Source organism: Serinus canaria, chromosome 1 (assembly GCF_022539315.1).
Source record: "Serinus canaria isolate serCan28SL12 chromosome 1, serCan2020, whole genome shotgun sequence".
NCBI lineage: Eukaryota > Metazoa > Chordata > Aves > Passeriformes > Fringillidae > Serinus > Serinus canaria.
The window spans coordinates 15840034-16072795 of record NC_066313.1 but is presented as its reverse complement, the minus strand read 5'-3'; the positions used below and the strand labels follow the sequence as shown (position 1 = coordinate 16072795).

General features: G+C 39.1%; 3 protein-coding genes across 7 annotated transcripts; 2 read left to right on the top strand and 1 right to left on the bottom strand.

Moving 5' to 3' along the window:
• The first annotated feature begins 762 nt into the window (after positions 1 to 762).
• Positions 763 to 221275, top strand: CMSS1 (cms1 ribosomal small subunit homolog). 4 transcript variants are annotated; one of them, XM_009095435.4, is made up of 10 exons: positions 763 to 856; positions 200699 to 200799; positions 205424 to 205495; positions 209102 to 209231; positions 211908 to 211967; positions 212661 to 212763; positions 214174 to 214234; positions 215079 to 215166; positions 216778 to 216866; positions 221040 to 221275. In XM_009095435.4, exons 1-10 carry the CDS (start codon positions 796 to 798, stop codon positions 221121 to 221123), a joined length of 849 nt encoding a protein of 282 aa, XP_009093683.1. In that variant the 5' UTR covers positions 763 to 795; the 3' UTR covers positions 221124 to 221275. The 4 variants fall into 4 exon arrangements, with proteins under 4 accessions (XP_009093683.1, XP_050828914.1, XP_030090239.2 ...); XM_050972957.1 differs by lacking the exon at positions 763 to 856 and adding an exon at positions 32689 to 32797; XM_030234379.2 differs by lacking the exon at positions 763 to 856 and adding an exon at positions 169614 to 169694.
• On the bottom strand, positions 19071 to 148356 carry FILIP1L (filamin A interacting protein 1 like). Of its 2 annotated transcripts, XM_030234381.2 has the most exons (6): positions 148214 to 148356; positions 103270 to 103359; positions 80441 to 80727; positions 78157 to 78330; positions 70901 to 71079; positions 19071 to 22165 (listed from the first exon to the last, which is right to left on the bottom strand). In XM_030234381.2, exons 3-6 carry the CDS (start codon positions 80708 to 80710, stop codon positions 19408 to 19410), a joined length of 3381 nt encoding a protein of 1126 aa, XP_030090241.2. In that variant the 5' UTR covers positions 80711 to 80727; positions 103270 to 103359; positions 148214 to 148356; the 3' UTR covers positions 19071 to 19407. The 2 variants fall into 2 exon arrangements, with proteins under 2 accessions (XP_030090241.2, XP_018775693.1); XM_018920148.3 differs by lacking the exons at positions 70901 to 71079; positions 78157 to 78330; positions 80441 to 80727; positions 103270 to 103359; positions 148214 to 148356 and adding an exon at positions 38343 to 38492.
• Positions 221276 to 221410: 135 nt separating the features above from the next.
• Positions 221411 to 232106, top strand: LOC103820700 (cell cycle control protein 50C-like). The gene is made up of 7 exons (XM_009095433.4): positions 221411 to 222628; positions 223437 to 223547; positions 224687 to 224788; positions 226152 to 226242; positions 228621 to 228758; positions 229802 to 230011; positions 230778 to 232106. The coding sequence occupies exons 1-7, from the start codon at positions 222416 to 222418 to the stop codon at positions 230966 to 230968; spliced, it is 1056 nt and encodes a 351-aa protein (XP_009093681.1). The 5' UTR covers positions 221411 to 222415; the 3' UTR covers positions 230969 to 232106.
• The last annotated feature ends 656 nt before the right edge of the window (positions 232107 to 232762 follow it).

Below are 232762 nucleotides of genomic sequence, written 5' to 3'. Positions count from 1 at the left end.
GTGTTTAATGTGTCTCAGTTTGGATGTAGTCGGCGAGTACGGAAATTCGCAAGTTTCACGCAGTTTCCAGTAACTGAAAATCGTTTGGTGACGTCCATTAGCAAGCCTGGGCAGAACAACACTAATGCTCTCTGTTACGCACGTCCCTTACCCACCTGCATCCCCAAAGGGGGAAAAAATCGTATACTTCAAAATCATTGAAGTGGGTTATACACGGAGTAACAGTGCCGCCTTACGAGAGATTCCAGTCCTTACACTGGTCTGTTTCACTTCCACGGCTCGGCTCGGGATGGGCTCCAGCAGGTGACGCCCAGGCCGAGAGCGGGACGGCTCCTGCGGGAAGAGGTGCGGGATGGGCGCGCTCGCCCTGCAGGCTCCGCTGCCAAAGGGCCGGGAACACCCATTCCAAGGCAACGCGCACCCCCTGCAGGCACCTATCAGTTCCTCAGAAAAGATTACGTGAATTACCTCGACCAAGAAAGTAGGTATTTGACAGTGTGAAACCGGGTTGAGGCAATTAAGCGAATGTTGTGAAGAACGGGGTAATAGTTTAAATTCCTTTCCTCTTTCTCTCGCTTCTGTATTTTCCACTAAAAAAAAAAAGAAAAGAAAAAAAAAAATCCCCAGCATGATTTAAAAGCCTTCTCTTTCAGAAGACCACTGTGTAAGATGCAAGGTCAGCAGCGGCACCAGCCGTGCCCAGGGCAGCGCCGGCCCCCGCCAGCGCGGGGCACGCCCGCCCGCCCGGCCCCGCGCGCAGTGCGCAGGCGCGGTGGCGGCGGCGGCGGCGGCGGCATGGGCGACACGCTGGAGGAGCCGTGGTGGGACACTGAGCCCGGAGCGGGCGGCACGCCAGGTACTGCTCTCCCGGAGCTCCCTCCTCGCGCTGCGATTGAAACATCTTGCCTAACAGCCAGCCCCCCACCCTACTTTCCCGCCCTGCTTCCTTTTCGTTGGATTTTGGGTGTTTTTTCCACTTCCCCTCTCCGCCTTTCCTTTCTCTGCTTTTAATTTACTTCTCCAGGTTTTTCCACTCTCACTCGCTTTTTTCCCTGTGCGTGCTTTTCCCTGCTTGCTACCGAGGGCGGATTTGCTTGTAAGCAGAGTCTCTGCAGCGAGGTGATGTCCAGTCTCTGATCTGAGCCCTGGGGTAGACGATGGAGCGGCAAATGAAAATACCAGTACCTAGGTAACAGGAACCCACTTGACAAAAATACATTTACGCAAAGTTTGAAAAGCGGGGCGAGGGGAATGGGAAAACCTCTTGGTTTGAATTCAGAGCTCAGCTCTCCCTTGCATTCATTTACCTTCCAAACTGTATTTTCTTCCAAAGAGTTTATTTGATGAAAGGCTTTTGCGTAATGGGTGATCCTCGTGGGTCCCTTCCACTTCAGACTATCCTGTGATTGTGTTTGCCATTACCGGCATGAACTTACTTTGCAGTTTTGTAAGGCCTAGGAAACAGCAAATCCTCACTAGAGCCTTTGGAGGGAAAAGTATCTGTGGTACTTGAAAAGCATCCCCCGTGTGCTCACTGGGGTGTGTCGCATCACCCTTGCCATGTGTTACTGTAAAAGGGCAGGAGTTAAAGCTCTCTCCAGCCACTGCTCCTTGGCGTGTGGTGCTGTGACTGATTTGTCTTTGCTTCCCTGATGGTTATGATACCTGGCTCATGCACATGTATTTTTTCAATGTGTCTTGAAACCACAAGCTGTAAAACATTTTCTCTGTAATGCTTACATTTAGTGTGAAAATTTAGGTAGATCTAGAAAACTAGAATATCTTTAGACTTTATAGTGCCTTATTTTATTGATTTTTTTTAAATTTCCTTTTTAATACAATATTGGCAAGAGTTGGGCATTACTGGGACTCTGCAAAGACTCCAGTTTTTTGAGTGTCTTGATAATTGGTGCTTATTTTCTGTGAAAAGGTACTTGGAGAATAGTTAGAGAGGAAGCACTATACATAGTGTATGTATGTAATAAAGAGGGCTCACAAGACCTAATTAGGTTTCTGAGCATTTGATTTTTATTTTTAGTCTCATGTGGGTTCCTTAAGCAGTGCCAGTTCCCATGGTAAATGCTCTTCATTAGGAATTTTTCTTAAGAGCTTCCCTGCACATTCTGCCACCACAGCTTTCATTTGGGGTGCGTGGTTAGTTTACTTACAATGTTGTCAGCTTTCCTCTAGAAACTGGATACGAGCAGGACTTTGATGATAAACTTTTGACATGAGGGATGAACCCTCTGACTTTGAGGTGAGACTGTGAATGACAACTTTTCCAGTTCTAAAAAACTTGGGATTTTTGCAATAGCATTTTTGAGTTAGTGAAAGAATTCAGGTGGAAAATAACCTCTGGAAGTGTCTAACCCAATCCTGTATACTTTACTCCAAAGACATTCTCTGAATGTGTTGAGTAATGATTACAGGTCAGTGTTGTGCAAACCAGATACTCTGCTGTTTGCAGCCCACCTTTGTAAGCTTGTTGGCAGGCTCTTTTTATGGAGTCTGTTGTTGGATCAAGTTGACACAAGCTAACAGTAAACATAAAACATCTGTTACTTTTATTTTGTGTACCTATTTTTCACGTAAAACAGGTAAAAGCAAGGATTAATTTGTACAGCATCTCATCAGTACTGTAAAATGTTTGGCAGTACTGTAAAATCAGTTGGCATAAAAGAGAAAATCACGGTTCACAATGTATGATGTAGGCAACAATACAAGAAAATATTTGCACACTAGTGAGCACCTTTGAAAGACTTGGTCAATTTAATTTTTGTGAAAAATGAAGTTGTGTTAAAAAAATACTATCCAACCTCATTTGCTGACCTATTTAAAAATAACATCTCTGCCATAACTGCAGGTGCAAAGCAGAATTCAAATGTACTTTTGAAATAATGATCTTTTGCCAGATCCTTTAAAATTAACCTTAGAATAAGCTCTGACCTACAGAATATTCATCAGAATTCAGCTCTCAAAAGTGTTTTAGATTTTAGCCACTTGTAATTAGAAAAGGTTGCTTTTAAAATGAGTGTGAACATCATTCATACGCTCCACCTAAAGAGTATGAAAACAGAAAATAGATATAAATATATCTCCTTGTGTGTGTAATTCTAAATTTGCCTTTGGCCATATCATTGGAAGTCATTATTTTAGAGTCCATATTAAAAATTAAAGGTAATTACTCTCACCTTAAGATGTGAATGTTTACCCTGTAGCAAATGATTTATAGGTGTAAAAAAAGCCCACAAAACCCGAGGCAAAATATGCTGAAGGAATTACCCATCTTTGTATCTTGTCACATGACAAAAACTAAAGAATCTTGCCTAATAACATCTTCAGCAAACCTCTGAGATGAGATTTGTGGAGGGAGCTGTTAGGGATTATTCTCCACTTAGCAGCGTAGTTTAGTGGTACGTATTTCCCATGTTATGCAACTGCAGGACTTCCTTACCTTCCTTTTTTCCAGTTTGTGTTACAACTTTGTCCAGACTTTCATGTGGTTTTTACATTGCATTCATAATTACAAGGGAAAGGATAAGGAATTTGGAGGAGTTTATTTCGTATTGGTGAAGGGCCCCAACTTTCTCCTCTTCCCTCCGTGAACAGAAAAGAGCAATTCTCACAGCACTGTAAATATGCAGATCTTGCCTGTAGCCAGCATGCCTCATCTCCCAGTCAGTTTGAGGGAGAGGGATAGACTTCTATTTTTCAGAAATTCTTGCAGTTGCTCCTTTTTAGTTACCCCTCCTTGTCTTTCATTCTCCATGCTTTCTGTATTGCCCTTAATCCCATAGAAGTGTAGTATCCCCATTTGTCAGTTTTAGATCCTTAAGCAGGATCTACCTATGAGGGGCGTGGCCCTCATAGGTAAAAATTAATTGTGTCATTGCAAGGCAGGAGCAAAACTCTTGTATGTTAGCAGCAAAAATAGGTGAGAAGTACAATATGGGACCACAGAGGATGATTTGGCAGTGCTTGTGGGGTCCTGTGTGGGCTCTAAAGCAAAGCATGCTGTTGCAGGAATTGCAGGAATTCTTTTGCCAGGGGTTCTCTTTTCTTTCTTTGTAGTGAAGGGTGCCAGTTAACATCAATTTGTAATGTGTGATTTGCAGCTATTGAGAAGCAGACTCTTCATTGTAGTGCATGCAGTGGGAGCACTGTTGCTTGATCAGAGCTGAGGTCTGTTGCTGGACTCTGTATGAAGAGGTTTGTATCTTTTTTTTTTGGCTCATCAATTACTTGTTCCTTGTAATAGAACTTGGTCAGTACATGAAGATCTTTCTGATAAGCATGCCAAGTTGACAGCTGCTTTTTGAAATCTGTGTTTCTTCACATCAAAGTGCATTCACTCTGCAGGTTGCAGTGGTGTACTTCTGTGAGCTGTGTTGGGATCTGAGCACAAATGATATGGACTCTCAGAACTTGATAGCTCCAGATTTAGTGAATGACATGGGAAGCCTTTCCTTTTGACTGTGGCAAAGTCATTCTTTCATGTCTGCATATTAACACACGTGTGTCTTTCAGCTGCATCTGTAGGATGCAGCTGAAATAATTTTTCAGTAGACTGATCTTTTAAAACTTTTTAAAAAGTATTTCTAGAGAATTTCTTGTGAAGCTGTTGAGGAAGGCATAGGTTTCTTGTGGGTTTGCAAAAACAGTCACACAACAGTGCTGTGTGTTGTACTGTTTTAGTGGTTAAGTTAAACTTTTAGCTGTGAAATGAAAGGGAAAAATTGGGTAACTGAATGCATCAGAATCTCTCCTTGCTTCAGCAAAAGGATTGCAGTTCTGGCTATAGCCCTGTGATCACCACCAGCTTTTGGTTTTTTTTAGGAATTAGGATTTGGCAGTTCTTAAAGAAACACCTATGTGTACGGAGTTTTCCCAGGTATTATCGGTTGAGCCATTTAGACTGTTGGAATGCACTCTGTTAGGGGAAGAAGAATGAGTGAGACATTAATACCAGAGAAATAAATTAATTTTTATATTTTAAAGCAGTAACTAGTGTTAGTTGGTGTTACAGGATTCTAGTGGGGGGTTCCTTGCTGTAGTAGTAGTATTTTGTTAGTCTTTCTTATCGTTCTACAGAACAGTGAGAAGTTTTCTTGCAGAGCAACAATTGCTATTTTTCAGAAAGTTGGAAACAACAAGCATGGAGTCTTTTCTAATGTTCTGGTTTGTGGTTTTTGTTTGAAGTTTTTTTTATATATGTGTGTGTATTGGCTGAAGGGAAACCTTGAATTTTAAGTCTTTTAAAGAAGTTATGCTTTAAGAAAACCAAAACGGCAAATTCTCTCATGAACGAGCTAGAATTTCTTGTGCAAAGACTTCAGTTAAACAAAACCCTTCACTAGGAGCAATGAATCTGGTTACATATTTTAAGTGAATGTGAGGAGTTGTAAGGGCAAAATTGTAGAGGACTGCAAGAATAAAGTTGCACTTCTATGTAAGCCACAACTTACTGTTAATCTTGATACTAATTTTGATCAGTTCTAAAATACTGTTTAAGTGAACTGAAATCTAAGTACTGTAGTCCAAATGGTAAAAGTTCATATAGATGATGCAAATAATATCCATCTTGATTCTCCCATCTGTTTTCCTGATCTAACATCTGCATGAATTGAGTGGAGATAATCACACTAGTGAGGAGGGAGCTACTTCACATCATACTTTTAAAGTGATGCTTGGCACAGCAAGGAGCTCTGCATTTCTCTAAATTCAATGCATTATACAAGAGCAGATTTTTCCATGCCTTTCTTCATTCCACCCTTAATGTTGAACTTAGAATATCCATACTGAGACACTTCTTGGCTAGACCAACTTTGAAAACATGACACCTCCTGCAACCCCTCATCATGTGATTTGACCATGTTTTTATAAATCTGCTGAGATAACCTTACTGTTGTTATTTGTAGAACATGTCAGAACTGAATTTATAGTAGAAACTTATTTGTGTCTTGTGCTCCTGTACTGTGAGTGGCAAAACCTGGAAATGCACCATAAAAATGGAGCAGAGCATGGTCCCTGCAGACATGCAGTTAACTTTGGCTCCTAAGAATTTGGCTGTCTTGATGTCCTGTGATTGGTGACTGTTGATGTGCTGACCATGTGGATGGTTTCTGATTTTTTCTCCTGTTGAAACAGCTGCTGCTGAGATTCAGATGGCTTAAATCCATTTTAATGTCATAAATCAGAGAAAAGTATTTACCTTCTCCCTCCACTTTGAAGGCAGGCTTTAGACACTGTCCTTATAATGTGTATCTTTCCAGAAGGACTGTCTTGCAGTGGTTTGTGGAGATGTCCGGCAGGAGTTTTGACAGGTGCTTTGGTTGTGCTTGCAGGCTTTGGTTTGGGGATCCGAGTTGGAATTGAACGCCGGAAGGTATTAGTGATCTGGAAATAAACCAAGAAAATAAATCATGCATTAGGGAGGAGAAACAAGAGGTGTTTTTAGCTTTGTAGTGCTTTTTCCAGTTTGTAAACCTGAATGTACTGCTTCCAGAACTGTTTGTTTAAACTTCCTTTATCTTGCTTGTAATGAGACAGAAGCTTTGTATTTAACTTACCTACTTGATTGGGGAATATCAAAGAATCTCAATGGATTGAAACTCAGAGTATAAATAAGATAAATAAGAGGGGTTTCCTGTCTGTCAGCTGACTATTAGCCCTAGGTGCTAAGTGTGTGATGCAGTGCAAAGTATTGAGCTGTTTGCATTCTCTGGGTGAATAATCAGAGAACTTCCTCATGCAGAAGCAAATCTTGATTCAGTCCTGAGTAGAGGGCAATACCCAGGTTACTTTTTACGGTGAGAGATCATTCTTTGACAGAGACCAGTGTACACAAAATTAAGGTATTTGTGAGACAGCTGCCCCTCCAGAATGATCGTAGTGATATTTAACTGCAAAAAATGTAAATATGCCCAAAAAAAGTTATGTGCATGGAAAAGGGGTGAAGAACTATAAGGTAAGAAGTCTGTTTGAAAAGTACCATTATGTGAAACCAGGATTATTAAACATACTGTACTCATGAGAAAACCTATTTGCATCACAAGCATTTTTATATAACTTTTTCAGTCAAGCTAAGGGTAAAAGAACTTCACTTAATGTTTTTTGTTGTTGTTGTTGGTTTTTTTTAAAAAGACAACAAAATGGAAATTGTGTTCAAATTAGGACAATAGCAAATTGGAATTATGGTGACTTAACTATGAGTAACAATGAGCTAGATCAAAACCCTAGTGGCTGTAATGATCTGTCTGGACAGGTTTAAAAAAATAAAAATAATCACAAATGAAAAGCTTGCCATTTACCTGTAGATAATTATGTATGACAGGGGTTTTCAATAGAATAAAGCTGAACCAACATCAGATCATTGCATGTGTTCAGTGTTGAGGAATTTGTGGAAGTTTGTACATCACAGATGTGCTTAATGGATCATGAGTAAGGAAAAAAATCAGCCTGGGCTTAATTGAAGTTTGATAACAAAGAGATAAAATAGTAACAATCTCTCAGAGCAGTGTGGTGCGTTTGTAGGAGTTGTGAAGGAGATGATTTTTAAAATTGCAGAATCCTTGTTAGTGATGTGTAAGCCACCACTGAAATTGTTGGTGATGCTTGAGGGGTGCAATGCTGCTGTAGAGTAAAGCTCACAGAAAATTCAAAAATGTAACTGCTGAACTGATCAAAGTGTTGAAATGTCAGTTAAGTAATAAGTTTGCCTACATGGTTACTGATTTTGTGAAGACATCCACATTTCTTGTCAGGGATAACATTCAGGTCTGTTAGTAAGATATTGTTATATAGGTACATGCTATTGGATTGTTTAATGATGAGACCCATGTGGGAGGGAAAGACTTAGGTAAGTTCTAAAAAAAATCCTTGATAGTGGTCTCTAACAAAAGAATCTTGTGAAAACAGTTTTTGTGTGCAAACTGTCGAAAACCAAGGAAAATTCTTAAGGTTAATAAGAGGCAATTGGATAGGTAGCAGAGTAGTGACCTAGTTTTTAATAGTAGAGTGGAGATAGCATCTGAATCTCACAGACCCCTCTGATACTGCACAGGAAGACAGTACTGAAATGATAATATTTGCATATGGTATATCAGGGAGAATATTAGAAGCAAGAGCTGACAGTAACTCATGTTGGTGAGTAAAAAATGTGTGTCAGTTCAGTGTTAGCAATTGAAAAATAATATATGTAGGGAAAACTAGTTCATGTACAGTAGTGACATTTATTATCAGTCAGAACACAGATCTTGGAATCCCTGTAAATTGTCCTCATTGATCAGAAACTGACAGTTGTCAAAAGTGTAAGAGACAAGTTAGGAATCAGTAGGAAAAGAATAGAAGAAAACAAATCCCATAATTTTTTTAGTGTGTGAATCCAAACCATCCTACATTGTGAATGTTTTGCTGGGTTTTGTCCAAACAGCTCAAGAAAGGGTATGCCAAAATGCAAAAAAGGTGGTAAAGACTATAAATTATGAAATGTCTTCCGAGTGAAGATTAATAACACATGCTGAACCTCTTCAAGATTGGAAAATAGATGGTGGTGAGAAAAATAAACAGCAGAAATGTAGCATTATGGTGAATAGGGCAATTTTCTAGCATGCTTGAGGGGGCATCCACTGGGAGTGAATTAAAGTTATGTGAAAAGTGTTTTCCCTTGTCAATGAGCTATGAAATTCATTGGGACAGACAATTTTTGAAGTGATATAAATTGGTTTGGAGAGAATTTCAGGACTGATTCAGGGCATCGATCAAGGACTGCTAATTACAAAGATGTGTGGAGATTGTAGCTGTAACTTGCAGGCTGCCAAAGGCTGGATTTTCTACTCTGTGTGCTTGGTACTTAACGTTCACAGGCATTTAACACTGGTCACTGCCAAAGAGGAGATATGTAGTCTGAGTGTCTAAAACCTCTTCCATGCCTTTATTTTTAAAATCAGCATGTTTCACTTTGTAGCAACTTTTTAATGCATTGAGAAAGGAAAGAGTTTGACTTTGAAAGTGAGGAAGGAAAAAGGAGATGCATTTTTCTTTCCCTGTGTTCCTTCAAGATTTTACCGCTAGGTGGCAGCGAAGATTTCCTTTTGAATTGCATCCCAGTATTTCACTATAACTTAGCTGAAACTCTTCGTTAAATGCTGAATAAACAAAATCAGCATGCATTTTCATAGTAGGCTGGAATTTTAGCATTCATATTGTTAGTAGGAAAGGAAGCGAAAAAAAAGGAATTCACTCTTTGCCCCCAAACCAAAAAGCATTTTGCTTCAATTACTAAAGGTGATGTGTTAAGAAAGGAACTGATGTTAGAGGGGTAATTGCATTACTGCTATGTGGCTTTCCATGAGTACTGGATTGGAAGAGTTTGCCTCTGACCATGTGGTATGGCCTGGTAGATGAGGCATGGTATTGAGAATAAAATATTTGTATGGGCTATTACTTGCAGTGCTACTGCCTGATGTAATTACAGCAATGATAGAAAACCTGTCTGTTTCCCAGCTATAAAAAGAATTACATTAGCCCTCATTTGCTAAGTATATTGAGGTGAATAGATAAAAATATTTATGTAAAGTCTTGCATATTAAAGTGAGATTGTATCTCTAAGAATTGTGTTTGGTTGTTTGGTTTGGGGTCTTTTTGAGAAGTGTTCCAGTTCAGAGATCCTTAGGTTACAAAGTGGTTGGAGTATTGTCTGGACTTGATTGATCAGCTATGTTAGTACTTCAGGAAGGTATTCATAGGCCCAGATTTTTACAGGTTTTGTGCATCTGACTCTGGTATTCAGGCTGTAAGCTTTTATTGAATCAATGAAAAGTTAGGTGTTGAAATATCCCTGTGCTCTGGCCTGTAGTTTGCACCAGTGTCTAGCTTATTAAAACCACTATTAACAATATGGTGTTCTGAGCCATCAGATTTAATTTCAAACACTTTTTTTCTTTGTGATTCAGAACTATGTATTTTGCAGTTCTAAATGACAGTATTGAATATATCTACATTATTATAATTTAATGCCTAGAGCTGCATTATAACAGATGGACTTATCAAGGTTTGATTTGCTTACAGAGTTTGTACTGCTCTCTTTTGCTTGTGTCATGTTTGATTGTAGCCACAATAACTGACTTGCTCTAACTCCTGGCATAGGCTCAAACTTGAGGACAAAACTTGTATTATGGGGCTTTTATTTTCCTATGCAAATAAACAACTGAACTTGGACTTCAGTGATTGTTAAACTTGTCTTCATCAGAAGTTAGATTGGTACAAACTGCCCATCCAGTTCTCTTCCTCCTCATACTTCACTTAAAAATTGGTTTATTTTTCATAATTCGTTATATAAATTCTAGAGAGGAAGGAATGAATAATTTAAATTTAAGGAAAACACTTATTTATACTTAGCTTTTTGAATTCAATTACATGTATACCTAGATCAAGGACTAAATTTTATTTATTTTCTAAAACTTGTACTTGATAAATTATGAATCTCAGATAAGAGTTGTAAACAGAATATTTTGGGTCAGTTGACTAGATCAGTGCTTAAGCTGCTGTAAGATGTGCATAAGGAGGTACTGTGTGGGAATTGTCTGGAAAGCAATATATAAAATTCTGCATATATAAACCATATATAATATTCTGCATTGGTTTAGTTGTATGTGTACTGAAAATCCTTGTGAAATATTCCTTGGTCCTTCCTTGCTTCTTAGTGTAGAGGCATGTTAGCAGATACATTGGCCATAGCAGGCTTCTATCTCCAGATGTCTGGTTTGGTTTTTAGACAGACCTGAATGACTGAAAAACCCTTATATATAGATTTTGGTGGGCCTTTTCAATTTGATTTTTAACTATGTATGGGAAATCTGTGTGCACACCATGAATTATTTCAGTTCTCTTCAAATGTATGCATCCTTTCTACCAGCTCATTCTCTCATTCAAGATGAATGTTTTTAGTCTTCCTCATCCTTTTTGAACTCTCATTTGTATTCTGAATTTGCTGGCTTTGCGTTCATCATTGCTGTTTAGCTATGTCTCTTGAGTTCCCATCTGTAGGCCACTTTTTATATATGCTATATTTGTAAGTCAGAGAAGAGAAAAAAAGATATGTTTGTCCTTCAAAAAACAAGCTGAACTGCCTCTCATGGTCTGGAGATCCCTTGTGAGTTCCTATTAATGCTCTTGAAACACCCCCAGAAACAAAATGTTGCTCAGGAGTGACCTGTCTCAGTAGCTATGCAGTTTTCCTTTTCTTAATGTGTCTAAACAAAAATCAGCAAATAATTACTGCAGCAACAATGACAACCCCAAAAGCATTAAACTGACCACTTTTAAATTAGATTATGTGGTATGTCTATCTGTAAGTATAATAGCACCATATTGGTTCAAGGCAAGCAATGATCTAAGGATCAAGAAGGCTGCATTTTAATTTCATTTTAAAATTAACTCCTGCAGCAGACATCAGTTGTCTGTAATAGTAATTGGCAGAAGAAAATGTGCTAGAGCAAGGACTCTACATGGAGACTACATTTGTTGTCTCAGCAAATGACAGTGGGTACTTCAGGGATGGGGACAAACACTAGCACAGGTGACAATTGAGAAATTTTTACATTAATGTGAAAGTGGCCCTTCTAATTTCAAGAAGACAATGGAGAAAGCATGCTCTGAAATATCAGGATGTATATTCCATACCCACCTTTTTTTCTGCTACGTTGGGAACAGAGGTAGCTTATTTATATGGGCGAGCCTTTAACACAATGCAATGCTTGCTTTAGGGAGTGGGCTAAGGCAAGTGTGTGTGGGAGTATCAAGGGGAGAAAATATTTATGTTTCTGTGCTGTTGAAGTAATTTTGGTCCTAATCCTTTCCTTTTCCTTCTGAAAGTATGAAGTGCTTTGCTTCCTGTTTGAACTTTATTCATTTAAATGGGGGGACTGTGTAGTATTTATGCTGTAAGTTTTCGTTTTCTTTTTTTTTTTTTTAACGTCATTGTAGCACTTGATCTAGGAGAAATGACTTTAGATAAATTTCTTTCTCACTGCTTAAATTTTTCGTTTAAGAAATTTGACTGTCATTTGCAGCTTTAGTGAAAGTGTCCAGGGGATGGTGCTGAAGATCCTTTACTCAGTAGTCCATGTCTGTATGTGCACAAGTGTGCCTCTTGCCAGACCTAAGTTTGTTCCTGGATGGTTGAATGCAGTCAGAAAGAAAGCCAGGTCTGCAAGTGAGAACGAGTTAAGATTAAGTGATAAACTTGAATATTCCCTTTGGTCTCCAAGCCAGACAGCTTTGGCTGAAATTTCTGGTTAGGCATCCTCAACTGCACAGAGCATTTAGATACTTCCTTTTCTTTACTTTCGTATCACTAGATCCAGGCATTTGTTTTCTAGGAATACAAAGTGAGAAGTCTCAGTTGCTCTGAATTCCCTTTTGTACAGCACACCTGTGTGTGACTACACTGAGATGTGTGAGCCGGGGCAGTGTAATCCTCACTCTCACTATCTCACTTAGGGTAAGACCTGTGCCAGGCTGGTGTCTGGCTTGGCTCACTGCATTGTCACACCACCATAAACAGCTCAGCAGAGGGAAAATGACTCCTCAGTAATCTAGAGTCATAGTACTTGAGCTATTAAGTGGAAGAGCAATTGGGTTTGTTTAATTTGGAGAAAACAAAACTGAGAAGCGGCATGATAATTGTCTTCTAATATGTGTTGCAGAGAAAATAATTTTCAAAGTCCAGTGGGGGGACAGGAAAGAAAATACTGGAGTACAATTTCAGCAACATAAATTTAGTTTAGAAATTAGCAAGATTCTTAGTGACAAGGGTATTTCAGCCCTGTTCCAGATTCCTGGGTAACTGTAAAGCTGGCATTGCAGAACTTTTTTGGAACTATATGTACTAGGTTTTCATTTGGAAGGTTTTAAGTCAAGTTATAATGAGGAAATAGGCTCAAAAATGTCCTGGCATCCTTTTTAAGCTCTATTTTATGAATCTTTTACTCTTCTGCTGATATTTGCTTTATTAAAGCCCTCTTGATTTCAATAATATAGCATATTTGACAGAAAAATCAGTATTAATATTAGAAATTATTTCCATTCATGTGGCACAATTTACACTAATGCACTTGAATGTGTTGCTGTGATCTAATTTCCTGAATGCAGAGTTAAATCTGCTTTCTGGTGGTGGGGAAAAGAAGAATGGGTGGAGACAGTTTTTTTACAGTTTCTAAAATTCTGTTATGTGCCTTGCTTTTCTTGGGACATGTCTTCACTGGCAAGTGTGATGATATTATTTTAAACTTTGGATACCCTAAAGACTCATTTCTAGTAGATAATTGACAAGATGCAGGGATGGGTCAGGTTATGTTGTGGGTTAACTCCAGTAGGACAAGGTTACCTGGAGCTGGGTGATGGGCATCATCATGCAGCTGGAATAAACAACTGTTAGTTGTTAATCTTCCCTTTGCCTCCTGAAAGTCCAAGGGGTCTCAGGCACCTTGATAGGGCACTTGGGGGGTCCCTAGGAGCAGAAGTGTGGCCTTTTTAGCACACTAAACACGCTGCAATTGCAGTTGTGTCCCACACAGGGGTGTCCTGGCACGTATGTGTTCCTGCAGGCACTTAGGTGTCACTGCTGCTGCAGGGAATACAGCCTGGGTGAGACCAGCAGTCCCCTTGGTTTAAAGCTGCTCTGCTATTTGTTGAGAAAGATTCTTGGCAGTGGAAGATCATTCAGACTGGGGGCACATAGGGATATTTGTGTTTGGGTATTTTTAAGGCAGATTTAAAAGGTGTTTGAAACTGCGCTTATACACATCCATGCCTTTTAACGTGAAAATGCCTTCATTATTAATGTTGTCTGTCATCTATATGTCAAAAAATTTGGGTATGTTTTCTCCATGTTAGCAAATTTTTATGGTGAAAAGGTGAGAGGTTCTGCACGGAGAAGGAAAAAGGTTAAATTGCTTTTACCATCATGCCTTTTTTCTGTCTGTGAGTCAGCTGATTTCTCTTTGAAGGCCACGTGAAAAAGTGTGTTAATCAGAGTCCTATTTTCAGTATACATATATATTTTCCTAATATATATAAAAAGCTAATTAAAACAAAAGACTCTACCTTTTGTCCAGCTAAGATTGGTGTTTTTTCAGGATAAAACATGACCTATAGTGGCTTGAGTATGAGACAATCAAGGATAATAAAATGTAGGTACTAATCACATTTGAAGCTGCCTTGCTCAGATTTTGCACAAGTCAATTTATTTCTCTCCCAAGAGAGGTACAGAATTATTTTAATGGGACTGTTTGTTGTATATTTGAAGTGCTTTGTGATGTATTTGTGTGCTAGATTGTATCTCTGCAGACAATGGTGATGGGTCCAGGACTTTAGCAGCGATTGCACTACAAAATGCTTCTTTTTCCTTCCTGCTTGTCCATTCAATTATGCTGATGTAGCTCTTTTTTAAAGCTGTGCTGTGAAATGGATCCTGTTTTGTTGAGGTTGTTTGGGGTTTGTTCTGATATGTTTAATGAGAATTTGTGGCATATGGCTTTTTGTTTGTGGTTTTGCTTTTGTGTTTTTAAATCCAGGTTAGTTTCTTGACCTGGTTCACAGTGCTGCCTTCTGGAAGTGGTGACAGCACAACTGAAAGGGCAGCATTTTGTAATTTGGATTGTGGTAGGGGTGAAAAAGGGGAGGGAGATTCATTGGCCCATCCCTGTTTGAAGACCCTGTGATGTCAGACCACTGCATGGGAAATGAAGAGACATTGATTAAAAGAGGTCTTTTCACTTGTACGCAAAAAACGTTTCTCAAGAATACTTTGCTTTGTGGTCAGAAAAGAATCATATTCAGTTGGCAGCTCTGCTATTTGAGGCTTTCTGAGTGCCCACAGTATGGTGGGTCATTAGATAATGTGCTAGCTACAGCACATAGGGAATTCAGCTTCATCTTGGGGCCACTGGCTGCAGATCTGTGAAAACACTTCATGCTGCCTAAATTTTTATGGTTTATCTCTTTTTTTGAGCAATTTCCCACTCTAAGTACTTGGTGTTAATTTTAAAAGATTTTTATACACCCACTTGTGCTGTATTTGAACCATAAGATCTTTTTCTCTTCTGTTTCTTGGTAACATAATGTTTTGGTAGTCTTTCCTTAAGCCTGGAGATTAGACAGTTGTCAGTTTTTGTTTTGCCTGTCTCAATATCTGTTTCCTAGGGACAAAGTCATCCTGCAGATGGTTACTCCATTTCCATCATCTAACCCTGCAGCATCCATTGAATCTTATTCAGAAAATAGAGCTGTACAATTCTGTTTCTGATTATTTTTTCCCTAGTGCAGGGAGCATGCCTTCTTAATCCTTGCATGAAATGCTTACATAAAGATCTTTTTCTTATTACAGCCTTACAGTCTGTCCCCAGACACTGTATTGGCTACAGTGCTTTGGATCAGGAAGATTAGCAGTCTGCTCCTGTAATTTTTGTCAATTCTTTTTCTTAATTAGTGGCTTGAAGGAGGTCTTTAAATAACTTGAAATACTACCTCCTAGTTGATGGATGGGTGCTTTGGTCTCAGATTACCATTATTACTTGGTATTCTCTTCTTTTTGTTTTTCCTCCTTTTCCCTCCCTCCCCTCATCCATCCTCCCTGAAAGGACAAAAATTGCAAGTATTTCTTCTGAGAAATTTAATCACATATAAAGAATGGCATAAAAATGCTGGGCACCAATGTGTTGGTGCTGCCTTCTCTTGTGTCCATTTGATCATTCACTGAAATAAAGCCAAAATGGTGAAGGAGAGTGGGCTAATAACTGCTGTCATTTTAAAATCAGTTAATTCTCCCTTTTGCTGGGAACTAAACATAAAGGAGAAAGGGTAGATTTTTAGACCTTAGAGATGCTTGCCAGAGTTTTGGAAAAGAGAAGAATTGATATTATGATCTGCTGAAAACTGTTTTTATGCTCTCTTTCACAGCTTAATCCCTCTGATAGATGCTTCTTATTATGTGACCTTATTTCCCCATAGCACTTAAATGAACATTACATACCTGTCAGACTTTAGGCTTTTGAGCAACTGCTGAAAGCAAAAGTGTCTCAGTCTCCAAATTAACAGCAATACTTACCACTTACAGAGTAGCTGAAATCCTAGAAAAGCTGCCTTACTTGTCAAACTTTAATATGATTATGCTTGATGTTTTTGTTCAGAGTGCTTGAATCAATGTGCAGATAACTTAGTCACATTTCTCCTTGCTCTGCTGTTTACTTATTGTCTGCCATGGAAGCAGGTGGCTATTCCCACCCAGCAAAATGGAAATACTCTGAAATATGGTGTGGTGATCTGAACAACTCAAGGTTAATTTGTAAATCAATAATTTGATTCCTTAAGCTATGCTTTCTGTTTGCTATTTTATGATAAAATTGCAGCTAACTTCTTTCTGTTTAAACAATTACGTTTCAGCTCTCAGCAAATATATCCAGGTGCTTATTTTCTCTGCATTGAAATTGATCATGGCAATTCAAACCAAACAAACCTGTTTTATTGTGCAAACCTTATTTTCAGGCAAAAATAATTATTTGATTTTTTTAATCTGTTGGAATGACTGACAAAAATTTTGCTGTAAAGTTAGTCAAATCTACACAGAGCTTGTTTCATCAATAGGGGACTGTAAGCATCTCTTAATCAAGGTGAATTTTCAGGAAATGTAGCAATTTCATTTCCAGGCAGTGCTGATGTTTCTTACTTAGGAGTTTATGGTCATGAGTGGCTGCTTCCTTTGTCTTTTGTTAATTAGACAGTTACTGATAAAGCATTATGAGTGTAAGACAGGGACAGAAGTACTGTCCTGTTAAATGATTATACTTATAAATGGTGTGAACTTTCATCTAGGTTTTGTATTCAAATCTTAGCTTTAAAGACTGAACTTCCTTGTTCATAAGAGCTTGGTAACTGTCCAAAGGACTATATGTGCTTATTGCTATGCCCTTATTTGTACTTTTCTTTTATAAGATGTTCTAATAGATGGCCAGGTGGTTAATGATCAACATACTTCTGTGTATTTTTGAAGGTAGGTCTGAATTTTTTTTTTCCTACATGTTTTTTAGGTCTAACTGAAGAAAATTTTAGTGTCTCTGGAGGACAAGCATTAGTCCTTTACTTTCTGGAGAATTTGGTGTCTGTTAGTATGCTGACAAGTGACTACTTCAGACACAGTTATTCAGTACCATGCTGCTAATGTGTTCCTGCAGAGATCTTAGGTATAGATCAGCAGGATAAGCAGTATCCTAAAGAACAGAAGTGCAGAGAATGTATTTTGAAGGTACTGAGTTTTGGGCTCTTAACTGAGCCCTGCAGATAAGAATGTGCGGCCTGAATTTATTAAGGTAACTTGTTTGTATAATTAACATGCTCTAAAAATTTCATGATTTTGCTTTGCCTGAGTTCTGGCTGCTGTCTTCATCAGCAACTTTTGCTGAAGTAGGTGTGAGTCAAAGTTTGCTGTGCAGAATAAGACTGTGTATTCCTTCTGACCCAGGTCTTGGTCAGAGCTCACTTGTGCAGCCATGGAAATAGAGGGAGACAAAACAAGGAAGAAGGACCTTTTATGAAGCCTAGTAACTTCAGATTATATAAGCTGGAGTTGTGCAGTTCCACGCAAAATTTCTTTTTTTTGAAATTGCCATTGTTCAACTCTAATACATGTGTTATTATCCATTTCTATCGCATATCTTAAATAATTTAATTTTTTTTTCTTCCCACTGTTTACTGAAAAAAGCGTACATGAGCAGTGGACTTTGCTTTTCAATAGAAACTGTTCTAAAAGTAGTTATTATCTACAGTTATAAACATTTAATTTCCTGTCAATCAAAAGGACTAGAAATGATAGAAGTCCCTTTGTTATGTAAGATCATGGGCCAAGGTTCTTTGCTGAATCCGTTGCTATGTTATACTGCAAAATTTTTTTTTCCTCTGGGAATTATAGGCAGAATAAAGATAAGGGTTTAGTGAGTAGGGACATTCTGCTTACTTGCAAACTTCTTTGTTGATTGCAGGAGGTTGCCGTTTTTAATTTTTAAAAAATAAGACATACTACTACCACCCCCCTGAAAGCATCAAAATTATGGGCATTTAGAATAGAACTTTTTTAGACTAAAAGAATAGAATAGAAAATAGAATAGAACTTTTTATAGTAAGAACAATTGTTACAGTTTAGATTTGGAGTGTACAGCTTTTGTGAAAAAGAGGAGTTTGAAAGTGCATTCCAGATCTTCTGGACTGATTTACATTGTATGTGAAGCTGTTCCAGCACTAGCAATATTTCATGGGAAATTAAAATTGACTGTTTGGCGCATTACATTTCTGTGCTTTTCCTAGGTACAAATACTGTAATTGTCACTGAAATACCTTAACCTGACCTGCTTCTGCCATACAGAATTGACCTGCTTTGTCAATTCTGTATGGCACTTCTATTTATCCCAGACCCAGAGGGCTGCATCTTTGGAGACTTGATCTAGTATTGCTTTTTAACGCTTCTGCCAAACTTTCTCTGTGAAGTAAAAAACATGAAGGCATGCCATAGTTTGCTAATCCTGTTTCTTCTTCAGAGTACTTGTGTGATGTCTACTGTTAGTCAGATTTGTGGCTAGGAGTTTAGATGAACTCTGAATATTTTATGTAAATCTAATCTCCTGAATTATTGCTTAGAAATGTTATTGTTTCTTGTTTTACAGCATACCTAAATGATTGCAGTTTTTCTATTGTATTGGAAAAAAACCCTTGTTTGGGAAGAATATACTTTGTGATACGAGCTTCTGAACTTGGTTCACTTACAGACAAAGTTTGCATGAGAGTTTAAAAAGACTTTTAGCCAAACATTGTTATACAATACATAATATTTTGTGTGTGATGCAGTGATAATTACCTGAAATGAGAGGGCTAGAAGGAATTGGGAAATAGCAGGGAAGATAATGAAACAACTCTCATCTGAAGTTAGCAGGCAGTATTATGGCTTAATTCAAATTCTACCATACATGCAGAAAAAAATACAAACCACACATAACAAACAAAACATATTCAGCAAGCAATGATGAAAATAATCAATTATTTACTGGTTTTTTGTAATGTTAAAATATTTTACCAAGGCAATTTGCAGTCAAAAGTAATGTGAGTTATTTTGAAAATGGCAATACATAAAGATGCATTTATACAAGTGCAAGACTAAATATTTTACATATCTGTATTTCAATGAGAAGATATACAGTAAGTGCACACTTGATAACACTAAGCAGGCAAAACTTAACGTTAGTTCCATATGCTGTTGTATAGTTCATGCACAGATCTTTCCCAAAGAGGCTGTTCCAAATAATTCTTGCTGGGATGAAAAACAGGATGGGTTGCTGGTAAGGGTGTCAGCATGGATGGGGGTCAGTTATAGACATTACTTACTGTAATTTGTGATTGCCGTGGAAGAGGAGTGGCTGTTGGTGTGATAGTAATACTGCTGGTGATTTTACTGGTGGGCTTAGTGGGTAGGCCATTAGCTAGTGCTGGAGTTCTGTTGTCTTGCACTGCATTGCAAGGGCTGATGGGCTTGGAAGCGGTGAGAGCTTGGACATAAGGACTTCCTAAATGAATGTGGATCTTGTTATCCTCAGTAGTTATTACACTTGATCCTGTACTGTTAGATCTCTGAAACTGCCATGATGACTGCCTGTCTGGGGATACTCTAAAAACAGCCTGCTTGGCTCCCATTTCCAAAGGCTCTGAGGAGAGTGTTTGTTCCTGAGAACTTGAGCCGGGTAAAGCCAAAGGGGACATTGTTCTTTCAGGAGTTAAAGAACCACACGATTCAGGAGTTTGAGATCTTGCAAAAGTAGTAGTCATAGTAATAGGAGAAATTACATGCTCTGGGGTCATGTAACCTTCTCCTGCTTTTGATTTTACAGGTGTTAAGGAGGCGTTTTGAATAATGGTTATTCTTTGCTTTGGAGTGCCACAGTTGGGTATAACTGCTGTGCTTGTGTAGGAGTGAGGGCTTTCAGTGGTAGGACTGGTTATTTCAAGGGTTGCTGTGTTCTGTCTATGGTCTGGAGTTACTTTTATGTGAAGGGGCTGGCCAGGTGTATGGCTTAGCACTAGATCTCCAGTCTGTGCACAGTTTCCATTTTGCTTTGTGTGTATCTTTCCATTTTGAGGATGGCTCTCTTTGGACCTCATCCAAGGGATCCATAATTTTTTGTTTGCGGCATTTGCGGTGGGTGAGTTGCTTTTGGAAGACGCTGTTTGTTCCTCCTCATTATCACTGTCTTCATAGAGCTGCCCATTTATGACCATTCGCTCTAAAGGCATGAGGGTTTTGTAATCGGGTGGTTCATTGTCTGCTGGATCTGTTTGGATTTCTTTAGAAAAAACTTGCACATCTGGAATTTTCTTTCCATTGAGACCGGGCCTGATGTTCTTGCTGAAGGATCTGTACCTCTCCAGTTCTTTTGTGAGGCTCTCCATTTCTCTTGCTAACTCCCTGTTTTTGTTTTCTTGCTGGAGGAGTTTCTTCTGTAAGACTGTGTGATCACCTCGCAGGTGACAGATTAGGTCTTCTGTTGCCACATATTCATGAACTTTCTCTTTCAGTGCATCTACTTCTCTGGAAAGGTGGCTCGATTTAGCTTCCTCTTCTTTGAGTTTCTTAAAAAGTTGCTCCTGATTGGACTCTGCCTTTTCTGTTAATTTATACCTCGCCAATTCCATTTTCACAGCCTCCAACTCCTCTGAGAGGAGCTTGGCTCTGTCCTGTTCACTGATATATTTTCGTTCTAGAGACTCAAATTCATCTTCAGTTTTCATAAGATCATCTTCTACTGACTTCATTTCATTGAGCTTCTGCTTAAGACTCTCAACTTCCTGAGAAAGCTCTTTGATTATGTTGTTTTCCTGCTGCAAGGAGGTGCTAGATTTAGTACTCTCCTTACATTTACTTTTAAGAAACTCTTTTTCAATGTCTTCCAGAGACTGAAGTCTTTTACTTAGAATATTCACTTTGGAAACAAGATCACTTCCTTTCTCCTCTTCTGCTTTGAGTTTGTTTTTCAGTTCATCTCTTTCTTTTGTAACACTGGACATTTTTTCCTCTGCATCAGATTTTGATTTAAGTGCCTTTTTACTTTCCTCCATCAGCTTTTCTGTAACTGACATCACTTTATTTTGTTCCACCTGAAGCTGAGAAGTTGCAGCTTGCAGCTTTTCTTCTGTTTGCTTTATTTTTTCACCCATAGTTTTTCGTTCATCCACAAGCATCACTGTTAAACTCTTCAGCTTTGTTAAATCTTCTTTAAGTGTAAACTCTGTTTTTTCTAACTTGCTTTCAATTGCTTCAAGCTCGCCAACTCTAGCTTTTAAACCATCAAGCTCATGGGACAACTGCTTTGTTAAAATTTTTTCTCTTTCTAGGTTGCATTTCAGGGAGTAACATTCCTGTTTACTCTTGTTGAAAGCATCTTCTAGTTTCTCCAGCTCCATAATTCTTTTATTAAGTTTATCCACTTCCCCTTTAAGGTTCTTGCTCTGTGATACTTCTTGCTCTAACTTTCTTTTAAGTTCTCTGCACTGATCTTCCATTTTTGTGAGCTCTTCATCTTTTCCTTCCATCTCCAGCAGTCGTTTCCGTAGTTCTTCTACTTCAGTCATAAGTGCAGTGTTGCCAGACTCTCCCTTATTTATCTTATCCCTTAGGTCTTGCAGTTCTTCTTCTGCTTTTCGTAAAGATTTGTTGGTCTCTTCCAGCTCATCAATTTGCCGGCTGAGAGTCGTTAATTTTAGCCGGAGCTGGCGATTCTGACTGTCCTCATTGGTTAGTTTGGCCATCATTGCTTCTTGGTCTTGGGAAATCTTACTGCTCTGGGTGTGAATTTCAGCCTCCAGCTTGCTGGATCTCTGTTTCTCTTCTTGAATTTTTACTTCAGCAAAAGTCAGCTTTTCATGTGCTTGTTCTGTAGAAGTGGTTAATTCTTGAATTTTTTTACTTTGTTGATTCAACTGCTCAGTGAGTCTTTGCTGTTCATCCACCACCATTAAAGCAAAGGATTTCAGTTTAGTCAATTCTTCTTTCAATTTAGATATTTTCTTGTTGTTTTCCTTTTCTTTTTTTGCTTGATATACTGTCTCTTGTTCAAGAAGCTTTTTCAATCTGTGGGAGGAAATAATATTGTATTTTGTAGCCATTTTAGTGGGCATTTAAAAACACACTTGAAATACTACGACATTTCTGCCAGATGTCCATGAATATCCACTTTTAACTACAAGCAGATCTCTCTTTGCAGCATTATTTGGAAGTGCCCACTGGCCTTACTTCCTACTCAGAAGTTCTTTGGTAATGAACGCTTCAGCAGCATCATTTAGACTTAGCAACTTCTTATTGTGCATCTTTAATTACATTTGCAAATTTTGACAGGGATCAGTGCAACAAAACTATTCTGTTATTCTGCACTGGAACTGCACTTCTATCAGCTATTTGCTGAGGCTAGTATGTGCGTGCAAGCTTTGTCTGGTTTTTTGTTTGTGTTTGTGTTGTGTGTACCTTTTTTTTTAAAGAAATGTGATTATTATAATGCTTGAGAAATTAGGTCAGTGCAGCCCTCAAAGGCAAATATAATTTACAGCATCATAAACCTCCTAGCTCTCTTACTTATAAACCATCCTGATATTTTACAGTCAAACCTTAAGAACGTTTGAGTATGTGAAGGAAATGTGGCCACAAAGGGCAGTTAGACTGCCTAATGTGAATTCCTAAGCAGCACACCAGAGCAAAATTAGGTAAGTCTGTCCTTAATGAAAGTGCAGGCCTTGTGACTTGGTGTCAAATACACACACACAAATACAGTCAGCAGATAAACAGTATTCAGTAGTGCCTTTAGAACTTCACAAAGCTCAAATGTCTGAATTTGCAGGTATGCCTCAGTGCATCCCTGCTTTTACATGATTCTTGGAGGTTTTCATGATGATTTTCCAAAATTAGTTTTAAAAGTTTATGTTAATACTCAGTCTTTATTGGGATGCAACACAGTTAATTAGCAAGAGACTTGGGATAAGTTTGTGTGTTTTTGCAAGAGCCTAAGAAACCTCCAAACACCTCAACTTCTTAGGTTCTTTTGTGGACTTTTCTATATCAAGGAGATGCTTGTGGAGTTTGTCTAAAGTGTGATGAGGTTTGGCCAGCACATATGCCTGCTTTCAATTACATTTTTCCTGCAGTCAAGATAAATATATTCTGGTAATAAATAAAATCTGAAAAGCCTAGGTTGAAGTAATAAAGATTTAGAATTTGTATGATGTTTATAAGAATGGTACAGACTCAGTTGTGTAGATCATGTGAAGGAAATGATTAGGTTATCAAAACTGTACTTGTACAAAATGGCTGTTTATGCACCCATTAAACCTTATTTCTTTCCCCCTCTGAAATATGATGACAGCTGTCTAGAAGTTGCTGCTGAAACATAGGATTCCTGTTCCACATTTGTCTGGGGTCACTGTTGTGATGTTCATGTCCAAGTGATGAGTCTTTACAGCATCCCACTGACAAGTTCCTGTTGCATCCCCCCTTTTAGTTCAGGAAGAGCTTAGATAAGGGCCACCTTTGCACAGCTTTTAATTAGATGTTGACTGACTGAAGGCATCTATTCCTGGGCTATAGGCTGCCCCAGCAGCATCCCCTTTGGAAGCACTGTAATTTTCCTGCCCAGAGAGGAAGTCCTTGCCATTGTATTACAGTCCACCAGACTTGTCTGATTTAATGGTGATGTTGTATAGAAATCCATGACAATAAAATTTCTTATAACATCTTCACAGTCCCTACTGTTTCTATTTTAGTGCCTCAGTTGCACTATGTTGAATGTAATAAAATGCTTTGTATGAAAAATGAACAGAATGGGAAGTAGCCGTAAACATCAAAGACTTGAAGCAGTCACAAATTCTGTACAACAGTCAATTAACATAATGGGGGAACAGAATATGAAAATGTATAAATGGAGAGGGAGAGGTTTGTGAAATGAGTTTGAAGGAATGCTACTGGTTGACAGAACAAAAAAATGGGGGGAGGACTGTGCCATCTCAAAGGCAGCTTTTTACTGCGTTCATGGTGTATAAACTTCAGTCACCTTTTTAGTGCTACTTTCAGATCTAATTCTTTTTAGTGTAAAAATCTTTTTTCCCTCCCCACCCTTGTCTCTGAATGCTTTAGTAGTGAAGTTCAATTGATGATTTACCGTTGCCATAGCTATAAAACCATAACAGAAGCACAACTAACAATTTCATTTGGAATGAACTCAGGTTTTGTGTGTGCATGAAGTTAAGACATACTAATATGGTTACTTGGACTTAGTAGCATTTGATTTATTTTAGCTTGCTTCACTGTAATTTATTTTTTTAAGGCAGATTTAGCTGTGGTCATTAATATCTTAGGTAATCAGTGTTTTACCCAACACTTCCATATTAACTAGTTGATACCTCTCTGGCCAAATGAAAGTCTTAATGATCCAGGAAGTCATGCCTCTTACATTGCTTTAGAAAGAAGCTCTTAGGCCAAATAGTAACAAACAATTGTAATTTTCATAGAGATGCTAAATTGTTTATGATTCAAGTAGATGATTGTGCATAAATAATGAATAAAATAAGTTGACAGTCAAGTCAAGTCTGATGAAGTCTGTGTTGCATGGGCTATTTGAACAAAAATCCCTTCATTACTGGTACCTGGATTGTTGTGTAAGGATTTTCAAGAGTCTGTTCTTTGGTCATGCCAAAAGACTTTGGGGATTTAAAAATTGCTGCTTCATTCAAAAGACAAAATGCAGTTTTAACATTCAAACAGACTCACAAGTAAATATTTTTAATAACTGAGATCTATTTCATTTTTTAAAAATACTTCGATAAAATCACTTGATTGAAGTTAAGAGCATAGCTCAGCAACTAGGAGTTAAAGGATTTAAACGTGTTTCAAGAAAGAAAAAAGGAATATAATAAGCATGGTATATTTTTTGATACTGTGTCATTCACTTGCTTTTGATAACTGTATGGTTAATCATATATTCCTACATAGAAAATACCCTCAACACTGCTGAATAGATAGTGATTTCTTGGATAAAGATTGATATTGTAAGAAGTAAACTGGGAGTCTCTTAATATTTGCAAAGAATTTTCCTTTGCTGCTGGGTTCCTGTTTCATGGTTCAGAAGGTCACAGTAACTGTGTCTGCACATATGCACTTAGGAGTGGAAGAGGACCCTAAAATGTCTGGGGGTTTTGGTGTTGTTTGTTTGTGTTCTTAAATCAAGGGCTCTTTTTTTTTTTGGAACCTGAGTTCTGTGGGTCAGTGCTTGGTTATGTATATTGTCTGAATTAGGAAGTCATGTGCTTGAAGAAGTGCTTTAACTGATAATAGCACTTAGTGACTTTGGTGATGGGGTAAAAATACTTTGTGTCAACTTCATCCAAAATACTTCCTTCCTGAAGAACAGTATCCCAAGTATCTGAGAGCACAATTTTACTGAAAATATGCAAAGGTCAGAAAAGTTGGCTCAAATAAATAACAATTTTTTAAAAGAATAGACACTCCCTTATCCAATGAAATATTTTTATCATTTTCTTTGCCAGCTAAATTTCATGATCATGTAATTTTGTATCAGGCAAAGGTAGGTATCTCATTTAGACAAAGCTTTTACACAGCTCTAAGCAGTTGACTTCACAGGACTTCAACAACACTTTGTGAATTGAGGCCAGCAAAAAGAGACATTGAAAATTGTTTTTATGAAAATGACTGATAGGTAGTTAAAGAGAGTCAGGGCAGTGTCTTGTTACTTCAGAGCTTCTGTTATAAATTATTGCTTTATTGTGGCTTAATATTGTACTTACTTGCAATACCAGTTAACTGCTCCTTTATTTCTTGGAAGAAATCATATTTCTCAGCTCTCCTCTGTTCATTGTAGTAGTTTCCCTCAGTATGCAGGCTACAACTTCTTGGTGCTAACACTGTACATTTAATTGTGGTGTCTTGTTTTTCTTCCTTTCTTCCAAGTGCATATAACTTCAACTACACTACATTCTATTTGGCCACATAATGACTGTATTCTCTACAAAATGTAGAGACTTCCATAACAGTTCACTGTCCTGGTGTTATGTCATAACATTTTGTCTTTAAGAGGGACTTTCCATTTTCCTGGGGTGACCTGTATTACATGGAGCTTGTTTAATTTATGTTTTTATGGAATTCTAAGGGGGTGGCTTTTCCTTTGAGTTTCACAGAAACCAAAGAATGTACGGGAGGCTGAGATTGCAACACTTTGGTTTTTTAATTTTTTTTTTTTTAGTTCTGGAATGAGTTGTTATTCTTTGAATAATAAGAATAATTTTTTTTTTTGTTTGTTTGTTTAAGCAATATTGTAGTGGTAACTTTAGAAAAGGCTGTCTTCTAAGGATGCAAGTGAAATAGATACTGGTTTGTAAACCTCAGCTTTTGTCTTTCCTCTCCAGTGTTGTGGAGTTTTTAAGGTACATATTGTCAATATCAGACCATTCTTCAGAAATGATAGTGATTTTTAATTTCTGTGATTATTTTTTTTAAAACCATAAAGATACATATTCTTTACCCTTCCACAGATGAAAGACGTGGTTTATGAGAGGTTCTACAGGTTATTACACGGGAGACTTACTTCTAAAGTTTTTGGACATATGCTTGAATTTCCGCTGGTACAAAACAAGTAAAAGCTTTAAGCTGAAAGCTTTTAAATGTGGATGAAGTCATGCCTCTTCCTTTGAGGCACTCTTCCCAGTTAGCAATAAGACATGGTCTGGCCTTTAATAAGAGAAGAAACATGCTTCATCATTTCTGGTAAATCTTACAAGTTGTTGTAATTTTTTGACACCAGTGCAGTTACATATTTATTTTTGTAAGAAAGCCAGTCTGTGCCTTCCACAGTTCATTGAAACAAATTTTGTGTTTGTTAATGTATATCTGGTCTTGGGGTGGCTATGCATTTTTTAAATTTTTTCTTTTCCTTTGCCTACAGTTCTATTTATTGATGTGCAGTTTTTATGAAGACATGTTACAGCTTTTTTTATGGTTCTCTATTATCTTTATTAATGCTTCTTTTTCCCCTGCCATAAAGAAAGTCAAAAGCCTTTGAAATTACAGCAGCAACAACATACCATAGCTGTTGTGTAATCTGCTGGCTTCATCTGAATCAGTCAGCATTTCCCAGCAGAATGTGAATACTTACTTTAAGATTTATTTTCCATTACTTTAATTTACATCTGTAAATTTCAAAGTATTCGTTTATGCTAGGATACAAACCTCCACAAAGAGTGTCTCAGCTGCAAGAGACTGTGTAAGGCAAATTTCCCAATAAGGAAATTTATTTTATAAAATGACAACTTTTAATGAGAGGAGTGTGAGTTCTTATTACTCCACAGACTATCACAAAGTAATTATCATTTTATCTGATGCTTAAAATGCTGACTTGCTTTACAAGTCCTAATAAAAGTCGTAGAAGATGAATGGTATTGCCAGTTCTGGGTTAACGGGCAAAATTTTGCATGGATAACCAGATGTATTTAACTGTGATGCTGAGTAAACATATGTAGATAATTCTTTCAAAAATCAATTATTCTGGAACACTGATGTTTGTGACCATGATTTCAAAACTATTAAGCTGCTGTCTTACTGGTGATATAGGGATATTTGCACTCATAAATGTTACAAAATCTGGGGTAAATTTGGTGACAGTAAATGGTGTGAGAAATTTTTTACAAATTTATATTGGTTAATTTAAGATTTAAGACTGGATTAACTTCCAGTTCAAGTAATTTTACTTCAGCACTAAAATTCAGATTTGTTTTATTATGAAATCTCAATTTAAGAAAAAAAAATCCATCCTGAATGACATTCCTTCCTTATCTAGATGTTCTTGGAAGTCACCTATCAAAATATCACTGTTGTGTAAGAAAGCATTAATGCTTTCTGTGATAGTAAGGATTTGAACATAATGAATATTATGAATTCTGATGTTCATTTTTAATCTTCAAATGGCAGCCATCTACAGTGTTAGAGATTATGATAGGGAGGTGGGAGTGGGATTTTTAGGGGGGAGTGAAGAAGAGCTGTCCTATTAAATTGTTGGCAGGTTTTTGGTTTGGTTTGTTTTCTGACTTGACTGCTCATCCTGAAAACATTTTAAATGAACGCTAAACTAAGAGACCACAATATTAATGAGCTTTTCTTGAAGTTAGCCTTAAAAACTCTGGGTCCTAGCATTCAGCTTATTAGAAAACATGGCACAATTAATTGTGAGCAGGACTCTGATGTGTCACTATTCTTGAGATGCACTCTGCTTTCTTTTTTCTAGATTTAACAGCTATTTCAGGTCTTCTTTGAAGTCAATATCTATTACTGTTGGCATTTCAATGCCATATGATTCTGCACACAGCATGACTTAATTTTCTTCTGTTCTGAATCTAAATACCTCAATAAGGTAACCAGCTCACAGGAACAGCACTTAGGTTTTGTTAGTTAGTAATTCAGGATTTTTTTAAAATATATTATGATAGTGCGTATTCACTGCCTTTTCCTTCCTCCTCCATCTTTCTCAATGTCTCCCACCATACTGCCTGTAAAGTCAGAAATAAAGCCAGTAATTTCAGATGCAACATCAGAATTTGGAACTCTTCAAATTTACGTCAGCCAGCAAATTATAGTTTTGCAGATGGAAAGCTTTCTGAAGGAAATGGAAAGATGAACCACAAGAGATGTGGTATAGGGGTCAAAGCAACAAGACTGAGGCAGAACTTTTCAGTTACTAATCCAGGTCCTGCTTCTGTCTTGTCTTCATCTTTAACAAGTGAAATTTTGTGCCTGATCATCAGATTTATTCAAATGGAAAAACAGTGTTAACTTACTGTAACAGATTTTGAGAATTATTACTAATCCAAATAGGTTTTAAGTGCAGTAACTGCTCAAAATAAACCATGACAACTACTGGGTTTTTTGTAATTTTTGATTTTTAAACAACACTGTCATTGAAATGATTGCATTTGATGTTACATGCTAACAAGTTAAATTGATGGGGAAAATTGTGTGTCTTAATGAACCTGAGTTTTGTTTCAAGTGTATACTTGAAGCATTATTGCTGGTAGAATGTTATTGCTGGACCACAGTTACTGAACTGTTTTTAAAAACACCAGTGTGATAAAACACTCAATACTGCAGAGATAAACAGGTCAGGGCTTAATCCACCCCTTACCCTGTGGGCAGGTGAATGAGTTTGCATTTTCTATTCAGAGTGTCAGTACCAGGAATCAATAACATTGCAGTCTCCTGCTAGGATTTACCAAGTGAAAAACTGTTACAGGAGTTAGCTCCTGAAAACTGTCCTTTGGAACTCTGCCTGTCTTCACCCCCACTCCCCATGGAAAGATTAGGCACAAACAAGAGAGTGAAGCTTGCCCAAGTTGTGGATACTTCTGGTGAGACTGCTACTAGACTGATGATCCCAGCCATGTGTGTTTGGTTTGTGTAAGGCAAATACTACTTTGATATCACTGCTATGCTGTCTTTACTGTTGCTGGAAGAGTAATATTTGGAGGTGTGAGTTTTTGTCTTGGCTATTTACTCTGCAGCCTTCAGTTGACTGAGGAGCTTACAGAAGTTCTGTTTCTCTGAATGAATCAGTTGCTTCAGCTCCCTGTAAGTTTGTAACCCCTAAGTCATATTTTTACACTTCAATTAAATGATACTGTTTTTTATTAAGAGAAGGGTTGGAGTTTTCTTTAAATAGATAAATTCTGTGATTTTTTTTTTTTTTTAATTCTGTATGTCACTTCATAATGCCTAGGTTCAAGGTGGACCTCTTTTATGGAATGTTTTTAAGGGGGGCACAGGTGGGAAAATGGGTGCTGTTCTGCAACTGAGGCAGTGCTGGTGCTGTCATGTCCAGAACTGGGCATAATTGTGCAAGGATCTAATTTATGCAAACTTTTTTTAACTTCAATTAGTTAATATTTTTGGTATGACAGAAAATGGCACTCAGCCACATCATGTCACTCAGAGGAGACTGGTTAGTCATAAATGTCATTTTCCCATAACATTTACAGGAACTGGATGTTCTCTAAAACAATTTAAACTCACATTTTATTTAAAAATAAATGCCTGGGGCTGCATTTTTATCCATGGGCAGAGTAGGCACTGTGCCTATCTCTTATGCTAACCATGCCCTTATATTATCAGTCATCAGCAGTGGTAAAATTTAGAACTTTCCATACTGCCATGCTCACTTATTCTTTTGAACTGAAGACATCCTACTCATGCTGCCAGCCCTGGATAAGATGCTCAGTGGCCACTTGCTTCTAGACAGTGGAACTTGTCTGAAAACTTCATTACACACTCTTCATGTTCAGCGTGCAAGAATTTATGTGCTGAAATTGTGATTTAAATGACATAGATTAAACATGGTGAGTTAAATAAAGATACTTTAGTCCTGAATGGCACTGTTAGGGAAGACTGAGAGTTTGCCAGTAATTGGAGGAATAAGGCTGGTTGTAAATAATTAGACAAACATTCCTCAGAAATTATATGGGGGTGTCACTGCTTTGCAGGATTCAGATTCCATTACTTCTTGAGGGTTTTGTTCTGTTCTTACCCTAAATCTTTATTATATACATACATCCTCAGACAAAAGTAAGCCCTTTTTCTGGGGTGGTTATTTCCTGAAGAAGCTCTGTGTATATGTTTAATAAACTCAGAGTGTTTGAAACTGGGCTTGGGTGGCACACCATTTCTTCTTTTTTGTCAGAAAACTTAAATCTTGATTGTTACTGCAAATTTAGCTTGAGGTATTTAAATTTTCCTTCATTCTAAGTTGCATGAAGCAGTGCAGTTGAGACTTTTATCAGATTTTCTGATACAGTTGCAACTTTTTCTGGTAGCCAAGACTGTGAGTAATAATGTTAACAGCAACAGTGTCAATATCAAACAGAAGTTCATTTTGACGCTAAATATGCCTCTTTTCCCATAGACCTGCTAATGTGAGGGTGTCCATTTTCTCTAAGATGGGCTTGGCCAGCACTTCATTTTGGAGGCACAGGTGAGAGAGATGGTAGCAATGCATTGTGGCAGGGTTAACTAGCTGAACTTCAAAGCTACAAGTGAATAAGAATCCTGCTAGTTTCTTGCTTTTCACTCTATGACCTTTGGAAATTGCATTGGAACTTTTCCTTATGCATTACAAATTGCTTCTGCATACAGTTCTAGGTACTGAGCCTCTATAGCTCTGGTGACTCAGTGGCCTGGCATATAATTCATTTTCTTGCTATCTGTTGTAAACCTGTAAGTGTTTATAATTGTATTTTTTTTTCTCCCAGTAGGCCACATAGACCTGGGAGCACTTGGTGAGTTATTTAAAGGTGCAACATCAATGCATGTTTTGTCTAAAACGTGTTAATCCTGAGCCAAGGTGATTTGGTTCAGCATATAAGTTTACATGGCTTCTCCAAACTGATCCTCTTCAAAGAGGACTAACACATTGTTTTAGGTTACAGGACAGGAAGATACACTGGAGACCTAAAGATGATAGTATGAGAACTTTTTTAATAGTTATAATTCTAACCAGGGTTTACTTCACAGACTTAATTCACAGTTCAATAGCAAATGATAGTTTAAGTAGCTTCTTCACCTGTGATGAACTGTTTAACTGAACAACATCCTGTACTCTCAGGTCTCTTGATTATGATGTGTTGAAGTAAGATTTTTATGCAGCCTTGATTGTTCACTGTGTTAAAGATCAAATACTCTGCTTAAGAGTAAAAGAAATTGGATCCTTTAGTCGTATGTCCACTCAGAGTGCCAACAGCAGTGTTTAGGGTGATTGTGGTGTTTTGGGTTTTTTAGCTACTCACATGTGTGTGCAGCAGCTGGAGTAACTTCCTTGCTTTTGTAAAATCAATGTTTCTCTATTTTCTAGGGAAAAAAAAATCCCTAAATTGTTGGGATGAAAAAAAGTGGATTTAACTAGTTCTAGCATTTCTGTGATCAATGATTTCTTAAACTCTTTTAAAATTGGTCTGAGGAGTCTTCCTAAAGCCAAGAGAGATACTTACTTTTTCCATCCTTAGTTGTTTTCCAGTGTTCTTTGCCTTTCAAAAACTGTCATAGGAAAAGGCTTTTTTAGGAAAGAGCAGGGTCACGTGCATGTATGCTTCCCTTGTGCCTTCTTATGAAGACTTTGAGTTCCTTGTTCTTTAAGGAACTGTAAATTCAGTTGAACATTCTGTGCCTGGTTAGTGTAGCCCAAACTGATTTATAACTCAGTATCGTTATGTGACATTTGGCTACATGCCCTACTTGATCTCTTTGCTTGCCTCTTGGCTGATGGTCTGTGGTATTCAGGTTATAGTTTTTTGTTTCAGATGTCACTGAAGGAGCTGTAGCATGCTTTCATTACAGTATGTTTCTGATGTAATACATTTTAGCTTTTATCATTAATTTATAATGTGGGTTCAATGGGTTCAAATGCTGAAAATAAAGGAGTTCTCTCTAGCAGAACTTGTAAATTGTTTAATTAACTGCTTTAACCTAGATATATGAGAGGGTCATTTACAAGTTATAAAATATTACCGGTGTCAATTTCTAACTGCTCTCACCCAGTTAATCCTGACAGAAATAAGGAAATGTTGCTGTTTACAGAGATGACAGTAATCCTGTATAGCTCTAGGTGGCTGGTGGGACCAAAGCAGGGGCAAGAAGATCCTTTCCAAAGTGGCTGCTCCTTTGTATACCAAGGTACATTTTCCTCCCTCCTCTTTTGTATGAGTTAGCAACATATGTAAGCTTGACTATTCCTGTCAGCTGTTGTCTGCTGCTTTGCCAAAAGGGAAGCAATGTGTGAATCTCCCAGCAGAAGCCTAATAAGCATTCTCCACCGGTTGGTGTCATCCCTGCACCACCCTTGGAAGCAGCTATTTGTCATCTGGAATTGGCCTGTCCTGATGCTGTACTTGCTGACTTCACTGTAGAGGCTTTCATCCCCCTGCTCTGCTTACTCGTATGCATGCAAATGAATGTGCTCATTTCCATATCAGATCTGTCTTTAGAAACACAGATTTTTAGGTTCTAGGGCTGCCAAGGTTCCTGGTGGCCTTTTCATTGAAGACAATTCAGTGTTTAGTTTCAGAATTTAGTTTTTGACTGCCAATTAAAAAAACTTTTTACATGAAAGAGTATATAGTAGTACTTTGTAAGTTAAGAAGAATGTTTCAGATTTAAGCATTAACACTTGACCATTGCATTTTTTTCCCACACCGTCCTACATCCAGGTTACTGTTCAATACTGGGTTTCAGATATTTAGATTAGGGACTGGCTGCCCCCAGTGTGGCATTGTTACACCCTCAGCTTCAAGTGACCGATATAAATCACTTTCCTTCTTTTTGGTATGATATGTTTTTGGTAACAGAATGGCTTTTCTGAGGTGCAGAATGTGCTTGACCCGGGGCGGCATTTTGAAGTTAAAAACAAAAACAACTGTGGCATTTATTAGGCTTCTGCTGAGAAAACTCTTTGTGGCTAAGTAGAATAGAATCACGTTTGGGAATGTGATGAGTGATGTTAGTTTCAGGTAGGCCAAACTTACATGTGATAAAATTTTTACATTTATTTTGTTCATAATTAGACTTACTGACTGAAAGCTGTATAAATTGTACCAAAAAAAAAAAGATTAAATCCATTGAAAGCTAACAGAATTCAGTCAGCTTAAACTTAACTCTTAAATAGTTTTGCCCATGTACTAAAATTCAATGTGTAATTAAAATGTAAGTTTTCTGAGTGCATTACTTTCTCTTTTTTAAGCAGCCAGTTTTATGTGGTTTTTTTATGGCAGTAGTTTCATGCTGCTTCATTTCAGTTTTTAAAATTTTTCTCCATTCCCTCACTCTGTCATTGCGATAGTTGCTATGCAAACACTAGATAAGCTTTGTGTCTCTCATAAAAAAAGACAAAGTTTTAAATCAGCTATCTGCAATGAATTTGAAAGAAAATGCTTTGAATATTAGGTTTAAGGCAGATTTTAAGAACTCTATCTGTCATTTAAGTGCAACTGTTGTGTTGCTTTCTAGGCCTTTGGAAATCTATAAAGGATAATGAAGTCTGATGTATTGTTTCACATCCCTGACATGTATGCAAGATGAGTGTTTTGCTTGTCAAGAGTGGATTTTTTCCCATCCACGTTTTCAGTTACGTTCACTAGAGCTTTGTGCCCTACCTGATGTATGTCTGTAAAGCTTTGGAAAGTTTGGGCATGAGCAATGGTGGTTGCAGGCTCTGGTTTCTCAGCTTCTTTGAGCATGCAGCATGAAGCAGAATGGCTCAAGTTCTGCTGCTTTGCCTCAGCAGCCACTCTCTGGTGGTCACCTGCCCAGCCTGAGGCTGAAGTCAGGCAGCTGTGTTACATCATCATCGTGTGCATGATGAGCTGCAGCAGCAGGCATGACTTCTGCAACAGGCAAAAAGTCCATGCAATTATCAGCTTGAATGACCAAGGTTATGGTTTTGAGTTGTGTAGAAATGTGGTGTAGCGAGGTTGGGTTGGACTTTCACCCCCAGTATTTCCCTATTGCTGTTAAAGGATGGTTCTATGATGATGTTGCTGGGTGTTCAGCCAGAATTCATGGTTTGCATGAACATTCACCTCTTCACAGTCACATCAGCTCTGGTGAGGTACTGCTTTGGGAGGTGGTTTTTGTACTGTTTTTAACTGGTGGGTACAGACTGACTCAGAAAATCTTCAAATACATTCTGCTAGAAATTGTGAACACTCTGAATGAGCTGTAACTGCCTGAGAGTGCACCACTGGTGCATGGGAGTGAGCACAGCTACTGATCTTCAGGAACATCATGGTGCACTGGACATGCAGGCAAAGTGATTTTTGTCTTGCTGACAGAAAACACAGCAAACCTCAAAATCAGCATAATGTACTGAGAGGTGTTAAGAGTCAAAGTGTCCATTACTTCACTTAAATCATAAGACTAGGCACTATATTTAGAATTTTTAAGCAGTGATTTTTACCTTCTTGGAGCTGAGTAATACATTTTAGTGAATGGTTGAACTAACCAAGCTTTCAACTACATCAAGAAGCTCAACCTACACCCTAAGGGTGCCGTGGCAGAATCTATTCAGTATGAAAAAAAACCCTAAGCAATTAAAAATTACTACTAAGACACAGTTTGTAAGTTCAAGTCAAGTTGCTGACAAGATAAAGTGTTGAGGGAAACTATTAATGAGACAGCACTACAGTTATAACAGTTATATACAATGCTTTCTAAAGATATGTCTTCCTACATTGTAAAGTCCTTAGGATTCTCTGACTTAGATATTTTAATTGCTTTTTTAATGAACTTTATTCAGGTAGTACCACACCCAGGATTTGAGAACAGCTGCTCATAGGAAAGGTCCAGAGGAGCTGTAGTGGCTCATGTAGTTGCCCATGCCATGTTTACATGTGGTAAAGAATTTCTCCTGAACAAAAGTAGCAGTTTTTTAAGATCTGCCACAGGGGAGAAACTTACCAGGAGTAAAACCAGGATTTTTTTTTTTTTTTTTAATGCCATGACAAGCGCGAAATTGGTAATTCATCATAGTATTAGGTAAATAGTATGAAAATTCTGTTGCTCAGCACAAATCAAGAAATAATTAGATTTTACTACTACTTATGGGGAATAGAAACTATCCCTCGTCTTCTGGATCAAATCTCTAAAAATTCTGCTGTCAGCAGATGTTTGTCAGTGGAGGAAAGGGAAGTGACGGGAAAGGAACAAAGGGTCAGTGCAGTTTGATAGGAAGTTGACTTTCATTTCTGGAGGATATATTTGTTCTTATAATGTTGTCATATTGGATGTTGTGAAAATTGCTATAAAAAATTTAGATGAAGAAATACAATTGTTTAGGACTGAGTTACATGATGATTCTTTTATTTCACTGCGTCCTTTTACTTTTAATAGAAACTAGTATTTTAATCACTTAAAATTAGGAATACCAATCAATTAATACCCAAAACATGTTAGAAAATCTGATCTAATAAAGGAGTGTAATGGGGGGGGGAGAAACAGCAGTGAGACAGTTTAATCATTATACCTCCATCTAATTATTTTGGAGTTTTACCAGTATAAATAAGAGCAAAATTGGTTCTGTAAGTATTAAGAGAAGAATGTTTTCTTTTTAATCTGAGGAAGAGAGACTATGAGAAGTAGAGTTCTGGCTTTTGATAGATGTTATTATTTGTTTTAGGCTAGCAGTATTCAGGGTACAGATGGTACTTTAGATACTGCTAGAGCAGTAATCAGTGATAGAAATCACACTTCTTTGTTGGATTTGGATTTAAATTCTCTTATCTATGGGGAGACTTTTTTCTTTTTTCTACTTAGTGCGTCTGTCAAATTTATTGCAAGCGTAGCATTCCTGTTAATATTTTTTCTTTGCCATATTGTAGTCTTTTCTTCAGCTCATCCTTTCTACTCAGATACTCTTTTTGAAGACCGTCACTTAACTTTGGTTCCTGACACATCTGTTCACAAGATAGCTAAGTTTTCTACTTTATAACTTGACACTGGATATTTAGAAAACTAAGTAATCACTTTTAAACTGCAAGGACTCTGTACATATGACAGAATAGTGAGCTGAAAACTTTTTAAGGGGCTCAGGATACTGATATGGGGTATTGTTTTTGTACTGTGAAATTACGTTTGTTCTGGTTGCTAGGATTCTTTTCATTCTATATATACACTATACAGTGCCCTCTTCCCTGATTCTCTCAACAGAGGTATAAACTTTGCTTTTTACAAAAAAGAATATATTGGAAACATGGATGTGACTTTTGTCTAATTGCCAGGTTAATATTACATAAATACCTGAATTATATTTGAAATAAAATGTCTCTTTATATTTACATTTTTAGAAGCATGTTGAAAATAACTGCTTCATATTTTCTCCATGTTTAAAGCCAAAAAAAAAAGTTATGAAAAATTTCACACAAGGTATTTTGGCTCATCCTCTGAATCCGTGTATGCATGATACTACAACAATGCATCTGTTAGTACCAGTTTTGATTTTTCCTAAATATGTAATTGAACAAGGATTCTGCAGGATTTAAAACATCAAATAAATGGAAAAAGAACCCTTACTTCTCTCCTAAAACTTGATTTATTTTTCAACTAAGGAAAAGGAGAACATACCACAAAAATATGTTTAACCTATAAGAAGAGTTCAAAATTCAAGGTCTTAAGGTCTAACTTTTCTAACATTTTAATTTGCACATAGGACTCAGAAGAGCAGTGCTCAGTAGTTCTAATTTGCAAGTAGGACAGTACAATTGATTTAATTGCAGTTGTTCCTATGAACAGAGATTTGACAGGGTTTGGCCCTTAATTAACGGAGAGGACAGTCAGGTGTGAATTATAAACACACTGAAGTCTAATCTTCCAAGGTGCTTTGTGCCTCGTCAGAGCTGTTTATGATTCCTTGTTTTCTGGAGTTAATAGCTGCAATACTGTTGAACATCTTGCAGAATAAGCCTTGAAGAGAGCAGTGTGCTTTCTGATCCTCACACTCATGTGTTTGACCAGAATTAAACTTTTTTTTTCATAAAAATCTGACAGTTTTGCCCTCTTGTGATTTGACACTTGCACGCAAGACACAGAAGAGGGAAGCAGTGTGTATGAGTTGAAAAGTTTGTTAGTAATAAAACTAGTTGCAATTCTTTCTTTTACACATACATTACTTTGCAATAAGACTGTGCTATGAGGAAATTTATATATCTCTCTGAAAACTACAGTAGAAGTTGTTCAAAAGTATAGTAAATGCTTAGAGACGTGTGTGTACATGTCTGCTAATATATAGCATATGCATGTAAATGCAGCAGAAAGAGAGGCAGTAGCTCTACCTAATATATTACAATACTGTTGGACTCCTTCCACTGCTTTAAATGCAGTCATGATTTTATCCGACCATTTGGAAAGTGTGTGTAATTCATAACTCTCTCCTCCTTTAATGTTACATTAATTCCTCATCTGTTGCCTCTGCAGGAATTGTTTTAAAGATAGTTTTTAACGCTTGAAATAGTCACCCTATATATGATTCACCAGACATCTTCTAGATCTCTTGGTGCTGTTCTGGGGTATTTCATTGTTTCTCACTTCCTCACCCATCTTTTTTTCTTTTTTTCTTTTTTTTATTTTTTTTTTTTTTAGTGACTTTCTTAAAAAAAAGGTATCTCAGCAGGAAAAAGCCAGAAGCGCCAGTGCTTGCCAGAAGAAGCTTGCTTCCCACCCTCTGCCTTACCTTGCGCTGGCGGGCTAGAGTAATCCCGGGTGAGCCGGTGCTGCGGGGCGCGGGCGCTGCGCGGTGGCATCGGGGCTGCTGCGAGCATTCCAGCGCTATTCCAGCGCTCCCGCGGAACAATGAGGGATGGGCGCGCGGGCGGCCCGAGCCTATGCACCATTACGTCAGCGCCTTGCCATATAAGGCGCGGTGCAGCCCCGCCGCGCTGCCCGGTGCGCTCCGGTGCGGCCGCTGCCCGGGCAGAGCTGCCGCCGCTGGGCAGCTGGGCTCGGCCACTCTGGGCAGCTCGGCCACCGCTGGGCAGCCGGGCTCGGCCACTCTGGGCAACTCTGCCGCCTGCGGGCAGCTGGGCTCGCCCACCTCTGGGCAATTCGGCCCTGCCACCTCTGGGCCACTGTGCTCGGCCACCTGTGGGCAGCTCGGCTCATCCGCCTGTGGGCAATTCGGCCATCTGTGGGCAACTCAGCCCGGCTCGGCCACCTCGGGGCAGCTGGGCTCGGCCCTTGGCAGCTCAGCAGTGGGTGCTGGCTCCGGCCAGCCCCGCGCTGTGTGAAACTTTGCGTTTGTCCTCCAGCTCAGGGCCAAGAAGAATGTGCGGAAGGTTTGGGTTAGGGCAGTTCCTCTCTAGCACTGATAATAAAGTCGTTTTAAGTTGTTACTGATTAGGTACAATGTTTTCCACTTAGTCCCGCAGCCTAGAGCTCGAGATCGGAAAATCTAAATTCCAAGTCATCTTGTTTAATTAGTTGTTCTAAGGGAGCTTTTTCTGTTGGTTCGGTTTTTTTCTTTTAATTTTATTATGACGAAAAATGCAACTTTAGCTGAACTCCTCTGAGGGGGATATGAACTTTGAGCCTTCCTTTTTTTTTCCTTCTGTAAAGAGTCGGGGTCCTTGGAGGATAGTATTTTATTTCCTGGTGATGTAACTACAAAACAATTCTCTTAAGTGATGATGGGAAGGCCAGATGAAATCTGATTTTTTTTTTCCTCCAATGTTTTCTCTACAAACCCCTTTCCTTATTCATATGTTTGTGTTTCAGCTAACACAATTAAGCAGTCCAACCAACTATTTTTAGAAAGAAGGTCTTGAAGAAATGAATTGTTTGTTTTAATATTTAGGAAAGAGGCAGAAAGCCAAAAAATAGGATTAGACTGAAGAACTTAAAATGTATCTCTTGTGTTCCCCATCCTTTAGTGTACACCCCGAATCAACACTGATGACAGAAAGAAATACTGGAAATAGGTATGAAGTTTGTTACTGAAAATCCACTAAGGGATAACAGGAGTCAGTGAAACAAACTCCTCCTTTTTTGTTAGTGGGTAAATTAGACCATTGAAAGGCTTTCTACACTATTGAAGTAGTAGGTGCATCCACAATTAATTTATTTGGAGCATTTGAATTTTAGTCTTCATCTCTGTAGCTTAAGCTGTAGCCTTGCCTGCCTTTAGTGTGTTTTGTCATAGTGAACATAATGCTAACAATAAGGCAAGTTACTTATTTGGGGGTGTTGTCTGTAGATATGAAGACAAATGGTGATTAAGATGTTTGCATTTCATTAACAAGACAGATATTTTCTAGCTATCTTGCATATATTTACCCCGAGTGTAGCCTGAAAAAGATACTTATTCTTTAGTTGACAAATTCCAGGCAACCCCTTACATGGTTACTGAGTAAAGACTTCCTCAGAACTCTGCTGCTTATTTGCATGGGTGATCGTGCTGTGTCCCCTTTGTAAGTTTCTGAGAAAGTTCAGATTTGGGTACCTTGTCAGAAGACTTTCAAACTATTTAATACTAACCCTTCCCAAATGGTTTTGGAGATAGAAAACATATTTGAATACACCAATGGACAGACCAGGATAATATTTCATTTGCAGTTCTAGGGAAAGTTAATAATCAAATCCAAACAGAAGCAAAATAACCTGTCCTTTAGCTGATATTGGCCTATTCAGCTCCTTGGCTAATGTTTTTGGAGGCTAACCGTTTGTCTAGTTTTTATCAAAAGCATTATGCCAATATGGATCATTTGAAATACAAGCTCATCTAGGTGACCTTGGTATGGGAAATATCTTCAGCTACAAACTCAGCCTTTCTGCTGGGACTCTGTTTAAAATGGCAGGACAACTGAAGGTGCAAGGTGCTAAGAGCAGGCTGTGGAGGTACTGTTGTATCCACTTCTGATTTGCAGGGAAGTTATTCAGTGCAAAGTAGGTAGGAGTTAAATGTGAATGCATCCTTTTTTGCATGTATCTATGTAAACATAAATATATAAATCCTTGGAGGTGAAAACTATTGTTTCTGTCCTGGGTTTGTTTTTTTTCTTCCCTTCCCCTTGCAATTGCTTTGTTTTTTGCAACTTTCCCTTCACCTGCACACACCCTGTTTCTGTAGTCTATATGAAAATTGCCTGCATTTTTGTTCCACCACATGAAACAGCTGGTTTAGGCCATAAGCAGCTTTGAAGAAGAGGACTTCTCAAAAGCTGGTAATCAAAAATTCATCCTCACAATCTAGTTCTATTTTGGAGTTCCAAGGAGCACATTTCAGATAGTGCTGGTGATAAGTTTATTGGTAGTATGGGAACAGGGAATAGAGAATGCAAGTCCTTCTGTTTATAAGTCTGTGTTTACATCTGGGGATGGCCAAAATACCAACTCCTCATTTCTTAGTTAATTCCTCTCTGCAATACAAAAGTGCTCATCTGTGACCTTCTGCAAACCAGCTTTATCAAAGAGCATCAGCTGAGTGTATAATGACCTGACTTCCTTCTTTTATATTGTTGTGACTTAAGGGACATTGTACAGTGCTACCCAAGCCCTGTTAAGGGCTTGGATAATTTATTAAAAATTCCAAGTTCTGGACTACAATAATATGAAAAGTTCATTTTTATCTGAGCCAATGAATTGGGTTGCAAAGGAGCCTTCCTTTAGTGCATTTTTACAGTTTCTTTCAGTATCTGTAGGTGGAATCCTGGCATTGGTGCACTGAAGAGGAAAAGAAAAAAAGCCTTTGGGCAGGCAGCTATGCCTGTCTCATTCTCTCTTGCTTCTTGAAAATTAATTCTGTTTCCTTAGTTGCTACACATAGTTTTGCATAGAATTCGTGCATTTGCAAGTATTGTGACAACAGAAGTTGATTTATAGATTGTTGATTTGTAGAAATTGGAGACCAAAAGAAAATCTAATTAAATTATTGGTGCATCTCCTGTCAATGCAGGGCTCCTCTCTGCAGCTGCTTGCAGTGACTTTTTTCTAGTTGCTGCTTATCATTTTGTATTGTTCTTTGTGCCCACAAAATCTTTCAGGATTTTACTTTAGAAAAATAGAAGCTGGGAAGATGGAAGATAATATGGGGCAAGGAGAAGATAGGACAAATAAGCTAGAAGACTTTGAGGCAGTTGTTTAGACTTTATCTTAAACTATCTGAATTCCTCCCATTACTTCCATCGTTAAACTTCTCTTTTTCTTCCCATGGTGTTTCATAGCAGCAGTTCCAGTGTCCTTAAACCCATAACCTATCTATTGCAGCATTTGACCCCTTCCTTTGGCCATTTTGTATCTAAGATAAATAAAGGAAATTAGAACTTGGGCCTCAGTTCAAGAAAGCACTTAAAACATAGCCCTGTGTATTTTTGTTGAAAAAGGAAAGGACTTCAGCAGAAGTCTGATTTTAATGATATATTGAAATGTTTGGCTGAATCAGGCTCTTGGTCACATTTACTTCATGTAGATATTGTTGAAGCTTGGGGCTTCTGAAATTCTCCCTGGGGTCTAAATCTTTGGGTTACTTTCACATTCCAAAAATAAACATCTACTGAGGTACAAATACTGTCAAAGCTTTTATTAGTATTTTACATTACTTAGAACTGTTTGCTTTTTTGGAGGTGGTCTGCTTAAGTTTTGCATGTGATGCCTGGAGAACTGAAACATATGCAGAATTGACAAGTTGGAATTTTATTGCCTTGCATGAATGGGAGCTTATATTTAATGTTTTAATAACTCATGTGACTTCAAGGATTTTTCTCCACTGTGTGCTCAGCCTTGTCTCTGAAATCTGTGGGAGTTTGGATATTACTCAGTGGAAGAAGATTCACTCTAATTATTTCTTAGATTATTAGCATCCTTCAAAACTTTTTCAATTTATCTTTATTATTTCTCCTAGCATTATGTTTGATGATCTTTTAGATTTCATCTGTAAAGTGTTTTAGAGTTTCATATCCTAATGTGTAGACTAATTTCTGAATATTGCTAAGAGAAATATGGAGGTTATAATGGCTTATTTACAGTCTGAAATGTACTGACAATGGATAAATGCATGTGGAAGGCAAGGAGCAGAAGCAGGGGAAAGTTCTAAAGGTAACATTCTTCAGATTCATTTTACTGTGGACCATGGGTGGAAAGAGATTACTCTGGTTTTAATTTTTTTTGGCAGCAGGGAAAAATATCTTCTCAAACTCTCCTATTGTTTACAGATTCCATTTCTCTCCCCCCCCCTTTTTTTTTTTTTTTTTTTTTGCAGATACAAATAAAATTCCTAGCCAAATATTAAGGATAATTAGATCCCTTTATGTTGGGTGTTGTATAGGAAAGTTGATGACTGCACCTCTCAACTATTAATGGCTTCTAAGGAGAACTTGCAAGTGCTTCATATCTGCTTGTGTGATGGTTTCATTTTGTATATGGGACCAAGGTAATTTTTTATGAAAAAGACAATCTTTTGCATGGCAGAGTTTATTATAAACAAGGATGGGTAGAATTTAATTTGTATGCCTTCCCTTACTCTATATAAACACATATGGCCAAGTAATCTTTCCTCTGTGATAAAATGAGATAATGTCCTTTAGTTCATGAAAGGTCTGCACAAGAGTGTATTTTAAGAAGAAGTTTGGGATTGGAGGCTTGTTTTGTTTGTGATGGGTTCTGCAGTGAGATTTTTTTATCAGCCCACCCCCACCCACAAGTATGCTTGTCTAGTTGGGCTATTTCTGGAGGCACGACAGCCATTTCAGTATTAATGCAATAGCAAAAGTGAGTTGTAATCCTGTGAAGACTTAGGACCTTGGAAGGTGCTCAGTTTCATGTCTGTAAACATGCTTGAAAGTAGAACATATTTTAAATGCCTGTCTTTACTCATTAGACTGCAGAAAAAAATGACACTGTACTACTTTTTTTTATCCATTTCCTTTGAATCCAGTCAAAGCAAGATTCTTTTTGTAGAACTTCAGGGAAGTGGTATGTTTGAAACATTTTGAGCTTCAGGTTTGACTCCACATGAATCCCTGTCTCCTTTTTTAATGTATTAATGTAAACTGTGAGTTCAGTCATTTTATTCAAAGTGATCAACTCCTTTTCAGAGCAGTATAATTCTTGTTTGGATAAAAAACTGTGCAGGTTTGCTGACTCAGCTTTTCACACTGCCATGAATTGAACATGGTGCCAGTGGAGGATGTTTCTTTCAAAGCTTTGATGCTATGAAGTGAAAAAGTAGATCAAGTTACTGCAGGCTCTTTCAACTCCTCCATATCATGCACCATGACTTCCCTTATGCTTTTCCCTGCACATCTCTTGTTCCTGCACATGTTGCTGGGTGAGGCGTTCCAACAATGGCTTGGTGAGCAAAGCCTCACCAGAGGAGGTAGATAGGTAGAAGGGATTTGGCATTCAGTGCATTTCTTGGGGGTTGCAGGTTTACAGGAGCCTCCTGAGGCCATTGGCTACTTTGGGAGCACAAGCCTGTCAGGCACATAGGTGAATGTGGGCTTGAATGCGGCATCGGAACTGGAAGAAGGCTCATCGCTGCCACTGATTTTATGCAAAGTGGAGTACAAAGCTGTTATGCTTTATTTTCTTTTTTGGTGGTTTGTGGAGGGATAGAATGTAAGATAGTGCAGAAGGTAGTCTCACCCCTGAGGAGCTGCAGCTGTACTAATCACCAAAGATTAGGAACAGGCCTGCCCTTAATAGGCCACTGCTGTGTCCAGTAAGAAGATGAGCACTACGGAAGAGTGGGTTAGCTGGTTGAGGTGAGAGTTGGAGTTTGTTGGCTGTGCTGTGAAGGAGTTAGTGCTGTGAGGAGCTGCACATGAGAAATCACTGAGAAGGAATGGGAGCTTTGCAATAAGATGACAACAGTGGTTAAGTAGAGAGAATCCAGAATTAAAATGTATCGTGAAGCCTACCTGTCATTGTAATAATTCTGTTGAACAGGCTTCTCTTGCCTCCTACTGATTACACAGTGAAAACAGAGCTCTTAAAGAGCTTTTTTGAAAGGGAATAAGGCTGTAGAAGAATTAGTATGGATGCTAAAGAAGGTAAAATTTGCAAGGAGAGAAAGTATTTTTTTATTGGGCTGCCTGCATTGGCAGAGTAAAACACAAACATGCTCATGGGCCTGGAGGCCATTCTTTGGGTCTTAAGATGCTGCATCTATGTTACAAATCTGTGTAATAACAGACATGTTTTCTGCCTTGATAAACCCCCCCTTAGGATTCCTGGTAAGAAATACGTTCAGAAATACATTCTTACTCTCTGTAATTTCAGTAGCTATAAGTTAGTTCCTGTTTAAAGTACAGTGCTTCAAGATATTGGTGATTTTGGTACCTATTCAAGGAATACGTGTTGAAATAACACAGAGGCAAATGCATCCTATAGAGGCTGTTTTAGATTGTGGATTCCTAGGGATGTAATGTAGCTCATAAAACTTTGATCCCTTTGGGATTCAGAATTGCTGAGCTGTCTGATGGATTCATAGTTTAGAAATGTGACTTAGTTGTGTGGTTCAGTTCTCTGGTCTGGAAAAGTATTTACAGAATTTCTTGACCTCCTAGGGTATAGTTGCATGTAGCTCTTTGTGTTAGTCTTGCCCACAGCAGGTACTGTTCAAGGAGTCTCTTGGGCTTGGGGAAATGTATTTAGCAGACTCAGACACTCCACAGCTCCAGAGTCTGCAACAAAAATTTTACAAAACCCTGGAGTGAGGAAGGATAACAAATACAAAAGGGTATTAATTTGGCTTTTTTACAGCAGCTGGCATGAGACGTATCAGCCTTAAGAGCCATTACTTTCAACTTGGCAATATTGAAGTTGTGTCATTATCTGGGAACACTTTTATTGATCTCATGTCTCCAGGTGTTATGTCAACAGGGTGGACTATTACTAAGAAAGTCTTCTAGGAGATGAACTAAATGCTTGAGTAGCCTACAGTTTGCTTCATGATTGAAAACTGAATTTTGCTTCATGATTGAAAACTGAATTAAAGCACAAAACAAGTGGTTTAAGGAAATTCTCTTTCAGCACCTGAAGGAAAGGCAAAATTTTCTTTTAGTCCCTAAAATCTTATGCTCTTTAAACAGTCTTCCTTGCAACCTTTCCACTGCTTTATAGTCTACTCTATTTTGTGGAGTTTTTTTAGTTGTTGAGTACTTTATTTTTAACCTGTTTTGTTCAGATACCTATTTTTAGTTGTAAGGAAGAAGCTTCTTTACCTTTTAACATTGTTTCCCCTGCATAATTTGGTTGAAAGAATTTTGACAGAGCACAATTTCTGTCTTCTATGTGCTCTGGCCAGTGAACTCAGGAGCTTTTTATATGAAGATTAATATTAATTAGATGAAAAATACTTACAGTCCATACAAATTGCACTTACAAAGAGTGTAGTCAGGATGAACTGCATAGAATTGATTAAAGAGAGCAATATACTGGGTTGTTGTAGTGATAAATTTTTGTAAGTGAAATCTCTGGTGGCATATTCTGCTGTGAAATCACATAGTACATTTGATAATTGCTAAAATTTATCTTATAAGCAGACTGTACTAATACTCAAGAAAAAATTAAGCTAATTTCTTAAATGGATTCAAAAGGTGACTCTACAGAATAAAGGTTTAAACACAATTTGTAGACCTTTGGGTTATTTACCCTCTGCCCCCTCTCCAGTAAATACAGAACTATATAATAGGTAAATATTTGTGCATAACTCTAGCCAGTAGCAAGGACAGAGGAGAAAAGTGGTTCTGGTTATTTTAATGCAGTACTTATGCAGCCTTTTTGTGTTTAGTTTTTAAAATTATACAGAAATGTCTCGATTCCATTTATAATAGACAGAGGCCTAGAACTAGAAAACTGCAAAAGAGTAAGTATATTTTTGAATTCCTAATGTATATTGTACTGGTTTACTGATCCAGTTGTGCATGACCTCTTAGTTTGATTCAAGTTTGGAGCACATGAAGTTTGTTAGTTCTTTTCTCTTTTACTCTGTTTTTCTGATTTTACTTGTTTTTATTTCAAATCTCCATAGTAGATGGGCAGAGGCTGTTCTCAAACAAATCAGTCCTTGATATTGCTGCTGAGTAACAGCATACATGAATCCAGCACTACCAAAACAGGATGAGTTATTTTGCTAGAAGCCCAAAATGTGTCCAGAGTGACATAAGGTTATACAGAGCTTGACAAGAATAAACACTTTGAGAGCTATAAAATTGCTTTGACCTTGGGGCTTGGGAACCTAAGTGGAGCCTTAACTTTTAGCTATCTGTGTGCATGTAAATCAAAGCAAGTCATGCCCAGCAATGTTGCTAAGTATATTTTTCTCAGCAGTCAGTGTGACAGATGGTTGCAGTTCTTGGAGCAGTTGTGGTAGGCATAGGTATCCCTGGAGCAGAAACACTCATAGCTTGGGTGCTTGTGGAAACCCTGATCATGGCTTTGCTCGTGGAAAGTAGGGTTTGAGTTGGAGGGAATTCTGAAGCATCTCCAGAGCTGTTGGGAATCACTCTGAAAAGTTTATAAACTTTTACACAAAGGAGTTCTGGGTGTGTCTGAACTTCAGTGAACGATGGTTCCAATGGATTTTGATTTCTTTCAGCTAGTTAATATTTAGAATGAATGATTGAGAGCTGTTTGTGATACCTTAGCTTTAAATGATGTCCTGGTCTATGTTCCACATGTATTGATACAGAATTTGGATAATTTAGTCAAACTCATTACTATTGCTATGATATTGGGCTTTCTTGGAAGCTTTTTCTCTCTTTTAGGGACTTACCAAAAGCAGCAAAGCTGCCCTTTTTTGATAATGGATTCCTACAGACTTCAGGGAATAGCATTAACATAGGTAATACCAAAAGAAATGGGGAATCGCGTTTGTGAATCTTTTTGCAAGTACAATAATTTGTTTCTTTTCATAACTGCAGTATAACAGAGAGACCAAATCACTTTGTGAAGTTGTTTGGTTGGGATTTTTTTTTTCTTAAACTATTGCACCAGCTATTAACAAGGTTTTTTTCTCTTCTTGTACTATTCTGTTCCTCTCTCTGGTTTTTATGTGTGTCTAGGAGCCAAAACCAATAAAAGAGGCTAACATTGGTTAGGTGAGTTCCAGTTTGTCTTTGTCATGTTGGAAGAAGAAAATCCATTAGTAGAATATTGAAAGGTGGAGGGAGGGCCATGTGAAGATGCCAATGTCCAATAGAGTGACGGGGAAGGAATGATTAGAGGTATTTTTAGCATTTCCAATGGAATGCAGGGAGGCTCATCGATTGCACTTTTGTTCCCAGAGGGAGGTCAGTGGGAAAGGAAAGAGGTCCAGGATCAGGAAGAATCACAAATGCTTTTCACTTTGACATTAATCTCAGTTTAGAAAGGAGAATGCCTGGATATTGCTTTTCTGCATGGAATTATCTTAGAAATCTTGTGTTTCAAAGATGGCCAACTTGTTACTGTCAGTTGCATGGCATTGAGGACAGAGAAAATGGTCATATCTTTCATAATTAAGAAAAATGTTCACTTTGTTTTCTGGTAGAGTTTTGGGTTTGATTTTTTTCTTTTAATGTCTTCATTCTTCTGACCCTGACATTGTTCTGTCTCTCTCATAGTAATTTCTTAAGTGACAGCAATTTTATAATAGAACCTTATTGTTTTGTTGTGTCATTTTTCTGGTGAATATTTGAATATTTTACTTTCACTAAACTTTTCTTCTCTTTTAAAAACCACTTCTTCATTGACCTGAACTATGAAAGCTGCTATATCTAAAACCCCATCAGGTGACAGTCCTTTTAAAGCGTATGTTTGTGTGCATGGTTTTATGACATTTATAGGCTATTACTGTTTCCACTTTGATGAACAATGAATGTACCAGGAATGTGTTCATGTGCAATATTTGAATGCAAATCCTGAGTTAAACACTTTCACAGCTCTGAAGCTATGGGTGTATTGGTACAAGCTGGAATTCCACATGTTATTTCTCTCTTAGGAATTGCACAGCTCTCTTAGGTATTCTTTTGGCTGCTGCCTTTTGGGCATATGCATTTTATAAAGTTGCTTAAAGAAAACATTTTTTCCTTCTTTTTCATAGATGCAGTTTGGGAGAGAATTTTATTCCGTTTTTTTAGAACCTGTAAATTCAAATGAAGTTGGGTTGTTTTGTGTGTTTTTTTGTATGACTAGTTGGGAAGAGAAGTGTGATTCTCTTCTCTTGGAGTGAGAAAGTTTGTAAGTGCTACAGAGCAAGCAAACCTTAAAGGGGGACACAACTATCAAGCAGCTGAGTGGTTCAGACTGAAAAGTGCTTGGGCATCTGAATTCTGTGGTTCACAGTGAGCATGCTCAGAGGTTTTGTTACTTGCAAAGAAATATTACATCATCTTATTTGCAAATAGGCTATAGCTGTCTTTACATCCAACAGAATTCTCAAGTGGGATATCAAATACATGCATTACATAATCAGAACAAAGCCTTTATTGGTTGATTGTACCCTTAGGGTGGGATGCTGAATGGTAGTTGCATATGGAAGACATAATCTTGCAGACTTAACCATTTCCTAACTATGCTATCAGCAGCTATGAAGTGAAATAATAGCCTGGCGATAAGATTCACTTGGGAAGGGTGTAGCTAAAGAAAAAAAGATTTTAAATTGATTTAATGAGTTCATCATCTTTCTGTAAATGCACTTAAATGTATTGAAACAAACAGAAAGAACTAGAAGAGTTTTATGGATATATTTATTGACTGATTTGCAGAACTTTCATGTGGTATAATTCCTGTTGTTAATGAATTCAAAGGAGGTAGACCAATTTCCACCCAGTCTGTGGTTTTAATTTATTGGAAAATGATCCACTTAAAAATACCAGAAATATTTTTTTTTGTAATGGAATATTAAATTTGTCTTTCTAAGCTAATTTAAATACTTTTTAGAGTTATTCACTTGTTAAGGACCATATGTGCAAAATATGTCTGGTGATTTTAATTGGTCCAGTTCAGAACTGGTCTGGTTTTTAATAAGATCTTTTTTTGTGAAAGGCATAATATAGAGCTTATAATTCTCAAGCTACATGAAAGTGATACCAAAGTTTGGTCTTTTATTGATTGTCATGGTATTTTTTGTGATCTCTGTCTAGTTTTTAATGAACCTGGATTTTATAAACCAAATTAAATAAACAGGTAAGTCCTTACTCTGAGGGAAATGAGACCACATTAAAAAAACAAAAGCAAAAACCAAACAAAACCCCTATGTTAAAAAATCTGAGCTTTATGTTATGATGATCTATATGTGATTTCCTGTGTTGTCTTAATGCAGTTTTTATATGTGGCTTCAGGGTTAAATTTTACTGAACTTTCTAATTAAAGCTGCTAGTCAGCCTTTGGGTATGTGTACCTTTTAGGCTGGAAGGTGTTCTTCAGGGAAAATGCTGACTGAACCCAAGGCCATGGGTTTTGTTCCTGTCTTCCCTCTTGTGCTGCTCCCAGACTAAATTAGGCTCCAGTATGAGTAAATAATGAAGTTTTACTTTGATTCTATTTAGTTTAGTAACACTTTTTATTCCATGAAACTTCTCTTGAAGCTGGCCAGCATGTCTACTTTTGTGCTGTTTGTCATCGAGTGACTCCCGTTGAAAATGCTTGGTTATTTTAAACCTGTTTAAAAAATTTATTTCTTGATGGACTAATTACTTCTGTTTAATGGTACCAAGGTACCATTAAACTCACTCACTTCTCTTTTAGTAGATACATCCATTTTTTCCCCCCTCCATTAATCTTTTATTCTTTTTTTCTGCCCACCTTTCTAAAGAATTTTGTGTGTGATTTTAGCTTTTCATGGTCTTCTCTTGATAACAAAAACAAGGGCATGTGTGGTGTTATAGATGTTATTTGAGGTGCACTACTCTGGAATTGTCAATTGTGCAACCACGCTGACCCTGGGGAGCAGGAGTTGCAGGGAGAGAGTGCAAACCACTGGTAAACTGAGCAGTGAGTTCACATGAAAAGACTGTTGGATCACCAGTGTTGATGCTTGGGTAAGTGATTCACAAAGGAAGCTTCCATGTGGAAACTGAAAGGAGAAAAACTTTCTTTAAGGTGGACTTAAAAAAAAAAGGTAAAAACTTGCTTCTCCAGTACATGGCTGCAGCTATATATTTTGCAGCATGAGTCATAGATGGCTTTATAGTTCTATGTCCCTTTGCATAGGAAGAATAAACTTTGGAGAAGAGGAAGTTAAGAGAAAACAAGTGTGAACAACTGCTAATGGTGCTCTCTCTGGCTCCATTCAGTCTGCCATTCCATCATACTTGAAGTAGGTAATTCAGAGATTCCTTTCTTGGCATATAAGTGGCAACATATGTTTGAAACAGTGAGTGGAAAATGTAGGAAAAAAATGACAGGCATATGGCAATAGGAAGGCAAGGAAAAATTTGTTGCCCTAACATTAGCCACATAATTGGTACACTTAACTTCTGAGGGACTGATTTATTTAAAGACAAAAATTTATGCTCCATTTATTCAGGTTTTCTGTACGCGGTCTTCATCTTACAGTGCCTTCATAATTTCTCTGCTCTCTGAGGGAGTGGAAGGTGATATGAGAGGTTCACAGCCTCAGCCGGGGAATAGGGGGGAAACCTGGGTGCAAATAGACAAACCAACCTTCATTCATGTTCTCATTTTAAAGAGGAAGAATTGAAAACCTCCTTTATTTTAATACTCAGTTTTGTGCCTTTTTTTTTATTTTTATCATAAGAGTTAGCTAGAATGTTTATGGTTTAATGCAACATAAGATGTGCTGCTTAATGAATGGAATAGCTGTCCTGGACACAGGCATCATCCAAAATAGTGTTTCTAGTGTGCAGTACATGCTGAGGTAACCTGCTGACTTTACTCTGAGAAGGGTTTCTTCCCATGCATACGTCTGTGCGCAATTGTAAGCAAAATGCAGAATCTCAAACTGTACATGATCGGGAGATAATCTGGGTAGTTCTTTCTGTTTCCTCAGTTAATTTTGTGTCCTGAGTTGAGTAATTCATTTCAAGGGAGAGTATTGTTGGGAAGGTCAGGGTCAAACCTAGTTTTGTGGAGCTTCTGATGACGTGTAAAATGTGTGTCTAGCAATGCTTTTTGGCCTGAAGCTGGAAACTCAAGAATCCAAATAATATATTCTCAGAAATGCTTAGGAGGAAATCAGTCTGTTTTCTTTCTATTGAAAAATGATTTATCAAAACCCTGGGAGAATGTCTCCCACCACATTGGCCTTCAGAAATGTGGCCTGTTTTCTGAAGAATGGTGAGTCCTTTGGAGAACTGTAACTTGGCAACTGATTGGTCTTGTTATGGCCCTTACTCCATGGGGATCTTAGTCCTTGCATGGAAAAGGAAAATTGACTAGATGACATTTTAATTTTGTTCATTCTCCTTTCTAACCTCTTCTGGCTCTGGGATTTTATGGTCTAATGGTTTAATTTTGAGATGCTAAGTCTGATGTGAGATTATAAATACTGGTACGTTGATTGCATTATGCTAGCAATTGTAGCCTATTCTGGAGAGTGAAGGGCAGATGCCTTACCAATCTTATTTAAATTCAGAAAGTATGCTTCTAAACTTCTAATAATAGATAAAAAGCCAGCTCTAGCTTAAAAAAAAACAACAAAAACACAACAAAACAATGAAAACAGCCTCTATATTTAGTATTGTATTAACAAGTAACACTCTGAAAACTTGAGAAACCTGAGCTAATATCTCTTATGAGAGTAAATGACATAACAAATACTGTCAGCAAAATTAATTAAAACAAATGTTTTGGAAGGAAACCTATTTATGTTATTCTGGTTGTCAGCCATGTTAGCAAAAAGTCAGGAAAATGCATCTGAAATTCACAGAAATCTTTGAGTTAAAAAGGAAGAAAATAATTTCCAACTATGTAGAGAGAGGAACCTGTGCAACAGAAATTACTAATGTACTGCTTGTTCGGCAAGAAAGAGACATTTTTAAAGAAGTTTTAGGAAAATTATTAAGTATTTTCTACTTGATAGTTTCTGTATGTCTTATTTTACTTACATGCAAATGCATTCAATTGCCCTGTAATTTGTTGGGGTTATTTTTTTTTTTTTGATTGTTGGCTTATAAGTTTAGTAAATTGACTTTGGTCACTTTACTAAAGTGACTAATCACTTCCATGCAAGCAGAATCCTGCACATGTGTGGACCACAGTGATGCAGGTCAGAAGGGACAAGGACATGTATCCTTTCTGAGGTCCTGCCTCCTAATCATGCATCAGTTTGAAGAGTGCCTTTAAAAAGGTTTATCCTTCTGCTGCTCTGGTCATGTTTTGGTTTCTGAGCAACTAATGGTTAAGGGGAGAACATTTTGTATTATAAACACTTCAGCTGATTTGAGTTTTTCCTTGGATTGGCCATCACACCAGCAAAAATGCTGTGAGGACTGGTCATGCTTGAGAAAGAGCTTTTTGCTTCAGTGCATTGGCTAAAACATACACACTGTGATCCACTGTCAGGTATCAGAAGGGAATCAGTGCAGGGACTTATGTTGTTGTACTCCACCACGTAACTCTAGTCTCAAGTTGTGACATCTTTATGGTGTGGGAAACTCCAAATGGTTTGTACAGCTTTTTAAAGCAGCAGAGTTGTTGCCTATGTGTGTGCCATGAGTGGCAGCTGTCCAGTAGAAGGGCAGATTTCAAATGGACACGTGTAGACTGCTTGCTGGGTATGGAACACATATGCACACATAGTTATTTCTTGTGAAATGCTGCTAGCAGTGAATACATCCTTTTCCCCCTCTCTTTTTCTTGAGTTGAACAGAAGTTCCACTGGTCCATTTTACTTCAGTCACCATATAGCAAATGCTGGAGGAGAGACAGACACTGCTGTCATCCCTCCCTGACTGAAGGTTGAAATCTATGCTTTTATGCAACCTGTCTTTAGATAAGATCCACCAATATCTTGTCTTTTCCTAATAAAGTGATAAATCCTTCTTTAGGATCCTGTTCTTACCAGGAGTATTGGCAATTAGTTGCCGTGTAAAAAGTCACTCTTGTTATTACTGAACTATCAGTAATACTACTGAAACTATCAGTATACTTCTTAAAGTATAGCTTTGGATATTTGAAAAAAGCTTTGTGCAGATGTGTAGCTCTGACTTCTGAGTGTCTGACCTGTGCTGGTGCACAGCAGTGGATATGAACTGTTTTGAGTATAGTTGCAAATTTAGTTGGATTTGGATATCATGGTGGGGGTCAGTCTGCTTTTTTTAATGCTGGGAAGATGAGATGTTCTCTTAGCTGCAACTTCTAATAGGAGTAGATTTGAACTTCTTCAAAATTCTTTTAATCCTTTTATCCAGTGTCACTGAAGTTGTTTTTTTCAGTCTCAAATATAAGCTATGTTGGTTTACTGTACTGGGATGAGTTTCTTCTATGGGTCTTGGGGATCAGTATTCTTGTTTACTTCCCCATCCAGTACTGATGCAGTTGTAGATTGTTCTCTGTGATGAAAATTTGCCTAGAGATGATTAGGAATTGCCTATTCTGGAGAGCTCTCTGAATAAACTAAAGAGACAACAAATCTAATGCTTTGGGGTTTATTGCAAATTATAATTTGAAGTTTGTAAATATTCTAAGAGGAGGATGCAACATGAGTAGAGTAGAGATCCCTGTGTAAATATTTAGGCTTTAAAGTCTAGAATGTCCTTTGTTGTTTTATACCATTTCCTTTTAAGCAGAATGTTTGTATGTTTCTAAAAGATGTAAACTCCTAGGATGTTAGCTTATTAATGTGGAGAAATTAAAGTGTGCAAAAATACCTTACCTGTGTACTAATGCTATAAATATTTCAACAATGTAAATAGATGACCGTAATTGAAACCTAAATGCACTAGAGATTGTGGTCACCAGGACAGGAATTTTACATATTTGATTGATTCCTCTCTGCCTGGGAATAGGCATTACAGACCTCTTTCTCTTTGCTTCCTTCCAATTGATTTATGTGTATTTAGGGCACCAGCAACAGCCATTGCTCTTTCATAGTGACTTGGAAGCAGAGAATAAAAAGATTTGTAAAGCATGTTAGTATACTTGCTCTAGCATAATATCAGGACTCTTAGCATAGGATGCTAACAGTAGTGTAAGAGGCAAACTGTAGGGTCAGCATGGACAGAATAATTTGTTCTGTAATAATGTCTCATTTTGACTTCTAATCAGAAATACATTTGATTTCAAAATAATATTTTTCCCTTCTTTTTCATGCATGCTGCTGAATCCTCAGAAACAAAAGTCAACCATTTCATTGCCTTTATTTTGCATCTAAAGGCTGAGTAGAATTTCCTAAACTTTTGGGTTTAGAAATTTCTGGTTGAAGTGTCATAATCTCTTTATCAATAAAAGAATCAAGCTTTTTGATGTACTTTTAGTTTTGGAGTTACCCTGTTTTTATGTTAATAGAGGCTTTCTTTTTCCATAATGCAAGGTAAAATAGAGAACGGTTCCTGAACACCCTTCACTCTCCATTCATAATGCTTTGTGTGTGATGCATTTGATTTTGTCTTCTCTTAACATATGAAACAGGAAATTGTGCAGAAAGAGTAGATGAGTGAATATATAAATGGGTATGGAAATTTCACTGGCTATGGATGTCTCACTTGAAAGGTGGAAAGCAATAAAGAACATCAGATGTGCAAGTCTGTAAAATAAAATGTATCCTAATATACATATCTGCAAAAATATGAGTGTGTATATATATGTGTGTGTGTGTGTATATATATATAGAGATATATATATGGGCTTAGGTTCATCTACTGCGTTAATGTCAAATTCCCAGAAATGTGGTGACAAGAGAGGACCGTTTTAGCTCATGTCAGGACAATGTGCTTTAGTTATTTCTCCATCCCTGAAGGGCTTATTAAACACTAAACAAAATGTCTCAGAATATAACTGATCGAGTGTTTTAAATTATGCCCTTTTGTTTGGCTCTTGGCCAGCTGCTCATTGCACTGGGCTGTGGCAAACAAAACCTGTAATTTACACTGACAGTATCATGCAATTCACTCTGCAAGCTTCTCAACTCAGAACTTTTATAAAGTAAACATTCAAACAAACCTCAGGTTCTCAATGTAAACATATTTTGTAACTCTAAGCTTAGCCAAACAGTTAAGAATCAAATAGGGGTTGTATTTTTTCCGTTCCCATGAAAATGTCATTATATATTTTTCCTTCCTTTGCTGATAAATAGGGATATCTCTACATGAGTAATGAGAAAAGGCAGCAGTAATCAAAGAACTTTTTTTCTTTCTCACATTTCTTCTTTTTTTAACCATGTGACATTGGCACCAATTTCCTAACTTTTATTTTTTACTGCCGAGCATATCCTAGTGAGGACTGACACAAAGTCCACCATACATGGCATATCTGCTTATGACATTCCACTTGGTCCAAACTCAAAATGCAAAATGCAATTTAGTAGACTTCTATGAAATGTATAATTCTCAGGTATTTCTGTGATTTTGCTGTTTGCCTTTTTTTTCCCCCAATTTGATTAATTCATTTTCTTTCAAGAGGGTGTTTCTTTAAAATTGAAAGATAAAGTCTAAATGTGTAGGCAGAAGTAGAATGGTAAGAAATCTGAATGGGCAGATACTGTAGATGTGAAACAGGCTGGATCAGAGCCATTGGTTAATACCTGCACACAAGGGAGGCATACAAGAAACTGTGCTGCAAGTTACTGTGGTGTAAATAAAGAGCCCAGTCCAGATTTATCCCTCAAATTGCTTCATCAAAGAGAGGTTATGGAAAGGAGTAGTGACCCAGCTAGGTTATCTACAAGTCATCACTTTGGAGTGGGATTTTAGTGTGTATGAAGATGCCTGTCTTTAGTCACTTGAGTGAAGCTGTATTTCCATGGACAACACTGGGATCTTGGCACCAGCCCTAAAGTGGAGGCATCTGAACAAAGTCCCCCACTTTAGATCTATAGGCTGAATCCTGCCAAACATGGAACAGAGTTCATTTTTTGTTTCTGAACATGATTTATAGCTACACTCAGGAGCAGAGGGGGGTACATGGGCAGTAGGAGGATGGAGCTTGCTCCACGTTAGGCTTACTAGGAGGTGCTGTGATATAGCTGTCATAAGATCATCTCCTGTAAGAATGGAGAAACAGTAACAATCTAAATAGAAAGAGAAGGTTGGGATTTTTTTTGAGCTACAACCAAAACTACATGTTTTGCCACAATGATGGCAAAAATATGTACTCTTTATAGAGCTAATGGCAAGAACAGAAAAGGAAATTGAATTGAATGATTTTAATACTAAGAACTGAAGTATCTGAGAACAGATGGATCAAATAGAAGAAACATATATAAAAAAAAAAAAGGAACCAATGCCCAAAACTTGCATATAAATGTCTGCTTAGTATATGCCTTATGAAGTATTTACAAATTGCTTTACTATTCTTGTTTGTGCTCTTGTTTTATGTGTTTGTTCTGAATGCAATGACAGTGAGTAAGGTTTGGCACCTGTTAAGACTTACAGCATCATCATTCCGTTTTATGCAGGTAAGTGAGGAGTTTGTGTGGAATAAGGAAGGATTTCTTGAGTGTTATACAGCAAATCATCAGCTTTTTCTTTTCTAACAGCTGAACAAACAAAATAACATGAGAAGTTTCTTAAATAGTTAAGGTGGATGTTTGGATGCTACAAGGAAGTGGAATGGTGTTCAAATGGTTCAGGATGGATTTTTTTTCTGCATTCCTGGTCTTGGATCCCAACACAAGATGACACTAAGTATTCCTCTGTCCTAATTCTTGAGGATATTTCAGTGTCTTAAATATTCATCATATATGTTTTGTCTAATTGCTCTTTTATTTGCGTGCATTCATTTGAAGAGGACTTGTGTCTCTCCAGCATTTTTGGAGATAAATGTAATTGAAGATATTTTTACTATTTTTCTTTTAAAAACAAACAGCCTCTCCCTTTCTTCTTGGAGGTAGGATAGCTCTGCTTTATTTGGAATAATTTTTAAATGCCTAACTGTTCCCTTGAGCTCAGCATCTTTATTCCTCTCCCCATTATTTTTATGAACTGCTGCATGCCTTACTTCGTTGGGAAGTCTGGCTGTGGGGCTCTAGGAGGATGAAGGCTGCATGCCTGAACTCTTTTCAAACTATGACACCACGTGCTAGTACTTATTTCTTACAAGTTTGACTAAATATTTCTTTATAGATATTTTCAAGAGACTTGTGCGTGGGTTCCCATGATCTCATTCTTTGATTTTTAGAAAGAAAAGAAGGAAAAAGTGAAGGTTGTGATATTCTTCAGCTATCCAAATATTCAGCTTTTGCCAGTGGCAAATCAAACTTGTGATATTGCTTCTTCATTTGGGTGCAATAAGGATAGGTAGCTTTTTGTAAAAACAGCAGTATTTGTTGTAGAAAAAAGCTGGCTCTTTGTATAGTGAAACTAAATTAGTTATGGAAGTTTGTTTCATGACTGGATTTGTTTTCTTGTCCAATGATTTGCAAGCTACCGGCTTTTCCGCACTGTTGGGAGGACCACAAAGGTTTTCTGCAACATACTCTTATCAAGGTCAAACTGCACTCTTGCTTAATATCAGTAGACTTTTAGTAATTCAGAAGATTCTTTCTTGCATTTTAGTTGAAGTTAGCTTATGGATTAAAAAATGGGATAACGATGGATAGGTGCACAGGCTAAGAAACTCAACTAAAATTGGCCTTTGTAAATATCTGTTTCAAACAATTGCATGTAAGTAGTCAAACCCTCAAGGGCTTTTTATGCACATTAAAGAGAAACATATCCATACTGAGAGAGAGGTAAATGAACTGCTCTAAGCCCAGTTAGTCTTGATTCAGTTCAGATACCAGGATTAACAGGGCAGAACAGCAAAGCATTACTTGAGGACAGGTGGGGAAGGAGAGCAGACTTGCCACATCATTCTGCTTTTCCCTCAAATGGCTGGAGATTTTTGTGTTCATCAGATGCATGCCAGTTCTCTTTAGTGTTTTTTCATGTTAAAAACTAGTGCTGCCCATTTCCCTGTCAGCTTTAAGAACCCATCAGCTTATATTTCATCAGTTTTTCATGCAAGTTCTTTTAGTATACTTAAATGCCATTTAGTCCTGGTAAAGTGCTAGTGAACTTGTTGCTTTGTGTTGTACAAATTTGATTTAAAGCTTTTTCTAGTACCAGTTTGATTCAGATGGCTTCATGGACTCTTTCTTCATAGGCAGTCTAATGTGGAAACCTCCTTAACTTCCAAAACATTGAAATCCAATATTGTTAGTCAGTCAATATAAATATTAGAGATTGTGACAAATGAACCAAATTAATTGTAAACTTCATTGTTCAGAGGAGAAAGATCTCCAGATTGTGATTTCAGCCCTCATCATTATTTTGGATGGATGATTAGTAGTCTAGCATTTATATGACTATCTGTTTATATATGTACTTAATCACAGAAGGTCTGATATGCTTTTACACAGTTACATACATTTCTCTTGTTCAGCTCCACTTTTCTGCTTTCCTTTTTTTTTGTTGTAGATACAGCTCCTACATCAGTATAATCTGTTCTCTGATTTTGATTTAAATACTTACCAATAGTATAATCACATTTCTCTTGATGTTCTTCTCACATAATGTAGAAGTATAAAATCACATTCTATCTATGGCCACATTTACAACTGGACAGACTAATTTGGATTCTTGAAATTGCATAGGAGTCCTTGCACCCTTGTTCTTTGACTGTTTGGTTTGTAGGGGTTTTTTTTTGCTTGTTTGTTTTTTTAATTCTGCTTGTTTGAAATGCTCTTTGGTTAGACAGAGCTTTGCTATTTCCTGTCAAACTTCATTAGCTACTTAAATGCTTTATTTCCAAGAATACAGTGTTTTAATGATTGCATCTGTAACTGGTGTGTCATCCTGAACTGTGCTTACTTGCATCTGCCAACTTTCTGTTAAGTTTAAATAGTCCTCATCTTAATTTTAAGCTTAAATACCAGCAGCCTGTTTTGGGGGGATTTTTTAGGTAAAGTTCTGCATCCTATTTCAAAAGTCTTCCACATCTATTAAAACTGAATTATTTCTCCTTGCATCATTTTCTCAGCTACTTTATGAAATATGACTGTAATGCCAGAACCTGTGCTTTGGTACTAGAGCTGTTTCAAAGATGTAGCCATGGAGACAGTCTTGCTGTCAGGTGGCTAAAAAGCTAATTTTTTTCTACTAGCACTTTGAAAATTCTTTTGTTGTTATTTTTATCATGAATAGCTCCTTCTTTGTTTTCTCCAAGAAGTTCTTTGGGTATCTGCTGTGTATCATAAAACCACCTGTCTTTGCATTTAGTAATCAGAATACCCAAGGGCAAGATTGTGTTTACTGTTCTGAGGCTCAGATGTTTGCATATGTGACCATTAAACAACAGACTTTCATGAAATGCTGGCAATGAAATCTGGTGTTAAATGGAATAGGCTGAATTTTAAGATTTGGTTGCAGACAAGAAATTTAGACCAAACTAATCTTAAAATTTGATAATCTTTATAAGCTTATGTGGAAAACAGGCAGATTCATGTAAAATAATGTTTTATGTTGTGCAACTAGTAAAAGCCCTCTTTGGAATGCCTTATTTTCTTTCTTTTTATTGGAATGCCTGCTTTTCTTACTTGGCATATGAAATTAATACAGAGCTAAAGAAGATGGGAATTCACAGAAAACAAGATCTTGAATCTGTAAGATATATTCCTTCGATAAAATTATGAGTTACACACCATGCTGTTGGATATCTGCTATTGCAAGAAATGATGCATTCCAAAGTGGTATTTCAAACCTCCTTACCCTCTAGTAAACTCAGGGTTTAGGAAGCTAAATCAGCTCAGCATTTGTGCCCTTCTGTAGGTTCAGTTCTGTATATTTCAATCATCCTTTATTTCTAGGCCAAATGCTACACTCAGGGAGACCTAAAGCACATACAGATGATCACAGCAGTTTTCATTGTCTTTTCAGGAGAATTGAACTGTGTAAACTCAGACTTGACTAACTGCTGCTTCATTCAGAGCTAGTGTTGGCTGCTACATTGTGTTCAGAGACCATGAGAAAACTGGATTTTGAACCAAAGGCAATCTATATTGGGTTGATATTTCAATAACAGGTGGGGATGAATAGCAATTAATAACATGGATTTATGGGTGTGGTGCTGTATTACAGTGGTGAAGCATTGATAAGCTTTGATGAGCATGTTTACAAGGTCCTTTGAATTTTAATAGAGTGGTTTTCATTAACTTTATTTATAACCTATAGTTTTTATTGGCTATACTTAAATCTAGCCTATAAGGATTTTGGAGGTTTAGAGCAAACTTAGAGATATAAAATGTTAAGTAACTTTATCCAGTGAGTGTGTTTATCCAAATATGTCGTCAAACTTCTCAATTTCCTTTTTAGAAAGCCAGTTAGGGACAGACTGACTCATTCTCCTGTCTGACAGAACACAAAGACATCCAGAGTTTAGCTGGCAAGACTGTTTAAAGGGAGAATTTTAGGATTTCAGGGAGTGGGTCTTGCTTCTCAGTTCCTTAGTTGGATGCAAAATAAAATTTTGAAATGAGAAACATGTGAAATCTTGTCTAAACATTTAACAAATCATGTCCCAATTTCCTGATGACTTAAACACAAATTGTAGGATCTGAACATTCCTAAAAGTCTTTTTAATAGTAGCAAATTTATACATCAGAATAAGGTTTACAGTGCTCAGAATTTCCTGTTAACGCTGACATTTTTAGCAGACAAATCCGAGTGAAGGGAGAGGAAGGTGCATGGTCTCCATTTCTGCTATGTTTTATTTCCTTTTCCACAGGGTTAGTTAGCATCATGTGTAAGGAAGTGCAGGTGAGATGGTAAACATTACAGTTCAGTGAGATGGAAGGGTAGTTCAAGAAAAACAGGGTTTAGTACCTGTTAGTACCTGATAATGTTTGTGGGGCATGTGTCTTTCCCCAGTGACTTGAAGATGCTGTGAATCAAAGTGCTGAGGCTAAGGAATTTCCCTGTAGCATAAAAGCCAATGACCTTGACTGCTTCTAAAAGTGAAGAACTCTATTTTAAGTTGCAAGTTTTTAATCAACTCATGTAATTTCAAGCAAAATGTGTGACTTGGAAGGTATTGGCAAGGAATTAAATAAGGCAAAGAGCAGCTTTAGTGATGTGCTTTTGCAGTGCCTTAAGTTGGATGCTTTTTCTGCTGAAGATGCCAGTGGATCTTGGTCAGAGAATGAGAGCAGACCTGTGCAAGGTATATCTCATCAAGCTCATGAACACATTTGAAAACAACCATGTTTCTGGATTCAGTGAGTTACCCTTCTTCAACACAAAGGCAGAGTCTGGGAGAAGGTAACTGTTGCTAGGCCAAATCTATCAGACATAAATCAGTTAACTGAGTAATTTCAGTGTTGTCTCTTTTGGACTTTTAATCTCCTATTTTGGGGAGGGGAGAGGAATAAAAGTTTTCTATGGCAGAATACTTCCCACAACATTTCTCAGTAGTCATCACAACTGTTGAGTTTGAGGTTTTTATCTGCTTGTTGCTGTTGTTGATGATCAAGTTATGGTTCAAGAGTCTAGTGCTGGAACCTTTCCTTGTCAGAATGTCTGTACAAGCTTCAGCTTTTACTAGCCATGTTTCCTATCATAAACTTTTCTGTGGAAGCATGAAGGGACTGGTTAATTCTCTGCCTGCTCAGTCTTTGGAGTTCCTTCAAGTTGTACCTCACAAGGGCCATTGTGTCAGATTTTATCCCAAGGGGTGTGCAGCTGAGACCTACCACAGAAGGAGAGTAGGCAGTTCTCCATTTGGAATCATCCTGAAGCAGCAGACCTTACTGCAGCCTACTTCAATTCTCCTCCTACAGTTTTATTTACTATGGATTTCTTTGTTACCAAAATGGGTACCTTAGGGTTCTTTTTCAGTCTTAGCCAAGTATCTGGGCTTTCAGTAGAGGAAATACTGTATTGAGCTGTTAAAGAGAATGAATTATTGAATTAATAGAAAAGTATAATTTTGTTTATGACAATGCAACTTTTATAGAACATTTCTAGGGAGATGAGGACTTTTCTGTATTTTGGACATATGAAATGAGAAGTAAAATTGTTGACACTGCTTTTGGAGAACAACTCTCTGTTGCAAGGGAGAGACAGCATGGTCCGGTAGGTTTTCTTGTATCTACTCCCATTTGCTACTCTGAGCCATCCACCTGACCTGTGCCTCACCATTATATATACTGAAACACAGACAAATCTGAAGCACAAATTTTAAAGACTGGAGTTCAAGATGTCCTTCCCAAACTTTTAGATGATTTCTGTGGCTTTTTTCCAATCTTCTTAGTAGAAAGATACAAATATTGAACATAGTTTTTCAGTGTGTTACACTCTTGATCTTCAGACTCTAAATGGGTTGTGTTACCTTGTCCCAATGTGTGGTGTTTTTCAGAAAGGCTCTAAAATGTGCATTTCAGGCTCAAGAAGTAAAATAATGTATATACATGAAAATCGAAATATCCATGGGAGAAGATTTTGGTATTTATTTTTAGCAATTTTTTCAAGTAATCTCTGTTCTTAACAGATTTAGTGCTTCTGATATTTTTTTTTATTCTCTGTTTAGAATGACTGTCTCAGCACAGAGACTGAGGCTTAGACATTTTTCTTAAATTGCTGCAGTCTCCCATGCATGGTTCTCCTATATGTGTGTATATAATACTCAGAGGTTTTTTAGCTCGGCATAAATGCATTGAAGCTCACAGCATGCCATGGGAAACTTGGTTGAGTTTAGATCACAAGTCTTGGTAACTGATGTGTGACCTGCATTCTGAGTTCTCATGGCCATTTTCTCCTGCCTGTTTTTAAGATATGAAACTAATTATAGCACATGTAAGTCACTTAATTTTTTATGCCACGAGAAAGATCTTAACTTCATTGAGATTTCTCCTCCTCCACATTCAAACAGGAGTTCATCTTTTCCCATAGCAATGGCTTTTTTTGGAAAATTATGAGATTGTCAAGTTTTCTATCTTGGAGAAGGATTTAGGGATTTTTCTGTCTGTCTGATGTTGTGTGTTTGCTTTTCAAAGTTACAGTTACAAAATCCTGTGCCAGTTTCTCCCTCTCTCACAGCCCCACCCTGCAATGAATCAGAAGTGCACCCTGTCTTTTTTTGGTCACAGGTCTTGGTACAGTCATCTGCCTCTATTGTTGCTTATGATTAGACTTGTTGTGCTGTGCCACACATGGAGTGGTGCCCTCAGTCTTATTTGGAAATGTAAATTGGTGACTGGAGCGAGTGCCCCATTACTGAGGGCAGTGCCTCCCCATGAGCGTATTTGGCCTGTGCTTCATCGCCCATGCTGGTCACTGCTTAGGTGTTGATTTACAAGAGCCATAAATATGCTGAGACTTGCCAGCTTAGAAAGGTCATCCCTCCCTCTGAGTTCTGACATGAGGGTTAAAAGTGCTGACCAGGGCCACCACCATGGTGGTAAAGGGTGGCTTTCTACAGTTGTCCCTTTCAGAATTTATATCGTTTTGCAAGGAGGGAAATGAGAATCTCTTTCCCCACATGAGAGGAAAGAGGGTAGCAGTGTAGGAGAATGTCCTTTGGCTAAGGTTATTTATTGTGCCTCCCCCATCCTCCCAAAGTGTGCAATGATAGTATTGGTTGCTAATAGTGATAGTGTGCCTGAAACAGTGAACAGACATGTTGCATGCCCAGAATTTATATCTAAATATGAGTTTATTTGTCTGTGTTATTCCACTAGTGTCATTGGAGTTGCATGAGAAATGTTTGTCGTCTAGATTTCACATCTCCTTGTTAATGACAGTAGGTGGAATAATTTTGGATTGCACCACCCATCTAGAGAGAATTTCTCAGTTACATTAACACTGAGCCCTCTTTCTATTTGTATTTATTCTTGGAATTTCTGTTGAAAAAACATAATGTGACCTTGTTTGACAGTTTTGGGATCTTAACCCTAAATTCTATTTATTTGCTCTATGATAAAGTATTTTTATCTTTCATCATGCACAAAGGCTGTTGTAAGCATCTTCAAATCCTTGAATTGTGACAAAGATTCGATTTCACAACATCTGTTGAAAGTTATGTAGTGCAACAGTACATAGTTTTCCACATACGAGCATGAGGTAATTAATCTGTGTACATCACTTCCTCGAGTCTCTCTTCGTGCCTCAGTGGTGTTATTAGTGGGACTGTCCCATTGGAGTGTAATGTAGAATAAGAATGCTAATGTTGTGCTTGCGGTGGGTCTTTCTTATTCACCTACAGAACACAAGATACCCATGAAAAAGGTCAAATGTACACAGATCTGGCATCCATTTCACAACTTGCAAGACATAGTCTCCAGCATATGTAATACATATAAGTCATTGCCAGAAAGCTAAAAGGAAATGATTGCATTTGAGTACAATGCAATCTACAACAATAGTTCAGTGTGCGTGAAATTAAAAACCGCTGGTAACACGTGTAGAATAAATAAGTTGACAGTGTTTATTTTAACTGCAGCTCTCTGCAGAGATAAAGTCCTGCTTCTTATAATATTTAATTGGCTTCATTAGGAAAAATAGCAAACATTAATTATACTCATTCTTCCAGAATATTGAATTTTCCAGAGCTGGACATGGAAAATATCGCTAATCCAATGTGTAAATGTGTTTGAATTAAAGTATAGCAATGTTATGTTGGCAACTAATGCACTTCACCTTTTAGTTGAAATGGTTCCTTCTGTCCTTGATACCCTGTCCTGAATTTCAAGCACTGTTTACGTGATCTACTGTGGGTAGCAATTACTTTCATCTGACATTTTAAAATAAACCCAAAACACTTTGCCTAGAGCTCTCAGTTTCATGAAATTACCTTTCTTACCAACTCAAACCCTGAGCAGTCTTGTAATCTCATTTAATTTTGGTGCAGTTCTAGTGTGTTGTTTAGTCCATGTAATAACTTTGCATTAGAGCATAAGAAGGTACACTAGAGAACTGTAGCCTTAATTCAGTATTGAGTGTGCATCCAAGGAAGATACAGAGAAGGCTGAAGGCTAATGTGGAAATGATCAAAAAGTATTTTTTAAGTGAGGGCCTAGAAAATATTTAATCATTTGGAAGTACAGAAAAGTATGTTTGGCTTATTGGGGTGCATGTGTTTGGCTTGTTTCTTTGTTTTTAAATATTTATTTTTCTTGGAAGTGCTATGAACAAGAATTTGTGAGACTTTAATGTAGGAAGACACAGGTAAAAATGTGCCCATGTATAGCAGGCCGAGTGACAAGCAGTTACCCCAGTTTTAAGAATGGAGGTATTAGAAAATTGTAAGGATGAAGCCAAGGGCTGAGGGATAAAAGACTGATTCCCTTCTGTTCTCAGGAAGTTGGGAATGATGGCAGGTTGCTTATATGGTGAGATTTGTTGTTTTGGTGGTGGCTGGAGTACACTTGAATCATCATCATAGAGATGATGCCTGACTTTGAGTTTCTGTGAGGAGAATCTCAGAGAGTGAATGGATGAAGAAAGGACATTAAAAATAAGACCTATGGAGTGCTATAGACATTAAAAATAAGACCTATGAACAGAGCAGAGGTAGACAATGTTAAGTTTCCAACTCAGAGTACCCTGTGGAACACTCAAAGAAATGAGTGTCACAGAAACTGTGCTGGTAGGATGGCAAGGAAGTGCTGAATGCTCATTTGTGCCCAAGGCAGTCACATTATCAGAGAAAGTGAAGATGGATTAAGTTCAGACCTTTGCGAGAAGAAGAGATAATATTAAACTTTTATTGAGAGCAGTTTTTGTTGAACATGGAAGCCAGACCAGAATGATGCCTACAATGAAAATGAGGGACCAAGTCTTTTGGTGAAGATGCCTGAGTTTGCTTGAGGAGCCCAGGATCTTCAGTAGTCAGCTGGACAAGGATCTGAGCATCCTGCTTTAACTGTGAAGTTAGCCCTGCACTCAGCAGTTTGGGCTGGAGACCTCTAGAGACTGCTTGCAACCTGTATCACTCAACAGGTTGTTCTGTTAACTGACTGACACTGGGGGTGGCAGCAGTTGGTACTAAAAGCAGTGTTTTGTTGTGTTTTGTTAGATGAGAGAGACTAGAGATGTGAGACTTCTGCAGATTAGGTTTCATGGAAAAAGACCCTCATATTAGTAGATGATCCTTAACCTTAAGATCTTATTAATACCTTCTATACCAAACTTCACGGTTTTGTGCTAATATTTGAATTCTGAGAGCAAAATTTATCATAACTACCTTTAAAGATGTATTTATATTGCTTATTAGCAAACTCCTTTTTTTTCCTGTCCTCTTGAATAACACTGACCTCTTAACAGGCGTATCTTTGTAATAAAGCTTTACCCTTTGTATAGTTGAGAGTCTGTATAGAATACAGAAGGTTTGAAGATGGAACACACCTATACATTGGGATGTTTCTTCCTTTCGTCCAATTTAACTCTCAGGTACCTGTGATTGATTTATTTTCCTCATACCTCCATTTTCTTTCAGTAAATGGAAAATGGGGCATAGCTGTGCTTAGATAATATTTAAAGCTCCTTGATATATGCAGTGGAAAAGGACTGTGTAAGTGCTAAACATTCTACCATTTAGCTCTTTCGTTTCTTTTTTTTTGTGTGGGGTGGAGAGTACTATGTATATGCATAAATACTTGTAAACATATGGCGTGTATTTTCAAACTGGGAACATGCATATCTGGAAGACCTTCCAGTTTCATATTTTACCCTTGTAAAATGTTTTCTAAAACAGCAGGTTTTGTTATTTAACTGTGTTGCAAAAAATATGGAATGTGGGTAAGTGATTTTGGACAAATGCACACATCCTCAGGGAAGATACCGTGTACTCTGAATTAGAATCTGAAGTAAGTATTCTTCGTAGTCCTTAATCCTGCTCTCCATCTTCCAACCCCATGAAATGCAAGAGCTTCTAAACAAGGCCAGTAGCTTTTATGGTATGATTCTTGAGGTGCACCTAGTTGTCTGTGTATCCAGCTTCTGGATTTATTATTTCTTACATTTCTCTGAACTTTGGTGCTGCTGTTTCTTTAAGTTTCAACAATACAATCAGTTTTTCCCTTCTGGACTCTAGATGACTTGGTCTGCTACACTACCACGTGCAGGTTGTTTGTCTTGGTGTTCCTGTCTGGTCTGCAGGCACACACAGACAATCATTCATGTTGAAGTGCAGGAAAGACCTGTCCAATTGTCCATTGGCCTCTTCTTCTCCCCAGAACTTTTCCTCATATGCTAGGAGTTTGTCAGGCTTGTGGCTCATTTGTGGCTCCATGCTTTAAAAGTGTGACTGAAGATGAATCACTACGATGACAGTAGCATGGCTTTATTCTTTGTTTGCTGGTAAATGTCTGTTTTAAGGAATGAGACTGGTCACTTTGAAGATCAGTCTTTGCCTCTGAACTACAGCAAGACTATGGAGGATCAGTTTTTCGCTGGCATTAAGAAAAATACTTAAATTGCCTAAGGGGTTAACATTGAATTCTGATCTGGTTCTCATATCTGGAAAGTTTTCATTCATCCTTTCATGAGCTTAACCTCCCAAATCTGACAATGTACAGTTGCTGAGGACAGTCTTGTTGCCTTACTGTAAAGTCAAATTCTTGAATCATTAAGGTGAAGAGCTTTTACTGGGTCACGAAGGTTCTTACATTTTGCACAGTCCAAATGTTAACTCTTTCAATGAGAGATGCCATCAGTGAAGGGCATAAGGCAGTACAAAGGCTGTAGAGATGAAGGGTTGTCTAGTTTATGTAAAACATGATCATCTGATAAATTCATCACTAAAATTTTCATGTAAAAATTCTTCAGTTCTGTTTTTCTGAGCACACAGGCAAGAGAAAGAAAACACTTCCTTTCTGCCTTATTTGAAGATGTATCTAGAACAGTTTGTAAGACTTGGATCTAACTAATGTTTTCTTTAATCTTGCCATAAGAACTTGTTTTCAGAATCTCAGCGTCGCTGTGTCATAGCATCTAAGTTTTTTCCCTTTTGATCACAGTCACAAGTACCTTCTTTGGCTTGTATACATTATATATCCTCCAAGGATATCTTTAGCATATGCTGTAGTTTTGCTCTTTGATAAAAGCAAGGCACATCTTTGGATAATTGAAAGTCAGGGATTTTGCTTTGAACCTGAAATACTGTTTGGAATGCTGTATATCTATCCTATAGAAGAGGATATTGCTTCTGGCTAAAAAAGAATAGTACATTGGTGAATACTTCCTGCCTTTTTTTTTTTTTTTTTGACTTGTTTTGGCGGTAAGCAAAACTTCATGTCATTGCGTTATGTGTAAAACTTTAGTTTCTAGAGTTCTGTTTGTTCTTAATCCAAATGCAAAGTTTGCATTTGAGAAAATGCAAACTGGAGTAAGAATTTTCAATTGGAAGGAAAGGTCACTTTGCCATGTCAGGCAGGCTCATGTAGGACAAACTGTGTCTTAACCTGGTGAGTGGTTTTTTGGCTGTGAGTTTTTTTGTTGGGTTTTTCTTTTTTTTTTTTTTTTTCTGTTATGGCAGGCGACTGTGTGGAGATCTTGATGGTGACATTACTTGGCAAACAATTTGGAATCAGCTCAGTAAGTGACATCACACCCCCTTAAGGTTTTCCACATAAAATACATCCTCAAAAAAAAAAAAAAAAAAAAGACTTAATCTGAAAGCTATTATTATATCCTCTAAGGGCTCTTTAAGCACCTCAGCATTCCCTCTCTTCCCACCATTTTCCAGGCAGCTTGACTAAAAGTAGCAGACAATAGTGGTAAATGCTTTACAGCCTTCTTGGGAGTGGGAACAGAGGTGGGGCAGAGGGGAAGGGCTAGCAGGATATAGAGAGGGGCAGGGAAAAGAGTTTTAATCCAATGTCTGTCCTGTTAAAAAAATAAATTAATTACTCCAGTGTTTAGTCTTTCCGGGTATGCAGCCTTTCACAGTGTGAGCACATTACCTGATGTAACATTTTGCCACTCTTAGCAAGTGGAGTTGTCTGGCTCTGCCTCCAAGAGATGAATATGTCATGTTTTGAGGAGAAGACAGCAGAGATGAAAACTTCCCTTGATCTCAGGGTTTGGTTCCTGATTGATGATGATTCCCAAGAACAGTTCCTAGTATGTGCTTTTCTCTGTGTGTCTGTGCTTGCCTGCATCTGTATGCATTTTTCTGAGGAGCAAAGCATTTTCTACCCCAGCCTCTGAGCTGTGAGCCATAAATCCGGCCGTGTGCTCGGTGTGTGCTGCCTTTGATCGACGTGCAGGAGAGAGGTGCAGCACACGGGGTGAGCACTGCCAGAATACGTAGGACATGATGTTACACAGGCCAAGCAGAGGAAGAATTATCTGTGCATAATGTCAGTTTAGAACAGGCTTGACGTTCTCACACCCAAACATTTCCATCTGTTCCTAAATGAAAGGAAACTGAGACAATATTCTCCTATCTTCTGGGCTAGCTATACATGGAATAGGAAATGTTCTTTGATTTTTTTTTTTTCCTTAGGATGTGTACAGTTTTATTGCAGATTCAAAGAAGGCACAGTATAAAGTGGCTTCTTTTAAGGACAGTAAATGAAATTAAATTCTTAATTCTTCTGAGAAATTGATATTGAAACTGTAACACTGTGCTTAAACCAGCTGTGCCACTTTTAGGTTACTCTTAAAAAATAAAGCTGTTTTTATGGGTTTTATGCCAACCCTGATATGAGACCTTTGTCATTCTTACTTTCAAAGCTTTCTGGACATTATCCTTTGCCTTTGCTTTCTCGCTATGTATTTCTATGTTTTTCCAAATATCTACTTTTCCTCATGTCTTTTTCTGCCATGAAAGGCTGCATGTCTGATGTCAAGTTCTGTTCCTTACACACTGCAGAGTGTACCAAGCTTCTAAAACACACTGAAAGGTTCACCTGATTCCTGTTGGTTATAACGTCATACATCTGCTTGTCTCCCTGTATTCTTTGCAGTGTAACATCCTTGACATCCTGCAACAGTGCTGAAGAATCCACCAACTGTTTGACCTACCTTGCTGGCTGATGGATATGTAGACAGAATTGTTTGCTAGAAGGCATTAGTTATGTTTTCCCAGCTGAACTCTCAAAATACAGTTCCACAAATATGTTTGATTTTTAGTGGATGCAAAATAAAGCAGAGAGATCCTTAGATGTAATGTTAAATTGTGCATATTTCTTAGTACTATGGTAAGAGATAACCTTACCTTTCACATTCTTGTTCCAGCAAGTTTGTAAACTCATCACTTTTTTCCATGTATTTGCTGTGCTTCCTCTTCTCTTCCTCTAGTTCATGCAGTGTTTGTCTGTGTGCTTTTTCCACCATTAGAAGTTGTTCCAGCATTCTTCTGTGAACTTCTTTCTGTTTCTCTACAACTTTATCAAGCTGCAAAAAGAAGGGAAAGACTCCTGAAGTATTTTGAAACTTTTGCTTTCTTGGGCTTTCATTACTACAAGAATTTTGAGAGCAGCTTAAAAATATAATAATAATAAGCTTAGTAGCAAGGTCATCAGGTATAAGTTTAATTCTGTCAGTCTAATCCCAAAAAATTAGAAAAAATAAGGTACTGTTTTTCAAGACCCTCAGTCACCTTCCTTTCCTCCTCCTGCCATGAGTGATCCTCAACTTTTTTTAACTAATTAACAGTTAGCGTTCTCAAGGTTGTGCTTTTCTCATTGATCACTGTGGTAGAGAACCAGATCTCTTGGCAGAAGAAGCATCATCCAATGCTTCACACAGTGGATGACTGACTTTTGGTTGAGTAGAAATAGCTGGCTAGGAAATATGAGCATTAAATTGCTTTTGTAAGGTAGAAGTAGATCAAAAAGCAGTTTTCTGGTTTCACAGTAAATGCATGGTTGTGCCAGGAGTGCAGAACAATCCTGTCTCTTGTGCTTACTCTGAGCATAGCTCTGGGTTTCTGGAATAAGTAAGTGCTGAATTTTTTAATTAGAAGTATTTCTTTTTAATGGTGGCATTTCCTGTTATGTTCCTCGGATTGCACGTGTTGTTGAGGTCTTTTTCTTTCAGATGGCACCTTTATAGCACAGTTTGAGCTTAAAATTCCCCTCCCTTCCTCAAGGATTTCTACTTAACACCTGATCAGAGAATCATTCAGGTTGGAAAAGGCCTCCAAGATAATTCATTCTAATTTTTGACTGAACACCATCATGCCAACTAAGCCATAGCGCTAAGTGCCATGCCCAGTCATTTCTTGAACACTTTCAGGAATGGTGACTCCACCACCTCCCTCGGGAGCCCATTCCAATGCCTGACCACCCTTGTAGTAAAAAATTTTCAATTTTTCTAAATATTACTATATAGTGATATTTTAATATAAATAATATATTTTAGCTTTTGGCAATAATTTTTAATTTTTTCTAAACCACAGAGGTATTGGCATTACTGTTCACTAGACTTATGCTGTTAAAATAACTCCACAAACTTAGGGAAAGCCGTGATTCTGAAGATTCTGGTACAATTTTGAGTTCAGTATGTGACTGAGTTGTGCAAGTGTGTGCATGAAACCATGAGTGGTTTTCCTCCTTGGGCATTGCTTATCTAGCTGAAGTTTCAAGGAGGATCACTGGAGGCCATCAAAAGATCTGGGAAGAGTCTGTATTTGTGACCAACTTTGTTCCCTTCTTGTTCCCCTTCAGAGACTGCTTCCCTCATCAGGTCAACATAGGAATCCTTGTGTCCTTTTTGGAAAAGAGAAATTTTGAGCTCACAGCCCAGTGCCTCCTTCTAACCACAGTCTATTCTAGTAGGTCAGTCTGATTGTAGTGTTTCACTCTATTAATAGGAAAGAATTCACAAATGGGCAGTGTGGGAAGCAAAGCTGGTTCTGGTTCTCTGATGTCTCCCCCACAAGGAATTCTATGTGCCACAAGAAACAGTGGGGTTTCAGATTCTTAGGGCCACTGCTTGGTTTGGATAATTTAATTCCAGGGAGTTTGATTAATTATCTTTTCGTCATGTTTATTCACATTTTGGCCAATAGAAATGATGACAGAGAGAGCTGGAATGCCTAAATATGACTTTCCTGAATGAGTGAGGATATCATCAATTTCTGCTTAGGTTTCCAAGTTTACTCCTGCTTATCTCAGCTTCTTTAAAATCTCTATATATTCTCTTACGTTCCTCCTAAATGATTGCTAACCTTTTGTTGACACTGCTGTGAATGAAGAAAAAAGAGCTATTGACAAGGCTTTGAAGGTGGTTTGAGTCCAACAAACATTCCAACAAAAACCTTTTTTTTAACCATTCTTTTTTGCACTTATGGCATTAGAGAGTCTTTTCTGTTGTGACATAACTGTGTTTCATGCATGATCAAGAAATGTAAAGAAACCTGTGATTGTTTGCTTTGCTGCTATTTTGTGGTGTTCTTACATAAGGTTTTTGTACCTTGTTCACTGGTCATTTGTATGCTTTACCCTAACAAGGTGACTGCTTTCTGGAATCATGATCCTGAAGCAGGACCTCCCCTGGAAAAACATTTCTTACCTAAACTTTTGCATAATCTCTCTTAGTAAGCAAGAGTCGCCTTATACAGGAATCTTTTGGCTGTGCTTTCTATGTCTTTTAAAGCAGTTGAAAACTGGTTTGCCTTAAAAGGTCAGGTTGAGGAAAACTGTCCATTTTAATTTCTTCACACTCTCCCTTATTTTACCAGAAGTGGAAATTTTAAAAATCGAAACACTTTGTTTAGCTTCGAACTTACCAGAAAGATGTTTTATCAACCTTCCCACCACCCAAGATTTCAGAAAGGTTTTTGGAACAGGTATTACAGATGCATGAAGTGCCATCACCTAAGTTTCTAATCCTTGTTTTTTTAAATATGAGGCTGTCAGGTGAATATACAATGATGTCAGAAAGCAATCTGGCCCCTGATTTTTGACAAAGTTCTGATGCAGTGCTGCTTGCAACAATGGCTCTGTTTTGCTTAAATTGATATGAACTGGTCATCAGCTTTGCAGGAGTGCCTGCTGGTCTCAGCCCTCAGTGTAAGGTCAGGCAGGCTCCATGGGTGGGGTTGAGAAAATAAAGGCATTTATGTGGATTGGACCACCACTTTTAAAAAGTGTATGTAAAAATCTGAGACGATGTAAATTGCTGTCATAAGAAAGCAATTGACATCGTCAGTTGACTGACATTTCTGGCTACAATCTGATCATAAATGAAACGATCCTTGTTCTGAACATGTTAATGTTTGATTGAGATGAGAGTTAGTCATCAGCCAAGCAACATAACCAAGTATAAAATAGTCCTGCTTCTTGCGCTGTTTGGTAAAGGATGTGGGACCTACCAGGAGGGTTTTATATGTTCTGTGTATTTTGTTTGTTTTAGAGTACTTGTTGAATAGCTACAAGAGGTTAATTCAAGCAGTAATCTAAGCAGCACGTATGCAAAAATGAAATTTGTTAATTCCATGGTGCTGTTTCGCAGCTCTCTGTACTTTACACTTCACAGTAGCACATTTGTCACTTTTGAGATTACAACAGTTTGGATTACAAGCTGGTGTTCGGCATGGGTGAGGTGTATATTCAAGGCAGGGAGTTGGAACAAAGAATTTTAAATGAGAAAAAGAAGAGTAGTGTATTGGAGAGACCTCCTCACATCAAAGAGTAGGAGAAAAGTATAAGCTGCTGTATTAAAGCAGTTTGCATGTATGTTGCAGTTTTCTCCTTGCACGTTGCATTTTCTTCTGTTGCTGGGAGTAGAAGATGCATTTCTGTTTCTGTTAAGCATGCCGTCAAATCATTTCTACTGTGAGCATTTGGCTGTTGTGGTTGGGAACAAGGTGGAGGTTGTGAGCTCGTGAGGGGGAAGGGAAGAAGTGCTAGGACTGTCTCCTGGTACAGATGGCTCATAAAAGAGAGAATTGGAGAGACAGCAATCCTGTATCACAGTTGATGCACACGCTTGAGATCTGCGTGTGAGATACGTAACAGGAATGGGCATTTGGCCTTGTGACACTTGTGTGTCCCTGTGCAGCACACCTTTCCCTTTCTGTCTGACCACGCAGAGCACAGCCTGGGACTGGGTTGCTGCACTTCCGTGTGGTTTGTTGAGAAAACGATGTGGCCCTCTGCAAGATAAGGGCACCTCCCTTGGGAGCAAATTTGACTCTTGCATTTTCCCTGTGAGATCTTGTGGCTGACTCCCCGTCTCCAGCAGAGAAGAGAGAGAAGTCATGTGAACCCCTGCTGGTGTGGAATCCTCACACAGAAGGGTCTCCAACAGCCCTGGGTTCCTCAGATTGCTCTGGCCAAATGCTAGATCTGCCCATGCAGAAACAGCCATTTACATGCGTGCACATAAGTTTACTCAGCCTACACAGTTCTTAGCTAAAAACCACAAAGGATTAATAAGCAGCAGTATAAATGTCTTCTGTTGAAAATTAAAGTGATAAAATCTTAATTAAGTGATTTGTTGTTTTGTTCTTGCTAACCATATGGGCTTTTTGCTAGAATTAATACTTGAACACGCTGTACAATACAATGGAAAATCAGAGGCATAGCCTTACGTAACTGTGAATAGTTGAGCAAGCTAAAAATTCACATGAATTTAATAGTTTAACTACAGCTTGCCACTAACTCTTGACTGAAGTAAAAGTAGGATGGTGTAGCTTATACCCATGACATCAGAACCGAACTGTTCATCTTTCTCTTTTTAGATTGTTTTGTGTTTGGTGGTGTGCCAGAAGAAAATCCAGGGTAGTTACATTTTTTTTATCCAAAGTTCAGTGTAATATTATTCTGGTTAATAATATCCTCACAGTCATTGTTTATAAATGTATGATCCTGAGTTTAGGATTACCAGAGATTTTGGGAGTACTTCTTCCCTTGCCTTTTTCAACCCTAGCTGAGCCAAATTTCCATGCAGATACATTGGTGGTACTCTCCTGAATGCCGCCTTGTCAACACTGCTGTTTGAGTCTCTTCCTCTGACTGACTTATTGGTGCCCTACAGCTGTGGAGGGCAAGTTTCCTTGGAAAGTTTTACCACCACTTACCAGATATTGTGAGGACACAGTTGAACAGACTGTTAAAATACTGATGAGGGTGCATCTATCCCCAAGGTGATCAGCAATGGGAGTTCAAAAATTGATTCAATTTTTAATTATACTTGATGGATGCAAAATACAGGCTTTCCTCTCATTTCACTTTTTTTAGAGGAGCTTTCAAAGTGGTAGGAGGTTCATTCTATTTCGAACAGTGAGGCACATTTTTTTTTTAATCTTTGGCTATATTATTGGCAAAGTTAGAAACCAGAATCTGTGTTCTGATGCCATGAAGAGAAGAGATAAAGACACCACAAATTTGGCAGTGTCTTCATCTTTATTTCTCTTTTCCTACATCGCCATCTCTGATTTTTTTGATTCCTTTAAAAAACATTGTTTATTTTTGAATCAGGGAAAATTCTTATATTGTTATTCTGCGTTTACTAGAATGTTGAATACTCTTCATTGTCTATACAAGAGAAGTGGAAATTGATCTGAAGACAGATTTTTTTTCACAAAAATGGACTACTTCTAAATTTATAAACCACGCAGAAATTGAAAACCTTTTCAGGCCTTTGAATCAGAAACAAAACCAAAATAAGGGTCTAATTTCTTTTATGGCCCTCAAATATGAGTGCTAACAGTAATCTTATCTGAAATTTTTTAGATTGCAGAAAGAAATAGCTGTAGAGCAAGTTTGATTGAAAAAAACCTGTTTTCAAAAAAAAAAAAAATTACTATCTCTTCATGGCCAAAGTAGAAATGGTTTTGGTCTGTCACATTTCTCATAGGTTTTGCAGAGGAAGATGTATTAATGCTGCTTTCTACACTTCTTCAGCTATGACTCTTGTTCCCAATAAGTAAAGTTCTCCAGATACCAAATTTCCCCACTACATTATTAATCAAATTTGTCAAGAAACTTTATGTTTAGAATAGATAAGAGAATTGTGAGAGAATGTCAGAGGACTGGAAGTCTTACAGTTGCTTTGTGAAATTAATTGTAATTTCTCTTGTGTTTTGGGAAGATGCTCTGTGTTCAGAGCTACCAAGCAAAACTCTCAAGGGTGAGATGCACATGCAGATACAGAATTTAAATGGTCTGTTCCTGGACTTTGTGGCTGGTTCCACCTCTCCTTTGGTCTTTATATGTGTTTGAAAAATAAAAAAAAAATAAATAAAAACAAACAAACCTTTCAGAAAAACAACGAAATGGATCTCTGACATAATTCAGGGGGATTTTGAAACTGAAATTGTGGAATCTCTACCTATTACAGCATTCTTTGGTTTACAAAGAGCAAGAAGTGTCAATGGTCTTTCCACCCTTTCAGTTGCTCACAGTGTTTACCTTTGCCTTTTGAAATTGCCAAATCCAGTGGTGCTAGAAATTATTTCTCTGCCATTAAATGTAAGAAGGAAAGATTGTATAAACTTACGTCAAGTAACAGACTGAGCTTATGTTTTCAAACTGTTATGGACTTCTCAAATCATTTCCACTTGTGCTCAAAGTTTCTGTGACATAATACCACAATGTTCTAAAAGAAATTAAGCTTCAGAGGTGAACTTTATCTGTTTCGGATTATAACCAGAGATTTTAACCTTTGAGCTTCTGAAATGAGAGTTGACCTTTTGCCTGCCATAATTTTGTCTGAAATTATCTCTGTGTCCTTAGGTACATTTCTGTTGAAAAAACTTGGAAAACATTTGATAGAAGACTTTCATTCATAATTTCTGCTTTTATTTTGTGATAGTTATCTATACTGAGCAGTATGTTTAAAAATGTTTATCTGAATTGGAGACAACTACCTGGGATAAAAAACCACAATCTGATGTGAAGGTGTTTTAATATCTAGTGATTTGCATTGCAGGGCAGAAGTGAATCAGATAACATTGTTCAGAAAGTATGGCAGCTGCTGCTGCAGTTATGTAATTAAACTAAAGGTTACTTAAGTATAACGTGATAATATTAGGTTTCTGCCTGGATGAAGTTTCTAATGCCAGCTCATTATAGTAACTCTTCAGACCAAGCAGGTATCCCCATGACTGCTCCTGAATTAATGGGAGCAGGGATATGCAGAGGTGCACAGCTGTGTCATTGCTACTGGATGGGCCTCTGCAGCAACTGGTAACATGGGCCTCCATGACACAAGTGGGGACTGGTGAGGCTTCTGCTTGTATGGACTGGGAATGTGGATAACAAAAGGGGAAAAGAAAAGAAAAATAAGATGATTTGAATTAGACAGAATCAGATATGCTGATGTGTAAAGCCCCCAGTCTGCAGTATAAGTGAGGATCACTAGATTCAGGTCCCAGCTGGACCCTGGACCTTGTTCTGCACTCACTCACACTCATGTTCCATTCCAGATTTAGAGCTCATTTGCCTCCTTCCCCAGCAGTGGGTGAGATTTTCTGTTGAATTTGGTGGGAACTATGGTTAAATATCAATTACTCATTCTTACCTCTCCCATAGGCTTTTCATAGACATCTTCTTGCCATTGCTCAGCCTTTGTTTGAATAGCGTCTCGCTGGAGTGCCTCTAACACCTTCTTGGGAGTAACAAAGCCATATTGTGCTTCAAGCAAAGCTAAGTCAATTTTTTCAGCCTTAAGTACTCCTATAACTTCATCTTGAGCCTGCAGAAACACAAATTAAGGCTTTATCTTGTTAAGCTGTATTTATGTATTTACAGATTAACTCTCTCCTTTTGATTTTAAGATAACTGAAAAACTTCTAAAATAACACTGTGTGTGTAAAGTAATGTGAAGACACTTGAAAAGCATGAGGGAAGTATTGGTCTTTGTATTTTATTAGTTCAACATAAACTCCAAGATCTTCAGACCCTTCATCAAAGCTTAAGTACTTCTTTAATGATTAGGTTGCTTTGCTGTTTCTGGACTAATGTGTAGTATTCACAAGAAAAAGTTTTAGGGCAAAGTACATCTTGTGGTATTAGAAATTGACTTGTTAGTGCAGGATAGTGGGATGTGTCTGGAAACATGAAAGTGTTGGGTGTAGGTGACTTCTGTAGTTTAAACCCACTACAGATGTGTCCCTCTTGGGTTTTTTCCCCCCCCACTCTGCATCCTCTGGTGGTGAAGGTTGCCCTCCTGCCTCTTTTGTAGTGATACAAACTACATGAACTGTCTCAAACAGCTGTCTCTGCAGTCATTTCAGTTAAAAACAAGTATGTGCTAATCCTAGAAGGATAGAATAGGAAGGAAGGGAATCAGAGAGAAGGATATCCAGGGGAGGGTAAGACTTCTAGTCTGACTCCTTTTGGCTGGAAGACTTCTGTATCCCCATTTATGACTGTTAAAATATAAAATAGTCTATTTCTAATCCTTAGCAGAAAAAAATAGAAGAGTGGTCTTTGTACACCTTGAATATTCTGGAACTTGGAAAGGAATGACGTCCAAATTAGAAACTTTGTTATGACTGGATTGACAGCTGATCTTCAATGATTTGACTTGTTAGTACAGGAGAAGTAAGGGATAACAGATGACTTCCTATCTTTTTCATTCATAGTGCTGCTTCCTTTTAAATTTCAGATGTGATTTAAAATGCTCATGTAAGGGACATTGTTTTCCTGTTTCTCATTTCCCTATTCCAGCTTTAAGCCTTAATAATTGAAGAGTGTATATATTTATATATTTTTATATTTATATGATGCACATGTAATGAAGAGTGTATGTATAATATAAATAAATATATAAAAATGTGTGACATCTGAACTTTAACCTAAAGTAAGAAAGGCCAAGTGGGCAGGAGAGAAATATTTTGCAAACATGGACATTGTTCTGTTTGGATAATGAAACAATCTGTAGAAGTTTGCCTTGAATCTACCCTCAAATATTGGTGCAGCTATTAAATATTCATATCACATGGTTGTTCTGTTCAGCGTGTCTGTATTATTATATAAACATACCACACACTTTAAGAATAGAACTTCCCAGATGCTGTCTAGGTAATAAACTCTGACACCATGTGCTACACCCATTTAGGCCACTTTATCCAGGTGGCTTTTTTCTGTGCCTGTAAGTAGTTTTAAAATTACTGCTTCTGTGTAATAAGCCTGCCACAGAAATATTTTCCCTTCTCACTAGAAATCTGGTTTCCACTTCCTGAAATGATGTTTGACCAGGTTAAGCATCATTTACCACTTGACAGATGGTTCCTTTTCTAGGTAGAAAAATGCTCGCTCTTAAAATCCAGTAACCTGTGGGCTAAGTGGCATGTAACACTTTTGCTTTGTATTATGGGAAATAAAATGGCTATTTTGATTATTCTAGCCATATGTGTTACAATACTGTTAAATGAGTTACTTCATGTGAAGTGGCACATACTGGTTCATAGAGAGTAAAGCTCATGGCTTCATAGGAGTGGGAGGATAAGACATAATTAAGTAAAATATCTTGAAGGTCTGTAATATGTTCTCCATATCAACCGTACAATGACAAATACTTTGTATTCAAGATACTTAGAATGGGGCAGCTCAACTAGCAAGTTTTATGAGTTGTCTGCTTTGTGAGTTGTGGTACAAAGATCATGTTTCCTGTGTGATAGCTCTAATAGCTATAATTTTGGGGGTTTTTTATATACTGCAGTTCATATTTGTCCTGTATCAAGCTGTGTAAGGTGTTTTCTTAACAGAAAAGGAGTATATATGTTTGTGGTGGAGGAGATAATGGGGATGGAGGGTGGAGTGTATTTTAATTTGGAGCATAAAGCAGGACAATACATTACCTGTAATTCACCCTCGAGGACACTGAGAAGAAATAGCAAGTCATCACGAGAGAGATCCTCTCTTTTCTTGACAGAACTTTTTTGTGTTTTCTGTGCCTTTGGACTTCTCAGGATGGTGCTGGCTCGGGCTACATCGTCCTTCTCTTTCTGCTGTGTTTGTGCATTTCCTTTCCCCCTGTAACCAGCCTCTTCTTTGTGGTGGTCTTTCGCCCTCGGCTGGCTCACCTTTGGTCTGGTTGGGCTTTCGGTGCTGTTAGTTCTGGAATGCATGGTTTATATCTCTGAAGCTGAAGGAAATTGGGGAGAAAAGTAATTGTTTTAGCTAACAGAGACTGTAAAACTATTACTATAATTGATGGTGGGTGTTATTCCCTCCAGAATGGTAATTCTCCTTCCACACAAGACTGTTTGTCATTTGACAAAAGCTGACAACCTTATGCACACCAACAGGACTGGGCTGTGATCCTTACTGAATGTCTGTAGTGAAGTGAGTGTGTACTGGTCTTATGCCTTTGTAACAATTCCCTCCTTGATGCTTTAAAAGCATCATCTTTAGCAGCAGTGCTGGGTGCAACTCTGCAGACCACGTTTTCTATTTTGTGACAAAGCCTACCTCACCTTTCAGATAGACACTCATTATGATGAGGCAGATTTAGGTTCAGAAGCTTTTCACTAGGAAGATCTTTCTGTTCCACTTTAATAGTGGTCTGTTTTCTTTTGTTTACCCAAGAGTGAGCACAAAAGCAGTCCTCCACTACTACAAGCTACAGAGGGTCCATTATCCATGTTTGGCAAAATGCAGGGACTAACAAAGACATCCAGACTGCAAGAAGTGAACAGCACTGTAAATGCTCCCTCCCCAGCACCATCACCACCAAAACCAAACTACCTTGCAGATTTTGGCTTGTCCACTCTTAAAACAACGCAGTATAAAACCTTACTACTTCTTTAGTGCTCGAGTCCAGCACTCTAGAGGTATTAGCACCTGGTGAAAGGGAGACTTTTCCTAACTAGGCCCCTTTGAAGTGCCACTGTTAGGGAAACATACTCTAATGCCTTTGCAGATAAATGACTAACACTGTGTAAATATTGATTAACCTCAGGAACTTGTGTTTTGGTTATCGCCACTCAGATTAAGGAGTGAATGGATTATAGTCCACCTCTACTGGAAAACTATGGTCATGGATACCATCTAGCAAACAATAACCTGATGGTGTGATTCAAAGGTGAAATTCAACATGTTCCAAACACAAATAAGGTACAAATTATTACACTGCCAAGCTAATTTCTGAAAAGTCCAGAAAATCATTATGGTCTATGATAGGCACTAGATGATTTCTTGGCTGCTTTTTTGCCTCAATTCTGTGACTGATAAAATTCTTTTAGAGCCACCTCCCCTACTCCCACCAGATTCTGACTCTAAATCTTAAACTCTGTGACTGCACTCGTTAACTGTTGTAACTTTCCACTGAATGCTAAGAATGATTCCTTTTGTTTTTCTGCAAGAACAGAGGAGGTGGTAGTAGCTTTTGGTTTATAATGGATGACGTCTGAGAGTGGGGTGAATTGATCAGAAACATTACCAAAAAAGAAAGTGACATTTTCTATAATGTTTAAGTCTCTTCTAGTCTGATTTGAAGCACTCATTAATAAGAAAAATGTGTTCCTCCAGGTCTCGGAAAACTAAGGGGTGTCAGATTTGCATGGCAGCGTGCACTGGAAGCTTTTTTGTTAAACATCAACAATGTCAGGTTAGGATGGGAGCTTCCTATAGTGCATGTAGGAAACCAAGAGTTGTTCATAGCAGGCTGGCAGCAATGTTAGCTGGTGATGAGTAGTTTTAGTTGGTGTTCATCCTGTTTTTTCAGTCAAATGCAGATTCCTTTTATTCACTGTGGTGAATATTATATTCCTTTTATTCACTGTGGTGTATTTATTAGGATACTCACCTTTTGCCTTGCCTCTTGCTTACAGATTGTTATTACTTGGGAGGAAGGCTGTTGGTTTTCTTTGAGTGTGAGATGCTGGGTGCCTACTTGGCTTTTGTGTGCAGTTAAAGGTTTATGCTTTTAAGTTCAAATGTAGGAGTAGTGAGCTAAATCAGGCAACCTGAATGTGCTCTGAGCTTGTCTGTGGGCTTTGACACCACAAGCACAGGACACTATGAAGTGCATAAATAGTCCAAGAAAACTCCCTTCATGCATGCAAGTTGCAGCAGTGGTATAAACTGGACATCAAGCTAGTATCAAATTTGTTGACAACAAATGTCAATGTGACATTTCTTGTGGAAGGAAAGGGAAACCAGCGTATGAGGAAGAGCCTCATACCTTCTCAGGCTTTGGAACTGGGTGCACCTTGAAATCCTGAACTTGGAAAAACAGTCCAAGAAGACCTCCTCCCCTGCATTTACTCTTGCACTGTATGTGTGTTGTTGGCTTCAAGGCCACATGCCACCCAGTATCCACAGCTGTAGAGAGTTAACTGTGACTCCCTTTTAGGTTTGTCATGCCTACTTCTTAATCAGGTACCTCAGTCCTTATTGCACTTGGTCCTTGGGAAGGCCAGCTGACTTGCCAGACAGGCTGTGCTCCTATGGAGAATGGCATCTTTTCAGTCTCCCAGGATGGAGTTTTTTCCTTTTCTTGTTGAAAGCACTTACGTACCCTTTACTTGTGTTCTGTTCTGACATTCCTGAATGCCAGCGCCTATTATCAAATCTACTAATGCAAATATTTATCCAGTTAAGCAATTAATGTGAATTATTAGAGGTTGAAGTGAAATACTGAAGGTATACTTCAAGCACTTTTTAAATGGTACTTGAATGTAGCTGACGAGAGGCACAAGCACTCTGGTATTAGTAGCCTTCTTTAACATATTCTTCCTCAATTCATTTATTTAAACTTTCTTAACTACCTGTACACTGATAGGCACAATTATTTACAGCATTGTCTGTCTACAGAAGGCTGTTAGTGCTAATGTGGTTGTCAGAGGACATAGGTATGAGTAACAGAAGGGCAATTTAAAACTTCAAATGCGCAGTGTAACTGCTGGTGTAACAAGCAAAGTGGGACCTCAGAAGTGGACGAAACCAAACATCTCATTCACCTACCCTGAAACTCCTTGCCACTTTCAAATTTTCAGACTCCTTAGATGTGCCACCACCTAAGGTACTCACCCTCAAAATATGCCTGATGTTTTGGACAGAACATCAGCCACTCATGTCCTTGCACCATGGCACAAAACATAAAAATCACCCATTCTATTCCAGAGTGTGCTGGTTTTCTGCAATGCGATTAGACCCTGGAATGACTGTAATGAGACATTTAAGACAGAAGTAGCATAATTCGAAATTTTTCACCAGCATGTTTTGGTGCATTGGGTTATTTTGTTTTGAGCAACTCTTTCCATATTCTTGAAGGGTTAATGAAGAGCAGCATTTTATTTCATTGGGTTTTTTCCCACGAGGTAAAATGTAAATAGACCCATAAAATTTATGAGTATCATTAATGTTGTTTGTGGCACTCAAAACAGTGAGCCTGGGTTCTCAAGATTAGGTTAATGAGTGTAAAATTTGCCTTTTTGCACATCTGTCTCAAGCAACACTTACATTCTATAATGATGGCATCTGTGTACATGAAAGCTGTCTTGCAAGAAAGAGGTAAGAAAAAACTGTTTCTTCTTGTCATTCACAGAGGCTCTGTGATTTCTCCTGGAGAGTTGACTCTTGTGTCTTGTGGCAAACCTTTGTATAGAAGTTAATTTAAGCCCTTTTTAACTGTACCACCAGGAGGGATGACAACATTAGACACTGTAGAAAACAGTAAACAACAGTTGCTAAAAATAAATTGATTGTGTGTGCCTTGCATTTGTGATCTTTCATCTGTTTTGGCTCAATTGCTAAACAGTTGAGCTCAATTTTAGCTATGTAAACAGAAGAAGCAAGGATACTTGCCAGCAGTCTCATATGATGCATTATGTACCATGGCTTGCATCAAAATTAAAAGAAGATTGAAAGAGAGCATCCAGATCAAGTCGTCACATCTCCTGAAATCACAGACCACTGTGATTGGTACTTAACAGAGATTAGTTTTCTGTAATTGTGCTAATGGAATAGGACAAGACCAGTGTTCTGCACTGTTGTGCTTTCCTTCATGTTATGAGGTGCCTGTTTTACAGAAGATTTTGCTCTGGTATCTTGCTTGAAGTGACAATGTGATGGTTCTCAAGCTCATCAGATGTGTGCGGCTTGATAAGCTGGGTCCAGATTCTAAGATGAATGACATTGGGTTACACTGAAACATTCTGGTAAATCAAATAATTGCAAGTTAGAGATTCAGAAAAGTTTGCCTCTATTGTTAGTTGTTCATATTCAGTTTGTTCTTTTTACAGTTTATTTTCTGTTCTGTGTTTTAAAGATCTTGTTAATCTCTGAACTCAACACTGTCCTTCTGCATATAAAGGAGATATTTTCTTTTCTTGGTCATGAACAAACCATCTGAAATGTCAAAATATACTTTCCTTAAGAGCCAGGTGAATAAAGGACCAAATGTTTCTATGATGTTAACTTGGTCCCCACCCTCTCAATCATATTCTGAAGTAGAGATTAAACTGCAAATGTCTCTTTGGCAGCAGTGAATTAGCAGGTGGTTCCAAAATCCCTGCAACTTTTGTGGGAAGGACTGAAATACCCTTCAGAGATGGCTTCATCTTAGAGTTTTAAGAGATATTTTGGCATTTATTTTCACCTTTGGTGGTTTCCTTTTTAGTCAGTGATTGTTTTATGAGCTAGCAAAATCCCTCACAGGACTACATATTCCATTAATCCCAGGGTGAGGACCCTGAATTGTTAAGAACTTGCTGCTTCTTGCAAAAATCCATGACTAACCAAGGAATTACGTCGCTCTGGTTTTATCATCCCTTAAAGGGCCGTGCTTTTGATTTGCTGAAACAGATAGGACTCCTACCAACAAACTGACTTTTAAAAGGAGTTGAGATCTGATTGCTTGGCAAACCAGTGTAATGGGAGAGAGCAAGCACATGCCTTTTGGAAAGAGGTCTGCAATCCTCTACCCATCACTATAACTGTGGACTGGGGCAAGAAGAAGAGGGGTCCCACAAAGGTTTGTGGTGTTCATCTTTTGCAGTCCTGGTGGGACCTTTAGGCCAGCAAATGCACCTACTGAACTGGGGTAGAACGTGAAAAAGTTTTTTTTGATAATTATAATCCCAGGATATGGCCATCTCACAGCATCACTGAGCCTCTCCTGGAACTAGTCCCTTCTGACAGAATGTGCTTAGGACATTTATTCTTCCCCTAAGTGAAATATAGCCTTCCTTTTGGGTGGACTGCATTAGTGTTTTCCTGAAAACCATTTGAAATGGCTTCTATCCAGAGAGATGTTCAGTTCAGAGGAGTGGTCTCTGCCATCACCAGCTATCTCATTTGAGCTGTGCTCTCATTCTCAGTAGACCTTCTGCTGTTTTGGTGCATAGGATGGTCATTTAGTGAAAAGAGACTCCTTTAACAGGTTCTTCACTCAGGGAATCTGGGATAAATAAGTTTCATCCTGGCAGGGAGATGGCAAGATGAAGCCATTTTTCTGAGAAGACTGATGCAAGAGCGCTTACCTGTGTATCCTGATGCACCTGTTGGCATGCAGAGTTGCAGGAAGTCAAGCAGCAGAAAGAAAATAAATTAGCAGCTTGTTTCCCCCCTCACAGGGTCTTGTCAAATTTTGGTCTTTGAACCCCTTGGGGATCCTGCAAGTGCAGCAGTAACTCAAATGGAAATAAAGTCTGGATTCAGCCAAGGATATGAACACTTCCAGACAGGAAAAGTGCATGTGTGAGAACTGGATATCATTTTTGTGCTGGTTGTGGTTTATGTTCATCTGACACAAGCCTAATTACTCATCCCTTGGCTGCAGGGAGCCTCTTCTGAGACAGGAAGATGCCTTTTGAACAGTGTTAGAGTCATCATGGTATTCTGCTCACAGTAAAGGTACTGTGAGATTTCCACCATCTGCTGCCTCCTCCTCCTCCTCCTCCTTCCATTCCTGTAGTGCTTTGCAGAATATGTTGTGAGTGTGGTAGCTAAGATCTTCCCAGGTCCATTTTGCATATGTGCAGGCTTACAGTCATCTTTAGAAGGCGTGGGAGGTTTTGACCAGGTTCTCTTGAAGGATATATCTCTATCACTTGCCTGTCATTTCATTATTGGTGTGAGAATTTGTGATCTGGTCTTCATTCTTGTAATATCTCAAACTACAGATACAGATAAACACACACACACATTCCCCTCCCACTGGATTTTGTGCCAGGAGAAAAGTAGAGAAAAGAACCTGTGCCATGTGACTAGTTCTTGGGTTTGTGGCCTTGAGCTCAAGCCCATTCTGTAGAAAAACTGATCTCAGCCCATCTCCTGCTAAGTCTTAGGTGGTATTTGCCCACATATTTCACAGTTTAAAGCACACAATTCAGTGCACAGCATGGAAGCTTTAACAAATGGGAAATTTTCACATTAGGAATATATGGTTAAGAATGTATACTCCTGTTCACAGATGTCAAATTCTGTTTTAAATAGGATTCTTCAGATGGTTGGGTAATAGACCTCTTTGTGGTGATCCATGAGAAAATAAAGAGTTTGAGCTCCTTGATGCATCACACAACATTTCTTTGGCAAACCTGGGTATCTCTTTTGAAATTTGAAATGAAGGTTTGGATTCCACAAAGCTTCCAGCTCAGAAATCAGCACTTTAAACCACTGACTGATTTTTTTTTCCTTGTCTCTAGTAATAATTTGAAACAACCTCTGCTAAACCCTTCTTTTCTCTCCTCCACAGGAATTCAGCTCTACTAGTTTGTGGTCCAGCATTTTGCCAAGTTGATGGTAGTCTTGGAAGATGACAGTATATTTATCACATTACAAGTGTACAGTTCCTGTAGCAAGTAGTTGAGACACAGTGGACATGCTTGAGGTGATTTGTCTTCTCTGTGAAGTGCTACCCCTGCCATGAGGCCACAGTGTGAAGCCAAGGGTTTCATTGCAGTGAGAGGACTCTGAAGTTGCAGGTGCATAAGCCAAATATTTTTGGTTCCTCCTCAGCCTTCTGAACCCATATTTTCACGGGTTCAGAAAGTTGAGGAGGAATCAAAAGTGAAATACATAGAATGTCTTTAACGTCGTACTGCTGGGAATAGAGGGTTGAGGGGAATTTTACACAATTAGCTGAATTGCCTCGGAGATTAATAGAGTTTGGGTGTTTGTTCTGGGTTCAGGTTTGTTTTATCTTTGTTTTTAAAGTAAAATGTTTCATACCTATTTTGTAATTAGACACTAATAGTGGATAATTTACAAGGATTAGTGCAAGAGATTTTTGGTGAAGAAATGTCGCTACAACATCAGGTGTTAGAAAAGGTAAACTCTGCAATGCCATTCAATCTGCTTCTCTTGTTAAACAAATGTGAATCTTGCACTATCTGTATGACAGGTTTTTATTATTAAACAGAACTAAAATTCAGCTGCTCCAATTTCCATTATATAAATTTACTTTCCAAGTACAGAATTTTCTCTTTGTATGAGCATAGGAAGTAGTTAACATTATTTAATACAATGTTTGTAGTTTAGTGTTTATTAATATTTAATTTACTATTGAATTTAGTATTTATTACTATTATAAACATGGTTTAATATTTATTATTCAGCTGCTGTAATTTTGACTCCAATGTATAATTGCTCTGTAATTACATCATTTCCTGAAGCAAAACCGTGATATAGTGCTATATGAAACACAAATGTTCCTTTCTTAAAAACAGTGTGTCTAAAGTTGTCCTTTTCCCTGAATATCTGGAAGCTACCTGGACTATAGACATTTATGTAGCTGGATAATTCAGTGTTTCAGTTGATAATTTCAGTTTTTCCTCACTGTGGCTATCTCTGAACTCTCTGCAGGCATCAGCTTCCCTGAAATTTATAGAGATGTCAGTACTTTTCCCCTCTCTCTGCCCTGTTTGGGACTGGCCTTGATTCAGGCTGGGACCCCTGGTTAGACATTGGACAAAATGTGCAATCCCCTTGCTGCAGAGAAACAAGCTCAGGCTGTCCTCAGGAAGAACACACTGGGAACTTTGGTTGGCCCTTCCCAGATTTATCTGTCATGGAGACCTTAGAGAAACTGAAGGGTAGGATATTCAGACTTGTGAAACAAATAGGTTTTTGGAGGTGTGACATGTTACTGTAAATCCCACAGGCAATAGCTCAAATGAGGTATTTTAGGATGAGAGAAGGGGTCTCCATCTGTTTGGTTTCAGTCTTGCATATTGTTATTTTATACAAGGTAAAAACCCAAACCAGAATTTTCTCAGTTTTGGGTTTCAGGATAGGCCAGAATTTTCTGTGTGGAAAGTTGCACACCTTCTGTCTACTGAATGGTGAAGGCTTTTTGTTTTCTTTTGAGGTGGTTTGTTTTGAGGGTGTTTTTTGCAAAATTATTGAGGGTTTTTCCTGGCTTTTATGTTTTAGAGGTTATCAATCTGATCTCATCCATACATTCATATCTCATTTCTCACTCTTTCACACAAGATCCGTTTGCCTCCCAGGTCAAAATCTGTGCATTATACATTTACCTATATATTATAATACCTAATACAAAAGCTCCTGGCTTTTGCTTTCCCTCTGTCTACTGAAACTTAGTAAATGAATTCAGAGGTTCATGGTGTGAACACATGTGAAGGTACTGTCTCAGCAATGGCATTAGTTTTGTGTAAGTACATGTTTTGGCTGAATTTAAAAACCAGGGAAAGTTTCTTACTGCACAAGTCTCTCCTAAATGTTCCATGTGTTTGCTTAAGTGCAGATGGGCCCTTTCTTCCCTGGGTTCAACATGATTTTGGTAAATGGGAACCTACAAAAGCAACAATTTTTGTCTTCCTGACAATATAGGTTAGATAATTGCCCTTACTTCTTTTGCTGCCCTCAGCAGACTGGATGCAGCCAAAATACCATCATTGTGTGGTAAGTCTGTAAACATTTCGAGGTGAGTTTTGTGATAGCAGGTTTAAAAAAAACCTAAAAATCCCATTTTTATAGTATTCTCTCTCACTTTCTAAAACATCCTATCACTGCCAAAAGGGAATATTTAATGTTCTATTTTAATCATCTAAGAAGGATTTAACTACTATAAATTGAATACTTTTCTTCCCATTTTTTTAGCAGCATGATAGATCTCCTTATTTTAGAAATATTAATCAAAACAATTCCGATGCAAAACCTGAATATAACTAAGAGAAGCTTGTAAGAATAAAAGGCAAGGGAAGTTTACTCAGCCCAGTGCCATTTTTGCACTTCTGACTTTAGTGGTTAACTTTCCCTACACATGCACAATTGCGCATACCAGCACCATTTCAGTGATGTTTACTGTAATAAAGTCCTGCCTTTATGACAGAAGGTAAATTTTCTCTGTCAAAGTGCTTGTGATAGTCTTTTTCTGTGCCCTTCAACATGCTGGTAGTGTGGTACAAAGTCACTTTAAAAAGCAGCCTATAATCACAATTCTTCAAAAAGAATCCAACTCAAGAAATACAACATTACAGTGTCATTGGCTAGAACAGCTGTGAGCAAAAGAAAGGGAAGAAACCAGTGATAATTCTTGCATCCCAGTGTGCATGTGTGTGTCTTCATACACATACAGAGGACGTTTTTAATAATGTACTCGTGTACCAAGTGTGTATCTGTGTAATGCTCTTGTGCTTGGTGCTCACAGCAAGTACAAAAGTAGTCTTTAGAAGACCCTTTCGTCAAAAGCCTAGTAAAAGGCCACAAGGTTTTGAAGCATTTTGCTTTTGTTTTCAGTGAAAATGTATGGTTAGTAAGCAAGGGTTATCTAGGATATGTTATCTAGTGTAAGTTAATTTTTTGCCCCACACTAATTGGTCTAGGTATCTGATACTGAAACTTCTTAGCCATTGCAGCCATCTCCATTTTCAATTTACTCATGGGGGTTTATGTCTGTTTGGTGTTTGTATGGAGTGCTCCACGTCCATGAGCTGTGAAATAAGCAGCAGAGGCTACAGTGAGAACTACAGAATAAAAATGTACACCTTCAAAGTGCATATATGTTAATTTTCTTCAAGGGTATTTTTGACAAGCATAGATTTATTGAGACATTTGTGTGGGAGTGTTCACCTCAGTGTTGCTTTTCTCCGCACATGAAAATAAACCACAGGCTTTTTAATATCCTGAGAAAAATTTCTTCAAAGACAGATCAAAGGTCGTTACTAATGTCTGAGGAAGCTGCCTCTCTTGTGAACTCATGTCTATGGAGAGCTGGTTAAGACAATCAAGATGATGATTCCATTGATTTGATCATTTGCCGCCTGCTCTGAGAGGAGATGCCTTGTTTGAAGAAGGAGGAGGTGGGGGAATCCACAGATGCTCCTAATTTTACCAAGAAAGTAATGAATAAAATAACTTTTTAAAACCAACTCTGTTGGGTTTTCCCCCACTATGCTCCGTGGGTTGCTCTGCTTCAAACAGTTGTCTTAAACAGTGCATGTATAAGGGTATTGTGTAAGAATGAGTGAATTGACTTTTTTTTTATCAATTTTATCTGCTTTTGTGGCTGTTGTGTTCAGTGAAATGTCCAGGTATGACTTTCGCATCACAGAAATTTTACATCTTGTTTACCTGTTTCTTTGTTTTGGCTTTATTTCTGTTTGTTTGTTTTGGGATTTGGTTTTTTGCTTCTTGGTTTTGGTTTGATTTGTCCAAAAATCTCTTTCTATGAGAACAACACAGAACACATATGAGCTAAGCTTTGAAAGTTTGTGAACTTCTCCCTAAGCTGGAATTCCCCACCTTTAGATAGCATTCAGGAAAATAAATTTATCCTTTAAGGCCTGGGTTTTCTTTCTTATCTATTTCTTACGTCTGTTTGCTTTGCAAGCTGCATCTTTTATCATTCAGATCAATTTTTATAGGCTCTCTGATAGAAGAGAGCTCTTAACTCTTACAAGCTGTTGAGAATAGTGTTTCTCTTTTGAAGCATTTTACTGGTTTTGTCATGCTGCCACAAGGCTTCTGTGGGTGCTAGGTAGGACTTCAGGCTTGTATCTAGACCTAGGGTGTCCAAGTTTTTGGATTAGGGTTTTTTTTGCTAGTTGTTGGTTTAAGCCAAGTATTTTTAATACCCTCTCCACCAATGACTGTGTTCTACTGCTACCTAGAAATTGGACAATAATATTTTGTTGGTTTATCTGATCATAAGTGAAAAAATTTAATTTTCTTTTTTGTAGATGTTAGGGTTTTCTTTTAGCTGTGGACTGGATTTTTCTTGTATATTTGAAAGTTTTGATCTTCATTACATTCTTTGATTTGGTACTTTGGAGCAATACCAAGGTTTTCTTTGTAGTCTGTAATAGAAAAACCAGTGTGATATTGTTTTATTTTCTCCTTGCTTGCTTTTCTCATTCATGACAATACCTCAGTATGTAACAGCAGGCTAACATGTTTTTGTCAGACTGGGAAAATCCTTAGCTGTGCAAAAAATTGGCTCTGACATTTTCCTCTTCTGGCTGCATCTACAAAATAACAACACATGCATGGCTGTGGAAGATTCCTCAACTCATTCTCCATGCTCACATCCTCTGTGTTTAATATTCAAAAGGAAGATTTGGATAAATATCCAAACTATTTTTCCCAGGAGTTTAATCAAAGTATTATCTCTCTCAGATCTCCAGTCCTCTTACTTTTCTATGCAGATTACACCTTACTGTCTATGGAATATAGTAGGTTTAGGTTTGGGAAGGGATGAAGGGCAGGAGTTCCCTCCTCACCTCTGAACTGGGAGTGCTGACTGGCACTGCCCTGTATCCTGCTCATGCAGCTCCTCATATGCTGCCATAAGACTCTTGTGATGTCTTATGCAGGATTTTGGTAAAAGTGCCCTGGGCTTACAAGGTCATCGTAAGAAATTTTGAAAACATTAATTCCTAGGCTTTGGTGGAAGTGGAAGTCTTGTGTTGGTCTTTTGAATCAAAACTCCTTTTTTGTGACAGGAATATGGATTTCTGCTTTTTGTTGCTTTGGATTATTTTTATTTTGTTTTCTCTGTCTTCTTTTATTCTTTCTTTTTGTTCTTATTGGCATCTAACCTATTGATCTTATGGCAGCCGGATATTTCAAATCATCTACTTCATGTTCATCTCCACACAAATGAACACACAGGAAATGTGAGCTTCCTTGTAGATTCTTAAGTCAGCTTTGTAGTTAATTTTTATTTTTAAAAGAATTTTTTTCGTTAAAATTGATTATTAGCCTAAATAAGTGAAAGTAAAATTACAGTGATGGCTTATGTTTTTTTCTACTGTTTATATTAATTAGTGACTGTGCCTATATGTGTCTGACAGGAAAATGTGAAAGCACAGAATTTTAAAACTGTACAGAGTGAAATTAATTCTTATATGTTTTCACATTACATATTTTACTAGCCATGACACTCCTTATTATTTATTATAATGCCTTACAGTATTCCTATAGGAATATGCCCTGTTCTGATGATGCAACTTTGGAAGATGCAATGAAAACACACTGGAAACCTCAGCTTTCTAATAGGAAGTTTCTTGTAAGCAGTGAAGTTAAAACGCCTCCTCCCAGTAAAAAGGAAGTAGGCAGAAGTCAGTGGGCCAGGTAAATGTCCCTCCTCTCTGTCACTAGCTGTGCTTTCTTCTTCTTTTTCCCCCCTACTGGAAATTTGGGCTTTAGGCCATCGCCTGTGTTTTAATGTAGGGCAGGTAGAGAAAGGTCCTTTCATTGCTGCATAGGCACCCCACAGTTTTGCCACGTGAGGTGCACACAAAAAGGCAGAAGTTGTTGATTTGTGGCTGCAACTGTGACTTCATCCTGGTTTTGATGATACTGTAGCTGAGTCCTGGGGGAAGGGCAAGGTGTGTTGTCTGTTCCTCTCTATGTTTTTCCACTTGCTTAAGTAAAATGTGTCTCTGGCCAGCTGCTAGCCCAATGGCTAGTGAGAGTGGAGGAAACAGATCTTGCAGATCTAAATGAGAGCATCTATGACTATTTTGCAAGAGTCTGATGTTCAGAGAGGTCTGAAAGGAACACCAAGGTCTGGATGCCTTCTTCCTCATCCCCACCCCCTAAAGGCCTCTCTGGCAAACCCACTTGAAACACCTGTTTATCCTTGTGGATGAATGGTACTTAAAATGAAAGCAGAATCTTTGTATTGCCCAGTATAACTGCTTGGCACCAGTTATCCTACATTTTGGTGTGGCTTTGTTACCTGTGTGTTGGTGCTGGAGATGTGCAGAAAGCTTGTCCACCAGCCCCTGATGGCCAGTGACAAACAGTGTGGAGCTAGGCAGGAGCAAGGTGGGACCTGGGGGACACAGTAGGGACCCTCCTGCTGTCTGTGTTCAGCCTTGCGATTATAATGACAGCTCTGGGGAAGGAACTGCTCCCTGAGCAGCAGTTACCATAAGTGGGGTGATCTGCCAGGAGAACCCTGCTGAAATTGCTTTTTTGGTTTTGGTGGCAATTATAGTACATTTCTGCTAGTGTTTTCCTGGCAGCTGAGGACAAGTCTACAGTTTTTTAGGTGTTTTGAGGAGGGCATGAACAGGTGACTCCAAATGTTTGCATTTAACATGCAAGTCCTTCCTGATGAAGCAACGAGTCATATCATGCAGGCACAGATCCTTAACTTGCTGTTTAGCAAGACTTCACCAAGATTATTTTATCAGAAGCTTAATACTTAGCTGCTGAGAGCACCATGCCTCTTCTGCACATAAATAATGCTAATTTGTTATACATTAAACCAGTGGGATAATGCCACTTCTGACAGTGCCTGTGCACCTCATCATTTGAACATAGAGACATCTCTCCTACAGATATAGTACATAAACATAAATGGAAAAGATACTTGTAAGAAACTTCTGACTTGTAAGTTTGTTTGTGAACATTTGCTTAGTGTGAAATAAAGAAGATCAATTCTGAAGTGGACACCCCTTCCCCCTTTTGATTATTGGGTGGTTGTAAAGGAGTCATTTTAATGCACAGGAGGTCTGTGTATTGGTGATCATATGTTCCCATGCATTAATAGTATTGATGTTCTTTCTCTAAGAGGATAATTTTTCATAGTGCTCTCTTCAAATCAGTTCTGTTTGAGTGAATAAGTATTTAGAAAGTGTTAACAGTAGAGTGGATTTTCCTTGATTAAGATGATACACAGCCTTGACTAGCTAGATGTTCCTGTATGTACAAGCAGTTCCATTTGAGGAACAATGACAGATCCTAGTACTTCTGACACCAGAATTTAGGTTAAATTTCCAGAGGTAAAATAAAGGTAAGGCTTTTAAATGAAAGACCAGAGAATCTGTCCTGTATCATTTAATACCAAATATTCAGTAAACATCAGAGTGCACATGGTGGGATTCTGCAAGCTTTCCTTGTGCTGATTGGCCCAGTAAAGTCTGTGGGGCTGCATGTGCAAGATGGGATTACAGGGTTAGGGACTGTATTTTGTGACTCTTACTGCTCCTATAACTCTGAGTACGTGTATTTTCCTTTAAGTATAGTCTGGACAGTCTCAAAATGTAGCTTTTTTAAGGTCTCTTGTTAACACAAACATTTATTAATTAAAGAAACAAGTATAGAAACAGTAAGATGTTTGATTTAAGTTTTGGTCACATTCTTGTCATAGAGCCTTAAGAAAAGAAGAAAACCAGGGGGAAAAAAACCCAAAAAACCCCCCTACACACCCCATGAACCAAAGAAAAAACCCACCAAAGAACCACCACCACCACCACAAAAACAAACAAAAAACCAACCAAACAAACAAAAAAACCCCACCAAACCCTTAACAACCAGCAAACCATAGAAGTTAACAGAATAAGAGAGGGGAAGGTATATTCATAACTGAGAAGTAAACTGACTGTCTGGTTTGGTTTTTAGAGATAGAATTGAAGGAAAAAAATGCAGAAGAAATGCCTATATATGATAATATGGTGTAGATTGTGGCTTTTAACACCAGCCTTAATAATGTCAGGAATACTGTTCATCATCATTTTCTGGTTTTGCATGAGCTTAAGACAAATTATGTAGGTTTATCCTCAGAGCATTTACATAGTGAGATTTTTTAGGTCATAGTTTCAGCTTTGTCCAAATTAGAGCTGGTGAAACTTACCCATCTCTTAAACATTAGTTATTTGTTTAAAATGTATGTGGTGACAGACAAAGGCTTCAACAGTAAATACTAGTGCTTCTTGTTTCTGGAAATAGATTTAAATTGGAATCAGTTGCTCTCCTATGAGTTAAGTAAAATTCAGTCTTTTTGGGATACAATAAAAGTAGTCTTTTGCAAATGTACAGTCTAGATTTAGTTTTGTGTTATTTGAACATGATATATACAGCTTCTTAATGTCCTGCTAGGTCCTAGATAGGGCTTCTAAATGCCACTGAAAAAATTGACAAGAGTGATCATTCAGAAACCTAATCATCTTTACCTTACTGCATCTTCATTGTGCCTTTCAAAATGAAGTTGTTGCTAAGGAGATACTGCAATGCACTGCATTTCTTTGGGAACTGAACAGTGAAGAAGCCTTATAGCAAATTCTTGTTCTTATGGTGTTCTTCAAATGCCTGTTAAGCCAGTGTTATCCCATATCCTTTATGTTCTGCGATCCACAGAGATGTGGGGCTTTAAGATGCAATTCAGTTTAGCAAGCAGAACTTGATCCTAAATGATTACTATTGTTCAGGGCCTTTAAAAATAGTTTGGAGGCTTAGTCACTACTACAGTAATAAATGTAGTGAGCAAACTTTGGAAAAAAATATTAAGACCAGTATCCCATGAAGCTCTACAGGCCACCTGTGTGAGACATAACCCTTTGGAGGTTTAAGGCTGCCTTCCCAAAGGGCCAAGTAGGGCACTTGTAAGGCACAGCTTTGTCTAATTTGCAGCTGCATGGTTAGGAATGGACCCTGGTCATCTGCTCCCTGGCCTGGCAGGTCCAGCAAAGGCAGCTTTTGGTCACTGTCCAGCTGCTGGAGCTGTGGTGTTTTCCAGCGCTGCTCCAAGGAGTCCCACGGGTCCCTGCTGTGCTCCCCGCCCCAGCTGCCTCCAGGTTTGCTGCTGTGCCCACAGAACTCCTCTGCACCTGCTGACCTTGGCACTGGGGACAGCAGCGTGGCCTGGGAGCATGAAGGGACAGAAAGGAGGGAGGAAAGAAGCTCTTGACAAAACACATATGGCAGTTTTGGGGGAGTGACCATGTCACCAATGTTGGAGTGTCATCATTGTCTCAGGGAAGCTGTGCATGCAGGGTGAACTGGACAGAGCATCTGGAAGGCTGTGAATAACTCTGTGCCCCGTTGTGGGACACAAATAAAGCTCGTATGTATTTATATGTGTAAAATTACCTATCTCTAAAACTATCTAGGCATACACGTTTGTAAATTCACTCCACTGTGAGAAAGAATTGTAAGGGCTGAGACTGTGATACCTTGTAAAAAAAAGATGACTCTGTGTCCACAATCAGATCACTTAATATAAATGCTTGTGCAGGAAGGTTTTCACTCTAGCTTTGCATATGTACCTACCTAGCCTGTCTGGCTGTAAGCAGTGAAGAGGGCTTGGTTGGTGTTCAGAGGGGAATTCCACAATTCCAAAGGTGGATTCCCACTTGGGAGAAGCCCTGATTTCTTCATGAGGTGTAGCAGCAGATTGGTTGGTTAAACACCTAAACTCTGAAGTATGAAAGTCTCTTTCCTTCCCTGTTGTGCACTCTTCCTTCTCAAAGGAATTGGTGTTACTTGTCAGAATTCTTGAACTTCTTGTTTAGAGCAACATCGCAGAGTTTGCTTTGCTTAAGAATTGTCAGAATTGTAGCAGGAAAATTGTGAAAATAGACGGCTTATCAGCCTATTTAATTAGGCACTTCTGTCTCTAAGAAAAAGTCCTGAGGCAGTCATTAGCAACTGATACTCAGCAAAGAGGGCTTGCGGGGGATTCATTGTCATTGCTCTGGGACTACTTCAACTTAGTCTCTAGCAATGCTCAGAAACCAGAGAGCTTTAACACAGCAGGTAATCTAAACCAGAAGGCATCATTATGTCCTGGTACAGATATATTTTGGGTTTGGGATGCAGTTAATTCCCTATCTTCACAAAATGTTAAGTTGGACCAGACTACCTATGGCCTTATATCCTGGGACAAGCAGACCATGACTGCTCCAATAGGAAAGAAAATGTTCAAGAGACATGTGATTTAGGACTCATGGATATGCTGAGCAGTATCCATGAAGTAAATGGAAACAGTTACTTGCTCATAGCATGATGATGGGGTATGCTCCGTGGATTGGTGTGCCACAGAATTGAGACAAAGTGAAGTATTTGGTGTACAGCATGTAACTAAACACCTGAGGTGAGTGCCACAGGATGCAGCAGAGGTCTCAGTGCTTTCATTGAGGAGATCCACAGAGGAATAGTTTAGTTGTGGTAGTTCAGAGGGTGTTCTGAAGGCAGCTTAAATCCTTAAGTGACAGCTGAGAGCATGCTAGGAAAAGGATCACTCCTTTTGCTGTCTTTCTGCAAACATCTGCTTTTGGCCACTGTCAGAAAGGTTCTTGAACTAGATCAGTCTCTGGCTTTCCTGATGGCATTTTTCCTGTAGCACGGGTAAGACTCCTAACTGAGTTCTCCAGTACCTTTTAAAGCTAGGTAGAGAAATACATTTTGTAGCAATCCACTAGTTATTTGCACTAGGGAGTCAGGCTAACTTTGCCCATGCAAAACTTTATACATTAGGAGTTAACTGCTGTCACAAGTTATTTCCATTGAGAAGAGTGATTCATCTTTCCATGAGTACTCAACAGATGTCTCAGGGGGAATGAAATTTTAACTCATGTCACCATTCTGTAGGAGAAAATACATATAGGAACAGGACATTGTGTTTGGATACATGTGTTTTCTGTTGAACTGGGTTGTCTAAGAATTTCTGTCTCAAGTGTTTTGAGCAAATTTAGTATTTATTTGATCATTCTTAGCTTCAGAATGGTGGTTGTGGGGGAGAAGGCTTGCTCTTATGGGCAGTACAGCCTCTCAAATGTGCCTCAGTCCTGATTAGAAGAACCAGATTTTATCTGCTCTAACAGATAGTTTTCCAATCAGTGTTTTACCTGACATATATTTCTGCTGTATTGCTTTCATCTGTCTGGTGGAAATTTGCCTTTTCTTTTATTGCTCATCAGAATGCTCTATTAGAGATGTTACTTACATTGGAAAAGCCTCTTGGGTAAGAGCTAACCATACTAGATATGCCTTCTGCACGACTGTAACTATGAACATTTGGAAAGAATAACCATCTGGAGAACACAATTTCAGGATCTATAAATCCAGCATATCACAAGTTACCTTGCATTTTATTTGTGTCCCTGTGATGAAATTTTAGTTTTTATTTTTTGCTTCAGCTGTCTTTTTAATACTCAATACACAAACTTAGCAGGGGAGTTAGATGGAATTTGAAAAAATCTGAAGTTCAAATGTCACTGTTTTACAAAGAAAATAAATATGCTACTTAACAGCATCTATATTAACTTGGAGTAACAGTGTACATATTTGCAAGTATTGTGTTTCTTGTCAAGAGATGTCTATGTAGGTTAAATCAAAGGGCAGCTTTTTGAGAGGGCTTTGAAACTGTGAACCATGACAGGACACAGGACTTTGATCTACTTAGTTTTAGGAACTTTGGCACAGTATTTGTCCCAAATCCTAGTCTTTAGAAGTCAAGACATTGACATCCTTAAATGATTTTCACAGCACAAGCCAAGTGCAGGAGAATCACTCTTGTAAGTGCAGGGTCTTAAGCTTTGTGCAACCACAGAAGTGATGACTGTCAGAGGAACACTGTGAGAATGTTATCAATAATTTTTTCCTTTTGGTGCTTCCTGCAGTACACTATGGTTTAGACAGTGATTGTGGTAAGAGGCTTTTAAATTGATGTAAAGACCAAATTGATTTGACTTGTTTTTAATCAAGTGTTTATTAGTTGAAATAATCTTGGGTGTGTTTTGGCATAGTTTATGTTTGAGTGGGAAATTGAATCATTGTCAGAAGTCTGTGTATATTTGAGCATGTTAAGCTGAAGTTACCAAATAGAACTGTGGGAGGCTTTTGGCTTGTACTTAATGAGTATAAACCAAAGCTCCTACCTTTCTGCCTCAAGAGCCACAAAAATGTTAATAGAAGTCAGAGATGCAAGACAAAAATGTATTCCATATAGCCTGTCTACTTGCCACTACTAGCTTTTCCCTTGGGTTTCTTTCCACTATTTTGTTCCATCTAGTTTAAGGTATTACAAGGGATGAGACTTCCTCTGCATTCCTGTGGAAATAATTTTGCAGTCCTCATAAGACTTTGTGAATTTTTTTCCTTATTTATATTTCCTGGTTCTTATATTTCCAGAGCAGAATCCATACCAAAACTGTCAGGGGTTGCTTTCCTGTTAGTTTTGGCAAAACCATTCAGGCTTCCTTCTTGTTCCTGTCTGCTTTTGTTCAACTGAATGAACCAGTGAATATTCACATGCCTCAAAGTACAAGTCTTTTAGGATAGGTGCTACTTTGCTGTGGGCTGCTGTGAACGTTTTAAATCAACCTGCATGTGTCAGGTAAAGCAGCTGGAGCTCTCAGAGGTTCTTTTATTGCATTTTCTTTTGTTTCTCTCAGACTGGGTTTTCACACAAAGCCTTCCTAACTGGTTTCCCATGTTCTCCTTACTTCCCCCCCTCTCCCCTTTAACACTAGGGTACTTGTGCATAAGCCTCACAGTAGGCTTATGGAATGGCCAAGTATAGGCACTTAAAGCTACACTAAGATGAAGTCGGTGATTCATCAGTAAGCAAAAGCTAAAATTAATCATGTAACCTGCCTGTAAGATTGGGCAGTGGTTCCCCATTTCATCAAAGATAATTTGACCCCAAAGAACATGTTGCTTGTATTTGGACTGTTAGGTACCTAAGACAAATTAATTTGAATTGTTGTATGAGTCTTGTGGAACATGTGAACTTTTGTAATTGTTTCAAACCCCAAAATATTTCTGGTCTGTTATAATTTAATTCATTCCTTCTATTTTATCTTTCAATTATGTATAATAAAATTAAATACATATTTAATCTAATTATTGTAACTAAATTCATCAGGAACTCTTGTGATAGGACAAGGAATGTTCATTTGAATGTTATTTGCTTCCTAAGCATTTAATTCATAAGTCAAGTGAAGTTATTGGAAATTGCTTACTTTTTATTCTTTATGTTTTTCTTGGTTTGCTGAGCTAATTTCTTGTGTGTTGACTTGCTTCTCAGCTTTTAACTTGAGCTGCTGTACACAACAAGGTGCACAGTGGCAGCTGCTTCTTGAAAAGCTGCCATTTGGAAGGCAGCATGGAGGTTGTCCTGCAGACCTGCACGCACACGTATAGCATAGATTGCATGTGGGTACGCCCTGCCTCAGGTGGGAACAGAAGCTGCCAGAGGCATACAGAGACTTTGGTAACACAGAATCAGTTTTGTGAAAGATTTGCTTTGAAATCTTTTTCTCCCCGCGAGTCGAGTTTGTAAATGCTTTCTTAGATCTGTTGTACATTCTGAAGCGTTTCACAGTCTGATAATGGATGAGCTAAAGTCTTTTGCTGCCAAAACCCTGCAAAGTGTGAGCAGTATGGAGCCTAGGGAGGAATGCTGATCTTTTAAAACTATGCCAGCCTTAATATTGTAACTAAATTATGGTTTAAATCACAAAGTCATCACAGTATTCTTGGAAGAAGATGCACTCTAGGATCACTGGACATTAAGGGGGAGGTGTGCGCAACACCTGTAAACACAGTGCAAAAGGAAAGTAAGATGTTTTTGATATCTCTCTTATCAGGATATTTGTGCTGCATGATCACAGTCTCTCACCAATCTTATAGTTAAGCATTTTAAACACATACTCTGCACTCCTTGTTGCTGTTCTCTGAGTCTTTTCTGGTGCCTGAATTGGAGAGATTGTGGTGTGGTGCAGAGCTGTTCTCATCTCCTCCACAGCTCTTACACAATGTGTGAAAAAGCAACAAAGCAGAGAAAGTTGGGTTTGGTGATGTGCTAAGTTTGGATCATCTTAAAGCTGCCCCAAGGGAAGCCCTGGCCAGTGCAGTTCAGGAAACTGATAGCAAGTAAATTTACTGGAGTGGAGGAGGAGTGGGACCTAAAAATAATTAAACACATTAACTTTTATGCAAATAAAGCTTGTATGCCACATACCATACTGTATCTTTGTGGCTCTGTCTGCCCTCCCACAGCCAGTGTAACATGGGTGCAGATTTTGGCTTGTTTAACAATGGAAATATGGGCATGATTGGTACAGATCAAATAAATTTTTACTACTCATTGATTCATACACTGAGCTCATGCTAGTGATTGTGTGAATGCTGCTTCCTATACAAGTTTAAAAGGTTTCTGACAGTCAGCCTGACCTGAGACACCTAGTTTTAAAACATCAGGAAGTTTTGTGAAAGTATTGGGCGTGGAAGTTTGTTGTGTAACCCTATAACTAAGTTTGTGCAGATTCAGAGTACTCTTAGCTGCTTATACAATTTTAGTGCAGCTTTATTGGTGCTACTTAGCAAATGTACTGTTTTATTTGTTGAGAGTCAGCCAAGTGGCTCTCTGTGGGAGAATGCTGATAAACCTGACTATTTTAAACCTGGGTGTCTCTGCTGTTTTTCAAACACAGTATGCCTCTTCCTTCTGTATATATTATGTTGTCTTGCCTCCCCATCCCTGGCTACCACAAAGGTGGTAACACTTCTTAAGTTCCATCCCTCTTCATGATCTTGCTCATTTTTGCTCACTTGAAAAGCTCAGTCTTTTACTTCCCTCTGCTAAGCCCTTTGAGACTGTTCAGCACCCTGAAAAGTCATTATTCTTTCAGTGTTCCTGCAAGACTGCAATGTCTGTTTTGGTGAGGCAGTTAAGGAGTTAAAGGCTTGTGGAGTTTCGAAGAAATGCCGGACAGCTGCTGTAAAGCAGTGCTACAAATCCTAGCTGACCTCATTCTTGTCAGACTACAGTGATAATATCCAAAAACGGGTGCAAGACAGGAAGTGTTTCAGGAAGGTGTGTGTTTCATGCAAAGACATCAGAAATATGCTTTCTTCCGGGGTCACTTACCATAAGATCCATATTAATTTAAATGAACCAGTGAAATTCCAGGCTATGTTTACAGAAACATCATTTCAGTCCAGAAAAAACATTGCTTGTTGCTCTAATGTACAAATAGCAAAAGCAATTGTGGTAACCACTGTATGTATTTAATATCATGATATTGCTGGCTGGATGAACCTCATTGTTAAACACATGGGGGCTTCACATAATTTTTGATAGTTTTGTTTGCTATTTTAAGGGGTATCTTTGACTTGAAAAAGTGGTAAAGGAGGAATACAGGTCTACTTACATTTTCTCATTTGCTTTATGCTCAAAGACTGATTTGATATCTAATGTGCTTTTCACTAATTTAATCAAGTGAGTTCCTTAGTAAGCAGAACAAACTCACATTTTTCCCCTAATGCATTCTCTGACTTATAATTTAAAAGAATTAGCTTTTTGAAAGATTTAACATTTCTCACTGGTCAATCTACCAAGTTATCTGCAAAAAGTGTCCTGTATATACAGGTACTTGTTATTTTCATTGTACTGAAAAGTTCAGACATGAGAAATCTTGTATTTTATATATAGTTTTCAGAAGTATCCACGTAAAAGCATACAAATAAAAATAATTCCTACCAGTTCAGAGCTCTTCCGCTGATAGTTAGGGATCTTGTCCCTAAATTTCCTCTTAGTTGTGTCCAGAATTGTGCCTCTTATAGTATGAATCTGCAGTAAAAATCAAAAGTAAATTATTATTATTTTTTAACAGGCATAAGCAATTACTGCTTGAGAGGTTTTTTTCTTTAGATTACAGAAGTTCTTATTTTAGCATTAGCTTAATCAATTTTTATAAAATAACTTATTAAGGGTTAGACTTGATCCTGTAAAGATTCTACCATTTAAAATGTTGCTCATGAATAATATGATTAGCTGAAATAAAGTCTAGCAGCTGCCTGTAGGAATATTAAAATAAAGCACTGCTATTTAGTCTCTGTTCTTTGCTTCATTTAAGAACTTGTTTCTTCTGTACTTTTTTCCTGTGTTCTTCTACAGTTTTAAAAAATATTAATTTATGTTGGTAGGGAGTGAACAAATTCTAGCTGCTGGAACTCATGTAGTAATTTCCTCTTTGGAAATTTGCCTGTTTGCGAAGCTGGTTCACTGACCTTGAAGGGCCCTTTGAAAAGTGTAGCTCATGGCCAGAGACCATGGGGATGCTGGATGGTATAATAATAGAGGTTGGGATTTTTTATAGAGATGTGACCTGGGACCCCAGGTGAGGAGCATGAGGAGATAAAGGCAGGCTAGTGGATGGAAGACCTGAGTGCAACCAAACTCAGCCCTGCTACATGCTGAGAAATGAAACAAGTATGATCTTTGTTTTTAGAAAATGATCCAAGGATGTAATTGGAAAAAAAAGGGAAGGAAAATGGGATCATTTAGATACAGGAAGACATATTTTTTGTTGTTTGCTGGTATCAACTCATTTGATATACACACACAGTTGTTTCAAATTGAATTATATTTTAGATTTGTCTGCTGTTCCTGGAAGTTATTGCCAAGAGTGAAAAACCACATAATACATTTCTAGTATTAAACCATCTATTACTGATGGGTAATGACAGAGTAGAGGGAGAAGGCACCAGTTAGTCTGGGTTAGCTCATGTGCTCTGGATAACTCTTTCTTGAACACTTAGATTTCTAAAGTTCTGCTAGGCTATGTTGATTTCCCACTGCTTTCTGGATGTGATGAATTGTCTCCATATCAATGTCAGGTAATCTCAAGTATTCCCATGATTGTCTGCCTGAAACCTTTTCAGGTAATGTGCCATTTGATCACTTTTCTATTGGCTATTTTAATAAGATAACAAATACCAGAAAGGCTGCAATTGCACCCTTTAACAAAAGAAACATGTTTGAGTTTATAGAATTACAGATGCCCTCCATTGTCACTTATATTTTATTTATTTTTGCTTTTAAATGTTAGAGGCACAAAATTTTGCATCTGTAATGGCTTTCTTGTTTAAATTCTGAATTTTGATAGTGAAGCAGTGAATTCCTTCTCCAAGTCAAAAGGGAGAAAGTGTTTGTAATTACCAAACATTACACATTCAGACACAGGAGGGAGATAAAACCAGAATCCTGTTTTACTAATTGTTTGTTAAAAGAAAAAAAAATGTGCTATGCAGTGTAAATATTCACCTTACAAAATTATCTAGCAATGCAAAATATGAGAAATTCTGTTAGTCCATCAGTCTGTCTCCTTGACTTTTCAAAGAGCTCTACCACAAGGAACTTAAATAATGTGCTTTCTTGTAACAGTGATGTAAAAAATATGTTATTTAAAGGTTTTTGTGTTTGTTTTATATTTTTCTTCGAAGTGTATTGGGTTAGTTTTGACCAGTAAATGTGGATTTTGTTTCTGTTCAGTCCATAATTCCAGTCAGTTCTGTGACTGTGCCTTTTTGATCTCAGTGAATTTTGGTCTTTCTCCTGCATCTTTAGACATGCATCTGAAGCATTTACCTCTTCATCAAATGTGTAGAAGAATTTGGCACTTGTCTTGGTCAGAAACTAAAACCAGGCTGTTGTGGCTGTCCTCATCAAAGGCTCTTCCATTGTATACACAGAACATAAAGGAATATATTTTCTTACTGCTTAGAAAGCTCTGTTTAAAAATCTGCAGATTTGTTGGTGAAAAGGGTAGGATTTCTGAATTGATTTGGTGGGTTTTTTAAAAAATCCAAGCAGCTGAGGGTTTTTTGTTAAATTAATGTTTTAACCTCTGTGCTACTGAGCTTTTCAAGTTGGATAATTGAAATAAGGCCTGGCATAGATGAGTTAAAGGTGTCAATTTTGTGAGTAGTTACCTGTGAAAATAGAAATGCTCAAAATCACAACACCCTGCTCTCTCTAGTGTACTTGAAATGGCACCTATATATGAATTAATAACCAAAAGGAAATATTAAAGTATTCATAGGGTGCATGAAAGTCCTGATAGTGGCAAGGGTAGGTAGTGTTTCCAAAGTGTTTAGTGTTTCCTAAACTACAGCAAGGCTGTAGTTTAGGGTAGTTAGACATGCTTTCCTTGAACAAATGGGCTAACATACCTAAATCACTGCATTGTTGTCATCTCTCTCCACTCTTACAGCCTATTTATGTATTTTTTGAGCAGTAGTTGTACAAACCCTCTTGACCATTTTCTTACAGAATTCTTAAAATTGCCCCAGGAAAGCATTTGCATTGCCCCTGTGGCAGTTTGGTAGGAGTTGTGTGTGCTCTGCTTTGACTCTCTGCCCTGATTTCAGAGGGTACCATTAGGATCTTCTGAGCCTCTTTCTGCTCTGCTACCGGGGGTAGTGATGTTGCCCTGTTCTGGTAAGGCATCCTTCTGATCAAGAGGTGAAAGACCAGATAGAGCCTTTTTTTTACTGATCCCAAGAGAGCTTGAATACAAACTGCATGAAGGCCTGCAGTCTCTGAAGGAGATTTAAGGAAATCCTGCTGGGATTTCATTCTGTGTCTGAGTCATTTGAGCTTGTTTTTTGACCCATTAATAAACCCTTGTCACACTACTGCTGCTGCCTTTTGTTATAGTCATTACATTCCTCTGGAGTCTCTGTAGCCATTGTCTGCTTTGTTTCTTTGCTTTTGTGTTTCTTCACTAGGGATAGATTTTTAAGTTGGCAGAAGGCATAAAATTCAGTTCCCACCACCAGAAAACTCAGTGTGTTTGCAAAGGGTATATAATAGCCATGCAAGCTCCACTGCGTGTTCTCTCTGGCAAAGTGCAGCTTCCTTCTCACTTCGGTAGGTGTGCAGCCTGAGTGGGCTGTGAGTGCTCCTCCTCCTTGCCGTTCTGCAGCTCATACTGGCAAAGGAAGCAGTGCCACCGAGGAAGGTATAGGAGAAGCCTCTAAGGACCCAGATATGTGCTGTGGGATATTCAACACTGCACAAAGCTCTTCTCACCCTTTTGTGTGTTTATGGAGGCACACACAGGCTCTCCCCATGGGACAGATACCTAACGTGTTTGAAAGAGTCTCTGTGGGCTTTGGCTTTCTGTTGAGAGTGTGTGGGCCATTTAGAACAGACAGCTTTCTCAGAGGGGACAAAGGTCAGTTTAAAATTTTTAGGTGTACTATGTAATGCAATCTGCTGTTGGCAGATTTGGAAGATACACATGAAATCTTTGTCAAGGAAGAGGCCTTTTGTTTCCAGGAGAAAGTTTTGGATGCAGAGGGGGGAATATTTGCTAGATATGTCTGAAATATGTTTGTTTTGAAAGCCACTATTGAATTAGGTGTAAACTTTGAGCCTGGTTTATATTCCTCAGGGCAGGGGAAGATGGAATCTGTTGTTTATCTGAGTGCAGGTTTTCCCCAGGGTGCTTGTATACACTACAGAATATTCATTAACCTGTTGGCATTGTATCTCTAAATCTTTTCTTTGATTTCAGGTCTTAAATTAAAAAAGACAAGCCAGATATTCCTACTCCTCCCAAAATAAACCTAAGTTGTGAAACTGTCCTTAGCACTTTCGCTGAATGAAGCACAAACACCTACTGTTTTCTGGCAAACCCTGTTTATCCATGTAGACACTCTTCTGAGAGTTGTTTCACTGTGTCCACATAGTCTTTACCTGACCTTCAGAAAGACTGATGACAAAGGGAATATTTGTAAGGCAGATTACTGCCTAGTTAAGATTTGGGGTTATCTGTGTTTTCCAGCACATGACATTGAACAACTACCAGGGACAAAAGAATTTTTTGGTTTTGTGAAGTTACTGGTGGCTTTAAAGCAAGAAGGCAGGAAAGGGACGTGCTATTCGCATAAGTTTAGAAAACCTTCAAAACATATGTTTTAAAATTTTCACTAAGAGATTTAGGGCTACTGTCATGGCATGATGGAGAAGCTTTCCAAACTGTTTTGAGAAGATAAGTGCATTTTCTTTGTTATTTTACGTTCCACTAATATTGTGATTATTGTGCTACCATTTTAGCTGTACAGTTGATCATATTTTGTACACTACTTTTCATATTGTGAAAAGGATGCCATTAATAATGAGTAGAAACAAAATGGTTAGCTGGTTTTAACTGAGGTGGCACATTTTGGCTGTTTCAGCTCAGCTCTTGTAGAGGGTCAAAGACAGAGATTTCAATTTCTAGAGCTTTGCTTTAAGATGGAAATTAGACCTGCAACTCTAGGTCTTAGGTCTTAGGTCATTTCTTACCTTCATGACCTGCAAGTCATGAAGGTAAGAAATTTATTTGGCAGTTCACAAAATCATTGCTAAGATAAAATGACAGGAAAGTGAGGGGAAAAAGAAGTGTTCAATGGGAAGGAAGTATCAAGAAAATAGACAGTCTTCTTAGGAAGACTTAGAAACAGATGAAGCCATGAGAAACTGAACAAAATACCATCAAAAGTGGGTTTCCCATACACTTAGAGTTAAGCACACGTTTTCTGTCATGCTTTTGCTACTATGAAATAGCTTTTGTAGGACTTGAGTTTTAACACAGTGGCTGCTGCTACCTGCACACCTTGATTTGGGTGATAATTTTGTTTGTTTCAAGAAACGAAGGATAATTCCATTCTGCTTTTAAGGTAATCTACAGGGTTTTTCATTTGCTTCAAAATGAAAGGCAGTGATCTGCCCTTCCTTCAAGTGACCATTACTTTTACAGGATATTTAAGGTGAAATAGCCATATACAATAATGTAGATTATAGCCACATTTATCAAAGTGTTTTATTTTGTGGAGTAACCAAGATACCTAGCTGAGACATGAATCTTGCCTAACAGTACGCTTTGTACTCATTGTAAAATTGGTTCCCAACTGTACGCTATAAAAGATGTTTAAAAACATCTAGACTAACATGGAAATTACGTAACTGTGGTAAAAACTTCAAAAGAAAGCTTGGGGGTTTCCCCCCCGCCACATTTGCTTTGTTTGGGTACATGTTTGGACTGGATTTTTATCCGTGCACTCTTGCAGATCCTTCGTATTCGTACTCTTAACTGGTTCATCAGGAGCTTTTAATGAAGTATGTAATCTCATGGTGGGAAAATATCTTTTTTTTGTTTTTCCTTTTTCCTAGTTTCCATGTTCTTTTAGGGTGTGGTTCAAACTAAAATGAAATTTAGGTTGGTCTTTCCTTTTTTTGACCTGCCAAAGGGTTTGTTCTGTTAGCATTGCTCGGCTCCCTGTAAATCAGACATTCTTCTTGCACTGCGTCAGGTTACTAATGACATGATTAATGCAGGAAGGGTAGAGAAGGATGACGTAGTGGCTCATGCAAAGTTTACCTGAGAATTATCTGTAGCTCTCTACTGTTTAGTGTCTGTGTGAGTCATGGCCTGAAGCTCTGCCATTCCCTGTTCTTCAGCTGGGCAAGATCACACTTACCTCATTCTATGTATGCATTTCTCCCTTTCCTGCCAGATCTGATTAGAAGCACTTTTGTTTTAAACTGTTTATGAAACATTCAATACACTTTTTGCAGATAGCTGACCATAAGGCTAAATGAAAAGTGCCATTAGATATCTGTGATCCAGACAGCTTTAGAAACTTTCTCTGTCCTTACATGAATTCTGATTTTTATCATCTGAAGTCTTTTTCACGTTCATGGATTTAACAGTGATAGTGTTTTGACATTAGAGAGCTTTGCAATAGGACTGTGAGTCAGTTGCCGTTCCTCTCCTGTTTCTTCTTGTGTACAGAGAAAAGCTTACAAAATACAAACAGCACCTCTTGCAGGTGCAAGAGTTCCCATCAAATTTGGTTCACCTATTGATTCCTTAATGAAGCGTTTGGGAAATTCATCTTACTGATATGAAAACACAGGCATGTTCTCTGGTACTCTTTGAAGAATCAATGTACATGCAGACATATTTGTTCTCCTATTTGTGTATGTGTGTCCATTAACGGTCACGTGCTCTCAAGTTTGATTTAAAAGACCAGAACTAAGTCAATGTAGAATTTTCAAGTAATGCTGATTATTTTTTCAAGATTCCTTTGTTTTCTCTGTAGAACTGTCACAAAGTCTTTGTCATCCTTCAGGACTTTAGCCTTCCTCAGCTGAAACTGTCACCTTTTCTCCGTGTGAGCTGCTGTCTGAATTATCTTGTGCAGAAAGTGCTTAATGTTTAACTCTACAAGAATATGCTGAAAGCAGGCTATCATTTTCCAGCCAGCTTGTATCTCACAACCTGCCAAAGCCTATATCAGGAACAATGTGTGGGAAAAACTTCTAAAATGATAGACAGAAAAATGTCTTGTGGGAAACCTAAAATGCCTTGAGACTCATTCTGTTACAAAAGAATGTTTTTACAAGCACAGCATCATCCCCTTTACTTTCTAAATTTTCAAAAATGAAATCTTGAGAGCATAACATTTGTGTAGAATGTAAACATCCTTGATAAGTGGAAAAGTGACATTTCTTGGAAATAATATTGCCTCAAGAGAAAAGAATGGTCAAATTGAATAATTAGCCAGAAAAAACCCAAAACCAACCCAATTTAGTTCTAAAAGGCTCAACTACTTTTAATAAATGCTATACTGATGCCTGAGATAAAACTTTATGGGCACTTTGATTACATTTTGCAAACATATCTTAAAGGAAAACAAACATCCTATGATCTGTTAATCTCAAAAGATGCACCAGATGAGTAAATTCTTATTGTAAACATGTCATTAAAATATCTAAAAGTTCTCTAATGCAATGTGAATGTTTTTTACCTACATTGCAGCATATGCTAATGGAGTTAATGATTATAATTACCCAGATGCCTAAATGGGGATGGCACAAGTTCATGTTCAGCTTAATATTGTCTGTATTTAATTTTCCTGCTTTTAAAGGAACTGTTTACATTAAAGAGGAACATAGATTTTATTCAGTGAGTCAGTGTTTAGGCAAAAAAAAAAGCATATTGTTTGACACGTGCCTTTATGTAAGCTATGTTTCTAGAGTCTGTCTTTCAGTTTGAGCAGTGAAATGGTATTTCTGGCTTTTGTTTTCTTCTGGTGAAATAGCCAGTGCCTTGGCTGTAGAACTGATTTTTTGCTTTATGTCCAAACCCCTCTTTTATCATGCTTGCAATTAGAAAATTATAAAACAAGGCTTGAAAATGTTGGTGGTTTTTTTTTTCTTTCCAGAATTGAAAGGCACTGAATGAAGTAAAAATGTAAAAAGTAACTGTTCTGTAAAACTTGTACCTTCACTTGTGCAGGTTTTTGAGGCAGGACATCACCACCTTGCAGTTCAGGTTGTGGTTGCCTCTTGCTGCACAAAGCAGCAAACAGCCCTGGAGAGAGAGAGAGAGCAAGCTCTGTCTGGCTCCTTGGCTCAGGCAAGCCCACAAATCCAGAGGAACTTCTGATTGAGGAAGGACCTGAGAGGCAGGAAACAGATGTTGGCAGCAGTGTCCTGGCTCAGGTAGCCAGATAACAAATGTATCAAGCCAAAAAAACAAAGTGGGTTAAATGGCTATAACTGTAGCTCAGTCTTATTTATTTGCTACTTAAATCAAGGTTTACCTAAGGAGTACTGTGCCTTTTGCATATGTTCTTCTTTGTTTGGGATTTGTGATGTTTTGTCAAGCTTCAGAGACCTTGTCCGATAACACCAAGGTCACCCACCACATGTTTCTGTGTGCAGTTAGGTACCTTTCTCAAAGGCTTGCTAGGGTCATCCAGGTATTTCAGTAGTTATTACTTTCTGTGTGGTCAAAGATCACCATGCATAGGATGATGCAAAAGGACAACATCAGAGTCTTACATATTCAGAAAAAGTCCTTTGATGTCTCTAAAACAATGAAGATTTAGTTGTTTGGTTTTTTTTTTTTTTTTTTTGCTGTGTATGCTTTTTTCTTCCTGTGGCCTTTGCTAGTACATTAGTTGTACCAGCACCACAGGAAGCCTGCAGCAAACTATTTCGCTTGGGTGTTGGCACCTTATCTTCCAGGTAGAGTGCATAGAAATGCATTTTCCAATCTGCTTTCAGGACAAAACAAAAACTAAAAAAAAAAATAAAAGCCTAAATAAACAAAAACACCACTCTTGAGTAGTACAAGTGGAATTGAAGAAAATTATGATCTCAGTGGATAAGCATGATGCTTCAAGGCTGTGTCAGAGGTGGTCCATGCTTGTGATGCAGTGGATCAGCAGAGCAGAGGTCTGTGCCTGGAGCCTTTCTTTTGACTCCTCTGGCTTTTGAGAAGGGCCTGGACAGTGCCTCTGTGATGGGATTTCTTGCATTTCGTTTGAGCTCTGCGTCACTCAGGTGTTTCTCAGAAGCAAAGCCTTTGTTCCTGGTTTGTTGGTGGCCTGTCTGTACTTCAGAACCCTTGCAGGGCTGTTGCTGCCTGACTCCTGGCTCACTGTGGGAGCCCTTAGTCTGAGCTCCTGCAGGCAGATAATGACAGCAGAATTCAGAGGGTTTCTCAGTGCCCTCTTGCTCTTGGTTTAACAACATGAGAAAAGTGCATAATGTTACTGTCAGAGATCTTCCTTCATTCCTGTTCCAGATTTCCTCTTGGGGTTTAGTGAGTTTGTCTTGTTTTCAGATAGCTCTGATTTTCCCTCGTCTCCCATGATTGCTGCTGCCACCATTTTTCCATTTGAGAAGGTGTTTCCAGAGATAACCTCTTAAGCTTCCTGAGTGCGACCCTGTGACATTTTTAATTTGTACATGTTATTTTCTGCCACTTCTCTAGTGTTGGAAATTTCCATTTCCCAAATCCCTTTAGGAGAGGTAGGAAAAAACTTGCTTTATGCGGATAATGAGGCATAGGTGGTGTATTTGTCTTTTAGATCTCTATAACAAATATTTTCCATTTTCGAATTTATTTAACCCCCCTTGGTTGTAAATACTGGAATGTGCTGACTGGGGATTTGTTTTAATATCATATAAAGGTTTTCCTCACTCTCTAGTAGTGAGTCTCCTAAATGCATGAAAAAGATAACAAGTCACAAAACTTAACTCTGCTATAGAATTTTAGAAGCTGGTTCAGGTATGAAGAGACTTTATTTCCTTAATTGAATACCACTTAGTTAAAATGGAATGAACCTGTTTAAAAGTATGGGATCTTATACTTCTGTCACTGACCTGTTGTTCTAGGGAAGAAGGACTTTTACCTGTTTTTCACTCAGTCATTCCCAGTGTTGGGGATGGATCAGCTAAGAAACAGATTTTGATGATAAGTTTCAGCGAATTTCATTCCAGTGGCTTCCCAGGTAGGACAGAGAGAGCTTGGTGTGAGCTTGTGGACCTACTTACATTGTTTCCAATCCCCATAAGACACAAATTCAGGGGAAGCCAAACCACATTGGTTCCACTGTTTGTAGAGCTTCTTGCTCTTTTCTGTGATGGTTTTTTAAAATCAAACTATGTCTGCCTTTGCTAAACTTCTGTTGTGTTGCTAGCTTTACTGTGTATATTCCAGTTGCTAAAATACAAGAAGCCACAAAGGGCGCCAGTGTAATAAACAAGAACAAATAAGGAGAGTCTGAAATGCTGTTTCTTGCAGATAGTTGACTTAAAATCTGAAATAAAAAATGTTTCTGGTTTTGGTATTTATTGTAGTTGTAACTTTATTACACCACTATGAACTTCTTTTCTTCCACCGGAATAAGGACAAGAGGACTACCGCTCACTTGCAGCTATTTAAGAAATGCAAGCAGTGAAAGCAAAAAATACTTCAGATTTGAGAATTAGTTTTTATCTAAAAGTAATGATTTACATTCTTAATGTTAGATCTGTTTTCAATTCTGTATGCATGTTCCTTAGGCAAATTTTTGAAAATATCAGCTTCTGATGAAAGTTCAAGTTTCTGATTACCATTTCATATAATGAAATAATGACCATGATGCTTGTGCTTACTTTATCTGTAGTTATTTATAAATAACAAGGATTGGGCATGGAAAACTATTATTATAAAAGCAATTTAACCTGATAGATATCATTCAAAATCCTCCTGTTTATGTGTGACTACAGTATGAGATTACATTGAGTTTAAATTTGAGTCCTGTATTTAAAATTTTCTGAATTTCTGTGGTCCAGCCTCCTCTTTGAAATGTTGAAAATTACCTATTTGAAGCTTGTGTCTTCATAATCCTTACTACAGAATTGCTCCAATTTTCTTTAGAGACCCATCATTTCAGGCAAAGTGTTTTTATATTCCCTTGTCACGCTGCCTCAAGACAGGTTTCCCTCTGCTAAAATGGTTTCCTTTATTGCTTGTTTGTTTATATTAGTAGTGGTTTCCTTCACAAGGTTAATTACTGTTTCAAAGAAATTGCAATTTCCTCTTCTGGTGTAACTTGTTTACTTTAGATTTGTTTGGGAATTCTATTTTGAAGATTTAATGCTCTGAGGGATGATTCTTAATATTTCTTTTCTTTTCCTCTCTCTTTTCTTCTAATTTTAGGTAAGAATGACTTTTGCATTCATTTCTTGATTTTGAAGAATTTCTGCTTGGGTAAAGTATTAATCTCTCTATCTTCTATAAAAAAAAGGTATTCTTTTTCCCTGTATTTAAGGGAGGAGGGGGAAATTGTTGGTCAAAGCTAGTGCTGTGCCCTTTTAAATACTCTGATACAGTTGCTGGAAGAGAATTTGAAAATTTCAAGTAGGTGTTTGGGTTTTTCTTGATAATGTTTTATATGCAGGATGATAGTAAAAAGGTACAAGCAAGATACTAACTGTCACCTGTAGTAATTTGGAGAAGTTTGAAATATATTTCCCTTTTGAAGCAATGCACTGCTTCAGATTTCTTGTGGAAAACCTGCATGCTCAAAGGCCCTGCCCAACTATATAATAAGGCTTATATAGTAGAAGCTCTTTGTCTGTCTACATCCAAGAAGAATTTAAAGCTAGATAGTAAAAAGCAGGTCAGCTAAACAACAATAAAATTAAATGGTAACTCAACAGGGTAATTAACACACATCGCAATACCAGGATTTCATAATTGTTTCTTCTTTTTTGAAATAAAAAATCCTGGTATGTCTTTACTGTGTAATAATGATGTGGGGGCTGTACTGAATTGTGTTTTTCCCTCCACAACCATTACTAACTGTAGAGTTGAAAGCTTTCTGTTAAGAGGCTGCAATCTCAAGGGAAAAGATCGTTCATTTAGCAAGCCTTCTGATTATAGGAGAATTGGTTTATTGTGGAAAGTAATGCAACTATAAATATGACTTCCTGTGCAGTAGACATGTTTGCCAGTTTCTGGAAGCTTGAAAAAGGAGATCTTGTGTGGTTACAATTCACAATCAACCTATGGAAAGGAGTTGGAACAGCAGACTGTTTCTTTTATCAGGGACACTCTAGGTTCAAACTACTGCAGTTCTGCTTTTTTCCTCTACAAATACAGTTTTAATTAATCAGTGGGCGGCCCAGCATGAGGTAATGCTGGAAATCAGCAACTTGAATCCTGTGATTCTTAATAGAGAATTAATGAAAACAGAGGTATTGCTATCTCCTTGGTCAGAAAATATGTTGTTTGAACAGTATCTAAAGGTAGGCTCTGGGCTGCTGTGTGCATAATATTCCTTTGGGGTTTGTCTAGTTTTAGAAGATCAAAACTAAAACAAGAATTAGTGTAATTCATACTGGGAAATAACCCTGATCTTTAAAATTCTCTGTCATATATATTGTCACAACTTAGTCAGAAGGACCCTCTGGAGTCATCTAGTCTGATCCTTTGTGTGATGCAAGGCAAAAATCTCTTGCTTATTATTCAAACAGATTTTTCGTGGGCTTCAGCCTCTAATAAAGTCACTGCAAGCTGTGTTAATTTTAATTTTTCTCAAGTCTTAAATATGCTCCTTCCTTGCCAATCTTTCTGAAGGGCCATTAGAGATGCCCTTGAAGGAAAAGTTTGAGATGCTGTGCTTCTAGAGACAAAGCTTGTAGTTGCCCAGAGGTGGCTGTATGGTTTGTCCTTATCTTTACAACTCCATGTGAAAGTGGATCTCAGGTGTCACTGAGGAAGAGGTGGGAAGCAGTGTGACAAGGACAGTAGGGTAGAGAAGTACTGGCACTTGATGGCATGAGAGTGAGGAAAAGGTGTGAGAAAGCTGGCATCAATCACTGCTTCAGAGAGGGAAGAAAACATTGATCTAGGATTTAAAAGGTCGGATTCTTATACTTGGTCTCTGTATACTGGCCTTGACTGTGTTGTTGTTTTTAGAGTAACCAGACTTAGAAGAGATTCAGGCCATCAGGTAGTGGCTCTCAGTGGGAGAAACCTGAGAGGAGGAAAGGGGAAGCACTCGTGCTCCGTGTCCTGCGCACGCTCTTGCTTATGTACTTTCTCTCACTCACTGTTGTCCCTTCCTGGCAATCTCTTTTGTTGGTTAAAGAATTACCGTATTTAAGAGTTTGAGGCTGAGCACAGCTTTAATTACCTGTCTGGAGTATTGCATTAGTTTCACTCTGTCAGCTGCCCACCTCCATGTGCTCTCTCACCTTCCTTGTGTCCAACTGCCATGCAGTGTTATGTACTCCGCAAAAGACCAGAAACCTGGACATTGTGCCCCTGCTCTGGGCCACATCAGCATGCAGTACATGTATATATACTGCACACACAGCACAAGGCTGGCCACGTGGATAGCCTTGCTACAGTGCAGTTTTCTTTTTTCTCTTCTATGTGTTGTTTTCTGAATGGACAGTGGCTTGGGGACAGGGAGGGAAGAACAATACATTGTGAAAATCCTAGATTTCAATGCCTTGAGATCAGGTTTTACACTGGTTTTATAGAGTCCCTTTATGTCATTCAGTTAAGAAAACAGTTAATAGAACTAGATTTAAGTACAGATAGAAACATTACTTTCTTTGATCTGAGTTCTGTTCTGTGACTTAAAGGAGCCACATTCCTACAGACCAAGTGTCTCCTCTTCACTATCATAAAACTCCTCATCTGGGGAAGAAATGAAGTATGCAGTTCAGATGGTTTTAAAATATAAATTAAACTAAAAAAAAAACCAAGAAAAAAGAATTAAGTATAGATGTAGATTACATCACTTGTTCTGCAGTACTTATATTTTCTACAAGGATACCAGTTTACTGCCAAAATATGACTCAAAAGATCAATAGCAAACAATCTGTACAAGTTTACACAAGAGAACTGAAGTAGTTCATTCCATAAGCATTGTGTTTTAAAAGCACACATTTCAAAAATAGATACTTCTTTGGGAAGGCTGCTTTCCTAATTTTCACTGTTGCTTTCAGAAGTATGTCCAAATAGTTACAGGGTTGGTTTTCTTGTTTTTTTGGTTATTTTTTTTCTGAGAAAACTGTTGCTGCACACTGAGGATGTAAGGGAATTGGAATGGCTATAGCTCTGAATGCTTACAGTTGACAGAGGTCAGTCATAATATTTCTGGCCACAAAGACAGTCCTAAATTTAAAAAAAAAAAAAGGAAATTACAAGTTGATGCCTATTTATTGTAACAAAGAATTGAAATGGAGGTCTGAAAGGTACATTCCTATTTAAGGATATGCTGATCGTAGTGGCTGTGGTTGAGGGAGACTCATTTGCCATGAGTGTCATGTCTTTATAAATATTGCTGTGCTGTGTATTTAATGTTTAATGTGTTTTAGTTTATTTAGAACCCCCTGGATTTTTTTATCTAAAAGTCTGTGTATTAAGAAGTGAATGATACTTTCTCCATATCTGTGCTTGGTTAACATTCTACAGAAAAAAATGCACAACATAATACTGCACTAAGAGACATAAGTCTTATATTTGTATAGTCCTTTTTTGTTGAGACTGTCAAACATTTTGCTTCTTAGTCATTGTCTTCAGAGTTCCTTTAATCATCTGTATGTTGGTCCATTTACCAAGCCAAATATCAGGAGGGCAAAGGAAGGAGAGCTGCCAACTCTCCCCTGTTTTTTTATTTCTGAAATTTAAAAGTTTCACACAAATTTCTCAAGCTCTAGGAGGAGAAATGTGCAATTTAGGAATGAATCCTATCCCTTTTGTTCAGCTCATGCTTTACATTAAACTCTTTGGCTCATGATTTGACATTATCTACCCAATAACTGATTGTCAAAGTCTCCACAGCATTTCCAGTCATTCCAGAGGCGTCCTGACCATCTACAGATAGTAATGTTTGATAGCACTGGGGGCTTTTTTATTCTACAAATGTGTGAGTATGTCATAGCTTTTGCATTTGAGAAAAAGCACACATTTTAGAAAAACTACTCAAAGCAGCAAAAATTGGAAAAATTGGAGTAGGTGGGAAAGAAGGGCAACTGAGGTAGTCAGGGTTTTCAGCTCAGGGTGTATTGCTCAATGTTCCTTAATTTTGGCACATATCTGTTGAGATTTTGAGAACAACCTTCATTATTCTTAGTAGTTAACCCACCACAAAGATTTGTTCTCCTTTTATAGAGGACTTGTCAAAATACTATGACAACTAGGCTGATTTTAGACAAACAGATCCTGGCTCTAAAAAGACAGTAAGTCTGCAAGTCAAACATGGAGGGCAGCCATTAGCACTGGGAGAAGTAAGAAACCACAGATTGTTTTCTCATTGGATGAAGAGCTTGAAGCAACGTAAAGTTAATTGAAGAATTCCTTGAAAGTGGAGTCAGCCTAAAATAAAAGCTTAGTGGTCTATAATTTACTAAATGTGAAAGCTTTGTGAGCAGTAGTGAACATAAAGGTTTGAAAAAAACCTTTAGTAAACATATCTGACTTGTGTTATGGACTGTCCTGTTTAATTATTCATCCAAATAATGTAGATTTGCAGTATGATCTCTAATTAGGCACAGTTTGATTTATGGAGCTGGCCCCACATAAACTGTGATGTCATGCTGTACTGCTCAAAATTACAGCTCTGCTCTTGCAGTTTAAAGACGATTATTTTTAACTTTGGAATGCTTCAGTTTTGTGCATCTTGGCTTTTAGCTTTGTGAACTTAAGATGTGCTCTGCTACTCTACTCCTTCCTCCCCCCAGATCAAAGCAATCTTTTGTAATGTAACCAGAACAAAACATATTGAAATGGACTTCTGAACATTCTCGGCTTTAATTCTTGTTGGTAAATAAGAAGAAAGGCAAGACTCTTCATGCTTGGGCGGGGGGGGGGGGGGGGGGGGGTGCGTTGAGAAATAAATACAGTAGGAATTGAACTCTGTTTTCCCAGGTGTCCAGATGCTCATGCCATTCCAGAGCAGGAATGCTTCCTTTATGTCTCCAAAAGACCTTAGGTTTCTTTTGATGCCATAATTGAAGAAAAAGAAAAAGAGGGGGGAGGAAAAGCAGGGAAAAAATGCAGTCCACACATACCCACAAAGAAAGGAGAGGGGTGGGATCTGCACTGCCTGTTACTGCAGGTAGTAATTATTTACTAGGAATGGGAGCTCTCAAGCACATGAGTTTTTACTCATATGTGTTGCATTTTCTGCTTGTTTCCCATTTGAATAGGAAAAATTGCCTTTCCTTAAACCAAGGTCTGTTCCAAATACAAAAGGAAGCTTTGCACAGGAGGATTTCTGCATATCCCTACAGAGGAGGTCTTCTGCTGCAATGAGCAACATCCCTTCCTACCAGTATTCCTGATCTGGACTTGTGGGCAAAGGGCCAACACACCCCAGAATGTGTGGGAAGGGAGAACTGAAAGCTGGATCTGAGTATGAGCTCTCCTGCCAAGCTCATTGAGCATGTTAAGCAGAGAGCAGCATTTCAGGGCCGTGGGACTCTTTCTGTGGAGGTATCAACACTGCTTCAGGCAAGGCCCCCATAGCCTGACAGCAAACTGGGGAGGGAACAAGAAGAAAGGCATGAAGTTGTCACAGTTACACAGGAGGCACTTAATTACCTAGTGATATCAAAAGGTGGGAATTGTGTTCAGAAGGCAGCAGCTGTGGCAAAGGAAGGCAGACTGCGTTTTCTAACAAAGCAATTTCTGACTGGGAAGGGAAGGTGAAAATACCTTCCTGTGGATTTCAGTGGGAAGATTCTTTGAGCTGCTCTTGGTGGTGATTGCAGTGTTTCAGGCTCATGCAGGTTGAGAACAATGCATTATGTGTCATTGTAAAGCTGTACTTCTCATGAGGAGCCTTGATTATATAGCAGCTGACTCAGTTTCTATGCTATAAACTGATTTCAGCTTAAAAGACTCATAAAAAGTCATGGGATTTCTTAGGGTTTTTATAAGGATAGTCTCAAATGAGTATCACATTTTTAATATAATCAGTTGTTGACTAATATATTGGTTTTAGATGTGTAACTGCTGTAGGTGTCCTGAAGTATATTCAGTTTAGGTAATGAGGCTTGGAGTCAGTGTTGCTTTGGAGGAAAAGGGGAAAGGAGTTCAAACCCTGTTGGTGCTTCGGTGCCAGCGAATGTAAATGGATGGAAAGTGTGCACCAGTTTGCTAATGAATTCTGTGCACAGTGGAAAGATTGCATGTCTGAGCTCATCTCCTCTTTTTTTGACCTGGCAAAATTGTGAACTGAAACTTAATTTAGCCATCTAGAATAAGGTGAAAGCATTAATTCTTTGAACATTTAGGTCTCTGGTTTGGTGTCAGTTATGGGGGCCTGTAATGTCTTGATTGTAACATAATATCAGTAAACAGACAACATTTGCTTATGAGCAGACTGCCTCTCTTGTTTTGATGAAATGAAATTAAATAAGTGGTTGGTTTCAGATAATTTCATTGTAAGATGCTCATGTTTTGTCTTGTGTTAATATATATGTTTGGGATTTTTTTATTATCAGTTACAAGTCTGATATAATCTCTTTTCCAGGCTGGTAAATCAGCAAAGTTAAAATCAATCTTGCCCAGAGAACTGAGTGAGTGGCTGTCATGTAGTGTATGCGTCTGAGCACATGCATTGGTTTTGTCCTCACTTTCCTTAGTGGATCTGGCAATATACTTGGTACAGAAACAGTCAGACCTGGAGAAACTTACAACTGGCAGCAGTTTAATTCTTTTCTGTGGATTAAATGACTGATGAAGGGGTTTTTTTTGGTTTTTTGGTAGTTTTTTTTTTCAGTTCTTTTCATGACGCTCTCTTGCAGAAACTGTCTTAGAGAACTGTCTTGAAACTTAAAGGAACAGCTTGCCTATGAGAGTAATAGCAGCTTCTCCATCATTTTGTCTTGTCATTAAAACTGGATGTTCATCCACAAGCTGTCTCACAGCTCTGTAGTTAAGGACTGAAAATACTCTGTGAGGATCTTTAGCCTGCAGTATATGCTGAAGTGATCCTTATGGCCAAAAAGTTAAGAGGGTGATGATGACTGTCATGAGAAACAAACAGGGAGGTGGGACATGAACATGCCTGCTGTGATACCTCTGGAGTTGCCAGGAGCTACAGATGGAAAGTTAATGACACTTAGCAGTTAGAATACTTCATGTAGCTCCCCCTTCCTTTTGCTCTATAATGTAAAGCTTTTTAGTGTTACATGAAAAAACAGTCTCTTCAAGAACATGTGCCTGAAATTATTTTCTTCATACTGATGCCAAAACCAACTGGGATCACAGCATACAAAAGTACTTGAGCAGGTGATCAGATCTGGTACACATGGAGTCTCATGATTGGGGAGTCTTGTGAGTGACACAGGAAGAGCACATCTGGCAGCTGCATAATTTGAACAAGTCCTTGGGCATTTATTAATAGTGTGCTCGTCACATACAAGCACTTAGCACATCTCTTGCAAAATTCTGCATACCCACATTCTCGTACCCACTTTCTCAGCTGCAATTGTTCCCTGGCTTGTTTTGGTCAGAACAAGCAGGCTCAGAACGACCAAAAAAGTTGAGGGACCTCATCTGTGCTAATGTGTCTTGGGTGGAGATGACTAGAGAATGATCATGCAAGGCAAGTTTGAGGAGTGTTGATCTGCCCTTTCCCTGTGTGTAGGAACTGGGAGACATCTCTGAGGAGAGGTGACTCCTGGCAGAGGATATATGCTCACAAGCAGTGATGTCTCTGCTCTGCATCTGGGGGCTGTGAAGGGAGGTGCACAGATGATCACCTGATTACAAGCTTGAGCTGGTTGGCAGAGAAGCTGTGAAGCCCTAGGTCAGAGTGTGGCTCTCGGAAAGCTAAGCAGCCTTCGTGGCTGCACACTTAAAGGTAGACTGCTGCATTTGTTGACAGAGATAAAAATAGCAGAGCTTTGGTTTTGGTGTTTTGTGAGACCACTTCTGACAGGCATGATGGAAGGTGAGCTTTTCCTCAAACACAGCTTTTGCCCAAGTAAAGCTTTGGCTCATTATTGCTTATATCTGGATTTCAGGAGGCAGTGCTAAGATGATTCACATTCATTAAGTAAACTTCCAGCACCATCCTGGGAGGCAGGTTTAGAGAGAGTTTAGAGAGGAAGAAATGGAGATGAGTAACCTAAAGGTGCAAAGGGAATCTGCTTCTGAGCTGAAATTAAACTTTGGCTCTAGGCATCGTGCCTCTGGAAAATCCCACACTACTTGAGTTTCATGTCAACAATGTCACATTACAACACTGTAATTTAGAGTAGTTTAAAAAACTGTATCTGTGGTGGATAAGATTTGCATAAACCACATCCATTAACAGTAAAAGGACTGCTATTAAAAAATGAAGTAATAAAAAGATCATACCATCAGTCACATGGATAGACTGGCTAAGAAAGGGGATCACTTCTTTATATATGGCTTCTACTGAGCGTTGAGAAGCAGATTGTCAGACCATTGGCCACCTAGTCTTGTATGTCATCAATCCAGAGAAAGATTATAGGGACAGGACAAATCTATAGTCATGCCATTTTTTTGGTCACATCTTGCTGGTTTTGAAAAATCTGCTCAAATTCTATTCTGACATCTATTTTCAGCTTTGAATTTTGGAAATTGTGCCTCATTGTGGGAATGTATCCATAGTCATCTGTCTTTTCTTGTGAATTAGATGATTAAGCACACCCGAGCCTCCCTCCAACATGTTCTGTAATCACCATCTGCTAATGGTGTGTTGTGATATATACTTGCATTTGTGAAGTTTCTTTTAAAGCAGGATTAATTTGTCTGTCCACCATAGCCTAAAAGAAAATATGTGATGAGTCTAGTTACAGTGTTTGTTCTTTCATTCATTTTATAGAAGAATTAGTATGAAAACTGCCAAAAAACCCTTACCTGTAGGAATTTGAAGGGAGATAAGGAAGGCCCTTATAAAATATGGAAGAAGTGACTGTGTTTCGTGTTTTCTTCCCAGAGCTCTGTGATTGCCTCCTTGCCATGGGTAGGCCAATCATTTATGCTAGCATCGGGACATGCTTGCCCTGAGTGGCATGTTGCATTATCATAGGCCATCCAGTCCACTTAGTAATCTTTGAGAAAAGTATTTTATGGCTTTGTTTTTAATTCTTGTGTGAACATTTTTCTTTTAAAACAACAACATCATAAAATTATTTATTAAAAGTTACAAAAGTGGGTAATTAATTAACACTTTTTTCCTAAGATTTTAAAAGCAAAATTGTGATTTTTTTTTTTTAGTAGTTATACTAGATTGTATGACTGTAAGGAACAAGGGAAATGAGGATAACAAATTTCCCCTGGTTTTCAGGGGAAAAATGCAGGCAGAGGGGTCAAAGACCCAGCATGTTGTTCTCGGAAGAAGCTGTTTCATTTTTCCTAATGTGGACATGCAGTACTAAAGCTTGCTGCTTTGTGACTGAGCAGTACTAAAATGCTGTTCATTGTCAGTCTCTTCACATCTGAATCATATTATTCAATCCAGATTTTCTTAGAAACCACTGTCAGATGTGCAGTATGGATGAATGCTTGGAGAAACCAATGGGTGTTCGGCACTCTGATGCTTTTAATTATTGAGGTTAATCGTTAATTTCACACATGGAGAGAAAATGCTTATTTTTGTTATCTATTTAGATTTACATGTTGAATGAAAAATATAGCTGATTTTTTTATAAGGAAAAATAATTATGAAGAAAATAGTAGGCTTTTGCTTTGCTTATGCTATGCATTTGGAAACAAAGTGGAATTGGTTTTATGCATCTCTTTGTAATCACGAATGTATTTCTTTGTTTGCTTGAAGAAGTATTTCTCTAGGAAACAGTGGCATTTGGTTTCGTTGTTCCTTCATCTGAATTTTACCAAGGAGGAAAAGAAAAAGAACCTGAGTTCCTTTCAAATAGTGATACCCTCTCTTCCTACAAATAAACATATCCCAATTTCTAATTTGCAAATAAACATTGAGTTATCTTCATTTCTCATGTGCAAATAAAAGGCGAGAGCTTCTCATTCCATCTGTCAAATCACTGGTTAGTATGTGCATCGTTGCATCCTGACATCACATGCATTGTTTGTATTTTTCTTTTATCCCTTAATTTATAAAGGTGACTGAAACCTGCAGAAAAGACCCTGGTACCTGGAAGTTTAACCTTTAGCTATAGGAATGAAATCTAGTACTAGATAATGCCTCTTTCCAAGAACCTTGTCGTGCCTGCAGCTTGCAAAGTATTTCAGCGGCTTTTATTTGATCCTGTCTGGATGAGCTTCTTACTTATTTTTCTTGTTTATAGATATAGTATCTAGTAAGTATAAGTAATGAAAAATCAAAGAGCTATAGCAGAGAAGCAAGAGTTTAATTTCTTTTTGGAACATGTGCCTAGTCATGATTGTGAAGGTTCTTTTTTCTGCTCTTCTGTTTTTTTTTTAAAAGCATGGCTAGAACATCCCATATGTTGTAATACTTTCCATTTGCAGAGCCCTCTGTTTGATGACTGCAAGCTGCTCTGTAAACAGTTTTTGGTCTGACAGTCATTTTTCAGAGTCTGGAGCCCTCTCCATTTTTGGTGGGAATGCAGCAAAGTGATTTGTTTGGGGTCATGCAGGGTATCAGCTAGATCATTGTGGTGACATGGATTTGTACATTTTTTGCTTTTCTGATGTCTTTATTGTATTTTTCTCTACATTACATAGTAGAGTGCAGCATACCTGGAAAATAACTAGAAAAATGTTTTGGGCTGAAAGTAAAAAGTTTGGAGAATAACTGGAGAGAGTTTGGAATAAGTAATCATTGCTTCCATACACATTTTGAAAATAATGATCATTGAGAATAATAGATAAACTGGACTAACAGTCTTAGGAAGATACTTCCTTTTGGATTATTTTAGATCATACACAAATGCTCTGTATTGCTTATGTGTAAAATTGAGTTTTTAAAATTCCAGAATAGAAAGTGTTAAGATAAGATATTTTGATCTGTGTGGTCTTTCTCTTTATGTTTGGTGGTTTGAGATTTTTTTCTGTTTTATGCATGGTGTTTTTTGGTAGTTTGGGGTTTTTTTTGTGTTCCTTCCTCTACTGGATACTATTGCAACTCTTCCACTGCTGCTAAGTGTAAGCAAGTCTTGCATACCACAACGATGATAGGCTGAGGGAATGTTCGGTAGCTGAACACAGAAAATAGTTTCAGTTCCAGGAGTATAAGGAAGGTCTTGCAGAAGAATTTTGGTGTCCGTGATAAGGAGGAGCATTTAACAATGATAGGGTTCCTTCCTTCCCATTTTCCTCTTTAATTCTGGTAGTTTCTGTGGACCATTATTTCTGTTGCTGTTTCAATATTTGTGTTTATGAAAAAATATCATCACTTTCAATAATACTTTTGTATAGATGATGGTATTCCCTATATATTAAATAACTAGAGAATTTCAGGAAATTCAGTCATGTAATAATAGGGGATTTTCACGTTGCTTTTTGTGGGTAACGTAACTCCTGAAAAAGGCATTCCTCAAGGGTGTTGAGAATATTTTACAAAGATAAGTGAAGTGAAACGTTAGTTCAGTTACCACTGGTATTCAAGGAAGAGAGCAGATGTGATAGTGGTTTGGGAGGCAGCTGAGGTAACATCTAGGAACATCTGGTGGATGTTTCCCTAGCAGTTGAAGGAACTACACAGATGCCAAATATTTTTCCCCGTGTACTGCCCAACTAATATTATCATGTTTATATGTTGTGACTCAAAAGGACACCCAGTATTGATGTCTACTTACATCAGCGAAAGTTTGCCTATGAAGCTGAAGAGAATGATATGGAGAATTTGAAAATGCTTTACTTAAGATTGCACCAGTAGAATAACAAAGCTTTTGGCCATTTCTCTCCTGCACCCACTGGTCACTGTATGTAAGGGAATCTGTACTAGCTCCTGTAAAAACTCTATATTTCATCCGAGGCTTTGTTTTACTAATCTACAGTCATCTCTGAGCTATTAATATATGTAGAAACAGTTTCAACTTGGCTGTTACCTGTTCTCAGAAACTTTGAGCTGCTTTTTATAGATGTTCTCTACATGAAAATCTGAAGGTTGGTTTGTTTTGTTTTGTTTTTTCCAAATAACAATGAGTCTTACCAGCTCTTAGGTTGATTGCTGAGACTGAAAAGGCAAAAACCAAATAATTTTAGCGTCTTCTTTTGGGAACTCAACCTCATTAAAGTTATGATAGAGCTGGGAATGTTACAAAACTTTTTTTTTCAGTAGTAACTTATCTCAAGCGTTTTCTGAAACATTATCAGTCAGCCATCACACTTGTAGAAGTTACATTAACTCATTCCCTCAAATCAAGAGACTGAGAACACATATTCCTAAGAGTTTCAAAGCAGCTGCAAAGCCTGTCTGGAGTCCCAGCAGCACAGTCACAGGTCCCAGCCTACCTAGGCAGAGCCAATTTACTGCTGGGTGCACAGTCTCCATGCAGAGTGCCATGTTGATGGGCAAGAGCACTGACTGTCTTCAAAAATTCAAATTTGCCGTGATCTTTCTGGTTTAAAATGGCCATTTTAAGTTGTTCAGTGTCTAATGAGACCTGTGAAGTGACTGGTGTGGGCTGCCCTGTGGTTAGAGAAGCTAGTAGAGCTCATTCCCAAATATGTGATCCCTTTTGCTCAGCCTGAATGAAAACTGGTTGGTGGAGCAAGGTAAGCATGTGTGGGATGGAGTGGGAAGCCCTCTGGCATGACCATGAAGAATTACCAGAGACCATGACAGTGTTGTCATCTGAGAAATCTTGTTCAGAGTTTTTCCAAGAATGCATAATTTGAAGCTCATGTTGTCATGTCCCTTGGCCATCCCACTTAACAACTGGAAGATAGGCATGTAAATTTATTTTTAATAGGCTTGGCCTTCATGACCCATGAATGTGCCACTCCATAGATTTAGCTCACCATGATGATTTGTAATTGACTAATTGCAAATGCTGGCTCCAGGCTCCAGCAGGTGCTTACAGCACTGTCTGTTTCTGAGCGCTGTGGAGTTTTCCTGACAGCTGAATCCAGGCTGAGTGGAAGGAAGAGATTCTCTTTTATTTATTTAATTATATTTTAGATAAGTTGGAGTAGGAGTAGTTCTCAGATGGGTTCATTTTTATTCTTGCTATAAAAATCTATCTAATTCTTTTTGTGGTACTAAAGCAATTCAAAATTCTGACTTCTTTGTCCTATGTTTTGAACTCAGCATAGCTGAGGACTTTGAGCTACCATGTGCTTTCTCCATTGCCCCCAGATGGAGGGAGAATAGGGAAGAAAAGCCCTTACTCTTGGTGATTGCAGTCTGAAGAGTTTTATGCTGCCCTCTGCAATAATTATGTCTCATGAATGTATTCTTTGGTGCTTTTGTTTTCTTTCTACTCTCTTCTGGCTTACATTTTTCTACTTTGTGTTTTCTGACAACTAAATGCAGTATGCTTTAGAAACTGTAATATGGGGAGTTGCTAATTAATAGGAAAAAACTTAAGTTTTGATATATTTTGGTGAGTTTCACTTGCCAGCAACTTTACCACATAATCAATTTTGGGAGAAAAAAGAGGGAAGCAACCCCCTCCTCCATGAATTCTTAATTTCAATAAATGAGTTAGTGTATTATTAGGAACATAACCTAATGGCCACACAGTTAAATATTTAATTTTGAGTTTATTTAGTACAACTTGCTTTCTTTTCAAGCTACAGATTTCTACATTGCATCCTTTATTCAATTGTTTGGTCCTCCCAAACTCATAATCTCTGTATCTGTGATGTTAAAGCAACCAGAGTATGAGGTCAAAATTTCCATTACATAGCCAGAGAGGAATTTCAAGGAACAATGCCAAAATCACTTAAAAAAATAAATTTACAGGAAAGATGACTCATCAATCAGCAATTGCTATTCTAGAAAATAAAATTAGTTATATATGTTTTGGGTACAGAGATGGACAAAATGCCCTGACAGGCAGAGTTAGATCAGGGTGATTTGTTTGTTTGTTTGTTTCCAGACAGTTTTACCTTGACCTGATGTTTCTTTTTCACCCTGAAGGAGGACCCTAAGTAGCACACAGCTTCACATTGCTGGAATCATTGCCTCTCAGAACTACAACTATCTAGCAAAAACAAAAAGATTTTCTGGTTTCTTGTTGCTTGCACTATTTAGCTAAGCAGCCGAAGGACAAGAGAAATAGTCTCCTGTGCTTAACTGCTCTTGAAACTTAACATGAGGCTACCTGAGAGATCAAAATACAGCCTCTTATACTTAATGGAGGTGACAGACTTCTGCTTCAGTATGCAGAAATATGAGTGTGGAAAAGAGGTGATAAAAAGCAGTTTTCCCTCGTCTAAAATAGTGAATAAATAGCACACAAGAGTGACAACCCTTCTGAGAGGACATATGTTGAGCTATGGCAGTGTCTCTGGGGGAGTGTGGCAGGCTTGCTGCTTGTGGCTTTTTTTGTCATGCCAGCCCTTCAGTGGGAAAGACTGTTTCTGCTCTTCCCTGCCCCTTGAGCCACATGATCTTTTTGCTGGGTTAACCTTACATGTGAAGAAACAAATGAGTACTGTGACTTTAATGAGATGGCACTGGAGAGCAATCTGCCACATCCTGTGGTTCTTTCTACAGCCATGTTGGCTTTCTGGTCTGAACAGGGAAGAGGGAAGGAAATGCTGTAACCCTGACAGTCCCTCTCTCAGAGGGTAGACTGGATAGTTAGCATGGCTGGATGTTTCTCCCTGACAGAAGATGTAATGATTCTGTAAAGCTTTCCTGCTCACGAGACACTTCATCAGAGTAGCATACCAACTGAAGGTGTGACTTCTGACTTCATTGCTTTTTGGCCTTAGAAGACATTTAGTCAATACTGTAGTTATTTGTAAGTAGGAAGCACACTCTGGTACCCTGCATTATACATGTTGTTTTTACAGATTTTCCTTTGCAGTCACATTGTTTCCTGGAATAATAGTGTGGCAACCTTGACAGTACATGCTTTGTGAAAAGGGATGTGATCTGCAAGCCAGCCCTGTCTGCTCTGTGTGTTTCACTGCATTTAAGTTTGATGCTTCCCTGTATTAGTGTTCTGAAGTTTTTAGCATATTTAGAGGTGACTTCATTTATTGGAGCAGATAATTTACAAGAGTGCAGGCTGCCGGTTTCTTCTGGATCTTGAACCTGTCAGAACCACGGGGACATCTCCTCTCTCAGTACTGATGGGTAGGGTATTACAGGTATTTGAAAATACTTGTGAGAAACAGCTGAAGCTCTTCTGGGTAGAGGATGTGTCATTGACCTGTTCTCTGTTTCTCCCCACTAATGTCAGATGTGTTTGCAGCAAGGCAGTGCAGGGTTCAGTGCATGTTAGCAAACAGCTTAGTGTGGTTAATATGATTGGGGGCAATAGTGATACGGCTACAGAGTCCTTTTGAGGCTTAAATGGGAGTGCTGAAGAAATTTATGCATTCCTTCACCCCAATCTCTTTTTCCTTAGGTTTCCTTCACAGTTTGGATTTCTGGTTATTTGTTTTTAATGTGTTAGTGCAGAGAATTGGATCTTGGGTGACGTGTTTGAGTGATGGCTACAATACTTGCAGCTTTCAGAACACAGTATGGGGGCCATCTCTTGGCTTAGCCTTACCCTCAAGAGTGATAAGTGAATGCATAAAAGAGTTTCTCCCAGTCTTCCTCAAGAAATATTCCCTTTTAGCCCTAGAGGCTGGAGAGCCTAGCAACTATCTCTGTGTTTTATTTTCCTTAAGATGCTGTGATACCATGGTGATGAGTTATTAATAAACCTCCAGGCAGATGGAGAGAGCTTTTAACTGAGAATAACCATATATGAACAAATGTCATGATTTGGTCTGTTGGACAGAGCAGCTGAGCATTTAGCACAAAAATACAACTTAATCTGCAAATAAATCAGAGCAGTCTTTTTGCTTAAATTTCAAAATTACACCATGTTTATGGAAGAGCAAAGGATTGTAAAGCACTGCATGCATTATTTTAAGTATGTGAACATAATGAATTAGAGCTGAGACTTCTTTTTTTCAGATTTGTTGCATTTCTGAACATATTATGAGCTATTATAAGAGCAGTAACAGTTTTCCATACAGCACAGTGCTCTGCTTTGATGGCACTGACTCAAAATTCTGTAAGTCTTATACTAATGTGCAGTAATCTCTATAACAGTGACACTAATCCCCTCTTCTAATATGGAACTTGAGTTTAGAAAATCTGTGAAATGGAAGCTTTAAAGCAGCTTTTGGGAATTAGTAATTTATAAACCCTCAATCTGTCATCCATACCAATAGAAATGTCTCTATAATAACAGAGCAACAGGGTACTCACTTTAGGAAAAGCAGAGAAGCCTTGAGGATTTTTGGTTTTTTCCTTTGTTAATGCGTGAATGGCATTAATTGCACAGCAGGAGCAGCAAGAGATTGGTTACAAGTGGTGTGAAATTGTTACATTGCCCTACCCAAATGACACATCCTTAATCTCTTGTGCAATTTTACTACCCTGCACCAGCCTGCACTGTGCTTCAGCTGTTGTTGAAGGTTTGAGGTACCAATGTCTTAATTGGCAGCATTGTAGCTTCCTGAAGTTCTCACTGAGCTGCTCAAGTGCTGCTGAGGATGAAAGCAGCCATCTCTATGAGTGTACAAAGCTGGGAAGAACATTTCATTTTAATAATTCACTTATCAATTTCAGATGATTGTATTTATTGAGACAATAGGCCCTTAAAATTCTGCAACTGCCTTGACTTGCAAAAAAGTTTGTTTCCTGTTTTGTGGCCTTGAACAGGAATTGAACTGTAGCTGTGAAATCCCCCAAGTTAACAGGTAAGATGAACAATTATGTGCATTTGTGATGTCACACAAATCACAAATGTGGTTTGTGTGACATCACAAATCACACCCAGTGATTTAGATAATGCTGTGTCCCCTACACTTTTCACGCATTGTGAGAGGCACTGTCTGTGGCCAGTATTCCATTTCAGTATGGTAAAACCCTGGTGGGAAACCTGTCACTTCTGTGGCGGAGTAAAATGGTGTGTGTTCATTGGGTGAACAGTATCTAGGTCACAGTGGTCTTACTATCAATCCCATTGAAATTTCATGGAATTTAATGTGTAAATCAAGTGGGAAATTATAAAATGTTATTGATGATAACCATAATTCTCTCCTTTCCTCTTTTCTTTCCACTATGATCTTCTGTGTTGGTTAAATGGAACTTGTGTTCTGAAATTTACCTTAAAAATGCTATAGATATAGCTAAGCACACTGAAGAACTGAGAGCAAAATTTACATGACCTCTCAGCTGAGGTATTTGTAAAATATAGGTGAAGTGTCAAGAGCTGCTGGGACTTTTTATTCCATATGGGGATATAAGGGATTTTGTAAAGCATTCCAGCAGAGTGAGACAATCACCAATCTTTCTGCTGTGTGCGTGGGGTATTTTTTTTTCTTCTTACATTAGGAATGCTTTTTCTAAGTAAAAAAATCTTTATTTTTTGTGGCTTTGGGGTGGCTTTTGCATTTGTTGTTTGGTTTGGGGTTTTTTTTAGCTAAGAAAGATGCAAAACAAGCTGTTCCATCTGTACAATGCTCTATTATTCTCCAAAGAAAACATTTTAGTAGAAAGATGTTGGAAAAGGGACAGTCTTGATGAAGCAATTGTCAGGGAAACTAGGGGAGGAAATGTATTGCATGAAGACACTTTGATTTTCTTTGGAGCAACAATGTCCTTTTGCTTTTGAGGTTTCATGAATTCACAGGATACAATATTTCTTAATAAGCCTATCTCCCTTTACCTATGAGAAGAGTTTTGTTTAGATTTATCCTTGGCTGTAGCCTTGCTGATTTTGTCTCCAGCTGCATTGTGGTAAAAAAAAAAAAGGGAAGGAGCCATTATAACACGTATTTTTCTTGTGACTGTGTCAGGTTGGAGTTCTCAGAGGTGTTGGGCGGGGCACTGTCCACTGTGCCAGGTGTCCTGTGGAGCTCCACTTGGTTGCAAGTCCTCTGTCCCTGCTTTATTGTAAAGAACCCCGCTGGCATGTTGTATCATACAAAAAGGGAAGGCATTTCTCTCAGCAGCCAACTGAGCATAAGTTCAGGGCTTTACAGTGCAGTATTGGACTGTGCAAATAAGCTCAGAGAGATGACAAGGAGTACAGGACATGACAGTAAGATACAGACACATGCAGTGGAACTTAAAGGAGCAGTAAGAGGAAACACAAATGCAGGTTAGAGTTGGGGCAGTGGAGTGGATTTGGGCATAGTATTGTTCTTCTCTTAAAGTAAACTACTTGAAGAGAAGCCATAAATGCAACGAACGGAGGAGAGATTTGAGGAGGTCAGGCATCATACATGAGAATCAAAGAACTTGGTAGTGAGCAGCATGTGGCTGAGTTGCTCTTCCCATTGTATCTTCCTGATGTGAATTTGGTGTGCAGGTGGAGGCAGACACCCATTGGAAAAGCAGTTTGTGATAAGATTTGGAATAATTTTTCTAACGACTCATTATTTCTCCAGTTTACAAATTACTTCACCTTATTTGGGTCCTAGACACTTACTGCCTGATAAGGAGAAGTTCTTACTATTTATAATTTGGAGGTTTTTACTCAGGCTGCTGTGATGTCTTAAGTGCTTCTTAAGAAGGAGGAATGCATTATGGAAAATAATATAAACTGTATAATTAATTAATGAGGGAGTTGCAGTAGAGATGGCAGTGTGCATTTGCTTGGAAAACCATAGATGGTGAGGTAGAAAGTGGTTTCCTAAAGGTATTCTGTAGAACAAGCAGTAATGCTAATGAAGTTTCAGTGCTAGTGCAAATGCACAAATGAATTTTTAAGGTAATCGAGGAATCAGTCCATTCATTAGTTTGATAGAAACATTAGGCAGTTTTATTAAAGGTGCAATTTGAAGTGTACTAGACTGATGTTAATTGCATGTATTATGGGGCAAGTATAATTTTGTGTCATAGCCATCTCCTCTATTGTTAACTGTGAATTTTGTAAAACTGCAAGATTGCTTTCTCCTAGGGCTGTTGATTTCTTTTACAAAGAGCAGAAGCTGTACTACCTTGATCTTTTACATTGTACTGGCAGGCAGCAAATTCCAAATTCAAACCTTTCTTTAATTTTCACCAACATGACATAAACGGACATTGCACATAAAAGGCTGAGCCATTGCATATGGCTCCTGGTATAAAGAGTATTACAGTAACAGAAATGCCCTGGTAATAAATTTATGTGAATGGTAACCATGTGTCTCTGAATGCCTCCTGTTTCTCATTCAAGTTAAAGGTTACTCTATCAATACTTGCCAGATATATTGCACTCTCATGTCCCTGCAATATTTTTAAGCCTTTTGATGCCTTTCAGTTTTTGAAGTTATTGTATTATTTTTAAGATCCTTAAATTAGGTCATAACAAAAATATTTCTATTTATCTAATCCATTTCCCTGTCTTCAGGCTGCTTGGTGTACTGGAGCATGTAATAAAGGAGAGAGATTTAAAGAGCTTCCTTCAGTGTGAGGAGAAAATACTCTGAAAATCACAAGTTTCCTGTAAAAACTAAAGCTTTTTCAACTGACTGTAGTGTGATGGGAGTGGCTGTGAACATTAAACTTCCTTGCAGGGGGTAGAATTTGTAGGATGCAGCGCTAGTGAGTCACTATTTCCAGTTCTTGGGAAAAAAGGGGGAAAAAATTATTTCTGTAGCTGTTGACTACTGTGTGTCAAAAGTGGAGTAAGTGTTGTGTTTTGTTGAGTTACAGTTTTCCAGATGCTTTGGTTCAATTCAGGTTGGAATCCAGTAGCCATCCAGTTGTCACTGCTCACACAAAGAATGGAGGAATTGTGCAGGTTTTTTTAAAACACACCAATTATCTCTTGTTGACCTCGTGCCCTGTTGGCCAAAACATGAGCACATTTCCCTTAGTGCTTGTGACTGTTCTCTTGTACGTGATGAGGAGCCTGCTTAGGTGAGGGAGAGCTAACAGTAATTCCCTCATCACTTGTGGTCCGAGCTGCAGTTGCTGAGGGCAGATGATATTCACAGCTTGAAATCCAGGAGCAAGCTTTTCAGGCACTGCTTTTGTCCTGGAGTTACTGTCCATCCAGTACTGCCCTTGCCCTGACTATTCAGCTGACATCTTTTGCTACCAGTTAGGTTGTTCTGCCTTCACCTTCAAGTTGCATTTATTCAACACAATGGGAAGAGCTCCTATGTCAAGATCTCGTTAGGAGGCAGTGACCCAATGTAGCATTTTGTCTGGATCCTGCTTATTTTGAGATAAGCAGAGCTTTTCTCAAACAAGGCCTGACTGTACTCAACATCTATTAAAAGCACTCTCTAGTTTAAAAACAAAAAAGGTCTTTTGGAATCACGTAGTCTTCTGAAATGTCTCAAAACTATTCAAGTGCTGGCAGCCAGCATAAAGCCTTTGCCTGATCCTAATCTCCAGAATGCAACAGGCATCATTGCCTGGCTATTTTCAGCTGATTCTGTGTACTGCACATCTAAAACTAGAACAAAACTGTCACTGCTCTGCTTTGCTTTCCAACCCCAACTGCTGCACTGGCCCTGTTTTTTTGGGTTTTTTTTCCCTCTTCAGATATTTAGAATTAAATCAGGCACTTCAGCCCAATGTGGGGTTTTTTAAGATTGCAATGTTCTTTGGGCTGGAGAAGTGTGACATTTCTGTTGGCTGGAATTTGATTCCTGTATTTCCTGATCTTTGAATCAAATAAACAGCTGCTTCAATAAGATATTTATTGATATTCATAATTCCCATATACACATCAGTTTTTCAGAACAAACCTGAGTGTGTTCTGGAAGTTTTTTGTGGGATTTAATCCCGGACTTGGTGGTCTTCCATGGGCTGCATAGCTTCGTGTTGTCACTTGTCTCTCTTTCCCTTAAGCTGGGGTCCTCCATTCCACATTTATGTTTCCTGCTTTGCTTTTTTTACTCTTCCAAACTCTAAACTTTGTCAGTCTCTACTTTTATTTGTACTTTCATTGCTTGGTGATGAGTTGTCACTAGTTATTGCTTGTCCTAGCTGTTGTTGGCTGTTGTTGTCCCTAGGAGCAAGCTGACTGACTACCCTGACAATGCTGGTGGGCTACAGAACTATAGATTTTTCTTTGTCTCAGTCTGAAAAAACAAAACCTAAAAAAATAACTAAGGCCTACAGAACTTCCTTCTAGAGAAGATGCAAAGGTCCCAATAGTTGGGCTGTCATTTATGCCAGAAGCAGAACACCTAGTCCTTTAATTTTGTGTTGTTTGCTCTGGCACATAATAAGTGAAGGAATCTCTTTACTCTGTGGGTAGAAAAAGAGGAGAAAAGTCTGTAAATTTTTATTGCTAAAGAAAAATTGGTAAAGATGCAGGAACAGAGGGGAGAAACACAGAAGTCCTTGAGCACAAGAGAAAGAAAATTTCTGGCTTACAATACACAGCTTGGTGGAACTGGGCATGGAAGCACAGCAAGCACAAGGAGATGTATGCTGGGAGAATTTGAGGCAAACTGGGAAACTGTATATGAGGACATAATGTTTACTAATAATGCATATTTTATATATTTATACATATATATAGCTCTATATATACACCAAATAATGGGTGATATATTAAATAAAATTTTAAAAATTGAAGTCTATTGTGCAGTTGGAGAAAACAGAATGGCATGTGACTGGAGCCACCCATCTCAAGGATCTTTATCTTGCTTGCCCTGTCCTACTCTCACACATCAGTATTTGGCAAAAATTGGGAGGGACAAAGAAAACAGTATATTTGGTGGACAGGGTTCTGAAAAGCTGAGTTTGATGATTTGAGCAATATATTGTGACAAAATCAGTTGACCTGTCCACATGGTCTACCATTAATTCAGCCCTTGTATTTTTAGAGAAATACTTTGTTGAATTTAGGTGCAGATTTGGTCTCATCTCTTTTTTTATATAAACCCACAGAATAAAGACATTCTAGGAATGATGTTTCATGCACCTGGTTCAGATTAGACTTGTTAAGGATTTTATTTTACTAAAATAGGATTTTATGGCTTTCCTACTATAACTGCCTTTAAGTGCTTTTAAAAGCTTTTTTTTAATTGGACATGATAATATTTGGGGCAGTATTTAGGCTAATTGTTTACATCTTCATTTAGAAAATTGTTAAAATTAATGCTATTTTTGTTATGTAATTTTTTAAGCCACACATGCCCATAGTCTCTTCTCTAATTAGGAAACAATTCAAATTACAAAAAGTCTACTTCTTCACACCAAATTTTAATGACTTTCGGCTTTAATTGTATTGTAGCAACTCAGGGGAATGCTAATGGGACATTTTGATCCCTCTTAAAAGCTTCTATGAATGTCTGTGTAGGAGCTGAAAATAAATATTCTTTCAGTCTAAATGACTACAGAGTTAAACTACAAGGACTGCTCCTGACCTCAGTTGCCTCATTTCTAACATTCCACAGTGTGGAGTTGTCACAAGGTAGAACAGCACAAAAATTGACTGATACTTTTTTAGACCCCATAACAGAAAAGAATAGAATGTCTGACTTATATAATTGAATAGATTTCTGAAATATTCAGATTTGGAGACTGAATTCCTATGCAGATCAAGCTTTTACATTGGGAAATAAGACTTACCAATATATTTCATACTTGCCTATGCACCACAATATTCACAGAACGTTTTTTAAATTCACTTTAGTCCAACATTTTAATTATATGTTAAAACACAAACACCTATGGATCCAAATAATTCTCATCATGGACTGCGGTTTTTGTTTTTTTTCCTTTTTAAATGATGGAAACTGCCTGGAGTCTTGAGACAATGGCAAGTTTCAAGACTTCTTGTACAAAAGTCATGGAAGAAATACTGGAGTGTGCCCTAAGGCTGATTATTTCATTCCCTCCCTTTCTTGCTCGCAGAACAGATGTATCTCAGACCATGGTATGAGCATCTGTTGAAGTATTGCCTGCGCTTCCAATGTAGGGTTTTGCCTTTTTGTTAAGGTACATAGGTTGGAGAGGAGTTGAGGGTGAAATTGAGGTCATGGTTCAGCCTTCTACCAGCTCTGTGACACTGCCCATACGGAGCCATGATTCATCCTTCCATCAGTTTTGTCTTCCAATAGCTCTGAGGATGTCTATGTAACAGCTTAGAGTGTGGGCAAAGTGTTCATGAAAATGCTGCTCATGCCCAAAAGCCTTAGGCAGCCTGATCAATTCTCTCCGGGATTCCATGGCACAAGTTGTATCTCTATTGTATGAGGATCTTTAGTTCTCCTGTCTACATCCAATACTCTTTCCTCTTCAAAATCTTCAGCTGGATTTGATCTCTTCTCAGTCTTGAGGTAGATTGGATTTACATAAACTACAAGCACAGCAAAAATCAGTACTGGCTGACCACATTGTTTTAGTTTGTAGGGCAGATGGGATGCAAACTCCATTTTATACACAGTCATAGTTTACTGTGACTTTCACATAAATGTGAAGGTCCACATGCTCAATTCCTGACTTTATTAAAGCACTTGCACGTGGTAAGACATTAATCAGGGCCTTCATATAAATATGGCTATTTCATGGCTTTGTTGGAGTTAATTTCCATCCTGAATTTGTTGAAGTAGTTACTGTTATGAAAAGATTTGGTCTTGTACTTGAGTCCTGAAGTCATCTCTTCTGTCTGTTCACTCAGTCCTCCAAGCAGCTGTATGATGCCTAACACTGTGGGTTTGGGTGCATGGAAAGCCACTCACTGGAGCATGTCCAGCTTCAGCTCAAGTTCTTTAATCCAGAATTCATTATGGTACTAATTTGACTTCAAATCAGTCTTGACTTATTGTCATATGGATATAGTTTTTACCCTACTAAAAATAGAGGTTGCAGTAACCATGACAAGGATTTTGGGTTGGAGGGCTGAGTTCTAATTTGTTTCTGACTGACAGATTAGAAAATCAGTGAATGATTTTGTAGCTCCGAGTTGCTGTTTTCCTTGTTTTCAGCAACTCCAGAATCCTTTGCAGCTAAAACTACTGTTGTCCAACTTAAAGGACTGAATCCAAGAGATGTAGTTTCCAAATTCTTCCCAACTGGAAGCTGTTTTCAAAAAACTCACATAAGAATGGAGGGTCACAGCATTAAGTTCCCCATACTCTTATGCCACATTTTTGCTACTTTGAAGAGTCGCTCTCACCAGCTCGATTACTAACAGGGTTGGTATATGAGCCAATAAACTGCTTTATGTTCTGTACTCACAGCTGGGCTGCTCCCATACCTGACCCTCAAAGAGCTATTGCAGTGTGTCTAGACATGTCTTTGGATTTGTGTTACTTGCCTACATGCAATAGGAGCTCTGTATTCTCTTCCCTTATGCTTGCAACATCTTCAGCTTTTTCCTCCTTTCCAGCTTCTCCGATTGCATTCATACAAGGACAAAATTCTGTCATTTCATCCTGCATGCTTTCTCAGTATTGGCTGTCAGATAAATGGAGTGTGCTTCCTCTTCATTTGTTGTCTTAGACATTGATTTTGCCTGTTTTAAAGGACTTTAAGGTTTGGCAAGACTAATGATATAGTGACAGTTGTGTTCTTTCACCAAGTTCTTCCTCCTAGCTTGACTGCTTTTCTGCTCCAGGGGAGAGCAATGACCAATTTTCTTTTTTGCTTTCACTGCTCAGCTTGATGCTAATCTGCCAGCATTTCTTTCTCTGATCTCTTATTGTGTGCCCAGCCTCAGTCTTGCTTCCTTTATTCTGACAGCTGCTCCAGACTCGCCTTCTTTTATGTCCTTCACATATTTGTTTGTGTGTCATCTTTGTTGGTGCCTTTGATGTTTGGCATGACCTTACTGAGATCTCTGCTTGAAGGAACTTGCCTTTCTAGTGGCCCGAAAGGCACCAAAGAACCAAACAAAGGGGAGGAATCATCTGGAAGCAATGAGTTAATGGGCTTATTATCAGCAAATAGTTCTAGGTCTTATCCCTTTTCCACTGTATGGGACACTGTGGCATTATTTCATCCTACACCTTGTGCTCTCTGTCTGCGTCTGCGCTGTCAAGAGAGACCAGATGCCAGCATGGACTGGGACTTGTAACTGAATGCTTTCTTTGCTGTAAGCAGCTGGCAGATTTTCTTCGTTAGGTTACAATCTTGTTTTTAAGGATAAACATACTTGAGATGCCTTTCACTCTCTCCTTGTAAGATGCAAGTATTTTTTCCCAAAATATTTGATTTTAAAATACTGCATTTTTAGACCAACTGGGGTGATTTCATCCTGGAATTATAGGGGGGTTCCAAAATTATGTTTTACCCAGTGAGGTTAGAATATACATCCTTTCACTGTGGTATTTCAAAGAACTTATAGGCAGACTTTTGCATGCAATTCAGCATTTCATAATTATATTGTATTGACTTCAGAGTATTTGGTCAAGACATAGGATTATGAATAAACTGGTGGAGTAACTGTATAGCCAGATGCTTTGAAGTAGTGCTCAGTCATTTAATTTCACATGAAATTTTAATAATGATTCCACCCTGTTTATTGTATTAAATTCCACTTGCTGTGGATTCTTAGACCTCTGTGGTCTATTGGTGACAGAAGGATTTTGAGACATTAAACTGTTTACTTTCTGAACTTTCATTTGCTTTGCATTTTATTCCTTTTAATAATTAAATGTTTAATATCTGAGGTCGAGACTGGAAGCAGTTCTTTTTCTTCTGCTTCTCACCAGCACAGTTAAAGTTTCTCAAAAGAAAAAGACATAAGATCTGAATACCCTAAACTATCCAAATTAGTGTACTTTTTCTTGGTGATAAATAGAGCCCTGGAATGTATCAGTTAATTCAGTCTTAAATCTCTAAGAGGTAATTTTGACAGGGTTCTGTAAATGTAGAAAGTTCAACAAAGTAACCAGAGAAAGGTTCCTAATGAAATTCTGTCTTTGGTGGTGAAAATGTCTGCCTAGTTTTAATAAAAGCTTGATTACACTGCGTTCATGAGGATTTCTGCAAGTCTGCCCTGATGACATATAAACTTTAAATTAGGCATAGTCAATAAAAGGACACCTAATATGGTTTCATATTTTGAAAGGTTTCCCTCTAATTGCCCCAGCTAGTTAGTCTGTTTTCTAACCAGTTTGGCATCTGCATGTGCTGAAAGAAATCATCCTGGAAAAGACGGAGCTTGTACAGCTTGTAATGATGTGAAGTGACCTGACAGAGACCTCCCTCCTGCTGCCTCCTTATTTAGTGACCTTCCACAAGTGATGATACAGCAGCCTTCTCCCAGCAGCTGTTTTCTAAATTTGGTCTGACAAATGGTTTCATAAAGGTGGTAGGTGAGGTTAAGAGATCTGATCAGAACATACTGATTTAACAGCCACCAAAAGGTACAAAAGAGTATAAGGAAAAACAATCAAGCGCTGTCTCTTTATCATTGTATCAGTTTTCTCTGCATGGTCCCTTGTGAAAGCTTTTACTGATGGCTTTCAGCTATGTATCATTATAATACCTCCAATAAGCATTACATAATAGGAAAAATATGCTACACTAAGCAATGAAACTGGTGTTAGCCAGTTCTGTGGCCCATATCAAAATGCTCTCACTAGTATTCCCTGTAACAGCATTTCCTCAGATGAAATGGACTACAGCATATCATCAAGTAAGAGTTCATACATCCACTTTAATGTTTTTTGCATATTCCTGTTACAAGTAATGACTGTGACTAACCAAAAGGAAAAGAATCCATTTTTTTCTCTCTATAATAATTCAGACACTTTTCAAGTATATTCTCTGCCATTGCTGTGTTTGCATGGCTAAGTAGGCACACACTCTATGTGTCTGTTCTCTCAGGCACTGAGGAAGGGGAGAGAACACAGTGATGACAAAACCACAAGAATTAACCAGAAAAACTGGGTAGACAGTAGCCCTTGACTGATTTTTATTGTTGGTTCTCTTACTGACAGTTCAGTAGATTACAAGTTGTCTCCTATTAATGGTGTGGTTTATAAGAAGAAAGTTGCAGAATAAGTGCATCTGAGGTGCTCTGACTAGAGTAGCAAATCCATATTTCAGAAGCACTTCAGATGTTAGAAACTTTGAAAAGGATCTTCCCTCTTTACTGTAGAGTGATACAGCAGTATATACTTGGGCTGGAAATACAGAGATGTCATTGGAAATCAGACCTGACTGGATGTGTCAGACCTTCAGTCTAGGATAAGTCAGGAATTCAGGTGCTTACCTGAAATGGAGCTTCTGTGCTCAACTTCTGTCATAAAATTATTTTTAACTATTTGAATTCTCCTTACTTTAAAACACTGTATTCTTTAGGTGCTAAATGGAAAAGTCCCTCAGGTATCTTTATTTGGATGTTTATTTCCTGTGTTTGCTTACCAGCATTAAAGACGGAAGTTACTTTCTGCATGGGATTGCAATGTTGCAAGGTTTTTACAGGTTAGAGATTTTCAGTTGTCATCTTGAAGAGTTTTGAAGACTGTTATTACAGGTAGGTAGGATATATGTAGGCTTAAAGATCTTTTTCAGTATAAAAAGTACACTGATATATTCCAAAACTAATATATTCCAAAGATGTTGAGTTATAAAAGGCACATGCCTCTATGTATGAATGATAGTTTTGGCCAAAAGCAACATAGTGTAATAAGTATTAATGTAATGGATTATTAGATTTGTCACATTAATGATACAATGAATTCTAGCACTCAGGTGTTGTAAATGGGAAGGTGACTGGTTGCAATGGAATGGACAGATTGACTTTGAAATGCTTGCAGTGAGAGCTGGAAAGAACCATTTTTGGTCATGATTTTCTTTTTAATTTAAATTTTTTTATCTGAGAGTAAATTGACTCCACAAAAATGATGAAGGATCATAACTTATAGAGGATGCAGAAAGGCATTATTCTGTAGCTACAAACAGGGTCCATCAGGCACTCAGGACCTGAAGAAAAGTTGACAGTTGTACCTGCAGCCATGCACAGTGTTCACACACAGTGTGGGAATGATTTATTTCAGCTGGCTGAGAAGCTCAGCATCTGCAGTGTGCTCAAGGGTCATCACCTTCTAAGCATAAGCAGGCCCCCATCCTCGTGTTCAGGCCTTGCTCTGCTCCTGCCAGGCAGAAAGGTGGGAAGGGTAGCCCATGGGCCATGAGTGTCTGCTGTAAACATTTATGTCTGCTTCAGCCTGCACATGGGGAAACGGGATATAACAAAAGCCCAGCTACAATCTTGTTTACCCAGTCAGCATGTTTGAAGATATAAATATTTTTATTCTTTTTCTTTTGGATATTTGTCAAGAGCGTTTTGGGTTCAGTGGGAAATTTATAGTGTAATGTTTGGTAGCAGTTGTATATTTTGAGGATGGTGCCATGAGAAACAGGATGCCCAGGTCCTGCCTTGTTTGAATGATCTTTCTAGGTGTTACTGCCATGCTCCACACCATGGGATGCAAGTGCTTCCCAAGCCCTCTGACCTGCAGAGGCAAGGGCAGGGTAGGCACTGTGCCTTATGTTTTTTAGGGAGGCAAGGTAGAGGCCTTTTGTTCTGTACCATGGAAGTTTTCCCTGAAACAACAAGGTTTTTTGTTGCCTGGCTTCTGAGGTAGAGTTCTTCAACCACCTTAAAAGTTGTTGGCAAAGTGACCTTGAAGAAAATTGCCTCAGGTACTGTACTGGGGGATGACACAGTATTAATGTGTTTGCCTAAATTTCAAATCCTGAGGTGGACTAGGGTGGTGGCTTTGTAAGAAGTTCCACAGCCAGTGTTGTTAAGTGCCATTGTCCGGGGCATACTGAGGGGCCAGTCAAGATCTTCTGGGAGCTGCTTTGATAAACACAGGCCTTGTTCCAGAGGGCTTGTGGGCAGTATTAATGGGAGGAAAAATGTGGGGAATACAGAATTAAGGCAACTGTGCTACACATGTGAAATCAGATTAATGTTATTATTTTGTTGTGCAGAAATAGCAGGCAAGAAGGAAAGGCTGTTTTAGTGAAAAGGAAGAAAACCAGAGAGAATTCAAGGCAGAACAGAAAGAGTCAAGCTCACAATTAATGGAGCCAAGAATAAAATAAGGCACAGAGGTTAGAGGAGGCAGAGAAACACCATGTTTAAGTAAGGAATAAGGGTAAACCTAATGCTTGTACTACTCTGTAGATTTTAAAGAGTGCATTTTGACCTGCACTCCTGCAATATTTTTCCTCTGAAATGTTGTATTGGAAAGGATAGATGCTGGGCTGTCCAAAGGACAAGTAGAACCTGCTTAAAGTAATTGTGCCCATTTGGTGAAAGCTTGAGCTTTGGCATACATAGTCACTGCATGGATCTAGAAGCAGGTTTCCTTTTTCTTCCCAGTTTCAAGTCCTTCACAATCACAATTCCTATACTGCAATTACGCTGTTATAAGAAAGCTGCAGACCTCATATCTTGTTTCTGTGTTGGCTGTAAGAAGAATTGGATCTTTCCCTAGACAGCAGTTTCACTGAGACTAGGAACCAACACCTGTCCTACAGTCTGTCCCAGGTCTAGTCCCCTCACCTCTGGCTTTGGAGTCCAGCCCTTCACAGCTTTCTGCCTCTTCTGGGTTAACTTGATCTTTCTGTAGGATAAGTCCCAAACTCTGTGGCTCCCTATGTGCCTCCAAAGAAGCTCTACCCTAGGCCTGCATCCCTTTCCGACTTATCCCACCCTAAGGTATATCTCAAGAAGCAACTTCAAGCTTTTATTGTGTGCTGAATGAAGGATTCCCTTCAGTAGTCAAAAAAGTAGAAACCTGAGGGACAGCAGTTGATGTGGACTTTTGATTTAGAAAAAGTTGAATGTTTTTCTGTGTGTTCCTGGCACTGTTGCCTCCTACAAAAGATGCCCAGAGAGCCTCCATTTTACATGGGCAGTTTTGAAGGTGTGCCTGTATGTATTTGCAAGGAATAGAGAAGGTAAGTTGTGAAAATCTGATGGTCAGTAGTATTGATGAGGGTGGGTGAATCTCAGAAAGAAATTTAAGGCTATTTTTCTTTCTCATCCTGGTCCTGCCTCCCATTTTGGTACGCAGAATTTATAAAATTAGTTAAAGTATTTTGGTTTTTTTTTTTCTTTATGTAAGTTGTACTGCTTCTGTTAATATACTGGAAAGAGCACCTGCCCAGCCTGTGTCCCATTCTCCCACAGCTATATGTCAGTTGGATAACACCACCATAACAGGCCATTTCAGCCTCCCAACAGTTGTGCTTGCCATTCTGTTGCACAAAATGGTGTTTTTCACCCTTCATCAGAGGTGGAGACGTGCCTGTTGCAGCACCACAGTAAATAGTAAGACAGTTTGTTTTCTTAACCTTTGTCTATCTGTATTTCAAAACTCACAATTTATCTAGTAACTTCATCAGGAGGCTGGGATGTTTCTGTGGCAGTGTAAGCAGAGATACCACATAGCAGAGTTTGTTGGGAGAGTGTGACTAATGGATATAAGAAGATCCACCATGACTGTGGTTTTAACTCTCAGATTTCCAGTGGGACCTTTGTGAACAGAAAGCTGCCATCTTCTTCCAGGCTGTGTCCTTCCCCTTGGTGTGCTGGGACCTCTCTGACACAGTGCTCAGCACATACCCCACTATGTCCTCCTTCTTTTCCTCCTTCAGCCCTGTGCATGCTTCAGCTCAGGTGCTTCTGTCCCACAGTGACAGACACAGCAGAGCTGCAGTGCAGGTGTGTAACTGGAGATATCTATTAAATCTTTGCAAAGGAATAAACTGCACATTTAAAATGTAAAAGTGAGTATTATAATGGGTGCTATGCTAGAATGCATTTTTACTTTTGCTTTTAATAGCCCCAGATGGATTTAGTAATGTTTCCTTTCTGGTTTTATTTTGGTGGTTATTTTTTACCTTGTCTATGCTGCATTACTAGATTCTATGAACATATACGTTCAGCCTACAAAGCTGAACATGTACACATAGTAGCAGTGGGAAAGTTGGGTTTTTTTAATTTGTGTGTGTTGGGTTTAAAGTATTCAGTCTTCTGGTCTTGAAGACATTTGGGATGAGATTCTTTCTTCATATGCTGTTCCTTCTTTCTTCTTGCCCTTCTGTTCAGCAGTTTGACAGTCTAATGTTGATTAGGGGTTTTAGGTGCAACAGGAGTACAGCTAATAAGAAAAGAAATTAGTTGGTGTGTATTTCTGTGCTGTGCTGCTCCCTACTGAATTGTCTGACTACCAAATACATTAAGGAGTTAACAACTGAGAGTTGTTCTCCTGGAGGGGTGCTGATGGAGCCCGGTGGTTTTACAGCTGAAGAGCAGGGGTTTAGAACAAGTTGTGCCAGCCTAAGAAGCTTCTCTCTGTATTCTTATCATAAATTGTGATAAAAATTCTCATAAATTATCATAAATTAGTTATGCTAAGGTGATACTCAGCAAAAGACAGCTAGCAGTGAGTGCAGCAGGGTCTTTAGATTGTTAATGTCAGAGTAAAGAGAAGGAAAGGTGATTTTCCAGTGTGTGCTGCATGTTCCTGGAGCACTTTCTGTGGAGGAAACAATCCCATGGTCATAGTTAACTGTCAGTAATTTACCATATTTGGATTCCCAAAACAAAATGCAATGTTTAGTTCGGCTTTGAAGGGCAAACAGTTCCTTATGGAGCTTAATTGCTTTGTTTACATGTAGCTAGTTACTTATCTCGGGGCAAGAACAATAGGCTGAGTGCCTCGCATAACCCATGATCAGAATGAGATAAAACACCGAAGACAGCGGCGCTGTATTTCTTAAAGAGACCACGGGTCAGATGCAACCTCCCTGGCTGGCTGGCTCATAGCAAACCTGCTGCCTGGCATACCCTTTGTTTCCACAGCAGCTGCGTGACTTTGCCTTATGTCCTCGCTGTCTGATCTTCCACTAAAAGCAAGTGGCATTTCTTGAGTCTCTATTTCACGTGGACCAGGCACCTTCCTGAGAGCTGTGTGACTCACTGACCATTCCTGGCACAGTGCATGCAGTGAACATCAGACCATCATCACACCAGGCTTTGACCTCACGTTACCCCACAGCTTAACCTGGACCGTGCCCAGTTTGCAACAGAGGCAGCTGGGTTTCCTCCTCCCTGTACGGAGGCAGGGCAGGGCCTTGGGGAAGCCTGAGCCTTGATTTCTCAACCAGCCCCACCTGTCTTGTGGGATGAGGCGAAAAATGGAGTTTACTTAGTTAAGCCAGATCTCTGCCAGTCAGTCAGTCATGCTTGCTACTGACAGGCCTTTTAGCAAGGGTGCTTCAGCCATGCCAGAACACTTTTCTTGTTGTCACACAGTCCTCCAGCCACAGGCAGTACCCCGTGATCCAGCGTGACAGGAGTGCATGACCCAACATGTGCTTTCCCTGCCCAGAAGTTGAGAAGTTCATTGTCAGCTCTGCCAGATTAATAGAGACAAAAGAAAGTTTTTGGTTGGGACTGCAGCTCTCACACCCTCAAGGAGTCCCTTGCGTCTTGGGGGAGTGTGGGGCTCACGCCAGGTCTCCCTAATTGAGTTTTCCTGAGCTCTGAGCAGAGAGGACATTCCAGAGATTTTTATCTGTTTGCTTCTCCATTTCACTGGTGGCTTTTCCCCTCATAACATCTAAATTAGAAGTCAGAAAGTTTGCTGAGAAAGACTCCTAGTTTGTTCCTCAGGTAGTTTCTTTTGGCACAAGGGAATTCTCCATTACACCTGCTTGAACCAAAGGAGTAAGGTAGATGTTCTCCACTAATTTACCAGAAGTTAAGTAAGCTTCAGCCATCCCTGCAAACTGGAGAACAAGTTGCTAACATCTCTTATTTTGTAAATCTGTGTGCAACTAGGAATGAGAGGCCTTTGAAAACATGAGCAGAAAGTTTCAGTGCAGGAGAGCACCAGCAAACCAAAAGTCGTCTTTATCTTTTTCCATGAGTGAACTATTAACTGGCACAGTTGTGTGCTCAATTCTTAGGTACAGTTTACAGTTGTCACTTGCACTTGAAGGGGTGTAAATGGAGGCTTATAATCTCTATAGCAGTCATCTCCTCAGTCATCTGTTCTTCTTCCCTCTGTAGGCAATCCAGAAATATTTCCTATTTTTTTATGGTTGTGGTACAGGGGAACCAGATCATGCAAATAACAAGACCACAATGACAGTGGTATTCTAAAGAATACGACAAATTATCATTACCTTCCCAAGCCTTTAGACTATGAAAATAAACTTTAAAAGTCTACTGAAGATTCAAGCAGTAAGAGCCCCTTCCCCTCCCCTACCTAAATACTTGAGTTGCTTCTAGAGCTGGAGGCCTCCTCAGTAAGACTACCACTTGTTTTGAGCTTATACAAGCATTTACAGCTACCATATACATTGAAACGTTAGCATGTCTGCTCTTGCCTTGTCATTCTTCTGTTTGTGTAACACAGAGCCCAGTAGTCACCACAAAAAAAGAAAACCTTTGGAAACATGTCTTAGAGGAGGAAGACTCCGCACAAGGATCAATCATATTCCTCAAAAGAATTCAACATCTGAGTCAGGGGTTCCCAGAGACTAACCTGAAAGATACTAAGTATGTGACCCTCAGGAAAATTTTCAAATTGTGGCTTTTCTGCACTGTCCTGCTGATTATTTTTCTTTTTTTAAATTTTTTGGTCTTGCAGCACCTAGCCTGATGTCCCACCCCTTAGGTTGCCCTCCATGAACAAAACTCAGGAAACTCCTGAGTTCATCATCCAAGAAAACCTTTTTTTTGGAATACAGACTGAAAAAGATAATCTGTTTTGTCAAGTTTTTCCACACCTCTGTAAACATGCAGTCTCTTCCTCTGGATGATCTCATGCATATATTCATCAAAGTTCTTACTTTGCTTTGAGACTACATTTGCAGCAAAACAGTAGTATATGTAATATATAAAGGTTTTGGGTGAGATCCAGTACAAGCATCTCATGGTGAAATCATTCTTAATATTATTTAACAGCTACCTGGTGTCTGATCCAGAGAAACTGGTCATAAGTACACCTTCCTTTAGACACTCAAGTGAATGGCACATGTGAGCCTTGGATTTTACATGAATGTAGAACAAGGAGGACACAGATCATAGTTTGTCTCTCACATTGTCAAGCACATTCCTCCTCCATTTTTTGACAGTGGATTGTTGATTGACAGCTGTTAAACAGGTATGAGTTCATCAGTTCTCCTTACCAAAGAAACCTTGTCTGGAAACTCTTACCTCTCTCACTGGAAGCAGAGAGAAGGAAAATTGGAAGTGTCTGGCTTAAGGAAAACCATTTGGTACTACAGAAGTTAAATGAACATCAGCTAACCTGCTGGAGCATCACAGGCTGGAAACCTGAATGTTCTGGCAGTTGCCGTCATTTTGGCAATGGCGCAGATGGCAGTCCTGCAAAGTCCTCATGGTCTTATTCACGTAGTAGGAAGTGGCATTGCTGCCCTGGATGCAAACATCCTAAAAAAGAAGTAGTTAGTTAGTGACACTGCAGAAATTAATTCTTGGACACAGGTGATACCGCAAGTATTGGAGTGCCAGGTCACAATGCGAGTACTGTAGAAGTTATCAGTGTTGCCAGTGACAGATGTAAACCTACCAATGATTATGTCTTACAAAACAAAAACCCCACCACCAAACCCAGCAGTCTTACAGACTCCTTGCTTTTCAGCTTTCAAAACTCTTCTGGAGAGTTTTGTAAATGGGCGGTCTAAAACCAGGGCTAATTAAATATCTGCTCTGCCTCCTGTCACCTTGGAAACAGGGAATGCCGACTGTGAAAGCAGTCTGAAGGGTCCAGGATGGAAATTCAGATGTTCATGTACAACAGACTTTTCCCTCTTTTTTATTGCTCAGAACAATATGAGAGTCCACAGCAAGGTCTGCATTCCCAGCTATGTGCACAGTGTAACAAGTACATTGAGGTGGCTTATGGCTGGCAACACTTCATGGTAAATGCTGCCTTAGAACTAGGAGTGCCCATGTCTCTGCTGCTGAAAGTAGGGAAAAAACTTACATTCACACTCCATCATGCAGTGGAGTGTGTGCACCCACGCAGTTTTAGCTCCTTATTTATTGTAGCTAGTTTATTGTGGGCCATGGTAACTATCTATGTTATATGTCTTTTCTTGCTTGCATCTCTGGAGATAATAAGATTGTGTAGTGGTTATATTGACAGCAGGGTTTCTTTTCCAAATTCCTTTGCTTCTGTTCTGTTCTTCATACAGCCCACTGAAATCATCTCTTTCTATATTGCAGAGTTCTTCCAAGAGATTTTTCTTTTTTATTTGGTACATCCAGAATAAACAAGGTGTTCTACCTTGCAGTTTTGTTCCCTCGAAACTTCAGTCTACATCCACCCATTTAAGTCATCTTACTTTTGTCCCTAATCTGTCTTAATATCTTCAGGCAACCAAGAAACTGGCCTTTCATCTGTCTTGAACTCTTGAGAATTGCTCAACAGTTGCACAAAATTGTTTTTCCTCCTCCTGCTGTGAAGATAGTACCAAATTAGGAGTGTGTTTTGGGCCAGGCTCTTCCCAGTTGCCAGGGGCTGTGATCTCTTGTAACCTAAAGATGGAGAGATGTTCCTTGCTGTGCTTGACATGGAGGCCTGAAAGTCCTGTGCTCCTTTAGGCATTTTAGGGTTTTCAGTGTCTTACAGAGACTTTATTTCCCAGCTTTTCTGACACTTAACTGTGTGTGGCCAAGTAAATATTGTGGGGTGTGCACAGCCAAAGTGTACAGTACCCCTAAACGATAGTGGAAAGAAATTGAGTTAACATTAGGGCTGATTTTCTTGCTCCTTTGTCAGAGGTCATTATGGACTTAATGGTTTGTGATAAGTAAAATGTTTCCCTTCTAATCCTATTTTCTCACTAAATTTCAAGAGAGATGCCAAGATTACCACCTTGGGTTTGGTTTGGGGTGATTACAATAAAGTAGGATCCTCCAGTTCAGATCACTGCTTGATGTCCTCTTATCCTGGAAATTAAATTATGCTGATTTAAATGTCTATATCCGTTGTCTTTCCAAAATGACAGCTTGGTTTTAAAGATAAATGCTTGCCATTTTGGGACAGGCTGTGAGCAGGGTTTAAGTTCACTTAGCAAAGCCTTTTTATTGGAGTGGCTCATGTAACTTGTTAACATGCAAGAAATTATTAAGCTTTCACTTCCTCCACTCCCATTTCCTGTTTGGATGTTGAAAGGAAGCCCTGATTGCTAATTTGTGATTAGCCAGCAACCCAGAGTGAACTTAATCCTGTGGGTTTGTGTGGTGCTTGCCTGTGCAGATACAGCCTCACTCAAGAGTGGGATTGCTGCAGTTCACGTTTCATGGGGAGAGCTATAAACAACCTGCTCTTCTTTGCATGTATTCATGGCCTGCCTTCTGAGAACAGAGGTAATTCCTGGCCTGCCAGAGCTTGGGAGGTGACACTGAAATGTTGGATGCTGCAGTAGAGAAGGGACACATGAGTGTTTTTCCAGTCTTGCTTGCCCAGGAGGTGGCACTGTGAAATAATGGGATTTTTACCTGCAGCGTTTGTCATCTCACCCCGCTGTGATTGTTTGAGACGTGGCAGAAGAGTGAAGTTCGTTAGTCAGTAAAAACAGAGTGATTTGTACTTCTTTTAGGATGCCTCAGTGCTCTCCTGTGTGAAACACATGGTGTTATCTGCTTTGCACTCCTGCATTAGGGAGCTGACCTTCACACATGAAGGTCATTGTGCAGCCAGGTCATCCTGATCCTTGTGCAGCCAGGATCAGAACTGGGTTTGTAGGTGAGATTGTGTGGCCACGAAAGAAGTGGTGATGTCTTTGGAGCATCTTTACTTCTAAGGCTTTTGTGCAAGTCAGTTGTGTGCCCCTTGATATTTCTCACACCTGCTGACAAAGCAGCCAAGATGAAGAGCCATATACATGTAGAATGTGCTAGAAAATGAGAAAGTTTTGAGGAGTCTCTGCGGGATCTCTCTGTCCTGCATGCATTGTGCTGTGCTCCTGTTAGAGTACTGGTATCTCTGGTTTAGTGCTTATATATAACACACACAGAGCTTTTTAAAAGAATCTCTGACCCCACCTGCAAGTGCCTGACCTGACTTGTGCTGCCAAATGCAGGCCAACACAGCTGAGATAAATCTAGAAAATCTTCCAGGTCTTTCATTAGTATAATGGTGATGAACTCAGACCATTTTAATTTCTCTCTCCAATAAAAGCCTGAGATTAGGAGCACATGTGGATCTGTGGGTAATTCTGATCTTGGAATGGATACTTTACAAAATCTTAGGCAAGCTTATTAACCTGTTTATTTTATTTCTGAGAGAGGTGAAAAGGGGTAATGCTTTAATAACACAAGAGAAACAAAAACATATTTGTAACACAATGTAACAAATATGTTCACAATATACCTTCGAGCTAGAAATGTTACGGGAATGCTAAATACTTTTGTTATTATTAATCAAATATTAAGTGGCCTATACATCTATAACAAAGGCCTCTTAGCAAACACATCCTTTAAAATAGCCTGACCCTTTCCACTTTTTCAGAGACATTAATAGTTTCCTGGCTCAGTGTTTTAGGAAATGTCGTCATAGTCTGGAGGAACCAATAAAAACATAAGTCACCTATTTTGTCTGATCATTTTACGCCAGGATATTTGAGGCTGGAAGCTCTGGAGGGATAGGAGGGGGCTGCTTTGTTTGAGTGGGTGGAAGATGTAGAGGATTTAATACTGCTTTAGTGTAACTTTACATATTAGGACTCTAGAACTGTGTGAAAAATAGCATTTTTTGAGTTCATAGACAGAGGCTTTAGATAGTTTTTGTAATAATTTAATGGGGTTTTTTTCTCCTTCCTATGCCATTTATTGCTTCAGTGCTTGAGGAAAGGGATGTTGTCTTTGGAGAAGAGTATTCTGTTGGTTTTAGGCTTTCATTGTCCTTTAATAAAGAGGTAAGAGCTCTTAAGAAATGGCAGTGCCTTAAAACAAACATTGGTACCTGATTATGGCAAAATGATTGGTGGGACAATATCTTATTCGGTATGGTCAAAGGAGACCATTTCCTAGTAGCAGAAAATGTAATTGCTTAAATTACTACTACTTAAAGAATTACTTAATTACTTAAAGAAATACTACTGTATGAAATCTTAGTACAAAGCATCATTACATGACATTGTGAAAAGCAAACCGTGAGTGTCTGCCACAGGCAGCTGGTGACACTTTGTTCTCCATTATAAATGCCAGCATTTACAGTGGGACAAATCCTGCCACCCTTCCACGGTCTTGATTCTCTCCCTTCTGAGAAGGGAGAGAATCAAAGCTTCCAGCAAGTGTGTTAGTCCTGACTCTGATCTCTTGGCTGTGGAGAGCAGGTATACATTGCAGTTTTTCCTCTCCTGTGCTGTTGTCTGCTGCAAGCTTCATACAGCCCCTCAGAGGTAACATCTCTGTCACTGTTGATTTGTGCTTGGTTGCATGGAGCTGGGAAAGGCTGTTCTGACCCCATTTATCCTCTGCCTCTTCCCAAGTGTCCTCCAGAGAGGACCAAAGTTTTTGCCCGTTTTAGGGAAGTCGTGCTCTGTGTTTTCTCTTCTGTGTTCCATCAGCGTTGGAGACCAGTGTAATGTTTGCCAGCAGTCAAGAGAACCTGAAGGATAACACTTACTTCATCCTGCATAGCTGTCTTTACAGAAATGAGCTGCAGCACCAAAAGAGACAGCCACCACCACTGCAAGCTGCACCATAATGCATTATGTGGACTGTTCTCCTCACTTGCCCCCCAAAGTAGAGAAATCAGACATGATTTCTTTTCAGCGTCTGCTGTAGCCCCAAACAGAAATTATGTGCAGCTTTCAGTGTTTCACTGAGAGTTCAAACCATGTTCAGGCTGCAGTTCAGGGTCTGCAAACCCCCATTAAAATGTGCTTTGGGATTTCAGAAAGATGCAAAAGGAGGGCAAGGGTATCAAGATACCCTGGTTAGAGTCCAGTCCAAAGGGGAAATTGCTGCTGATCTAGTGCATTTGTGTTTTATGAATCCAACAAGGTGTTATCTCAAGACTTATACAAGAAGCTGGCAAATGACCCCCACAAATGAAACTTATTGTTAACTCTCACCAGCCATGTGCCCTTTGGCATGTTTTTGGAGACTTTTCTCTTCACCTTTCAATTTAATGTACTGAATTCTTATTCTTTTTCAAGTTGAGTGTGCATCAGCCCTGTGGCAAAGAGACTGTGTCCTGTCACCTTCCCCTCATGACAGCCACTAAGAGATGTTGCCGCAGCAGAGGCGTCCCCTTTGTACCTGTCAGTATGGCTTATCCCTTCTGTGTGTTTTAGCAGGTCAGGCCTAGACTTGTTACTGTGAACTGTGCCATGAGATACCTCTTTCAGATTCTTTCTGAAGCTGGAGCTGGATCTGTGTGTGGAGGTGTCCCTGGAGTGTCAGTATCCCCTAGCACTTGGTGATACCAGGGTCACTGCTTGGTCCCAAAGCACAGCATGCAGTCAACAGCCAAACGGGGGCAATTTCTGTCCCAGGTAACAGATAAGGTGAACATTGAGGAGGTGAAGGAGGGAGTACAGCATTGTTATTGTTGTTGCTTGTTCCCACAGCAAATTCAGAACAAAGTGGCCATGTCAGATGCTCCTACCAACTATTCAGAAGCTTTGGAGTAGGCAAATCTCTCTTTCTGACTTGCTGTCTTCCATGCTTGGTTTTTATCTCATTCATCAGGGAGTGTAGGCCCTGATGGGATAAGTGTAGCTTTTTCTGTCATCCCTGTTTCTTTCTTGGGTGTTCAGAGTCTAGGGAAGGCAGAGCTTTTCTCAGTTCAGTCATTTGCAGATGGGAGCATTTTAATTTTTATTGGTGTGTGGTTAAACTGTTGTGAGCTGAGCACGTATCAGTTCTAAAATAAAAACCTCTCTTATCCAGCAGAGGAATTGTGACCTCAGGAAGAACCAGATTTAAAAATAAGACTATCATTTTAACCCTCAGCTTGTGCCCCCTCCCCTCAGGCTTTTATGATGATGGCTGGAATTTCTTCATTTACTATAGGATTTTTCCCAATTAACAGTGACATTCTCCCAAACCAAACTATCCAATCCTACCCCGAAGAGATTTAGTGAAAGTGAAACCGTAGAGAAAATGAAGGCAAACTATTTCTTACATTTTTGTCTTATTCCTGTGTCCAACCATATGACTTGGCCATAGCAGTCATGTGAAAATGTGTGACCTGTTCTGTAAAGCTGAATATGCTGCAGTCTCTGTGTTTACAGCAGATACAAGGAAAAGGTTTTGTCTTCAGGCATGTCTGTGCAGGGCCTAGAACACTTTTGGCTCTACATAAGAAATAATAATAATAATAAGGCCAAAACCTCTCTGCCAGCTAGTGAAATTAAAATGCTGTACTTCACAGTTATGTCATTGGAGAATTATATTTCATTAGAGCTGATATTAAAAACCTTTATGTCAGTAGTGAAATGTGGCTGACTTCAAATTTGCAAAACACATAGGAAATTTTTTTGTAATGTGTTGTCACTTTAGAAGTCTGGCAGTCCTTTAGGTTCACTCATAAAACTTTAAGCTCTCAGAAGGGGAAAACCCCAAGGCTATTTCCCCTAAGCTTTAAAAGCTTTGCTTTTACTAGCAAATGCCATTTTTACAAAGTATATGCAAGTAATGTTCTGGATGCTTCAAACAGCAGCAGCTGTTAGGACTTTCAGGTTGGGGAACTGGATTAAGTAGTTCATGAGAAGTTATTCTAGGTGTTTAAATGGGAGCTCTTAGAAAGTCAGGGAACAGGGTAGAGAATAGCAGTTCAAACTGTTACTGGATATTTAATGCAAAAACATGCCTGTTGTTTTGCTGTTTTCCCTTCCCATTTGGTGGCTCACAGGCTTGTGTTACTGGGAAGGACTGTTTGCACAGCATTTGTGTTGAGTTGGTTCCAATAGGTCACTGAGCTGCAGAACAGTTTCCATGTTACTTTTCACAAATTTATGAAGTACTTGTAAATCAGACTTCTGCAGACTTCTGTGTTAGTCAGAGTGAAGACGTGGAGGGGTATAAGTGAGTATATGTATTAGCTCTTTTTTTTTGCTTGCTAGACAATATTTAAATGTCCAGTGCAGTGTGTAAGATTATTTCTGTTACAGTTATATTTATTGTAGGAGATGGTAATTGATACTTTAGTGTAAGCAGGAGATTCTGCTTTGAATTTTTGCTCAGATGTGGAGAACTTGTGAACGTACATACATAGTCATTTGCTAATAGAAAAATATATTATGGTTAAACAAGCAAATGCAAACTGTTTGAGACTTGAAAATAGGATAATGACCACATTTGTATCCTCTTCTGCTTGGATACCTCCAACTCCAAACTGTTCTCCTTATTGAATACTACACTGGGCAATAGCTACATCCACTCAGAAGCTGTTTTGGTGCTGTACCACCAAATAAGACAGACAATGGCACAGTTCAGATCTGGGGGCTTTTTCCTGACACGCTCTGATTGTAGTCTCTTTTCTCTGCGTTGATTTTTTTACCAGATTTTTAGGAGTTTGCTGTTTTCAGGACTTCTCTCTCTTTTGAAATCCGCCAGCAAGGATAAGGAACAATATCTGATATACAGTTGTGAAACATCCTGTGCACGATTTTCTTTAGGAAGGAGTCTCCAATCAACCTGGTACAACTTTTCTTACAGGTCTTTCCAGTTGTGTATAGCATTTCTTAAAAATTCACTGGAGTGAATGGCATTAAAGTGGTGAATCTTAGTAATGTGAAAGCTGTTCAGTGGACAGACAGGGCTGAAATGCCTGTTAATCCCTGGCTGGGCAGATGCAGCTGTTCCTATTTTACTTTGTCAGCCTACTTGTGTGAGCAGGTCATTGTCTTTTGGTGAGACAAAAGAGTGGGATGCTTGTGTGTAAAGGTTAGGTCAGCCTGTGGGATCAGGGTCTGGTTAAGGGAGTTTGTTTTTATCAGCACATTCTAAGCGAGGTGGAAACTGGACGGTTTGGATTATGGAAAGTCCCTGAAGTGCATATGTTCACCTTGTTAGCTTCATGTACTTGGGGACTGTAAAATCAGGGACAAACCCACTTTTTCTTTTTTTTCTTTCTTAATTTTTTTTGTTGTTGTTTTGGTTTCTTTTTATTTTGGTAAAAATAGTAAAGGCATTGAAACACTTTCTGGAAACAGAAAACATTCCCAGCTTTTATGGATATGTGGTCAGTCGGCTCTTGCTTGTTCCCTTATAAGCAATATTCTTAACGGGAAGAAGTTGCTACTATTTCAGGTCAGTGTGTGTGTTTTATTTTACAGTTGCCATGGCACTGGTAAGACAGATATGTTCTGTAGTTGTTTGTCTTGTTATAAGATGTGAATTTTATTTTCAGCGCTGTATTTGCGGCATTACTGTCTGCAGTAATTTTCCATACTTTGCCAAAGTTGCCAGTGTTGGAGTTACTGCACTGGTTTTTTTCTTGTTTGTCATGTGATGTTTTACGTGCCCACCTTTGGTGCACTAGGGTCAATAGCTCCCACATCCAGCCTTTGAACTTTGGATATTCTATAGCCTAGTGGATACTTAAGGTTAGAGACATTATGTCATGGTTGCAATCTTACATAAACACAAAGCAGAGAGCCTAATCTAGTAGTTTTTATACCGCTCAATAAACTTGGCTGAGTTACAGCTTATCTTCTGGAGAGGTACCCAAAACTGATTTAAGGACTTCAGGTGATGGAGAATCTAACCAAGATTAACTGTAAGTTATAGCTACTAAATTTTACTGAGCTCTGTCAGTGTTTAAAAATGTAGCTTTACTTAGAATAAAGTGCAGCAAAGCCACAGCAGTGGCAGCCATAGCCAAGATCAGCCATCTCTCCTTTGTTTTCCTCATGTTTTCTGTTTTTTTAGTGAGATTGTCATCACACTGATTGGAATCAAATCTCAGTGTACTCCAGCTTTTACTTACTGCTATTACAGAAATAATTTTAATGGAGCCTGTGGGGTTTTCAAAGTAAATGTGACAATCTGAAGTGTGTTGGCATAACCAGAAATGAGTCAAGCCTGAGATGCTGACCCTGGCGCTGAGCCGCGGTTTTTCCCTGCTGCGGGTTCCTGTTACTTTGATGACACCTGTCGTTGGCTCACTGAGAATCAGCTCAACTGACTGCCATGGCTCTATTTGTCACACAGGCAACTGCACTGAGGTGCCTGCAAGTGTCACAAGGCTCTCCTGCTCTTACCCCTACGTGTGGCATGCAGCTGGAGTATAGTACTGAAGAAAGACAGAATTTTTATGTTGCTGTGTTGTGGTTAGCTAGATCAAGTAAAGCAAACCTGTTTTGTCTTTAAAATAGCTGAAAATACGGACCAGCTTTGGAGGAAATAGTGAAAGGGAAGAAGCCCATAGCTACCAAAACAAACTTGACTGATGCTGAGTCATGAGAGAGTGGTAGACCTGTTGATCAAGTTTATTAGCAGTGCATGTAAGAAAATTGTAAAAGCATTTTCTGCTGTCACAGGATGCTGGGTTTGAGAATAACAAAAATTCAACCCTTTCAGTTACAGCAGTGACACAGTCAAAGGCTGTTTTGGGGGTGGCACCACTTATATATCCTTTCCACAAGGGATTTGAAATTTAATTAGGGAAGAGGGATACATAAAACACCCACCTGTCTGTTTAGTTGAATTTGCTTCTTGTTGGACCATGTTTAGGGGCTGTTGAATTAAAAACAATATTGCTGCTTTCAGCTGTTTCCTTGCTGAAGTCATCCCTTAGTAGATAAAAGGGCAAAGAAATGCTTTGCCAACCAAAGGTATTTACAGAAGAGGGAGCTCGTGATTTCTGTCACACCTGTTTGTGCCAATATGCCCTCATGGCTGGTTTTCTTTTAAGGTTCCATGAGATGAGCAGAAGAGACTGTTTTTCCTGTGTACATATACAAGAGTTAAGTTTCTAAACTTGAGACATTGGTTTTCTGAGCATCAATATGATCAACTCTCATTCAAGCTAGCAGAAACTTGACTGAGAGTAAAAATTGACCCAAACTCAAGTTACAGGAGCGGCAGGTGGGTTGGCATCCTCTTTTTGGATGAACCATTTCTCATCACCGATGTAATCAGAAGAGTATTACCATTGCTTTGTTCTTAATTCATATGCAGTTTATAAGCCAGTTTTTATACCTGTTAAGAACATGTGGTCTTGAGCCATTTAAGGTTTTCCAGGATTTGGGGTTTATTACTGCTGTAAGACTTCCATAACAGTCTTCCTTCAGTTGGTTTTCTGTATTTATTTTATGCTTATTATTTTGACATTGATACTCATTACTGCCATTTCCTGACAAATTATGAAACAGGCTTTCAATTAATCAGTATGCTGTTCTGGTTGAGAGACATCCTTCTTAATTATCTCTGTTTTCTTTTCTTGGCATATACATCTTCTTTCCATGATATTTATGTTAAGTGGTATAAAAACTATGAAATCAGTTTCTTCAAGGGATATGTTACAAACAGACTGTGAGTGTAAATCAATGCAATTATGTGCTGGTAATTAAGAGGTTGAATAAGTTTTCAATTTAAGAAACAAGGTGAGAAGGTTGTCTGAAGACACTTGGGGCTGTGTCTTTCCAGGAGCCACTGTCACATGGGATAACCAAGTGCCACACAGTACCTGGGCCCTGTGGGGCTTACACACTTCAATGCTGCTGCTGCTTTTGCTGTGTAGGGCCTGATGTCCCTGTATTCCCAAAATTTGCCTTCCAAACTGTACCTCAGCAAAACACCTTGCTTGATCCTAATGCTGTAGTTGACATTTAGGACTGTGATGTAACTTTTTAGCAGAATCTGTAGTCAATGGTGGAAACCAAAAGAGCATCAGAGTGAAAAATGTTTTGGCTCCTTAACTTAAATGCTAACGTCAGCTCAGCTGAGCTCCCAGATTCCCATTTGGCAAAAGACAGATTACATAAGCAGCAGTAATTTTCCCCATGCTTGGAAAGAATTGGTTGAAATACTTAGCAACTCCCCACAAGTGCAGTGCTGCCTGCAGTGCTTGGTCACCAAGCTAAAATACCTCTTGGCAGGACTGTGGTCAGCCAGCCCAGCTCTGCCTGCCTGTCTGCTGTGCTGGCCACCACTCCTCCTCTCCTCCCAAGGGGATGTGCTGGACCAGCTGAAAGCATCCTGTGTGGCAAAGCCAGCTTGGGAGCTCTGGGTGAGGCCAGCCTGAAGGTATCCACAGTTAGGGTGAGTGTTGAATGAGGTTTATGGAGTTCTTTGCCTGACAGTAAAATAAAAGTTTTAAAAAACCACAGACAAATGCTCAATGCATCTCCTAAAGTGAGAGGGACTGGCATTTGGAAAATTCACCTTTGCATTTGTTTGGAGTTTATTTTCATGCTCTCTGTGAGGATTGTTTTGTCTGAAATGAAGTGCCTCTCTTTGTGCTTCCAGTACGGATGCCTTTCATTCTTCCTCTAAATTACACCAAATGCTCAGCAGGAAGCGCAGATGTTCACCAATTACAGAAAAATAAATTAGTTGAAAAGGAAAAAAAATCTGGAGGTGGGGCAGGGCATTTCGGTTACCAGGTCACTCTAGAATGGGACAATCTGCCACATTTTGTGAGCACAAAGGCAGACAGGATCCCAACTGGTACCCTGCTGTGGACTCCTCCCAGGCCACCCCTGGAGCCATCAGCCCACCACAGTCCCACCTCAGCAGGCCCAGAGGAGCACAGGGACACAAAGACAAGCAGAAAACTGACTGAAGATACAAAGGAAGGGACACCAGGTAGAGTCCTTTCCAGGACTGTTTGAGGAGAGCCTCAGCCCCAGAGTCCAGATCTGAAACCCATCAGGATGAGTCAGTGAGCACTTTTTGGAGATATCTGGATATATGTGTAACAGTCTGTGCTAGCAGCTGGAATGGGCTTGTTTGTCCAGGTGCCAGTAGCTGGGAGCACTGGGATCCAGAAATGGCTACTGGGCAGACTATGAGCCCAGCAGCTGAAGGAATCTGTGTTGGTTATATGTGTGGACATATAATAAGTAAATATGTGAGTATAAATATACACTCACATGCATAATAAGAACACATGTATGCATATAAAAGAGACATATTCTCACTAGGAGACCCCTTCCTGTTCAGCTGAGGAGGGGCTGTGTGTTCTCTACTGAGAACACATTTTCTGGTTGCTGGTTGCACCTGGGAGCATGGGGCTGTGCAGCCTCAGTTCTTCTGACAGCACTGTCAGATCAGGCCTATTCCACTTATTCTCCTACTGAGAGCCACCTAAAATCAAGTAGATGAGGAACATGCAAAGTGAAATTTTTTAGAGACTGGTAGCCATGTGTGGTTTTAGACTTTGTATGGAGCAGGAGGAGCTTGAGCTAGTGGTATGGATAGGCAGTGAAGGAAATTATATGGCCAAATTGACTTTTTTTGAGCATTGACAAGCAGTGACATCCAGTTGTGCTTCCTTGAAGCCTTTTCACTCTCCTCTGATGGCATTTAATAACCTTCTCATGCCCCTGTGACTTTTTGGATATCATTCCTCATAATGCTGTGATTAGTGTCCAAAATACTTGGATAAGAGGAACAGTAACACAACATGACAACTTTCGTCTCATGATGGACATTATCATAAAATTCAGTGGAAAATATGCAAATAAAATCTGACAATAAATTCCAAAGATTGTTTTTTAAAAAAACGTTTTTAAAGTGGTGCTTATTTTGCAGCTGGATGCCATCACCTTTTTCCTTTACATTGGTCAAATTGGCTTGTTAGAATTTGCCTAGTGGCTAGGTTTTATTCACCACTGCTCTTGTAAAACCATCTGTTAATCACAGTTACTTTCCTCTGAATTTTAAAATCTTGCTCGTTTGGATGACCCATATATCATGCATTTTTAAAAGTTAAAATTAAAAGCAGTTCCCTTGCCCCAAAACAAGTTTCTAGCTTGACTTTCCTCCATTTGAAAAACTTGTTCCAGTTCAATTAGGAAAAAGATGTTAAAAACGGGCTTGTGTGGAGAAAATAGAACTAATTACTCAGGTATCACCAAAGGGGAAATCTGATGAGGCAGATAAAATCTAAATTGGGGTTTGAACAAGCTAGCAGCTGCAGAAGATGGATCAGTTTCTATATTTTAGTGCAAATAAATGGCCAAGTTTTATGAAGTTTTATGTCTTTAGCAGAACACAACAGCCTGAAGAGCTCAATGGAGGAGGTAATATGGAAGAAGAATGGCTTTCATCATTACTTTAGGAGAAGGAAGCAGTAAATCTGCAGCATTGATTTTAGTGCTATATGAGGTGAACTCACCCATGCTTGCTTGCTGAGATCACATGAGATGCCTAAGTATGTTTTATGATAACACATGTTTTTGAGGGCTTTGTGTAAGCTCCTGTGTAAGAATCCTTTAGTGCCAGTCTGTCGGTTTAATACTATCCTATCAGGTGCTGAAGTTAAATTTGGCTCCTACTTTTGAAAGGTTTTGATGATGGATTGCCTGGAATCTGTGACCTCTGGAAAAGTGTTATTTTGAAGCCTATTTTTACATTGATACTGAAGCCATTACATTTGGTAACTGGAGCAGCATTTGTTTTCGTTCCAGCAATGGAAGCTGGATTTAGAACACTGTTTTTATAGCTGTCAAGAAGTCCCTTGAGGAGGAGCCCTGCAACATCCTATTTAAAGGGTTAACTCCTTGTCATGTCAGTCAGCTCTCATTTAACTCTGATTGTGTGGGTTTTGGATTAGCAAAACCCCAGCTGCTCCCAACATCTTCTGGTGCATCAAATGGTTGTGGAAGGTGTAAGTGCCGAGTAAAAACTCATCTAATGACAGTGCCCACTGCTCCTTCAAACCAGCACTGCTTCTTACAGAAATCTGGCCACTTGGGTTTTTTCAAAGGATGGCATGTGTGTTCTTTATCTTATTTTTATACATGGTTAGCTTGATTTATGTTTTAGTCTTTTCTGGTCATCTTGTCTCAGTTTGCCTGCATAATTAAACATTTACTTGAAACAATTCTGCCCTTAATTTACCACTGACTAATACCAAAATTAAATCATGCAGTGCATCTGATTAGGGCAAGTTGACTTCTGCTTTTTTAATATTCCACCTGAAGTGTTTTGCCTTCAGTGTGTTAAAATATGAGAAATTATAAACCCAGTAGCAGTCAGTTGGTTTGTTTGTAGTGTACAGTTGATGTTAGGTGTCACTCCACAAAACAGACACAGCTTGACTGACTTTGAAATAAATTACCCCAGTTTTCAGGGCAATAATCAAAATCAAAGAATTCTGTTTTCTTCTGGAAAAAGAAACATCTAAATTAAATATTAGCATATTTTGGGAGCAAATAACTATTCAAAATATGCAATAAAATCTACAGTTATGCTTTTTCTAATTAACTAATTTTAATTTTTTTTTCTAATTAATTAATTTTCTAATTAACTTTCATTTATATTTTGCAGATGCATATAAGGCCTGTTGAGGCAAGTCCAGCCATGTGCAGAAATTTAGGAACTTATTTAATTTCCTGATTGAGTTTCTTGTTTTGGTCATTTTGATTTCAGGGAATTTTCTCTGAGGAGTTAAGAAATAATGTTCCAGTAATACCTGAAGATCTAAAATGCTACTTTACATTACTGGGAGACTGACATAGCTATTTAGAGGAAAAACTACTCAACTGACCACAGAATTTCTGAATTCTCTTTCTTTCAGAAAAGTTTGCCATATCTGATGTGGTGTGTGTTTATATGTGGTGTGTTGTTTTATGATGCTGAGATCTGCTTGTAAAATACCAAGAGAGTAGGAAGGTAGAATACTGTGTAAGAAATACCAAAGGAAATTCTAATTTTGGAAGAAAAGTTTCAACATTAGGTTCTTGTGAAAATGTAGCAAAAAGCTTTACATTAGTACATGTATTGAGGAAGTCTAATGTCAGATTCCTTCTGTGTTTTTTAAGAGATAAGTGTCTGTGACTAGAAAGTAAGTTCTGAATTCCACAAAATCAGTAGGAAGTTTGCCATTGAATTCTGTGTGACTAAGATTTGGCTTATGGTGTTTATGGCACTCAGGCTGGATTCCTTTCTTAATCACACTGGTGAAGCTCAAAACCTGCTGCTCACTGGTTGTAATCCACAGCAGTGGGTTACTGTACAGAAAACCCCTCCAAAGAGATTAAGCATTTTAATAAGGAAAGCTTTGGAAAGATTGGCTCTGCTGGGGACAAGTCTCAGGCCATCTCATCAGACAAAGAAAGGCGAAGCATTCCTTAACCTAGCACAGAGAAACAGAGAACCTCATTGATCAAAACCAGCTTTTTAAGCTTCAACCAGGAATTGCTTAAGCATAAGTACAAAATATGCTTCAAATTTGTCTGCTTTCCCTTTTCTTGTGGATCAGCAGCGACGTGTTGGTTCAGATGTTTCTAGGAAGACCCAGCTTTATTTCAGATGTTTGTTGTGAGTCTGCGCTGTCCATTTGGACAGGTCTCTGTGGGCAGAAGTAGATGGAGCTTCTGCCATTGTGGAAATGTTCCAAGTGGGTCCAACACAAAGGCTGTTTCCAACCTAAATGATTCCATGATTCTATGACATTTTGTCAATGTGATAGCCAAAGCAAGCAAGGGGTTATAATTCCTGCCTTCCACTTTTGGCATTAACTAAGAGAATGGAATTGATAGACACATCAATTATTCTGTTACATTCTTTTCAAAAGAAAAATTCCCAAATTACAGTAATGTCATGGAAGTATTGCAGCAATGCTTTTTAATCAGAAATTTTAATGGCAAGAGGATGAAAATTACTATCCATATTGGGAATGCATAACAGACCACCAAACATCAAGAAATATCCATAATAGGAATTTTGGTTTATAGTTTTTTAGTTTGAAGCCAAGAGATCTAACAATCCTGTTACACAACATACTTACGCACTTTGCTAAGTTTTGATCATTAGACTCCCCATGGAGTTTGAAAGAAAGGAAATAAAAAGCCTATGACATTAGTTTGGTTGACCCTCTTCCAACCTGCTAACAGCTCTTGTTATTTTTATTGTTTAAGGAAAAAATATAAAAATTGCCTTGCAAGAGCATGGAATTCCAGCTATTCTGCAAAAGATAAAAAATTTAAATATTTTATAGGACGTGAATTGCCAGGGCTAGAGGCTGTGAGATTTGCACTTTCTTTTTTTGAAACACAACTTCAGAGAGTTGCCAGTGAAATACTTTCAGAAATGTGCTTTACCTAGAATTGTAAATGAATCTCACAAGACTTTAAATGACCTGTGTCATAGAGTCCCTGTGGTTACGTGTGAGAATACTTCATAATGCTGTGTTCAGTCTACTACATGACTGGCAGAGCTTCAGAAATACAGTGCTTTGGAAAATCACATTAAATATTTTCCCATGCTTCAGCTGGCTATTAAAAATCTTCTGAAACACAAAAGAAATTATTAGTCACTGCAAGAACATGTAATGGATCTAACTGCTGTATTGCCTCATTTTTCACAATTGTTGTATTTAGCCATCAGCATATGAATTGGCACTATTTAAGACTTTGATCAGAATTTCTTTGCACCAACAGAAAAATTCCTATTTAAGTCAAAGGCACCATAAAGACCCCCAGTAGGCTAGCTGAGCTAATAAGGTTGAGGTGTGGGAGAGCTGTGAATAATCAGGATCATTCACAAAGGATAGGAAGAGTTGCCAGATGCAGGATGAGAGACTAAGGAGAAAACAAGAACCATTTTTATTTTAGATTGCACAGCAATGCAGAGCAGTACAATTACATATGGTAAGGTAGACCTTCCTTTACTGCTTTTGTGGGTGTTCCTCCCATGTCTTCATCATCCCTCCTAACCAAATGGATGGCAATTTGTTTCCTTCACAATATCACAGTTTCATCCTGCAGCCTTTTAACTGGATGAACCAACTATGATGTTTCAGTAGGAAAAGGTTTGTGAAATACCACATAATTTGAATTTTAGAAACATAAATGAGCCATTTGCCTACCCGACTCTGAATGCACTAGCCTGCCTGCATGACCTAAAAGTCCTGACATTGTGATGTAAGATGTTTCCAGGCCACAATTTATTTAGGTTAGTGCTACTTCCTTAGGAAGGCAATTTATTGGTTTTATGTGACAAGCAGGTCAGAGCTGTGTCCTGTCTTAGACATAATGAGCTGTGTCTCTTTGTCACCTCTGAATGAAAGATGAAAAAACCCACCACATTAACCTGTAGGCTTTTTACCCCCACCTCTTGTTTCTTCATGGCTTACAGAGGTGGTGGATCCCTACAGCAGTTGCCAAGAAGAGATCAGAGGGTGTTACTGTGAGCCAGCTGTGATGAGCTCCTCTTTCCATGTAATCTTAAGTCAGTCTGCAAACTTCACCATCTTTTTTTACTGCAAGGGTGTCTTAAAAAGATGCAGTCCAAGGGCAAGTTAAAAGTAGAGTGAAGCAGCCCTGTTACAATTAAACATTAACTATACACAAGATTGTTATAAACTGTGTGAATATATTTTTCCTCATTTGTAGTTTGAATGAAATAAATATTCAAATGAGTCTTGGCCTCAAAATTAAGCAGTTAAACAAAACCCATTGAACTATACATCCTTGTCTCTTTTAAGACAAACATAAATTTTCCTGTGTTTTTATTTAGAATGTGTTTTAAACTGCTTCCTACATTTCCCTAGGATTTTAATTTGGTTTGGATTAAAGTTTTCAGATGGAGAGTGTCTTACTCCTCTGAATTAAACATTGCATAATGAAACTGAGTTGCTCAGAGTTTATGCACTGAGTAATAGCTGTACTGTTGCTTTGTTCCTACATAATTGTACTCACTTTCTTTGCCAGTGGCTATAGAAAAGCTTAGTCCATTTGTTTAGATTTTGTCTTTGAGATGTCTGCTATTCCTAATGACTGCATGATTTGTAGCTCCACATTCCTCACCACCATGCCAATAAAAGAAGTCTCATTTGGAAAATGTAGGGTCTGGGATGAAACTGTTGATTCCAAATGGTTTTGTATAGACCACCACATACATCGAAACAGCTGAAGGAATTCTTTAGACAATCAAGGGTAGAATACCATTAATTTGCTTTTAATTTAAAAATATGTGCCCACTTTAGAGTAATTCCTTTTACTAGAATGTACAAACATAGCCAAAAACTGAGGGCAGTATTGAACCACTCACTAGCTATCCTGAAGTTATATAAAAAAATCCAAACCTGTAAATTATTAGGAGGAAAAACTACAGAACAGAGAATAATCTGCCAGATTATTTTCCACGGGTACTTGGGAACGTTGTAAGCACGTTATGTTGGATTAATGTTAAGGATCACCCAAGAAGGAAAGCTGCTGGAGTTCTATCCCTTAGTGTCCCTGTGCATGGAGAATCCTGCTGGCACTTTTCATCCCAGACAGTGTAAAATCAGTACATCATTGGCTGTGTAAAATCAGCTCATCACAGGAATGAGCTATTTGTCCTAATAGGCTGGCTAATCTTTTTAATTTGGTAAGTCAAACAACTGCACCTCTAAACTATGTATGGTAGTAAAAAAGCATATTGTCTGTAAAATGTATCTTAGAAAACTCAGAAGAGACTAATTGCTCAATATTCTATCCATACGTGGGGATAACAGTGCTTCCTTAGTTTCAAGCACTGTCTGTGTTCAGTAGGTGATTAACTTCTGTGGGGAATAGACAGTAGAGGGGCCCTTACCTGAAAATGCATATTTTTGAGCTATTTTGCATCTGGAAGGAAGGAAGTTCCAAATTTTGAGGTCAACCATATTAGCAAACCTCTCTAGATGTATTTTTAGTTCACTGAATGAAAGTCAGATCTGGCTGGTGATGAATGTGTTTCCTTCTGCTGAGTGTGTTAGCTGATACTTTATTACAGAATGAAGTGTTTTCTTTCCCATTTTTCTTGCAACTGGCAAAGTGTAAAACTTCCAGTTTGCAGTTGGCCCCTGAGAAGACTTTCCCCTGCTTTCTCCTCAAATTTCTGTATGTAGTTTGTTAGTAGCTTTTATGGTCTTGTGCAAAAGTCACTATTGTGAAGAAATGGAAAAATTGCTAATTCTTGTATAGATTCAAAGTAGCAGATGTTTGCTAATGTCTTCTCAATAATGAAATTTAATTGCTACATGCTACTAGACTTTAGGATCATCAAGGGACCATTATCTCACTATAAAAATAATTAAAACCTTCTTTCAGGATAATGCACATGTGGCTAATATAAATGTTGGCCACAGGCATTGCATCTGGGGATTTTATGATTGAAGGTATTTTTTGAGTGCCATGTTGTGATCTCATGTCTGTGGGTATAATTTCATTGACCTCATTTGAAATAGTTCTGTTCTCATCTGTGAGATCACAGTTCCTAAAACCCAATTCCTAATATTTTTGTTGTGTTCTCTGCCCATCTCTTAGGACATGAGAACATGTAAATGGAGCAACTTTTGAGTACCTTGAGTTTTCACAATGGCGCTTCAAGCTGGGTTTATTTCAGTTATATGTAGAATTACAAAGCCAGGGGCCAGAGCAGCAAGTTAGCCTTGGGATGCCCTAGAGTATGTGTCTATTCTCTTGCAGAACCCACTGCAAATGTTTATGGTTTTTAATGTGTGGACTCAAAACCGAGATGCTCTCTGTGCTCTGTCTGTGGTGTACCTGTCACTTGAGATTCATGTGTCCTATCAGCTTTTGACTAGAATTCCAGATTTTTATGAATTATGTGTTTCCTAATTCATCACCAGGATAATACCCAGATATCAGTGTAGTAAAGCTTGGCTACACCAAGAGAATGTTTTTTTATTAGCTGGGTGTGAAACTTTGGCTGCATTAGATGCAATTGACCAAAGGCTGTTTTTCTTCATCTTTCTAAGGTCCTAAAAGATATGATTTTTTTGGTACTGGAAAAAACAATTTTTTTTTTGCCAAAAACTGTTGTAAAAGGCTGAGTAGAGGCATGTCCATTTTTCTAGAATTGGAGTTGGTAAGTACATTAAAAAATATGTGCACCTCTTTGAGTTGCTGGCATTATATAAGCACTGAGTATTGTACTTCCTTAGTAGTTGATTTGCCTCTAAGGGACGAAAACACAAAAATGTTGATCTCAGAGTACTGAGTATTCAGTAGTCCTCAACTGCTTGCAACAAATTGCAGGGTACTGGGGTGGGGACTGTGGGGGGAGGGGGGGAGAAATATTTAGGGGAGATCACTGTAAATCTGTTTAACCCAAGCAAAAGCCTTTTCCTTGGGATAGTTGTTCTGTGATGTTCTCCTGATATGGTTGTTCTAGTTTAACTTGATCCCAAGGCCAGTTTGGTGGCAGGGGACCAATAGACCAATAGAGGGCTTGTATTGTTTGCAGCGCAGTCCACATGAGCTTGTCACAAGCCATGTGAATGGAGAACAGTGGCAGCTGCCTTCATCTGTGGGTCCTAATCCTGCAGCTCTGGCAGCTGAGATGCCTGTGATATAAGGCCTAGAGATACTTGTCTTCAAGGTCATCACAGTAGGAAAAAAGTGAAAGGATTTGAGTAAAATAATATGGCTTGCTGCAGCGATGGGTGTGAAATTCTGGGCCCATCATATGTATCATCTGCTTTTTTTCAGTATTGCTGATGTTTCTCAAACCTTTTATTTCCCAGTTAGTTTCCCTTGAATGTGTGCAACATGTTAGATAATCTTCAGTATCAGAGAATATTTAAATGCATATTTTATAGAGTAGATTTGTTTCACACAGTAAGGGGGAAACTCAGATAAGACTCATCTGCATGGGACAGATCTCAAAGTGGACAAAAGCTGCAATGTTTTACAGCTCACACAGGTTTCTCTCAGCAGAGCATGCTCATAGGATGAGGACTTCCAGAAGTGCTCATCAGGAGTTTGATTTTCTGCTCACTGAAATGTGTTGTTTGTTTTGGAGGTTTTTGTTGCTGTTTATCTTCTGCTGACTTCTCTGGGAATGGATCTGAACCAAACTAATTCTTACCATTCTAATGTAGTGGCCGTGTTTCTTGAAGAACATTGGATACCTGCATCTCTAGTTCTCTCCGTACCTTCACAGGTGTACGTGTGTGCGTGCACTACAAGTGTGGATTTTCCTGTGGCCAGTTCCTCCTGTGCTCCCTCATTGGATTAAAGTACTGCTTTAACCCCAGCATGATTTGTGTTTTAAATTTCTCCGAATAAGTGGTTTTAATTCCTGCTAAATGTTGTTTACTTCCTGACTATGAATAGTGAAACCTCAATGTCTGTTTTTCATATACTGTTTCAGGAACTTCATGCAATCCTAAGTGGAATGCCCTAGGGAACAGCAGATGAGGTCAGCTCTGCTGCTTATCTTGGGATTCAGCCCTTCCGCCCTTGTTCTTCAATAGTAACATTCTTGGTTCTGAGCCACTATTGAAAGGTGAAGATCCCATGGAGAACCCATATAGTCCACCTGGAGCTGGTGCTTTTGTTGTTGGGGGGAAGGCCTTATATCAGAAGGGCAGCCATCGTCCTCAGGGGCATTTGGTAACTTCTTGCACTCTGAAGTAAGGGTGAAGAATTCTTTCCTTTGATGAGGATCAGACGGAATTTCAAATATATTCACCTCTCTTGGGTTATATATTAACCTGTATCTCCATCCTTGATCTTTAGCATATTGACAGAGCTGAAGGGTGACATGCAGCACTTTGAAGAGCGTAATGGCTGAGCAGGCTCTGAGAGAGGAGGGCACTCAGCCACTCTTTGAAATGATTGCTCATGTTTCTGTGCAAGGTCTGGTTTTCTGATCGGTAACTTTTGAAATTTTTTCTCATGTGGTGACTTCATTGTTCTCTATTTATTGCACATCTTAACTGTGTTTTAAAAGAACTTGAGCTGATGCCAGCATCAACATGTCTGAGCAGTTTTGACGCAACATAGGTAGCTTTAGGTCTGAGGTCATATGGAAAACGTTGCTTTAGGGACTCAAGTCTTAAATATTATACCAGCAGGAGGTTTCATAGAGATATCAAGAGAAAAGCGGGCAAGTAATTCTCTAGACTTCACTGCAATAGCTATTTTTATCTGCTTTATAAACTTTGGGATTAAATGTAGTGGGGTTTTTGGAACAAGTATATTAGGGATGGGATAGGGGGATGAACTTGGCATGGAAGTTAGCATTTTGCAGAATATTGATTCAACACAATGCTGAATAACTGACTGCTTAAATTACATTATCAGTAGGAGAATGTAGTCTGATTCCATTTGCAATTAAAAATACAAATGGTAATAAAAAAAAGACAGTCTATTTTCAGCTAATCCCCATGCTTGTGCTCCCCTATTTTTTCTCTTGAATAATTTTCTTATGGCTGTTGGCAGATTTCAGATACCAATTGGAAGGAGGTTACTGACTTTGTTTTAGAGGTGATCCTGCACAGTATCTTGTCTGCAGATAAGTGATCCCCTCCATTACAGCAGAGCTCTTGGTTTCTTGGCGCATCCATTAAGAACAGTCATGCCTTCAAAGGCTTTTCTCTTTATTGAGTGTTTGAAAGACCTGCTCCCAGTCTAGATGAGTGAGAAGCAGCCTTGCTTGGAACAGATTTGTATCCACAGCTTCCTCCAATCAGGCAGCCATAAATGCCGTCAGTACCTCTCAAAGTATGTGACCTTTCTGGATGGGCAAAGTCAAAGGAATTGATACCTGTGCCATATTGGCTGCACTACTTTCTGTGCCACACTGCTCACCTCACTCTGGACCTGAACTTCAAAGAAGAAGTGTAAAAATTAGGAAGTCTAATATGTCATGAAAAACCACTTCTGGATAGAGAAAATATCCAACTTCATGTTCTTGTGCATTGTTCAGCATATTCCAGTTCCCAATGGAATGTTTTCATCATCCACATGTAGCTATTGCTTTGGCTTTTTTAAGTCTTGCACAAGGGGATAAGGTGGAGGCAGCAGTGCTGTGTTTGGATTGACTGTGGTAATGAAAAGCATGTCCTGAACACTTCTTTTAAAGTGTCTCTGTTGTGTTGTGGTTGGCTGCCAATAAGTTTGCTCAACACAGTCAGGTAAAGTGTAAATGACATCAGCTCCTTTGGTGTTTTCCCCTGAAGGGAATGGCTGAGCTGTTCAGGCAGTCTCAGCTGGGACACCTCTAGCTTCACATTAGCTCTGCTAGGGCACCATTTGGAGGATGTTCGTGGACTGCAGTCAGGATCATTGTGTAATGTAGGTAGGAATGATAATCTCTCTCCATCCAAAAAGTGCAAGTGCAGTTGAGTCCACTTGTTAAGCCAAAATCCATTGCTCTCTGTGCTGATTCACAGTGGGAGCTGACATGAAGTATCAAGGAGGGATTAGCATGCACAGCATGCTGTGGTTAAGAGCCTGTGCCACTTGGTCAGACCACAGCATGAAACTGTGGTGAGTGTTGAGTTGCTAATGTCTCCTCAGGTTACTCGACTTGGGTTTGTGTGCAAACAGAGCAAGGTGGCTGAGTGGCAGGCTGGCTTCAGAGCCAGGGGTTTTAGAGCACTGCTGAAGAATAGGCCTGAAATATCACCACTTCCAGTCCCTCACTAACAGGAGCAACTACACTGAAGCCTTACTGAGGAGGGAGAGCTGGTCTGGATTTAAATTGGTGTTTTAAAAATACTTCACTACTTTTCTCTTTCATATAGATTCCCATACTGGTGAGCTAACAAAGCTCTCCTGTGCTAAGAAAGTTTGTGTTTTGTTGAACTTCCTACTCAGGAGTTTCATGTTGCTATGCAGGAGGCCTTGCATGGAGGGTTTTTTTAGAAAGAGATGTTTCAGCCTTGCATTTCTCTAATGTCAAACATCAGCCTTTTCAAAATCTCATATTACTGGGGAGAAGTGTTCTCCCATTCCCTTGCCTCCCATGCATTTCTTTCTGGCCCACTTTTTCTCACATCAGGGATCTGACTTGCTCAGGGGCTCCAGGTAACCCTTGTTCACTGACAGTATGACCCAGCCCTGGCAGAGCAATTTTGCTGAAATGGTTTTCCCACCATTTGTGTATGCTGTGGAAGAGGCACTGTGCTCCTGTTGATGGTGTCAGACATGCCTGAATTCCTGCAGAATACTCTGAGTGGGAAGGAACCCACAGGGATCATCAAGTTCAGCTCTAAGGTGAATGGCCCATATGGGAATTGAGCCCACAACCTGGCTGTTCTTAGCACCTTGCTCTGACCAACTGAGCTCGTCTGTGAGAACTGGCAAGAAATGCATGCTCATCCCAAATTCCTAAAAGGAGAAGTGGCTGTTGACTTGGGGAATGTGAAAGCAACAGAAAAACAGGGACAAAAGATTAAACTCAGATCCTTGCCTGATTGCCAATTACAAGTTTCACAGATGTGTAGGACCTGTTGTATTTTGGTCCCTTCTCTAGACCTCAGGTGCCAGATCTTTGTTTCTGTTGGAGATCCCAGCTGCAGATGAAGGCAAACAAATCAAACTGTGCTTAAGTAACCACATCAAAACAATCTAGGAATTATGGTGAAGGATCTGCTCCTGAAGCTTTTACTAATGCTGGAGTCTTCATAGAGGGAAGGATGCAATTGTGCTAGGACATTATTGTTGAATATCTGAACTCCCCCTCCCTGTTGCTGGCTCTCAAATACTTTGTTATTGCCAATTCACTGACCTCTCCTTTGCTGATTGCACAAGACCAGGTTGAAGGTCTGTCATGTCATCACCTGGGAAACTAGAAAATAAATGGAATAAATCCCATTAAAGGATCTATAGATAGAGATTGAGCAGAGAGGGTTGGAGTAGATATATATTTAGTGCAATTATAAAGCTTTATAAAAATAATTTGTAAGACAGAGGTGTAAGAATTCTATCACTGTTTGTAATTTCAACTTGTGAAAAATAACATTCAGAGTTTCATGGGGGGAAGAAAGGAAGCTATCTCGCCTTTGTGAAAGGGTGGGGAAAAGGTGGTGGTATTAAGTAGCAAGATTTGATGCAGTTGGGTAGGTGGGCAGAGCTGTAGGGAGTCCACAGCTCTCCTGCCACACTGTTTAGTTTGTGGGATGATGAAAGTTCAAGAGAAGAGGTGTCAAAGCTCAGTTCTCACTCCCTGGTGAGAACCTCTTGGCAGTTCTCACTCCCTGGTGAGAACCTCATGTCTGAGTCTCCTGTCCTCCATTCTGCACTGCCTGTGCTGTTACCAGTGCTGCTGTTGTGGGCAAAGTGTGTGATATGTGTCTGCCCAGGTCTGAACTCCTTAAGAGTCTGGTCTGGCACAACTGTTTTAGCCTGGAAATTCACACGTCCTTTTGTACTGAGGCTACATCCTCACATAGTAAGCTGTGGTGGGAAATAGTTTCCCCTTCATTATTACACTGGCAGGGAATGTTATGTGGCTTGATAAGGTTTGTAAAAGCACCATCTTCCTGCTGTGATTTTTGATGGCTGGATTTTCTCAGCCTGCTTCCTCCAGTTGCCTGCAGGTCTCCCAGGTGAGTGGCTTGCTTTTGCTCTGTGACTGCCCTGGATCATCAGCAGCAGGGTGAGCAGTAAATAGCCTGAGTTCAGGGCCATTGCCAGGCTGGTTTGTGCAGCTGAACTGTGTGTGGGCAACTGAAGGGGCATGGCTTGAGCAAGGGCGATGATGGGCTCAGTCTTCCCCTTTCCCCTCTTATTTAAGCAGTCACAGCTGGTGCTGACCAGGGATGTGTGATGAAAACACTCATAATAAATACCTGTGCTCTGAAATACAGACCTTGAAAAAGTAAACTTAGCTACCCCAAGACCCATGCATTGGCCCTACCCTGGTGCTTATTTCAGAATGGATGCTGTTCTGTATTTGAATGTACATGCATGCAAAGTGTTTGAAAACTTAGAAACAAACAGTGTCCCTTACCACACCCTGTCATTGGCTTTTTTTCTATTTAATTTGGAAAATACAAAATCTGCTTTTATAAAGATGCTTGCTGTGCTAGCAAATGTGTGTCACCCACCAGTTTGCTCCCTCCTGATCCAATGCTGGAAAAGATTTAGAAGAAAGAACGGAATAAATCATTCAAATGACTATGTTTTGCAGTGCCTGCCTAGCCAGATGAGTAGTTTTCTGAGCACTGGGGTTGAACATGCCTACTTTGCCTATAAATTTGTGTCCAGTGGTTGACTGTGAGTCTCAGTGGATACTTTTCCCATGGTTGAGGAATTTGCTGGGATGCTCCTCTCTCTCTGGGATTGCACATGCCAGCCTTGCCTTTCGCAAAGATAATTATAGAAATGCCTTCCTGCCTGTTTTCATAAAACTTGTAAGAACTTGCAGGAATTTGCTTTCTCCAGCTTTTTGACAAACCTTGGCTCAATGGCTGTGGGCCAAGACAGAAACTCTGGGATCAACACACAGACATAGACATACACACAGACATATTGTGGTTGTCATATATAAATCTTGACTCCCTAGGAAGCAGAGAAGGGGATGTGCAGTGGGAACCACACTGTGGACTCTACGTGGGACAAGGAGTCACCAAGAGTGTCCTGAGAAATGGGGATATTACACATACAAAGCAGGGGGTAGGAGGAATACAGCATCTTCTCTTTCCCTGCCTGTTTGTTCCCTCTTTATGTGCCACCAGCACTATAGGGGATGCTTGGTGGCTTTTTCTTTTGTGATCTAACTTGTAACCCAAGATCAGCACAGTGGACACTTGGAGAAACAACCTTCCAAGTAGTAAGAGACAGGGAGGATTTGCCCTATTCCAGGGTATGTTTCCCACTCTGGTGGTGGTTTCCCACTCTGTGAAAATAGCGAGCAGTTCCATGTAACACTTCCCAAGCATGGGAGAAGCATAGCTCAGTCTTGAGTATTCAGCCTGTGAAAAATAACGAGCTGTAGAGACACATAAATAAGCAGAAAAGCCACACATGGACTTGCAGATGTTTTACCACATCATTGAGATTTGCATACTGTTCTTGGTGTTGCGATTTAACTTGGCATGTCATTTGGGGAAAATCATCTTCCCTTGCTCTGGCATATCAGTTTTCACTAGAGACTGTGGCTGCCCTCTGAAATTTCACTCTACTTGTAGAGAAGTTGGCTTTTTCTTCTGATAAGCTTTGCAGTATTTTTTCCAGTATATATACAGAAGGTGCTGGGAAAAGGACTGTATTTTGTAATTTCAGGACATAATTTGAGTATCCTGGATTTTATTAGATTCTCAATCTCAGACTTAAACCCAAAATAAGGAACTAAGGGTTTAACGTTTAGGGTTTTAGCTCATGGTATAGGATGAGTTGGAGCACCAAAGAAGCTTTTCAGATATGGAGATAAACTTAAAAAGGTAGGAGAAGAGTCAGGCATGGAAGTGTAATGGTGGTTCTCAGAAACAGCTTGGCTGTCAGCACCATGGCTCATGTCATGCTGTTAAGAAACAGCATCTCAGGGTCTGAAATGGAGCTCGAGTTTACAGGAGAGCCTTCACCTTGAGTATGGGATCTGCTTTCATGATGATCCTCTGGTGTACAGCAGTTATAGAAGGAGAAGTTTATGGGCATGTGATAATTTAGTCTGCCATTTACTGATAGGCTCACTTCCCTTTGTGCAAATGAACCTTAAAAGGGAGATAATATAATCATGGTAGCAATTGCTTTAGCTGAGAGAAAGAATAGTGTTCTTTCCTATATCTTCAGCTGCTCAACAGTTCTTGTGAGAAGTTCCACTTCTGAGGCTAAAACTTCCCTGCATATACCAGCATTTATTTATTTTTGGCTTTTCTGAGAATAGAAGGGTTCAGCCGCACTACAGTAATGAAAGAAGAATGAAATGGGATTTTCTTTGTCCCCAGAAATGTTGGTTTTAAACATCCTTTCAGCTGAGCGGATGAAATTGTAAAATTGAGATGTGACAGTGATGCTCCAGAATTCTCCAGGGGTGTTTGAGCTTGACTTCATGGTTTCATGCAGTTTTTTGTGGCTGATACTGAGCCGATGAAGCAGACTTTTCCAGTTCATTTTTTCTGAAGCACGCAGCTGAGGAAAGATTGACTACAGAAGCATCTGCAGCTAATTTAGCAGCATAATCCAATGAAGGATATTGCTGCAAATTGCTACAAAGACCTGGCATGGTTGGTGGCCAGTCCAGAGAAGAATCATTTTGTGGCTGTCAAAATCAAGGTGCCTCAGTCTCTTGTGCTCATATTTAAACTGAAGGAGGGGCAGCACTTTTCTAGAGTTTTCTAGTGGTCTGAAATGGCAAATCATTTATCAACAGTGAGGTGTTGTTTCTCCTTCCCCTTTTCCTTGGTCACCCCCAGGAAGCTTTTTGATTGAAGAAAGGTAATTAGTGGAGCAGAATGTTTTGCCAACCGCATTTAATGTTGGTATGACAGCAGAGTCCTCAGCGCTTTCCTCAAGCACCTCACAGTCCAAATGGGCAATTGAAGATGGTTTCCTGGTAAAAGTCATGTCCAAACTGGTGAGAAGAGGAGAGTACAGAGAGTAGCTGAGGTCTGAAGAGAAACATGATGGTTGTGTTTGACTTTAATTTTGTTCTTAAGCTCCTTCCAAGAAAAGACCTGGCTGCCATTGCTGCTCTGATTTTTCTTATCTCATTCCTTCCCTTCTGCTGGCTCATGTTTGAGTGATGGGATATGACCCCTCTTGCATTATTCCTGTCTCACTTCACAGTTCTCATATGTCTCTCTATTTCCTTCCTAGTTTTTGTCATGATGTTTAAAAAAAACCCAAACCCCCCCCAGAATTCTTTGATGGCACCACATGGGCAGAAAAATGTCTGGAGGATCATGTAATTCAGTCTACACAATGCTTGGATCTCAGCCATTCTCTGAGTTCATTGCTTACATGACCTCTAAATATTTATTTTTGAAATGGGTTTATAAATTGCTACGGTTGATTAAAAGACTCCTGAAAAATGTGTCTTTTTCTGAACACATGCAGGATGGTAGTTGGTTTTAACAAAACAAGACAACAAAAAAAGCAAACAACTTGTTTAGTTTTACATGAAATATCAGTTCTGCGCAAACCTATGTGTTGTTTTATTCTTTAAATCTGGTGGGTAGAAGCTGAACAACCAGTATGTATTCAGAATGACCATAACCTTGGCAGCAACTCTGAACTCGTATATCAACATTTCTAACATGAGATGCAACCATAATTTTCTTTCAACAGCCACATTTTGGGGGTTTATTTTCTTTTGGTTTTTAGTGTATTCCCCTTGTGATTTTTGCTTGGACAAATACTGTGTCTTACATGATTAAAATCTAACTCTCTTACTAGTGTATATTTAAATTGCTTTGTCTGGTATAAACAGGCAGATCTTGGCTCCAACTCTCTAGAACGTGAGACATCAGATTCTTAAGACCTCTGGTTAATTGGAAATCAGTTAATGGGGACTAATTGTCATTGCCTTGTGATGAGGGCTTAGTGAAAGTATCTTAATAGAAATACAATAGGTGACTGTAAGGGTCAAACCCAGATAGGAGGGTGGGGAAGCCCATAGGCTAAAGCTAATTTATTGAGATATAAGTGCTTATCCAGTCTTCCTTTTTACAATGATAAACAGTCAAAGTGCCATCATGCATGTTTGCCAGGTAAATTTATGTGAGTAGGTTTGCCTTGTGAAGTTTGAGTATGGATGTAAAACATGTTTCAATTTTCTACTTGGAAACCTTTATTTTTTTCAAGCACTTCATACCAGGGCATAGAAAACTTATCATGCCTGCTCCAAGAGGCATAAAGAGCCCTGTCAAACACAGATTTAGGACAGATTTTTATTTGCCATGGCTGAAGTTATGTGGCAAGTATGGCAACGTAAAAAGTGCAATATTTGAGGAGGTAAATGGCTCAATCTGCTGATCTTGCTTTCTAAATAGTACCTGAGAGTACAGATTACTTGCTTTGCCAAAATCAAGCTTTAGGAAAAGTAAATTTGACATCTTGTTTGTGATGGTGTATGTGGGTGAGGGTAATGCTATTCAGCCAGAGTGTTTAATTATAATTACCCATTTAAAAAATGAAATAGCCCTTGAGAACATGTTATTACACTAACATGGTCCAGATCCAGCTTTCATTGGAGAGCCCGACTGAGTAAAATGAGCACAATTTTTGAAGTTAATACTCCTTTACCACACACACAATGGCAATAACATCTGTATAATGAGCCATTTCTATTGCTTTAATCACCACTTACTGCACTCTTACTGGTCATTAGTTTTGTAGATTAATGACACAAACATGGATTTATTAGTGTTGTAAGCCTGTGGAAAACAGTGGGTCAAATTAGCTTCTTTTTAATAATAACATCTGATGTGCTTTTATTAGACCTGAACATGGTGTGTCACTTTCTACATTAAAAATGCCTGCTTGTGAGCCATTTCAGGTTGCTTTCATCACTTGATTGTAACCTTTTGATTTGTAGAAAACTCTCCCACTTGCTAGCAAAGTCTCAGTAACTTGATTAGGAGAGCAAAAACTGTTTGGAAATAACTTTTTTACCTCAGAGTAAAATGTTTTTGTTTTAAAATAGTGCTTCTTCACATGTAATAATGAAATAGTAGAGACCCCTGCGTTCCTTGAGAGGATAAGATATGCAATATATGAGTCTCTTAATGTGACTGTTCATAAACCAACTTACTGCTGGACTGCAGCCTGAAATGCAAACTGGTCAAAGAAACAAGTTTCTGATGCAATATTAGCTACAGAAGTTAGTGCTCTTTGAATTTTAAGGAGTTAATCTGCCATTTTAAGGATTTAATCAAACCATGTTTTTGTAGTGCACCAGTCTGTGCCATGTCCACACAACCATGAGAACATCTCTGAGATGGTTAGAGACTTCAAAAGCTCTGAAAGTCAGTAAAAATCCATTTCTTCCCCTTGTTTGTGTGATTTGCCATCAGGTTCTTTAAGGTCACTTCTAAGAAGGGCTGATGAATATGAATCTTATCTGCTACCCCCTATAAACCTCTTCTTAAGTTCAAGGTTAGATGTTGTTTCTCAATTTCAGTAGCAATGAACGATTTTATTTGCAACATTAGCGAGTGTGTGGTATCTCTTGTCTGTAATGCTCCACAGCTGATGAAAAGAACCATAGAAACTGCTGAACCTTAGAACAAAGAACATGAAGGACTTCTTAGAGGTTCATTTTAAGGAGTTGTTGAGTACAGGACTTTAGTGTCCATTCCTGTGCTCTGAGAGGTGTACTGCCCTATCTTACACTGGCTGCAAAATCTGGGCATCTCCTTCTGTTGGTCTGATAAAGACAGTCCTTGTGTAACCCATCCAAAAAAACCTCCAATGGATGGACCTCCAATGCATGGGCTGTTGGGGCCAGGTCCTTGTGTGAGAGAAAGTGGCACAGTCATTTTGTAAGCAGAGGATAAAGAAAGGAGTGTGTTGCTCCTGGACATGCAGAGCCATGGAGTCACATATGAATCCCAGGCAGTTACTTTGGTAAGTGCATAGGGAAAAGGAGAGGAGAAGGACTCTGAATCCTTAAGAAATATTTCTTCTTGATACATGCAGAGATTCAGTTTCCTTGTGCTGAACTGGAGACAGCTGGTATTCCTCCAGACACTGAGGAAGCTGGGCGTCAGCACTGTCTGCTCCAGATAAGATTAATAATGTATAGATTCATGGGGAGTGCTGCCTGATCTGTTGGGATGCCACAGCAAGCACTCCTGATGAGGAGGAGCAGCTGCCTGCTTTGGGCCTCCTGAGAGGAGCAAGAGGAACCATCCCAGACACATTGGGATTGACTCCTGTTCCTTCTGCAGGCCAGTTGCTCACACCTTGTAGCAGACTGTGTTGAATGCAGCACAGATCTATATATGTGTGATCATGTCCAATTCCTGGCTCTGTACACTTCAAAACTCTTAGAAAAAATGACCCCACAACTGAACACAAGAATACAGCAGAAGGAACTTTTTTTCACCCTTGTATGTCAGACTACAAGTGTGCTTAATGAAATACATGCTAATCCAAGTCCAACAAACCAGAAGAGCAGCAGTTTTTTGAATTAAAATCCTCTGCAGTCACTTCTGCTTCCATTTTCAATTTGAAAGTTGAGAATTGTTTGATCTCTTGAATACTTTCTGTGTTGTACACAGGTTGGAGGCTTTTGACCTGTCTCTTCTTTTTGTCAGCCATGGAGTGATAGAATTTGGTAGGCTCAAGCTCTTTTGGGCTCCCTTCTGAGGTTCTGGCTATGATCTGCCCAAACTTACAGTTTTGAAGCAACTTTGAAGTTTTAAGGGTCAGCCCAAGGTGAAGTGCACCATGTTATTTACTTTTCGACATCCTTGGATGCAATTAAAAGATGTGGCATAAGTGAAAAATAGAAAATCAGGAGGGGAATTCTAGATCACTTGAGGCTGCAGCATGTAAGTGCTGGTACTTTCACACTTCCCTGGTACAGGGTTCCCAGTGCTGGTGCTTAACCTGAGCCAGGGAGAGCAATAGCAGCTGTTCCTTTCCTGCTGGCTTGAACGCAGTGTAAGTGGTGGCCCAGTGGGTGTTAAATACATCACTCAAGCTCTTCTGAAACCTGAACTAAACACTCAGTTGGTTGCCCAGTGTGAATAAAACAAAAAAAAAAAACAAAAACAAAACAAAACAAAAAAAAAAAAAAAAAAAAAAAAAAAAGAAAAAAAAAAACTGAAAAAATTAAAATTACTGAGGCTTGCAAATCTGGGCAGAGACTGCTGCTCCAAATAAAATAGTCAGGTTTTGTGCCCTGTTCTGCAGTAATACTTTGATGCTTTTTCCTTTTTGAGGTTTGCAGTCCAAGCTCTTCAAGTATTGGTTTCACAATTACTGCTAAGTATGAATGGCTGGTTTCCAACCTGGAATTACTTTACATGCTCCAGAGAATACAATTACCTTTACCCAGTTCTGTGGCTAATTACTGTAACAAATGATTACTGTAACTGTTGGGGTAATGACAACTGCAAAATAGAATATCTGTGGCACTGTTGGCTTAGCAGAAGCAAACGTAAAATAACAGAAAATAACTAGGTACCTTGCTAGAGATGTGACCATAGGTCTGTACCTTACCTGTTGTCAAAGGAAATCCATTATCATTCTCTTATAAATCACATTTACTTCCTTGCTCCTGCACAGAAGTGAGATGTGCTTTTTCATCCTGCACAGAACAGTTTCACTCTGGAAAACTAATCTAATTCATGCTTTGTTTTAATTGGGTTGGGTTTTGTCAGCTTTATGGATACACTGGGGTTAAGGGACATGTGAATTTATTTCTCTCTCTTTCTCCCAGCCTCTTCAGTGCCTGTCATTTTGAAAGATTTAGGAAACAACAATGAACAGCTGGCAGAGTTGGGGAAGCATTTGGCCTGGTGGTGTAGCAGGGAAGGACTTGGTACCCCTTCACAGTGGTGAGAGTTGCCAGGAGCAAGTGTGCTTCCACCCCTGTGTGACAGTGCCTGTAGCAGGGACCTAGGAACCATGACTGCTCAGACCCTGGGCAGGGGTGCAGCAGCTCACCCTGTTGAGAAGGGGAGAGGGAGAAAACAAAGCATTTTCTACATGACAACAAGGAGAAGTGTTCTGCCTCAAAATTAGAGCTCCACATCTCTTGCCTTCATTTGCTTTCCTGCCACCACTGCCACTGGCTTCAGTGGTAAGTGCTGGCTGCCCTTCTCTTGGGTGTAGCCCTTTCTGCTGGAATACTGTCTTCAGAGGTTTTCCTGGTACTTTCACATTGTCTGGAGCTTTTTCTGGTTTTTACATCCCTCTTGGAGGAAGATTTGATATCTACTGGTACTGCTGGATGGGGACAGTGTGCAGCCACCTTTGCAGGTCACATTTAACTGATACTGGGGTCTGCAGTGTCTCAGTAGAAGCAGGGAGAGTGCTGGGCAGGTTAACATTTTCATTTCCATGCAGTAGCAAAACAGGGGTGAATTAATGATGCAGAGGAGAATGCACAGGAAAATTTATGTGTTTTCTGAATTTAAATATATAAATGACATCATCTTATGGGTCTTATGATATATTAGCTCAAAATTTGCTTATTTTGGGATCTGGCTCTTTGTTTGCCATGTATTTCTGTGCACGTTTTGTCAGACTTTAGGCATGACTTCCTTAAGCCTGGATTATACAGAAAATGTATATGACACTGCATCATGTGTTGAACCCTGAACATCCTGCTTTTATCTTATCATGTTATCTCATATTATTATGCTAGTTCACTGCTGAGCTTTTTAACCAAATGCTACTGTGGCTCATCTTTATTATAATAGAGACATATTTTAAATTTAAAATGCTTTATCAATACAAATAAAAACCCTTCTTTTGTAATTAGGAATGTCTTTGTGTTTTTAATTAATAGAAGTAATGAAGAGTTATTTGGTTTCTGATGCTATATCTGGCATTCCACAGCCACATGATTTTAATGATATATAGTTAAAATATCTTTTGAAAGCCTCTATAATAAAAATAGAAGAGAAATTAGATTACCTCTGAGACTTAAAAGAACTGTTGAAGAATTTATTAGAGCAATGTTAAAGTATGCTGTAAAATGAGTCATGTTAGTCTCCAAATTGATCTGGGATATCTGGGGATTCAGAATGCTGTACTACTCAGATTAATTAAAATGTAGTCAGCTGAAACCTTCACTATAATCAAAATTGTTCCCCAGGGTTATACCTTCATTACCATCCTGGTGTAGCCTTCCAGTCCTGACCATTGCTGAGCTAAGTAATTAGTTCAGTTTAAAACAAAAACAAAAGGATAAAATGATCATGACAGTACCTAATGTATTGTTTGGGGTTTTTTATTGCTATGCCTGGGCTCTGTTTGATATCATTAATTGTATATAGCCATTCTTTCTGCTCCCAAAGACAAACAGTGAGAGACAAAGTATCTCTGACACGAGGGTTACACTGTTTCCCATACTGTAAGACATGGAATATCTTACAGTTGCTGTTTGCTGTAACTTTGGCTAAGGCACCGATCTCCGTCTGCAGATGTGCTGCCTATCTCATCCTTGTGTGCTGTGGGTTGTGTTCTGCTCCACAGGGCTTTCCTTATCAGCAGTCCTGGAGTAAATCAACAAGGTGGAGACTGCATTTCCCAACAGGGCCTCGAAGGAAGAGCTCACATCATGTGAGTTTGTACAGGATACCAGAGGACATCTGCCTTACGAGGCTGTCTCCGGAGCTCAGGCTTCAGGACCCAGATAAAGCACTGCTTCTGTCTCTCCCACCCTGTGCATATCCTTGCAGAGTCTGTCAGCAGTTTGTCCTTGAAACCCTCTGGATAAGGCTCACCCTTATCTTTCTCTTGTGTCATGTCACGGGCACTGTCCCCTAAGCTGCTGAATAGCAAAGACATGACAAAGCTTTTGATTGTGGCTGTCAGTACTGGAACCTGGAGATTGTAACCCAGAATCAAAATGCATCTGAGTGAGTTGTGGCTCTGACAGAGTGAGCCTCAAGTTTGTTCTTCCTATTAATGATCTGAATGCAATGGATTTGGATTCTCAAAAATGCTTTTAAAAACACTCATTCTTTTTCAAGTGTCAAAGAAAGGGATTTCTTGTCCTTTCTGCCAGAATATAAGAAACAACTATTATATTCTCCTGCAGCACTTCCAGAATCCCACAGAACTTTACATATGTTATTTAGGCTCCAACAAACCCCATTAAGAGATATCTCTTCTTTTTTTTTTTTTTTTTCTTTTTCAGTAAGACAAACTGAGGTGGAAGACGTTCTAAAGGCTAAGTAGTCCCTCTCAAGGCATCACTGCATACTCCCAATCCCTTTAGTATAACAAAGCACATACATGCACCTGACTTCCACCCAAATAAATCCTCTAGAACTCCCTCCTCTAACCATGTGCTCTGGACATTTACACAAAGCAAACACAGCTCATCTGTGCAATTGTAAAGTACAATATTGACTGCTTAGTACATTCCACAGCTTTGTACTTTTAATAATAAAAATGTCTTCAGGGTTAGCAGCTCTATTTAAGTGACATGTCATAGGAGAGGACAGTAGGGAAGAGTCCAGCTGTGCCTTCTGCAGTGATTACTCCATGCCCTGCACTGTTTGATGAAGCCTGGCATTTCTTTTTGTATCAGTGTCAAGGAGCAAACTTGATGAGAATCCCACCTTGTACATTTATGACAGGGAAATCTAAAGTGGAGGAATATCCAAGCTTCCAAAGAGATTTGTCAAATTCTTTGCCCACATAAGGAGCCAATCTCTGGGAAGACTCAATAAACCTGTAATTAGACTTCATGGTCTGCACCACAGACAGCTGGAAGTCAGATGAAAGTTAGTGTGAGGGGGAACAAAGGCTCTGTTTTTCCCCCTTCAAGAGCCTCAAGTTGCAGAAAAGGTCATATAATTTCAACCCCTTGGTGTCTACTTGTCTGTGTTGAGAAACTCCGTCACAGCCTGGTGTGTCTCCTTCTAAGTGGGTTGGTGCTGGTGAGTGGGTGAATGTACAGCAAGGAATGTGCAGCCCCTTGGCTTGGCTGAGTGAGAAGAGCTGCACAGCAACAGCAGGTGCTTGAGCACACAAGCCCTGACACATCATCTCAACCCTTCATTTTTCTCATATACTGACAAGCTCATCCTGTACAGTCTCACTTTCTTCCCAAGTGAGACTTCCTTGCTGTCCTCTTCTTTCAGGCAGGTGTTGTGAGAGCAGGCATACATCAGGTTGTACTGGATGGCATCTCTACACTTTGTGTTAGCAGAGGAACATGCAGTGACAGGAAAAGTGGCTGCTGCTCATTTGCTATTTAAATTGAGTGTTCTAAAAGATAGACAAGATGGTGTAAAAGGCCTATTTTTACTGTACTTTGTACATGATTTTTACATTGTTTCTTTAGGAAGAGTATCTCAACTATTTGACATCCATTTATAGGGTTTTTTCCCTCCTTCATTCTTATATACACCCACAGTATTATCTGTGATTAAGAAAAGTGCATGAGGACTGTGCTCAAATACAACCATGATTTTTTTTTTTGCAATGTTATTTGTGCTAGGGGTTGGACTCTGTTCTCCTGTTGAAGTGAATGCCTGCAGATCAGATTGGTATACTAAAAAGCTGGCTATGAGTGAAAAGTGAGAAAGTTCACCTCCAAGGATTTCCTCTAAAAGGACTATGTTTCATTTTATGTAAAATTGTAATTTACTGTGTTGCAGCTGTCTATATGCACTTTCTGGTATTTGACATAGCTCAAGTGTTGTTGGATTACTTTCTGTGGCATTTTAGCATCAGTAGTGCTGCACTTGAAAGAATTTAGGCTTATGTAATGGAAGATAAGAAATTTGTGTCAGTTTTATATAATCCAAATTTTAACTGTTTCTTCCTGAATAGCTTAATGCCACACTGTGTAGGTGGGATTGTCATTGGAAATTGTTTTAAAGTTGACAACCTTCATCTTCTCACGTGAATGGGTTGTATACCCATCCTGAATAATCACCAAAGTAAGGACTGAAAGACAGAAAATTGTACTGAGTAGGACCGCCAAGTTGTCTGGGCAAGAAGAAGGGCACTGGGTGTAGCAGATTGTGCTCTGCTTGCAGTTTTCCTGAGTTTAGAGCTGCCACTTGCAGCTGCCAAGCAGTGTGGTGCTGCAGGCCTGAAGAGTACCTCACTGTTCCAGTGCATTTCTTGTCCTGTGCCTTACTGTGCTGAGTTGTAGGCATGAAGATTTGTTGTGCTTTGAGTAGAGAACACTCAATTTGCCACAGTTAAAAGTGATACTCTGTAATGCAAAACATGAAAACCAGTGCTGGAGATCTTACTGTCAGTCCCAACACTTGTATTGGGACAAGAAAGAAAATGCAGATGATGAGTCTGTTCCTCTCCTCAGTGCAGACAGTTTTCTGCAGAGACATATCATTCTACCAGCAGGGCACCCTATGGAAAAGTTGTGTTGTTGGGGGTTGTTCCCTCCTGTTTTTGAAAGATGGATTTGTGAAAGCAGGTCAGACAAAGTTGGGGTTATGTGCCTGGTTGTGAGTATGAACTTTGATTTCTTTCCCTGTCCTTATTACAAGTAAGTCTCAGGGGAAAGTACTGCTTAGCTGAATGACTCTAATTGTTTAATTAACTGTTTGCTTAATTAAAGCTTTGGAATTTTTCTGTGTCTATAAGTATCTCTCTTTCCTATACAGCATCTATTGGCATATCATCATCCATCCCTTCCTGGAAAGTATATTCAGAAGTTGTGGCAATAGTCACTAAAGGTTTTGAAAGAAAATTTCACTGCAGGATTTAAGGCAGATCTCCTTAAGCATTTGTAGCCACCTGTCTCATGCCAAGTTCTGTGTTCCTCCCTTATGCAAGTATACACACAGAGCTGTACCCAAGTACTCACAGACTGACTCCAAGAGCTCCCTTTACCTTTCTCAGACTCTCCAAGCCCCTTTTGGGTGTCCCTGCCTCGATGCCAGCTGCAGCACCAGCTATGCATTGATGGTGGTGGGTGGAGATGAGTCTTAGGTCCTGCAGGATGACTGCAGAGCCATGTAGCATTGGTGCTGTGGCACCTGGCAGGACCTCTTATTAAAGGTCTTTGTTGAGGTATGCTTTGACTCTCCCCAAAATCCCAGCTTGTTTCTGTCTGCTCTGCTTGGCAGGGAGGGAGAAAAATCCCAGGGTTGTTTGTTGTTTGGTTGCACCAGAAGAAAGCCCCCAAGGCAGAAGGTAAATACAGGGAGTGGAGCAGGGGATCTGACTGCTGGTGGGACTTGTCCCCCTGGCACTGTTTGGATTTACCCATCTGGCTCTGGTCCTGCTTACACCTGTCAGCTGAGAGGGACAGTGCCAAAGCAAGGAGTGAGTGAATGTCCTCTTGGAGCTTTGCCTGGCCAGCTGGCAGCACACATCATCAGCCAAGCTTTCCCTTCTTCCTCCTCCACAGCCTTGGACATGTCATTCAATATGTATGGCCATGCCTTCCCACCACAAGGGAGGAAGGTGGGTTCAGCCCCATTAGCCCCTCTGAATAGAAATGGAGGGTTTCAGTCTGTCTTTCTTTCTTTCTTACATGAGAGGAGAAAAAAAATAAATTTCCTCCTTTTAATTTACTATTTTTAAATCTTTTTCACTTGTGTAGTGGTGTCTTCTGGAATAGACATTTTGTGTCCATTGGAGACCATACCTTAGCAAGACAAAGCTAGCTCACAGTGCTGGAATTTTTTAATGGAGTTTTATGAGGAGAGAATAGGAGGAGGAAGAGGTTAGAAGGTTTGTCTGCCTTAGAATATGAGGCCTGTTCACTCAGATGTCCTTCTTTCTAGCTTCTTCTGGTAATGCCATGCCCATATTCATCATCATACTGCCATTTTCCAAAGCTGTCATCCTGTCATCCCCATGTCAACAAACCTCCCACCAGTTTGGGTGACAGACACATTTCAGTCTCAACTCCTGTGGGGAGGGTGTGATGACCTTTCCTTCAAAACAAGCCAGTCCTGTCTGCCACTGTGACACAGCAGTGCTCCTGCCCATCTGCCAGGGGGGTGTTTGGGAGCACTGCATTAGTAAGCTCAGTCACAGCACTACTGCTTTTTTTTTAAGCCTACCCTACATCCCTAATGTCTTTAATATTGATGGAGGAGTAAGTAATATTTTCCCAACTGCAAATGTAGAATAGTACCACAAAGTGTCACAAAAACTAAGTTGATTCATTAGGCAAAATCTGAACATTTAAAATTTATAAAGATGTATTTTCCCCCTTTTCTATCAGTGTAAAACTACTGTTTATAAAAGACTGTTTAGATCTTAGACTGCACTAGATGCTTTTATACTGTGACACCTTTTACTTGCTGATAAATTTGATAAATGCTTTTGCAGTACTTCAGCAACCCCCTTTAACAGCCTCTTCTTCAAGTTCTCATAATATAAACCTTCTGGATGAATCAGAGTTATCACATGCAACACAGCCCAAGTTGGTTCCATGGCATGCTACCATAATTTTCATTTGTTAAACAGTCTTAGCACTGCTAGGAAGTATTTTGTGTGAAATGGATTGTGTTTATTACTTCTGTCAAATAAACTTAACACTCAAGACTCCAAGCATAAATTACTAAGCAAAATCAGAAGCAAAGGATGAGAAGATCTTATACATAGTTGAGAGTGAGCAATGAGAAGTTTTTTTCAGGAGATAAGACTTTTGCCAACTTAGAATGTTTTATAGCTTGATGCATGGCATTGTTTAACCAGCAGCTGGATTAAGAAAAGACAACCTGAAATAAGTACAGGAATTCATCCAGTCACCTTAGCTGAACTCACAGTGACTTCTCTTGCTCTTTGCTGAATTTTAATCCAGAATCCATCTGCCTTTGTTTAGTTGCTTCTGCTAAGGCTTTTACACAGTGATGATGATGTGCAGTATGAGTTGGTGCTGTCCTATCAGTGTTCAGACCTTTGGATCAAGTGGACCTTCCTACCCAGTTTTTTCATGTTACCATTCCTGTGGTCTTGCTGAGGTCATGTTGCATTAGAAAGTGTGTGTGTGTGCCAGTGCTAAATCCATGGCTCCAGAGTGTCTTTACACGACAACATTCTCCTCATGTTGGATCCACACTACAGTATCACGATGGCCAAGTGACCTGAAGTGTGTTAGGATCTCCTAACAGACAGGTATGCAATGATGTATTCTGTCCAGAGATTTTTCCCTTAAAAATCACAACAGTTTAAAATGAGGAAAATTCTCGAGCCATATGTGTTTTTAAAAAGAGAAGCAATGCTTGAACCAGTGTATAGCATGCAGTGGAAAGGAAACCAAATACAGTATAATCTGTAATACTGCCTGTACTCTGGAGCTGAGCAACTTTGGAACTATAAAGGGATTTGAGTACATGTTCATTTATTAATTTTTTTTTTTACTCATATCTGTGCCATTTGCAGCAAGCCCTATATCACAAACTTGCTGCCATGCTTGCTCATATTGTGCAAAAGAATGTAGCTGAAACAGCACTCAGCACATATAGATTCATGCCTGTATATGTAACCTTGTGCATATAGCCACACATTTGGGGTTCTCTCATTTTCAGAATTATACAGTCTATTGGCATGGCTGTGTGCTTTTTACAGTAATTTAAGCAGGTAAAAATCAGATAGTATATATTCTATTACACATGCTGATACCCTTTTATTTTCCCATTTCTTATGGACAGTGATAATAAGAATTGATATTTTTACGTGGAGAATTTCATTATCCAAAAATACCCTTAATATTGGCATGCAAAACTGGTGTAGCAGAAGAAGCATATCTGATCCAAATCATAATTTAAGCTGTAATTACAATGGCAATACAAAAATGAAGCAACCTTACCTTAGCTCAGGAGAGTCTTTTTCCTCTAGCCCAGGCAGTTTCCTCCCCTTATTCAACTGAAAAGGGAAAATCCAGTTAAATAAAGATAAGGACTGGAAGAGTGGGTAATTTAAGGAGTTCTCATCTGAGCTGCTGATCCACTTGTTTTTAGCAAATTGCAAAAAACCTCGATCCAGCAGTAGCTGAGAGCGACTTTTCTATTCTTGTGTGTTCTGTGGGCTGAGAATCTGCAAGAATAAACCTGAGACGGTGCTGCAAGAGAGAGACAGCGGGGGGGACCTTGGCACGGAGTTGGACCAAACTCTAAATATAGCCCAACCCACTTTCTGTGCAATTCTCTTCATACTCTGAAGGCAGATGACCTTGTCAGAAAACTGACCTCCTGGTATGTCCCCCTCTTAGTAGAGAAGATCTAAGGGAACAGGACTGCAGCATAAAGGGACAGAAAAGCAATCCACCATCTGCTTGCAGCAAATGAATTTAGGTATGGGCTCTTATTTTCCTGATAGTTAGAACTGATTGATTTATAATGTGGTTTACTTGATCATTTAAACAAATCAGGTGCATGTCAGTTCACAAAAGGACTGTGCAGATGAGAGATTGCATTGTAATTGTTAGTCTTAAATAGAGAGCACTGACATAGATGACAAGCCCAATGCCTTTCCTCCTTTCAAAAGCCTTAACATGTCAGAGTGTGCAGTATTGCCCTAAATGCTTCTCCCTGTAAAAAATTACCCCTCCTTTTACTTGCTCTTACAATAAGACTTTTCAGAAAAGTGAGTTAAGTCCACAATAGTACTGTATGCATTTGGGATGCTAGGATAGCTTAAAAGAGGATGAGAACCTGCAATATCAGAAATCAAACTGCAGAGAAATGTGAAGTCTATGCAGAGGAGGAGGAAGCAAAGAATAAGAGGAATAGAAACATAACCCTTGTGCTAAGGGAACTGGTTTTCAACAGATGTTTTATAATCTGGGGAATTTGGCACTCTTAACTTTGTGTGGCAACATGTCAGGGTATTTTGTTCTTAGCCTGAAGGAGAGTTTAACTTGATATGAGTCAACCTGATCCTCTGTCAAATGGAGACCTGATACTTCTATGTCATATGAAGGCTTCTAAATAAAAAAAGCTTCAGAAATCAGAGCAGCTCAAAATGTCAACTTTCATTTTGTGTGTAAAGATGGGTAGGAGAGCTGGGATAAAAGGCTGTTTGCAATGTTGTTCTTCAGTGGAATATATTATTTGGTGGTGACATCTATCTGAGTGTATGCTACATGATATGCATGCGTGCAGTTTTCCATGTACAGAGAAAACCTGAGAAAAGTCAGGACTGTGATAACTGCATACTACAGATGTGTGCATCTGCAAAATATCCATGAGCCAAAAAGGTGGGAATGGTATCAGTAGTCAGTAAAATAGCAATGTGTCTCTGTGAACAATAATTTATGCTGTTAAGTTTTTGTGAAGTGTGCTATATATCCTTTTAATTGTAGCCTACTGGCAAGTTCCACTGTGTAATTTTATCATGATCTATAGACTTGAAGTGCACAGTATCAACCAGACTCTCTGTGTTACCCTCACAGCAAGAACTGCAGCTGTGAGCCACAGCTGCTTCCCAATACAGAGACCAGTAAAAAAGCACAAATCACTGGCGGTATTAAGGGAGACATCACATCTGGGACCATGCTGCATTCCTGGCTGAAACTCAGTCATAGTCAGACCTAGGCTAGACCCCACCCATTTAAGTAGTTTTATGGAAAAATCCAAGTTCATCTTTCCTCCCAGCTTACTATTTCTTCCCCATTAACACAAATAAATGTTTGTCAGAAGTTAATATTATAACAAATGAAGAATGCTGGTGGTTGATTTTGAAGAGAGGACCAGAAAAAGGAACGAGTCCACCTCCAGATAGGTGTATATCAAATAGCACTGTGTAAGCAGTGAAATTCTGAATGTACAGGTCACCAACATCACTAAACATGGATAGCATTGTGCTGCCTGTGCTCCAGGGTGGTACCCTCATGAGAGCCACACCAACCCTACCAGTTCCAGCTCCACAGTGCCACTGCCAATTCTACCCCTCTCTCTAGTGCCAGGATATTGAATTCACCACAGATCCCTTCGTTCAGACCAGGAAGGTGTTGAGGATAAAGGAGGGAATATAATACTCCTCCCCAGCAGGAGTAGTATACTTTTCACCCTCTTTTTCACCAGCTTTTCATCCTCTGCTGCAAGCAGCAGCTTCCACATTTGATAGATGGGTCTTAGAAAGAGAAGGAATCACAGTGTTTGGTGGGTGTTAAAGCACAAGCATAGTCATACTTTGCCAGGAACTCTGCCATGCACTTCTCCCATAGGAATATCGTGCAGAAGGAGTGATTTCTTGCCCATACAAATAATACACTGGTTGGCTTTGGGCAGGGAGGCTTTTATAGAGTGGTGCTGTTCATGTGCACAGGGCTCTAAATGTAGCATGACCAACCCCAGTGATGCAAACTTCCTGGAAGAAGGGGAAAAGGCTTTAAAAGTGGTTGTATGTGTTCATCAAGATGGATGGGAAAATGCTTGGTTTGACAGCTATATACACTCAAGTTTTCTTTAGGATGACTTTAATTTTTCTGTCTGCACCATGAAGAGGAAAATGCAATAGAGAGTCTGGCCCTAGTTTGTGCCTAGCTTTTCCTGAGCTCTTGTGTTTTCCTTATGATTCTGAATGGGTTTTCTGCATATTTGTTGACAGTTTTTAACTGCCCAGCTTTCTTTGGTAGCATTTCCTGTGGAATGAGTTTGGTCTGACTTTTCCAGAACCCAGGCAGTTTCCTCTCCCAGATGCCTGTGTTGGGGCTGAGACTTATTTCAAGCCAGGCTCATGGGATTCTCCCTCAACACAGTTAAACATTCTGTAACTAGTATGTGTGAGCTGATTTTTCTTTTGATTACCCCCAAATTCCTAGACACTTGTAGCTGTTTAACTATCCCACTGAGCATTTACAAGGTGAGATTGTGAACCATAATGACTCAGACAGTTTCCAGTGTGGTCAGCTGTATCCTGGCTTGCCCCGTTCCTCTGCTTTTCAGAGTTGGATAATGTTGTCTTATGAGCATAAAGTGTTGCACAGGATGAAACAAAACACTCTCCCACTTCCCCATCTCTCTAGAAATATGCTTTTGAATTAAACTTGGAGTTATAAGGAGATTATTGGTAGTTTCAGCATGAAAGATAGTTTTTGAGAGAACAAAAGAAAAAGAGTAGACTGAAGTGATTTGTGGATGTTATCTCAGCCTTCACTCATGATACCATTGGTGAAGGGTACAAAGAACAGAACTGATTTGTGCCCTGTGCTGAAGTCTCTGGTTGCTCTTTTTTGGCAACCTCATAATGAAGAAATTGAGTTGGATGGCAAACAGTAAAAGGACCTGTCATGTTCCTGTCATGTCAAATCTTCATGTTTGTCCTTTCTTACCATGGGTTTTAAAACTCCAGTGACTAAATGAATACTGAGTTCTCTCTGCATACCTTGGTGATGCCCACTTATGCCTTGGACTTCCATTGTCCAAGGGACAAGTGGGATATTCAACCTTTACCTAGCAGGTGAAAAAGTTAATTCTTATTAGAAGGGGAGTGGTCTACTACTTTTTACCTCTGACCAGTCATGTTCTGTGGCTTTTCTACCATCTTTCTGTCGCACAGGCAAAATATAACAATGAAAATGTCAAATTATGAGGAGGGCGAGGTTGTAGCTATTCTGCAAGCTGGGCTAGTCTTGATCATATCAAATTTATTCTCCTGTGCTTACATATGTACAACAGAGGATTTCCTCTGGTCTTATTCTCTGATATGCCCTGTATTTTGTCTCTTGATTCACTCCCAATCAGCAAGTCATGTCAGAAATTAGTTTGTAAGTACCTGTTTTGAATATTAAAGTGTTTAAAAAAAAGGGAGATGTAATTGTTAGAAATGTCTTGTGGGAAATCCTTCACATTGCAGATAGTTATGTGTGTGATAAAAACCCATTTTTTTATCATATCAGAGTATAATGAAAATTAACTTGATATTATTTTGTTAAGACCTATTCTTTTTTGTTTGAATGGACAGTGATTTTTAATTTAAATTATCCATCAGGTTAAAGAAGAGTAACCTAAACTGAACATCCTGTCACAGGATTTACTGGGCAAAAATAGTTGTGTGTGCTAGATATGCCTTTCAAACTGCCCCAGGAAAGGGTTTGCATTTCGAGAAGAATGTTGTCTTTGACTTTGTAGTACAAGCTTTTGCCAGTCCTTAGGAGCTCTTACAGGGAATTCCTACAGTGGCTTGGCACAGGCTTAGCCTGGCTGGAGTGTGAAGAAGTTTGTATTTATCTGAATGTTACCTGTGGGGACAGAGCTGAAGTTCCTTTGAATCTTTGATAGCAGTGTGTCTGTTTGTGCTGAGTCCCACACTGTTTGCTCCTCAGTGTGCCTCACAAGCACACTTGGAAATACCTTTTCTCAAATACCTTGGCAGGTAAAGTCTGCAGTTTGAGGCATCCTTGCAGACATCAAACCTTATTGCTGTGCTGGAATGCACTTGTTTTGGGAAGGGTCTCTTTAGTTTGTAGGGATTGGAAGGCAAAACTGCCCAGATCAGGGGGACTGTGCATGGTTTGGGATGATGGAGCCCTGGCACCATGTGTAATTCCTATGGAGGTTGTCTCAGTCTGAGCAGAGAGGCAGCTCTGTCTCTGTTGCAGCAGGCTGATAAAGTCAGAGGAATGGTTGCTAACTGGTAATAACCTGCAACAGAACTTTCTGTGCAGCTTTGTGCTTCCTAGTGACAATAACAGGTACCAGTGCATTCACTGTTCCCTCTTCAGTTCTAAATGGTCAAAATCCCCAAATATTTTAAGGCCCTATGAATGAGGGCACTTCATTTGATTCATGTGCCCATTTTGCAAAAGCTAAACTGCAAAAATTGCCTAAGTTTTCCATTAAGCTGTAATATTATGTCTTTTGATACAGTTAAATTCTATTTTTTTCATTTCTTGTGAGTATATGTTCTTGTATTGCTTTCCAAGACTAGATCTTGTCTTACTCTACTGCTTTAAATTATTTTGCTAATCCTTAGTCAAGAAGGTGAGGAGATGTTTTGTTGTTTGGGGATTTTTTTCTGTAATGTGTCATCTAGATTTCTCAGTTGTGCCACTCACTGCACTTGATGCATGCCTGTGATGGGGAGAATTACTTATTTTGCTTGAGTTGCTAGGGGACCCTTTCTAATTTAGCCAGAGAAAAGAAAAGGATGCTGACACTGTCATAGCTATTTTTAATACAATGGTTATGTGGTGATCTTCCCAAGGACAGATTGCTTTTGTGTCTAACATTTTTTATCTCATTTACTAGACATTTCTAAAGTATTGCCATGATAAATAGCCAGCAATTTGTCTGAAGAACCATATTAATAATAAAATTTGCATTCTTAGCCATTCCGTGGTCTGGAAGTCCCCAAAAGAGCTTCATGGCTATTGCTTGGCCAGTTGGCTTTACACCATGGGCTCCAGGGTATCTGAGCTATTATTAGCCTTCTCAACAGGAAAAATCAAAGCTGTCCACTACCTACAGAGAGGGAATTTAGGGAGGATTGACTGGGTAGACATGAAAGAGATCCTTCTTTTGGGGTTAGCTGTGCTGGTGACACACAGCTCAGTAATTTCGGTTTGGACTGTGTGAAATGCTGCATTCTGTACCTCCTTCTCCCACTGCCATGCAGAACCTTTCCCATTTGTCAGGGAAGTATGTTAATCCTTTTTTCTTAGTTAACCAGCCCACCAGCCAGGCCTGCTGCATTTAAAAGAGCTCATCTGTTGTTTGGGTACTGGTGGGCAGCAAGGCAGGACCTGCCTGAGCCTTGTGCCCTCTGCTGCCTCCAGGAGAGGGGTGTGCTGTAAAATACTGTCATTGGCACTTTTAGCCCAGCTACTGTGGTCAGCACAACTCTGCTGGCAACAGGAGCCCTCTCAGCTGAGCAAGGATGAGCAGGGACTTGGGAGCCAATTTTGCTGACTGCTGTTACATTTTACAGAAAGTTAATTGACCTTGCCCTGTGTGTACCTGATTGGACATGCAGGAGAGATTCAGTCCTGCATCCCCTACACAACTCCTGATTCACTGATGATTGAGGCCAGTTTTTAACAGCAAAACTGAGAATAATAAGGAAGTCTCAGAATTTTTTTTCTCTGCCCCTCTTCTCCCTTCCTCCCAAAGAAAAATGGCAATTAAGAAAAGTCTCAAGATGTGCCCAACACACTTGGCATTTTAATTGGCATCAGATGTGTTTCAATCTACTGAATTTAGAGGTGGGAGAACTCTAAATATTTTGCCCCAGATTAATGAACACAGATCAGTAAAATTTAATCAACCAGTACATAAAAATACCAGTTACAAATCAGCCTGAAATTAATCCGTCATAGCACACCCAAACTGAACTATGCCCACCTACAGAATAATGACAAGCTCATAATTTCCTGTAACATACCTGAAACTAAAAAGAGAGCATAACAAAAAAACCTGTTTCCACAGTGTAGGGAACAGAGGCTTTATTTAAAATCTGGTTTCAGATATGAGACAGTTGTAGAACAGGCAGAGAAGGATGAAAATCAGAAAGGGGAATAGGGGTGGGGGGGCATAATAAATTTTGTACAAACTTCGTTCTCATGTAATTCTAGTTTAGTACTGATACATAGCCCTGATGAAAGCATAAGGGACAAAACCAGGGATTTCTGACCCAGAATATGTCTGATTGCAGGCATATACATCAAATAAAAGTTGAAGGATTCTCCCTTGTGGGCATGTAAAACAGGTTCCCTTCAAATTTTGTTACAGAGAATAATTCAGTGGTAAGAACTGAACTTGTCCTGTTCTGCCCTCTGTCACTGGGAGCCTTTCTGGGTCCAATCAAGCCTGATCTTGCTTAGCTCCAGAACAAATAAAATCCCAAAGCAAAACAAAAAAAAACACCTTACAGAAATTATTCTCTCACTTATCTTTGGGTATGTATGTAAAACAACATATTTCTCTTCCAAGTTTTCTTCTTAATTGCATGTTGGCTGTTCCTACATTATGAAGAGTTCTAAGAACCTTGCCTCTTTCCTCTCTCAAAAACTCCTTTTGTTTTCTTCATATTCCTGTCTTGTAACAGGCTTCCCATGGCTGGCATAATTTCTGTGAGCTGCATTTATCTTTATTTCAGTTGTAGGCTGGCTTGAACCCCAACTTGCATTTCCTAAAGAATTTTAAGATTATTTTCATTGTAACTTTTTGTTTATTTTGGGGCATTTGAAAGTGTCCTGCCTAGAAGAGTTTCACTTTTTCAGTCAGCCTTGGTTCTTACAGGAATTAATTATTTATGTAGTTGTCATTATAACTCCTATGTTAATAATTTCAGAGTAGAAAAGTGGCATGTGAAGGTCAGAAGACTCAGAAACAGTGAATCAGCCTAGCAAATGCAAATTTGTATGTACCAGCTATTTTGTATGAACAAAATTGCATTCACATCAAAGCACATGTCATTTCATCCTTTATCATTAAGGTATTTTTGCATTTAAAAATACCATAGTAAATAATGAAAAAATATAAGTTAATTGTGAATATATTAATTAATAAAGATGATTATTAAAGAGAACCGTTAAATTATCTAAATATCTTTGTACTTTTTATGTGAATGTGTATAAGCATGAAGATGTGTATGTATTAATAGGAGTGTTTACATGTGCAGAATTAGTACATATATTGATGTACTTAGACTACATGCATATGTTAGTAATAAATTTGAAAGAAGTTAGAAACCAATGCTCTGGATCATTTTAAACAGTGATTGATATAAATGAAGAAGTCTTTGTTTGTGTGTGTGTGTGTGTGTGTGTGTGTGTGAAGCAGAAGTGGCTTTTTCCATTTTTGCATGCTCCAAAATAAGATCAAATACAATTACTTCATGACTGGGAAGCCTGTTAGTATGTGCCATGCTGCTGATATAATACCAAAGTAAAACATGTGGAGAGTTGTGGAATTCCCATTTATTTTTCTATATTGAGAGCATTTTGTGACTGTTCTGATGCCTTGGATGACCTTGTGGCTGTGCAAATGGTGTAAGTCTCAGGGAAGCAGAGGCAGAGAATTGCTGTGCTCAACAGCATCACCCTGCAAGCAGCGTGTCCTGTCAGCGCCTGCCTGCCCGCTCCTTTGCACCTCAAGCCAGATGAAAGTCAACTTTGTATTTATCAGTTAGGTTCTGCATTTTCACCAGCTTGTTATTAAGGAAGGATTTGTGAATTCTCCTGTTCTGGCAGAGAGAGGTCTCCTGGGAAGCTCAGCACCTCAAAGCAGGGCAAACAGTGCTGGTCTGTTACAGACATGCTAGTGATCTCTGGGCTTCTGCATAGATTTGCATCAAGTTATGATTTATTTTGTGAATAACCCCACTGACATCAAGGTAACTATTTGCAGAGAAAGGTGCACAGTTTAATGTGAGCATGGTTGGCAGAGTCTGGCCTGTGGTACTTTGATGCCTGCAACAAAATGCTGCTGTCATCACAGGAGCTGACATGGTGTCACAAACAATTACAGCTTGAGATGAGCTGCTGTCCTGACTGGGACATGGGTGATTGTTTCTGGAATAGATAGAAAGTTCTCCAGTTGTATGAAATAAAGATACTGCAGAAAGATGCTCAAATTTGAACTGATGTTTGTTGAGTCTGAGTCTGTGCCTTTTTCTGTCACTTCTTGCTGAGAGCAGAGGACGTTGCACCATGAAGTGCTGTCCAAAACTCAGATGAGCAGTGAACAGGTGGTACATTGTCAGGCTATTTCAGATCATGGAAACCATTTGTCCAGTTTTAGATTGCTATTGCTAGCAGCGTTTCTTTCAGTTGTGAGAAAGAGAAGAGGTTATTTAAGACTTACACAACTCCTGTTTGCCTTTCAGAGCATGCCAAGTGGGATTTCAGAAGGAATGCTTGCAGATCACAGGCAGCTTCCCCTGAATCTGTTTGATGCAATTCTCATTTATTTTTATGGTGAAACATTTGAAAGAGCTCACACAGCAGTTCAGTAAAACATGCACAAATCCATTTTGGAGTGAATGTTTGGGGTTCAAGTGCAGTGAGCAAGAGGGATGAAGAGGCAATTCTGATTTCTTTGATGTACTTCATTTATATCATCTCTCCACAGCCTGCTTCAATGCAGTGTGTCCAAGCCCCAGGGCTGTGGAGCTGGTGTGTGTTAAAGTTGGTCACTTTTCAGTATCTCTGGAGTCAGGGCAAATGAGACAGAAGTCAGTGATGGGTCCCTTCAATACAGAAGCTGCTCTACCAAGATACAGGACAATAAATTAGCCAGAGAAATGGTGATCCACAGGGCAGCAAGGCCATGGTAATTGCCAGTGGTAACACTGAATTACCAAGACACCTTTTGAACTTTCTGGAGTATGCTGAATGATGTGATTTTTCAGCTTCTTCTAACGAAGTGTTGTATCTGAGATTCCAAAGTGGATGGGGGACATAAGGGCTCAGTGACTTTGGAGAGAAATAGGCAGGAAAGATCTGCTGCTGTGCAGGGATAGCCATATGGTACAGGAGCACTTGGACATCCTCAAGAGAAGGATATTTGCTCTGTAATGTAAGGAAAAGCTTTGTCCAACAAACTTTGAGCTTTCTTTGTTGCCCTGTTCACCTGCTGCCACATGTTGGACTTACAGGGCTAGGCACATCATTTCTGCCTGGCTCTGGCACTGGTGTGGCCACAGTCCATTCAGTTCTGGTTGAGGCTGTGCCTGCAAGGAGAATATAACAGACAGGTCAGCTGAGCTGTAATGTTCACTTGCTGCACACATTCCTGCATTTGCTCTAGAGCTGGAAAGCGAGGGCTTTTCTTGGTGAATTCCTATTTTAAGATTTCAGAATGACTTCATTTTATATTAAGATACAAACAAGTTCTGTCATTTCTTCCATGGCGTTTATTTTGGTTTTAATTAAGTTCATTAATATATTTATCTACCCTCTTCACTTGGGAGTCTCTTACTGAACAGAAAACAAATTCTCTTCTCAGTTGCTGCTCTCTTTCTAAAGATCTTGTGGTTTAGAATCTAATCTATATCAAGTAAAATTTCATGACAAGTGGCATCCAACCTCCTCAAACAAAGCTGATTTTCTTTCCTATCTTTCAACTTCCTAAACTTTCTTGAACTCCTAACAGCTGTCAGACCCCAACTTTAGGGTGTTGACCGTTGCACAGGCTTTTCAAGGTGGGAAAAAGGAGTGAAGGTTATGAGATGGTATCTTTCTAGGAATAAATACATACCCATTTTGTTACCCATTCTGTCACATTTGGATTTTTAAAGCCACTGCCTTATTGCCACATAATATGTAATGCTACATTTGTGGATTAACAGAGATTCTTCCCCCCCTCTTTCATCCCTTTCCTTATCCTTGCTTAAATTCTTTTGCATATTTCTCATGTATCCTTTCACTTACCTTTTATTCAGCAGATAGCTATTTCAACATGGAATTTGTAAATACCAGCTATGACTGATTTTCTCTCTCTCATGTTCTCTGGCCATCAGTTTACTCTGTTCACAACTAGTGATGCATAGAAATAGTTATATCATCTATACTTCAGGTGATGCTTAAGAAATCCTTCTATTCTTTTCTTTTCAAAATAAATAACTTAATCTTGAAGCTGTGAATTTACAGCTTTGGAATACAGGAGATGGCAATAATGACTGAATACCTGTTGGGCAGATATATTCCAATTTTAGAAGTTGAATTAATTCAGTTTGATGGATGAAAACTCTTCTGGCAATAATCAGGGAAGTAACTCAGTCTCCAGTAGAGGAGTCTGTGTTTGAATCCATCTAAAGCACTATTATAAAACTGTTGAAGGGAGCTGTTGCTGTGCATTTATTTTTCCCTCAAAGTCTCTCTGTAGATAAAAGAGATGAAGAAGAGAATGGGTAGAGACACCTGAATTTAATTAGTTGTCCTTTTAGTCTTGTGGACATTCTGCTCAAACTTTGGAGTGGTGCCTTTGTCTAATTACAGCTGAAGTAAGAGACACAATTAAAATGTACTTGCAGGAAGTGTGCATATTTTTTTTACAATAGAACATTATACCTGTCTTGTAATTTTTCCTCTTTAACGTGTGCCAGTAAGGCATTTGGGAGCTTGGAATGGGGATTTCATGCATTTTTATATGTGTTGGCTTGCAAGACTTGCAGTCTTCACCTGCAAGACTTGTTTTAATAGGAGGAAATAACTTTATTTTGAAATAAGTATCAGCAAACTTAGCAAGTAGAATGTATTTATTACAGCTGTATTTATTGCCTATCATGAGATTGTATTATGGTGACAACCTTTCAGCTAGAGATTTTATGCCTGTTTTTGAATGCAAAGATGGGTAGGTGGATTTGGAAAACAGTAACAAGAACTCTTCTTTGTTTTTGATTAGATCCTTCAGATGATGAAGCTATTGAAAAAGCAAGTGAAAAAAGCTCAGCAACATGTCAAGATTCAGATTCCAAACCTGCTGTGAAAAAGAAAAGAAAGCAGGTATGTAAATTAAGTAATTGTTTAGCACAACAATGATGATGCATAGGGAAACGTAATGTCCTTTTTGTCCTTTTTTTCTTCAGTCACGGGACAGTTTTCTTCACTCTCTCTGATCTGTTCCGTTTTTGGGGTTTTTTTTTTTTTTTATTATGTTGTCTTATTTGGAAGTGATCACATTCTAGTACATTTCAGCAATAACTTCACACTTGTTTTGTGTGAGTTGAGATTGCCAGGCCTGTCCTACAAAGTGACTGTCCAGTGGTACAAGCCTGGATGGTGCTACTGAGTATCTTCCCTTGCAATTTTTTCCCTTTCCCTGCACAAAGTCTGGAAAGCTATATTTATTTGTTATACAGATTATCTACCCAAGCATGTCCCCAGTTCAGGGTCCAAGTGAAAAAGAATTTAGGTCTTACCCTTGCACTGCTAAAACCTTCATTTAATGCCAAGAGGAACTATGTTGTTCAGCATTACGTGGAGTATGCCAAGGAACATCAGCATCACCCCAGTTTGAGGGAAAAAGTCATCTAGAGGTTGGCTGATTTTATGAAGTTTCTTGTTTGAAGGTAAATTTGTTCTGCCTTCCTCATACCACACAGGAGAATTGACTGAGTGGCTGTCAGAGAGCTAAAATTACATTGGAAGCTATCTCTCCTTGAGGTTATGGATATCAATTTTGACCCCTAGGTCAATAGTAAATTCACTCTGTAATGCCTAGGCAACTTCCCAAGTGAAAGCCATTTACAGGGATGTTCTTTTTTTGTAACAGAGAAGTGTAAACAACATGGGAGCAATTACTATGCTTTTAGATGTCTTTCCAAAGAGACCAAAGGTGAAGTGATCCAAATATCTGGATGAGATCAATGTTTTGATTAGGAAAGATAACCAAGCAATACAGGAGAAAGCTGTATTGCCTTTGTGCATGCTCTGCCAGGGGGTCAGATGCTGAGGAGTGAGAATTCTTATGGAGCCACCTTTTATCACCATTTTCACTTAGGCATTTAGTAGTAGGTTAAGACACTTTGTTTGGAAGGGTTGCTTGACCCTTTATATGAGAGCCTTAGAAAGGTTTAGGCAACACAAGTTACTTACCAAGGTAGCCTGGCACTGCTCAGCTGTAGCAGAACACCTGCCACTGCTCTTTCTGTCATATAAAGAATATCAGCCTGCATGTTGGAATCAGGTAATTTGATGTTTAGATGTGAAACTGCAAGAGGGAAATGCTTTATGGGAGCTCAAAGTCACAGATGGGTTATTGCCCATCTTTTAGACATACCAAATCAGAGTTATTTATGGAAAGCTGGTGGTTTTGTAGTTCTGGTGCAAATAACAAAACCCATTTTACTAATGTTGCCTTATTCAGAGGCTGGAAGTTGTTCTGCAATGGACTTGGCACCTCAAAGCCTGTCACGAGACAACCCAACAGAGTTATGAGCATCCATGCTCCATGTCTGCAGGCTGTCCTCAGGCTTACAGTGAAATGAGTGATCTCTCTCCAGTCTGAGTGATGCAGTGATGTGTTTACTTTGTCACAAACCCCAAAAGTCAGAGTGTGTGGCTGACCTGGAATGTAAACTTTCACACACATGCAAGACTGTTTTCACTCTGCATTTGAATTTCCCATCACTTTGGCAACGTGAAAAGAAAAAAAGCATGTTAGAAATATAATACAGGAAATATTTTATGCTCTGTGTGTGATTAACAAACAAGGAATTTATGACATTTTAGTTCATAAATCACTGGTCTCAGCACAAATTTCCTGTTTTCTGCATTTTAAGAATTTCCATGTAAAAATAGCATAAAAACACAGAGCACAAGGGAGCTGTGTCAAAAAACAGTGGTTGTCTGCTTTGTGTCTTGCATAAGAAAAGCCTGCAAATGACCTTTTCATAAAGGTGGCATGCAAAGAGCTATTGCATGAGTAGGTAGGCAACTAATGCTTGGATAAGGGTCAGAAGTTCAGGATAGATCAGATGCTGAAATATTTTAGACTGTAGATCATCAAAGATGTGTAAGTTTACAGCCATTCACCACCACAAAATTTCTCTTTTTATGTCACTGTTTTTAATGTCTTAATAACATAGATTTACTATTGCTGGGCTAATAATTTAGGCATAATATTATATATGCTGTGTAAAGGAGGCAATTTTGAGTGTTAACATGCTTCTCTCTAAGGAAGCAAGGCTTTGACTACAAGCCTGCTGTGTGCTTGTGTTGTCTGCTGTTTCTGTGGCTGTTGAAGAAAGGGTTACATACTGTCTTCAAAAAAGAAGCCATGGCATTTGATGGTACTTTCACATATTTGAATGAAGGCTTAGCAGTGAGAAGTTCTTTTCTTTCAGAGAATTTTTTTCAGCTGTGTGACACATTTCATTCTTTTCTCATAGAGATACGAGTTGGGAGCACTTGCAGAGTTATGTAAAGCAGTTCATGATGTATAATAAGGGAGAAATGGGCCCAAAGTGAATGAGTGACATTTTTCAGTATGCTGGAAGCACCACTGGGATAGGGAACTATAATTCTCTGCTGGAGGACAGAGTTTCAGGTTGGCCCTTCACTGACTTTTTGATTGCTTGTAGGTAGCCCTTGACTGAAGCAATGCAAAGGCTTGTTCTCTGCATAAAATATGATGTTGAGCATAAAATTTATGATTAAAACACCTGGCTAATGGCCTTTAAGTATCTATGGACAGCTGGGATGTGTAAGAGTAGAGCAGAGGGTAGTTCTGTTTCAGTCTCAATGTCTGGGAATGCTAATGGTAGGGATAGGAATGAAGAAATGTATGGTGGTGTTTTAAAAACAGTTGAATCAGAGTCCGGACAGAGATTTTTTTAAAATAGCAACAAACCAAAAATAAAGCAAAAAAAAAAAAAAACTTATATTAACTCTGGAACAATTTTGGTAATTAGAGTTTCCACTTGCAGTCATTCCCTTCATTTCTAGTGAAGATAATCTTTGTTTATAGCTGAGAAAATCACAGGGACAGATTTCTGTTTTTGAGGCAAGATATAATCCCTATCACAGCTTCTCCTGGGTTTTGATGCAGGCTGCATTACATTCCAGCTGTAGCAGTGGAGTGCTTTTCTAGCTGTAGCAAGTCCCCAGCCAAACCTTCTCTGGTAATTCCTAAGTTTCATTTCCATCCTCAACCAGTTTCAGAGCCACTGCTGTACAACACTACCACCTTGGCAAGGGCAGTGGCTGGGGCTGCATCACAGCACAGAAAGTAAGAGCGCATTTATTTGTGTTGAGCATGGTGGTTACCTGCATTAATAGCTAATTTAGCAAGGAGAGTGGGGAGAAAAAGAAGGCATAATATGAACAATTAAACCTCAAAAAGTGCTTCTGATAAGGCTGTGAGAATGGGCTTGGAAAGGCAGGAGTGTGCTGGGTTGGGTCATTTTGCACCAGCTGCCATGAAGTGTCCTCCTGTTAAGGTGGGGCAGCGCAAGGAGGGCTCAGAAAGGCTCAGATACTCTAAACTCCTCTTTGCTTTCCTTTGTCCCTCTTGGCCTGACTGAAGCTGTCTTCCCAAGGCAACAGAGGAGCAGCTTCTCTGACTTTCAGCTAGGCTCCCTTTCCTGCTGATACTTTTCCTTCAGGCTTTCCCCAGCGAGGAGTGCTGGATTTGCTGTTCCTGAGCTTTTTAATGCTCCATGTGATGAGTCTTCTCTACATTCCCTCACAAGAGCAGAGTTTTGCAACCATATGCATCATAGTCCTGTGGAGCATTTTCCTGCAGCTCAGCCTGTTTTCCCATTGCTCTTCAGCAAGTCACTTACAAGTTCCAAAGCCTGTCTATGTAGATAAATGTACACTTCCATTAGGTAGAAGGCCCTAAGAAGCAAAAGAAAAGAGAATTGCTACACTCAAAACACGAGAAGTCTGTGCCTTGCTTCCTCTGTTTTGGACAATTGGGTGGCTACAGTGAAATCCTAGCCCTGGATTATGGGTACAGGGACTCTGGTACAAATGGACCAATTCAGCCTCTTCACTCAGGCACAAAAGAGGGTTAATGATAGCACCATGTATTTTTCTTGTGTGTATTTGACCCTGCCTGCTATGAAAAGTCAAAGCAAGAATGGGGTAGGACAAATTTGAAATATGTTTTCCTAAATTTTGTATTACAAGTGTAGACGGAACTTCAGAGCGTGATTGTTTGTAATTAATCTTGCCCAGTTCCATGTTATTTTTTCTGTCTGGATGTCTCCTTAGACCTAGTTATTTTAGAACACCACTGGCAAAGTTTAGAAAAATTATCATTCACAATAGCAGAGATTAAAAACATAAATTTAGTGGCAGATTTTGTTCATGTTTTCCTCCTGATTTTTTTTTAATGTATCAAAACTTGCTTTTCACCATTTTATGGAATTATGACTATACCCTGAATGCTTCAGTTTTCTCTTCTTTTATTCCCTCTCTTGGTTGCAACAGCAATCTCAATTTCAAAATTACTTTTTATACATATAACTGTAAGGATTTGATTCCTTCTACGGGTGGGAAAGTTCAGTTTTAATTGCTTTTTCCTAGCCCAGCATTATAGTTTCTGTATCTCCTCTTACCTCCTTTGCCTTCCTTTGGTGACTTTTTTCCCTTACCTCTTTTTTTTTAATGTGTTTTGCAGCCTACAGAGTGTTTTTTAAGTCAGCCTGAAGAAAAGCAAGAGAGTGCTGTGAAGGCAAAGAGGAGGAAGAAGGTAGGAGTGTCCCAGAGTGTGTTTGGGGTCTGGGCACTGGGTTTCCATGCTGCTACAAGATGCAGAATGGGGACAACCCTGTGATGGTGAGAAGTAATATGGTCATAATATTGCAACCTCTTTAAAAGAAGAAGAGAAATTCCTAATTTTTAAACCTATTCCCAACCTGACCTGTGCCATTATGTCTGTGTTCCACTCAAGGGTTGTTGTGGAAACCCAGGGCACCAGGAATATTTCTCTGTCTGCTCTGGGGTGCCCTGACCCCCAGGGGAGCACTGACTCTGACTCTCATTCATGGAGAAAGTTTCCTAGACTTCAAGATAGACTGGAATCCACAAAAGTGTGAAATAGATTATAGAGAGTAGTGTAGGTGTATCACTTGGGGAGAAATTGAGGTTTTGGCATTTTTAGTATATTGTGGATGGAAGCAAGATGGAGGGCACAGGGTGTCATCCTGTGTTTCTTCTTCATGCTTCTTCCTTCTTCTTCTTGGGTTTGGGTGGCATTTTGTAATTGGGCAGAAAAGTCTGCATTGCAGGCTCTGTGGGATCTGTTACTGGGTTAAAAGGGAAAATAATCCTGGTGTCAGCTCTTCATTGGATAGTTTAGTCTTAAAATACCTTGTAACAAGAGATTGTTGGCCATTCTGTGCCTTCTAATGAAAAGCTGCCAGCTCACAGTAGTGAGACTGTTTTACTGATAAGAAATAATAAATACCTGAGCCCAGACATGAAACTACTATCTCAAGTGCCTTCAATCCAGACCCAGAGAAACTGATGACTGGTTCTGCCACAGGTTGTATATGTCTACACCCCACTTGCAAGTGTTGCCCACCAGGAAAGGGTGACTGTATGGAAGAAAGGTGGAACTTCAGTTGCTGCAGAATCTGACCCATTCCCACAGTGTGGTCAGGCTCCAGCTGCTGTTCCATCTTTTGAGCCAAGGACTGTCCTTGTTCACTCTTCTCCTCTCTGCATAAGTATATAAATAAATACTCTGTATTGTCCCTCTGGCCGTGCTCCATCCTCACCCACAACAACAAACACACCCTGCAGTCCAAATGGAGATTATCTGGCACCAGGCAAGTTAATTGTCTTTCTGTAGGGGGACAGTCTGTAAATAGTTGGCACCCTCAGAAGGCTGAGGGGTGGCCTTTTTATGTTATGTTAGCCCTCTTAATCATCCAGGGAATGGGAAGAGTGGGATTTTGCTTTCAATGTGGCTCTGGCAGAGTAAGTGCAGCACTCACTCAACTGGAGCCAGAGTGAAGGCATGCCATGGCAGAGGCTGGCAAACCCACCTAGCAAGAACCCCCATTCTCAGCAGACAGCAGCTGCTTACTTACACCTTTGCTTTCAGTGGGCCACTAAGCTGACATACACAGCCTGTCAAAAAATCCCATTAGGAAACATTTATTATGTTGATCTCTGGCTTCCAAACAAAGTGCCGTTTCCAAAAGTAAGGAAAAGGGGGGAAAGCCCTTTTGTTTTTAAGCATCTGGAATGAATTGGAAGAAAAATAATAAAACTTCCTGCATGAGGAACATTTCCCCACAGCACTCCTTGAAGGAAGTGAGTTTGCTCAGGTGTCCTTGCTCTTTCTCTTAAAGAATTTCTCGCTTCTCTGCTCCAGAGGGCAATAATTTTTCTGTAGGAACCAAGTGGTACAATGAATGATGTAACAGTCCTGTGAATTACACTGAATTACCAAGTGAAATGAGCCTGATAGTTCTGTCTTGCTGTCTGCTAAATCAGAGGTTCCCAAATGTGAATCCTTTCAGAGGCAGCTTGTGAGGCAAGGCTGGGGAAAAGCTGTGGGGTTGTTGGGAAGAACAATGGAGAGGTTTGGTTGTGGGTCTCACAGAGAGGCTGGCTGTGCTCCCATGGCCTCTGGTCATGCCTTGGGAAGACACTTGTTCCATGGCAGGAAAATACAACAGTGGTAAGTGAAGGGGAATCTTGGGAAGGAATCCTGCAGATGGAAGCACTGCAGAAACCTGCAGAACAGCCAGAGGTCCTCTACAAAGTCTTCCAGGGACTGCAGAGGGCTTTGCACCAGGTCAAAGCTAGACTGAGAGGAAGGCAGAAACACTTCATCTCCATGTCTCCCACTGTCAAAGACTCAGCTGGGGTCTTGCAAACCCACAGGTGGCTTTTAGTAGGGATGAAACAGGCAGTGCCAAAGTGGCAATGGCTGGGAGAGGCAGTGCTTGCCTTGCCTTTGCTGTTTTGGCAGCCCCCAGATGGCTCTTCCCTGTTCAGCACTCTGCCCCTCATGTTGATGTTACTGGAGTATTTGGGCTGTATTGGGCAAGAGTGACAGACAGAGTGATGGGGAATGGAAGAGAGGAGGGAGTGGGTGCTGAGATGGAGTGAGGGAAAGAATGGAAGAAGGTCTGTCCCTGACATTAAAATTCCTGCCATGCTTCTCTTCAAAATTTTCATTGATCTTTGCTGTCCTGAACCTCAGCCTACCAAACTGGAGGTACCCACTGTCCCTCCAAAGCTGCTAAAAATTCTTCCAGATCCACTGGAATCCCACTTTGCCAGTGAAATCCCACTTTGCCTCAAAAATACAGACCCTTTTGCTCCATCCTGACTACACCCTTCTGCTCCTTTTCACTTCTAGATTTATGCTACCATGTGTCCCCTTGATGATGAGTTCGGTTTAGCTTACACAGCTGAGAAACCTTGAGCTGTTCTTTCAAAATCTAAACAGATCTCAGCAAGAACTAGAGAGGCATCACATTCTTGTCATTCTCTCCAGACTGCCTCTATCCTTGCAAATTTGCTGTTTTCTAAAATACTTATCATTTGCTTTTGTTAAATGCTGGCAGATCAGTCAATGGGAACCTTGGGCTATTCTGCCCACATATTCCATTTATTTATGGCAAAAAATACAGCAATCCTTTCACTTCAGTGAGAATTCAGACCTGTTCCTTAGTAACATTCCTAAGGTGCAAAACACAATCATTATGAACTCATGTTCAGTCTCTAAAAATTATTAGTTTTTTAAAAAAATTACAGTGTGGGAGAACAAAGCAGCTGTGAGTTCCTGCTGCTTGACCTGTGGTTCTGTTGTTTTAACTAATTTTCATCACCCTGGCATGGTATTCTATGCATATAGCTAACCATCTTCCCTTCTAAATATAAATAGATAGTTACCCTGTTTAAATAACAATATAACCACATAATATATTATTATTTGATTCCTGTTGTTATGCCTTAAGAATAATAAACTAAAACAAATTAGGGGGTGAAAAGCCTGAATTTTCAATCTGATACTAAAGTGTAGCAATAGCAAAACTCGAAAAATAGCTTTCAGTTTTGTTTTTGTTACAGCAGCATTTCAGGTGAGTGCACAAGATTTTTAATGCTCAGGCTCACAGACCATCTTGTCCAAGTATCCCAGCTTGCATCTTAAGTCTGCATTCCCTCTAAGGACAAAGGGAATCTTGTCCCATTGTAAGGTGTTTTCCCAATTAAGCCATAATTAAACTGATGTAACTGTGTAAAGATATGGAGGAACATGTATGTACAGTGTTGTTAGTTAGCCAAAGAACTGTGTAGAAATACCATCTTAATCCATTTTACTTGGATTTTTTAGAAGAAGATTTCTGATGTTCTGCAAAAATCTGCTCCAAAACCTGGTGTCCCTGCAGATCTACAAAATCTGCTTAATCAACATTTTGGTGAAAACCGTTCTGTGATTGAAATAGAGGAATTAAAGCTGTCAGGTAACTCATCCTGTATTTAATATATAAATAATGGTTTTTTCATGATACTATTGACTTCTTTTTCTGCAGAGGAAAGAAGACTTTTAGGACATAATGGAGTTGTACTTTTAAATGAAAATATTTTCTTATTTTCCTTTTTTACTGTATATTAATATGCTGTTTAAGTTGAAATGTTAGTTTCTTTGGAATGAATGTGAGGTTTCTTGGAGGAATGGAAATAAAACATTGCAATGAATAATATATCTTTTTATTATAAAGTATTAATTTCTGGAGCTGACTTTTCTGATAATAATTTTATGATTCCTAATAGTAGCTCCCAAGATGCTGTGAGAGATGGATTTTTTTCCTGGGATTATCTGAGTCAATGCATAATAAGGGGCTGACAGAAATAGACAAAGAAATAATGAAATCATTCTCATATGGGTATGAGATTTTGAATGCAGTGGTTTTTCAGGGAGTGGTTATGAATTGAGGTGATAATTTTGGTCACTTTAATGTGTGAAGTGACCAAATTTCAGCCATGGGGACCCTTTTTGTTCCCTGTATCCTGCCTCCAGTTAAAAGACAGATAGAAGAGGCAAAAAGCAGGACAGAGTAAGCTTAGCTCCTGTCAGCTGGAGGTTGCATTGGAGATGATGGCAATGTTGAACTTCTCTGCCCCTCCTGTGCAGACAGAGACACTGTCCATTATTTGTTGGTAGGGCTCATGAAGAGCAGCAGCCTGGTAACCAACCTGCACTCGCCTTTGAGACTTCTTGAACTGTCAGTGACCTATGCCCAGTGCAGAAGCCTTCTAGTCCAGCAGTGTTTTTGATTTATTAATGCATAAGCCTGTCTCTCTAGGTGAATGTGCTCTTCCTTAATCCCCATGATTCTAGGTTGACCCTTCGTTATTTCTGTGGGACAGTCTCAGCTTTGTTACTGGGTCAAGAAAACCTGGAGAAATCCCATGTAGATTTCTTTGAAAAGCTTGTGCTAAGTATTTTTTTTTTTGTATATAAGATTTTTAGGAAATAATAAATTGGTTTGGTTTCGTTCTTATTAAAAGAGCCCTTTGGGCTACTGAAGTGACCCATTTCCATATGTGTTGGATGGCTATATTTTTTCCGTAATTTTTTTGCTGGGAGTTGAAAGCTTAGAGTGCTAAGGAGTTTATGAACTTGTACAGCTGTCAAGTCATTCACGTCAAAGCACTGAGTAAATAACAAGCAGCTACTTCGGAGTGGTGTGTCCCTGTTCACTGGCAAAGTGCAGAAGGTCAGGGTTGGTCAGAAAGTCAGCGTGGTCTCTTGCTGCAGTCTGGAGCTGTGTGTTTCTTCCCCCCTTTCTGAAACTTCTATTTAAAACTGTTGTAAATACTGCAGTGTTGCTGCACTGTTGGTGAGGAGTCAGTGACTGAAGCTGTGTCCTTCAGAGAGCACCTCTTGAGCTGTCAGTCATTAATGAGACCGTGTATTCAGATCAGCCCTGCCCGTCCCCACCAGCATCAAGTGCATCTTTTAAACATGATTTTTAAAGTACATCAGCTGCTGACACTTCAGTTGTACATATTCATTTCCTTTGAAACTCAAGTTTCAGTTAATGTCAATCTCAGGATTTAATAGGAATGAGTGCAAAATAAAAGTTTTTAGCAAGACAGGACTTACAGCCAGGCATTGGCCACAAAGCAAGTTTGTCACATTTTCTGTTCTGATGTAGATCTTGGGTGGATGCTCTCAGCATTAGTACAGTGCACCATCCATGTGAACATGATTAATGTCTTTGAAGAAACCTCCTTAGTTTAGAAAATGTATTAGCTAACATCCATGGACACCCTAGGGGCTGTGCTTCGTGCAAGATGGTGACAAATGTGTAAGTCTTTAGGGACAGAAGAATTGTTAATGCTCAATTGTTAATTGTTAAAAGCATGTTGTTCCATCAGGCAAAGAGCACTTAACAACAGTGGCAAGTTTTCAGTCCATGGAATTTTAATCACCTTTTTAAGAACTTTGATTTTCTGTATAGGCATGAGAAAGGACCTGTTAGGATCTTCATTGCCATTATACGAAATTAAATGACATGTTTGTCACAGAGTGCTTTTAAAAGACTTCCTAGTTAACACAGTGACTAGAGAAAAGGAAGTCAGCAGGAAATGGAGGAAGAGAAAAGCACTGAAAATGCAATGGAGTTGTTGCTGTTAGGGTTGATATAATTAGGTGGGTTGCCACAATATGAAAGACGAGAAGGTGAACAAAGTTACTAACAAGTAAATTATTGGTAGATTCTTGCAATTACACAGTATGAATCATTTGGGGGATGTACAAACATATTTCATCACAGGTACATTGGAGGAGCAGTCTAGGGCTGTAAGGCTTTTGGCTGAGGCTTTGATTCATTGTGGCAAAGACATGTGAAAACTTTCTTAAAGCGTGTGATCACACCTGTACTGCAGCCCAGTATTCAAGGTTTCAGGCTGGGAGAAAAAAAAAGAAATTGCAATTCAGAGATGTTACCTTCATTGATTTAACCCATACAAAGTTTCTTCTATGTTAATTTTTGTTTCAGAAATGGTAATTTATTGATGATGGATTTTTGAAGGTGGGATTTCATCCACATAACTGGTTTTGCTGCAAACATGTGTTCTCCCTTTGCTGTTAAAATACACCAACAAAAATATTTTTTCCTTTATGTTTCCAGATTCCTGCTTTTTGCCAGCCAATGATCTTACCCACAGTTTTTCTTCATACCTGAAGGAAAGTGAGTTTAAATGGTGGTCTAGATGAAAGTTGTATGAAAAATATTATTAAGACAATATTACTGCATTTTTTTATGTAGGTCCAAATATTGTTTGTTATGAAATATTAATTCTTTTAAGGCTTTTAACTTTTTTTTAATGACAGGTCTTGTTTTTCTGGCTCTTATTTAGTTTATCACTTTTCTTTTTTTTTTTTTGTATCAAAAATGGTCTAGGCTTTCTTATAATTGCTGGTTATTATTTGTCAGTAATTTATTGTGGCTTTATGAGTAGGTGTATGTATTATCTTAGAATGAAAGTCCTGCAGCTGACAGGAACCAAGTGAATTTTTTTTCTCTTGTATATTTATATAGAACTTCTGGTCTGGTAAATGCTTCTTGGCAGATGATTCTCTCTGATACAAATTGGCATATGTGGCAAACAAAGACAATAGGCTCATCACCTTAAAAACTGTTGATAGTTAATGCTTATCTAGTTTCTTCATTTTTGTGATATTTCTGTATTTTATTTATTTTGGGCATTCCATTTTCCAGTTTCTCAGCCATGACTAAATGCAAAAGGGATGCCAAAGTTCCAGACCTCAGAGAAGTCAGCATGTGTGTTCTTGCTGCTGGCTGCCATTCATCATGTACTCTAGTAATTTAAAACTGTGGCATGTAGCACTTTGTGTGGGTACAAGGGCTTTTCCATTGCAGTCTGCCCTAAGTGGGCGAAGCTCCGGAGAAGCCACAAGGAGAAGAAGTCAGTGGTGATGCTGGTTCTCTGCAGCTCTGCCCTTCGCTCCTTGGAGCTCATCAAGTATGTCAACAGCAAAGGCTGTGTTGGGGTTGGCAGTCGGTCAGGAGTTTTGTCTTGGAACCAGAGGCAAAAAGGCAAAACTGGGACACTGTCCTCTGCTAGCCAGCAAATTCACTGACTCAAACTGATGCAATATCCCTTCCTCCTTTAAACTCTGGGAGTGTGGTGTTCGGTTTTGGACTCAAGTAATGCTCAGTACTTCAGTTGCCTGGGAAGTGTTGCTTTTGTTAAAATCCAAAAGTGTAATCAATTTAGGGGAAACATGGAACATGCTATACTTGGGAACCAGTAAACCCATAAAGCATCATGATCTACCACTAGAAGTCAAGGCTTTGCACCAGAGGCAGCAAGGACATGGCATTTCAGAGCCTCAGATGGCAAGGTGTGTCTGGCTTGAGTGCCTCCAGGTCTGTGTCAGTGTTCTCAGCTGGCTCAGGCTGGCAAAACTGCTGGGCAGAGATGACAATTTTCAGTGTGCCCTGTCCCTGTTTTTTCCCCTTCTCTTTCCTCCCCCTTCTCATGCCAGGAGTTTTGTTGACTCTGATGAATTGATGGATACCTCACAGATTTCATGGTTGTCTTCTATGTTTTGACCCTACTTGCCTGTCAGTACAAAATGAGATGAAGATTTGGGAAGTTTGATTCCATGACACAGATATCAGCATAGATAAGGCAGATAAGTGCCAGACATGCATGCAGAGACTAGCACCTGAGACTTAGGTGGTTTAGATGTAGATAAACCTTTAGCTTTGCAAATTAAGAATTTGTTGCACTGCAAGAAGCATACAGAACAAGCTGTCTTAAATGACATTCAACAAATACTGAATTCCTGTTTGATGAATAAAGAACATAGATTTGTTATGGTGTGCCAAAATGGAGTGTCAGAAAAGCAAGTCAAAGTTTCTAACAAATTCATTTGGTTAATTGGAATTTGGACAATGTCTGCAGTAAAGACAGTGGCAGCCTTAGTTTTCCCAGCAGCCATGCTGCAGGAAGACTTTGAAATGTAGATTTGTCCATTCACACATCCTTCCTTTTCTGGAAACACACTCATATTCATTAATGCCTTTATCTCAGTAACTGAATTATTTTTTAATTAGGATTTGGTGATTAACCAGTTTTGAACTAAGCTAGCTGTGAAAGCGCAGGCCATAATATTAAATATTATCTGACAAGCTATCTAAACAATATTGCCCTGATATCTTCCACTGTGTCTGTCCAGTTGTTGATCTCTGTTGATGAGTAGCAAACAAAAATGTACACAGTGTTCAGAGTACAACCAGAGTTCACTGGGGGACTGTGTGTGTCTCAAACGTATTGAGAAATGCCAGTTGGTTTTTCTTTCCTCATGTGTGGTCTTAAGCCCAGCCCTGCTTCTTGTATTTCACTGTTCTTTTTTTTTATTATTAGGTCAATGACAGCCTTTAAAGGAGATTGCAGAGTCATCAAGTTGTTTGCAAAGCACATAAAGGTAGGGAATTTTAATAGAGCAAGTAAACAGCTAAATAGTGTGATAGGATTTCCTTTTTAAATCCTTTGGCAGTAGTGCCTTTCATACAGTCCTTATATGAAATTCCTTCCTTTAAGTAGTGCTTCCTTTGGTAGCCCATTGCTGCACTGTGAAGAATTTCACTAAGCACCATCTCCAGTAGCTCTGGTGCAACCCTGTGCAGAATGTAGATGCTTGTGCACCTGCTGAGTTTCACTGTTCCACATCCCCATCAAGTGCTCATTCAGAGCCAGAAGGCTCACCCACACAGGTCTGTGGAAGCAAACTGTCCACCACCCACCATCCTCTGGATTCTGAAAATTGAATGCCTGGATGCCCAGTATCTATACCTGTTAAAAAGCACAAATTATAGGGGTCTTGGGCATAATGAATGGACACTTGGCCTTTGCTATAAATGCTGTCAAACATGCAAATGTCATTTGCTTTATTTCACCTTTTTCCAGTATCTTCATCTTGAAGGACTTCAGAGTTAATTCAAGCTTTTCCGTATTCCACAGCATTTATTTAAATGCTGAAGGAATCTTGCTGTTCTCACCTCCAAAAATAGTTGGTGCTATAGCAGATTTTTAAAGTTAAAAAAGATTGAACTTCTAGAGGAGTGTGATGCCCAGCTGGCTTGTTCTATTTCTTAAACTTTCTTCCAGATATACTCATCTGACAGTTTGAAAGGCAAAGATCATTTGTTACTTGATGGTGTTCTAGAAAGAAATACAATGAGATCTTGAATTTATTTCCAATTCCTTGAGAAGAAATTTAAAAACAATTATGGGTTTACTGTTGATTTTTCTTTCTCTCTTCAAATTAGATAAAGGAACAAATGAATATGTTGGAGAAAGGCATGTTCCACATTGGGGTTGGAACTCCTGGGAGAGTAAAGGCACTAGTGGAGCAAGGTAGGAAAACAAGGAGGGTTTCCTCCCTAGGCATTTTATATTTGGTCTCATGAGAAGGGAAACAAACTGGCTTTTTTTAGGTTGACATGAACGTGTAGATATGGGTACTAAACTGTATGGTTGTTTCTTCACTTGTGCTGCATCAGTCAAAACAAGGTCAAGGTTCTGGTACTTTGTTTTATGATCACTTTAAGTGGCATAAGCCAGTATTAGCAGAGGAAGGCAGAGAAATGCTTCCTCTCACCTGCCCGTCAGTGCTTATTCCCTCTTCCTGCTCCCTGTGCAAGCCCAAGAGTCTGTTTGGCAGCTCAGTGAAATGAGCCCAATTAAACCAAAACCAGTGTGCACACAAAATCAGGTAATGAACAGGCAGAGGTGGGAGACTTCCTCTTTTGGCAGGAATACTGATTTATGCTGACTTGAAAGTGATTGCAAAACCATCATGTGAGATTGAAAGCTCCAGGAAGCCAGACACTGCAAGTGGACCAACAGGAAATAGTGGCAGAAGTCACTGTATCATATGTTACTGTGAGCTTAGTGTAAACTCTTATGAGGGGTGTAGGAAAGATCTGCTTGCTGATTTGATCTTATTTCTCATATGCCTGTAGTTAAATTAATTATTCTCTATAAATCTTTTCCCAAATTTAAAGTGTTTTTACTTACTCGGTAGACAGTATGTGCACAAAGAAAAAAAAAAAAAACAACAAAATGCCATGATAAGGCAATTCTTTCTATTCCTCTTATGCAAGACACTGTCTGGCTCTGACTGTGGTCTCTTGGTCAGGGACTGGCAGTGGTTTGGGACTCTACTGCTCCTCCCAAAGGAGTGCAGGAGTAACATCATTTTGTTGCTTTCACCAAGATGAAACGTTAGTGCTCAGCACATCAGCACATTGCCGTGAGAGTAGTGGGGCACTGGAACAGGTTGCCCAGAGAAGCTGTGGATGCCCCATCCCTGGAAGTGTTACATTTTAACCCAAGCTCGAGTTCTTTTTTGACAGTTTAGTTTTGCAGTGCCGGGTCACTTAGGAAAGGGAGAGCAATCAAAACTGATGGGTAAAAATAGTGAGCATCATGTAGAAGACCAGGGAAAAAATAGGAGAACAGCTGAAAAGCAAGTTCAGAAAGGACCTTTTTTTTCACCACCACTTATTTGAAGGATAAAGGAATTCTTCAGCAGCACCACTGACCTGACTCATATTCACAGAGCACCCTGTCCTGTAAATTCTGAGCACTGTCTATTCCTGTTAACATCAGTTTTCAGGTTAGGGTCCTTGTAACTTACCAGTGACATCAGCTGTGGAAATTCAGCTCCTGTGGTTTCATCAAGAGGAAGCTTGAAGAACTACTTTCTGGCAGGCTATTAAGCTCTTGACAAGTCTGGCAACAGTAGTTGCTCTGCTTTTGTGTTTATCTTCCAAAAAGGCATGAGATTATGTGGCTAAGGGAATTTGAAGTGTCAGTGCATTAGTTTTCCAAGCAGCAAATGTAGTACTTAGTGTTCAAAGATTAGTTTTCTTTGAAACAGACAGCAAAAGATGTAAAAGCCAAAAATCATTTTGATAAGCACGTCATATTATCTTGATAATGAAATTTATGTTGCCTTTTTAGATGCCCTGTGCTTAAACTCCACGAAATATATGATTCTGGATTGGAACTGGAGAGATCAAAAACTAAGGAGAATGATGGACATCCCTGAGGTATTGTATAAGCACCTGTGTATGTTATAATCTGTGTATTAAGTACTTTTGTTGGTAGCTCTCAGGTCTTGGTCAGTAAAGTTTTCTTTCTGTAAGCTGTCTTCAGTGGGAAAGGAACACAAAGAAGTTCACATTGACTGAGAAGTCTGTACTCTCAGGTCTAAAAATTATCTCCTGAAAAAGAATTTTTCTTTTATTGTTGCAAGCCACAGCTGTGACTTCTGTGGTTGTACTGTGAGTTTCCCCTGTTTATGCTCCATGGATAGTCTACCTGTCCCCAGGAAGTTCCCTCAGCAGGAGGACTTTGTACAGAGTCCCAGACCTCGACAAATGAGAGACATGGGCATCACTGACACTGTGAAATTCAGCAAAGGGAAGTGCTGGATTCTGCACCTGGAATGGGGCCGGCCTGGATGGACAGACAGACTGGGGAATGAGACATTGGAAAGCAGCACCATGGAAAGAGACCTGGAGGTCCTGGTTGATGGAAAGTTGAATCTGAGCCAGCAGTGCCCTGGAGCCAGGAGGGCCAGTCCTGTCCTGGGGACATCAGGCCCAGCATCACACCTGGGCAGGGGAGGGGATTGTCCTGCTCTGCTCTGAGCTGGGCTGGCCTCACCTGGAATATTGTGTCTAGCCCTGGTCACAACACAAGGAGGGTATAAAGCTGTTAGAGAGTGTCCAAAGTAGGGTAATGAGGATGGAGAAGGGACTCCAGGGGAAGCCCTATGAGGTTGGTTGAGGTCACTTGGGCTGCTCAGCCTGGAGAAGAAGAGGCTGAGGGGAAACCTCACTGCAGTTCCAGCTTCCTTGTAGAGGATGAGAGGAGGGGCAGGCACTGATCTCTGCTCTGTGGTGACCAGTGACAGGACCCAAGGGAATGGCCTGAAGTTGTACCAGGGGAGGTTTAAGTTGGATATTAGGTTTTTCATCCAGAGGCTGGTTGGACACTGGAACATGCTCCCTGGGGAAGTGGTCACAGCAGCAAGCCTGACAGACTTCAAGGGGTGTTTGGAGAATGCTCTCAGGCACAAGGTGTGACTCTTGGGGTGTCCTGTGAAGTGCCAAGATTTGGGCTTGATCCTTTTGTGTTCCTTCCAACTCAGCATTTACTGTGATTCAGTGAGAAGTTTCCTCAAAAACTAAACAAAACTATGGCCAAACATCTCTGTTTCTCCAACTGAGAGCAGCAGGTGGAGAAACATATATGAGTAAATCTACAGACAATTCTCTTGGTTTTTTCTTTTCTTTCTTGTCTTTTTTTTTCTATTTTGTTTCTTTTGACAAGAAGTAGGGTACAAACAACTTCAACTCATCCATCACTTGTACACTTCTTCTAAGATAATTCCCAATTCTTTCTGTAATCCTGCTTTTATATTTCTTGCTGTAACAAGCTGTGTTTACAGTATGTTGTGGGGCATCACCTATTTCTAGCCAGATGAAGAGGCAGTTTCCTCCAGTAATGCTTGTTAGAAAGCTCCCAATTTCCTGCACAGTGTCTTGAGGTTTTGTGCATTTAGAGCAGGCCCACACATGGAAGGAATGCCCAGGGAAAAGATTTCATATAAGCATTAAAAAAGATTGCTTATTTTTTGCATATAAACATTAAGCTGTTTCACAAGTGAAACAAATTATCAATCATTAATCCATCTATGTGCTTGTCTAAGTATTTGAATGTGGTGCCTTTTACAGCCCCACATATACAAAACTAAAAAAATATATTGAAGAAATGAAGTAGCAAAAAAAAAATCCCCTGCCCTTGCTTTTTTGGTGGCAAGGAGGCTCCCTCTTGTGGCTAAAATATAAGGCTTTTTTTGTATGGGGCTTGCACTTACCTGTAAGTTTTTTAAAGAACAGAAAACATGAAATCACAGACAGTACAGTACAAAATCAAAGGCAGTACAAAAGGTGTTGATGGAAGGGGATGGATGGATTTTTTAAATCATCTGAAGTCAACATCAATAAAGTAGACCATAGGTGATCCACCTCCAAAAAATGAAGATTATGTTGCCACTATTTCATTTTGGGCTATTGCAAACCTCAAGTATAATTTTCAGCTCACTGTAGGCAGCATCATAGTAGTTCTGTGTGTCTGTCTAGAAATAGAGGCCAAAAGTTGTGACTCCAAGTCTGTTTTATTAAGGCAAAATCCTAAGGCTGTCTTAGCATAGAAAGTTAAAGCTTAGTTCAGGTTAAATCTGGGTAAGTAAGAACACTGGACCATCATATGTTGTGTTGGGATAAGCAATAGATATTTATGTGTGATTACAGAATAGTGAATATATAATTACAGAAAAGTCTTTAAACTGCTCTTGGCTCATGTAACCCATCATAAAGGAAGATTTTTGGCATCTTGGGTTTTATAAGTGGAGTATTTTGCAGGTATTTATCCCACTGCAGACATCAGGCAGATTTCTTAAAATCATTTATAAGGAATGTCAACAGTGAAAGACACCCAAATAATGTTTTAGTGATAAGGCATCTTAACATCACAAATCAACCAATGGGATGTTGTAGCAACTTGTGGGCTTCAAATATGGAATACAATCCTAGTCAGCTTTTCTAATTGTATAGAAAAATATCAAATACATGCTGTGAATACTCATAAGTTTTCTCAGAGAGAGGAAATACAGTACCAAAGACAATTTAGAGAATTGGCTGTTTGATGTACTAATTTCTTTCACCTGTGTTAGTTATGGAGGCAAAATTGTTCACTTAAAGTTAGAAACTCAGCATACCGGCCTATTTTCAGTGCAAACCTCAATTATCAATAATTTCTTTGCATACTTAAGGTGCAACATTGCTGAATTTCATTGTGTTTAAAGCAGAAAGCAAGAACAACTGGAAGCACATGTTCATTGCACTTGCTGTTTTGGTAGTCACCTGATGTTCACTGGAGAATTCTGTACATGGTGGTATATTCTAATAAATATATGAATTTAAAAACACATGGATCTTCCCACGTGGCAGTTCTTTATGCCATCTTATCCACACAAGGGATGGTGCACTGATCCACTGCTCTGTCAGCTCCCTCAGCATCTCATTAGATAATGCTGCTGGAATTTTTCATTCTCTGTTTCTGTGTCTCCCACTTCATTCATCCCAAACAATGGAGAGAGGAGGAGATGAAAGCTCTCAAAGAAACCACAGGAGGAGTGAATGAGTTTATCAGACTTTGTCTTGGCACACTGAAATAAAGCATAAAGGTGTAAATAAAAATGGATTGTACACTATTTGATCTGACCAAAGGCCAAGCTTCCTGCTTTGAAAGCTCTTTGTACAGAGGTTGGTGGCAATACAGAGCTGTCTCAACTTACTGGTTCCTAAGATTCAAGTGAAATTTGTTTTAACAAAACCCAATATTGTATTGTCTGCAAACAATATACACAACAAGTCTTCAGTAAAGTTGAAAATATGCTAAGTTTAAGTTTCAAACATCTTGAAAATAAAAGGTTTGTGAGAAAAGGACTTGTGATAGAAAGACAACTGGGTTCACCTTTGTGTAGCACATCCAGTCTGAAATTGAGGCTGACTGGGCTTTCTTACATCATGTATTCCTCTGCAAAGTGGAGGCATGAAAGAATATAATCCTGAGAGAAAGCCTGCAAACAAGTGATTTGTAAATGGTAAGAGGAGCTATAAGGAAACACTGCACTAAGCATGATGATAAAGAATCTTGTGTTCCCTCTGAAGTATGTAGTCAGTATTTACTCTGTAATACATTTTGTTTTATCTTTAGATAAGCCATAAGCCATGGCCATATCAGTGCCATAAACCAAAGTACTTTGTACTGCAGCACAGCAGACCTGACCTTCATGGTCACTTTCATTCAGGTGTCTCAGACACAGACAGGGCTGTGCCTCTTGCACTGCCCTTGATCTGCTTTATGCCAGTCTGGAAAGTTCTGTAGGAATTCTGTAGCCCAGGATGGGTCTTTTGCTGTGGTGTGCTTTATCAACTCTGCCAATGATAATCTTTCTGTAGCCATGTGAACTGGGACTTCAGGGCTGCAGGGCAAATGATGGATCTTTTAAAAACTGGAAATGTTCTAGAGGACCTTGTATAGGAATCTCTTCTTTAATTCCTAGTCCTATGGTAAGGTCCCTGAGTAAATAAATAATGGTGTCATTATCAGGAACTTCTTATGCTTTCTTTGATTTTTGTTTTCTTCAGATAAAGAAAGAAACATTTGACCTACTGGAGAAGAGTATTATAAAGCTGTGCAGAGATGGATCTGTGAAGCTGGGACTCTTTTAATGAGTTTACCAACAAGGAAGTAATTTGCAGCTGCATTTTACTATTATCCTACCTGCAACTGAATTTTGTCTTCTCAGAGGTCTCAACAGAGAAGGCATATTGCAACTTTTTCTGAATTTTCTTTTAATAAAAACCCAGAAGTTTTGTTTGTAGTTCTAGCATTATTTTTATTGCAGGAACAATGTCATACTGAAATCAGAGTTACACTGCTTTCACCTGCTAGATGTACTACTACATGTCACAAGTAAGACTTTGAAGATGAGTAAATATGGGTGTGAAAGTCTTTGCACAGATCAGTTTTCTATTCCCTCCCTGTGCTGTCCCAAATGAGACATGTATTTCTCTCATGAGACTGGTAAACTACTTGCTCTTGGAGGGTCTTTGAAAAAGTTGTATGAATTTCAGTGACATGTTGAAAAGGTATTTTTCACCTATCTGTTCTAGAGCTAACCAAATGCTGCTTTTTGCTCTTACATGAATAATTATCTGTATATTATACTGAGATTTTATTTTGGTTAAACTGTTGAAGTGTACAAAAAGTATTCTTATGTTTGTCCATTTAAATTAAAATGAGGTGATCTTTGGGTGATTCTTTTGTTATTGCAGATAGTAGGGAATGGATGAAATCTTTTTTAGAGAACAAGATGAATGGAGATGAGGAAATCATCAGCATCATTGATCCAAATTGGATATTTTAAAAATTAGTTGTCCTTCTATAATAAAAAATACACAACCTTTTTACAACCTTTAACTGCATCTCAGTCAATAGCAATGAATGTAATAGGTTAGGAAAATTGGTTTGGTCTTCCAAAGCCATGTTCTCTGTCCAGTGCTGTCCCAGCACCTGCAGTCCTCCCCAATGGAATCCAGTGCAACTCCTTTCCTTGTATGCCATGCCTGTTAGCTGGGCAGCTGTGGAAGTGAAGGGAGAAGAAATAATGCATCTGAAATTTCACAGAAATTCCAGTATAGCTACCAGTATCCCTGCAAATGAATAAATCATAACAAATCCTAATGAGCTGTGGAGCAGGAAAAATATATCTAAGCTTTTCCAGGAGGAATGAACTGGACACCCTGATCAAAGTACACAATCACTTGATTGGTACAAGCTGATCATGGGGATCCAAGCACAAGTACAGAAAACAAGGAAGAGAGAGATCTAGTTAATAAGTAATTCCTCACCATAATGCAAGTTTGAACAACGAGTACAGTCTCCCAACAATAAAGACAGCATCTCAGTTGAAACACTCTCCAGCACAAGGATATTACTCCTTTCTCTCACCAAGAAGAAAATGAAAAACAAGACAAGTGTTCTTTCCAGAGAAGGAGAAGCCCAACCTTCCAGATGTCCAGATAACAGTGCATTCAAACAGCAGAGGCTGCCAGCTTGGAAGCCCCAGCTCACCATTGCATCTGTGCTCTCCTGCTTCTTTCTGACAGGGGCATTCTGCCTCACTGTGGGAGTCTGCCTTGTCCTGTCTGCAAACAGCGTCAGAGAAATACAGGTTAGTTTGGGAATGGTGTTCTTTGATATTCTGTAAAGTAGAAACTAGGCCAGGTTTGGAGAGAAAAGGCTTTGAGTTTTTGCTTTTGAATAAAGATGATAGCAATGGCTTTGTGCCTTGGACATGTGTCCAGCAGCTGGTATTCCTGTGAAAATCTTCAGAGGCCGTTGGGCATCAATAAAAGCAGAGCACTGGGGGATTAACTGGGTGGTAATATCTGAAATATGGGTGATAATTACTGCCAAAATGTTGTCATTATCTTCTGGGGTTTTGAAGGGAAATAAGCAAATCCCTCAGAGTGTTTGACACTATTAGAACATATGTGTTTGTGCTGGGCAAAATCTTGAAATACAGGGAGCCCTAATGTTTCAATCCCTCCTGTAGAAAAGGTTATCCATACCTGTGGTGTTGGGAATAGACTCCTCTTTGGAGCCAACACTGAGCACTACACCCAGGCTGTTCAGGGGGTGGGCCATGATGCATGTGGGGATTTGTCAAGCATTACTTGGTCAGCCAGCCCGAGGTGCAGGAGTGTTCTTCACTCAGCACTCTTTTGCTGAGGAGCAGACATGAAAGTTCTGCAACAGTCACCAAAAGGCTTTAAACCAGCTTTAAAATAGAGATAAATTTTGTGGTTGTTCATTGAGGCCAAGTCCTCACTCTGCCTCTTCATTTTCAACAATGTTTTTGGCAGTCCAGGGTCACTTAGAAGAGAACAGCTCTGAGAAGCCTTGGACCTAAACCACTAACCTTTTCCTATGAGCATGTTCTTTATTACAATATATTTGCTTGTTCATTTCTCTGACAGATAGATTATTCAGATAAATGCTCAGATTGTTCAAAGCTCCGTGAAAATTCCTCTAACTGGAATAAGGAATGCCACTGTTCTATTAATTTCACACTAAAAGAAGATATATTGGTAAGTGGGTGTAAAAACCAACTTGGGTTGCTGTCTACCACCTGTTACTTATATCCCTAAATGATAAAAGACAGTAATTCTGTTCTGTAGAGCTCCTGACTAAATTTGTTTTGTACTTTTTCAGAACATGTAATGCTCAAAATTTTACACTTTTGCCTTTGTTGTTGTTTTGGTATTTATAATCAAGACCAGCCCCCTTGGTTGGGAGATGCCCAAGGAGAAGAAGGGGGTGGAAGAAATGGTGTTTGATTGTGGAGGTGACCTCTCTGTGTCTCTCTCTGAATCAGAGGCAAAGCCTTGCCCTTGGCTGGGATTGGTTGTTGCTGCCCTGCTAAGCTCTCAAGTGAGAAGGAAATCTGAATCTCTGACCACTTTACATAAGTAGACCCCTGTAATCATTTTTACAAGAGTTGTGCTGCTAATCCCCAAGGTCCTTGAAATAATTCAAGTTCTAGCAATGTGATTCTGAAGTTTCTTTTGGAAAAAGTATCCTTCGTTTCCTTCCTTAAACTACCAGCTCGTGTTATTGAGACTGTTAAAATGCTTCATGTTCTGCCAAAGAGATTTTATACTTAGTACTGAATAAATGATCCCTTAAATGACAGTGTAATTTTAAAGTCACTTTAGGATTCTTCAGTATTGAGAAGACTGTTAAAATACTTTGTAATTCTTAGATTACAGTGATGTTTGAGATGAGACATTAATTTAACTGAGTAATGGGTTTTTTATAGTTGCATAATTACCTTTCATGCATGATTTGCCTGCCCAGCATTCTTCTTTTAATGTGAAGGGTTTTGTGCACCTTCTTTTATGGAAAATTAGTGTCTGTCTCTGCAATATGATTCATAGTCATTGCAAGTTCATGGCCAGCCATGCCGTCTTGAGTAAAATAATTATCAGGCATTTCTATTTTATGTTTTGTTTGGTGATTTAAATTATGTTTAATTTTGTGCCAAAAAATAAAAACTTACAGTTAGGGTAAAGATGAGATTCTAGCCCATGACTGCTGTATTGCTTAGGGTGTAGTTACAGACATTTTAATATGAGTACTCTCTTCCCCTCTTTTTTTAGCAAGTAATAAGATTTCTCATTCCCTTCATGAATTCTCCTTATTGAAGGGATTTATCTTTGGATTCTAGGGTGATGTTTTTATGTACTATGGTCTGCAAAACTTCTATCAAAACCACCGTCGATATGTGATATCAAGAAGTGACGCGCAGCTGTTGGGCCGAAATGTAAATGTAAGTTTTCTTTTTCTGTTGTGAGATCAGCAGCACTTCCAGCAGGTGTGCCTTTGGCCATATGGAGAGCCATAAGTGTGTTTAGGTGGCTCTAGGGAATAATAAAGTACAGATTTTCAGTGTTTGGTCCCAGCTTTTATGCTCGTTGGGGCCATTATGCCTAATAAGTTTATAAGAGAGGAAGGCTGAAGGGCATAGGGGGTAAATAAAAGATGTCACTCCTGTGTTGCAGTTCTCAAACCTGCACCTTGTAGTTATGATTAAAAATACATTGTCTTTTTTAAAAAAATATATAGAAAGCTCTTCCTTCTTGTGTTTTTAGTCTTCTTAGCCAGAAGTGTTTTAAGCTGTGCTAGGGAATTAAGTTATTCTAAATCTTTAGTTTTGCCATCTGGCTTTGGAAGCGGGCAAGGAGCAGGAAAAGGTTAGTTCTGAAATAAGTGATCATGTAGCATTCTAAGTATGCAATTCAGAAGTCTAAAGAGGGAGTAGACAGCATCACCTGCAGCAGACCTGCGTAAGAAAACTGTAGAATGCAATCATGGCATTCAGGTTTTTACTTACAAATCTAAAGCATGTTTTCTTTGGCTTAAAAGTAGCATTTCTTAATATACATATAGTCCACATGTCCTTTCAGTATATATGATGGTTGTGCCATGGTAATCTGTTTTTTCTATAAAATGCTTCTTACAACTCTCAAGACATGTTCCTCATTTCTATAAAATGCTTCTTCAGACTCTCCAGGTGTCCTGTCAGCTTGTTTGTTTGCATAAAGATGCAGCTGCTTTTGGCTTTTGTGCCAATCAGATATACAGCTCATTGGAGTTACTTGAAAATGTTTCTATGTTGAAACCTGAAGATTTATAGTTTCTTATCAAATGGGGTAGGAAAGATGTGGTAAAGCTGAGGTGGACTTCTGTTTTTCATTCTGTATGTTCATACATCAAGATTTGGCCTTTTTGACCTGCAGTAATTTGGCCAACTACATCTACTGTTCTCCAGCACTAATTCAGCCCAGGTCAAAATTTAAAAGGAAGTAAAATAAGATGTTCCAAGGTAAGCCAAGGCTTCACTGAAACATTTTCAGTTGTAGCCATTTTACAATAGCAGATCCCCAAACCTGTTTTTTGTAGTCTGGAGCTTGCAAGTCAGCAGCAGAATTTGGTGAAGACCTTAAGTTTCTGTGCCTAGATATGGAAGGTGTTCCTGAACTACAGACCCATTCATTTGATGTCTCTCTAATGTGACCAAAAGGTACTGGAGACTTAATTGTTCAGTGGCTTTTCAGAAGAAGGCATGGGAGGACACCAGTTAAAACCAAACCCCGGGTCTGTGCCTGATTGTTGTGTGACCTTGAATGCAGATCCAGAGGAGCAACTGCGCGCCCTTCAGCACCTACAGGAACGGGACCCCGATGGCGCCGTGCGGGGCCATTGCCAACAGCATGTTCAACGGTACGTGGCACCTTCCTCTGCCCCTTCCTGATTCCCTCTTGGGACTATTCCCTTACCCCAGGCCAGGGCACTACTGGTACTGCAAGGTCTCTACTTTCTCCCATAAAAGGCTTTGTTTGGTGATGCTGCTCTGGTGAACATGAGGGTCTGCTTCCTACTGCTTAGTAACTTGGCCCTTGTTTGGAAACTGAGGGAGATTTCTCATTTTCTAAGGCCCTCTTCCATGTGAGTGTACAGCAGGAGTGAGGAATTTAGGCCCTCTTGAAATAAGGAACAAGGATACAACAGATTTCATGTACTTCCATGCTAAAAAGCACATTCCTGTACAGTGATGGGAGAGCCCAGATTCTGCCTTCCCACAATCATGTTCTTAGAAGGAGGGTATTGTGGTTTTGGTTTGCCAATTATAGATTTCTTGGCTAGAATAGTCTTTCTTCATTCACTTAGGGAGAAAAGACTGTTTTGTTAATGTTATGGAGACTCCTCTACAAGAAAAAAGTTCTCTCCTGGCTCTCTCCACAAATAGCAGCTGCCCAGAGAAATCTGCAATCATGAGATCCCTCCCATTTTCCACAAGCTTTTCCCACAGCTGTGTTTATGGGCCATGTCAACTTATGGGGTGCTGTTTTAAAGATGAGTTATTTAAGGGCAAAGGTTCTCATTATCTATATCTGAAATCATCTTCTTCCTGGGAGCACAGGATCTTCATCACTCCTCTCTCTTTCCCTGTTCAAACTTCTCATAGGATCACAGCTACTTTAACATCTGCTTACTTTAGCATGGAGGTCTTTGCTCAATATCTACAATTTGAACACTTTCATCTCCCTATACTTTCATGTAGGAAAAAGAATCTTTTCTCCATAAAATGTGCTAAAGAGCACATTCTTATACAGTGACGGGAGAGCCCAGATTTTGTCTTCCCACAATCATGTGCTTAGAAGGAGGGACTCTCCACATTCTCCACTTTACTTTGGATCTTTGGATCTACTCAGTTTCATTTTTGTTCTAGAATGCTGGAAGCATACATAGTCTTAATTTGATCCAGGATTTCATCTTTGTAGTAGTCTAGTGGGCATAATCTGTTTCTGAATACACTTGGGAGATTTCAGAATGTATCTTTAGAAGGAAAAGCAACAAAAAAATTACAGACCTTTCTCCACTACCCCATCTTTTTCGTCTTTCAATTTCTACCAGTCCTTTCTCTCACCCTTTTTTAACCTGTTCCATGCAGCAGGTTTTGAGAAGGCAGCAGCTCTTTGCAAGCAGCTGCACCACCCACACCAAGGGACTTGTGAAAGCCAGTTGCATTCAGTAACTTCTAGATCCATTTGATTTTCATCTGCCTGCTTACCCACCTGCTGCTGGAAGTGGGATTTATTGGGCTGGGCTCAGACCTAGGCCAGCAGAGCCCAGCTGTGTGCATTCCACTCTGTGCTGGAGCATGTGAGGGAGAGTCAAGACAAGCAACTGAGCAGGCAGAGCTCAGAGCATTGCAATTCCTGTTAATGAAGAGGTGACAAACAGCTGGGGATGTGGTCGGCCACAGAATGATCATTCCCAGAAGAGTGTGTCTGAGCTTTAAGGAGCTGTGTGAACACAGGTTTTGTAGGAGGAAACAAAAAAAAAGTGTGTTTTCATTGATGCTTATGCAGCTGAGTTGTGCTTTTCATGTCTCCTAAAAAGGAAACTTCTCCCTATCTGTATCATCTGATTGTCCCTACCCATCCTCCCATTGGCTGCCTAGGGGTTTACAGAGCTGTTAATCCATCCTATAATGTTCTTGACTTATGTTAAACTAATCTATGTAGGAAAATAGTAATGAATAAAAACAAGTGCTTTCACCCACTGAAACTGGATGGCATGGTTAGGCACAATTTTAACTAAATGGTTTTTGATTGAAGAAAGTGTTTGTGTCCAAGTTGGTAAGCAAGCTCTATCTGGCATAAAACTAAAGCAAATTTTTATTTCCAAAGGACTGGATTCCCTTGATTGTGCTTTTATCTCTACCCTTGTCCCTACACATCATGTATAGCAAAGGTTTGGGACAACTGTCAAAGAAATTCTAGGGGAAACTAGCTAGAGAGCTCAGAAAGTGATTTGCAAAGAAGGTGGTCCCACAGGTATTGATGGACATGAGAAGCATGCACAACATACACAGGGATTGGTAGGAAATGTTCAATCTTTAAAACTTCAGTAATTCTAAGACTCTGGTACCTTAGTTCTTCTTGTGAATGTGCAGTGCTCCATACACATTCAGGATGTTCAGGTTTTCTTTCCACTTGAAAGATGCTTCAATGTGCCATTTTTTTTGTTAGTCATGCTGGCAATTAGAATGACTGTCTTTGACTCACAGATGTTGCTTTTTGTATTCCCTGCAGATACTATTGATCTGTTTTACAATATTAATTCATCTATGATTCAAGTGCCACTGCTGAAGACTGGAAACAGTTGGTGGACAGATAAAAATGTGAAATTTCGCAATCCTGAATCATACAATCTCTCTTCTGCATTTGCAGGTAAGAATGGTTCTGCTGGTGGTCCTTATCTTTCAATGGCTCCCCTATCTCCCCCTTCATATGTCTTCCATTTTCAGAAAAATCACCTTTGGGACAAATAGCAAGAAAGCAAGTTGAAGAAGCAGGGTTTAGAGGGTGACTGATAGCAGAAGGCACATTTAGCCAAAATATTACCTTTTAACTTTTTTAATCAGTGACCATAGAAATTGAGAAAAAAAGGCTTTGGAAGACTGAAGTTAGCCCACATCAACACCCTTGTTTATAGTTTCTTGTAATGCTTAATCTGTCCAGAGAAAACAAGGAAGCAGGTGCTTTTTTTTTTTTTTTTTTTCCTCCTGTTGAAAACATCTGTGAAGGAGAATTGCATATCCCGTCTTTCCTTCATGCCTTTTCAGATTCTTGGGCAGTTATGAGACATGAGAGGCTGCCTTTGTCACTAGTTCTTTCAGACTTGTGTCCTAGGGCTGTTTCCTTGTTATGGTTGGTCTCTATTGAATTGGAGCTAAAAGCTGCCTGTTGTGGATCAGGGCAGTGCTGAGCTGGGTGCAATATGCAAGAGCTAATGATCTAAGTCATTCTCATGGAACAGATTCTAAGTGTTGTAGGCTGTGCCATTAGGCTGAAAAAATTAATATTAAAAAATATTAATTTTTACACATTAATATATTCCTGTACAACGTTTCTGGTTGTACAGGAATATATTAATGTGTAAAAATGAAGGCAAGCTCCTCATTATAGAGAACATTGCTTGCTGAAGAGACAAGAATCGAGAATAAACTATTTTCACTTGTGCAAGTCACTTTGTTTCTCCTGTGCTTGAAGGTTCTAATGTGTTGCAGGCCTGAGTACTGTTAAACTGGTAATTTGTGTTTGAGGTGAGTGGACAGCTTGGAGATGCTGTTATCTGGCATATATATAATTTTGGACAGATTCTCATGCCTCTTCCACAGCTCATATTCTGTGTTGGTTGTGTGAGACCCAGAATCTCAGCACCCACAGTTTTTACCGACAGTGGCTTTCCTGCTTTGTCTCTTTGTGACCAGGCACAGCCAGACCTCCTTACTGGCAGAAGCCAGTGTATCTGCTAGACGAGGAAGATGAGAGGAACAATGGTTACGTGAACGACGACTTCATCATCTGGATGCGCGTGTCGGCCTTCGCGACGTTCCGGAATCTCTACCGGCGCGTCCTACGCGTTCGGCGCTTCGCAGAGGGCCTGCCCGCGGGGAATTACACCTTCCAGATTTCCTACAGTATCCTTTACATTCCCTAAGGCTCCCAGAGAGTTACAGGGACCTGGAGGTGAATAGGATTTGTGTGGGCAACTGGCAAAGAAGCCGTGAGGAACACCCCTGTGTCAGGGAGCCCTGGAGGGATTTGGGCCATGTCCTGACTGACAAGAGCTTTTGTGCTGGTGCAACTGCCCCCTCGCAGCCAACAGTGGGAACTCTGCTGATTAAAGCACTCCTTTTGTCAGCAGGAGTTATGTCAACATGACCATAAATTTCTCTTCTTTCTCAGCTGGTAGAAATGTGGTTGTAAATGTTCTGTCATGGTTCTATTCGGAAAGCTTCCATGGGAGAGATGAAAGGTAAACTCATATAACATTCTGGCTACAACATATTAGGTAGAGCTGAGCACTTATCCTCACAGAGACTATGTGGAGGATCATGATAAGCTTCCCAAAAGGCCCATTTCCAACTGAGCTTTCATAGCAAATTAAGTAAGCAAGTAGCAGTCCTATAAATTATGAATCTGAAATTTACAATGTTTTGAAAAAGGAAGTATTTCCACATGCACACAAAGACTGTGTCTAAAATAACTGGGTTTCTTACCACCAGCTGCCTACCACCTCCCAAAGGCCAGCTGGGTTTTTGGATCCAGAATAGCAGAAACATCACCACTGAGTTAAAGGAGTTTTGGCAGCAAATGCAGACCTCAAAACTCTTTATGCCTTGGAAAGCTTTTTGAGCATTTAATGTACACTTTGTTAGTGAATCCTTAACATCCTTCTCTCAGATTTCCCTGTTACCAGATTCAAGGGGAGGAAGCACGTGATTCTTTCAACCGTGGTGTGGAGCGGTGGAAGTAACCCATTCCTGGGAATTGCCTACCTGGTTTCTGGCACAGCAGCAACCCTGGCAGGTTTTGTTATAACTGGCATCCACTTAAAGCTCAGGAAAAAGAAAACATACTTTCAGAAGCAATAAGGTTCATCTTTCTGAAAGAGACAGAAGTGTGCAGTGAACAAAGAAGGTGGAGCACAGACCTTTCAGTCTTTCTCCTGAGCTCTGGACCATTTTCAGTGTCAGGTTTGGTGAATGTAAGCAAACTGAGGGGCAGGGCTAGTCCATCATCTGAAACCAAACTTACCTGAGGTGCCATTCTCATTAATGTACGTGTGAGCCTACATTTGTTTCCTAGGAAACTTGTAGTGAGATGAGCTTCAAACAGCAGATAGCACAGCAGAGTAGAATTGCAATGGCAAAGAAAATATGTGGTACCAATGTCTGGCCAGAAGTCAGGTCCATATTAATTTCTTACTCAGCCCATAATTCAGACAACATTTCTCTTAACTGGAATGGAACTTTGGATGGGTAAAAATTGAAGTCTTGATCCAACAGAAAGCTTGAGTAGGTAGAACTTACTGAAAAAATCTGCTTCTGGACCACCTACATGTGCTTAATGGCTTGGCTTGGGTTTTATATACCAACCAGTTTATACCAGTGCATTCACTCCAGTTTGACACCTGATTTGTGGTTGATTACAGGGCATTTATCAGGAGTTCAGAGTTTGTTTAGACCAATTTTTTTTTAATTTATCTAGCAGCTGAGAGCTGGAGGGCATCCAATCATTTATTTGCATATTTTTTAATTATGGTTCAATAAAAATCCTAAATTAAAAGCTCCTTTAATGCAAAATATTTTAGCAGAACCATCTACCTAATTTAACTATTAGGCCAAAATTGCACTCCTACCTATCCTGTGTGAAAGTTCACAAGTTCTTACAGGACACTAAATGGTAATTTATTGTCAATAAAAAGCAAAGCACCAGAAAATCCATCAATTAATTTAAAGTGAACACTGCAGTTCATGAACAGGTTCATAAATTTTTATGTTTCATGTTCAGAATTTTACACATATAGGACTTATTTCCAGTCTCACAAAATGAAGGAACAGCACTGAAGAATTTAGGTCAAGCATACCTTGGTAGGTGTGAATTTTTTAAAATAGTTTTTCTGTTGTAAAAGTGCAAGTGGAATAAAACACTCTCAATTACTTTCATAAGTATTTTGTGTGCCTTGCCTCTCTCCTAAAAAGCTTTCTCACTAGAACAACAAAGAAATCACAGACTGGGGCCAGAGAAAGGGATGTGGCACAGGGACCCTGCAAGCCACTGCCAAGACATCTGCTTTTGAGAGTGTCTGGGGCTGGGCATCTGGTGACCTGTGACAGATGGCCCCTGCTGAAGGGGCTGGCAGCACAGAAGGTGCAGTTTCCTTGCAGTTCTGCTTTGAATCTGAGCCATGAGCAGCAGAAGGGGAGCTACTCTATTCCCAGCCCAGCCTGGGAGGACAGTCCTGCCCCACCAGTGCTTTGTGCTGCCCAGGAAAGGTTCCTGTCCCCTTTGCTCTTCCTGCCTGGGGCCAGTCACCTCCATCCTGAAGCTGCAGAAACTGGGTTCCGGCACCTTGCACCTGGATCTGTCAGGACCTGTGGAAAAACCCACCCCTCACTGGGCTGGACCAGACAGAGCATAAAGCAGGGCATGAAACAATGCTTAAGGTTGTTGGTCTAACTCACTTTTAAGAGTGGGACATGCTCCTAAATCTTGTCAGTCCTTTTGAAAATGTAATCCCATGCAGCTCTCTGGAAAGCCCTGATGGGATTTCCTGACAAAGCTAAACTTGTTTTCTGGCTCCTAATATACCATGGGAACATCTTTATTTTTCTCTTTATTTTTAATGTTGGTTTTTTTTTTAATATCGACTGAGAAACTGACTT

What these genes read in the sequence shown, in the direction of transcription:
- CMSS1 (XM_050972957.1), top strand. Translation starts at nt 32,704, where the DNA reads ATGACAGTAATCCTGTATAGCTCTAGGTGGCTGGTGGGACCAAAGCAG. An exon ending in CTGCTCCTTTGTATACCAAG is followed by an intron (nt 32,798 to 200,698) that starts GTACATTTTCCT and finishes GTTTTTGATTAG; the next exon opens with ATCCTTCAGATGATGAAGCT. An exon ending in GAATGATGGACATCCCTGAG is followed by an intron (nt 216,867 to 221,039) that starts GTATTGTATAAG and finishes TGTTTTCTTCAG; the next exon opens with ATAAAGAAAGAAACATTTGA.
- FILIP1L (XM_030234381.2), bottom strand. Translation starts at nt 80,710, where the DNA reads ATGCATTCCAGAACTAACAGCACCGAAAGCCCAACCAGACCAAAGGTG. An exon ending in TCCTCGAGGGTGAATTACAG is followed by an intron (nt 78,331 to 80,440) that starts GTAATGTATTGT and finishes GTGTTTCTGCAG; the next exon opens with GCTCAAGATGAAGTTATAGG. An exon ending in ATGAAAAGCCTATGGGAGAG is followed by an intron (nt 71,080 to 78,156) that starts GTAAGAATGAGT and finishes TTCTTTTTGCAG; the next exon opens with CTTGATAAAGTTGTAGAGAA.
- LOC103820700 (XM_009095433.4), top strand. Translation starts at nt 222,416, where the DNA reads ATGAAAAACAAGACAAGTGTTCTTTCCAGAGAAGGAGAAGCCCAACCT. An exon ending in TGTTGGGCCGAAATGTAAAT is followed by an intron (nt 224,789 to 226,151) that starts GTAAGTTTTCTT and finishes CCTTGAATGCAG; the next exon opens with ATCCAGAGGAGCAACTGCGC. An exon ending in TGCCAACAGCATGTTCAACG is followed by an intron (nt 226,243 to 228,620) that starts GTACGTGGCACC and finishes TATTCCCTGCAG; the next exon opens with ATACTATTGATCTGTTTTAC.